At 44.5% G+C, this 283068-nt stretch overlaps 12 protein-coding genes and 2 long non-coding RNA genes across 24 annotated transcripts; 9 read left to right on the forward strand and 5 right to left on the reverse strand.

Annotated features, from left to right (window-relative positions):
* Window positions 1–1580: 1580 nt before the first annotated feature.
* On the forward strand, window positions 1581–103294 carry TTBK1 (tau tubulin kinase 1). 6 transcript variants are annotated; one of them, XM_090134897.1, is made up of 16 exons: window positions 2020–2124; window positions 18501–18659; window positions 25701–25848; window positions 35640–35713; window positions 38281–38421; window positions 39620–39724; window positions 52364–52429; window positions 54923–55015; window positions 55680–55805; window positions 63547–63701; window positions 64524–64743; window positions 67443–67618; window positions 70506–71064; window positions 78424–78678; window positions 93809–95397; window positions 96303–103292. In XM_090134897.1, exons 2-16 carry the CDS (start codon window positions 18552–18554, stop codon window positions 96727–96729), a joined length of 4242 nt encoding a protein of 1413 aa, XP_089991023.1. In that variant the 5' UTR covers window positions 2020–2124; window positions 18501–18551; the 3' UTR covers window positions 96730–103292. The 6 variants fall into 6 exon arrangements, with proteins under 6 accessions (XP_089991021.1, XP_089991023.1, XP_031453274.2 ...); XM_090134894.1 differs by lacking the exon at window positions 78424–78678 and adding an exon at window positions 14209–14311 and having other exon boundaries at window positions 2093–2124; window positions 96303–103291; XM_090134895.1 differs by lacking the exons at window positions 2020–2124; window positions 78424–78678 and adding an exon at window positions 1581–1713 and having other exon boundaries at window positions 96303–103291.
* A 3134-nt stretch (window positions 103295–106428) lies between these two features.
* On the forward strand, window positions 106429–122245 carry SLC22A7 (solute carrier family 22 member 7). Its single transcript, XM_031597404.2, is given in 10 exon segments — window positions 106429–106960; window positions 108767–108870; window positions 113433–113587; window positions 114949–115117; window positions 117354–117471; window positions 118077–118186; window positions 118273–118487; window positions 118959–119067; window positions 119989–120199; window positions 120582–122245. Coding segments are annotated over 10 exon segments (1647 nt in total). The 5' UTR covers window positions 106429–106582; the 3' UTR covers window positions 120660–122245.
* Window positions 122246–122405: 160 nt separating this feature from the next.
* TTL (tubulin tyrosine ligase) lies at window positions 122406–139012 on the forward strand. Of its 3 annotated transcripts, none has more exons than XM_090134899.1 (7): window positions 122406–122784; window positions 126155–126233; window positions 127963–128195; window positions 130937–131072; window positions 131210–131434; window positions 132236–132379; window positions 137746–139012. In XM_090134899.1, exons 1-7 carry the CDS (start codon window positions 122628–122630, stop codon window positions 137867–137869), a joined length of 1098 nt encoding a protein of 365 aa, XP_089991025.1. In that variant the 5' UTR covers window positions 122406–122627; the 3' UTR covers window positions 137870–139012. The 3 variants fall into 3 exon arrangements, with proteins under 3 accessions (XP_089991025.1, XP_031453197.1, XP_031453206.1); XM_031597337.2 differs by having other exon boundaries at window positions 122407–122784; window positions 131165–131434; XM_031597346.2 differs by having other exon boundaries at window positions 122411–122784; window positions 131165–131434; window positions 134315–139012.
* Window positions 139013–139623: 611 nt separating this feature from the next.
* Window positions 139624–154979, forward strand: POLR1B (RNA polymerase I subunit B). The gene is made up of 15 exons (XM_031597314.2): window positions 139624–139814; window positions 139897–140064; window positions 141540–141686; window positions 142483–142615; window positions 143644–143780; window positions 144356–144579; window positions 145975–146146; window positions 147128–147299; window positions 147603–147884; window positions 148458–148591; window positions 149025–149195; window positions 149791–149947; window positions 151049–151245; window positions 151662–151915; window positions 153660–154979. The coding sequence occupies exons 1-15, from the start codon at window positions 139662–139664 to the stop codon at window positions 154540–154542; spliced, it is 3384 nt and encodes a 1127-aa protein (XP_031453174.1). The 5' UTR covers window positions 139624–139661; the 3' UTR covers window positions 154543–154979.
* Window positions 153554–155491, reverse strand: LOC149918861 (uncharacterized). Its single transcript, XR_016463990.1, has 2 exons — window positions 154973–155491; window positions 153554–154544 (listed from the first exon to the last, which is right to left on the reverse strand). It is a non-coding gene; the product is annotated as an uncharacterized LOC149918861 (long non-coding RNA).
* Window positions 155492–155565: 74 nt separating this feature from the next.
* CNPY3 (canopy FGF signaling regulator 3) lies at window positions 155566–159508 on the forward strand. 2 transcript variants are annotated; one of them, XM_090134901.1, is made up of 7 exons: window positions 155566–155820; window positions 155932–156243; window positions 158020–158143; window positions 158274–158370; window positions 158649–158771; window positions 158894–159011; window positions 159123–159508. In XM_090134901.1, the coding sequence occupies exons 1-7, from the start codon at window positions 155640–155642 to the stop codon at window positions 159317–159319; spliced, it is 1152 nt and encodes a 383-aa protein (XP_089991027.1). In that variant the 5' UTR covers window positions 155566–155639; the 3' UTR covers window positions 159320–159508. The 2 variants fall into 2 exon arrangements, with proteins under 2 accessions (XP_089991027.1, XP_031453251.2); XM_031597391.2 differs by lacking the exons at window positions 155566–155820; window positions 155932–156243 and adding an exon at window positions 156955–157105.
* Window positions 159509–159630: 122 nt separating this feature from the next.
* Window positions 159631–161470, forward strand: GNMT (glycine N-methyltransferase). Its single transcript, XM_031597381.2, has 6 exons — window positions 159631–159893; window positions 159969–160096; window positions 160215–160328; window positions 160733–160875; window positions 160961–161082; window positions 161163–161470. The coding sequence occupies exons 1-6, from the start codon at window positions 159688–159690 to the stop codon at window positions 161332–161334; spliced, it is 885 nt and encodes a 294-aa protein (XP_031453241.2). The 5' UTR covers window positions 159631–159687; the 3' UTR covers window positions 161335–161470.
* A 951-nt stretch (window positions 161471–162421) lies between these two features.
* PEX6 (peroxisomal biogenesis factor 6) lies at window positions 162422–175850 on the reverse strand. Of its 2 annotated transcripts, none has more exons than XM_090134898.1 (17): window positions 174857–175850; window positions 174620–174783; window positions 174172–174255; window positions 173505–173607; window positions 173188–173324; window positions 172958–173069; window positions 170278–170486; window positions 169726–169918; window positions 169256–169332; window positions 169016–169148; window positions 166463–166668; window positions 166316–166377; window positions 165827–165935; window positions 164763–164879; window positions 164300–164377; window positions 163300–163439; window positions 162422–162994 (listed from the first exon to the last, which is right to left on the reverse strand). In XM_090134898.1, the coding sequence occupies exons 1-17, from the start codon at window positions 175748–175750 to the stop codon at window positions 162858–162860; spliced, it is 2955 nt and encodes a 984-aa protein (XP_089991024.1). In that variant the 5' UTR covers window positions 175751–175850; the 3' UTR covers window positions 162422–162857. The 2 variants fall into 2 exon arrangements, with proteins under 2 accessions (XP_089991024.1, XP_031453184.2); XM_031597324.2 differs by having other exon boundaries at window positions 169726–169921.
* A 194-nt stretch (window positions 175851–176044) lies between these two features.
* VSX1 (visual system homeobox 1) lies at window positions 176045–181162 on the reverse strand. 2 transcript variants are annotated; one of them, XM_090134900.1, is made up of 5 exons: window positions 180760–181162; window positions 180551–180629; window positions 180289–180412; window positions 179287–179455; window positions 176045–178784 (listed from the first exon to the last, which is right to left on the reverse strand). In XM_090134900.1, the coding sequence occupies exons 1-5, from the start codon at window positions 181160–181162 to the stop codon at window positions 178519–178521; spliced, it is 1041 nt and encodes a 346-aa protein (XP_089991026.1). In that variant the 3' UTR covers window positions 176045–178518. The 2 variants fall into 2 exon arrangements, with proteins under 2 accessions (XP_089991026.1, XP_031453162.1); XM_031597302.2 differs by having other exon boundaries at window positions 179287–179467.
* Window positions 181163–199586: 18424 nt separating this feature from the next.
* Window positions 199587–214386, forward strand: LOC116231490 (ectonucleoside triphosphate diphosphohydrolase 6). Its single transcript, XM_031597267.2, has 14 exons — window positions 199587–199635; window positions 201953–202290; window positions 203091–203167; window positions 203864–204007; window positions 205116–205191; window positions 206730–206765; window positions 207862–207950; window positions 209243–209322; window positions 209957–210021; window positions 210371–210472; window positions 210935–211075; window positions 211630–211686; window positions 212743–212855; window positions 213077–214386. Exons 2-14 carry the CDS (start codon window positions 202032–202034, stop codon window positions 213164–213166), a joined length of 1329 nt encoding a protein of 442 aa, XP_031453127.1. The 5' UTR covers window positions 199587–199635; window positions 201953–202031; the 3' UTR covers window positions 213167–214386.
* Window positions 214387–214509: 123 nt separating this feature from the next.
* LOC149918862 (ectonucleoside triphosphate diphosphohydrolase 6-like) lies at window positions 214510–222345 on the forward strand. Its single transcript, XM_090134902.1, has 9 exons — window positions 214510–214736; window positions 215833–215921; window positions 217214–217293; window positions 217928–217992; window positions 218342–218443; window positions 218906–219046; window positions 219601–219657; window positions 220714–220826; window positions 221048–222345. Exons 2-9 carry the CDS (start codon window positions 215868–215870, stop codon window positions 221135–221137), a joined length of 702 nt encoding a protein of 233 aa, XP_089991028.1. The 5' UTR covers window positions 214510–214736; window positions 215833–215867; the 3' UTR covers window positions 221138–222345.
* A 5444-nt stretch (window positions 222346–227789) lies between these two features.
* On the forward strand, window positions 227790–232182 carry MAL (mal, T cell differentiation protein (MAL blood group)). The gene is made up of 4 exons (XM_031597290.2): window positions 227790–227909; window positions 230576–230743; window positions 230929–231054; window positions 231266–232182. The coding sequence occupies exons 1-4, from the start codon at window positions 227805–227807 to the stop codon at window positions 231338–231340; spliced, it is 474 nt and encodes a 157-aa protein (XP_031453150.2). The 5' UTR covers window positions 227790–227804; the 3' UTR covers window positions 231341–232182.
* Window positions 232183–234832: 2650 nt separating this feature from the next.
* On the reverse strand, window positions 234833–276255 carry MRPS5 (mitochondrial ribosomal protein S5). Its single transcript, XM_031597276.2, has 11 exons — window positions 276005–276255; window positions 271959–272096; window positions 262579–262704; window positions 262050–262283; window positions 259945–259979; window positions 249118–249208; window positions 245292–245338; window positions 244748–244805; window positions 243427–243489; window positions 236470–236606; window positions 234833–235969 (listed from the first exon to the last, which is right to left on the reverse strand). Exons 1-11 carry the CDS (start codon window positions 276072–276074, stop codon window positions 235745–235747), a joined length of 1224 nt encoding a protein of 407 aa, XP_031453136.1. The 5' UTR covers window positions 276075–276255; the 3' UTR covers window positions 234833–235744.
* On the reverse strand, window positions 273215–275839 carry LOC149918863 (uncharacterized). The gene is made up of 3 exons (XR_016463991.1): window positions 275002–275839; window positions 273474–273509; window positions 273215–273362 (listed from the first exon to the last, which is right to left on the reverse strand). It is a non-coding gene; the product is annotated as an uncharacterized LOC149918863 (long non-coding RNA).
* Window positions 276256–283068: the final 6813 nt, after the last annotated feature.

Genomic DNA, 283068 nt, shown 5'->3' on the forward strand with positions numbered 1-283068 from the left:
GCTGTTTAATTTACAGACCTTGAAATCTTCTGGGAATGCTGCCATTCTCTGCTTATTTTCCATGTAAGACTGACTTTCTTCTTCCAACACAAAGTTTTATTTTTCTCATGCTTCAGTAGACCATCCTCCACCCACAAATTCAGGCTCTTTTTCCTCCAAGAAAGCTGTGATTTCCATCAACACAACTCAGACATAATCCAGCCAGCAGAACACCTAACCTCAAAATCCAGTGGGCTGCTTGGTGGGACAAGAACAGTCCCAGTCTCCTTTCTTCCCTCCAAGCGAGCTGTGTAGGAGGAAGGTGAGTCTCTGAGATGCTGCAGTGCTTCTTTCATAGAATCATTATCCAGATTGGAAAAGACCTTCAGGACCACCAAGTCTAACCATCAGTCTAGCTTACTGAGCTCCATCACCTAACAATGTCCTGAACAATGTCCACATTCTCAAGTCTCTTAAACACCTCTACAGATGAGGACTGCACCACTGCCGTGGGCAGCCCGTCCCAATGCCTGACCACCTTCTCTATGAAGTAATTCTTCGTGTCTAATTAAAACCTCCCCCTGGCACTGTGTGAGACCATTTTCTTGAATCTTGTCACTCGATACCTGGGAGAAGAGACCAACAGCTCCCTCTGCATCCTCCATAAGCACTGACGTAGGTGTTACTAGCTCTGGGGAATTCCATTTACTATGATCTGCAAACGCCACTTCTCAATGGCAGCTCCCAAATGCTCATGGCACCATTGCATAGGAATTTGTTCCCTACAGCAGCCAAGTGCCCTCAGATGACCTCCTGCTCCAGCCACAAGGTTTTAGCAGCCCTTGGCAGGTATGGAGGGTCTGTAGTGATAATGAGGGACACAGCCAGTAGCGCTATGCAGTAATGGTTGGATGAAATGAATAAACACAGGCCTGCCAAAAAATGATCTGGGAGTACTGGTGGATGGCAGCTGAATATGAGTCAGTACCGTGCCCTCGCAGCCTAGAAAGCCAGTTGTGCCCTGAGCCACATCAGAAGTGTGGCCAGCAGGACGAGGGAGGTGATCCTGCCCCTCTGCTCTGTGCTGTGAGACCTCACCTGGACTACTGCATCCAGATGTGGAACCCTCAGTGCAGGAATGATGTGGACATGTTGGAGCACATCCAGAGGAGGGCCACAAAAATGAGCCAAGGTGTGGAACAACTCCCCTATGAGGACGGGCCGAGAGAGCTGGGACTGCTCAGCCTGGAGAAGAGAAGGCTCTGAGGAGACTGAGAACGGCCTCTCAGCATGTGAAGCGGGGCTGTAAGAAGGAAGGCGGCAGACTTTTTGGTAGGGCCTGCGGCAATCGGACAAGAGGAAATGGGCCGCGGTGCGGGGACACAGCTGGGGACACGAGGGCTCGGCTCGGGGCTGCTCCGGTGCAGGGCCCGCAGGATGCCGGGTGCCGGCCCGCTGCTGCCGGCGGCGCGGGGCGGGCGCGGGGCGGGCCAGGCGGGGCGGGGGCGGCCGCGGGTGATGTCAGGGCTGATGCTGGCGGTGCGGCGCGCGGTGCATTGTGGGCGAATCCCGCCGCCCGCCGCGGCTCCGAGGGGGAGGATGCGCCCTGGGCCGGCCCGCCCCCGCCCCGCAGCCGCAGCGCCCGGCGCCGGCGGCACCGAGCCCGGCGAGCCGCACTGAGGACGCGAGGCATGCGCCGCCCGCGCCGGCCGCAGAAAGAGGCGGCGGGGCCAGGTGAGCCGAGCCGAGCCGCGCCGGACCGGGCCTCGGAGGCCTCCGCGGCCGTCGTGCGGGGAGGGGGCGCCCCTCCGGCGCTGAGGGAGATGCGGGGTACGGGTCGCACCGGGCCGGGCCGCTCCGGGGCTGCGCGCGGGGCGTTGTGGGAACTGTAGTCCGTCCCTCCGCCCGGTGCCGCCTGCCGATGGGAAGCGGGCCCGAGCGGAGAACTCGGCTTCCCGGCGTGCCCCGGGCGGTGGGCGGGCCCGACGAGGAATGACGGCGGAGCGCAGCCAATGAGAAGGCGGGATGGGGTGGGGCGAACCATCTGCCGAGAGGGGCGGGGGAGGGGGGGAGCAGCGTGCCGACAGCTGCAGTGCAGAGGCGGACGCGGCCATCTCCTCAGCGGGGGAGGCGGGGCGGCCCCAGGTGAGGGGCCGGGCCGGGGGCGCGGGGTGGCGGCGGAAGAGGCTCCGCGGGTCCGGAACCCGGAGTCCGGCGGCCGAGCTCGTCTCGGGCGAGCAGGTGCCTGCGCTTAGGGCGAGGCGCGGGAGGGGCCGCCGGGGAGGGGCAGGGCGGGCGGGAGGGAGGGTGGTGGCTGTGGTGGCTGCGGCGCCCGGCGGGGCCACGGGCGTCGTGCGGGGGGCCGGGCCCCGAGCCGGCTGCGGGAAGCGCGGCTCGAAACCGCGGTGCTGCGCCTCGGCGATGGGCGGCCCGCGCGGTGCCCGCCTCGCGGCTGGCGGAACGCCGCACGAGCAGCCCCGTTGCGCCGGGGTGTTTCGTCGGGGAGAGTTCTCATTGTGTTTGAACTCTTTGGTGCTCGGGTGGGCGCTGAGAGTTTCTCAGAGAGGTTCCAGTGCTCCGGCGTTCTGCAGCCTTTCAGCACGGAGTCTCTGTGCCCTTATTGCTTGCGGTTCCCAAGTTGGTGCCTGTGCCCGCCTGCCAGGCGGCCCTTCCCCATCCCCTGCACGCTGAGAGCCGCCTCGCCGCCCGGCTCTGACCCGCCGGCAGCTGCGTGGCAGCACCGTGACCTTGAGCTCATCGGGCACCCAGCAGGGCTCTGTGAGCCGTGGCTCCCGGTGGGACTGCTGCTGCTCTCGGGTGTTGGCGGGGGCAGCCCAGTGCTGTTCCCAGCAGCCACAACCTACCCTGTGCCACGATTTCTTCTGCGTTCCCGAATTTCTGTTGGCTTGCAAAGAGGAGGTCATTTGACTGGTGGAAGGAAGGCTTTCCTAGTTTTATCATAGCTTATCAATTCCTTTATGCTTCTCGTACTGCCAATGGAAATGCTACCTTTAGCCACAAACTTCTCCGTGAATCACAACAGGGGTTTCTCAGCATCATGTGAGTGAGTTTAACTCCTTGTTGCGCATGCCTCAGCACTACAGCTAATGGGTACTGTGCCCTCACAGGTGCCATGGCTAAAGTACTGAGTACTGACTCAGTAGTATGACCACATTTCACTCTAACTTCTCTTGAGACTGTTTCTCAGTACAGTGAGTGCAGATTGGGAATTCGTAGAATTGTAAAATGAGTTAGGTTGGAAGGGACCTTAAAGATTGAGTTCCAACCCTTGTTACACATGAATTGTTTTCTTCGTGTGCGTATGATCATCCAACTTGTAACAAACATTTTCATGCTGTTGCACTTGAGATCAGAAACTTTTGAGATTCTCATTGGGTATATGGTGTCCACTTCTGCAACTTCTACGTTCTTTGTGCTTTTACAGGCTTTATTATAATATTCTTTCAAGAGAGGGCTTCATCTCTGGTGAAGGAAAACACTGGAATTACTGTTTCTTTGTAGATCAGTTTTTGTAAGAATTGGTCTCAAGGATACCTGCTTAATTCTTCTTCTTCTTTTTTCTTTAATATCTTCTTGAAATAGTTAGCAAGAGTCAGGTCAGATCCCCATCAGTGTTCTTGGCCTTGCAAAAAGGAGTGCCTCTGGTGTAGAAAATCTCAAGAAGGGCAATGAAGCTGATGAGGGGTCTGGAGCACAAGTCTTATGAAGAGCATCTGAGGGAACTGAGATTGTTCAGTCCAGAGAAATGGAGGTACAGGAGAGACCTTATGCTCTCCAAAACTGCCAAAGGGACGTTGTAGAGAGGTGGGGGTTGACCTCTCCTCTCATGTACCAGTGATAGGATGAGATGGAATGGCCTCAAGTTACACTGTGAGGTGTTCAGGTTGGATATTAGGAAAAAAAAAATTCTCAGCAAGAGTGGTGAGTTTTTGGAACAGGCTGCCTAGGAATGTGGTGGAGTCACTGACCGTGGAGGTGTTCAAGAACAGTGGAGATGTGGCACTGAGGGACATGGTTAGTGGGCATGGGGGGGATGGGTTGACAGTTGGACTGGATGATCTTAGAAATCTTTTCCAACCTTAATGATTCTATGATTCTATTTTGACACCTCTTACAGTTCATGCTAATGAAGTGGTCCCCACCCTTGCCCACGTATTGATTTCCTTCCCTTTCCTCTTCATCCCAACCCCAATGTTAGGTGCTGAAGCAATGAACCCAAGAGTAGCTCTACACCATAACAAGAAAAATGAAGCCTCCTCTGATAGAAGCTGTTGGTACTTGATGTTTTCCTGAGCAAGAGTTATCAGACAGATCCTGAGAGAGCTGATTCCCTCTTTCCTCTCTAAGTGCTGTGATACCTTTGTGCTGTTCCTTGCCTTCTGTTACAGAGAGATTGCCACATCACTTTACAGCCTGTTAGCTCAGCGCTCTCTGGCAAATCTTGCTCTGTGTTCACTTCTTCAGTTGTGACCTGTCAGTTTTCTGTGTTGATCTTATTTAGCATACCGTTTCCAGATGAACTCTGCAGGAATTTCTCCCATTCCTGGGAAAGCCCTGGATTACATTCATTTGCCAGAGCTCCCTGATGACCTTCCAATAACATTGGCTCACTTTGAAAACAATGAACAGAGCAGAAGACAGAAAATAGGGTCTTGTAGAGCATTATATCTCTACAGAGTCCCTAGGGGCTTTGTAAACTGTTCCTTCATTTTCAGCTACTTTTTTGGCTTTGTTAAGATCTCCTTCTTTGGACATTGAAAGGCATACCTGAGATTTGCTGGTGTGACTGTGGAAGCAGATGTCAATGTTTAAGTTCTGCTTTTTTTGAAGACAAAGAATGGGTACAAGTAGTGCTTCCCTCCCTTCCTTCTTCACAAAAAAAAAACAAAAACCAAAAAAAGCCAAACAAAACAAAACACCCCACCAACAACAAAAAACACCCAGGAAGACATGCAGAAATCCCCTGAAATATCATTTTGAGATACCGTTCCCACTGTTCAGTTGGGATAAATGTTAAGATTTTTGTCTCCCAAAGCAATTAGAAAGGCCAGCTATGAGGCCTCCCTCCCTAAGGCGAAAGAAGAATTGGGGAATCTGTTGGACATCCATTGAGGCATTAGGAAGGAGAGGTGAGAAAGATGATGTAGTTTATGCAGTTGTGTGTCTGAATTCTGTTGAGGCTACCTCAGCTGTATGAGCATCACCAGATACAAACTGAGAGTTGGTGATACTCCTCCTCATCCTTCAGGACCAGCTCTGGGCCTTTTCCATAATGGTGGCCATAAACAGCATATGATACAGATGAGACCCCAAAAATGTGGGAAATAGTGTAGCAACAACAGTACCATTTGGAACTTGATGTGTATTAAAAGCTGTTTCATGTGAACTTCTCCATTTTTGGAGAAGAGCAGATACATCAATATATTGAGCTTGACGGGGGGGAGGGGTGTGATACCAGAGTAGCTTTTTCATCAGACCACAATTCCTTTTGTTTTTTCTTGCTTCCACACTGTTTTAAATGAAGTCTTCATTACTCAGGAACTGTTTACATGGGAAAGGGTCCTTTTTGTAGTTTTGTGTACGGAGATGTTGACAGTGTGATGGACTGAAGATGTAATCGAATGAGATGTGCTTGGAAAGCCTTTCCTTTTGGTGTCAAGACATGTCATCTTTAATTTGGTGAACAATATGAAAGAAACAGACTGCAGATTATGGGCTGACTCCAGCCATATAGGCACTATGGAAAGCAGAATTAGTGTTTGTGGGCACAAGTCTCCTTTTCTCCAGAGAAATGGGGCAGCTTAGCCTACAGAAAGAACTTTAGTGTCAGCTGTGACAGATGGAAGTGAATTCTTTGCTATTCATGTGGTAGGATATGCTACAAGGCTCACCATCAGCCCAGAGGCTGTGTACAGAAAGCTTTGATTTCATACGGCTCATATAAAGAGACTGCAAACCAGATAAGGGGAAGCTGATCTCTAGTGAAAAGGTTTTGATTGTAGGATTATAAACCTGACTGGTCAGGCCAATATCCTGTATTGCTCCAATCCTTTTTCTAACAGTGATCAAGAGATTATACTTAAGGAAAGGCGAAGAGGACACATGATCCAGCCTTCTTTCTATGTACCTTGTATGCTGGCGTGTTGGAGAAGGCCACCCTTTTAGCAGCTTCCTAGAAGTTCTTCCTTGAATCCATACATTGCAATTTTCCAGCTTATTTCTGAGACCTATTTCATCTGTTTCACCCGAAAAGATCCCACTTAAATATCACGTACCACTGAAAGTGCTCTTTGTTTTTGTCTTCCTCACAGTTTCTTTATTTTCCTTTACTGTTACACAATTGGATAGTTCCCCCAGGTTGCTGTTCTTGGCCTTCGTACACTGAAAGAGATCGTGCTTACCAGCTTCTTATGGTACGATGCAGGATGGCTGCAGTGGATTAGAGCACCCAGTGTCACCCTGTGATTGTGCTCACAGCTGAACACCCAGGGAGGAGCTGGAGGCTGCAGCCAGTGGGCAGTGCCATTTTCCTGGAGGACTCCCTCAGCTCTCAGTCATTTGCTGCTTTTGCACTTGATGACTGGCAGGTTACCATGCTGTCCTTTCACCTCACTAGCTCAGCTACATGCACAAAGCTGTCTCTGCAGCCTTTCTTTTCCTCTCTTGTGAATAGATGTTCCTGATGGCATACTATCAGTGAGCAGATTTCACCAGTAAGATTGTTGCTAGTCAGCGTAAAGGCCTATTGCCACAAGATGTTTTTCTCTCCTTGGCACCACTGATAGTTGGAATGTAGTCTGAAAATACGAATGTATCTGAAATTCCTTCTTTCCTCTCCACAAACCTAAACTTAAGACATTCTTTTTATGTATTCTCACTCAAATGTGCGGAATGTATTGCTCTCCCTTCATATGGGCATTAGCCCAGTGCTCTTTTTGATTGGATGCTCCATTAAATTGTGTGCTTTTCTTTCATTTTATGCAGAAGAGAAAGTTGCTCATCGTGACGTGACATACCTCAATCAGAGAACAGAAGTTGCCTTTGCGGTGGTGTTACGTTATGAGGTTCAGAGCTTCGTGCTTTAATTACATCTCAAATTATTTAAACAGAATCTAGATGGTTTGAACTCTAAAATGTGTTAACTTAGGGATGATGCAACAAAGTTATTAAAACTAAGTGGTTTCTTTAAATCTTGCTTTCCTTGGAAAAAAATGTTAACTTCAGGCTGATTTGCTGGCTACTTCTAAGCAGAGGTAGCTGAGCCCTATGCTTTCATGGAAGGCTGAGAACTTTTGCTTTCAAGGCAATTGTGGAGAGCAGCTTGGCTGAAGCTGAAATGGATCTGAGATACCTTTCCTTCATTGTGCTGGGGTTTGTGTTTGGCTAAGCCTGCATTCAACCACTTCAAGTAGCTCTAAGCTACTTACCTTCATTTATTAGGGTGAATAATAGTTTTTTCTGCTGATACAAGTCATTCAGATGGCCCATGGTGGGCAGAAGTTCAGAGCTGACAGGGCTGAAGGTGCTGCTTCTCTTCATTGAAGGTAGTTTTTTAGACTGGCAAAGCAGGAACCTGAAGTTGTGGATCCAGGGTCAGCATGCTTGTAGATTATGGAGGAAGGACTGTAGGTAATGCGATATAACCAACTCAGAGCTTCCACTGATTCTCAACTTCCTTCAATAGTGCCTAAGCACCCAAAAACATGTTTTGTCCTTAGTAAGATGTGCAGTAGCTGAAGCATGCTTTTTGAAAGGTGTCTGTCCAGCCTTGGTTTGAAAAGAGCAAGAGATCTGAAATCTGCCATCTCCCATGTTCCAGGTGCTGGTACTTTCCTTAAGAAAAAAAACTCCCATGAAAAACAATAATTTTCAGTCATAAAACCTCAGCTTCTAGCAGAAGATAAGCCAGGCAGGGAAAGCCCTTCAGTTTTGTAAATATGCTTTGTAGTAACATGCTTCTGTGCTAAATTAATTTGCCTTTCAGTTGCCTTTTGGATAAGATGCACATATTTGAATAGTTTAAATTTCAAGTGACCAGGATGGCATTCTGCAGCCTTATTTTAGCTCCAGGTTTTTAGTGACAATTAGGTGTGGATGCTGACCTATTGGCGACTCTCATGTCTCACTCCCAGTTGTAGGCAAAACATGAATTGCCGTTGTTGTTGTTGTTGTTGTGCTCTGCAGGCACAGGAATATGTGTTATTCCTAAATGTCTGAACCTGAGCTTATGCAATGAAGTGTTTTATGTGAAATGCACTTTCCTTTTGCTTTTCTTGACACTTTCACCTCTGCGTCTAGAAAGAATGAGGAGTGGTTACTCATCAAGCAAAAGTGAGGCTGATGAGACTTTGCATATTAAGTGGGAGGAAAAACAAAAAGGAAAAATGAGAAAAAAACAGGAGGAAAAGAGAAAAGGCTAAAACACTCAGAAGGAAGGTAGTCAAATATTTTCTCACTCTCACGATGGTATGAGGGAAATGGCAGAATGCGTTTGGGTTCTGGGCCTTGAGACTAGCTGGTTACTTAGGTCTGCAACCTATTCCAAATGTGACAGCAACTCAAAGGTAGGTCTTTTTAGTATAGTTGCTTTTTTTTTTTTTTTCCCCAAATGGATTTTCTTTAACCTTGCTGTTGTTTTTCTGGTTGTGGTAAAATTGTTGTTCATTTTTTCCCTGCTGGACTGGAAGCAGAAATTGTGGCTGTGGAGTATTATTAGAAGTGTTTCCTGGTAGCCAGCTTACTCTGGTACATTGAACACAGAATGCATAATTATACATTTCAGATTGAGATCAGTTTGAAAAATTGTTGTGAGTTTTTGCCAGCTCAGGTATAAATTTCTTATGCCATTTCTTTAATACAATTATGAATGGGACTTCAGTTATTTTTACATTAAAATAAGACTTACAACCCTATGTGTTCTGTAATAAGAAATTCTCAGGATCCGGTTAGCTGGCAAAGCATTGGCAAATTGAGGATCAAAGTATAAGTATGGATTATTGCAACAAATCTGCCCCGAGGAACAGATTTTGAAGTGTTGTTTTTCTTCTTTTTTTTCAAGAATGACATTCAAGAAATTCTTCTGGCAGGCACGATGATGTGGTGTAATGTTTTGAGAGATCTGTAGCAGAATGAGAAGACATGTGCCCAAGTCATAGAGCTGTTAAACTTGACAGATAAGGAAACTTATTCTCATGGTTTATGGATGAGAAATGATAATTTGCATGGACTGGGAGGGTGGAAGAGCATGGTGACAGTTGTGGGCTAGATGGCATTGTTGGCACATGTGGAAACCTAAAGGCAACCAGGACAAACCTGTAATAAGAACTCTTCCATGAACTTGGTAAAACAATTCCTCCTTGGAAACTGGATCTTGCAGCAGTGCAGGAGTTAAACAGATCATACTTGCATCTACAAGAATTTTCATAAACTTTTCTACGATGCTCAGGCACAGAGGGAAATCAGTGTGGGCCACAGCTGCTACTGGCATTAATGGTATTGTTTCCTTCGTTAATATTGTCTTTAGATCTGCTACATGGGAAACAAATTCCTCTGGAATTGTAGATTGCTCAGATAACAATGAAATCTGAGCTTCCAATGTAAAAATGAGTTTTACACCCCTGGGCACTTTTGTCTTTGAGGGGAAAAAAATGCTCAGAGAACTGCTGAATATGGCTGAGAATGTACTGGGATTTCCCAAGGGTAGGAGAAAAAGTGGGTCAGCCATGAGGACATCACCTTTGGGCAATTCACCAGCTGTCTGCAAACTAAAAAAATTGTAAGGCTGCAGTTCAGAGAATGTTACTGTAGATTTGCTTAAAACAGGAGGTAGAGGAAGGTTAAACGTTCCACTGAGTGTGCTCCAACTAAGGGAGAGATTTCTTGTCTGAAGCATGGTAGAAATAGTTGCAGGAGGGCTGCAGAAAGATGGTTGAAGTGGCTAACAGCTGGCATGATAAAATGTTTCCATCAGTCTCAGGAAATCTCTTCTGTATAATTACAAACAATCTCTGCTGTGATCAGCAGTGAGCTTGAAAAATGGGAAAAAAATGTCCCACTTAGGCTCATTTAGCCTGGTATGATGTAACAGTGCAGCAAGTGGCACTTGCCTCACTTACTCTAATTTTTGTTAAATTTCAGAATGCTCTTGGCAGCACAAAGTCTTAGTGTCGTGTCTGTAAATATATATATATATTTTTAAGAAAGATAGAAGCATTTGGGTTAGAAAAGACATCTATACAATCATCTAGTCCAACCATCGAACCAGTACTACCATGCTAACTAAGCCACATCTCTAAGTGCCACATCAACAGCTTCTTATAGGATTACAAACACAAGGTGCAGAGCTGGAGGAGGGCATCCAAGGAGAGGCTCCTGATGTGTACAGTGCCATGAGCAGTGATCCTTGGGCTGGAGGCTTGTTTTCCAACACGTCAGAATCCAGATGTTAGATGTGGACACTCACAATCTGCAGCAAGTGCTCAAAGTGGACCCTAAACTTCACTAGTTTTAGTTTGTATACAGTTTTGACAGTTCTTGTGAAGTTAGTGGTGTTTCATCCAAAGGTTACATGTAACTTCAGTGGAATCCCTCAGTCTGACTTCTTTAGGATATATTCTTTTTGTACAGACTGAGGTGATCCCAGCTAGGAAAATGCTGGATGCAGTCCCTTCTTCATCCTCCTCCTTCTTCCAGAAGTTGAGTCCATATATGAAGTACAGTGTTCTCTGCTTAGGCACTTACTGTATGCTCTTATCTTCTGAATCCTCTTGCCCCATCCCTAGAGGCATTCAAGGCCAGGCTGGATGTGGCTCTGGGCAGCCTGGTCTGGTAGTTGGCAACCCTGCACATAGCGGGGGGGTTGAAACTACATCATCATTGTGGTCCTTTTCAACCCAGTCCATTCTATGATTCTATGAATAGCTTTTTGAGGAGTTTCTTGATATTTGCAGCGACTTCATCTGAGATATGGTTTGAAGCTGAATATTATAGAATGCAAGTTTAAAATGGTTGGTCTCAAGCTGTAGGCCTTTTGGTCACTCTGCATTAGGTTATGTTTGGGACCATTAAGCAGCTTGTTCCCAGTTTGCTGTACAGATGAGCCAGCTGCTCAAAGTGAAATGCTTTGAGACTAGTGGCTTCAGGCAGAGACTGCTGGGCAGAGCTCTGAGGAGAGGCTTGGAGTGGTCTCATGGAGGATGGTGAGTAATAAGCACCGCATAAAAGCCTTCTGCAAGGAGGAAGCAGAGGAATTGCTTTAGATGCTCTAGGGTACAAAACGCTTGATTAAACAAACTAATCCAGGAGCAGCTGCTGACAACATATACAGTCATGAAGAAAAGACCTCCAAGAGCATCATGTCCAACCACTGACCCACCGCCGCTGAGCCCTCTAACCATGTCCCTCAGTGCCACATCTCACTGTTCTTGAACACTTCCAGGGACAGTGACCACCAGCCTCTGCAGCCTGTTCCAATCTCTACATGATGTTTAAAGGTGTTGGGTGCAGGCTGAGTTTGACCCTAGAACCATAGAATCATAGACTGGCTCTGATTGGAAGGGACCTTGAAGTGGTTCCAGCCTCCAAGAAGTATAACCTCTGGTAGCTCTTGCTTTTGTTCAGATGTATTTGTTCTGGCTACCAGTGTACTACTCAGGCTTTGCAAATAGCTATCAATACTGGCTCTGCAGGTAGTAGATAAACTTGAACTCCAGTTAGTGCTCATTTTAAGCAGACTGTGATATTTGTTTGTTATGTTAAAAGAGGTTAAGTTGATTATGTTGCAGGAGGAGCTTCTTGGTTTCCATTTATTTAATTTTCTGCTTGGTTCAAAAATTGGAGCAATTTGTTTCAAGGAGATTGGAAGAAAGTAACAGACTAATTCTCCTTTAGATGGCTGGTTTTGGCACAGAAATAACTGCTGTATCTGACTGCTTTGTAATGTATGCTAATTCAGTCTCTGAAAGAATGTATTAATGCACTAACGTTCAACCTTTTGGCTTGCCTGGGACACACTGAGTGGAAAAGAATTGTCTTGGGCCACATCTATGAAGACTGTTCTGAAAGTAATGCCTCCTAGTTATTTCCATGGAAAATATAACCAATACAAAAACACTGTTTAATTGAGTGAATTTTCAGCTATGAAACACTATTTTTTCTTCACAACCACCACCATTAGTTATGCATTTGGACCAGCAATGGACAAGAGCCTGCATGCCATACTCATAACAATCATCACCAGTGGAGATGACCCACTGTTTCTGTTGCCACTGCTGAAATGTACCACCCACCACCTCACTGTGTGACATGCACTGTTTGGACTCCACAAACATTCAGGAAGCACCAATGAATGTCAGTGGCTGCCATTGTTTCTGCATGGAGGAATTCAAGTCCACACTTCTGCTCTATATGCGCTTCCATGTGAGATGCCATTCTGTCACGTGGCAACGAAATAGAACAGGATATTGGTGGGAAGGTTCAACCTCTACTGCCACCTCACCAACATCTACCTTTACGTCAACTGGAAATGGAGTTGCAAATCAACAAATGAAATTGATAATTTTTATGGCACTCTCAAAACCCATTCTCAAATTCCTTTATCAAAAAGCAAAGCACAGCTGCATGCTTTTTGCTATTCACAGGGCCATGTTCAGCCACTGTATCACAGTGCACACAACCATTGCCCATAATGGAGTCAGCCCTGCACTGTGCCCTCCTTGTGTGCCGGTTTCAGCCTGTGCCTATTGCACACCACTCTGTGGTTGTTGGGAGCGATGGGTGCATGCCCAGGCCATTTGGTGGGGCAGATCTGCTGCTGTGGTGGTGTGCAGCCATGAGTTGATGTGCATGAACTTGTGTGTTTGGGGCTTTGCTTTCCTTAGGTCATATGCTGATACTTGTAAGTGACTGTGCAGACCACAGTACCTACACTTGGCTGTGTAAGCAGGTAAGCAGTAAATGCTGTCAGGGAGTGTCTGCTGTCACATTTATTACACTCTATTTAGTGCAGCCTGGGGTTAGCAGTAGTCTGGAGCTGCCTGTTTTGATTGCAGCATTTCAGATTGTTTTTCAGTCATATTTACGTCACTCCTTTATGGTCATAAAACAGAAGCTTTTCAAAAGTGAAAAATAGTCCCAGCATCTTGCAACCTTGCTTTTAGATCTTTATTTATTTATTTTTACAGAAATGACATGCTATGAATAGCAAATCCAGAATTTCTAAGGCTGATGTCCTTGCATGCCTATGAGAGGAGCATGTCACAGAGGAGAACAATAAGCCACAACTGCTAGGAGTTGAGCCTTCTCTCTGAGCAGGATTCAGTACAGCAGAGGCAGGCGATGAAGGAAGATGTGTCTGCAAGGAACAATTCAGAACCTTTCGAGCTCCTGCTGTCAGACTTACCCTAACATATGACTTGTTTCAAATTGCTGTTTCAAATTCAGCAGGAGGTATGATGTGTTCCAGGGCTGAAGCACTGTTAGTGCAGTGCAATGTATTTTCTTCTAATCAATTATCTTATATTGTTGCATGCATTTCTATCCTGATAATAGAATGCTGGTACGTAATGCAGCTTAGTTATACAAAGATTTAAGGATACGTATTTTTGTTGTTTTAACACAAGGTGTTTCATTTTTACAATTGGTATTGTGTGCTGGAAACAAAGTTTATAGAACAGTGAGAGAGGATGAGTGCCTGCTGTTAATCCTGCTGTTGACTGAGCCCAACTTCTGCTGCTCAGTTGCACTTGGAACCTTGGCTGCTGTTCTTTCTTACTTCTAAGCACTCCTAATCCTTTTTTTATATTCGCATTCTCTGCTGCATTGGTTTCATTTTGGCCTAATGCTGGTAAACCTTTGTCTTTGTGGGATCTTTTAAACCAATATTCATGGTGAGAACAGTTAAGTTATGCTTAAATTCTACTTAAAACTTTTTTTTTTCTTCTTCCTTTTATTCACATATGGGAAAGAGAGATTGAACTGACTTCCAGGTTGCACTTTACTGGGGTTGCTGCTTTTGTTTTTCAGATGTCTGGCCTTATCTCACCTAAAAAGCTTTTAGTTCACATCGACTTCTTAAGACACCATTGGGATCTGCAGTTAAGGTGGATCCCTTGTTCAGGATGGATGACGACGCTTTGATCAAGTGATGAGGGTTCTGGGCTACAGCAGAACTAAATAATCTACACTTGTTCTAATTGTTTTAATTTGTAGGCTTCCAGTGGTGAGGATGTGTCCTGAAATAGAGTGGCATGTTGCGATTTCTCAACAGTGAGATAAAGACACTTAAGACTGTCCCAAGACCTTTAGTAAGATGGTGAGAGACAGACCTCTGTTCTGCTGTTTAATAACACCTCTGAGTCTGATGACTTTTCAGCTTGGCTGTATTTTGAACGCTACTAACAAAGCATACCAAGAAATGAACTAATATAGGAAAGATGTCATACAATTAGTAGAGCTTTCTTCAAGGAAGATAGCCAAGAGGATATCAGGGGTTGAGAATAAGAGCAGGGAAAGCATATAAAATGTCTTACCCAGAATGCTTATACTGCCTTCAGCAGTCTGTGAACTGATGGCTTCTTAAACTAAAGGTGAAATGTTTGTATGCAGCTCTTTAATGGATTTCTAATTGTTATTTATTTTAATGAATTTGTCAAGTCAGTTTATGAATCTCTGCAAGCATCCAAGCATCCGCAGTGAAGAGTTCTTCAGCTCGCAGCTTCTGTGAAGTTCCTTTTGCTTACTGTGAGTTGATTTCTTGAAGAATACAGATGTGAACCAGGGAGATGCATTTGATGTAAGGCTCTGCCTGACTGATAGGTTTACAACATTGGGCACTGCACTGAAATAGTTCTTGTGTAGACCTTCCTCCTAATTTTACCTACCATAGTCACACTTTTCTGTTGGTCTACATGTTCACGTCAGTACAACAATTGCTGCTATATTACATCAGTTTTCTTGCAAGCTGCCTTAAAATTAAAGAGACCATTTAACCACGTGTGCTATTCACTGGAACTGTCTAGATGCCAAACAGAAGGAACATATAGCAGAGCAGTGTGTCAGAATACTTAGTAAGGCCTGTTAAGCATGGATTTTTATTTTATATATATATATATATATATATATATATATTTAAGGACCAAGACTAAATTTGTAAAGCACTACAGATTCTCCAGTCTGGGCTGGAGGAGACAGCGGTATGCAAGAGCTGATTTCACACTTTTGGATGCTGAGGTTGGCCAAGAGACAGTTCTGTTATTGTCACTGTTTCTTTTTCACACCTGCTTTCACTCTACTTCATATGCTATTTCTAGGAAGCCACTTTCACAGTGTTTTAGGCTTCCTCAGCACTCTTCCTTCTCTTCTTGGGATATGGATACAACTGTTTCCTGGAAAATAGTACATTTCCTGTAGGAAGAAGACAATCTGAAAGTTTTTGTCTTCCCAGTTACTGTCTTCCAAGTTATATGCCTTTGCATTCTGCAGTCTCTACATCTTAAATCTGAACGTGACAAAGTTGTTTCAGATTTCACCTACTTAGTTACCACTGGAATCAAAAACATCCTTAATAGCTCTCTTAAGCTCTTATCCTTCCATCTCTGCTCCAGGTCTCCTTGATGCCACTTATTTAACATACAAAGGTGGTGCTCTGTGCTGTGTGTTGGGTATTGCCTACTGACCATCTTTCACCACCTCACTTCTGTAGCTACACCAGCAAATTCAGGCCAATTAGGAGGCTGGCAACAGGCTTAGATGCTGGACAAACAATATTTACACTGTATTTAATTGTTTTTTGGGTGGAATTAAAGTACTGCATAACATATATACACTTACCTTTGCATAGAAGACATAACTTCCATCCCTTCTTTGGCCATTTCTCTGGGATGCTTTTGGAGATCTTGGTCAACGTGTGTTGTATTTTTGTCATGGCTGTAGGCAGTTCTTCATTGTTATTCTGATAAACCCTCAGTCAATATGCCTAAGCTTATTTCTGCAGTGTTAATGCTGCCTCAGGATCAGATTTTTGTTATGTTATCGCTGCTTTGTGCTGCTTCTGCCATCTATAACAGTTTGTCTCAAGCTATAATTAAATTGTCTTTTTGTTTGGCTGCACCACTGTGGCTGTACCAAAGCATATCAATAAACTTCGTTATGTAATTCTTTATCACCAAATGGCTGCTGCTCATGATAGTGCCTCAGGAGAATTTTATTCTATTTCAAAGCCACTAAAGTTTTCTGGGACTCCTTGAATGACAAACATGCTGTTGGTTTGGGTTTTTTTTGTGCATTTAGTATAACATTGACAAATGGTATATTCAGTACCTCAGGAAGCAGTTCTGTCTTGCCTAGCTATGGATTCTGTCTCTCTTCTAAAATTTTTTTTCACATTACTTTCTACCCTACCACTGCTTACTAGACCAAAAACTTACCATGCACACGTGGCATCAGTGCATACATCATGCCCCATGTTTTTAGGTATATTGCTTCCAACAAGTGAAAAATAACTGGGTAAAACTCCCAAAGTCCTTTCTGTCTGTCTTCGTTGCTACTGCCAGCACCCATTGTGGTGCTCCAGCTGACTCTGTACTGCCTACATGCCAGAGCTGCACTGTGCTGTGCTTTGCCCTCATTAAGGGATGCCGAGAGACTTTCATATACCTGCATCTCTATACACCTACGTTAATGCACTTTTGTATTCTTGTAACGCTGAGGGTTTAGGACAGTCTGTAATTAAATGTCTTTTATTTAAGTAATAAAGAACAGACAGCCCCAGGAAGGATTTTGGGAAGATTCTCTGTCCTGTACAGCCTGCAGTGAGGTATTGTGCTCTTGCCTCCCAGCACATGCAGAGCTCATAGGGATCATGGGTTGGATCACTTCAACTGTTCTGGCTTGGGAATGGCATTAGAATTACTCATTAGGAGTAAGAAAAAAAAAAAAGTTCTGCTGCCAAGCATAGTGTGTATTTTTTTCAATGGATAGCTTTTCCAGTTTCTTACTGCCCTCAATAGCTGGAGGCTGAAAGAGCTGCTGCCCCATACAGACACAGGAGTCTATGGGAATTCAAAGTATTTCACGGTGTCTTTTCTTCTGAAATTTCTTTACAATTCAGTTGCCTTCCTATTTCTCTTTTATCATTTTGATTGCACTCGTATCAGGTGTTGGATTGCATGAACACTTCACAAAAGCCCTCTTACTGCATTATATTCTGCTGCTTGGTTCTTCCAGTTATATTCTATTTCTAGAACAGCATCTTCTTTTGAGGTGTTGCGTATATTTTCATGTTTGATCATCCTCTGTGTCTTGAACTTTGTGTCATATTTCTGTCTGCCTCTTCCTTGTGCACATTGCATTGCTGGTCACTTCCTGTCCTTCCTTCTTGATCCTTTTATTGCTGGGGAATTTTCTCTACTTGAGCTCATAATTTAATGGGGACTTTCTTTTTTTTTTTTTTTTTTTCTGGCCTGAAGAAGTGTGGTGGTCTTTCATTCTCGTTGGGTATTTATGATATTGAACTTATTTAACTTTGCAGTCAGAGTGCTGCAGTAGCTCTCATTTTTAGGAAGGGAAATATGAAGTATCTTTAGGGAAGAAAGGTAGAACAGCAAAGAAAGCTTAATAAAAGATCCGTGCAGCCTGGCCTACTTCTAAAGCAAGCAAAGAATCTTAGAGGAAAAGGCAAAATGCATTAGGAAGATCTTCTATTTGTCCTGTTTCAAATTAATTTTCTTCTAGGGCAGATCTAGCTAATGTGCATCTGAAAATCAATTTTTTAGAAGAATTGTAATAAAAAAATGAAACAAGATTAATTTCGGTGTAGGCTATCTGGAGATCTCTGTAAAAGCAGGGAAAAGAGACATGAGGTAGAATGTAAACACTATAGCAATAAGATATTTTTCTGTATCTTTATTTGGTAGTTTTTAGCAGTGCATATGCTGTGAGGAGGACTAATTTATAGATGGCTGAAGCCCTTTCTAACCATCCCCATCTTCTTTGCTTGGCTGTTCATCACAGTGTCTTTAATCCTGGCTCTCTAAAGGCCCTTCAACCCTATTCAGATGCTTTTAGGCTTATTGAATGCAATTCCTGGCAAACCCCTCTGATTTGTGTTGGATGTCATCCAATGAAAACCATAAAAACTGCCGTGTTGCAGCTGCTCTCTTAAAACAAGACCTTTTTGCCGGGTAACTGTAACAGCTCTTGCAGCATTTGGCATTAGATTCTCCTTGACTTTTTGGCTGCCGGGCACAAGAGTACTGGACTCCTGCATGGTATAGCTGGTATCTGTCACCTTTTTAGTTTGTGCTGCTGACCTGAAGCATGGTTGCGTCTGCCAAGCGTATGCATGGATTGAGCTCAGGTATCTGTGAGGTGAGTTAGCCTTCTTTCCTAAGAGTCTGGTTCTGAATTAGTTGTAAGCAAAACCTGTGAAAATGTAGCATGTACTTCTGCCATAACCTGTATTAATTCTACCATTCCTTACCTTCACTCCTTTTTTTCCTCAGATAAATGGCTCATTTAAATTGGGAGCTACTAAAATACTCTCTGGCTGGCAAATGCAGTGCCTAGCAGCAGTCATCAAGGACGAACCAAACATGAGTGGAGGAGGGGAGCAGGTCGACATCCTTCCGGCCAATTATGTGGTCAAAGATCGCTGGAAAGTGGTGAGTAGCTCTGCCTTTGTGCTTCCTTTGGTGGCCCCAGAAGTTCACCTCCTTCTGTAGTAGTATAGAAACTTACTTGGTTAGTCCTGGGCTCCAACAAACAACCATGGAATGATATGGTTTAACGTTTTAGTAAGATACTGAAAGAAAATAGTCAATATTGCTCTGGTGTTTAGAATGTCTGGTATTTTTAGAAGACTAAAGCTGCCAGGGGTTTTTAGTTAGGATTGAACTGTTGCAGTTGTCTGAGTCATCTTTTAATAAGAAATTTGGATTTCGAGTTATTCTGGCAAAGAATACTAGAAAAGTGTCTATAAATAAATTACATTACAAAAAGATAATTCAGAAGCAAATGCTTGAGGTTATAATGTAATCTACTTCAGAAGTCAGAAATTCCGTAATTAGCTTGTTAATAAACTTTGATGTTAATTTATTCTAGCACTTTTTAAATTACATCCTCACATATTAAGAGTTCTAGGTCTTTGTAAGTCAGCTGTCCTCTCTAGTGTGCAAGCTGAGTGGTGTAGCCATTTCATCTTGTGTGTACGTTGTGTGGCCACAGATCTTAATATCCATGGCATGAGTCTGCCATTTAAACTCACCTTTTTGTGTTCCTTACTACTGTTGTATCTGTGTCAGGAATGTTTTGGTGGGTTATGTAAGAGGATGTACTTCCTCTCAACACATCAGGTTTTCTCTCTATTGCTGGAGTGATGTCCCTAGGAGTGAATGGGGGGAAGCAGCATTATATCATCACCTCAGATAAAGAAAGGAGAATGTAACGTTAGATTAAATGTTAATTAAAATCACATCTGTGCCATTGTGTCCATTTCTGACTTGAATTACTGGCAGTGTTTGAATCATTAAACTCACTGCACAAAACTCTCTAGTTTGAACTGCACATGATTTGTAGTAGCAGCACTAAGGAGTTTCTCTGTGCTGACCAGATGCGGCACAGCTGCCTCCTGAGTTTTGCAGTGAGCTGTGAATAGCAGATGACTAAAGAAACTCAGAACTGGCCTTCAGCTCCATGTTGAGAATACATTATTTCAACAACCCACTGCAGACAAGATATCATCCTTTGTTAGTGTTACATCTTGCCTGTATCTCTTTGTTGCTCCTAAGAAGTTATACTTTGCTTTGTTCCTGTTACTCCCCCATTGCCTACCTCTCTGCATCCTAGCGTTTTGCTTCTGGTTTCTCCACACTCTTCACCTTTCTGTCTGGCTTATCCCCTAACAGCCTATTTATTTTTAAGCAATTCAAACTGCTCCTCAATCTCCGTGCTTCCTGAGAGCAGATGGAGGATCTCTATTTTCTTTGCAATTAGGTATCAAAACAGAGACACCCCCCATCCCCTCCCAAAGCTTTCCGGTGCAAATGCAGGGAAGCCTTGCTGTGCTCTTGCAGCTTTTGGCTGGAGCACATACATTTGTTTTGGAATGCTGATGCATGTGCAGGCCAACTGACGTATAGGATCTGAAACTTGTTCTGTGCTTGTGGACTTCTCAGGAAATGCTGTTTGCAGCTTTTAGCCAATGGTCCCTGCACAAACTGAGATTTCCTCAGACCTTACAATTTGATCCGTTGATACATGTTCTTTGCAAAGCTGACATTGGATGCAATTCTGATGCTAGCTGTTGCTTTGAGTATATTGATGCACTCTTGGCCTTTCCTCTGGATACTTGCTAATTTGGGCTTGTGCCATTCCAACATTTCATCAAGCCTCAAGGTTCTATTTCTTGGCTGGGAGTGCTAAAACTTCTTCTGCAAATTATTATATTTTTGCGTGTGTGTGTGTCTGTTTGTTTTTCTTTCACTCTCCAAGACAAGTTAACTTTGTTCATGAATGCTGCAGGACCCTTTAGAAGCCTAAAATGTATCCTGTTATGCTCCTAGAGAAACATTTCAAACTGATTTTAAATTTGTGTTGACACTAAGCATGGGACTCAGTGGCTTTATTATTATTGTGTGAGCCTGGAGACAGCTAGAAGCTCTACCAACTACTCTACCTCAGAAAATACAGAAACATGCAGGTGTACTGCCAGCAACAACTAACTCTAAGTGGAGTAACTGCCCTTCATGTTTTGTAGTGTTAGCTCACACTGTTCTTAAATACTGCAATGAGATCATTACACTCTGCTTGAAGTCTCTGAGAAATTGCATCATTTGCTTAAGGCCAGAAATAGCACTGAGAAATTCTGATTCACCCATGGTATTTTGCTTTGTGTTAACTCAGTTGTGTTGTGAGCCCTCACTGCATGGTCATTGCTGGTCCCCTCAAGAGTATATGCCCATTAGGCAGGTCTTTTGTGCTGTCCCCTTGGTGTGCCAGGTGTCTCAGTGTGATCAGTCAGAACAGGGAGCTGCATGGGACTCAGAGTAGTCTGGCAGAAGTATACCTTTGTTGGCCCAAGGGATTGGGTACCATAGGAGCAAGTTACAGATAAAAAGGGAGGTGCTTCTTAATTGAGTGTAGTTTATTGGTAGCTTTTTTTTTTCTTTCTTGTCATAGGCATTTCTGAATTTAACACATAACATGCAACCTGGACAGGCAGAGCTTTGCTGTGAGTAGTGGATCCTGCTCAAGCAGGTGTGTGGCTTATTTATGTGGCACTGGGGCTGAGATGCCAGAAGGCTTTTTGTGTAATTTGTTCTCCCATTGTGACTATCTCTGGCTGGGCATCTGCTTGAACCTTGTACGTCTTAGCGCTGGCATACTTCCAGCATTGAGCCAAGTTCTTATTTTAGATCAGTTTAATGTATTCCTTGAATTCCTTTCGTCCTCTCTTCCTATATGCTTGGTGACAAATTTTGACAAATGAAGATGTTAGTTCTCTGCAGTTATCTTGGCAGTAGTTCATTTCCCTGTTGCTCCAAGTGAGTAAAACTTGGCTTTCTGACAATGATTTGTTGTTGTTATTTTAGGAGAAAGGAATGGACAGAGAGTACTTGTGCCTTTCAAAACTTAGGGACTTGAAGAAGTAGTCTTTTGAGTCATCGTTCTTTACCTGCAGATGTTTTAACTAGAAGAAATTTGAATGGTACTAGAACCATGCAACTCTTGCTGAGGCCCCACAGGATGATTTGATCCACACGTGCTCTTTCTGATGTGTGCTGTTACACTCAAGGATGGGAACTAAAACATGGCCTGTATATGCTTTGAATTAGGTCTAGGTGTCTAGGTGGCTTCTCAGTTTGTGCTTTATCTGAGTTAGTTACCCCTTGAGATCAGTGCAGCTCCTAGGTGAATAGACTCTGATAGTTTGGTGAATACCAATCTATTCTTTCTCACTTCTTGTTTAGTCAGATGAAGCCTGCTTGCCATTTCTGGATGAGCTGGCCTGTTGAGATGGGCTGTAAGAGTTGCAGACTTGACCACAGAAGTACTCCTAAGAGGTAGTTGCAGTAGTTACTGTTTGCCCTTAATAGCATTTGAAGCATATGGGTGACAGCCTTGTCCCTGGCTGAATGGACCTGTACGTTCTTCCTGCCAGAGTACTTTTTCTGCTTAGTGGGAAGGCCTTCCCCCCCCCCCCCCCTTGGTTCTGAAGGATTTTGTTGCAAGTATCTTTTCTGGATAAATCCAAAATGTTAAGGATATATAAAGGAGACTTCAAAGGGAGTAGTCCTATGTTTTGTATAACTGCTGATATGTCCAGAGGGCTTTAGGTATTGGCTTGTCCCATTGGGATGTAGAAGTTTTGTGTTGGTTGTCCTAGGGAAAGCCCAGTCTGAGGAATTCCTGGAAGCCCCTCATCAGAGCTTGCTACATCACGCAGTCCAGTGGAATGGTTTTTTGGTAACAGATTACTCCCAGGGCTTGATGTATCATGAAGACTAGAAAATGGAAGAAGTGCTGCAATGTTCTATATGGTGATGTGATCACTGGTAGCATACTGAAAGGACTGTAAGCATGTCTGAAATGAAGCTGACTTAGCTTTAGCTGTCCATGTATGAGTCAAAATAGATACCTGTATTTGATCATATGAATTGTTCACTCAACTCCTCAAACATGGACACATAGCTTCCATCCGGGCTCTTGCATTTCGATAGAAATAATTCTGCTACTGACCTCAGCCTAAAGAGTAGATGGTCTGATGAAAGGTAGAATAAGGATGAGATGAAACTATTCCCTAGGAAGTAAGGCATGGGTTATGTGATTCGTGATAACCTATTATGTGCTTTTCATTAGATGTTCCCTTCTCTTTCTTGACTTTGCATTTAACAGTTTCCCTATTTATTTTCTTGAATGGTATATGGCCATCTCTCATTTGTGTCCAGCAGAAAGCCTTGTAGAATTCACCTTAAGACAGTGAACTTCCATAGATTATCCAAGCAACAAGGAGATGCCTGTACAGAAGCTCCTGACCTCAGCTAAGACCTTCAGTTGCAATATAACAACTTGCTCACTAACAGGGAGAAGGAAATGGCTGCTGATTGCCTCTGGATGTTGCTGAAAGACCAAGGAGTTGGCAGTACTGGTAATGATGAACAGGACCATCTGGTGATGGAAAAGTATGCTAGAGGATAATTTCCATAAGAGAGTGACTAGAATGTGTGTATAAAATCAGTTTTCTGATTCAGAAGAAACTCTGTCTTAATCTCACGTCATCTTGCATTTGTTGCTCTATAGACTTACATGCATCCTCTAATTCAGTTGTTTTCCCAGGTGAGCAGTCTTAATACCTGAACCCTTCTTCCTGAATCTTGCTTTTCTAATACACACTTTCTTTTGTTTCTTCTGAGGTAGCAGTCCTAGGCTGTCTAGTTTGTCCATCCTTAGTTTTCCAGGCTCGCAGTTATTCTCTTAGTCCCGAAGTGAACCACTTCTACCTCTTTAAGAGCCTCTAACAGCAAAGTGCTCAGTACTGTGCATTGTACACAAGACCTTCCTACAGATCTTTACAGTGTTGCTATCCTAATTGTATAACTGTGCTGTTCCATTCGCACTGTAATAGCTTTGCATTTTGACAACTTGTTGGACATGGGAACTGTCCATGTTGGGGCCAGTGAATGGAAAAGGATCTTTGTGTGCTGGTTCAGGGATGTTTCTTCTAAGATCAATTTACTGAATTTGCAACCTGGCAAGACATTTGAGTAGCCTATGTCTCCTGTTCAATCCTGCTGTGTTATATTTATTACCGATGATTTTTGTTTATGATGATGTGCATTTTCCCACTGAGACTTCTTCCATCTTCCTTCAAGGTCCTCCCAGGTCCCAGATAAACTTTTTGCCACCTTCAGCTTTTGCTATCCTTTTCTTCATCTTCTTTGTCATTAATATGCCAAGGAACAGAAGATCCCATGTACTGAATACTGAGATAATAGCTGACATGTTACTGTGCTGAATGTAGCATTGTTTTGATTGAAAGATTTTTAATAGCCAGCTCACTTTGTATGAATTTCCAAGTAGAAGTAGAGCTGCATTATAATAATTTATGAATATGCGCTGACTGAGTTATTGGGATGTTTATTGTTTGAATATGCCTGTGTAGCTCAGCAGAATGTTGTGAAGAAAAATAACAAGGGAAAAGAGAAGAAGAATGGCTCTGGATTGCAACTCTCAAAAGGTTATCCAGAAATAACTTCAGAGACAATACTTAGGGTGTTAATCCTGAACGTACTACAATCTCTTGTACCAGCTACCATGCAGAAGTGTTTTTCTTGACTTGGGGGCCAAGAAGGCAAATGGTTTTGGTCATGTTATGAAGGAAAAACCTTCCCTTGAGAGTCTGGAACTTTTGTTTATCAAACTGGACAGATGCAAAGGACAGGCTATATGGTGCAGAAAACATCCAAAAACATCATTCAAACCTCATCAAACACTGTGTAAGATGTTTGATATGTCTGGCTGATTTAAGCTGCCTTTTCTCTTCAAGTGTTACTGTTGCTTTTGGAAATGAGCAGTCCTCAGGGCTTCCAGAGCAGCTACGAACACAGTGCACATGGAATGCTGAAGTAAAGGGTTGCAGTTAGGTTCAGTGAATAAGTGCTAAGTGGATCAAAGGAGCTGTGGACTAGCTGAGCTGTAAACCTGAAGTTGTTCCTGTGCAACATAGCATGCTTTAAACATTGAAGAGAAACAGACATTTTTGAAAAAGTAAAGGAATTGTCCTGGCAAAGACATTGACATTTGCAGCACTTCAGGAGTCTGTCTTACATACATATGTATATCTATATGTACATATGCTTTCAAGTCTCAGCAGAAGGAAAATCAAGGAATCACTTTCCAGGAGAAGCTCAGTTTGTGCTCTGAGTGGATGACTGCTCTAGAACAAGCAAATAACTTACATAAAGTAGGTGCAGATCAGATACGCTGAAACCTGGGCATCTTTAGCTTTCAGTTTGTTTTAGCTTCCAGGTAGGGAGATGGTAGTATGGTGATGCAGTGCTTCATTTTGCTTAGAGACACAAAAAGCTTCATTTGATGTAGTTTGAAAAATAATAATAACGAGAGATTGAGAATCAGAATGGAGAAGTACCTTGGCTTGTGCAGAACTGCTTTGAGTTAATGCAGTTGTCAGTTCTCAGAAACATGACCCTGAAGTAGCCTTGCTAGCAGAGCAGGTCAAACATCTGAAAACTTCCAGTCGTATTTAGTTCTGTATTTAAAATCTTGCGAATGAGATTCAAACTTCAAATTTTATTTATTACTTGCAAACATTAATTCCAGCCACTGTAGTTGTGTTTTACTGCAGAGATCTATCATTCTGCTATCTCCTTAAAGGGTCTTTCCTTTGATTTTTGGCAAGAACATTATTGGCATAATAGGCGTTATCATTTGCTTTTGTATGTATCACGTGTCATCACTTGCAGAGCTGGTTTTTTGTTGTGCAGCAAAGAGTTTATACATAGCACAGTCAAGTGGGCAGCTGGACTTCTGCCTAACTGTGCACTGAAAGGATTCAGGCACAGCACAGACTGGGAGCTGAATTTGTTCCTGCCTGTGCATTAAAGAAGCTAGTGCCTAGATCCGTGAGAGACAATTTGTTGCCATCTCTCTTGTGCATTGTACCAAATCTCCTTGTACTTTTCTAGTTGAAGAAGATCGGTGGTGGAGGCTTTGGGGAGATTTATGAGGCAATGGATCTGCTTACCCGGGAGAACGTGGCCTTGAAGGTGGAATCAGCTCAGCAGCCCAAGCAAGTTCTCAAGATGGAAGTGGCTGTGCTGAAGAAGCTGCAAGGTAAGGCAAGAAAGCTCTTTGAACTCAAAGGTAGAGGTCACTGTGCATGTAAACTATTATAATCCAGACTTGCAAATGCTTTTTGGAAGTTTCTCTTCATCTAACTTATATGGGAACCGTTAGGTCATGGCCTGAACTAATGATTGAACAACTGGTGAGGGAGTTTGGCCAGCTCTGGGAGCACAGGTGTGAGCAATTCACCTGTGTGACCAGAAGGAGTCAACCCTGGGTTCACCCCACCCTAACCTCATTTAAGGACTGGCAGCCAAAAAGGAAGCATCTCTATTTCGAGATCGCCTCCTTTGGGAGTTTTCTAATGAGCACTTATTCTCAGAAAGTGGTAAACTATTCCTCCTTTACTACCAGACTGTGACCAATGCCTTTCTTGAGTAACCTGAAAATTAGTCAGTGGTAGCCATATCCTCTGCCTTATACCATACAAACCTGCAATGTTATGTTAAAGAAATCAACTCAGAAAATTAATGCTTCTGCAAAACGTCCTATTCAAATGGGTTCCAACTATAGGAGCTGTTTTTGTTCACTAAGTTAAAACAATAATGGGGAGACTAAAATTGTAATTGAGTATTTGATACACTAGTCTATTTTGTTTAGTGGTACTGATAAGATAATGCTGATTAGGTAATACTTACTAAAGTGATGTCTGATTAAGAAATAAGGCTAGGTTGTTGCTCCTAAAGGACTGGAACAGTGGTTGTGTCTAAAACACTGTGAGCATGAAGGAGTCTCTGTGTAAAGTGGTTCAGTAGAAGATAAGTGCAAAAAGTGAAGCAGTTGCTCTTGGTTGAGGATATAGTGAGGGCTCTTCTCCCAAGCAAGTTCTCAAGAAGGAAGTGGCTGTGCTGATGGCTGGAGGAGGATGGAAACAATTTCCAAATCTGCCCTTGAGAAGCTGAGAACTCCTGTTTGCAAAAGAACTCCTGTTTGCAGAAGTGCAGTTGTACTGATTTCTTGGTGAAGGCAAAGACAACTACTGGCAGATACAGTTTTTATGAAAGGATATTTTCTTTGGCAGGATTTGCACTTGAGCCAGAGAAATGTCTTCTCACGAAACAGTGAGCTGTGTACTTATCACTAAGTCTCGTGCTTCAGAGGTATTGTGGCCCTATGTCAGTGCTTGTGCCTTTGCCCTGTACAAAATCTCCAGAGTTGATTGGATTAGAGGGTGAAACTTTTACAAGTCTTATCAAATATGGGTTAATGTCTGTGTCACACTGACTCTGTAGTGACTTGCATAAGTTTTGCATAGTTGAGCTTTTATAGGATGAGGACCGATAAAAGCCTTTTTGGAATACACTGTGTTATGATAGATACTTCTGTGCTTGGGAAAGGGAATGAAAGTAAAGAAGAAATCAACCCAGATCATTAAGAGATTATTGCTGGTGATGTGTGAAAGATATAGATATGCAGAGGCTCTTGGAGAACAGCAGAGCAGGTGGCTGAGTTCTGAAAGCAGTCTAATGAGAACCCACAGAGCAGAGATTTAGATTTTTGCATTTGGTTGTATGCTTGGAACTGCTCTGGAGTGAATGAGTGGTGTGACCGTGTAGAACGGCTTGTTATTAGAATAATGAAAGAGGATGTTATTATGCTGGCTAATGTCAATGCACACTATATCCAGAGCAGGGAATGCTTGAAAAGCATGACCTGAAAATACCAAATCAGAGCTAAAATGTTCAGGGAATTGACTAACGCATTTAATTTTCCATCAGCATTTGTTGTTGAAAATAGCAAGTGCTTGAAAAGCAGCCAGAATTGTATGCAGTGTGATCTTGGTAATCTAAGGGTGGGAAGAGAAAACTAGGAAAGTTCCCTGGCAAAGCAATTAGCAAGTATTAAGGAACAAAAAAAACAGAAGCGGCACAACTGACTATGCATCAGCTATCCAGCATTTAAGAATGACAAATTATTTCAGCCATGTTTGTACAAATCAAACTGCTCTGTGAAGAATGTAGCTTTTTTTGGTTCAAGGTTAATCCCCAAATGCTTTACTGAAATAAATTATAAAGTTAAAATAAGAAATAAGGTTGAGAGATTTGGGAATCATGCGTTGTGTATGTTTTCATAGTGAGCTGTTGAGGAGAGATGTGAAGTCTTTCAGAAAAGGAGACACTGACTTTAGGCAAACAATTGGTGGAAGAGAGTAAGATGGTGATACTACCGTAGATGTTTGTCAGTTTGTGCTTTTCCAGATGAAAAGCAAGGGGAAAGCCCCGTAGAGTCATTCTGTTCTGATCTTAATTGATTCAAATTTTCTAGCTGCGTAGGTCTTTTTCTTTATTTGTTTAGGTACAATGTCTTTGCCAAATGTCTTTCTGGCTTTTGTTGTTACTTGCAAGGATTCTGGATCACCCTTGCCTTCCAAGTCTTCATATTGTCTGGGAGGTACCAGCAACAGTACCCTTTTAGGCTTTGGATGAAACATGATTAAAAAACTATCTGAATCCTCACTGCAGGGTAGTATTCCAGCAGTCATGGCTAATTGCAGAATCAGTGGCCACAAAACTAAAACACTGGACTTCTTGTTAGTCGGATTGGCAGTGTGATTACACTGTGTCTGCTGTAAGTAAAGTTCTTTGCTGTTAATCTGCACCAGGCCTGAGTGCAGGAGTCACTTGTTGTTTCTGTTGGGCTTAATTACCTCTGGCTGATCTGTCCCTTCCATGGTTGAAGGAAAAAGCAGGACTAAGCTTATCCATAAGATCAAAAAACTTCTCTTGAAGAAGGCTGCCATGCAGTTCTGAGCTAGTAAGTGTTATGGAGAGTTAGAAGCCACATCAGCAATGGAAGATTTTTACAGTGATAGACTTTTGTGGTGTAAAGCAATAAGAAAATAATATGTAGCTTGTAATTGTAGAGATAATAAAGTAATAGTTAAAAAAAAATACAAAAAGATCTTATTTTTCTTAAGACAGTAGGGAATTATCCTGTTAGTGGTGAAAATCTTGCCTGTAACAAATTCAGGAGCTGTTTCAGGAGCTGTTTGGCACGTCTGTAAAGGGAATTTCTGCACAAATACAACTTCTCTATCAGAAGAGTAATATTTTAGTGCCAAGCCCTTCTTTTATTACTTTAATCACTATTGTTAAATTATTTTCAAGTGAGATAATTATATACAATTGTACCACTTGCAAATGGCTTTAACCTCAGTTAGGCTTTTGTCTACTTTGCAGTCAAGTATTTTGAAACCAAGTCTGAAATGTATTGTCGAAGTACTTCTAGCAGATAGAGCTGGCATCCAGTATAGAAGGTTGTTGATGTAGGTACATCTGAAAGTGTTTGGCTGTGTAGGTAAGACTTTAGATCATATGTGTTAAAGAGGAATAGAAGTAAGATCTGTACGGCTAAGTGAACTCAAAGTTGTTTGTCCAGAGAGCAAGGGCTTCTGCAGGGTTGTCTGTGTCTACATTAGTGAGCAGCATAATATGAGCAGATCAGTAAGTTATAGCAGTTGCTGAGAGCCTATACATCTTCACTGTATATGACTTGAGGACTTCTACACATAAATAGTGTGTGGTTTGGGAACTTTGCTTTGGGCTAACTTCAGCCAGTCCCTTGGTATGAAAAGCTCTCTTCATCCCCCGCAAAGAGAGGCAATTTGATGCTCTCTGAGGGACCAGTTGTTGATGTGGACTCTCTTTCCTTCACAATTTGGGAGCTACTTAGTATGCATCTGGAATGGAGCTTCTAGATACTTCTGTTCAAAAATAAGTTTACATGACCCACACCCACTCTACAACATGATGCATGGCAGTTGCAATTATTTGAGGCCTTATGGGAGTTTGCTTTAAAAAACCCTTACTGGTACAAACTAGGATTCTGAGACTCTTGTTCTTTGGAATCATAAGGGGGAAAAAATGGGATTGCTTTGTTACTTAGCACTTAGAAATGCTCCTTCTAGAAGAGAAGTTTTTCCATATCTTCCATACTTTTTAACCCTTTGGGATGTATGTGAAAGGTCATGAAGGTGATCAGAGGGCTGGAGCACCTCTGCTATGAAGAAAGGCTGAGGGAGCTTGTTCAGCCTGGAAAGGAGAAAGCTTTGGGAAGAACTCATTGCAGCCTTCCAGTACTTTAAAGGAGCTTATAAGCAGAAGGGAGTTTTTTTTGTTTGTTTGTTTGTTTTGCATGGTCTGATAGTGATAGGTCAAGAGTGAATGGTTTTAAATTAGAAGTGGGAGATGTTAGGAAAGAATTACTTACTCAGAGAATGGTGAGACCCTGGCACTGCTCTCCATAGAGGCTGTGAGTGCCCCATCCCAGGAGGTGCTCCAGGCCACGTTGGATGGGGCCCTGGGCAGCCTGAGGGGGTGGCAGACAGCCCTGTCCATGGCTGGGGGTTGGAGCAGGGAGGGCTTTAAGTTCCCTTTCAACCCAAACCATTCTTTGATAGACAGAAACTGGTCTGCTCTCTGTATGATATTTTTCCCCACATTGGAGCTTTGTTGTGGAGTAAAATTAAACTAGTGAAGGGGCACCTTTGAAATACTGACCTGACTCTTTGGAGTTAATCAGAATGTAATGGCTGTATTAGAAGAGCTGTAGCACAGCTTTTGAGGTGCTGGGCCCAGGCTATTTCACTGTCAGTCTGTTTTTTCTGAGCACTATTTCTGTTCACTCACCAGAGGATTTTTTTTTCCTGGTGTGAGAGCTCTGTGTGCTTGCCTTTGACCTCACTTGTCAGCCAGATATTTCTAAGCTCTGCTCAGTGTGACATGTTCTTTGTAAAACCCTTCTTCTCAGTGTAACCAATCTCATTGCGTAGGACTCTGATTAATTTTATTCTGCAGTGCAGAGATCTTCTGCATATTGAATAGCTGTGCAAGATGCAGCCTGGTCACAGCCATTGTAGTTTTTGAGTGCTTGATTTTTATTACAGAAGACAATGAAGCAATTTTGTGTTGCTTGTTCCCCATTTACTGCCAGGGATTGGACAGGTAAGAATTCAATAATTAAAAAAAAAAAAAAAAAAAAGGGAACAGAAGGGATCTCACTTTTTTTTCTTGTTTGCCAGTCCTAATCCCTTCTTTTTCTATGTGTGACTTGCTCTTGTTAAAACGGTATCCTAACTCCCTGCAATTCAGTTTGTTACTTTCATAGTCACTTTTCATGTTTCTACAGCATTTTGCTAGGCTGATATAACCATGCTATCTGCAAAGGCAGGAAAGCAAGGTAAGTACCCTTGGAAGGTGTTAACCTTCCTCAGGGAAGCAGATTCATATACCTGAAGTAGCTCTAGCCTCTCTGCCAAGCACATTTTGCCAAGTGAGGAAGTCCTATGGGTGTTTGAACTGGCATTTGGATCTCATGTTTCTCTTAGCACTCACCATTCCTGTGATGCCATAGGCAGGTACACCTCCTTCTAGACCAGGTTGTTCACAGTCCCATCCAGTCTGGCCTTGAATGCCTCCAGGGAGGGGCATCCACAGTCTCTGGGCATCCAGTGCCAGTCTCTCACCACCCTCACAGCGAAGAATTTCTTCCTAGCATCTGGTCTAAATCTACCTTCTTCTAGTTTAAAGCCATTTCCCCTTGTTCTTTTCCTACCTGCCCTTATGAAAAGTCCCTCCTCAGCTTTCCTGTAGGCCCCTTCAGTTACTGGAAGGCTGCTTTAAGGTACCCCCATAGCCTTCCTTAGAATCATAGAATTGCTCAGGTTGGAAAAGACCTTAAAGATCATCCAGTCCAACCTCAACCTAACCATGCTACCCTAACTCAAACAACCCACTGCTAAACCATGTCCCTAAAAAAAAAAAACCAACCAGTTGTCTTTCACAGCACCACGTCCAGACAGTTTACACACCAAGCAAAGTTGAAATGGGAAGCTACAGAACTAGCATTCACTAATTCCTTTTATGAAATTAATGTATCAGTCCTTAAACGAACATACTGATCTCTATTGCTAAACAAACCAGACTACATCATGAGCAAGCAGTTCTATAGTTTGTTCATGTATGTACCAATGTTTATCCTTTTTTCCTTTTCAATAACTAAAACAAATCCACAGCACTTCTCAAACTGAAGAAAATTCTGTATCTTAGAGTAACAAGGATGATATAACAGTAGTATTGTTCTTGATAGTTTGGTGAGTTTCTGCTGAGGATGGGAGGCTTAAAATGCCTTGGAAGGACACTGTTGCTCAGTAAACACAGACCTTCTTCAGAGCCCCAGCTCTCTCAGCCTGTCCATAGGGCCTTTTCATCATCTTCCTGTCCCTCCTCTGGACCCACTCCAACAACTCCATCTCCTTCTTGTGTCGGGGGCTCCAGAACTGGACACGGTACTCTGGGTGGGGTCTCAAAAGAGCAAAGTAGAGGCACAGAATCACGTACACACACACACACACACACACACACACACACACACACACACACACACACCACCCTTCAAATTGTGACTGTAATGTTGTATATTTTTACTTTTTTTCTTACTATTTATTTGATTAGTTTAATTGCTGTCTTGAAAACACACTAGGAATATTTAAATATTTAAATTAGTAGATTCAAATACTGGCTTCTAGTATTCTGAAACTCATATTTTTCCATGCATATGCTCAAAAAGATGATCATTTAATGTTTAAGTGCTGCGTAATGAATGTTTATCATGAAATTGAAAAGTTTCAGTATTAACCTGTTTCTTATTTTGTGTATCTACAATGTGATATATGTATATATATCCTATGGTAGAAAGGCTTTCCTCTTGTCATTATTTTTATACATTAGGAAATTGTTATTGAGTATAATTTTTGAGTTCTTTCAGAACAGGGATGGTGAAAGCCATTTCAGTGTCTGAAATATTTGTATTTCTTACCCCATAGTGTACAAGTGTATGTTCACTTTAATTTAAAAGCAATAGCAGGAAAAAAACCCAAAACATTTCTTTATGGATGTACATTAAAGCACTTCATTAACTAAATAGAGGAAATGAATGCATGTTTTTATCTGGCAGACGGTGTAGTAAAATGAGTACAGTGGAGCTTATACTTTTTTTTTTGTCTTTTCTAAGTGGAAGTGTTCTTTGGTGTGCTATGATCTTCATGCTTGTGGAGGGCATGTGTGAGGGAAGAAGGCTATTTCCTTTTGCCTTAAAGGAAGATATAACAGCTCCATCAACTTGATTGCTCAGTAGTGTTTTAACATGATTGGCTTTGTGTGCTACATAATTTTGATCAACTATAGGACTGATCTGCAGGAATCCCAAAGTCATAGCTGACTCTCCCATCTGCTACTTCAGCATGGCATGGACTCCTCTGAGAGAGCAAACAGTTGTATCCTAGTGTCTTCTCCAGCTGGAAAATGAGTAAAGGCATCCGAAACCCAAAGGGGTTTATGCTGTAAGCATTTATCCCATCTATGTGACCAGCTGGCTGTATATATGCTGCCTCTAAATGTGGCCTGCTTTCTCTTCACTTTTATGTTCCTTTTGTTTCATGCAGGAATTGGCACAGAAATGTGTTATCGACGTAGATATGCATATAGTTCTCAATGATAAACAATTACAAATGCAAATATGTATTCTGTAGAATTTTGTGATCCAGAAAATAATGATATCATGAAACAAACTGATTTATAAGAAAGAGAGATGCTCAGGAATATAGCTGAAATCTGAAGCAGCCGTACGGAGCTAGCAGAGATGTATCTAAAGTCACAATCAAGTGTATCAAACAGTAGCATTCTGTTCCTCTGAAATAACTGACTTGAGTGGCTGAGTTCTCACTGTTAGAGGATTGTTTTTTTATGTCTTCGTCTGTAATTTTAGAGCAATAAAAAGTACCTAGTGCACTTGCTGGGAGTGTTACACAATCATTTAAAACAATAAAAACAAGTAAAAAATGTAGTCTTTTAGTCTTTCTACCACACGGTAGCTCTCATTGCTAGCAAAATAGTCATTGTTTTGGTTCTTGCCTCAATATCCATCTTATTGTGCTCTAAAAGGCAAACCAAAGCAAAGTGTGACTTGCAGTGTGTAAATGTATGAGGCTGAATTGTGCTAGTCTGGGCTGGGGAGTCAGTGCTGGGGTGAGTGGGAGTCTGTGCTGGGAGTGCTCATCACTGTATTGTGCATCTTTCTTAATTCTATTTTTTAGTAGTCAGCTTTTAAAAGAATATGTACATCATAACATATACATTGCCTGAACCTAGTGTGGTTCAACAAGGCCAGGTGCATTGTCCTGCACTTGGGTCAGTGCAATCCCAGATATGAAGAACTCACCGGGAACAGTCCTACAGAGAAGGTCTTGTGGTTCTGGTGGATGAAAAGCTGGGCACGAGCCATCAATGTGTGCTTGCAGCTCAAGAGGCCAACAGTATCGTGGGCTGCATTAAAAGAGGGATGGCAGCAGGGAGAGGGAGGGAATTGTCCCCCTCTGCTCTGCTCTCGTGAAGCCCCATCTGGAGTACTGCATCCAGCTCCATGCCCCCCAGCACAAGAAAGATGTGGAGCTGTCGGATCCAGAGAAGGGCCACGAAGATGCTTGGATGGCTGGAGCATCTCTTCTGTGAAGATAGGCTGAGGGAGTTGGGCTTGGTCAGCTTGGAGAAGAGAAGGGGAGACATCATTGCATCCTTCCAGTATTTGAAGGGAGCTTTATAAGCAAGAGGGGACTGACTTTTTACATGGTCTTTCTTCTGACAGGACAAGGGGCAGTGGCTTTAAAATAAAAGAGGAGAGATCTAGATTAGGCGTGAGGAGAATTTTTTTATATTCAGAGGATGGTGAGGCCTTGGCACAGCTGCCTGGAGAAACTGTCAGTGTCCCATCCCTGGAGGTGCTCCAGCCAGGTTGGATGGGGCCATGGGCAGCCTGAGCTGGAAGGGGGCAGCCTTGCTTATGGCACAGAGTTGGAACTAGATGACCTTTATATCTCTTCCAACCCAAGCCATTATATGATCATACTTCCCTTCTGCTAATACAGAAAGCATGTAATCTCAAATCCATTATGGGACATGATCTGAAACCACAACATCTGCTCTGTTGGGAACACACTGTTGTTTTTTGAATATGAGTCCTGACTGGTGTCACTTGATAAAAAGTAAATGCTGCAGCAGCACTTCTGTGCCACAGGGAATGAACTTCAGAGGTCTAACAAGTATTGTGTGGTGGCTGGTTTGTTTTGATTTTGCCTGAGTAGAGAGATTTGTAATTTAACTGTATGCCAGAACATGACATGTATTTCTTCCCTTTTTTTATTATAAAATTGCCTTTAACAACTTCTACATTTTAATAGTTTTTCACATGCATTTTTCTCTTTCCAGAGTTTCTGACAAATAAAATTAGCGTTTGCTTATGCATGAAGTAGCGTTAGTTTAGCTGTTTCATGGGAAACAATCTAATAGGGCAAGTATTGGGGCAGTTGTGTGCAAGTCAGTATTTACTGAGTGAAGTTGGTGTAACAAGCTTAAACACTGTCAGTAATCTGGGAAACCACACAGTTATACGTGCTACTTATGTTTTAGTTGAGAGGCTGGTGGTGCTACATGCGTCTAGCGTTGGTATGAGCTGCAGTTAGGCACACTCTTAGCTGTGCCCTGCAGCATCAGTTTGAGGATTCAGGGATCTGTGGCACTGGTTTCCACTTGTCACAGTTTACCTGTGCGGTGTCAGTACTTTCTTGAGATGAGGGGCTGGGAAGTAGAAACAAAATTAATCTGTTCTGCAGAACTCCCTGCCTGATGCCACTTCAGGTTACCATACTTGTTAGAAACCGTGTGTCTAAATTTGATCATGTGGTTATTGTCTCATGTTCTACTCTGTATGTTTCTGTTTCTTTGCAGGGAAGGATCATGTTTGCAGATTTATCGGCTGTGGAAGAAATGAAAAATTTAATTATGTGGTCATGCAACTTCAGGTGAGTTCTGTGCTTCTTCTCTCTTTCTTCTGTCCCACAGAAGTGGCACAGGGAAGGATTTACAGTGGGAGGATAAAGCCAAGCACTGGTGGAAAGTGCATGGAACAGGAGACAGCGTGAAAGGGTGTGTTGCTGTGATATCCCTTGAGAGATTTCCAGTTGTCAAGTTGTGCTGAGATATTTCATAGGTCCACTTCTCTGTCTAATATGGCTTTGTGACAATTTTCTGAGGAAAGCACTCAATTCAGGATGTTTGCTGGAGCTACCTGCAGAATCTTGCAACAGTAGCAGCTGTTTGAAATATCTCCTGCTGAGCTGTGATAGAAAATTCAAACTATGTTTTGTATTGGAGCTCAGGTGTGGTCTCATACCAGTAGCTCAATCTTCTGATTGAAAGAGTGATATCTCTCCCATTTCTACCAACATTGGCAGTAGCTTGGCTTCTGCTGTGGAAGTATTTTCTCCTGTTTGAGCAGCATTCATACTGAGTCAACCTGTGTGATAAATATGATCACCATGCTGCTAGACACCCAGTTACTTCTTTTGTAGGTAACCAGCTACAGTTTACATGGGTCTGTCTAAAGAAGCTGTGATAAAAGCAGGAGCTGAAGGGATTCCTCCATGGTTTTTACAGGAAAATTTACTAAATAAACATACACATCTTCATCGCCAAAATATGGTGGTACTGTCACAAAGGCAGCTTTCTTTTTCAGCATACAGTCACAGGAGATAGAGGGGAATGAGTGGGAAGATATGTCTGAATCAAAAACACGTGAGAAAGGTCTTTCATGGGAGAGAGATTGTCCCTGGTTCAAAGGGAATGCTTTCAAACTAAAGCTGCTTTTTTTTTTTTGACACAGTTGCCTTGGAAGCTATCCAATTTCAGCACCTGACATAAGATTTGGCAGGGAACTTGTCCTAACTCTCTTGTAGTTTGTATGTCCAGGGTTTTGCTATACAAAGCACTGTATGTTTATACCATAAAGCCCACCTGTCACCTGAAGAGCTTTCAGATCCTGCTGTCTTTTCTTTATGTATTATGTGGGTGATGGTGCATGCTGAAATGAGGAAGGTGAATTAGTAATACAAAGGAAGTTGCTGCATGACCTGGAAGGTTATTTTTAGTTAGTGTCTAAGAAACTTGACAGAGAAAAGAAAGACCTGATGTCAGTTCAGAAACTCAGACCTTTCAGGATAATGATGACAAATCTGTGCTGCCTCTAATGAACTACTACAGAAATTATACAATAGGAAAAAAAAAAAAAGGTTAGGCTACTACTTTAGTGGTTTCTTTTTTTGTCATTCACACTAAGGAGCAAACATGGACCAGTTGCTTGGCTGTATATATATTAGCTGGTCTTTGTCAAGAGTGAGTGGTCATGGGACTGGATACTTGGAAGCAAGATGGATTAAACCAGTTTGAAAGACTAAACCTTAAGATGAAGAGCCAGTTGCAGTTGACTCCTTTGTTTTTTATTAAGCTTATTTACTTGGGAATTGCAGATGGGTGGATGAATAGATGTCATTCCACTGGTATGGAGAGCAATCTGCTTTCTCATCAGATGTTTGTTATCTTATGTTCTGTTGTGGATTTTGTTAGAATACCTGGACTTACAGTGTAAGCATGTATGTCTTTGCAGAAATTGAATCAACTGACTCTACAGTACAGTGGTATATAACTTATACTTGATACGTGCTTTCCAAAATAGCAGTTGTTTATTCCCAGTGGCTTTCAGCTGTTGATACCTGCATTAGCTCTGTGGATTACAGGGGTACTCTGTCATAGAAGATACTCATTTTAAAACCTTCTTTATTTTTGTAAACCAGAAGTATAAGCAAAACTGATATGACAGGGATCAAAGTACCTGTTATTCTGGTGTTTAGACCGCCCTATGTTTTTTCTGAATTGTCTTTATTTTCAAGCTGTGCTGGTAGATTTTTTTTTCCTAGAAGTTTAATTAATAGAAGGTTCAAATAAAAATCATATAGTTTACAAGTATCCTTTTAGTCAGTGGATCCCTTCCTGGTTTGAAGCACAATTATTTTGATAGACAGCCCTTCCCATTGTGGCATTGCCACAACAATGCTGATTTGAACTTGAGCCAACCAGTTAGTGCTGGGGAATTTGTGATGAAACCACTTCTCCGAGTTGTTACAGATAGCTTCATGACCTGTTTATCATACATGTACTGCTTTCAGTAGTAAAGACTTTCAGAAAATAAGTCCAAGATTGTTCTTAATTCAACTTCCATGTAGCCTGCTCTTAACAGTAAGGGGATGCTGGGCTTATACAGTTTGAGGCAGTTCTGTCCCTGCCCTGTATTTCTGAAATAACGAATCAGCTGACTTCCTAGATACTGATTTGATATCTTCTTGTCAACAAATACATCACTTAAGTTAAAACAAAGTACTTGAAGACCACTTTGAGAAAATAAAGGAGGCATGAGGTGAGCATTTGTCTGGTTAGCATTTCTGCTTTTTGGGGATGTGTGTTAGACCTTTCAGCTGTGTAATGCTGTGTTTTATTGTGATAGTTTAAACATTAAATGTTGTATTGATTGTTTCAGGGCCGAAATCTTGCAGATCTCAGAAGAAGTCAGCCTCGAGGGACCTTTACACTGAGCACAACGCTACGATTAGGCAAACAGATTCTGGAGTCAATAGAAGCCATTCACTCTGTGGGATTTCTACATCGTGACATCAAACCTGTATGTTATTTTGAAAATCTGCCTTTTGCTGATAAGTCTATCTGTTATGCTTGTGTCGATAAAGGCAGCCTAATGGACTGAACATGGTCATATTTCAGTGGCAGCAATTAGACCTCCTTGCGCACTAGCACTGTCTAACATGCGGGCTATTTTCCATAAGTACAAAATGAAATTATATTATTCTTTTAAGTGCATAGCAAACTAGTTTTCATTGGCAAAGGCTAATCCATGGTGTAGCTTTTGATCTTACTTTTTCCAGTGAAGATCACCCAAGGAAGCAATCCGGTGTTGAACAGTCCTCTTGGAGTCCAACTAATTACTACTACAAAAGAAATTCAGAAAGGATATTTTGTACTATGACCCGTAACTCAAATAAATGCCATTTCATTGACTAAATAAACCTTGTAATCTTTGGAAATGCAGCTGTAGTGTTGGTCATCGAGGTGCCTAGGTGAGGCACAATAATTCCAAGCCAGTGTGTTTTTTTTTTGATCTCATAAACACTTGAACGGAACGCTTTTTGGTATATCATCTGTGTGACGATCTTGTTCAGTTTGCTGCTTTGAAAACTGGTTTTGGCTGATCTGATTCATCTGAAAAGTTAGCTGACTGGTTGCTAGTAACTGGCCAGAAGTCCTTTAGCAGCTCTTGACTGTGCTTAAGGACATAACTTTATGAAACTGCTGAACTTCCCTGTTGTCAATTTGTTTACTAAGAGCCAAACCTAGTGTTTCTCAGATGTCTTAATATTCAGATAAATTTAAATATGTGATAAAGTAGATAGGGAGTTTTGTAGTTGGAGCAGGAAAATGCACATTACCACCTGAGCTATGAAGACAAGTTAAGCATTTGTCTATGATAGCTCTAGCCTGTTATGCAAGTGATGGAGCTCTCACTGCAGAGCTATAGGTGCTAAATCTAGCTCTTTTTCACAGCAGCTGTAATTTTGCTAAGCTAATGAGATTTTTAGTTATTTTGAGATTCCATAGTCACTTAGCTGCAAAGTGAACTTAATAAATGGCAGTGGTTCCCCAGACATATTTAAGATGTATCATGAGATGTATTTTAAAATTCCTCTCTTCTGGTTTCATCTGAAGTGTTTGGGGCTATATGACAAAGTTTTGTCAACAAATGGCTACTCTTAGCCAAGTTGCTGTTACCAAAGTGATTTTGTTTTTTAAACTTTCTTTTTGTCTAGTCCAATTTTGCCATGGGCCGGTTACCTTCAACGTACAGGAAATGCTACATGTTAGACTTCGGCCTGGCCCGTCAGTATACCAACACCACTGGTGAAGTCAGGCCAGTAAGTACATTTCAAGCAATTTTTTCCACTTCTGCTATTGTTTAGGCAAGGAAAAACTTTTGTTGGTCTGTTGGTTTTGTTGTTAATATACTTGAATGTTATACTGAAAATATTGGACTTCATTTCCTACGAGGTGAGAAGCAGCACGCAACTTCAAATGAGTTAGCAGTTGAAGAGGGGGTGTTTGCTATTGTCTCACAAAATGCATGGCTTTTATTTATTTATTTTTTCTTCAGGTTAAGTGTGTATTCCACAGGCTAAGAATACTTGCTGACCAAGCAAAGAGGGTGAGCCCAATGTTGGCCATATAACTTCTGTAGCATCAGTGGTCTGACCTGCTTTAGGTCTTTGATATGGGGAACCAGGTTGGTGGATTCATAGAGCTTTTTATGGAGAAAAAAAAGAAAAGGCTGGTATGGTCTCTGAGGCTGAGCTTCCTATAGACTGTAATGCTGATGACACACTTGTCTGGCTCTGGTTTTGTGTCTATTGCCCCTTGTCCAGATTTCTGAGCAGCAATATTTCAGCATGCCTGACTGAAGAGGAGGTAACAGCAGAGAACATAACTTTCACTACCTAGTGTGCATATTACCTTTGATCCTTTTGAAAGCACGGGCTCACTCACAAATGTGCAGTAAGCTTCAGATGCTCTAGATGCCCCAACAAGTAGCAATCAGAGCATTCCCAGACTTATTTTGAAACACAGTACAAGCTTGGAGAGTTCAGACAATCTCCGTGTTTATCATCATAGGCCGATACCTTTTGGTCTCCTTGTCTTTTCCATGTGTATTAGTTGTTCTGGAAACTGTTAACAGTGTGAGAGTTAAATTTGGAGACTCTGTAATGCAGGATATGGCTGGGGACTGTGAAGAAAGGAAAGACAGAGATTGTACCCAGAGCGGTGGTCAGGGGCTCAGTGTCTGGATGGAGATCAGTAGCTAGCAGCGTCCATCAGGGGTCAGTACTGGAACTTGTGCTCTTTAACATCTCTATCAATGATACTGACAGGAGGATTGAATGCACACTAAGCAAGTTTTCAGATGGTACCATGCTACATGGTGTAGCTGATGAGACCAAGGGGTGGGATGCCATTCAGAGAGACCTGGACAGGTTCCAGCAGTGGACCCTGGTGAACTTCATGAGGTTCAACAAATCCAGATGCAAGGTCTTGCTATCAGTACAAGCTGGGGAATGATTTGGGGTTACTGATGTATGGCAGGCTGGATATGAGCCAGCAATGTGCCCTTGCAGCCCACGATGCCAACCATATCCTGGGCTGCTTCAAAAGAAATATGGCCAGCAAGTCAAGGGAGGTGATCCTGCCCCTCTGCTCTGTGCTGCTGTGACGCCTCACCTGGAGTACTGCATCTAGATGTGGAGTCCTCAGTACAGGAGAGACATGGACCTGCTGGAGCGTGTCCAGAAAAGGGCCACAAAAATGATCCAAGAGATGGAACACGTCTCCTGTGGGGACAGGTTGAGAGAGCTGGGGCTGTTCAGCCTGGAGAGGAGAAGGCCCCAGGGAGATCTGAGAGCAGCCTTTCAGTATCTAAATGAGGGCTATAAGGAGAAAGGGGATAGACTCTTCAACAGGGTCTATTGTGATAGGTCAAGGAGAAATTTTTTCAAACTAGAAGAGGGGAGATTTAGATTGCACATAAAGAAGTTTTGTTTTTGTTTTTTGTTTCTTTTTTTACCATGAAAGTGGTTGAGGCACTGGCGCAGGTTGCCCAGAGAGGTGGCGGGTGCCCCATGCCTGGAGACCTTGAAGATCTTTATTAATTGTTGGTTTTTTTTTCCTGCTCAGGTAGGTTTCATGTTGTTCCCCAAAGTTTCAAGAATTATCTTTTTCTTTTTTTATAATACCTTAAAAATTGTTTGCTGTTTTTACGTCCTCTGAAATTCATAACATCAGTCTTGCTTGTCAGCCATTCAGAAAGACTGAATGACTTGCTAGTAATATAAACGATGGACTTGGCTGTTAGGACATTGTGGTTCTGATTTTGTTGTTTTGTTTTGGTTTAGCTTTTTGTTTTTATATCTTTGGCCTTACTATTTTTGGTCAGTTTTCTACTTTAAAAACACACTTGACTTTGAGGAAGGGAAAAGCCAGCAATTCCAAGGAGCAAAATCCACTGGAAAATTGTACGGGCACTGTTTTGTTTTTGTTTTTTTAATTTTGTATGTGCAATTCACTGCTTGCCAAACACTGACTTTTTTTTTTTTAGTATCAAAAGGCAAGGAGCCCCACAATAGTCAGATAAGATAGGCTGTTGCTAAAAATGTCTGATTCTGATTTTTGGGCGATTAGTTGGAATTTTGAGGTAGGATCATTTATGGTCTCCATAATCTTCAGTGAGTGTTAGTTCCTCCATCCTCTAGCTTTTTAGACCCTCTAATACCTTATGTGGAATACTAATTTTAGCACAATCTCTACTCATTGCACGGATTTGCTTTCATGGGAACGGTCTCATACCTCTATCAGTTGTCTCTTGCCAGATCTTGCAAAATCTACAGTACAAAGTCTGTAGGAACTTGCATTATATTATAGACAACAAAAGGTTGGAGCCAGGAGATATGTAAGGAAGCATCAGCAACATTTTTTTTTCCCTGTTAGCAATTAGAGTAATTTTGTTCTCAGCAGCCACATTGCTTAATATTTCTCTAACGGTTGTAGAAGTCATTGCTTGATGGTTACTGCTTTGGACAGGTAGAGCAGATGTGCATCAGCCATTTGTTATCCACTGTGTGCTGAGAACTTCTTAGGGCCTGTCTGGAGGCTGTTTCTTTGGCTGCCATCAGCATTTCTGGCATCTGTATCACAGTCATCAGCCTGGTTAGCAGGAGGGAGTCCGGCTATTATGATAAGCAGGACAGACTGCCAGTGCAAAAAAAAAAATCTTCTGGAGGGTTTTGTTTTTCAAATGGTTGTGAGGATGGAAGAATGAAGGATAAGAGGGACAGCTGACAAATCTGCTCAAGAAGATCATGACTTCTTTTCTGTTCCAGACTTAACAGCCATTCTCTCCTGTATGAAAGGTCACAAATGCTGATTAAATCCAAACATTTAAAAAAACATCTAAACATTTGAAAAATTGAGATTTTTTTTTTTTTTTAAAGCAAAAACATTGCTGCCTTCTGTACTGACAGTATTCCTACGAAACCTCCACACCCCATTTTTGCCTACTTGGAAAGGAAAATTAGGAAACATAAGTAACTGAGGACAGTGTCATCTTGGGCCAGTCAGAACTTAATCCAGACTGCTGATATGTAAAGTACTTCTTTCTTCTCTTAATATTTAAAGCAATGCCATTACCTCATTCAAGACCACTGCCCTTGCTTTTCAAATTCATCTCTTCAGCCTCCCCCAGTATCTAATTTTTCCACAGGATCTGTAGATTTGTTACCAGCATGAAGGTTCCTAACCAGGTGGGATGGAATGGTTTGAATTGGGCAGAACCTGTTTGTTTCTCAGTTGTAAAAGGCTTGGAAGTCTGCTTAAAAAGAGATGATTTATGGAAGGAATCTGTTACATCAGCTCCAGTTAATAACTGCTTTCAGATACAGAGGATACTTTTTGGAGAAACAAATCCAGTTTTTCCTTTGTGACTTTTTTTTGTACTCTCCCATGAAGATGTGCATTTTGGGATGAATCCCAAGAGTATCCGTAACAAATTTGACATTACAGGATACTGAGACCTTTTATGTGAGTCTAACCATTGTTTTGTCTAAACACAGCCTTCTGCCATGGCTGAGACAGACAGAAGAGCAGTCTTATTTACTGCAGTGTCCCATTTGTACAACCGACCTTTGCCATGCAGCAGTGAACTGTAAGCACTTAGTGCTGATGCATAGCTTAGGACAACCAAGCTAAGCAGCTAGAGAGTGGACTGAAAGGTTGCTTTTCCTTACACTTCTGCCAAAAGTGTACAAGGAAAAAAAAAAAAGAATCTTGCCTTCATTTTTCATAGCAGAATGTATCTGATATAGAGAAATAGAGCAGAGTATTAACCTGGAGGGTTATAAACATGAATGCTGTTATGCAGATGATGTGATGAACAGCATATGCTCATATAGTGGAGGTACGCAGAGTCACGAGAGACTTCTGTGCTAATGTAGGTCAGTTCATGGACAATAACTTCTTGATTATTACTGGTCATTGTTCAGATCTGTTTTGTTTATCAGTGCTGTACGGACAGTATTATAATTTTCCTCTATGTGTGACACCCTGCCTTCAGAAACATATAACCTGTGGTGCCACAGACATTAATTGAAAGCGATGGAGGCTTTAGCAACTTGATCTTCATTATTTATTTGAAAATACAGGAGAGGAGATGCTGTGTTGTTTTTCTCTAGGAGCCTCTCTCCTGTTTGCAGGATCTGACACTGGGTTGTTATGCTCAGCAAGCAGATTTTTTTTAGCTTAGTCAGCTGCAGCCCATTGATTAGATCTCTTTCTCCTCATGGCTCAGACTGCACTGCAGCAGTTTGCAGTGCCTTGCCGAAAATACCGTGTGTGTGAGGGTGGCTCTGTGATTCAGTGGGCAGAGAGAAGAGATGGTAGGCAGGACAACGCGGAGCCTGTTTATATGAGCACGATGAAGGCTGCAGATATTTCCAAATATCTGTGCAGTGTTAAAAATGAACTTCACTGCAGTGAACAAGGTTTTAGAAGATGAGAGTATGGCACTTTTTTCTAATGAGGGGTTTTCCTCCCTTCTACAAAATGAGTTATTTTATAACACAAAAGAGATTAACTCCTACATCCTAAGACCCCAAATATTCAAACATAAAAGCCCAGTAGATTTCATACTTAATTTTTCTTGAAACATGTAAGATGTAATGTTACTGGTAAGATTAGCATTTTTGTGGTAGAATAAAACAGATTTCTAGACCTGTAGTATTCAGAGCACTGCATTAGCCTAGGAAGAGAGAAAGCTTCTCTTCAACTTTGTATTGTAAAAAAGATAATTGCAGAAAAGGCTGGCAGCCCAGCGCTGTCACATTAATTCATATAGGGATGGGAGGAAGGAGAAGAGTGGACCTATGAATAAAAATATTGCACGTTTAGTGTATTATAAAAGTGCTCTTTCTGTGGAAATGGGTTAGTTATAGAGCATTATTGAATATTAGAACTAAAGAATGTTTCAGATAATTATGTAAAGGTTCTTGTCGCTCTTGTTGTTGGAGAACCAAACTTAGAGTTCAGAAGGGAGATTGTGTTGTTTTAAATCGTTACAACTAAAGAAAATCAGTGTGGTTTAAATGTATCAGAAGCAGACCAGCTGATAGATTTCCAGGTGGATTAGCACGCAAATAGTCTTGTACCTTGTCTATTGTAACTGGCTGTTTCTTTGCTTTCTTCACCTGGAAACCCTGGTGTGGGAACTATAACCTCAGATCACCTGTATCAGGTTGCTGATGATTTTTTTTCCTTATGTAGCAGCTTTCTAGTTACAACTCTTGTGCTACAGGGCTGGGAGGAAGGAAATACAGCTCAGGCTCAAATCTCATATATGCCTGAAGGGAGCTATGATCCCATTTTCCATTTCTGAGTGCCTGTACTGCTAAGGAGTTGTGGTACCTCTGAATGTGTCATTCCTTCTGATTGGTGCTGTCCCACCTGAAGTTTTGAATATTCTTCCCAATGGTCTACAGAAGGAGGAATGGAAAGCTATTACTGTGTTCAGTGGTCAGGGAACAGGGGCAAGTGAAATGCTGAGTTGGGTTTTCAGGTCAAGTCTTCTCTACATCAGGTAAGCGCATTTGCTGCCAGGTAGAAGTGTGTCTGTCAAACACTCTCTGTGATAAAATATTAAATTAGTCTGTGCAAAATGGATCCTTTCCAACATAGATGTTGTTAGTCTTGCATCTTAAGCACCCTGTAGCTTAGGGGTATGAGTGTGCTCTGGAAGGAAGGAGGTTTCATGTCGGTGTAGAGGTGGGGGGAGGTTGAACTCTGTTCTCCTGCGTAAGAAACGAGTGCAGCAATTAAATGCTTTGAGGCTAAAGTTGTCCTGTTCAAGAATCAAGTGATAAATAAATAAGATTACAGCTGAAGTAAGCTTTTGATTTAAAAAAATAAATAAAAGTTGGTCACTCTTACCCCACTTTCTAATGTGAGGAAAGGCATTGTCACCCTCATCTCCTGCACAAATTCTAGCACAAGAATTTTATATGCTTAGCCTGTTAACACATTATTTGAAAAGACAAAATGATCACTTTGCTCTTTTTTTATGTTAAAATCCACTGAAAATTTCAAGTTTACCAAGAATGAAAGAATGTTGTCTTTCTAGCTCATCTCTTTGTGTATTTTGGTTTGGAAATAATATTATAAGAAACTCTGTTGGGGTGTTGGCTTTTGATTAATTGTTTTCTGTTGGAATATGCAACTCTCAGCCAAGGTTTTTCTTCACTTTACTGAGTTGTTTTAATATACTCTTATTAAATTACTCTTATTAAATTAAATATACTCTGATCAGAGGCAAGTTAGCTCTTGCCTCTGATCAGAGTGGTCCTTGCATTTTTATACTATGCAAATCAGACCTTAAGATAAAGTGTCTGCTCACATGGCCTAGAAGCAATACTGACATTCAGTCTGCCCCTTTACAAACCACTGTTCTGCTTCTCACCACCACCAGCAGAGATCTAGTGTTCTAGATCGGGTGCTGCAGCAAGCCTGGGGAAGGGGAAGTTGCCTCAAGTTGACAGCTTTAAAACCTGTGATGTTGGCAAAGCAGTGCTAGTAAGAATGCTGGTAAAGGAAGGAAAAAAAAAAAGAAAGGTAGTGGTTGTAGAAATAACTAGAAAGTTTGGGTGGAAACTCATAAATAATCAGGCAAGGGGATGTTTCTTCATTTATAGAAAATTAGACACTAATATTAGAACTTGCACTGGGTGAAAAGGATAGGAGATGCATTAAGGGCCAACCTCCATGCTGGCTACTATGTCAGCTGGATTGTGGGAGGAGTGGAGGTTTAGGTTATCAGATAATTTTAGAAAGAAAAATCACAGTAGGACCATATGACTGGCCTGTGGTTAGGCTGTATGCATCTCTGCTCTTGAATTTGTATTCTATACTTACGATCAGGAATAATCAGGGAGAAGTCCCTCTCTAGAGGGACCCCTCTCTCCACTTGCAGAGCTCTCTTAAACCACACTCAAAGTTCTGTGTCTAACTGGAACCACACACGCCATGGAGGCAGCAGCCATGAAAGGATGCTGGGGGATCACAACATCTAAACAGGATGCCCAGGTTTCTGAATGGATGCAATATTGAATTGTTTTTTAATTTGTTTTTTTCCTCATTTTGTTGTTTTTTTTATCATGTTTTTCTTTGGGTTTCTCTCTGTTTTACAGTTCTTTTGAGCTCTTCTTTTGAGGCTGTGTTTGATGCGTTGGCTTCCCATCCGCTGCTCGTAACCATCTCTGCTATGAGTTGTGAGTGAGCCATCATCATGCTTCTGGGTTTTCATTTTGTTTTGCTCTTTTGTTGTATATGGAAGTCTGAATTACACCTGGTTTTATTTTTTTTCCTTCACGATATGTTTGCTTTTCAGCAGGATCATGACACCTATCTAAACGTGCTGCAGAGACCTAGAGCACTTGGGGTTTTGCTTGAGGGGTTGGCAGATGGGTGGTGCCAGAGACTGTGGTTTTGTCACTCTTGTGGTTTCAGAGGCAAGGGGAGGGGAATTCTCTCATCTGACGCTTTTGACTCCAGATTTTTCTGTATTCATTTCCAACTCCCTGTTGGGACAATATGCTGCTGTCATTAATGATTCTGCAGTGTACTACAGTTTAATATCTCAAAACGTATGCAAAAGATGCAGAATTTGACTCCACAGTAGATGTGGAGGTTCAAATCCCCATGTCTCCTTTTAGGCCTAACCGGTGGAAGCAGAAAATCCCTTGTACTCACCAGGATGCTGGCTTTTTGTTTATTTAAGGTTTCCTCTTTTTCTTTTTACTCCAACTTTTCCAACAAGCTATTTTAGTCCAAGATACATCTGCAAGCGCTTGCTGTGATCTGTGACCCTACCTCCCTCCCCTTAGCCTCTTCTCTCTGGTCTGTGCTAGCTTTCCTTTCATTTTCTTACTACTGGAAATCCCTTTCCTATTTCCATGACTGGTACTAGATAACACCAGTCCTGCCAGAGGTGAAGGTGGTGGGTCTCATGAGATGTTTGCACAGGCTGGGGAGGAACCAGTAGTCATGCTCTATTAGAACACCACAGGAGTAACAAACAGCAGGAGGAAAGTACTGGCATCCAAATGTTTTATTAGGAATGGAGATGGAGATCAGGGCCTTCAAAGTTAGCAATCTAGAGAACAGTGAGATGAGAGAAAAAGTTTTAATGTATAGGAAGAAAGGTAGTGTAAGAAGCAAAGATTCTAATTCATGATGAAATAGGAACGTTCCTAAATTAAAGGGAAAATTTACGAGAAAGGTAAATTTAATATGAATCATAAGGGAGACCCTCATAGTACAGGTGGTCAGAAGTGTTTAAAATGCAGAATGAGGAAAAGTTCATGGGTGCAAAGCAGGACACAATTTGGGAAAATGTACCCACTTTGTACATTGGTTGCTCTGAAAGTAATGTCTCCTATTTATTTCCATGGAAACTAGAACAGATACAAAGGAAAATATAACGCAAACTCTCCTCTACAAAACACTTTTTTTCAACATGGTCACTACTTACGTACCTTTGCAAGTGAACAAGAGCCTGCAATTCATGCTCATAAAGATCTGCACCAACAGAGGTGGCCCACTGTTTCACAACTGCTATGGCAATGTCATTGCTAGGAAAATGTTGTCCATGCAGTTTATCTTTCATTGACCTGAACAGACGGAAGTCAGAAGGCACCAAATCCAGACTGTACTGTAGGTGGCTGTGGTAGGACAGTCCAGCCAAGATGTTCTCCCTTGTCTTTAGATTGGTATGGGGCCTGACATTACTGTGCTGCAAGAGAAAGGTTCTTTTCTTTTCTGACCTGACCCTGGAAGTTCAAGCCTTCAGCTTACTCAGCATCACAACTTAATACTTTGTCAAGGTTCCAGGAAACTCAGGAGGATCGTCACTTCCCTATCACAAAAGACACCGCACATGACCTTAGCTGCAGGGGGCTATGCCTTGAATTTTTTCTTCAATGAGGAGTTCACATGTTGCCACTCTGTGAACTGCTGTTTTGTCTCTGGTTCATAGTGGTGACACCATGTTTCACCAGGGTAATGATATGATTCATGAAACTGCCACCTTCAGCTTCATTGTTTCAATAGGTTCTGACAAACATATACAGTGTTGCTTCTGTTCCTGTGTAAGTGTTCATCATGCCCACCTGATGCAAACTTTGTGATATTCCTATGTTGTCACCATCATTTCTAGTACGTTGAAGCTGATATTCAGTTCCATATGCAGTTCCCTGGTAGTAATCCATCAGTTCACATGGATGAACTGATCAAGACCTCCTTCATTTTGTGTGTGACAGCTGGGCATAGCCATCCAAAAAGTGGTTTATTTTTCAAATCACTGTTGTCACTGCTTAAACACACCACTCACCACCTGACTGTGCTCACATCCACTGTTTGGTCTCCTTAAATGCTAAGCAAGCATCAATTGAATGTGGGTGCCATTTTTTCCACATGGTGGGATTCAGTTCCACCCCTTTGCTTCATACGCGCTTCCAAGTCGACACAATCTGTCCCATGGCAACAAAATGTAGTGGGATATTGGTGGGAATGTTCAACCTCTGTTGCCATACCAGCAACATTTGCCTCTGGTGTTATGGTACAATGTAATAAAATAGGAGCCATTACTTTTAGAGCAGCCCTCATACATGTTGCTGTCAGTTGTCTGTGTTGTAGTACACTGCCAATATATTGAAAGGAACACAGTATAATTTTTTTCCTTGTGGAACCAGTCTAATATATTATCCCAAACTAAAACTCATTTTAAACCTAACTTCTGAGACAATGCAATGTACTTCATATCTGTCATCTCCCTGACAGCTCTGTGTAATGAATTACTTTTGTGCACAATTTGAATTCAGGGGACATGCTTTATCATGAATAACGTTTTTCATAGTAATACTGATGTGGAAAAAATAAAAATTAAAAAAAAAAAACAACATCAGTTTGTTAACTTTTTATTTTCCTATTATTTGGGGGATTTTTATCAGTTATGCTATACACAATTCCATAGCCTGTCAGAACGTGTAGAATTTCAGTTTTGTGTCTGGTGTGGATAGCTCTGGACAGCTGGGATGCTTTATCCAGGCCATTCTTCACTGCTGGGCAATGCAGTGGTGAGATGTTTTTTTTTTTTAAACAGGAAGAAGTGAGGTATGTAAAGAGATCAGAAGAATTAATATTGATGAATTCAGAAGATAAGTCAGCAGTTGGGTAGGCAGGAGCACTTACTGTTTGGATGGAAAATATCTCCTGCTGTCCCCAGTCATGGAAACATTTGATTGCAGTGTTTAGTGACCCAGTTGAAAGACAAAACTAATTGTCTCGTGACTGGTAGGGTTAAATGTGGAGGGAAAGCCTTTAGGAGGAAAAAGCTGTTAACATACATAACATTTATCTATTTTGTTTAAAGTTCTGAACATCCTGTCAAAACAATTGCAAAGTCTTGCAGTGATCTCCTGCAGGCAGCAAATCAGAGAGGACTGGGGAGAGAGCTTATTGGATTCAGCTGCAGGTCTGGCTTGTGAACTGTTTCATAGTGGTTGCTGGGCAGAAGCTTGGTTAAATGATAGGTGAGCATTTGTTTTCATTCTGAAAGAAAAGGAGAACAAACCTGCAAGCTGTCTAGGAGCTGGTTTTGGAATACATATAATTAAAGAGAATACTCTGTTACCAACAGTAAGTATTGATCTAAGAAATATTTTCAGAGATATTGCCAGCCATACTGTAATCAGCACATGATACTTGGCTCCATGCATATAGATCTGCATTTGATATCTGAGGACATCTAAGTAGAGATAGAACGTAAAAGGTAATCTCCCCTGTGCTACAGAGATTGAACAGTATTTGTTCTGAAAGCATTACAGATTATACATTGAAATTGTTCATAATATACTGTTATTTTATGGCTCATGAAAAATTTCCACTCACAATGGCGAAGAGGAATGAATGTCCTCTTGAGGACAGCTGTCCTGTAGAGGTCAACTATGGTAAAGAGTAATTCCAACATATTGTTCCAGTGGCAAGCATTCTGCTTTTCAGAAACCTGTATTGGTGAATTCGGTGTTTACTGAAAGGTATTTTGCAATAATTTGTCAGTAGGCATCTTAAATGTATGCTCTGCGAGGAAACACATATATGGTCATGAAAATAATATCTTGAATATTACCGATGCTACATAAGTAGTTTATAGCTCAAGCTGTTGAACTACAAAGTTATATGCTGTGTTAAGTGTGTGGCACGTGCGTATGGGTTCTGCTTGTGAAATGTGACTTTTTGTTTGGAGTCACTGTAACTGCAGAGCTGCATTATGCACGCTGTTCAGGTGCATATTAGCAGCGTGGTGTTGATCTTGTTTAAAACATGCTCCAATTCTTACTCTTTGTGAGAATATTGAAATGTAGAGCTTCCCTATATCCAGAAGGAAATAATTGAGTTGTATTCACTAAAACTGGCATAAGTGTCCTAAATAAAAGTACAGTTTTAGGCTTCACTCTGAAAGCATAGGCACAGGTGAAAAACAAACAGAAATCAACTGACCTAAGTGGGACACCTCATCCTAACAGAGTGGTTATTGGTGTGCTCAGATTCCTGCAAGAATAGCATCTCATTTAGCATCATTTTCAATGCTTAGGGCTTTGCCTAGGCTTAGCTTTAAGGTGCCTGAACCTGGTTTTACCACATGAATTTTGAAAGCTCTGCTGCTAACTCTGGTTCTTCTAGCTGAGCTGAAAGAATTTGCAAGATTTCATTATTTAAATGCAGTTTTTTCAGAATAAAGAGAATAAAGGAAGTCACACTGTGAAAGGTAATGTCATTGTAGAGACAGCATTGGAAAGAGTTGGGGGTGTTGCTCAGCCCCTCCAGCTCTGAATAAAAGTCAGAGGAGGTCTGCCTTTTTCCCAGAGTACCTTTATCAAGCTTTCACCTCCCAGAGGGCATGGAAATCAAGAGAATCAAAGCAAGAAAAACTGAATGTACTGAGGAGAAACTGGTGAGGAGTAAAAAAAATAAAAATAAAAAAAATCATGTTGACAAACAGTGTCAGCAAAGTTGGACACGTGTCAGGGGATTCTCGTTCTTGTCCTGTGCAGGTTGCCCTCAAACTTTGCTTTGCTGTTGTTATTCTGACTCAGTTTTGCACTAGCATTTCTGTATTAGCTTTTTCCTTGACCTGGTGATTAATTGGGTGTTATGATCCCGGAAAATATTCTTATCTCTTCCTAGACTACTGCTGTTCTAACCTATTCCTGTTGTAACTTTTCCTTCTGTGTAAAATAAGCTTTTATGGAAATGCAGAATTTGAGAATGCTACACAGGCAGCCGCTAGAGCAGATGAGAGCTTTGTATCCCTTGGGTCTGTAAGATGAATATATAAGTTCTCAGCAGTTAGCTTCATGTAGGATTTAGTAATCTGCTCTTTCTAAAATGTTTCTCTTGTCTCCCTTCAGCCTCGCAACGTTGCTGGTTTTCGAGGAACGGTCCGTTACGCTTCAGTGAATGCACATAAAAACCGAGTGAGTATTTCTGGGTTATAAAGGGTTAAACACAAGTTTATTTCTCCCCAGGAACTTGTTCTCAGGAGCAGAAGCTTAAAAGCTGAGAGTTCTGCTTTGTAGCCTGTGTAAGTAAATCATCTGAATTCCATTAGAATGTCAAGGCTGTTCTCTGTAAAATCAAAATTATGATTCAGTTATTGAATCCTCTCAAGTTTGTAAACTTCATAATTTTCATTATTGGACACTGATTAAAAGGAAAAAACTCCCACTAATGCAGTTATCAGTGTTACCTTACAGCCTGCTCACTAATTTCCAGCACAACTTGACTGTGAGACAACGAGTGCCAGGTCCTCACATCCATTTTCCCCCTGGAATTTTGGATTTTAGCAGCATGCCCTCAGGTGAAAAGTTACTTAGTGGAACTCAAGTTTACTTTTTTTCCTTGAAGATAGCCATTATTTCCAGAGCATCTGGCATGTTTCATTCTGAACACTTCCGGAAGTCTCATCCACCATTTTTCTCAAAACACTCTTGTCCTAGTTAGCAATGCTTCCTGTATAGACAGTGAACTGTAAGTCCTCTGGTCCTGCTGCAAAGTGCTTGCCAGATGAGAATTATCAGCCCTCCTATCTAATCTCCAGGTTTCCAGCATCCTAGCTGCTGTCACCTTTTGAGACAGTGTGTTTGTAAGTGTAAATTGGTATGGAATACATTAATATTCAGCATTGATAGTTCTAATCATTGCAGTATTCTATACATGGTGGAAGTCATCTTGGAGTTTTTGCTTGCAGTCTTGTTATAACAGACTGAGTCAGTGGCTCAGCCATTTGCAGACCTATAATAAATAGTCCTAGCAGGATGCTGTTACCTAAAGAAAGAATGTTTTTTTTCACCTGATCCTCTGCCCTTGTCACAAGAACCATATTACCATACTTTTTCCCATAGTGATCCTGACACTTGAACTTTCATCTGAAAGAGTATTTGCTATACAGAGCATATGTACATACATATGTGTGTATGTGTTTTACATATACATGTACCAGCACAGAGGTATATATAAAAACAGGGTTGGAGGAAAAAAAAACCACCTGCTTTAGTTTTCTGCTTGCAAAGGGGTCCTACAAGTGCCTGAGCTGGTGCAAACTAAGATATATTGTCTTTATGGTATGTAATCTTTCCTGATTCTAATTTTTTTAGTATGTGCTGGAAAGTATTTGTGATAGAGGGCCATACTGAAAATAAAGTTCCCCATAATTAGGAAAAAAATAAAGATAAATTTTTTTCTAAATAGTTTACTCTGGGCTTCTGGGGGACGTGATTCTTCAGATTCCTTTGCTATGTCAGAAAATTGTATTCTTATTTACAAAGTACTTCTGTAATTAGCGTGGCCCAGAGCTCACTATTCTTAGAGTCTCTTCATAGCTACCTGTAAATTCCTTATGTTTGAAAATGAGGAGGAGGAATCTGCTAGCAGCTGAACTTTCAGAAAAGCTTTAGGAAAAACAGTTGTTTTTTTTCTGAGAACAGGACTTAAAAATTCAAAATACATTACTTCTGAAACATCATCCTTCTGGTGAGGAACAAAGCTCTGAGTTGTATTAATTCAGATTGGTGTTAATTATGCTTTCATCTGTCCCTCAACAGTTGTCTGAATGTGGCTTTATTAAAAATGAGTCTGTAGGATATCTCATTAAAAATGAGACGTATGAGGAAGATTCAGGTTGTTTTACGAAAGGAGGTTACTGGCTATAAGATGTCATTCATTGCCAGAAGTGGAAAGTGTGATACAGGGTGGGCAGCTGAATGCCATAACGAAGTCCTTCTGTTTTCTGATGGATACTGATAAAACTTAAGTATAATTTGTGGAATTTTCAGCTGTAGCTGGCATCAGCTGAAGTTATATTTAAACACAAAAATTGCTGCTTAATGCATGCTATTCTGAGAAATGATAGTCTGGATACTGTATGTTGAGCGCCAAAAACAAATTCATGTGCTTTATGTTTCAATTTCCCATTTGCTAGGCTAGGAGGAGGATGGTATGGGGAGAATCTGGAAACTATTGTGGTGCTTGATTATGAGAGTTTTTTAAAAAAACCCTTGAGTAAATGCTGTCTTGTGAAAGGAGTTGGAATGGTACTTTACTTAAAAACAATGATAAAGAAGACTTTTTCTGCACTGTTCTTTTTTTTTTTTTTCTTTATCTAGTTTGTTCTGTATCCTGTTAATAAATATTCTATATGCTAAGTGAAGGAGAGTCCTATGGAAAACTGTTCCACGATGTATTCAAAAGTAAAACAAATAAGTTATTCAGGTGACCGTGTTGACATTTCCCAGTTTAGTAAAAGCTTGATTTTGCATCATAAATCTTTAATCTGGCTTCTTTAATTGTGTAATGGCAAGTATGACTTCTCTCCCTGCTTTTTAAAATGAGGTAGCTCATCTGGAGAGCACATCTGGACCACTGAGCAGCATGGAACTTTGCTCCTCAGTCTTCGTCTCTCTTTTCTCCAGGAGATGGGTAGGCACGATGATCTATGGTCCCTCTTCTACATGTTGGTGGAGTTTGCAGTTGGTCAGCTTCCATGGAGAAAGATCAAAGATAAGGTAAAAAATTTAGCATCTATGCTTGAGACAGGGTGCTACCTTTTTGTTAATATCACTCTTATTATTCCTGTTTTTCATCAGATCTTGCTGCTGGATGCTAACCTGCTTTTGTGTTCTGTCACACACCAGTGTGGAGTTTGTTTTATTTGGGATGCACATTGTTAATCGTATTGGATCAAGCAATTTTGATCTTGCAAAGCAAATAACAAAAGTGAAAAGGCTGAATATGAGCTGTCCTTTTTACAAAAAAAGCAGAGCCTTTGAAAGGCATAAGGATAACACTGGCATGGAATGCAAGCCAAATAGGAATTGCAACTGGAAAATTGAGTAAAATTGAGTAAAATTCATGTTACAGTGAAAATAATTCATGCTTGAGAACCAAGTCCCTGGAAAAAAATACGTTACCTGTGCAGAAGATTCTGCTAAAGGGACAGCTTCTGAAGAGTGTTTCTGACTTAGGATTCTCCTTTGGCCTTTTCTTGCTGTGATCTACCTTCCTGTGCTAGGGACATCAAAACAGAAGTGTCTAGCCAAAATGCTGCTTCTATGAATCAGCTGTGTTCCGGGAATGACAAGACTGGATAGTGTTTCAGGAATTGTAAGACAGGGGAAGTATGAATGTGATGCAATGATTCTTGGCTCTGAGGTATTTTATGTTTTCCAGGAGCAAGTTGGCATGATAAAAGAAAAGTATGAACATCGAATGCTGTTAAAACACATGCCTTCAGAGTTCCACCTTTTTCTGGATCATATTGCAAGCTTAGACTACTTCACCAAGCCAGACTATCAGGTAGGAGCCTGTCTTTATTACCACACTAATGCATGACACAATGGATTGGTATTTGCTTTTTCTAATTTTTCCACACATGTTTATATCTGACTGATGAACTGACTGTCTAGGCCTTTCCTAGAACAGGAGAAAGGATTCTTACATTCTGTACCATTCTTCAGCATCTCAAAAGTTTCTTCTCCTTCTTGCCCGCTCGGCCCAAAATAATTCTTTTACTCCAGAACAGAAAGCTTTTCCCAAAGCAGCAGTTTGCATTAAAACACAAAGGTTGTGAGATGGCAGAATTTTAGTGCAGCTTGCCAAACTCTGCAAAGAGTCTGTGCCACCAGCTGAATGGTTCACACCAACCTTTCTAATTTCTTGCAGATCCATGTGGGCCTTAACTCTAAGGATCTTTCTTCAATATTCATCTTAACATTTTTTCTCCCGTCCAGTCTTTGCAATTAGCTTGTACGTGATCAATTACAGTAGTTAACTAACACAATGTAACTGAAGCAGCTTGACTCTGTTTCCCTTTTTTGTCACAATGCTTTGCTTTCCAGATTAAAGCCAAAGCGATGAAAACAATATTTTATTTGCAAACCTATGCGGTCTTATGTGAGTGACTGCTCCTGTTGACAGTGCCTGAGATGAGTGGGAAGATGTGCTTTTGTATGTTAGCTATGTACTTGTTCAGCATAGCAACCACAACTCTTTTCTTTTAGGTTTATTTGGGAATAAAAAACAGACACCTTCTGGATAGTACAGTGGAAGTGTAACATTCACAACCGAGTGGGGAGCTGGAAAGCAGTAATGGTGGACTGAGAAGAGGCTGAGGAAGCTGGATTTCTTTAGATCTTTAGGAAGGCCAAGAGGAGATGTAATTGTTATTTTCCACTATTGTCAAGGGCTGCAGGGAGAAGAGAGGCAGAGAGGCAGACTTTTCTCAGAGGTGTACAGTGAGAGGCAGCAAGTGCAAGTTACACTTGCTGGGTGTTGGGGTTAGTTCAGGGGAAAAATCAGAATGAGAGTTGTTATGGATCAGATACCTAGACAATCTCCATTTTTAGAGATTTCCAAAAGTCAACTGAACCAAGACCCTGAGGCACTAGATCTGACTTTGTAATTAGCCCTGGTTTGAGCAGATGGCTGGATTAGTGATCTTCAAAGCTCCTTTTGAATCTATATCCTCCTATCATTCTATTCCAGTATAAAATAATTGCACTGTATTGAAAAGCCATCCTTGAGATGGAAGTGAAAGGGGATTTTTCCAGACAATTTTAGTGCACTCCAAATCATGAACAGCTTTTTCTCAGTTGGGGATTTGTCTTGAAGCTGTGAATTGCCTCTTTGCCCTCAGCTTCTTGCAGGTGCAGCTCTGGGAGGAAGCCTACAAAAAGAACTCTCCACAAAAATCTGGCACCTGCGGCTCAGCACTGAACAGTGATTCTTCTAGCTTGACTGAAGCATAATCCAGCCAGCAAATTCTCCAAACATCTCAGCTTCAGAGATGTCCTTTACATTCTTTTATCTGGTTTTATTACTGAGAAAAATTTAAAAGCATATCAGAAGGCATCTGAGTTTGATATCAATAGCAGGCTCTCAAAGAAATTAAGGAACTGAGGCAAAGATGTCTATTCAGATATAAAGTCTTGGTTTATTTACAATGTGGAATGATCAGAAATAAGGAAACTGAATAAAATGTATATGAATATAATTTAAAGTTGCTGTTTCTCTCCTTAACTTTTGAATATATTTCAATTTAAGATATACATACTAATCACCAGGTAAGGATTAGGATTCTGAAGGCTGTCCAATAGCTGGACAGATTTGGTTTTGTAGCTGGTCAGTTCTGGTCAGTCTCCAAGTTAGTCTCTGAGAGAAGTTTCTGTGAAAGTCCAACTGCTTTGATTGGAGATGTTTTTCTGGCCTTGTAGCATGTCTCCAACAGTACTGGGTGTTGGAAGATAATAAAAGAATGAACATTCAGTGACATTTTTTCCAGAAAGTTCTCCAAGCTTGAAAATCAGGGACCTTTGAGGCTTAAGAGTCACCCCATCCACGTATGTCTGTTTCTTGTAATCCTCAGTGAATCCGTGTTTCATCAACCCGTCCTGTCTCATCCTGAACTTATGTAACCCTTTAGCATCCACCATGTCGTGTGACAGAAAGGATCCATGGTTTAAGTGCTTATTGCATGAAAGGCTACTTCCTTCTGCTTATTCTAAACTTGCCACCTGCTAGTTGCAAGTGCCCTTTTTAAGAGACTTTACATCAGGGACAGAACTGTGAGCACTGGATCCCTACCTCCTCTCCCAGGTCTTGTAGACCTCCATGTAGCTTTACAATTCAAAACTGTTTAGTTGCACAGAAAGAAACCTTTCCACACCTTTGATCCTTCTCCAAACCTTTTCTAACTGTACATTTTTGAGGTGGGAAATTGCCAGCATTGCATGTTCAAGATGTACGTAGCCCACACAGTGATAAACTGAGTTATGATGTTTTTTTCCATTCCTAAGCCTTTCTTACGTTCTGTCTGTTTGATCCAGTGTCAATGCAGTTTTGATGTCTCCCATCTTCTGTACCAAGTAAAGCTTTTGCAGTAGCATGAAGTTCTGGTGGCATCCTTCCTCTCACCTCCATCATTTTGAAGTGGGGAATGATGCATAAACTCTGCGTATGAGCCTCAAATTACCAGATCATTCTGTCTGCTCCCTTCTCCTTTACTATCTGAAAGTTGATGTATTGTCTCTCTGCCTTCTCCTGATGTATGTCTTCTGGCTTTACAGAATGCTGCATATCATAGGATGTTTTTGGCTTTATTAAGAGGCCAAGCCAAACATGGATGTAAGAAGAGCTATATTGGGTCAGTCCCTCTTTTCTTGATCCTCTGTAACTGAAGAGAGATGCATTGTGCTTGACTGCTGCTGTGTGCTCCTTGCTCTCAGTTGTCCATTCCATGAAATCTACAGTCTTCAGCTTAGCTGCTCTCAGCATCTGGAATTGTAGGCAAATGCCAACAGGAAGAGGAGGGTGGTAAAATACACCTGTAGCCCTTACCACCATCCTGCAGCACACATGAAAGAAAAAGCAACTGCATCTGCTATATTTGATTGATTTTTATTATCATCACAGGAATGATGTTTTAGGGGTAGAAGGCTATGTGGTTACTTCATGTCAGTGATTCTTGCCTTTTTTGCCCCCATACCATCCCTTCTCCATATTGTTGGGTTTTTATTGGGAAAAAAAAAAAAAAAGAGAGAAACTTATACTACTTACCTCACAGCTGTACTTCTCTTCCTCCAACTACCCCTTAACCTAACTTGTGGCTTTTTGTTTATGTGAATTCTTCCAGTTCTTTTTTCTCCCTGTACCTTTGTCCCTATGTGATTTTTTTTTTTCTATGTGTTAGCCAACGTTTGTCTCCCTTTGCCTTAATCACACTTCTGTCTTTCCCCTACAAGCTCTGAGTGCTGTCTGCACCTCCGGACCATGCACTTAGGCAACTGCTCCCACACAAAGATCAAAATTCTCTTTTTATGCACCCAGCACTACTACAATTCTTACCGCTTCCTATTTTAGCACGTAGCCAGGGAATCTTTCTCACCTTGAAGGGAAACGTTGTCATCTGAGTTTTTCTGCGGAAGTTCTGCCCTCCTTTAGCTGGGCCTGGCTGGAAATGGAGCCTCAGGATAGAGAGCTCGATCATCTGAGATATGCAAAGAGCATCAGAGAGCCCTCTCCCACTTTCTATGTTTCTCATACAGCCTGGCAGAGTGCTAGATCCAACTGAGAAAATGGATTCTGCCTCTAAGGATAGCACCTACAGAAGCCCTCAGGTAGGAAACAACTTCCTTGGTCATGGAGAGGACCAGTCTCAGATGGAGACTGCTGCTCTCTTCTTCTATCCTTCCATTATATTCAGTCTGTTGTGACTGTATGATAAATACAGATTGCAGGCTGAGATATATACATCCGTTCAAAAGGGAATCATTTCTCTAAACATTGGAGAAAGGTATAATTAAATATGCAGTTGCCTCAATAAGAACATCCAGGATGGGGTGAAAGTTTGATAACAAAGGTGGAGGTAGTCAGGAAAAGCAACTTTCTTTGTTGACTTCTCTCTGATCTGACTTTGAAACTGGATTTTACTTCAAGGTTAGCAATGCTTTGAATAGGGATTGGACTATCTGAAATCCCTTGCGAATCAAATCTGTTGAATTTCAATCTTCTGTATATGTAGTATCTCCTGCTTGAGGCTCCTACTGTGCCCCTTATCTGAAGTCTAACATAACCGAGGGATCAGTTGTCATCTTCATTCCAGTTAGCAGAAAGAAACTCAGTGTGGGAGACTTGCGGTGACTGTGGAAGCTACTCTGATGCCTGGTGGCATCTTGCACACAGGCAGAAGAACCCAAGATATAGTAACTTTTTGCATGACTTCTGAAAGCAGTGGTTAGAAACAAATGGTTCCAATGGAAAGGACCTACACAGATCATAAAGTCCAATTGCTTTGGATAGCTTCACAGCTATCCAAAAGTTAACGTACTAGTAAGAGCATTATCCATAAGCCTCTTGAACACTGACTGGGGCATCAACCATTGAGATACGGTGTCTGACCACTCTTATGGTACAGAAATGTTTCCTATTGCCCAGTCTGACCTTGTCCTGGTGCAGCTCTGTGCTGTTCCTGTTCTGTCATCAGTTCCCAGGAGCAGAGCCTGGCATCTCCCTCTGCTTCCCCTCCTCAGGGAGCTGCAGGGAGCAGTGAGGTCACCTCTTCACCTCCTCTTCCCTAGACTGAGCAACCCAAATGTCCTCAACCTCTCCTCATAGGGTATGCCTTCCCATGCTGTTAGCAGTTTTCTTGCCCTTCTCTGAGCTCTTTCAAGGACCTTAACATCCTTTTCATATTGTGGAGTCCAGAACTGCACACAGTATTTAAGGTGAAGCCAAACCAATCCTAAATAGTGAGAGAATTGCCTCTTTTGAGGTTGGTGTTGAAACTGTGCTGTGCCCTCCACTTTCCTACTTATAAAGCTTTGAACTTTCTTCAGGAATAGAATTAGAGAAGGCTGAGAGCGATCAGCACGACCATGGAATAGCTTTAGAACAATGACAGCTAAGGAAACCCAGTACTGGAAAAAAAAACCATCAACAAAACTATTGGGAGTGCAGTAGATGCCTGTAAAATCCCTGTAAAATAGCCTGCAAAGTCATTTGCAACTTTTAGCAGAAGAGACTATAGCAGAAAGTAACAAAAATTGTTCTGGCTCAGCTGGGGCCTTGAAGGTGTGAGGAAATGATAAGAATTCACTCCTGCTTTTAGCATGTGATTTCTTACTTCAGACTCCTTCAGTATGAAAGCAGTGGAAGGTGAGAAAAGTGGTACCAGTTCTGTAGTGGCTTCAAAAAATGCCTGTCCCTGGCACTGACGTGTACATCACATATAGTCAGGAATGTAGTAAAGACCCCATGGTTAAAGGACAGATGAGTGAGAGTAATCTAATTCTAGTTAGTATGGCTTTTATAAGGGCAGTTTGTCTGCTAATTTGTAGAGATCTTGGAAGGAGTTTTTGAGCCTGTGGGCTCTGTAAATCATGTTTTAATAGTAATTTCTAAAAGACATCAGGAGACTTTGCTAGGTTCCTAGTCAAACTAAGCTCACTGGGAATAGCAGGGAAGCTTCTCAGGTGAATAAACAGATAGTTAACAAGTGAGAAGTGAAAAGCAATTTAAAGGAGGGTACTGGTGTAATTAACAGAACCCTGGGTTTGAACCAGGTTCTTTCAAATGGTCAGAAAATCGTTTGGAAAAGAGAGTAAATACCAAAGTGATGAGTGTCACTTATGCATACCAGTTGTGCTATATAACAAAGAAAACGTGTTGACTTAATGGAAATGAATGGGTAAGAAAATAGCAGATGAAATTCAATGTAGGTAAATGTCTCATGTTGTGTATGTAGAAAAGGAATGTTAATTTAAACTCTGACGAGCTTTGTCTTGGCATTAGAATAGATTGTTCTGGGGGAGCTTGTATTCAGTGCTCAGTTAACACTCAGAAAGCAAACAAAACCATAAAGATAATTCCAAGTACTATTAGAAGATAAACATGTGAATCTGTATGATGCATATTTCTTAAATACTGTTTATACTTCCATACCTGAATCATAACAAGGATAATTTAAATCAGGGAAAGTGTAGGGAAGGAGGGGGTAACAAGGAAGCTACAGATATATTGACTTCTAGATACAGAAAGATTAAGTAGACTAGGACAGCACATTCTGCAGATGAGAGGACTGACATGTACATGACATCTTTAAAATCAAAAGTAGAACTGCAAAAAATTGTTTTCTGCTTTTTCTAACATGAAAATGAGAAACTGCCATATGAAGTTAGCAGATGGCAAATTTAAATGAGCAAAACAAATAGTTCACGTAATTGGTGAATTCTTTGCCATAAGATATGTATAGTTCAGAAGCTTATGTATTCAGTAAGTAATGGGGCAGATTCACGAGATGTCCAAGGTTACTAAAAACCAGAAATGCATTTACTAAATAGCAAGAATGACTCTTTGTTTGCTTACATTCAGTTTTGAGCAAGTTCCACATCAACAGTAGCAGCACAAGTCCTGTTTCTATCAAAGGTGAAAGAAAGTATCATGAGATGAGCCTAACAGAAATGCAATCCTATCATATTTAACTGTCACAACATTAAAATCCCTTTCTGAGCAAAGGAGTTGCTACATCTGCCATGTCACATCCAGTCTGTCTCTTCTCTCTAAGAGAGGTGCTACCTGTCCCTTGGTCTGACAGCTCTGAGAATTCTCTTTCTCAAAATGCAGGAGTAGAGCTACAGTGATCGTTTGCTTCTGGGCCACAAAGGAAAAAGATGACTTAACTGAAAGCAGATAGGATTTTTTTTTTTTTGCAGTGAGCCAAAGGTAGTAGGAAATGGCAAATTCTCATTGCCTTCATGCAGAATGTTTTCTGATCATGCTGCTAAAAACAACTGGAATTGAAATGTGAAGAAGTAGGTATTTAATCTGTGGTAATGTTTATTCATGTCCTAGCATTGACATCACATTTCCCTGGGTAATGCATTGCTGCACAGAACACTTTGCCTGTAGCTTCATTTTTCCCCTGAAGAAATTGGTTCTCAGAAGTGAACAAGCATAAACCATGCGAGCGTGTGCATTTCTACCTGCAGTCTTTTAAAGAAAATAATTTAGTCACTTGCACAGTTTGTTTGTTTTCTGCAGTCCAGTGTGGCTGTCGCCACTGTGCATAAGCATATCACTGAGCTCCTGCCTAAGCTGTATTTAAGCCAGACATTGCAGCAAGTCTGCATTCTGGAACTGGAGCTTTGCTGTTGTGTCCAATGTCTTCTGGTGAGCCTTGAACTCTGTGTATCATAAGTACCATTTTTCCTATGTCTAGTCTACAGGAACACCGAGCTGAAATTAAGGCTTTATATTTAGAGTAACCAACCAACTACAAGGTTTAGCCAGATCAGTGTCAAAATTACATGTGTCACCGTGGTAGATTTAGAGAAATTTCAGTTACCAAGCCAAAAACAGCCTAGGAAACAGCTAGTGTGATTTTGTGACATTTGCTTTTCATTTCTTGGTACCTTCTACAGGCAAGATGGAGACTCAAGATGCACTTGATCCTCATCATCATAGTTCATTATCTTTTTTTGTATGAAAACTTCTCTCAGCCAACTTATTCTTAGAATAAATTGTTTTTGTAAATTTATTCCAGCTAATCATGTCCGTGTTTGAGAACAGTATGAAAGAAAGAGGCATCACTGAAAATGAAGCTTTTGACTGGGAAAAGGCTGGTACGGATATCTTGTTGTCCACTAGCACTTCTACTCCACCACAGCAAAACACCAGGCAAACAGCAGCCATGTTTGGGTGAGTACTGCAGTCATGCCAATCAGACCATGGGCGTGCTCACTGACAAGTTCATTACTGAAAGATTCAAAGGCTGTTGTGATCCTGGAAGGTAGGAACTATGTGGCATGATTTGACTTCAGGCATATTAGTTGAAAGCACATTTTCTACTTTGGATGAGTCTGTTGGTTTAAGTTACATTAAGGAATGCCTTTGGCTGGGATTAATGGAACCAGTATGCCATATTGTATGACAGACACGCAGCTGGAGCTTCTCTAAAAGTGCTTACAGAAAGGCAGTTGCCCTGCATGGAATGGGTTTCTGGTGTAGAGCTGAGCTCATCAGAGTGCATGCTGCCTGCACCTATTTCGTGGTTCCCCAACCCTCACAAGGTTTTTCATTTGCTGGTGCAGCAGTACATGAAACTTGTTGCTCAGAATTGGAAGTCAGTCCAGATGGTGAGCTGTGGTCTGTTCTGGTGCTTTTGAAGGAGTAAGAATCCATAATAATATTACTGGGGATAGAAACTATAAAGCCTCTCAAGTCTCATTGTCTCATGGAAAGATGGGTGGTTTTTAAGCTAAGTGCTGTGTAATGTGCACTCCTGAACTTCTGAAGAAGTTTGCAGCCTGAGAATTGATTGTCCCTAAATGCTTTCACACATCCATTCCATCTTTGTGACTGTATACTAGGTGGAATGTTCTGATCTGTTTCATATCGTAATATCTGGGTGGGTTGTTTTTTTCAATCAGAAATACATTAAAAACTGCTAAGGAATTTCTGTGAAGCAGTGTGATAGGACACATTCTTTAATTACTATTATTTTTCTTGTTTTTTCTGTAGGGTGGTTAATGTCACTCCAGTACCAGGAGATTTGCTTCGTGAGAACACTGAGGATGTCCTACAGGGTGAACATCTGAGTGATCAAGAGAATGCTCCTCCCATCCTGTCGGGCCGGCCAGCAGAAGGTCTTGGCCAGACACCAAACACTGCTTTCAATGAGGCTGAAGTTTGGGAAGAGACAGATGTGAATCGCAACAAACTCAGGATCAGCATCAGCAAAGTAAAGAGCATATGTTTATTTCTTGTGGCTTCTGATCTCAGGGCAGTGAATTTGCAGACTGCTATAAGCAGCCTGGATCCACTGCTGTAACATCTTACATAGTACAGAACAAACAGTACCAGGAATTTCTATGTGGAAATGGGGAACAACAGTTTTTTCAGAGTGGATGCCGTTGGGATTAATTTGGATCTTTATGCAAAATATGCTGTGAACCCAATAATGCTAGAGTGAATCATTCATGTAACCACTACATTGTGATGTAGCATCTTGGTTCTTCAAGCAGTGGTGTTCTAGTCCTTGAGTAGCTGATACGGTATCAGAAATCCCAATTTTGCCTTATTGTCCTAGATCTTTAATTCATCACTGGTTGAATTTGTCTTCCAGTTGTTTAACTGTCCTTTCTAAGGGGTAGCACAGTCTGTGAATGGCATATGGGTTCATGCTTGTTAAGAGAAAGCAAACTCATTACTTAATATTTTTGTATTTTTGCATTCCAAGGTCGTATTAGGCTTTGTAGCCTACATTATATGTACACTGCAGTTGGTTTTCCTTATAATCCGTACGCTATTTTTTCAATTCATTCTTGTAGAAGTGATTGGATGATGAATTCATTGTAAGTGTTATTTGTGTGTTTACCAGTTCATTTATATATTAGATCAATTTATATATTGTAAGTAAACTAGCATTTGTTGTGATGATCTCAGTTCTTATTTCAAAATCAGAATATCACATGGCATGACACCAAATACAAACAAAATCTGTTACCAGAGAAACCTGCATTGGCAGGCAAACTGTCAGTTAGCAGACAAATATTGGCAGACTATCATTAATTATATGGTAAAGCTACCACCTTGCTGGGTCTGACCAGAGTTTACTCCAGTCTATACACAGACACAAAGTTAGTCCTTTCTTCAGCCCTTCCCATGGATATCTATGCTATCCTGAATCTTATTAGGAAAGATTATTTTAAGACCAGAAACCTCTCACCTAACTTACTTAATGTTCTCCAGTGTGTCCAATTTGGGTCAATATGTTATTGGTATGAAACATTACCTGAACAGTTCTTCAATACTGAGAATTATAAATTAAGTTCAAATCATTTCTTCATCTGTCTCTGGTAAATTGTGTGTGTATTTGCAGATTTTCTCATCTGAAGGCATATGGAATAAGAAAAGCTTGATAGAACGAGGCCCTTCTTTTTCCACAAGTTACAGAAACAAACAAACAAACAAATTATTTCACAGAAATCTGGTAATCCCTGTCTGTTCTTTTGTTCCTTAGAGCCACCAGGTGCCTTGCTGCTCTTCAGTCAGACCAAGATGTGTGCAGGGGAGTCCTAACTGTCCTTTCCTCATGCTAGTTGTATGTTGTGCCTAAGTACTCAGTGCTATCATTCACAAGGCTGTCATAACAGCAACTAGAGGCAGGAGAGTTTTTTACAAGATCCACAGCATGACCAGGTGATTCTCCTGCTAAGGACTGTGCTATTTCTTATCAGTTTACTGGCATAGCAGTGCAGAGGAGTCAGCGTGGCAATGAGTGCTTCAGTTCTGACAAGCTCAGTGGATACGCAGCAGTCAATAAAACAGAGCCCAGGACATTATGCTTTCCAAAGCAGAAGTCTGGCCTTTCTGTCAGCAAGGGTTATCTTTAGTCTGACTCTTGCCTGTCCTTTTTCTCTGCTAGGGCTGTTCTCTTTGCTTTGATTGCTCTGATAAGGAGTCAGTTTTCATTGAAGTCACAACCACCACAAGGAGAAATAGAAGAGGCTGCAGATTTGATCTGCAGGGATGAAGCTCCACCTCTCCTTGCAATCTCAGGCATACTGTGTGTCTTTCAGAATGACATAGGCAGCTGGTTGGTAAAACACCTTTCTATTCCCAGCTTCAACACTTTGTTTTCCAGTTTTGTTGAACTAGAATTAGCTCTCACTGCCCCTGTCCGGCTCTTTGTTTTTAGGCAATGAATAAATCTTGCTGTCTTTTGTTCTTCCCAGTACTTTCCCAGGACATACTAAGGAGAATCATTTTTCTCTGTTCACATGGTTCAAATCTTGTTCTGTCTCATTTCTCTGCTAAGGGTAGTTTCCCAGCTCACTGTCACAGAGAAAGGTTCTTCTTGCACTTTTGGATCAAAGTTCTCATTCTTTGTTGTTGCTGTTATTTTTCCAGAAGTTTTTTTCTTTCTCTCTTGCACTTTCTCCCAGTTCTCTGCTCTTGGATCTTGCCAAGTTGCTTGTTTTCCCACAAGTACAACATCAGTATTTTGTTCCCTTCCCAAAGATGTTTGTCACCATGCTTGAAATTGACTTAGTCATATCATGTCCATCCGAAGTAGAAGTATATGCATCCAATATAATGCATGAATGTAATTAAAAATGTAGTTTTCACACACGTTTGCTTTGGCTCTTGGACACCATAGATTAACAGAATTTGTGTTTGCGGTAGTTTAGTCCATGATAATTCCAGAGTAAGTGAAAGACAAAACCCATTTTGTAGAAGAGTTTACATATTTGAATTTAAAATCCATTCCTTGTTTTAATACTGGATAATTGCCAGGGCGTGTGGGCCTTGTGTTACTTCATAGGTTGTTTCTGTAGCTGAAACTGTGTCCAGGAAGAATGCACAGAGCAACAGTGAAGGATGGGAAATCCAAGTCTGTGATTGGTTTTCAACGTTCTCCGTGTTTATTCCCTGCAGACTCAGTGCATGGTGGAAGAAGATCAGAGAAATGGGGTCTGTCCCAGCTCCCCTGTCCGAGTGCCTCCAGAGTCCCCTACCGCACAAGCGCGCTCCCTGCGATATCGCCGTGTGAACAGCCCTGAGTCAGAACGCCTCTCTACAGCTGATGGCAAAGCAGATCTACATGAAAGAAGGTTTGCTTACCCTCTGTAACCTCCTGCTACTTGTAGCAGTGCCTCGATTGACCGTTGAGGCCAACCTGATCGTTAGATAAATGGGCACTGAAAGGTCCTTTCTAGGTGGAGGAGTCAGTGCCTGTGGGCTTTGCGACCTTTGTGATGGGATGTCTTGTCTGTTAATGAGGCCTGTTAGTGGGAGGGGTTCCTGGATGGGAATAATTCCACAGGTAAAGAGTGGGACATTTGTTGGAGAAAAAGCAAAGTATTAGATCAGAGAGGAAGTTAATAGTCCTAAAGCTTTTTGCTGACCTTAGGTGGGAGGGAAGAATGGATCTAGTTAGGATACATACAGAGATACATGTATTTTAAGAGCTAGCTGAGGGATTCTCATCTGGTGAGTTTCATTATTTCATTTGCCTAGAGTTGTGCTGGAAGCCCCATCCGAGGTCAGGCTGGATGGGGCTCTGAGCACTTGATGGAGACGGAAGTGTCCCTGTTCATTGCAGGGGAGCTGGACTAGGTGGCCTTCAAGGATCCCTTCCAACTCAAATGATTCTGTGAGGATCATTTTTCAATAATAATAGTCATCATCCTCATCATTTTCAACATATAATGTTGCATTTGTTTGCTTTTGCAAAGTATGCATTGCATCCAGAATACAGAGCCTGATTTTGAGGCTTGTAGGAGTACTTATCTCAGATCCACAGTAAAGAAATGTCCAAGAAGCACAGAATAATAAAAATAATTAAAATAAGCAGTTTAAAGTATTGTGTGCTGAGAAATACAAGTTATGAGATACAGACCTCTGATGCTGATAACCCTCTTCATACTCTTCCTTACTCCCTCTTCCTCTTACAATTGAAAGTCAGGACATGGACTGTGGTTACAGATCTTACTGACAAAATGACCCCTGTAAAACTGGTAGGGAAGAGACAAGCCTTCTTCTCTTTCAGAGAAAATCTAGCAGAGTTCAGCTAGAAAGGAGAGTCATAGGAGGCACAAGCTGGAAATGAGGAAGGACCTAAAAGAACTATAGAGAGGATGAGCCCCTAGTATTACCTCCGGTTTGTTAGGTACTGGTTTATTCTGCATGGATGGAGGAAACTGTAATACTTGTCTGTATTTTAGAAATGACTGTGTGTGTTACTATTAATGATTTTGAGATTGAAAAGCAAATCTTGGTTCTGGTTAACTTCTTTCTTTTCTTGTCCTATTTAAAATAAGAAGGGAAAAAAAACATTTATAGTAGTGAGCAGCACTACTCTTGTACATTCACTGAAAGTTTTAACTCCTTCCTCTATTTCTCCTGTTCTTCCCTATCTTTTCAGCATCATGCTGTCTTAATGTAGGAAATGTGTAATACCCAGGAGGCATCCCTTTCTGCTGTCCTCTTTCCTCAGCCCATATTTTTAAAACAAAAATCTTTTTGTCATCTTCCAAGTAGCCTCCCTCATCATGGTACAAGTATTGCCCCTCTCTGCCACATGGTCTTCTATTTATTCTTCTCTCTCCTTTTCACAGGAGAGACATGACTCACAGTACTTCCTCTGGATTCCTGAGTAAATTCTTTCACTCCAGGAGTCTCTCCTCTGCTGGGGAAAGGACATTGATTAAATCCCATCAGCTTCTTTTTTTTTTTTCTTTTTTTTAATGAGTTCATTACTATGCAATTTTTGACACACATGCAGTGTGAGAGGGCTACTGTTCAGTCTTACCTTGTCTAAGTCTTCCCTGTTCACAGTAATATACTTTGTTTTTAAGTATTTAACAAAAGCACCCTTCTTTCAGGTCCATCAGGTGGTTAATGCTGAGATCTTTGTTTTCACATACTTCACTCTCTATATCAGCCCTTGATTCACCACCTTCCCCGATTCCTCTTTCTTCATCAAAAATTGCTCATTTTGACTTGTACTTCTGTCTCATCTCTGACCTTCCACTGTGCCAAGACACCGAGCTCTGCTTAGTAACCTTCACCCTGTGGTCAGTCACCTTTGTGTTTTCCCTTGAAGATTTTTCCCCAGAAGAGCACACAAGGCTTCTGTATGGTCCTTGCTGAAATCACTTTGTAAAAAAACACTGCAAGTGTCTTTTTCTGGGCATCAGAAATTGTCTGTGCAACAAGCTGCCAACCTCTGCAGTAGTCAGAACTGAATAGGGAGGCAAAGGAAGCAGCAGGTGTAGGCCAAATGAGAAGCATGGACCATAACACTGTGGAACAGAAAGACAGAAGTGCTTCTGGCTTTTCCAGCTGAGATGATGCCAAGGCTGTTGGGGCACAGGGAGCTTGCAGGGTTTGTTTGAAAGGTATTTCTGCATGGCTGCATAAGTTGATGCTATTTAGATTGTGAGTCACTGAACATTATACTGCCCTTTGTCAATGCATATGTGACATGTTTTCTTCCTGCTCCTCCAAATTATTTTGAGGTCACCTACGCCTTGTAATATTTCAGTGAGATTTTCCTGATGTCTTCAAAGAGCTCACATAGCCACCACAGAGACCTCAGTGGCCATCTTAGAGAGCACAGTGCAACTGAAGGGATATAGGAGCCCAGCAATGACATTAAGTCAGACAGTAGATTTAAGTGGTTTTTTTTTTTTCCACAACCCAGTAGGAATTCCTAATGGGAAAGGAGTATTTTGGTGCTGTGGAGGAATACTGGTTGGAATCTTGTCAGCTGTAAGGAAGAGAGTTGATGAAATTGGTGGCTATCATACAGAATTACTTTAGGAGGAGTGTCCCTCTGCTACTGTAGTTCTAAATAAATGTTTTTGCCCAAGCCCATCTTTCTAAAGTACACTAAGAAAGTAGTGAGAGCTATAGAGTTTTTTTCTCAGCTCGTATGCTCTCTACCTTTAACCACAAGCATGATGTATTTTTAATGGCTTCATGTTCTGTCTTTAGATCACGAATGGATTTGCCTGGCTCTCCATCGCGGCTTGTGTGCTCCTCCCAGCCAGCCCAGATGCTGTCCATTGACACCGGCCAGGCTGACCGGCAGGCAAGTGGTCGGATGGATGTGTCTGCTTCAGTGGAACATGAAGCCCTCAGCAATGCTTTCCGCTCAGTGCCGCTTGCGGAGGAGGAGGACTTTGATAGCAAGGAGTGGGTTATCATTGATAAGGAGACAGAGCTGAAGGACTTCCATCCAGGTGCTGAGCCAAGCACCTCTGGTACCACAGATGAGGAGCCTGAGGAGCTAAGACCTATTGAAGACGGTGAGGAGAGAAGGCGCTTGGGGGCAGATGCCGCAGTCAGGCCGAAGACTCATGATGGGCGAAGTCGGGGTATGCAGCCTGTGACTGAGGAGGACAGTTCCCATAGACATGAAGGACCTTCTCAAACAGTATCTGACAGTAAACATGAACAGCAGACAGGAAGTCCAGCCCATTCCCCCCTACACTCAGCACCAGCTATCCGACAAAGGAGACGAGAATCTGAACCTACTGGTCCTCAGAGACAGGTAAGATCCTTACTCTGGTCTGTATCTCATTGCCTAGCATAGCAAAATCATCGTCTTGGGAAGCCTCAGCTTTGCTGGAGAAATCTGAGGTCCCAGACATGGATGCTCTTGTGAAACTTTCTGACAATACTTGCAAATGTTGTGAACACCTTCAAGGTGCTCCTGTAGCTGGTAGTGTTGTTCACTTCTAAGGGCACATTGTTGTCAAGATATTTTAGCAATTTTGGCACAGATACAAGAGGTGAGCACATTTCTGGTTGTGGGAATCTTTAATAAGTCCTCTTATTATTATCCCTCAGTGATTTGTTAATAACTGCTTAATTATGTGGAGGTGTTACTAGCACATCTCCTCACAGTTTCTCAACAGCAGCAGCAGCAGCAGCAATACGTTACAAGATAATGCTGCCTAATGTAATCATACATCATGGGTAGCCCTGCAGCAATGCATAGCATAAAGTAACTCCCTAAAATTAAACTTTCTTTTGAATACCTAATAAAATCTCAGAGTAACCAGCACATATACACCTCAATCTTACTTCAGTGATCAGCATTGTTGTTATCAGGCTTTTAACTCACAGAAAGGTCATTAGGTACTGTGTTTTTTTCCAAACAGTTGTAGAGGGCCTCATTCATTTGGTTTATTTTGTTTTTTTTTTCCCTATGTTCCTCTGAAGACATGAAGAAGTTCAGTTTTTAGTAAGAGGTAATATCTTTTATTAGATAACCTGGAGAAACATGATACACTGTTAGCTCAGATTACTTGTGTCGTATCTAGTCTTCATTTCTCAGGCATTCAGAGGAAGGCTGTAGAGTGCTAATAGCAAAAAAAAAACCAAAAACAAAAAACCACAAAAAAACCAAACCAATAATTTGTATGCTAGTGAAGATTTATCATGCACATGCATGATATCCATAAGTGAAGGAAACAACAGGCGAGTCTCAGACCATGTTGCAGAAATACGCTCTCATGGTAGGTGCCTTTGCTGTCTTGTTTGCCTCTGGAAGATGGTAGCTCCATTTTCCATTTCTTCTTGACCTTGGTCTCTAAGAAAGTGTTCACAGGATTGGATCCTTCTGCACCGGCCCTGCCCAGATCCTGTTCTTCTCTGGATCCCAGAGAGTAATTTAAAAAAAAAAAAAAAAAAAAAAGGTGGAGGTGTTCGCTGTAAAAAGCCAGTATTTGGAATGACCTAGATGTCTGGAGATTGCATAGGCAGGACCAGCAAGTTGAAAGAGCTTCTGTGTGAATTTGTTCTGTACCCTTATTAAACTGATGAGTGCAAGATGCTCATAATGCAATGAGTGTGGCACAAACCAGCTGGTAAGAACCAGCAGGAACGCTTCACTGGCATATTTTACATAGCTAAAAAAGGCTGGAGCAAGGATAGTAAGTGCTGTGTGAAATGACTGAGGGAGTTGGGTATGATGCAGCATGAAGGCTGCTTAGCACAGCATAATGATGCTTTAAAAAAGGTCACCCTAGCAGGCAAAAAAAGAAAGTTCACTTCCTTTCATTAAATAAAGATAACGTGGTTGTGGGTGGTCACTTGATGTATCAGACACCCTTGGTTCTCCAGCAGTCTGTGCCTTTCCTTGTTCTTCAGTTCTGAAATACTCCCTGGTTACTACTGAGCCTAGCTTTTTATGTAGCTGGACCAACACTGGACTTGTTTGAGTGCCTGGCGTTTACTTATGCTTCCTTTGATGTCTGGATCCTTCAGTTGCCTCTACATAAACAGCTTCAAAATTACTCATATTTTTCAATTTCATCACAAAACCAATTGGTAATTCTCTAAGGAAAAATAACTTGTTGCATAGAGGAAAGAAGGAGCCTCTTCTTTGGTACTGCAAAGCTGGAGACACAGATGTTGAGAGCTGTAAACAGTTTTCCAAGGGCTGAAAATACTGAAGGCCTCACTGTCAGTGTTCCCAGGAGGTCAGATTTGGGCTGCTTTCTAGGCTCACATGAAACTGTGGTTTGATAATATATTCCTGATTTAATGCTTTCTTCTGTTCCTCCAGTATAAGCCATTGTTGGCAAAAAGACAATAAACTCTTGATTATCACAGAATCATAGGATAGTTGATGTTGGACCATCCAGTCTCATCTGCTGCTCCAGGACGGGTCAACGAGAGCAGGTTGCTCAGGGCTGTGTCCAGTCCAGAATATCTGTGGATGGAGGCATCACAGCCTCTCTGGGCAATATGTTCCAGTGTTAAGTTCTCCATACTGGTAAAAAAACAAAAAAGCAAACAAAAACAAACCAAAAAAAGCCTCTTTTTCTTATATTTAAACTGAATTTACTGTATTTCAATTTGTCTATTTACTCTTGTCCTTTCACTGGAAATCACTAAGAAGAGTCTGGCTGCATCTTCTTTCTCCTGTCAGGTGTTTACATACATTGATAAGGCCCTCCCTGAACCTCATCTTCTCCAGGCTAAAAAGCCTCAGCTCTGTCAATTTTTTTTGCTCCAGTGAGGGGTGCTCCAGCCCCTTCATCATTCACTGGACTATCTTTAATAGCTCTATGTGTCTCTCATATGGGGGGAAGCTTAGAATTGGACCCAGTGCTCTAGGTGTGGCCCCACCAGCACTGAGAAGAGCACAACGGTCATCACCCTCCACCTGAACAGAACATTCCTCATGCAGCTTAGGAGCAGTTAGTCTTTTCTGCAGCAAGAGCACATTGATGGCTCATGTTCAACTTGGTGTCCATCAGGATCCCCAGGTATTTCTCTACCAAATTACTATCAACTGAGGGTGCAATCTGTCCAATCATTTAGGTCACTAATGAAGTGTCCCTATATCATCCCCTGGGCTACATCACCAGTGACTGGAAGTTCAAGCAGTTTTCAGTCCAGCTCAGTATCCATTTCTCTCACCTATACTTCATCATTTTGTCTGTGAGGATGTTTTGGAGACAATGTGAAAAATCTTGCTGAAGTTGAGATAAGCAACCTTTCCCTTTCTCTCCCCACCCAGTGAGCAAATGATCTCATCATAGAAATCTATCAGGTTCATGAGGAAGGATTCAGCCTTCATATACCTGTGCTGGTGTCTCCCAGTTACCTTTTCCTTAATGTATGTGGAAATAGCTTCCAGGAAGATTTGCTCCACAACCTTTCCAAGCTGACTAGAGTGTAGTTTCACAAGTTGTCCTCATCTACATCTCAGATGTTTGTTCAAATGTTTGAATCTGTTCTCTTCAAATGTTTGAATCTCTGTTTCTCTTAAAAGAAATACTACAAGTGTGAGGGAAGATGGTGTTCTTAAAAAACTGTGGTGTGTGAGGGAGCACGATATGAATGAATGGTGCTGTGGGCAAAATGAACTATAGAAAAGGCTTTTAATAGCCTGGGAGAATTTCTGGCTGAGGAGGTATGTAAGAGATGTGTGGATGTGGCATTAAGGGACATGGTGTAGTGGTGGGACTCAGTAGATCAGTTTAATTATTGGACTTGATATTAAAAGTGTAGATGATTCTATAATTCTCTATTCTCATATATTAGATATCTTCTATTTTCAAATGATAATGAGACAGCTACAACAGAGCACAGACTCAGGGGAAGTGCTGATACAGAAGCAGAACAGGATTATCATGAAACCATATCCAGTTCAAGCCCTCCTGTCTGTGTGCCACTTATTGAAGCGCTGAGCATACAACAGGCTACTTAACAGAGCATTTAGGTTTATTAATATATGAATTTTAATAACTATGTAACAGATCTATGCTTATGTCTGCATGCTAACATGCAGATGAAGCTGTAGTAGTAGTTAAACACGTCTAGAAAGATCTTGAACTAGCACTTCTGTTTACACATTAATTCTGGTGCAAGATTTCTGTTATTTTTTAAGTGTTTTTGTCCACACTTAGCAATATCATTTAAAAAATTGTCAAGTTCTTAAATATGCTGACTAAATTCACTGATACTTGATAAAGATGGCAAGTTACTTCTGCCTTCTGCATTGGGAAGAAATACAAATATTCACACACTTAAAAGTTTTAGCCATTGCTTCTGTCATAGGTCTGCACACGAGTATTTCTTTACTCTGAATCTCCTTTGCTGCTTGAGCAACTGGTGTTCTAGAAAATGCTTTGAGACTTCTTTGCCTAAAACATTCCTGCCTAAGTGATGTTCTATCTAAGAAATACAAAAGTGTGAAGCAACACTGGGAGATTGAATTAACTTTTCCTTACCTATTCTTGGATTTATTCTGCGGAGTTCACAGGTTACTTTGCTTACACTGTCTTGCAGTCCCATCTTCTGGAGCCAGGAGTTTATCCTTTAGTTAAGATCTCAATGTAAGATCCACTGATATATTTCCTCACAAGCTTAGCCATATTGCTTGGGCAAGATTTTATAAATGTTAGGTCTCTTTTCTCTTGCAGCCAACCTCCCACAGCCAGGAGAATAACACATATGGACTTTCTTAAAGTTGTGTCTTGACCCTAAGAAATCAGCAGTTGTGAAACTTAGAAACTTTTCTCAATCATATCCCACTCTTGGCATCTTTGCTGAGAGATCTCACAAGTGTGCTCAACATGAAGACTTATGTTGGCTATAACATGAGTAAGACAGGAGGCAGTTAGAACACATTGGGCTGCCTGGGCTAGCTTCACCTAGGAGTTGTCTGTTGTCACTGACTTTATTCTGTAAAAATCTATGTTGAAACCCTCACTGAGCCAAGAAAATTCTCTGTTCTGGTATTGAGTCCAGTGCCCTCATGCTCTTGAAGCTCATCATCACCTTGTTTGAGGGATGCAGTAGTTGTGATATTGCCTGGTGTCCATGGAAGCATCCTGTCCTTGCTGGTGACCCCTGCGTGCCGCTGCTCTCCTTCATTGATCTGAGGTTGTGGCAATTATTCTTCAGAAAGAGGCACAGAGAGATGGGAGAGGGCTGTCTCACATCATGTGTTCATCATGAATCATGTGTTGTGGAGTCCTGAGTTACCCCTGGATCCGTTACCTGAAGGTTCATTTGATTTGCACTGGGGTCTGAAAGCTGAGCAGGACGTTTTCTGGATTACATTTTGAGATCTTTGACCACCGACCCTGGAGCAGTGATGAGGGAAATCCTTAGCATTCTCAGAGTACAGGAGGCAGCAGAAAGATATGACAAACTACCACCTCACTGGCTCTGAGACAAAGAGCTGGGTTGAAAGAGGAAAGCAATGAGCTGAAGCAGAACAGCAGGCTGTCAGATTCACAACGCTGAGCAGAGGAGGTAGGCCAAGGGAAGAAAGCAGCAAGGAAATGAGGTATGAAGAGGTGCTGTGTGTCTTGCTTTCCTTTTTATTCTACAGCAACATTTGTGGGCTACCCTGTAAGGACCATTTCTCAGTAGTGAGCAATGACCATTTGCAGAAAATTGCTAATTACGTTTAATGTATTATTGTAAGTCTGTTGAGCTCTGTCAACACTATGTTTCTCCGGGACCAAGCATGAGAGGTGTCACACTGCTCCTGTCCAAACAGAACAGGATAGGGCTGATGGAGGGTGGTCCAGCCTGACTGCTGCCAACGGCAAAGAAATGAAGAGGGGCAGCACCTTCAGCTTTAACTGTGTAATTCAAGCATTAGGACATCCATTAATGTAAGTGACATGTTTGTAACCTCAGCTTCTGCCAGGAGGCAGCAATATCTGAGTTTGCTTGGTGGTGAGGTGTTGAAATTTACCCCTTTGTGGCCTGGGCAAGGCCCTCGGTTCTGCGCTGTAAAGGAAGTCCATCGAGATGGTTGGATAGTTGGATCCTTTTTTTAGCTGAGAAGGCTTCACCATGTTGGTATGATACATACAGTGAAAACCATACTATATGCTTAGCATGGAGCAGATAATAATTGTAAGAATTCCATGTACGTATTTGTGCAGCCTACAAACAGTATACCCAGGACTGAATTTGTATGCCATCTACACAAAGAAGAGATGATTGTCCTTTTCCGAAATTAGAGTTGCTGTCTAGAATTTGTCTCAGATATTGAGTGACAGCATTATACATTATTATTATCTGAGAGTCTGATCTGTGCAGTGACGTGCAGTACATTTAGTACTGTGAATAATTGCTTTTCACGTTTAATGCCCACCACAATCTGAGTAGTTCTCATATTCTTATGGAGAAAAGATATCAGCCTCAAAACGCTGCAAAGATATTGAAGGTGATAGAAAAGATATGAGACTGGATGAAGTTCAGTTCTTCTCCTCATATAATTTGCAAGGGCAACATCACTAGTCAGCTAAGGAGAATAGTGTTGGCTTATGAAAATAAAATATTGCCTTGTCACATTGTCTGGTTATACTTTGAAACCTGCAGAGATTTCTTGAAAATAAAGGAAGTACGAGGAAGGAAATGAATTTGAAAGAAAACATGTAATTCCAGGAAAAATTGTCTGTTTTGGAAACCCCTGTGAAAGCACTGGTTTCATTGCACAGGCAGAAAGGAGAGAAAGAGCTTAGCATTTTCAGGGTGAAGAGTCTGAAATCACTCCCATACTGCCTCTCCTTCCCATTCAGTGCTTAGAGGGAAGGTAGGGACTGCGATCTCATCGTGCCGCAAACTCAGACGCTGCCCTCTGTGAGTATACCTTCCTTCCTTCCCTGGCCATCCCTGGATCACAGAAGCAGAAAAGGGACCTAAGAGTACATCTTCTCTTCCTCTCCTGTGGCTCTGTTTTCAGTTTCTTACTGAATGATGATTACACACTGCCTTGCCTTTCCAGCCGCTGCCTCTGCTTACCAAAACTGGAAGCGTTAATGCTCCCCCTGCAGGTTCTGAGTAGAAGGCAGGAATGTCAGCGTGAGGAAAGGGAACTCTACTAACAGCCTTCAAAGCAGCCTTTGCAAATCCCTGGAGTGAGTTTTAATAAGATGCACTGAAGGAGTCCTTGAGAATCTCTCATTATTAAATACCTATAATTATTTGAGCACTGAGTGTTTCACCTTTTCTTTCATAGACATGGTTTCCAAGCGTGTTCAGAGTTTGCCTGTTGTCTATGTGCAGGATGTATGACTAGTCTAATGACGTATCAAATAAGTGATGCCAGAGTGGTGAGGCATGTGGCCTGAAGAGACATTTCCAGTAGCCAGAGGAGGGGACAGATACAGCAAGCCTGACACTGCTGGTGTCACTCGCGGTCGCATGTGGCTGGGGAGAGCATGCCAGGCCCCCATAATTGCAGACTCCCGTGGTGCCCATGGGATCCCTAGGAATTTGTAGGCACAGAGCAGTAAGTTAGCCCGATTTAGAGCAAAAGCATTTTTCGTCCGCCAGCGAAGATATCTGCAGCATGCGCATCACAAACCAGGGGCGAGTCAAGTCTTTGCCTGACACCTTTTCCTCCACTCTTCTTGGTCTTTTTCAGTTGGAGGAGGACAGGCCTTCTCAGCACTCCCTCCCGAGGTACAGCCCCCTGAGAAGACTGGCGTCCTCCGTTTTCTCCTCCTCAACTCTGGAGACAGAACACTACCCTCACGTTGGTGGCACTTTCATACAGCGCAGCCGTTCAGCGGAGAGCAGCCCCGTGCGCATGCCCCACCGCAGGCACATGCCCCCCACGGCAGGAAACCACAGACTCATGCCTTCCGTCCTCCGCATTTCCAGGTCCCAGCTCCAGCAGGTGTGGGCCCGCTTCACACACAAAACATAGCCCGTTCAGGGAAGCAGCAGCCTCCATAATGCAATAATAGATCCCACCTGCCCACAATGTGTCACCACTTAATGCAATATTGAATCCCAGACAACACTGGCCTAAGGTACTGTAACTTCCAAAGCCCCCGCAACCAGACCCCACAGAGACTGAAAACATCCGCCTTTCTAAACCTCCCAGCAACCTGGGCAAGGGGCTGCAGCACGGCTGAAGATGAGAACGCACATGGTGAACGTGTGATGTGTTGAAGAAGTGGATGCCAGGGCTCATCTCAGAGACTCACTTGTGTGTCCTGCAGCGGGGTAGGAAGTGCAGGGCTGCCTCACTGAACACACGCAATCAAGCCACAAACATTGTCCAATTATGACTGGAGCGAAGAGACCGTGGAGGTATCAGCAAGCGTTGCCTTCCTCATCTGTTTGAGCATCTTTGTTGGTATCTTACACCGGGCCACATCTGTAGGCAGTTTTACTCCATCTAGGCGTAGGTAGACTCCCACTGGAAGCTCACCTGAGGCAGGACCTCGGGATTTGTCCCTCTTGTGGAGTTACGATCATGTATCTCTTTGTTGCCTTGCCTTTGGAAATCCCCATGCTTTTCTTGTGATTTTGTTTCCATACAAAGACTGCATTTTTCTGTCTCTCTGGCTTTGCCTGTTATGTGTTAGCGGATCTGTGTGTCTGCTCTCCACTCCTAAGCTGCTCCAAATCCACCTGCCTTCTCCCAGAGGCACTGATTGTCAAGAGCTGGATGGCAGGGCTATTCTTACTGATCCAGCTGTATATTATGCTATTTCTAAATTTCAGAAACTTTAGGCACCTGCAGCTTTTCAGTGGCAGAGCAGCCTTGCTCCTTGGCCATGCTTGGAAATGCCTATGGTAATAGATCTCACCTTAGAAACCAACTGGCCTCAGCATTGGTACACAGAGCCCCTGCAGCCCTTGCCTAAACTTGAATCTTAGAGGCAAAGGAAGATCAAAATTGTTCTAAGTCTTTATTTTCCAAGTTTTTTGCGGGGATATTGTGTCCTTCTCAGTACAGTTGCAGTGTGAAACACCAGGCTGTATGAAGACCTTCTGTAATGAAGTGAATGTTGTAACTGTTTGCCATTGAGCTGAGTGTTTGGTCTGCTATCCTGGGAGAAGAGGCAGTATGGAGTGAATGTTAAGGAGGGGGATCGTTGGTGGGGTTCAGGACTTTAGGAAAAATGTGAGTCCAAAAGAAAATGCTCTGCAGAAAATATGTGAGCCCAGGATGCAGACAAGAAAACACTGGGAAATCTCAACTGTGAAAATGGTGTGAGGTAGATATGGCTGTTGAAAGAAAGCTGATGATGTGTAACACAGGTATAACCACGTAGGTAGGATGTTTGCAGCTGAGTTACAGTGAACAATTCCTTCCAAATACCATTTTCCATGGGTATATCTGCCCTGCCTGAGGTTCCTTTAACAGCAGATTCACCCCTCTATAAGCCAGTTTGACAGCGTAACCTCAGACAGGGTGGGATGGTACTTTCTGAGCTCTTAACACCTGGCCCCGTGGCTCAGCATGGCTCAGGACCTGCTTAAGGCAAGCTGGGCATTCAGTGCCTCCTGCCTGTCCGTACAGCATCTCTGTGCTAGGGGATGGTGATGGAGGAGGCAGTGCTCCCCGCTTGTCAGCATAACCAATCTCTTCCCACAGTCATTTGTGAGTCAGTGACAATAATTTATTTTGATTTGCACCATGAATGTGAGTGAGCAGGATGCTTTACTGCCCCGCCAAATTTGTTATCTGCAATTTGCTGATCAGTTTTATTATTAAAAAAATATTTTAAAAAAATGCTTAGACTGGATTATGCTGTAGCCAAATCCTATTAGGCTGTTCTTTTCTTGCGAAGCACAGAGACCACAGAGGGCAAGGCTTTGCTTTTCTCAAAGTGACGTGAGAGGTGATGATTTCCTGAAGCAGACTCTGCTCTGATTTTATTTTTTTCCATGTTCAGTAAAGATGACTTTACTAGAACAGCAGGTTTCAGAGAAAACAGAGCTTATGAAAGAACAGCTCAGTAGCTCTTAATAATTTTCAGTTTATAGTTTCCAAAAAGCTGATGTTCACTCTTAAGGTCCAATTATAGGAACAAAACTAGAAACTGAACACATTTTACTTTTATCAGTGAAAAGGGGGAGCAAGCAGAATAGCTGGGATTTCATGAAGTTGGACCTACCAGTTTCGGTCAAAATAATGGCTAGCCATTGAAAAGCTCTGTACCTAAAATTTAGCAGGCAGTAATCTATCTAATGTTACTCATCATGGCTATAGAACTGTTAAGCTCCAAAATCTGATTGAAAAAGATAGGTGATTTATACAATAAAACTTTTCTACTTAAATTTATGAATAAATTTTAAGCCAATTAACCAAAAGAAATATGCTTCTATATTGGTATCTCTTGCAAGCAAGGATGTTTCTCATTAGCACTTCTGAGGTTCTGACCTTAGCTCAGCACCTCCGTGCCTTCAAGTGGCTATCAAGAGGAAAAAACAAAATCACTGCATGGAAGGTGTGCCGTGGCAGGAAAATGGATGGCTTGGTAAAACAATTCTCTTCAGTAGGATCAGGCAAGCCTCATAAGCTGCTTGCATTCAGACTCGTTATTGCATCCAGAGTGTGAAGAATATAGGTCACGTGCACAGAGCAGGGGAAGCTGTGCCCTCAGAGGTGCTGTCTCCCAAAATGATGAGGGATTTGGCTGGAATATTTAGCTGCATGTGAGTTCTCAGTATGCTCTTATGGGGGTGGTGGTGGCAGCGAAGCACTTCTTTGGTGATTCAGCAGGAAAAGGCAGATGTGAGCAGAGGAGAGATCAATGGCAGACATGGAACCCAAGTCTTGTATGGAAAATTTTTAATAAGATTTTCAAAATCTGAGAAGGGAAAAGTAATACAAGAGTTACTTGGTTCTGTAAAACCTGCCTGGTAGAATGAGTTTGAAGACATGCAGTCTGCCATAAAAGACTGAACTAAAACATGGCATGGTCACTGTCAGGAGTACCTACCTGAAGAGAGCAAGATGGGTTTTTAAGCTGCCAGGCAAAGGTATGGATCTGGTTGCTGGAAGATAAAGTAAGTCCATTGGTAACAAATCACTGATGCATATTACTAAAAGATAAACTGAATTCCCCCTGTTCAAATTCTCTAAACTGGGCTGTTTATGTCTAAACCAATCCTGCAAAACCATCACTGGGGCTCTATGGTAGAATCGTTGGACGAGTTGCTGTGCCTGGCTGTTATGGGAAGCTTTATTTCATGCTCAGTGCTCCATATGGCTTTTAAAATTTAATCCTAAATAAATTAATTGGTGCTAATGAGTGAGATCCTGATGTTACAGTAGTATGACAAGAATATTTAAAATAGTCCATTTGCTTATTTTTTTAACATCTTCATCTAATGCTGTAATAATTACTGTGGAATCCACATATTATCGAGGAACAGTTGGCAAATTAAAGAAATGTGAAAATAGCTCTCTTTTTATATTTATGGAACTGTAATAAATTAATACTGGAATACTAAAGAACGTTACAGTGCAATTCTAAAAACCCTCTTCAGATTACATTTCTATCGCATTTGTTTGTTGTATTACATTTATAATGATTGCAATTATAAATGTAAATATATCCAAAAATCAGTTGCCAAAAGGAAAACAACACAAAACCATCAAATGGCTAGTGCAATGGAAGGGGCAAGCAACCATTTTCTATTAAGTCTGCCTTTTTGTGGTCAAGTTAAGGGAAGAGAGGTGCCAGTTCTCTAAGAGGTACCCTCCTACCCCCACTCCATCCCGTTCAGATCTTTCCCCCACTTGACTGCATGAACCTACACGGTGAGAAGGAAAGATTTTGGGTTAGTTTTGGGTGGGTTTTTTTTAGCTAGGTTCATTGCTTTCTGGCTCCCTGTCCATTTGAGCAGCTTGTAGCAGTGGCAAGCCAAGGGCAGCAGAGATAAATGTGAATATGGGACTGCGCACTGAAAAGTTTGTTACCATAGTTATTTTCCTTTTCCTTTTGTTCATGCCCAAAAATAGGGTTTCCTTCCTGAAAGAAACATTCTTGGTTTTGCTTCCACTTGTATGTAGTACTTGTTCTCCTCAAAATCCAAAATGAGGATTAAAGTGAGCATTTGCCACTTGCTTGCCATACAGGGGTTCACTAGCATCAGGACAGGTTGCTAGGATCTCCTGCACTACTTCAGTGAGCAAATGCACATCAGTCTCACATACTTGCAAAAGCCATCTTTTTATATCTTGGTCCCTCAACTCCTTTCACTTTCTATGCAGAATGGGAGATGTTTCCAATTTATCGCTCTCTTCCCAGCCTGCTTCCCACAGCAAGGAGCTAATGAGATGTGATCCTTGTGCAAATACCGTAAATGCTTGCGTTAAGCTTGGAGGAATTGGCAGTGAAGCTCCTGGGTGGTACCTGCAACAATCTCATTCCTTCCTTGGTTGGTCCCTGAGTTGTTGAGTCACTTCTCTGCGTTCCTCCTGGCACAGCAAACATGCAGGTAAAGAGCTGCTGGAGAAAGCGTGCTGTGTCCTGCAGCTCACAGCCAGGCACAGCAGGCAGAAGGCTGGGGACTAATGTGTTTGGGAGGTTTATCTTTGGTGGCACTTATGTGATGAGGGATTGAATGAATGCCAATGGCTGAGCTTAAAATGGTAAAAAAGCAAGCTTTCTGTAATGCTGCAGGATTGCTTCACCAGCAGAGTTATGGCAGTCATTGGAGAGAAGAGCTTTGATTCCTGACTTGGAATAAACGTAGTTTTGCCACCACAAATTCACATCCAATGGAAAGTGTTCTGGTGGAAGCATCTTGGTTGAAAATAAACCATACTAACAAACGTGCAGTTTTGCTGCTGTGTCTGCATTTAGGAGTATCCTTTTCATATACCCACAATGACTTTGCCATTCCCATGCTTTCTTGCCCAGTGCTGAGGAGCAAGTGGAAAACTTACATACTTACATTGCATCACTTCTTTCACAGCGTGAGGTCCCTTCTATGACAGTGATGATAGAATGCATGATAGCAATGTCCTGTAAGACAGCCATATGGGTGATGTAATCCCATCCTATGCTACCTGTTTGTGATCAAAAGAATCTCTTTTTTGCTCTTCCACTCCTTCTCTTTGAGGTGGATCTGAACCTGGACATTACGGTGGTGAAGGCTGCTACAAGATGGTTGCTCTGTAAGGGACAAACTCTGTAAGGCCCAAAAGTTGTCTTTGTTGGGCTCTGTGTCCCTGCGGTCCCTGGGGCCTCCCAGCTAGGACTGCTCCTTTCCTTTCCGTATCACAGGTGTAGACTCCAAGGGAAGATCTTTCCTTCAGTCCTTTTCCTTTACTTGCTGTGCCGACTCCTTTTCTTTTCTAATGCTGCTACTGGCCTGCCAACAAATTAGCTTCTGTTCAACAGTGAATCTGGATGCAGGAAAAGCAACATTCAGTGGTAGCCCTGAGCTGCCAGTGGACTTCATGCATAGTGACAGGCAGAGCCTCTTCATCTTTACTAAGAGAAGCTCTCAGATTCAGCTGCCTCTTTGTTTTCCATCGCTTATCCTATTTCTTCTCCACACAGCAAAGTTGTTTTTACCTTCCAGTTTCAAGTGCATGCCACACTACACATGCACATCAGCTCCCTTCATTGTCATTCCTGGTATTTTGTCCCTCATTCTTTCATTACATCTCTGGGTCTCTCCACTGTTTTCTACCTTTACTCTTCACAAGAGCTGGAAAGCAGGAATTTTTCTTGCTGCACCAGTTTCCTACTGATTTCATGCTGCACCATGCTTTAATACATCAGTCAGCCTCTTGTATTCCCTCTCTCTGATTTCCTTGGAGGAAGCAGTGAAAAATGGCACATTTTGGCAGTTGGAGCTGTTGCAGCTTTACCTGGAAGAACACCCATCATGTTAGTTGAAGGCAGCCTAACTTCAGAGATAGTAATGATAGATACCTTTCATTTGCAGGATGGAATTTCACAAGTTTCAAATTTTGAAATTCTTAGGATTTAGCAAACACCCCCAAATCATTATGTACATGAGCAGCTAAATTAAGAAAGCTTTTTCCCCAAAGACAGCTGCCATCTGTGATTGCAAACCATATAAACAGATGATGAACAACAAATTTTATTGTTGTTAGTCTCTAAGTTTTATCTAAATATGTGTCAGGTGTGTGACAAAATGTCTCAATTCCAATTGCAAATTCTTTGTAGAGCAAACTCTTGCAACTGGATGTTTTCTGAGCTGGCGAAAAAGGCTGCTCCCATTCTCTGCCCTGAAACTGGTGCAGCAATCCAATACAAGTAGAAGTAATTAGGATATTTCAAACAGCCAGGACAGAGAAAATGTAGGTGCGTCAGAGCTGACGTGGTTCATCAGTTCTAGATGTGAATTCACTGGCATTTCCCCTCATTGCCTGTCTCATCTGGAAGTATCAGAGTGGTACCACAGAGTGGTAGATTTTTTCTGTGAGAATCAGTATTCCTCAGTTTGGTACACAGAGTGACATTTCTTCCCTTACCTGGACAGTGCCACTGGCATTAGGCATCTAAGTATCTTGTTGCTGTAGACAAGCTCCAGGTTGATTCTGTGATCCTGTTAGGTATCTCACTCTCACCGATAGCTTCTGTAGCAGCCAGACTGAGGGCTAGATGACAAGGCTTCCCTGAGCCAGTCATCAACCTTTTTTCTTTTCTGAGATGAAAACCCTTTGTTTTAGGTGTATTTTTTGCATATAGCACTCCTGGAAGGAGGCATACTGTTTCAAACAGATTGTCAAAAGCTCTCAGCAGCTTCCCCAACCTGTTCGAGTGGCTCTTCAGGAGTTGGATGGCATTTCATTTCCAAAGAGGACTCTAAAGCCAGCTAGCATACTCTTTCTTTTATAGCTTCTCTGGGTTTTGAGCAGCTTGAAATGAAAAATGAAACAAATGCTACTTGGGAAGTTTCTCTGCCCCGTGCTTCAAGCCTTTCTTCCAAAGAGTTGCTTTGGAGTGTTGAACTACCTCATTTGTCTTTTGTTTCATAACATCACCAGGCCTTGGTATCACTTTGTCACTAACTACACTGCCCAAAGTGCACAGCTTCTTATTCTATAGTTACTTATTTATTTATTTTGCAGTAGTAGTGCAATCAGATACAAAGCCAGGACAAACACCTCACTTTAGCTGCAGTACTCATACCTTCCTATGGCCTCTTAACTCAAAAGATGCCCAAGTGCTTTATTATTGCTGTAAGCCACTTCTCTGCTGCTTGACATGCTGGAGGAAGTGTGCAGCACATAAAGCCCTTATGGAACATGTCAGGATGAAGTCAGACATGAGGGTTTGATTTCACAGGGAGAATTTCAGGAGACAGAATATTATTTCACAATCTGGAAATTGTCAGGACACTGGGACCCTGCATATAACCAATACAAATGAGGCATTTCTTTGATTGATTGCACATCGCCAGGAACTTCACTTGTTCTCTAGAGTTAAAATGCACAATTTCAGGCTGGTGCTGTGTTACTAAGTAAATAAAACTAAAGAAATAAAATATAACCATTGGTAATTTGGGTTTGTATTGACAGATAGCTCAACAATAGAATACAGTGTGAGTCTGAAGATCGGAAAGCATGGAAAGATATTGGTCTTTTTCTTGTTTTCTAATGTCCTTCTTTCTCACACCTCCATCGGATAATCTTGCATCATATTTCAGTGTGGGATTCAAGTGCTTGGTAGTGACACAAGATTGTTTTTGAAAGCATGAGGAGATTTTATACTGCTACTTGGAGGGATTGGTGAAAGATAGACACCACACTGTCAAGTGGGTCTAGCATCTCGTCCTTTAGGTTAGAGAGCCTCCTTTGTGTCCAGTCACAGCCACGTAATGCTGCATCAATAGCCTAATTTACTTTTATTATAAATAAACTGCTGGATTAGATGGATGAGACATTTTTATTAGTGGATGGCAGTGGAGATACAGTCACACCACTCTCAGAACTTTACCTGGAGCAGAGGTCGTTTTGATGCTCTCACATTAAATAAGAAAGGGTTCTTTTATGCAAATGTCTTCAAGGCAGAGCCTGATATTTGTATTTTCTCTTTTTCCTTTGATGACAAATGGGAAAGGACTGCTGGGAGATAGCTATTGTGCATTTGTCTAGCTCTGCTCTGCAGTGGTGGATGAGCTACAAGGGACTAGCTGAAGAAAATAAATTGGGTTTCATAGCAGACAAGGTCTGAAGCCTTCAAAATCACGAATGATTTGCAAATCCCTCAACTCCTATTGCTGTTTATAGTAAATAAATTGCCCTAGCTATTTCTCAGCTTGAGAATATGGGGCATCTTTCTTCTTGACCAGTTTCCATTGTAGTTGCCAGCCCTCCCCAGAGGGACTGGAAGAGATGACAGTTTCTGGAGAGGCTGACCAAAGCAAGCCAGATTTCCTGATTTCACTCCTATTCCCAGAGTGGTGTTGGGATGCTTTTTGCTGGAGCTTCCATTTCTGATTGTATGTATGTTCTGTGTGTGTTCATGACCCACCTGTGGAGTGTGAATGGCCATGCGTGGTCATGCCTTACAGAAGCATTTCTGTGCTGGTAGTGGATCACTTTGCACACAACCAAGTGCTCAAAAGACTGTTGCAAAGAAAGAATCTCAGTCAGTTAAAGGAAGTGTCTTCATGGTGTCTGGTTCAAATGGCGCAACTGGTCTCCTTTGCATGTTGCAGATGTGAGCAAATGCTTTCAGCAACATGGCTCAGCCCAGTTTTGTTCATTCAGTGTCTTGTGGCATTAAATCCCTCCCTTCACCATCAGCTGGTGGCAACATTTGGGTGATAGGAACGGTGCTGCCACTTGGGTCATAACGTATTAGTATGCAAACACTCATTTTGGGTAATGTTAAAACATGAAATAAAATGCGTGAAGGCCGATCATTGCAGCACTGCCTTCCTTTTTGTTGCATTTTTATACCATGTGTTTTGTGTTCGGGTCACTGTAACGTACAGATCACAACTGCTGTTTCATGGGACATCACAAAGAATCATTTATGGGAAATGTTTCTAAGTATTATTTGATGTATTGCAACTCGTTTGTATTATGCATACCGTGGAAGAAATAATGTTACAATGAATGTACATTTTTAATAAGCTGCTAACTGTGTAACCTGGGGACTGGAAACGATCCCCATTTTACATTCACTTGCATGTCTTTCAGTGTTGAAAAAGAAAATTGCTTTATGTTTGGAGGTCTTATTTTTTCATATGCAAGAAGTGTTTCAGGTTGGTTACCTCATCTAGTGCACTTGCCTCATAAGAATCCCCAGGGCTTCCTCCAACTCCAAGTTTCTCAGTTTGATTATGAGTGCAATTAATCAATCTGGCAATGTGAAACACAGTAATGGCAAATTTCCTCTAAGCTACAGTCAAATGAGGAGGATTTCTGTGGGACTCTTTGCCCCTCAGCTGAAAAGATCCAGACCAGGTTCTTTTTCAGCAGTGCTGACTTACGGTTATTTTTATGACTAAGAAAGACGTTTAGCTCTCAGAATTTCCTTCTTCTTCTTTCTTGCTGCTATTAAGTTGCCTTTATAATTAGGGAGTAGAAAAATGTTTGGATTAGCATTTCCTTCCACTTTGCTCGCCATTTCCTGAGTCTCTTCTGAGTGATACAAATGAGGTGGTCCACGTGTCTGCTCAGACAGGGAGCTCTGCACTGACCCTTGCTGGAGGCACTGGTGGGTACAAGCTAAGTGGCAGGTGTACGACCTTTACAGAGCTATTGCTTCCATCCACAATGCTAGGAAGACTGACACAAACCTAACAACATCTGAAAGCACAAACAGGGAGGAGCAGAGCACTTACCAGCATAGGATTGCACTGTCCTATTCACTTTGTTAAAATAAAAAAAATGGCTGTGGAGCATTTGATGGTAAGACGCTGGAAAGAATCTCTCTCTGACGATTATGGTGCTGATTCTTGGAACACGGACATCCTGCAAGCAAGCATGGCAGCTCTAAGACCCAAGACCCCTGCTACTTTTACCTCATGTGTTGCTGGTTGGAAGAAAAAGCTGCTTCAGAAACTCAGATTCTAGTTTTTCCACTCATTATTGTATATCCCATCAGGTCTCTCAGTCCCAAACAAGTTTAGACTGTATTGGCAGAGGATAATGTCACTTCCAGGATATGCTACGTTCCTGATAGTATCCAAATCAAAGCTGTTAAAGGGAAGATTGGACTATAGCTGTTGCTGTCTGTGTGCCATTTGCATCTCTCAGGACTAAGGCCTCTTCCCATTCCCAACGGAACAGTTGACGTCATGTTGGGAATTTGATTTCTGCTTCTTGGACTTCTCAGCTCGCATGAAGAATCTCAGGGACCAGCATATCCTTCCTTTGCATTACCTTGTGTCACCTGTTAGACTTCTGTTGCTGCTAAGCAGGAGAGAGTCCAAACCACATTTAACCGTTGATTTTCAGTTAGGAGGTGAATGTGGGTTTCTGTAGTCATTTCTCTTGAGAGTAGGCAAAATCTGTAGGTAACCCGTTGTACTTCCTGGTTTGTTTGAGAAACTTCACCTGCTGGGACTTGAGTTTGCTCAAAGCAGTGGATCTCAGGAAAGTCCTCTTTGTGCTGGTCTCCAGCATCAGGAGCCCTGCAGAAAGGGCTTCCTCGAGCTGCCAGAAGCCCTCACCAACTGCTAGGGAGAAGGTGTGAAGAAGCTGTGGAAGCTCATCTCAGGGGGAGGGCAGCAGGGAGATGGAGAGGAAGCAGCTGCTGTAGCTTTAAAGGTAGTACTGAGTAGAGATCAAGTGAAGGATGTAGTTGACTAAAGGGATCCAAAGCTTGTTTTCCCTGAGTCTTTTTATTCTTTCTGTATTTAATCCCTTTAGAGCCTAATGTCAACCCCTTTTTGTACTGCAATAACACTGTAATATATGCTTGCACTAATTCTTCTGGCACACCGAGCATGCAAGACCAATTTAAAGCTTTTTTCAGAAGAAAAGCACTGTATTATTGTGTATATAGACATACTGAGAGAGAATTTGAATTCTGTCTCCTGTATAAAAGCATGCATTGATTACCTGTATGTAGACCATGCTGTAAATGCTGCAGAGTACTGTAAAATCCTACACTTGAAACCACAACGAACAGGCAATGACATCAAAAAACAAACAAAACAGAAAGCTGTGCAATGGATTTTGTGCCTTTTTTAAATCCATGTATGTTAATCCAGACAATCGGAAAAAAAAGAGCTTGTATACTACCAAAACCTTATTAAAGAATCAAAGGCAGCACCTTGGTGATGGCTGGGTTTTTTGTTTGCTTTCTTGCTTTGTTTTTCTACTCCCTGTGCTTCCCAGCTATGGGAGGGTGTCCCCTGCTCATCCTTGGATGGATACATGGGAACACAGGGCTGGGAGGTAGAGGAGCTCTGGTAGAATTAATGGTCATTTGCTAATGTGATCACTAAAAACTTGCAGTGAGGTTGGATCTGGGAAGAAAAACAAGGTCTCGTGATTGTTGGGGATGGTTTTCATGAACTTTGGGAAGGCCACATTGTGAGTTGCATTTGTGTAAGTGTAGGATAGAACCAATTTCACTGTTTTACATCCGGTCATATTACAGAACAGGTTGCATATAGTCCCATTTTGATGTTTTTAGAGCTCTGGCTTGATATTAACCAGCATCTGAACTGGCAAGGCTTAAGCGTGTACAATTTAACATCTACAAAACCAGCAGAAAGAGTTTTTTACATGGCTCTCAGCTTTAACACTGGGCATTTCCCTGCAGCTAGCAGTGCATATGCAGTGTGCTGTATGCAATATGAGTAAGCCTCTCTATTCCTGATCTTCCACTGTCTTCCCACATAGAAGATATTGGTACAGCAGAGCAGAGAAATTCTTCTCCAGCCTCTGAGGAACAGTGCTAGAGAAAGTGAGCCTGCTGTAGTACAAAAGACACGTGGTATGTAACAGAGGACACTTTGAGGGCTTCAGAGTAGGAGCAGCATGCTCAACAGCATGGCCATTGGTAGATAGCTACTGATCACGTCAATTCAACAGTGAAGACAATCTCAGACTGATGCCTTAGGACTGTCTTCCTTCTTAACAGCTTCAAATGATGATAGTAGTTAAGGTAAGAAAATATGTGTTAAACTAATATTTGACCCAAGGCTCATCTCAGCAAAATTTCTTTTACTTACATTTGTGCATAACTTTTGTCTTTCATTTTTGGCCTATTTACACTCTTTGGATTTGCTCCATGATGAGCTTGCAGTGGCAAAATAACCACAGTCTCAGGCTTCTTTGAGGTATGAGTTCTGCCAGTCTTGAGGTAGGGCATGCCATAGGTTGAACAGCACAAGTCTCCCAGAGGTAGGTAGAAGCCAAACAATCTCTGTATCATCATGGCAATATCTGGGCAGGGAAATAGAAATACACAGAGAAACTGAAATGGCAGAAAGACAATCCACATGCTAAATACGACAAGAAATTTCTCCAGGCAGAGGTGGAGGTTAGTATCTGCAGCATGACTCACCAATAGCAAAAGATAACCAGAGCAGAAGAGAGAACTGTAATTTATATTATAGCAATATCACTGTTATACCTTACTGCTTAGCAGTGAAACAAATACATGTATATATTATATGTATATATATGCCTAAAACAATCATCTCAAAAAACCCAACCCTGCTGTCTTGCAAAAGAAAGAACAGTTGAAGAAAGAAGAATTGCATAAAACAGTACACCAACTGTGTGCACTGCACACATTAGATATGCTAATGCTCCTGCAGAGCTGCTGAGATAATAGCTACAAGCAAAGGATGAGATGAATCTCAAAAGCTCTTAGGATGACTTGAGATTGAAAAAGTAGAGTACAGGACATCTTTTATTGGTAAGAAATGATAGCTAGAAGGGGACAGAGGTGTGTGATGAGCCACAGAGATCACTGGGCCACCAGACAAGATGCCAGGCTGCACCAGTAGCAAAGGTCTCATGCCTGACCGTTCTGGCCAACAGAGGAGCTTGGTGGCAGAATGGACTGCAGAGCATCTCTGGCCTATACAGGATGTGTGCTGCAGGACTGGATTCAGTTCCCCTTGACGAGAAAGCAGATGAGATGTCAAAAACTCCCAAGAGAGGACATTTGAAGTTTTACATATGCAAAGAGAAACCAGTGATCCTGTAACTGTACCATCAACCACAGCAGGGTGAGATAGAGCAGTGAGTGACCTGTGCAAGGCAAGACGTTGAGCAGGGCTGCTATATTAAGAGCCAGTCCCAAAGCTGGGGAAGTATGCCTGCTTGATCAGGACTCCAGGAATGAGGAGATTTCTACTATGCATGTATTTCTTGGGAAGACCAAATCAGCCAGCAGGACTGTGTTCCAGAAGGTTTTTTAGAGGAAAAGAGGGAGGAAGCCAAGTGGTTAATTTTCTTTGAAAAAGGTAGTAGGTCCATCTAAACAGTCAAAGCTTTGCATCTGTCAGCCTGATACAAGAGGTAGCACTTCACAGTGAAAGTCCAAGTCTGGCTGTTACAAGGCCACCCTCAGGGCCAGGCTCCTGCTTTAGGAAGAGATGAGAATAAACTTTGGATGCCAAAGTCTTGTTGGAGCCAGCCTGTATTTTAATTTTTAAGACAGAAAGAAATATGAAGACAGTAGCAGGCAGACTTTGTCAATAGGAAAGGAGAAATGAGGAATAAGTTTCACTGGGACCAAACAACCAAAACGCAATTGAACTCAGCAATAATGAAGAATGAGTGCCATGTTCATCTCTGGAAAACAACCTACCACCATGTGTAATTGCTCAGAGCTACCCACGATTCTATTTGAAATGTCCCTGTTGCATGTGAGCATAAGGATCTTATATCTTTCACACACCTCTGCCCATAGCTGAATGTGCTACCTGCTGGCAGCTGTGTATCCCACATAGTTAAATGGGTGCTTGCTCAGCTGCACAGTGTAAACATCCTCTGATTCTGCCACTTGAAAAAGCAGATGTTTGCAACCTTCCTGTTTGTAGTTAGGACTTTCCAAATGTAATGCGTTCTGTTATTGTCTGCTTGAGTTCATGGAGTGGCTTCTGTTTCCCAGCCCTCTTACCTGAATGGTGACATAAGTATCTTATAAAAAATCTGTTCTGCAGTGTTACTCCTGTGGTTTTCACTTACAACCAATTGCTGATAGAACTACACTTTGATAGGCATTTCCTATTTATTTTGCCTCTTCTTGCCTGTTCAGTCAAGTGTGTGTGTGTGTGTGTGTGAAGCACTGCTTTTCTGCTGGCTTTTCTGCTGATTTTCAATCATTTCACAGACTGCTCCTTGTAGCCTTATGGGCAGCCTCAGTTCAACAGACTGCAGCTTGAGAAACTGTCTCAACCAACAGTTCCATCCTTCCCCTGCTTTTAATGATTGGATACATCAGAGTCTAATAGCGATACTGTATATATCAGCATTCATGACTTGCTGATCATTCCAGTGGAAGCAGAAGACTGTAGAAAACAGAATTAGAAGTTGCTGGAAATAAAATCAAAGCAGAAGAGAGTGATGAATAATACAGCAAGGGAGCACTGAAGAGCTATAAAGGGTTTTGCTGTGGGACAAAGTTGGATGGTACTCTGAAGTGATTAGGAAATTGTCTACCTCAGAAGGGGCCTACAAGGGTCCACAGAGAGTTTCTGAATGATTCTAGTAAGGAAGGTATGAATATATAAATATACAGGTACTGAAATAAATAGGTAATACTGTAGAAGACTGGGAGAAATGAAAAAAAAAAGTCCTCAAGAACTGCTTGCTAAAAGGAATTCTTTCAAGTACAGATTAATAAATGCTAACAAAGAAACTCCTTCAGCAAGATTTTTGCCTTTGTTGATGTGTGTCTTCATGATTCTCTTTTTTCTAAGGTTGGTACTAATCTAATGGTTGAGTGATCACCACTCCAGTGTGTATTTTGGAATCATGATGGTTTGGATTTTTTCCACCGATGTTTCCCACTGTCATTGATGCCAATGACTTCTGTGTCAGTGCTGTGTCTGAATACTAACCTTCTCCTTTTGTCCCATTTGTCTTCTGGCAGGCATATACACTGAAGTCATTTGAAATGAATGGTCTGCCCAAGGCGGTGCCTTTAAGTTTGCCTTATCAAGACTTCAGAAAAGACGTGTTAGACTACTGGGAAAAGGCTAAGTTATCCCAGCGGATAAAGAGAGTTGATTTCTCAAATGTTGTCTTGACTGCTCCTTGCAAACCCCTGGAACCTTACCTGGAAATGAATGGCAAAGAGGAGGAGGAAGAAGACGAGGAAGAAGATGAAGACGAGGAAGAAGATGAAGAGGATGTGGAGGAGGAAGGGGATGAAATTGACATGCACAGTGGTTCCAGCAGTGATTTGAGTCAAAAAAGCACAGAGCGCAGCCAGGAGTGCGCACCATCCACTCTCCTGGCTGATGACCAGAAGGGATCCAAGGGTCGAGCTTCCATGGCTGATGGGGACTTGGAATTGGAGGAAGGCTCAAAAACACTGGTGCTGTTTTCACCAGGTGATCTGAAAAAATCTCCAGTGACCACAGACTTGCCTCCAGAAGTTGATCTGGGGACTCTTGCTGCACTGACACCTCAGAGCGAACGGCCGCAGCCAATGGGTAGCCAACTAGATGTGTCTGAGCCAGGGACCTTGTCCTCAGTCCTTAAATCTGAACCAAAGCCTCCCGTGGCAGTGGCTACAGCTTCCTCCCCATTTACCAAAGTTGAGCGCACATTTGTTCATATAGCAGAAAAGACCCACCTAAATGTCATGTCTTCCAGCGGCCAGCTGATGAGGCATGAGGAATACTGCCCTCCGGGACAGTTTGAAGAGGTCATTATTGAAGAGGAACTGGAAGATAACCTGGTGTTGGTAGAGAATGGAAGCATCCATTCGGGATTAGAAGGGGCAGAGACAGAGAGCTGTGCACTTTCTGCTAATCCCATCGAAACCACCTCAGAAACAGTGGGGGAGCAGCTGTCGGTCCCCAATGTAGCAAAGCCTCCTGAGGATAAGGCAGAGTCCTCTGACAATGTGGCAGTCTCACTGGATTTGGAAGAGTCTGCCAAGGTGGTCACAAGAGAGCCTGACCTGGAGAAGCCAGCATCAGTAGCAGAACACCTGAAGCCAGCAGAGACCCTCCCTGATGCTCCACAGCAGGGCCCCAGAAGACCTCTGGGCTCCAGGTATAGAAGTCGGATCCCCATTTTATTCTCTGAGGAGGACACTGGCTCAGATCTTTCAACTTCACTCTCAGCCAAAGAGAGGCTTTATAAGAGGGCAAAGCAACCTGATCTGGCTCGTTTAGTGATGGAGAAGAGACAAAGCTGCCTCCTTAGGCTGGCTTCCGGGGCCTCCTCCTCAGCATCCTCCAGTGACGAGAGGCGGCGAGCCTCAGAAACCCTGTCAGCCACTGGTTCTGAGGAGGACACCCATGACTCTGATGACTCCATCCCAAGAAAGGCAGGGAAGAAAGCTGCCCTCCTGGGGAGAGAAGAGAAACTCATAAGCACAAAGAGCAGAATTCCTCGGCCCATCACACCGGTGAAAACACCGCTAGAGACTATGAAGTCTGAGAGCTCCGCAGCCGTTGTGATGGCAGTGCAATCCAGCTCCCCACAGGATGCAGCTGTTGCCTACAGGTAAGCCCAAAATGCTGAGCAGTGCAAAATGTTGGACCTGCTAAGAAATCGCAGTGGAAGCTGTGCTCACCTTGCACTCCTTTACTCTTTGCTTGACTTGAATGTGTGATCCATTCCCCTTTCTTATATTCACTTCAGATCACTTGTGTATAAAATTCCCACCTCTTTTGTGCTTTGTGGCTCAGTCTGGTCAAAAGGCTAACCCTTTTTCATGTGCTCTGGCATTGAGACCTTCTTCTCTTCCATGATCTCTTTCATTTGGTTTGATACTGCTAATTGCAGATCCCTGGGCACTCAATTCAGCAGCATGTTCACCAAAACCTTGACTTTAAAGGGCCTAGCAATTGCAATTAGGCCTGCAAGGGCTGAGATATCACAAGTTGTGACTGCATCAGCAGAAGAACTGGAGAGAGAGATGTGCATACATGTAGGCAGTGACAGTGATCTGGAGGAGTTTGATCCACTTCCACACAGTCTAAATTCCTTACATATCCCTGTACTTTTTCAGATTCAGGTGAAGGCCGTGATCCCTGTGAGCTGGTTTATCTTCCAGCAAAGTTATTCAGAGCCTAAGTGATGCTCTCATACTCGGACTGTGTTATCTACCTTAAAAGAGATTGCTGCCTTCACACTGCATGTTAAGAAGACTCCAAAGGAGTATGCCCTGCTAAACCATGTCTGAATGTTGTCCCAGAGGGTACTGGTGAATCAGGGAACACACTGTTTAACAGCACTGTTATGGGATGACGCTGAGGTTACTCCAGCTTATTCAAGGCATAACTCCTGTCACTGTGATGCTGGAGATTCCTTGTAATTGTCCCAGCAGCACTGATGCCAAAGCTGCCAGCAGCCCAGAGTCCCCTGCAGTAATTCCTCTTCATCTGTCCTCTTTTCTTTCCCTGTAGGTTGCAGGCACAGAGACCAGCTGGAAATGTCCCAAATGACTACCGAACAATGCAGATACAAAGCCGGCTTCCTCCTTCACCGAGTTCCACATCTCTTCCTCCACGGAGCAGCACGCAGAGGTCCAGCTACACATCCCCTCGGAGCCCTGTCCTTCCTTCCAAAACCCCCAGTGCTTCCCCAAGAAGCCAGTTGCTGCCTCGGAGGGAAAGCCCTTCTCCCTGCAGACAGCATAAGCCAGGGACTGCTCTCCAGCGAGTTCCACCTTCCTCTCGACCTCAGCCCCAGGCTCAGGCCCCGGGGCCAACAGGAGACTCCCTGTCCTCTCCTGGCACGGCCAAAAAACGGCAAAGAGGAAAAACCCAGACTCAGAGTCCAGCAACCAAAGGAAAGCAGGTGTCCCTGGAAAGTAAGGCAGCTGCCAGATAATGATCTTCTGCCAACCCAACAGACTGGGTAACTTCTGCATATAGTATACACTTGAGATGCTGCAGCACAGCCTTCCATGCCGGAACCACGAGTGTATAGCAGTAGCTGTACTTCAATGCTTCACTCACTCTCACCCCACACAGTTGCGATCAGCTCCCACAGGCCTGAGAGCCTCTGAGCCACGGAGCCTTCTTCGAGGGAAACATCCAGTCCTCAGCTCACGCTTGCTAATGCACAGCGACCCTGGCAGCCTGCCTAGTGCCTGACCCCCCTACTCCACAGGCAATCCCCTCTCTCTGTTGGCGATACCTGTCGCCAATACTGACCCTGGCTTTGGAAAGAGGAGTGGAAGTGATGAGAGCCTGCTGGGGAGGAAGGCTCCTGTCCTGTCCTTGCTCTCTCTTTGTTGGGCAAACACCAGCCCTGGCTGCCAACGGCCGAATGTTGGCTCCTCTCCTGCAACTTGTGTTAGTGAGAGCTTGTCACCAGCCCACCTCAGAGTGATGGGTGTGTTGTCACGTGCTGAGAGAAGGGCAGGAGAGGGCTGGAGGAGCTTTGCTCTCCTTTTTCCACAAGGGCCTCTGCAGGCAGGAGTGGGGCACAGGCAGCTCATGTAGATGCTCCTGCCTGCTCCAGGGTGTCCTGCAGAGCTGTTTCAGCAGCTGCCTGTGGGGCAGGTATTGAGTTGAAAGTAGGGATGTATGGGCAGCTTGCTGGGAAATCCAGAGCACTAGCATGTGATGTGGAAGGGAGCACTCTGCAGCCACTTCTGTCTCAGATACCGAACTGTGACCTGTGGAGACCACATCTTCTGACATGGGTGGTTCCTCTCAGCCTGAGTGTGGTTGGTGCCACGGTTCTGTAGGCCACCCAAACACACCTCCATCCTGAAGATGTGAATAGCCACTGGATGCCTTCAGCTCGGGTGCCCCCTGCACCTAAATTCCTTGTGCTTTATTGTCACGCTCTTGGTGTTTGTGAATTTTGGCACTGTCGTTGAAGGTTCCCTTACACAGCAGGGCGGAAAGTAATTATCCTGTAGTATACTCTAAAGCTGCTGCTTTGCAAGGAGAGTTTTGCTGGTACGCTGTGGGTATCCTGTGCATTTCTCATCGGGATATCAGGTTTATTTCCTTCTCGTGCTCAGCTCTTCCACACATTGCCTAACAACCAACAATGTGAACACAAAAGCAAGGGCTGTGCTCTTAAATAATATTACCAGAACGTAAGCTTAGCTCTCACTTAGCACGCCAACTTTTTAGCTCCCAACTAATTAGGGTGGTTTGAAAATTCAAGCCAGGAGGACTGATAACTGCCAGAGCCTGATAAGATCTTGAAATGGTCACAAATTCTTCCCTGCATTGCACAGGGGGAAACAATATAGACCCAAATCCTTGGGGCTTCATGCCATTGTCACAGCTAAAAGAAGTTTTGCATAAGGCAGAACAAAACAATGACTGCTCTGCCCACCCACTCCTGCAGCTGTAACTAGCAGCTTCAGAAAAGATTTGCAGACAAAAAAGCTTGATGGAAGAAGCCTATGGTAATAACTGACTCATTTGAATGTATTTACAGTCACATTCATGGTCATCCAGTCCAAGGAATCGCAAGGTTCTGTTTCAGAGTGGCTCTACAGGAACATGCATGGATCATGAGAGCTGTGACAGAGTGGCAGGGAGAACAGGATACTCCCGGGACATCAGAACAGGGAAATGTCTAGAAACAAGTGATGGGAATTACCTTTCTACACAACAGTTCCAGTGTTGACAATGCTAGGAACTTATTTCATATAGTTCAAAACGTTTGGTGTTTTCCTTAAAAGTCATTCACCCTTGTAGAGTAAGAAGCAGAGCTTCTCATCCGAGAACAAATCCCAGCTCTCATATTTGCAGAGGGGCACTGGGAATTCCACACTCAGGCTGTGGTTTGAGGGACTGAGATGACTTAGCCAATCATGGCAGTGATCCCTCCAAGTTGCAGTCCCCTCCCTTATCTAGGGCAGCTGTTCAGTGAGGTGTCTGGAGGTAGAGATCCAGTGTGACAAGTGCTCTGGTTTGCTGGGTTAGTTTTCATCTGTTCATCCATCAGGTTCAGCATTTGGTCACACAAATGCTTTTGCCAAAAGTGGAAGAAAGAGTAGATAGTAAATTCTACCACTTCTTCTACGGGCATGATGACGTCATGTGAGTTTGGAGTCTGGTCCAACTGCAGCCTAAATATGTCCTGAGAGTTTTGAAATTAGAAAACAAAATGAACCCAAATACACAGATTCTTTCTGGAAATATAAATGGTAATGGCACTCCTATTAATTTGTCAGCAGACTATTTATTTTAGAGTGCTTAGATAATAAGATTTTGACAGTGAAGCCAGATACTCTATCCAGGTCTTACAAGCACATGCCAAAAAGGCATTGAAGGAGCAGGAAACGAGTGCTACAGGGCTATTTACAGAATTAGCAAACCCATTTTGTCATGGGAGGCCAGTGAAGCACAATTATTGTATTTGTTCAAAAGAAAGTTTAAATTAGAACTGTCCATGGCCCAGCTGTACCATATCAAGAAAAAGCTGAAAGAAGAATGCAGTGAATGCTTTCCAGCACGGGAGACAGCAGCCTGTCTCCATGTTGTGTGATAGGGTTGGGCTGATGCTGCAGCTGGATCTGTAGTACTGTCATACACTGTCTATCCTGAGTCATCAGGTCCAATGGCATTGAGAGCTGTCTGGCTGCAGCAGGGTTGAAAGCCAGAGCAGGAGCTGCTGGCTGCTGCCACTGACAGGCTCTCAAGGTTGTTCCTGCATGGCCTGGCTGTCCCCTTGTGTCCCACAGGCTTGGAGATCCAGACCTGTTCCCTTTCCCAGTGGCAAGTGATGCTGTGATGTTACAGGTAAAATGCTTCACATTGCCTCTTACAGTCCTTCACTGTATTATTTTTTACTGAGATTATTTTTTACAGGAGCGTCAGTGCTAGGTTCTTTCAGTCAAGTGATTAAAATAATTTGCTCATTTGCTAAATTTGGCAGTGCAAAGAATCAGGCTTCATGCAAGCACTGCTCAGCAGCCACTAAATGTCAGTATGTTATCAACATTATTCTCAACCATATCCAAAACACAACACCACACCAGCCACTACAAAGGGAGCTAACTGTACCCCAGCCCAAACCACGACTCTTGCTTCCTGTTCCAGGTGTTGGCAGGGGCACTCAGAAAAGCTTCTGCCATGCAAAAGCTGCTCTGGGTCTGTTCACTCTGATCTGTCCTTCAGAGGTGAGCATGACCTCAGGAACTGCTGTCACTTGAGGCTGCTTGGTTTTCTAGAGAGAAGGATTTTCTGGTGAACAGGTGGACCGGCAATGATATTTCCTGTGAAAAGAGCCCTACAAAAGGGGCTGGGAACTGTGGGTCTCTCATCCTGTTCTCTGCCCCACAGACCAGGAGGGCACCTGCCATAGTCAGGTCAAACGCAGCAGATCATGTTTGAGGGGTTGTTCTGCTAGGGCAGATGGCTCATACAAGATGATGTGGCAACGGATGGGTCTGAAGTACAGTTCTTAGCACCGAGCTAGTATGACAGTGGATTGTATGAGCAAAAAGAGCACTGGGGACAGTCAAGAGAGTGTCAGGGGAGGGCACAGACACGTGGCTGGAGACACTAAGCTGGCTTTGGTTGGCGCACGGACACTGGCTTGTCTTGGTGCAAAAGGTGTTTCAGTCACAGACATTTCTGGGTTGTGCTTGGGGTTTGCAAGAGGCAGGACACTTGGCTTGTCCTTTCTAAGTAGAGAGTATTACTATATATATATATATATATTAAAAATTATAAGAATATAATATAAGTAGTGCCCATTATATATTGTGGCTAAAGGTTGAAAAGGACCCTGCAGCCTTCAGAGAGGCACTGTGTATCCCCGCTGTGTGCAGGGCTGTCCCTGTGCTGTCGGTGCAGAATGGAGGAGCAGGGTACCACCACTGAAGCACACGGGAGCTGTGAGGCTCTGCTCACCAGGGGCCAACACACAGTGGTGTGGATGGCCATCCGAGCTGTCATAACCATCTTTGTGTGGCATTGGTCTGGGTCTGGAGACTGAGTGGTGGCCCTTCATTAACACAAGCGTGGTTTACTTGGGGTAACAATGTCTTTGGTGTTACTCCTTTCCAACACAGAGCTATTTTCTCAGTGTAAATCTCTGTAATAAGATGGCTCCACATCTGCTTACAGCCTGGGCAGCTCCAGCAGTAGCTCGATGGCCCCTTAGCACACTTCTTTCTTCCCTGTACAGTTTTCTGTCTCATGGCATGATCCCACCACTATCCCACATGCAAAGACACGGATGTCCACCCGAGGCCTTGATCCACACATCCACAAACTGCAGTCAAATGAATCTTGCAAACACAATAAAAGTCCCTTTGTGGATCTGATGAGTTTGGTTTCCAACGAGCTTCTTCTGGCTTAACTGTAATGTGCCCAGGTTTGATCTGCTGCATTCACAAAGCATGTGGAAACCACCTGGGCACCTGTGATCACGTCTGTTTCCCAGCAGCTGCACACAAGGGAAGAGCTTGGGTTCCTGCTCAGGTCTTTCCCTCTTCTGTGTGCTGTGTCACCAACAGCAGCGTGGGTGCCCATGTGCTCCCTGCTTGTTGGCTCCAGGGTCCTTTGCAGAACCCCAAATGGCTTTTTGCTCTCCCTCAGCCTCTTGCTGACCACTGAAGGGCTGGGACTGTGCTGACCACTGAAGGGCAGGAAAGCAGAGCCTGCTGACATTCAGATAAGTTGACAGCGTCTCCATGAGCTTTGGATCTTGCATCTTTGTGAGGCTAGAAAATAGCCCTGGTTGCAGGCTGCACTGATCCATGGTCCCAGGCATAGCCAGGACACTACGAAATGGCAGCAATTTGCACACTACAGCTCTCCCATCCTCTCATTTGTAACTTCCCTCCTCTACTAAACCTGGTCTGCAGTCACTCTGACCCCTGCAGATCAGTCCCTCCCCGTCTGGGTCTTCGTAGCCCTCCTGGATGTCTGCACAACTCAAGGAATATCTGGCCCCTTTGCAGGCTGCTGCTCTGGGATATGAGGAGCATTTCCCCTTCTATTTCTGGAGCTGCGAATGTCTGCAGAGCAGGTTTAAGGCAGACATTGATGCCTTTTGTGCTAAAAGGAGGAAGGGCGCTACCACAGCAGATCCACTGGGTTCCTGGCAGGGACCGAGGTGTGAGCACATCCTCCCTTTAGCTCCTGAACCAGAATGAGCAGAAGGGCTGAGATTTCAGCTTGCCTCACCTCTGCCCAGCTGCAAGGAGGAGGCAGGGGCTGGTGGCACTCGGGGACATGGCTGCCAAGGCAGAGGCTCCCAGACTGGCATCTGCAGGTGGTGTGAAGAGCTCTGCAGAACATGGAGTTAGGCAAGGAGTCCGCATTTTAAACCAGCCCATGCATGAGAACCGGTGTCAGGGACACTGCTGTCCTGTGCAACCTGGGCTGCTGCTTTTCCGGACAGGAATTGGAGCTGAAAACGCAGATAATTTTGTAAATCTCCTTTTAACACATTAGCATGGGACTCTACACTCAGACATCACAGCTGGCGCACCGACGTTGATTTCCTTCACCTCCAACACAGTCCAACAAAGCCTTTTGGCCCGGAGACAGGACTCTTGCTCCTTGGTACTGTCTGGGAACGCGACTGGGTCCCAAGGCTGAATCTCTCTACATATCTCCTTTGCATTCTTTAGGAAAGCAGCTCGAGAATGTTTACACACTGCAAACAGAATGTACAACTCCGACCAGGAACCACAATCCGGTTCAACTGCATGGCAAATTTCTTGGCCATCGAATCTGGCATGCATCACAGAGGCCCCGTCTGTGTACAGATCCACCTGGCATTGCTCATACCTTCAGATCACGTCTTAAAAAGAATATACGATGATGCCATTTCTTGTTCATACCAGACACGGTTGTCATTAGATTTGTTATTAACGGGGGGATTCTTGATCATGCCATTAAAAGCCTGTCTACCTTTTCACTGGTGTCTTCTCCCATTTATTGGTGTTGCAGAGGGAAGCAGAAAAATCTCACCTGAATTTGTGTCCCTCCCTCCAGCTCAGGCTGCTCAGGGTCCCATCCAGCCTGGCCTGGAGCACCTCCAGGAATGGGGCACCACAACTTCTCTGGGCAGCTGTGCTAGGGTCTCACTGTCCTCTGAGTAAAGAATGTCCTCCTCACATCTGACCTACACCTCCCCTCTCTGTGACTGTGACTAGTGCTGAAATACCTCATTGAAACATGTGAGTACATGGTGTAATCATGGTCTAATGCACTGAGTGTTTGCTTGGAGGCTCCAGATGACAAAAAAAACTACAGGATAAGAATGTAATTTGAAGCAGTCACTGTGACTTTATGGAACTTGACTTTGTTGTGGTGGCACTTTCTTTTATATATCACCTGTCTAATCTTACATATCATTTGACTAAATATCCCCAACACCCTCTTTCCCCTCTGATTCTTTACACCGAGCTGCACCTCTCATAGATAGGAGCTACCAATCCCAGCAGGGCCCCAGCACACAGCTGGGATAAAGCAGCCCTTCCTAACCCAATTAAAGACCAGTGAGGAGCAGCAGCTTGGCCTCCTTTCAATAGGCTGAGTTTTCTGACAGGAGAGCACCTGCAGCTCTTCTCAGCTTTAAAGAACTGTGAAAAATCAATGAGAGCACAGGAAAGAAGAAAAGTGCTCCCTTGGAAAGATAATCTTACGATGACAGGTTTTACTCTTTCTCCCATAGCCCAGAAAGCACAGTTAGTTGGCTTCAATGCAGAATCTAAATCCACAGAAAGAAGCACTGGGCTCTACAAAGCCCATGTCAAGAACAGGCAGAAGAAATCTGGGCAGTCTCCAGAGAAATGCTGAAGTGATTGTCATCTGCATGGTTCTGGCTGATGGAGGAAGGGGTAGGAGGCAGCAGTTAGGCTGGTAGGTGGTTTAAAGAGCAGCATTCCAACAGCCATGTTCCATGGTGTACTCTGAAGTCCACAGGCAGACAGATGGATGGCAGACCAACACAGGGTGCAAAGATGTAAAGACTGTCTGAGAAGACTAGATGTGAAGAAGTTGAAATGAATGGCTGAGAAGGTTTTGAGGTAAGGACCAGCTGGGAATGGCTTAGGAAGAGAGGGGAAGGCTGAGCAGAGCTGTGGAGTTATTGGGATGCAATGAGCCATGTGGGCACGGAAACTCCCCAGGCTGGGTGTTAGACCTTGCTTTGCTTGCTCTGTCATCACGTACAAATCACTCTTGGCAGCCACTCAGCCCAGCTTCTGCTTCAGTGGAAGAAAGTGTGTGACTATGTACTTTTGCACCCACACCTTTACTGTCTGTACAGGGTTTCCAAAAATAACTTTCTAACCAGCACTAAATCCTGCCCTAAGCTCCCTCAACAGCATTACATGACTGTTTTGAGGTAAAACCCTGCTGTTAATTTCAGTTGCAGTATATTAGGGACACTAAAGTGTCTTCACTGCCCTGCATAGCCTCACCTGCCCCTTTTGTGGTCCAGGAGCCTGCTTAAAGGCCTGGGTCCCCTGTCTCCAGCCCCTTCTGTTCCAGACTGGGCTCTGTGGTTGGGCCCATGTCCCAGTTCATCCCCTGGCTGTGCCTGGGGTTGCTGATGGACCTGACTCCCAACCCAGCTCCTCTGGCTGTGCTGAGAGCCTATAGGACCAGCTTTGTTGGCCACTGAAAAATATTTCCTCTCCACCAGTATCTGGCCTTCTGAAACAGAGAAGAAAGATTGCTGAAGAAAATGGTATGGATGTGAAGCTTCTGTTTTCATACTTGAGCAGTCAGCGTGATCTCGCTGCTACCAGTCAGGTCCAAGCCACATGAGACAGGTTCAGGGTCTATAGCCAAGTGGTAGGGCAGAGTCACAGCAGTTGTACATGCAGTGTTCATTAACTACATGTAGTGACCTGCTACGAGAACATGTTTGGGTTAGAGAAATACAGCAGTCAAGTAATATGTTCTTAGCAATTGCAGTGTGAAGAGAAGAGCTCCAGGGGTTGCAGAGCAATGAACTGTAACCTTATTTCTGATGGGGAGGCTGGATTTGCTCAGCAGTTTAAATATGCAACAGCATACCAGTGAGAATCCCTGTTCCTTGCTCTTAGAAGACCAGTGGTGAAGAAAAACGATTTGCCCTTTAGTTCAACTTGAGCTTAAACTGTAACCCTGGAGGGATGGTGCTGTCGGGTGACCCTGCTCCACTCCCACCTAATTTCCCTGCTCCCACCCAAAGATGAGCACTGATACACTCAGTAGTGCAGACTGGGGCAGCATGTTAGTTAACCATGGATGACCAAGAATGCTGCTGAGACAAGCAAAGATCTCCTAAGGCCACAGCATGCCATCCTTTGTCTTATAAGCCTGAACCTGAGTGTTCAGCCACAACCAGAGAGGCCCTAAGAAGAACTGTTTCAGCCCTTCTTATCTCCACCTGCTGCTCTGAAGCCCTTTGTTCTCTGGCCTACTCAGGGCCTCAGGGCAGGTGCCTGCCTGCATAAGCATCCCTGAACATTCAAGACCACAGAATTGCTGTAGGAGGGAGGACTGTGGGGAAACAAGGTAGAACTCTCCAGTCCCACAGCTCCCAGTTTAACCAGCCTTGATATTGCTTCTTCTCTAAGCTTGCTTGTTTGTGGTGCAGAGCCTTTTGTCTGTCCTAAGTGCTAAGGGTGGGCAGCTCCTGACTGACCTGAAGTACCTAGAGCTGCTAGACTTCTTTGTCCCGGTCTCATGGAGTAGGGATTGTCCTTTGAACCACGCTGTTTGTGTGACCCAAGCTGCACCAGCTCTGTTGCTGCACCTCCCCATTTGCTGCATCAAGGCTTTTGCCCAGCAGCTGTGCAATATGCAACTCATAAAGTTACATGTGGTACATACTCCTTGTCAACTCTGACCGTTGATGACAGGTTTCTCCAATTAACTTTCAGCTTCTCAGATGCATGGTTTGCTCTTGTTCTGTAGTGGCTCTGGCTGAATGAAGAGCCCATGGTCTTAGCTAAGAGCACACAATGAATAGAAATGCAAATTAAAGACCCATCTCTTCCAGGAGCTCTTTCTGGTGATGCTGGGAGGGCTGTGATGTGAAACCGCAGTGGCAGCAGTACCTCTGGCCCTGCTGAGGGCTGTAGGTCCCTCATTGGGTTGTTGTATTGATCCCCAACCAGTTGGTCTCCATTCAGAGACACATTTCTCATCTCTTCTGGGTGCCCTGTCCTCTGCATACCCCTTGCTCCCAGGTCATGACTTGAGACAAGCCATACTAAGAACACAGTTGATACACAGCAATCAGGCTTTGGTACTCACAGGCATCCTCCGTGCTGGGGGGCACCACTGCACTCCTGGGGGCCCGTTTTCTGTCCAGCTGTGCAGGCTGGTGATCAGCTCACACAATACAGAGCATGTTGCTGTGCCTGAGAGAAAGCAGAGTGTGATGTCCCCACACCAGAAACAATGGTGCTCTTCCCGCAGCCCTTTCCCTATGTGGCTCTCCTCAAAAATCACCACAGGAGGAAAGGACTGTTTTTTTTTTTTTAAAAAAAAAGGTGCTTTGTGCTGGATCTACTTGAAGTAGATGTGTATGCACGTGAAATGACCTGGAATTATTTCCTTGGCTCTACCCCAAGTTGAGAGTTTCACTGTGACTTTTGAAAGCCTTGCTGTGAGATCTCAAAGTCCAAGGAAGTGGCTGTATGAAAAGCCATGGGAAGCTGAGCTCCAAGGACAGAGACCACTTCTCAAGCTCATGTTGCTGCTCCGTGGTACATAGCTGCTCTGAATGAGCAAACTCTATAGAAAAGATGAAATTTGAAGATCTCTTACTGGAAACTGGTGGCTTTGGCAGATTTCAGATTTTGATTTTGTTAATCCTATGCCTCCCAAGAATCAACCTTCCCATGCATTTCCTACTGCACAACTTTCTTGCTGCTACCCCCTCTCATCATTGTGCAATTCCTCATCAGGAAGAATTTGTGAACCTCACCACGGAGGAAATTCTGCTCATCAGCATCCCCCGGGAGCCCGATGGCACCTTCAGGTCTTGTGAGATGTTCTCACAGCCTCAGTTTCACCTACTTCTCAATTCCTCTCTGCAACCAGACAACGACTCCGTCACCCAGGACTGCCAGTATGGGTGGGTCTACGACCACTCGCAGTTCACCTCCACCATCTCCACTGAGGTAACCCCTGGCCTGTGATCTAGCTGAAAATGAAAATAGCTCAGTGTTTTGAGGAGATGAAGAAATGTTCACGATTGAAGGGGAATCTTTGCATTTTAACCAGTGGAAAGTAATTGTTTAGAGAAGATGGCATGGGATGGGGAAGTTCTCTTGAGCTCAGAGGTAGATGCCAACATTTCTCATGAGTACCTCCAGGTGATTGAGAGACTGGGGGTGTGGGGAGGAGACTGTTATGGGATTTTCTTTGCTTGGGCCATGTGGCATTGGCACAGGATCACACCCTGTAAGAATGTCATCTGACTCTGTGGCTTTCTTGATTTTCCAAGCACTTTGTTACTTCCCTTGTCTGTCTCTCCTCTCTGGTCTCCTGTTCCCTTGCTTCTCCCCAAGATCAAGCAGCCTTTCTCAATTTCCCTGCTTGTCCTATTCCTGCCCTTCAATATATCTTTGGTGCTTTACATTTGTTGACTACATGACTTGATGGGAAGCAGACCTCAGCAAAGCTGTTGACTCACAGTGACTTTATCCTTCTAGAAGACAATTCCAGATTTAGCAGTCCATCAGTCCAGTTGTCAGCAGCACACCCACGAAATGTACTCTTGGAGGGCTCCTGGTGAGGTGCAGCACTCTGGTCAGCCATAACCTTGAGTCTGCCCAAGGTCCCTGCCAGTCAAACATTATCCACCAGCCTTCTGAAATGCTTCGTTAGGGCTAACAGTCATACCTCTGGGTGTTAATGCTTTACCTGCAGGCTGTAGCTTTTCCTCCTGGAAAGGCAGCCCAAAGCACAGTAGGTCTTAGGGAAGGGAACACTTTGGTCAGACAAAAGGAAAATGGTTGGTTGAGAAACAACATCAGCTGGCCATGCTTTCACTGAGACAAGTCTTATCCTAGAACCAATGTCTTCTCCCCACCACTCAACCTCTGGTTTGGCAAGCACAGAGATGGATGTTGGGAGTGCGCCAGGTTTGCACCTGATTTCCACACTGTTTCAGGGAGAAAGATGTAAAGCACCCCTAGAGAAAAAGGCAGGATAAATGCTCTGCTTCAGAGGCAATGGACTCAGAGCCTTATGACACTGCACTCAGGGTGCTGTGGCTTCAGACTGTGTTCAAGAGGCCATGGGCTTTCTGTGGAGTCTTTGTGTCTTGCAGCCAAAAAGGTTGTTCAAGGTCTGGCTGGCCTTGTCAGAGAGGCTGCAAGGCTGGGTTGATGATTAAATTAAGTTTTGTCAAGTTACACACATATGAAAAATTAACCCTGCAGCTTGGTCAGAGCATTCTCTAATGATCAGCAACATTTGCACCTCCAAGGAAGAAAAATGATGCTAATTAACTAATTAAGAAGAGTGCCTAGACCACTCTCCATAGAAATAAGTAAGTTAGCATCAGGAGTGAGTCTGACTCCCCTCTGCCTTCCTTTCTCCCTGCACAGACTACTTGGAGGAAAATTGGTGAGGGCAACACTAACTGGATATCAAGATGGCATTCTATAAGAAATACTGTAGCACAAAGAATCAGAGAATTGTTTAGATTGGAAAAGAACCTGAAGATCACTAAGTCCAAATATCACCCTGACCTACCCAGTCCCACCACTGAATCATGTCCCTCAGTGCCACATCCACATGTCTCTTGATTAACCCCATCACTGCCCTGGGCAGTCCATTCCAATGCCTGACCACCCTCTCTGAGAAGAAATTTTTCCTGGTATCCCAACTAAACTGCATCTGGTTCAACTTGGGAAGGGGTTTGAAGGGGGACAGAGGCTGAACTGGGCATTCAGTGTCACTTTGGCCTTGTGTTTCAGTGGGATCTCGTGTGTGAGCAGCGTGGACTGAACCAGGCGACCGCGACCTTCTTCTTCATTGGCGTCACGATGGGGGCTGTGGTGTTTGGATACCTTTCGGACAGGTTTGACCCTCTCAGGCTGTCCACCAAGGCTGCAGTTTCCTGGCAAGGCCTTCACACACATGTGACTTGCAAAAGCAATGAGAGGGTTAGAAAAAGGAGAAAACACAGTCGTAAAGGGAGAACTCTTCCACATCCAAACTGGATTGAAGTCATATTGAGAAGCAATGCAAGGGCTAAATGCTGAGTTAGAGTTGTGGATTGCTTCATGGGGCAGACAGTTAGGGGCCCACGTGAGAAGCTGCTCTGGCCATTGGGAGGATAAGGTGCATTGCAACAATGACAGCAGCACTGGGGTCAGAATTGCTGCATCCACTGTCTGCAAGACATTTCAGGAAAGATAACTGCCTGAAAAGGAGAAAGATGATTAAAACAAAGCTGAAACAAGCAGCTGAGAGTTAAATCCTGGCAAGCTATCTGGAAATTATCTAAGGACACACAAGTGAGGGGCTTAAAGCAAATACATGTCAAGTCCTAAAAAAGGTTTCAAGAAAGCAAAACTGTCATTACTAGAGAAGCAGGGTAAAGCAGGGAGGCACTCCTCAAGGAAGAGCTAAGACCATGGCTTGATAAGGAAAATAGGAGCAAATCTTTTCTCCCTGGTTAAATGTTAGAATGTAACAATGTAATGGGGAAAAAAAAAAGTCTGAGTAACAACGTAGAATGGGCATCAATTAAGAAATCAAATATTTTTGCAAATAGCTGAACCAGGAAACCTACCACTGAATATGCAGAGCAAGCATGCAATCAGGATGTGCTGTTCTCTCTACACTTTTCAATATTTAATGGCTGTTTCCTGTGCAGGAAACTATTTGATTCCCTCCTGATTTCCTTTCTCTGGGACCAAAGGAACATTCGGGTGAGGCAGGCTGCAAAATCACTTCACAGCAGAAGGGAAACTAGGTGCACCATACAAAGCTGCCAGTCACTTCTGTACCTTTTCTTGTATCTGTTTCAAATCAGTTTTTATACAGGTCCCCAAGAAAGACCTTGGCAACTGCCAGCCAGGCAGCCTGGCATCCAGCTCTAACGAGCGAATTGGTAGAAACAGTTTTGAATGGCTGAGCCAGTGGCCATAGGACTTCTATTTCTCTTTTGCATAAGATTCGTACCCTACAAACAGATTGGATTTCTTTGGAGATGTTCACAGGTGTGTGAACAGAGGAGATATCATCTGTAAGATGTTTCCTTACAAAAGGCTTCAAAAGAAACTGAGCAAGACAGGATGTCCCTGCATGGCTAAATAATTGATCAAAAGCGGGGAAGGAGGAGGGAGGGGTAAGTGTTGGGTTGTTACAATGAAAGGACATCTCTGGGGATCTGTTAATTGGATGTGTGCTCTTCAGCATATTCATAACTGATCTGGAAAAGCAGTGAGTGGGGAGGGGGTGCTGAGTGACCAGGTTGGTAGAAATAAAATCTGAGTGTGAAGAACTACCGAAGGATCCTACAGAGTGACTGAGTGGAAGCATTAAAAGACACAATTTCAGGGTAGGTTAATGTAAAATAAAGAAAGAAAGGCATCCAACATCACATGTAAAATAGAGCTGTCCATAGCGGCTCAGGAATAAGACTTAGAAGTTACAATAAAAAGCTCCTGACAAATATCTTATAGTCTTAGAATCACCAAGACTGGAAAAGACCTCCAGGAGATCATCCAGTCCAATCATACACCTACCACCAATATTTCCTTACTAAACCATGTTCCTCAGTACAACATCTAAATGATTCTTGAACGTCGCCAGGGACAGTGACTCCACCACCTCCCCTGGCAGTCTGTGCCAGTGCCTGACCACTCTTATGGAGAAGAAATTTTTCCTAATATCCAACTTGAACCTCTCCTGGCACAACTTGAGGCCCTCTAGTTCTATCTTCTCAGTGATGAGTAGCAGCTGGGGAAGCAAATGTATAATTCAGAATTGTTAGGAAAGGAATATAAAACTAAAGTGAACATAACCATGCAGAAACGTGTATATATGTGATGGCCCCACATCTTGAATACCGTGTACAGTTTTGTTTTCTCTTCAATCTCTTCCCCACCTGTACCTACTATAATCTCCCCAAGGTTATAGTAGAAGGGAAGAAAATGTGATGACAAAAAAGACTAAGTTAAGGATTGACTGCTGAGTAGACAAACCAGGACCTTCAGTCTGCTAAAGAGGCAGATAAAGGGGGTTTGGCAGCCAGTCGTGCCTTCGTCAGCAGCCTGACTGCACTGCCATTCTGCGCCATGCTGTAAACCACAGCAAATGGATCAAGCAGATTGTGTTGGTTGCCTCCAAAACTGCAGATATGGCAATAGGTCTTCCATCTTCTTGGGGGTGCTCAGAACTTTATAGTGCATATTCAGTCCCATTTCTAACATTCCACCTCTCTGCTCTTCATGGTTTCCTCATCTGCAAGATGACATTTCTTTGGCTTCATTCTCATCTCAGCCTCCTCCAACTGTACCCATTTAAAGTGGAGAGCCAGAAATGCATAGGGGGCTTTTCAGCTCAAGAAATGACCATTTACTCCTGCCATCTGGCTATTAATGTATCGTTTACCCATGCAAAGGCCTCCTCTCCTCTCCCGTAACAGCTTAGTTTCTATACGAATCTCTGGTTTTAGAGTGGTTCCATAAGAACCACTCTGGTTTTAGAGTGGTTATGGCTGCTTTGGGAAATCCAAGCATTCTGAATCAATCAGAACTTTCACACCACATTTGACTTCTCCTGCAGTGAACTTCAAGAGATAATGAGCATTTTCTTTACAAAAGCCATGCTGATACCTGCAGCATTTTCTTATCTGTGTCAACGAATTCTAATTTTTAACATTACCTTTACCCACTTAATCAGTATCAGTACTAGATCTGTTAAACCTCAGATTCATGCTCCCACATCTCCCTCAGGACACTGTAAAATCAACCTTTCTCTTCTCTAATAGAGAAGAGGTCCCATCTCCCCCGTGCAAATTGTAAATCACGTACTGCACCTCTGGAGGTTCAGGCTGAGAGACATCTGGTCCTGCCATTTTGCTACAGCTCAGGTTCATTCTGATCCAAGCATCCACAGACTCCTGCACTTGAGAACACTTCTGCTGACAAATCTTACCCCACCAAACCCTCCAACCCTTTACTGAGAACATGTCTATGCAAAAGAATAGAAATCTGGGAAAAAAAAAAAATGAAATACTGTTATTACCTGTTCTTGTCCAGATTCTCCTTCTGTACCTTGTTATTGTACCTCATTGGCTGCATCACGCTCTGGCAGACTCCCAGATTGGGATATTTATGAAAATTGCTTTTTTATTCATTTTTATCCTTGCACAGTTTGCTCTTTTTATTATATTTTCCACATATAAACGTTCACAGGTTGGGCTTTTCCATTTCTCTCTCTCTTTGAAGGCAATTTTAACCGCATTACTTCTGGCAGCCTCCTTGTAGCAGTTCAATCCTGTCAGCTTCTCTCTGGTTCCGTTAGCAGGTGGTGTGCATTTGCTGTGAGAGTCTAGTAATGGGTCCATAAATAGCAGCCTTGTGCTCTGCAGGGAATTTTATATTTTGATATGTTCTTTACTGTATTTTTGAACCACATCTTAATTTCAAAAATTTATTTTTGTTAGCACTTATACTTTTGGAAATGGGATCCAGCACTGGTGGGTTTCTGGATGCTTGCTGCACTCACTCAGGTGCATCACTTCTGCAGTCGGGGTCTGTTTAAATTTCACAGCAGATCCAGAAAACTGCCTGGGCTATCACCACGAGTTGATTCTTCTCCAGCAGACGTGTTAACTAGCTGCTACATGAAGTTACCTGTGACTCTTCTTAAGAATGTTATGGTGGCACTATGTCCCAACACATCATTTCACCCCCTAGTGTAAAAGTCCTTGCCACCAGCCCTATCAGGTGGCCACTGGGAGAATGCTAGAATCAGTTCCCATAGACTGGATGCAACCTGTTGGCAGATTTAATTACTAGGCCAGTTTCAAAACATCACATGTGGGGCTGATATTTGCAGAAAGGTCCTCTCTGCTTTTGGATAGTTTGTCAAAATTTTCGTTGAAATCCCAACCTTATGCTCCATGTCGAATTTTACATTTCCACAGTTTGTGTAGAACCACATATGCACGCTGTTGGTGTGAGAGTGAATGCCTAAGCACATCTGCGTGTATTTGACTTCCTATATTTCTCTACACTCTCCCCACAGGACTCTGCACCAAGGATAAGGTCATACAACTTCCAAAATCCTTGAGGAGCGACCTCAGCATGCATGTTCTAGCTGACATCACTTATTATCATGGTGGCATTGAATGGGCAGCCCAGTATATCATTCTTTTTTATTAGTGCTTCTCTTTCCATTGGAGAGACTCATGCCCAGTGCTCATGGGGCTTTCTGACCCTGTTTATGGGATCACATCTCTGCAGCACTGGCAATATCCAGCAAATCCCTCCACTCTGGGGTACCATATAGTCTTTGCAGGGCAGACTATGTACCAACCTCCTTAAGTCTCTGCTTTGCCTCATTTCAAACCCTATCCTGGGACACAGTTCCAGCCTGTAAATAATCCTGTCTGTGCTTTAATAGGTTCGGCCGGAAATCTATCCTCATGCTGTCACTTGTGTGCTCTGTCATATTTGGGATGCTGAGTGCCTGCTCCGTCTCCTACAGCATGCTGGCTATCACAAGAACCCTCACTGGGGTGGCCCTGAGTGGTGTGTCCCTGATCATCTTGCCTCTGGGTAAGTATAGTGAAGCTGTAGGTGTACAGGGTGCCTACTTCTTCAAAAGAGCAGTTGGGCAGTGGCACAGGCTGCCAGGGAGGTGGTGGAGTCACCATCCCTGGAGGTGTTCAGGAACTGCAGAGATGTGGCACTGATGGATGCAATCAGTGGGCGTGGTGGGGATGAGCAATGACAGTTGGACATGATGATCTTACAGGTCTTTTCCAACCTTTATGATTCTATGATTCTGGCCAGCAGTTCCTGTTAATCACCGTTCTTAATGCTTTAAAATCTATAGATAAAGATCTGCCCTTTTCCTCTGATATTGGGTTCTCATTTTTCACATGCAATTAAAGAAATTCACCAGTTGAGCAGGAGCAGGATGTTGGGTCATTCATGGCATGCTTCTTCCTCTCCAGTCTTAACTTTGCAGCAATTGTTTCCATCATATTCCTTATCTGTATTCTTAGAAAGGCAGGAAAGGGAAAGAACACGAAAATAAAATCTTTCAAAGTGAGGCAAACTTGAAGCTAAGAAATTTAAGTAATGACATAATTAAAACAAGCTCCAAACTCCAAGCTACCCAATAGAGCATCAGATGATTTTAGAGGTATGTTTAGGATGCCCTGGGCAAGAGTCACAATACCTTAGAGCACATTACATGTGTAGCAGAAATTTCCAGAATTTTTGCAGATATGCCCAAAAACAAGCTAAAAATGCTTCAGGAAAGGACAAATACACACAAGATATTACATGTCCCAAGGCCTGCGATGGCACATTCTTATTTTAAAGGTGATGCCTACAATACAAAGTAGAGATTGGGAAGGACATTTCTGATTGCTAGATGCTGTAGCATGATGTCAAGATCTCTGGAGGCAAATTGACTTAGTTCTCAAACAGAAGTAAGGGGATCACCCTTTGTTCTGGATTTGCATGTGCATTAATATCTGTTCCACTAAGGCAGTTCAGCTTAATTTATGTATACTATATTAATGTTATATTTCTTGAATCTGGAATAATGCATAGGCAGAGAAATTGGAAAGGCAAGATACAACTGGAGAGTTAGATTAAAGATTAGTTTGATGGAGATGACTATTAGATGCTATTGAACAAGATAAAAACATGTCATGTAGGGTGTTTCTGGCACCATTGTTAGTATATGTCCAGAATTTCTTCCTTTAAAGCTTCATTTTAGTTGTTCTCAGCTTTTTGAGGAGTTAAGTTGTGGATGAACATTTATAAGTGGCAAGTGTCAGTGAAACTCTCCAGGAGGAAAAGACCAGGGATGTTGCCTCACTTTGCCCTTCTCACAAAGACCCGTAGACCCTCTCCTGGAGAAGTCCTGTGTGACCCAGCTGAACGCTGCCTCCCTCTTACAGCGATGGAGTGGGTGGACACAGAGCACCGCACCTTCTCTGGGGTCCTGACCAGCATCTCCTGGAGTGTAGGGAACATGCTGCTGGCCTTGACAGCATACCTGGTGAGGGAATGGCACTGGCTCTTGGTTGCTGTGACGGGACCTTGTCTTCTGAGCATCGTCTGCCTGTGGTGAGTACAGCAACCTGTGGCCTGCTGCTGCTGGAACAGGAGCAGGATGCCATCTGTCTTTCTGCCCTGTGTGTATGGCAAATATTGCAGTATTCATCCTGGAATTGGATCTAGCAACCCTGAAAACCTTCAGAAATGGTGGCCTGGCCTTCTTCAACCTCAGGGTCATTGTTTGGTTCATCTTGGACATCAGTGTGGATCTGGACCCACACTGCAAAAATCTCCCAGGGTAATGGGGAGCTATAGCTGGAAGCCACACAAAATAATCTGACTGATATACATGCAGACCCCAAAATTACATGCATAACTGATAAGCAAAAAAGGTATAAAAATGAAAATGTGACTTTCAGCTGCCTAGAGAGGCATCTACAGGTGATGGTTTACTTGCTTACTATGTCTGTCCATCAGCATGAAGCAGCAGATGAAATAGCTGCACCAAACAAATAGCTACTAACAAAATCTCAGATCATATCCGTGAAAAATGGGATGCATACTGATGCTGTTGTTAAACAGTGGCTCAGAAGTAGATGTATCCTTTCAACAGTGATGAATGGTTTTGGCAGAAAGTAACATCTGATGTTTTGCTGATCAAATTCAAGACAATTAAATTTTATCTTCTGCTGACTTTCTGGTTTGAGATTTTGCTCTTTTTCTAGGACATCTAGGTGCAGAAATTGAATCCTGGGAAATGTTGAAATTCATTGATATATTTGGATCCACCCTTTGAAAAATAGCTGTATTTCTTTCTAGTTTGTTAATGCCTTTTATGGAAATGAGTTCTCAAAAAAATTACACTGTCTGATCAAAATTCAAGCAAACAAGAGGTCAGTGATTGTTAGATAATTAAGTCCCTGAAGAATAGAACCAAAATTTAATTTAACATATTCATTATATATTGTTGACACAATACCTGTACTCAGCTGAGACATTAGACAGCCAAAAGACATAACATACTCTGGAGATGATGGCAAGGAGTGCAAAATGCCACCTTTAATTCTTTATATTTGCCAAAGTATTAACAAATTCTGGGAAGGAGTTGAAAACTTTCCATAGTTCAGTTCTGCAAATGATTTTGCTCTACACACCCTTTTCAGCTCTGGATTGAATAGGTTGAATAGTTCATTGATTTTACAGCAACTTGACTTAGGGCACACAAGTCACCAACAGCTTACAGGGAACTCAGTGGAAGAACTCAGTGAGAGATCTCAGTGAGAGATTTTGACAAACTCATGAGCTCAGTTGATCTCTTACCCAAATATTCCTTCAAGCTTCTAACTGCACTTCAGTTGGGCTATATTGAAATTTTTGCATATAGTTGGAATGGATGTGACTGTGAGGCATTTCCAGTGTCTCCTGGATACTGACCACTATGCAGCCCCACACGTGCTCAGGCCAACAGAGCTGCACTGTGGCCTGGGGAGATCCAGGGCTGATAGTGCCTTGTAGCTCACATGAATTGCAACCAGATGAAAGATCACAGACAGGAACAAGGAGTTACAGATGCCAGTTTATGACAAGTGGTGGATCTTTTACTGTGACAGATAGAAAAATAGGAGTCACAGGACCCCCACTCAAGGTACATCTGCTAAGTAAACCTCTTCAAGTTGCTAATTAGCTATGCAGCATTAGAGCATCCCTTGTCACTCACTGACTAGTATGGCTTCTTCACTGGGGGCCACAGCCACAGTGATTAAGACTCCAGTGGATTATCTTTTGCAGAAGGCTTTGCTTGTTGTGAACAGCAAATAATTTAGGAATTAACAAAGGAAGTAAGAGGTATACTCTCAGTGGGTCCACTAAATCCTTTCTACATAGTAATTTTTAATATTCTAAAATATCAGCATTTAAAGAATCTAAAAAATCATGAATATAAATCTAAATTAATCTATACATCTGAATAAATCTAAATCTAGTGTCTAAATATAAACTTTCTGGGGCCAATTTTATTTGTTAAGAGCTTGAAACCAGATCAGAAAATTCAAGCTTTGATCAAAAATCACATTATAAAAATTTTGGCTAGACATCTTTCCATTAAGAGACAAGTTCTTTAAGGGTAGAATAGCATGTATGTGTAAAGAGGGTGTCCTACTTATCTTAATCTCATGCACCACAGTTGTTATTCTCAGTAGAGGCTGAAGTCTCATAGAGAAGATCCCCTGTCTTTGGCCAAGGCCATGTATATGGGGTGGAAAATATGGGGTGCCAACAGGAATGCTGTCTTCTCTCCTTGCACCAGGTGGGTCCCAGAGTCTGCCCGATGGCTCATAGCCAATGGCAAAGTGAAACAAGCTCACAAGCATCTGCTTAGATGTGCAAGAATGAATGGAAGGAAAGACTTCACTGTCTCACCAGAGGTGAGAAACTGAAGATCCAGACACATTCTTCCTCCCACATTTTCTCTTTCTCTCTGTTCTACTTCTACTTTATATCTGAAGTGATGCTCAGCCTGCAGTGTGATCTGTGGGGCACTATGGTCTATAGGATGTCTTAGGCCATTTTGCTCTATAAAGCATTTATGTTCACTGCTAAAGAGAACTTTAGTAGGTGGGGAGTCTTTCCATTCATCACTGTCATGGCAAGACGCCTCATTGCACCGGACACTGGACACTGGACTGAGTATGCAGTGAAAGAAGTACAGATTGGAAAAATAAGGAGTTGGAACTGGCCAGTGCTGACTTTGCTAGGACTCTTTCTGCCACGTGGGATATGTGAGTAAGAGAGGAAAAGGGGTCATGGATGAAAAAAGAGCTCTAAAACGTTAGATAATCTATTAAATGATGTAGGAAGACAGGTCTCTCATAACGAATGCCCAGCAAATTGTTCTGTGATAGGAATATATGGGAGACTGAATGGGTTGATGAAATTAGGAAAGGCAACAGACCCCAGTCTGTCTAGGATCTCATGTCTGGATGCTAAATGTACAGCAGCTGAGCTCCTTCCTTCTTCTCACATCTCCCAGGCTCTTAGAGGAATGACTACAGAGAAAAAGCCAAGAGAGAGTTTCTCCTACATCACCTTGTTCAGGACACCAGTTCTGCGGAAGATCTCTCTGTGTTCTGGCACAGTGTGGTAAGCAGTGTTACTTTACACAGGGGATTCATCCTGCATTGCCCAGCTGATTTTCCCCTATTTCAATCTCCATACGTTCCTTGCAGGTTTGGTGTTGCCTTCTCTTATTACGGCATGAGTATGAACCTAACTGGCTTTGGGCTCAACATGTATTTATCTCAGTTTGTCTTTGGCATCATTGAGATTCCAGCCAAGATACTCATGTACGTGCTGGTGAATCGAATTGGACGGCGGCACAGCCAGGCGTGGTCACTCATCCTGACTGGACTATGTATAGGAGCCAATATCATCATTCCTAAACGTGAGATGCTCTTCTGCTGTATGCTAAAGGGGAGGTATCTATCCTGTGCTGTGCTAGAGAAGGAGAAACATAGATCTTGCTCTATATAGAGACATCTTCTACCTGCAAGGGCATTAGTGGGACAAGGCTGCTGATGTGGGCCAGCCCTACTATTTGGAGGCAGCAGATGTTCTCTAGTCACTGTGAAGCACTACAAGGCCAGTGATAACAAGGGGAAGTGCCCATCTTATTATAGATATTTTCCAATGGGAAATATTGGGACTTAGCCTTCCATCCGTTCAGCTTCCACTCAAAATAGCAGTCACCAAATTTTCAAACTGATTCAGACTGTTTCAGACCTTGGATGCAGCAGCTACAGGGCTCTGAAGCTTCCAGCTCTGTCTCTTGGAGCCTTCTAGCACCAGTAACCACAAGAAACTTCTTCACATTTTTCTTTGACTATTGTCATAAATGTCTTTTCTTTCCCCTCAGCTTTCACTTCTCTACGCTCTGTGATAGCCATTATGGGCAAAGGTTCCTCAGAAGCTGCATTCACCACTGTCTACTTGTATACCTCTGAGCTCTACCCCACCGTCCTGAGGTAAGAGACACTCCTGCCTGAGGGCACCACCAGATCTGCAGTGGGATGTCACCATCTGATCTTGGACACTGACACAGCAGGAGGTGCTCTTGGCTAGACTGCAGGACTGATCCCTTGCCTCTAGAAGTAGCAGGTTCTGAGGATTACATCCACCCACAAGAAATGGGCAGAAAGCTATTATTTGCTGACCTGGGGTATGTGGGTAGGGGAATGTGTTGAATGGTGAGGAGTATTCTGTGGGACGCATACTACCACACAAGATTGATAGCCCTCTGGACATCAGATGATATTAAAGCAGGGATTAAGTACCTTTTAGGAGAAAAAAGACAGTTCATTTGAAATATCAGTTAATAATGACGTAAAATCACAGAGAGGCCTGGGATCCCTTTTTTATGCATGAAATGCCATTCACCCCCTGAAAATCATTAAGTGGAATAGATCCCAGGTCCTATTTTTGGCCACATCTCCAGACTTTCCTAACTACAGAATGACCAAAGGTGCTCACAGGAATCTCTAGTGCTTGGCATCTGCCTAGAACCACTAGGGAAAGCAGGGACTTAAATTAATCTCAGAAGATAAGAGGACTTACTACAGGGATGTGTAGAAAATACACTCAATTTTAGACTTTCAAAGAGAAAACATCTTCAGGGTAGATATTTGGAAAGTGTTGTCATTATATGAAGATACAGAGGAAAAAAAAAAAAAAAAGGTGGAAAAAGCCCAGTAGGGGAAAAATCTAGGGGTGAGAAATCCCAAGATTTTCTCAGCTAGTGATGTGAAATCTCTTGATCCCCCCAAAAATAGGAGAGGGAAGAGGGACTCCATTTTTTATTTTTTTATTTTTTGCAAGGTCTGATATGAAAGAAGTACCCATGTTTTTCTTGGGGTATTCTACACTACCACAGTCTCCTACCTTTTCAGGCAGAATGGAATGGGATACACCTCCTTCATGGCACGCCTCGGTGGGTCTTTGGCCCCACTTGTGTTCCTGCTGGATGATGTGTGGAGGTCTCTGCCTGAGGTGACGTACTGTGGTGTAGCAGTGTTCTGTGGCTCGGTGGCCTTCTTGCTCCCAGAGACACTCAATGTGCGCCTGCCTGAGGGCATTGAGGACATCGAGAAGACACAGTGAGTAAGCTCCATCCTGTCTTGCACAAAGAGTCTGCCAAAAGAGGCAGGGAAATGTCCCATCTGACATTGTAATTCCGCATCCACGGGCAGCAGCAGATCAAGTGACACTCCAGCAGGGATTGGGACTGCTAGGCCCTTTGCTCTTCTATCCACCAGCCCAAAAAGAATCTGGGGGTGTCAGCTGGCTGCTGGCTGAACATGAGCCAGCAGTGTGCGCAGGTGGCCAAGAAGGCCAACAGTATCCTGGCTGGTATCAGTAGGAGCTGAGTGGTGAGATGTGGCACTGAGGGACATAGTTAATGGGAATGATGAAGGTGGGATGGTGATTGAACATGATGATCTTAGAGGTCTTTTCCAACCTTGATTCTATGACTCCATGATAGATTCTTTCTTCCAGAGTGAAAGGACTGCTACAAACCAGCGCTCCTGAGGGCTTGCCATTACAGTCTCTTCCGAAGTGAAGGACTCCACGGGACAGCCAGAGACACTGTGAAGAACTGCAACACTGAGCCGTAATCTGGCCTGCCAATGGACTCTCCTCCTGGTCTCTCTCTGCAGGGAAGTGGGGCTGAGGACATATGTGGAAGGAGGTGGATCATAAAACCAGCTGGAGGGAACCAACCCTGCTCTGTAGTGTGGCCAGGACCAAAAGTGCTCAGGACTAACAGGATCTGGAAATAAAAGGACTCTAAGTTTGACTCTTCCACTCTTGTTGGACCAGCAGCACCTTTCAGATCACTGCACAGCCTTCCAGAAACTACAGCCCATTGGCTGACAAACCACAAGAAATGTAAAAGAGCAATAAAAACCACTGAGCGTGAATTGTACAAAAACGAATCTTCTTAAATAAATCTAGCTGGATGGGTGAACCATAAACTGTAGCTACAAATATTTATTGAATGTGGAAGTAGTCTGGAGATTTTCCACATGAAGACTCAAAGCTTGCAAAAAGTAAATGCAGTGATTTCATTGAGAATGGGATAACTGCAAGCATTTGCCCCAAATACAAAAAGATATGTATTTTTTGCAGATAATAGATATCTAGTGCATATAGTTAAAGGAACTCGTGAATGTAGTGCTGACTAATTCAGCACTGGACTTCATTCTGCTTATTGGTCTAGCACATCACTCTTAGATTTTGGGAATGCCTCGGCATCTTGCACTTCTGCAGATCACAGAGATGAGGCACCAGCTGTTAATAAACCTGGAATCCTGGGCGAAGAGTAATTCTCTAAACTAGGAGAGAGCGTGGCCTCAGCGTCTGAATCCCAGGTAAGCAATGCCCAGGTCTCTAGCGCGCACAAAGACGGCTGTGGAAGCAGATGAGGCAACCCATCAGATCCTAGGTCCAAGAGCGCCTCCTGGTAGAAATACGCCGCACAGCAAAATTTCGTTCGCCACATTTCTGCTTTCAGGTAACAGAAGGAAAGCGGGCTCCTCGGAATCAGCACGAGGCTGACTGAAAAAAGAGCGGTTCTCTGTGAGGAGCTGCAGCCGCCACGAGGCCTCCCTCAGCTCCTCTGCTCTGCGCCGAGCAAACACAGCGGCCTCGGCCGCTTCTGTGGGACCTTTTCAGGACACAGCAAACAGGTGATGGAGAGACACCGGGGTGCTTCTACAGCGAGGGGCCGTGCACTTTGACAGAAGCGTGCGTTTACTAATCGGACTATCTGCAGGAAAATGCTCTCCATTTGCTGGAAAGGCGTTGTGATTTCCAGCAACCAACGAGAGCACGCCGTACCGATGGGGTTTTTCCTACAGCGTCCGCGAGGAAAAACGGGGCGCTGACCAAACCGGGAGCCGCTCTCCTTCCTGCCGGCTTTGCTAAGAGACGCTAAGAAACTCCCCGAGCCCAGGACCGGTGAAATAAGATGACTGCGCTTGGCTACAGAGCGTGCAGGAGGCAGAAAACGAAGACGCTCATTAAGCTTTCGCCCTTTCCCTCCGATCCCCCCACGCCCCTCCCGCGCCCTCCCTCAGCCCGCAGCGCGGGACCCGGTGCCGAAGAGGGCGCTTCCCGCCCTCCGCGGCGTCGCCTGGAAGCGGGGCGGCGTTACGTCTCTCCCTGACGTCATCTTCCACGGCTCCGCTTCCGGGTCGCTCCGAGGGAGGCGGGGCGGGGGCGTGCCGCGCCGGGGCGGGTCCACCCTCCCCCCACCCCGGGGTAGGCCCGAGCCGGGGCCTCCCCGCCCCGCGGCCGCCGGCGCCTCGCGGTCCCTCCCCGCGATGAGCTCAGCCCTGCGGCGTGGCGCGGTGCGGGGCGGGCGGCGCGCAGGGGCGGGCGGCCCCGGCCATGCGGAGCTCGGCCGGGAGGCGGCGAGGGCGGCGGCGGAGGAGGAGGGCCCTGCCTAGGCTGCGGCGGGGCCCCATGGGCCTGGGGCACCCGTCGGGCCCCCGGGGGTAGGCTCGGGGCCGGTCGCCCCGCCGCCATGTACACCTTCGTGGTGCGGGACGAGAACAGCAGCGTCTACGCGGAGGTCTCCCGGCTCCTCCTGGCCACCGGGCAGTGGAAGCGCCTGAGGAAGGACAACCCCCGCTTCAACCTGATGCTGGGCGAGAGGAACCGGCTCCCCTTCGGCAGGCTGGGTAAGGGAGAGCCGTGGCGGCGCCTTTCGTCGCCGGGTGTCTCTCGGTTCTTCCCCCGGGGACCCGGCTAGGCGTGGTGCCGCTCCCCTCGGCCCGAGCGGGCCCTGGTTCTGGGAGGGGGACCCCGCGTCAGGGCGCAGCCCCCACGGCGTGTCACGGCCTCTCGTCCCCCAGGTCCCCTGTGGCCTGCTGCTCCACATCACCTCTAACTAGTCATGCTGACCCCCGGGCGTCTGCCGGGCTCCTTGGCGCAGGGACCCCCGCAACCGGCGTCGCTCAGAACAAAGGGCTGAGGCCGGTGGGCTCCGTGCAGCGCTTCCCAGCCCTGGAAGGAGGTTTCTCCAGCAGCCTCACAACCTGAGGTTGGGCAATCCTGGCTGGGGACCGCCGCCCCTCTGCTGGACTCGAAGTATCACCTTCCCCAAGTGCCTTGAGGATGTCTCTGCAGTCCCTCAAAATGCCCAGCCTGAGGCTGCAGGGTGGAGGGGCTGGGATGCTGGCACACAGGACGCTCACCTGACAGCAGGTCATTCCCTTTATTTGGCTCTTGCATGTTGGGGGCACTGGTTTCAGGATCCCCTTTGAGCCTGCCGTATCCTGCAGCAATGCTCTTGAGGACTTTTTTGCTGTTCAGATTGTGACAGCACATCTGGTACTTGTTCTGGGGCAGGGTGAAAGGCTATGTGTCTGTAAGCCAAGCCTTCCACCCTTCTTGTCTCCCCTGCCAGCATGAGTGGTCGTGGCTGAACAAGACCTGAGAGCCTCCCTGTACAGACTTGTCCCTTGCCTGCTCCACACAGTGCTTGCCAGTGCTCTGCTGGACAGGGAAGAGCCTGGAAGCGGGGAGAGAAAGGGCCGTGCTCAGCCCACAAGGAGGAAGAGCCATGCGAGGCACTGGCAGCAGTGTGGGGTGGGGTAAGAAGCAGAGATGCAGTGTCATTGCCCGTGGCTGGTGGCAAGCTGGCTGGAGCCGCAGGGCTGGCAGCTGTCCGTGCAGAGTGCCAGCTGCTGTTCTGGCCCCATGCTGGCTCCTGTCCCCAGGAGTGCTGAAGCCGGTTTAGGATCAGCATGCTGCTAAGCACAGCACAGTTTTTCCCTTCTGTGGTCCCCTGTTTCTGCATCAGACATCTGGCAGGACCCTCCTGGCCTCCTTCAATCTCATTACCACAGTTTCCAGTGATTTTGCAGCACTGCTTCAGGCTGCAGAAGCACTGGACAGGAGAAATCCCCTCACCCCATCAACCTGAGGGTAAGACTGTTTTTCCAGCCCCTTTCATGTAATTCAAACGCAGCACCATTCAATCAGCTCTGCTCTTTCAGATCTGCAGTTCACCAGTTCCAGCACCTGTCCCCTTGTTTCCACATGAGTTTGCAACTGGAAAGTCCCCACATCCTATGGCAAATGCCATCTGGTTGCTTCCCAGCACAAAGCTGTTTGCAGCAAGCATAGGGGAGGCTAAAGCAGTGATGATGTTCACACTGCTGCAGCCAGCCACAGCAAGTGAAGCTGTACCCTAACGTGCTTGGTGTGAAGATGTGCCTTTGATCATCAGACTTTGTCACAGACCCAGCATGGTCCTCTGATGTGACCTGCACAGCATGTCCAGCTGTGCATTTCAGTCTCTTTAACAAACCTTTCCATTGTGGACAAGAGCCCTGGGATGATGGAAGGGCTTCAGCAAGCTCTTCAGTATGTGTTGCAATGGAAGGCCTGAAAATTTAAACCTTTCTTGCAGCCAAGATGCAGCAATAATTGTTAGAGGGGAACTAAACTTTGGTACTGGTTTCTTCAACCCATCTATAGCAGGAGCTGGTTGCCTGAAATCAGCAGATTCAGACAAAAAAACCCCATAGTTTTGGTATGTATTCCAAAAAGCTGTAGAACCATCTTTGGTATATATTCCTCAGGCTGTCCCTCTGAGCAGCTGTTGCGTGCAAGCTGATTTGGTTTTTCTGAAGGCTTGAAACAGACGTCATTTCAGTAAGCTGTAAGGCTGTGCATCCTGGGAGAGAGATGAAGGTGGGAACTCAGCTGGAGCCTCTGGCTGGCTGCAAGCACTCCAATTGTATTCGCTGATTTCCTACTTCTTGGGCTGACCATGCCCTTAAGCAGTGAGTCCACTTGGAATAGTGAGGTCACCTTTGGGACCTCAGTTCCTGTAGGAAGCAAGCAAAATAAATAAACTGAAAACAGAAGGAAATCTTGAGAGTTTTTGCTAATTTCTTTCAGTAAATCAGTGTGTGGCAGTGCTGGCTGCATCTTAAAGTACCTGAAATCACGGATTTTTTGCCAGAAGATGGGTTTTAGCTTTGTCGCATTTAAGGATCTGTGAATAAAATAGTGACCCATGCCAGGGCCATAGTTTTGTTTTGGTTTGGTTTTTAATTGAAGTAGATGTTGACTGTCTGTGATCTTGCAGATGCCTGGTTTTTGAGTTAATATTTTCTCTGGGCCTTTTTTTTTTTTTTCTTTTTTTTCTTTTTTTTTTTTTTTCAGGCAACCTCCAAGGAGGGTAACTAAAACTCTGCATACTGCTCAGGGCTTAAATCACACCCACAGGCATTTGTTTGGAATGAGAAGGCAAAAATGCAAATAATGGCATGCCTGGGAGTTTCCTTCAAGGTCGTGTTTCAGACCAGAGTGGTTTCCTGTCAGATTTTCCCTATTCATGTTCTTGTTGGTTGTTGTCAGAGGGTCCCAGGTATTGCTTCAGGCATTGTTCACCTGTTGCACATTGATGGCTGTGTGGGGCAGGCTGTGTTGCTGCCCAGATCTGTGTTACCCTCTGGTCTGTCGCAGCAGAGAGCTCCTAATAGAGCACAGGTGTCTGCACTGTGTGCAAAGGTGAGGACAGGCAGGCTGTGGTGTGAAGCCCAGTATGAGCAGTGAGGCTAAATCTTTCAACATTTTTCAGCCTTTTAACTGGGCTAAAAGGGAATGCTGCTAAAAATGACAAAAGAAAAGCAAAAACCCCATGGCCGTTTTCTAAGCTGTGATATTTGTGCTGTGATGTAGTTCATCTTCCTACTGCACTTAAGATTGAGTGAAATCTTGGCTCTTAAAAAATGCCATGAGCAAATGGAGAATGTTTTTGGGTGGCTCTGCCAGTTCCCAATATAAATTAGGAAATGGTTATTTTCCTTTGGAAAATGGCAATGACATGTTCAAAGCAGACTTTATAAGTACATAGGCCTTCTTCCCTGAAGGAAAGAAAATAGCAGAGCCAGTATCAGCTCAGTTCCTGTTTCTTTGACATGGGGTGAGGAAACAGCCTGGTTTTCTTCCCTGCTGCATGGATTCCTTGCACCAAGCAGGTATTTTTTCCTCCAATAATTAAAGTTTGTCTGATCCTTCTATTTTTCCTTGTAGGCCACGAACCTGGACTTGTGCAGTTGGTGAATTATTACAGGGGAGCAGACAAGCTGTGTCGCAAAGCATCCCTGGTGAAGTAAGAAATTTACTGAATAGTTGCATGGGGTTGGTATAAATATTTCTGCTAGCTGTTGTCAACAGCTCAACCTGTTCTTAGGGTATTTCACAGAACAGTTGCCCTGGGAATGTCCTAGCACGTGCTGTCTTCAGATTTCTGTGTTGATCTACACAGATATCTGTGCACAATGACCTCCTTGTAACTTCAGAGGAAATGGCATTTCCACTGAATTACATCTGCTTGAAAAATAGAGTATATTGAATCAGGCAGACAGGGAGCTGCAGATTAGAGCCAAATCAAAGGAAAAAAAAAAACAAAACAACAAACCATATCTGCTCTTTCTCCTTGTAGCTACTTGATTAAAACCTACTCCTTTTATCCTGATTCATACAGAGAGGAGGCAGTAATATGCCTTTAGCTAATCATATTTGTTGGTCAAGCAAATGTCTGGAGACATCTCCAGGAAGAGCTGGCTCTGGGAGTTATTTCTGCACGACCAGCCATGCCACAGTCTCCTGGGGAAATGACGGTGAGCTTTCATTGCAGATAACCCTAGTCCCCCCTGCAAACCATTAGGGCCTCTTCGTGTCAGAGCTCTTGGCCTCCTCCAAGAATCTCATTCCGTGTTAGTGTCTGTCCTGCCTCTTGTTGATGCAGTTCTGCAAACTGCATGCTGCTCTGAGGCCTTTCCTTCCTCTGCAAAGAACCTAGTTCCAGCAGCTTTCTGTGCAGTGGTGACTGTGTTAGGCAGTAAGTGTGTATTTTAAACAAGCATTTGGTGCACTCCCCAGCTGGATTTCTGTGCTACCAAGGATCTGGACAAGGATCAAAATGCTGCTCCTTTTTTTTCTCTCCTGAAGCTTGGCTGACCTTTTGAGCTCTAGAGTCAGCCACGCATCAAGATGTTTATGAACCCAAGGGACCAGAAATGACATTCCTCTGACAGTGGGATCTGAGGGTGTCACTGCTTGACTGCTATTTCAACAGACAGGCACGAATATATGGAGAGAGTCAGTACATAATTAGCTCTGCTTTTGGCCTTCAGCAAAACACAGCAAGCATTCAAAGAGGCAGGCAGCCTCCTGGACTCTGAAGGATAACAAACCTGAGTGCCACTGATAGGAGTTTGCTGGCATCTCTTGATATAACTGGTAGGAGAAAGTATCTACTAGAGGGAATGGAGGCTGCATGCAGAGGGTATCCTGGGCACCTCAGAAAATAAAGTATGTAGCCATATCCTTGCCTTCAGTGCATTCCCAGTGGCCTTCTGTCACAGTTAGGGTGTCTGATATGATCTCAGTGGGAATGCGATCAAAAGCCCAGCATTACTGCTCTGGCTCTTCTTCTTTGCTGTTATAACAGCTTCCTTCCTGCCCTGTTGTGTATTTAGTAATCGTGCCTCCTCAGTGGCCTTGTGCAGAGGGGTCACTGCAAGCTCTAATTAGAGTAGTTTCTCCTCTACTGGTTGTTTCATGACATCCATAGTATCTAGAAAATATTTAACAGAAGTGTGTAGGTCTTATTCAAAGAGCTGCAGTTTTGAGTTGCCTTAATCTGTATAGTAATACCCTAATTTCAAAAGTAGAAAGAGAACGCAATAGCTGAATCCAGATTGTCTGTAAGATACTATTCGTCACCAAGCAAAAGAGCCCAGTTAGTGAAGATTTGTACTTATTAAATGATGTCCTCACAGGTCACTCTGGAGATTAACAATTTGGAAATTATCAGCCTGTATCTCTTCATCTAGGCTAATCAAGACAAGCCCTGAGCTATCAGAGTCTTGTACGTGGTTTCCCGAGTCATATGTGATTTACCCAACAAACTTGAAGACCCCTGTGGCTCCGGCACAGAATGGAATTCACCATCTCATAAACAACACGAGGACAGATGAGAGGGAGGTCTTCTTGGCAGCTTACAGCAGGCGTCGGGAAGGCAGAGAAGGCAATGTGTGGATTGCCAAGTCCTCAGCTGGTGCCAAAGGTTCGTTCTCCAACAAAATGACCCAGGTTCTCAGTATTCCTTCTAGTTGAGTTCCAGGGTTTGGTTGAGCCCAAGCCTGTCTGTGAAGGGCTTTGACTACTGTTTAGTGACATGGAGATCATTATGTGAATTGTAATATGCACGTGATTGGTGGACATGGATGACAGTGAAAGGACCCCCTTTTTTCTACTCATACACCTCAGAATATAAGAAGGTTTGCTGCAGGGGGAAGGCACCAGGGAGCAGCAGGCCAAGGGAATGGGCTATAGGAGATGAGGGAGCAGAATGAGATATAAGAGGTGGGGCATCAAACAGGTCAGTATTTGTCTATGACTGCAGGAAACATCATCCTGTTGCATCTAAGCCTGATTTCAGCTGAGTAGAAATACCATCATTTGTCTTCCAGCCAAGTCAAATACCTGGTGCTAATGGCCCACTCATGGTCACACTGAGAGTGAGAGTCAATGAGCTCGGTGTATCCAAATTATATCCAAACTGTGACAAAGGCAGAGCAAAGGCAAGCAGTGCAATATCTGTACTTTCCTTAATTTGAATAAGATACATAATAGATAACATACAGATACTTAAATTATAACATATCCCTCCTTCCAGAAATTATGAGCTAGATGAGATAGCTGGACACAGCTATGAATGTAATGCTTTGGTAATTATCCTATCTACCAATCATAGCAGTGTCGCTGGCATGCTGTCAGAATTGCTTTATGGAAACTTGCTTTGCTGTGTGTGAAGAACTCATTCCATTCAAAGGTAGCAAGGCCACATGTACTACTCATTTGCAGAGTCTCTTCTGATGCGGCTTTACAAAAATCATTAGGCAATGTGAAAGCTAGAGGTGGGTGGCTGCAGGATATAACTCTCTTTCATGCAAGCTTTCCTCGGTGTTCTGCTTTCATGGCTGTGTTACTGCAAAGCATCAGAAGACTGTATTTTCAATGAGGAGGAAAGGGGAAATGAGTCCTTTTATCACACTGCTGATAGGAAGTGTGTCTGTTTAGTGTCACTGGCAAAGAAACAATCTGAAAAACTGAAAAAAGTGGCTGTTGTTTGCTGCAGCATGGAGAGATTTAAACTCCCCACATATTTTATTCAAATGTAATCTCACCTTCTTTTCTACCTTAAGGTAACTTTTTGTATTCATCACTGTGCTGCAGAATTCAAGATGGGAATTAATGTGGTGAGCAGAATCACAGAATCACAGAATCGTAGGGGTTGGAAGGGACCTCCAGAGATCATCGAGTCCAACCCCCCTGCCAAAGCAGGATCCCTACACCAGCAAACCTGATGTTAATCTTCTAGAGAGCAGGTCTAAATGTCTGGGGATTACTTCTGATGAAGAAGAAAGCTTGTCAGTATTAATTGCCCAGGCAGACTCAGTTAAGGCACAGCTCCTGAGTCCAGGGAGTTTTAGGAGAAACTTGATTGTCCATCAGTAATAGGAGGACTAAAGGTTTAGGATGCCCTAACTTAATAGTTGAGAGATTTTTGTGTTGTCTTTGAGAACAGAGACAGTGGCCCTCACATAAGCTGCTTTTCTGTCTCACTGGATTGCTGACTAGGTGCACAGTTAAGCTAACCACTCCCTCAGTTCACCATCTGTCCAGCATGGAACAAATACTTGCTGATTTTCCTGCTGCAGGGGCTTACTATCTTAAAGGGATGTTGTTTTCCTCCTTTCCCCCAGTGCTTAGCCCTGTGATTGTACCACTGTAAGTGTCTGCTTGGCTCTGTTGTAATCAAGGAACTAAAAAACTTCCTTCTTCTCTTCCCCCTGCACCCCCCTCTCCCCAACCCCCCGAAAAAAAAAAAGGAAAAAAAAAAAAGTATTTTAATGAAGCATTTCCAGCTGAGAATTGTTAGATAATTTTTGTTTGAGCTTTTTTGAGTGGATTCGTTGCTAGACTTGCAAGAAATGAACAGTGACAGCTTCAGCCAATGTGTGATAGTATTTAAAAGATGCATCTAAATTTTTTAATGAATAGTTTCCATGGCAGGGGAAAACACTGATTACGTGAATGAGCATTTTGAAACAGTTCTGTTCCTAATTCAACAGTGGTTTCAGCAGGAACTTAAATGGACTCAGTGAGCAGAGGAACACAGTTTGCACATGCATGCATGTGTGACTGCCTCTGGCAAACAGAAAAGCTGGGCAGGGGAAGAAAGTCTGAGTCTAGGATAAAAACAAACCTCCCTTCCCAAAGAAACAGAATAAATAAAAACCTCACAAACTGCCAAAACCCTGCTTTACAAACTGCTGAAAAACAGAGAAAAGCAAAACAGAATTAAAAAATGCTTGCTAAATGTTCCTCCCTACCAAGACCAGATGGAAAAAATGTGCCAGAAAGGGAAACAAAATCCCCCAAACAAAGCAGCTGCCTCACTTCTTGCCAAGGTCTCTCTCTGCTGTGCATCCACTTGCATCTAAAATAGCCATCTGCCTGCCAAAAAGCCCCATGTTATCTCTGGAACCTGTGGTTCCCAGCTGTGCTCCAGCTGTGAAGAAACCAAATTCCCTGTGCTGAGGGAAGAGGGATATAGCTCTGCCAGTCTGCCACCTGACTTTATGCAAATGTAACAATTGCTCAGGTGGCAGTTAGCTCTGAAGTTGTTAGTTCTTTCATATTGCTTGGTTTGTCATGGGAATGAGCTATGGCCCACTTGGGCCTGGAAAGAGCTCCAGCAATGATCTTTACCAATTTTTTTTCTTTTCCTTTCTGTGCCAGGGGAAGGGATCTTGATTTCTTCAGAGGCTTCAGAGCTCCTGGATTTCATTGATGAGCAGGGACAAGTGCACGTGATTCAGAAATACCTGGAGAAGCCTCTTCTTTTGGAGCCAGGGCATCGCAAGTTTGATATCAGGTAACTTGGTTGCTTTTTTGGCTTCCGTAATACTGGTTTGTGCTGTTTCCTGTTAAGCCAGTGGGATGTGAGTTTGTTCTCTTTTTCCCTAGGAGCTGGGTTCTCGTAGATCATCTTTATAATATCTACCTCTACAGAGAGGGTGTCCTGCGGACCTCTTCCGAACCATATAACAGTGCTAATTTCCAGGACAAAACCTGCCACCTGACCAATCACTGCATTCAGAAGGAATATTCCAAAAATTATGGGCGGTATGAGGAAGGGAATGAAATGTTCTTTGAAGAGTTCAACCAGTATCTGATGGATGCACTGAACACAACGCTGGAGAATAGCATCTTACTGCAAATCAAACACATAATAAGGTAACCAGCTATCTATTGTACAGGGATACATAACCCTTGAGTGACAGAGTGTGTGTGTGAACACAGCTGAGAAGGCAGGCAGATAAGGGAGGAGTTTCATTTGCTTGGATCAGGGGTTGTGGCTCAGAGATAGTTTAAAGATAAAGCCAGAAGGATCCCAATGTCATTGCTCAATGGTAAAGTAGATAAGGGACTATACAGGTGCTGTTCTCTACAGGCAGTGTACCAAGATGTGTGCATTTTGCTGGCTACAGCTTTTTAGGGAGTGAGATGACTTTCTGAGGGAAGAGGATAGGTCTAGAAGAGGTTGAGGTGAAAGAAGGCATAGCGCATACGAGTGGAAATGAAGTAGGAATCAAATCTGCAGGATCTCAGTGCTCCCCTGCTGTCAGCAAGCAGCGTGCCTTGTTGCAGGGCAATTTGTCTTATTAATTCCAGGCAGAGCTAAGCTAGCTCTATCAGCTGCTTCCTGGCACTGAGGAAATTGTCTGGAGAGATAATGGTGCTGGAGAGAAATTGGGTCTTGAAAAAGTGGTCCTCCATGGCAGAATTTCCTTTGCAAATACTCCATTGCTATTACTTAAGCCAAAGAGACATAACTTTGAGGGTTTCAGTGGCAAATGAGCTCCAAGTGTCAGTTCCCTGGGGGTATTGTACCATCCTTTGTGGCTCTTCCTTCCGTTCCAGAAGGCAGCAACTGACCCATCCACTTCACTGCACTGTGCACTCGCCCTCAGAAACTGCAGTGCAGACTGTCTCTGCAGGGCTTTTAGCCTTGTGTTTGTGCTTTTCCCCTCACAGAAGCTGCCTTATGTGTATAGAGCCTGCAATCAGCACAAAGCATCTTCACTACCAGAGCTTCCAGCTCTTTGGCTTTGACTTCATGGTTGACGAGGAGTTAAAAGTCTGGCTCATAGAAGTCAATGGGGCTCCAGCTTGTGCCCAGTAAGTATCCAGTTTCTGTAATACATCTGTGATGCCACTGTTCACATAACTTGCTCAAAACATGGCTGCGTACCAGCTCCAAACAAAAAAGGTGGAAGAAAGTGAATGGTGGGGGCCTTTCCCAGGCAAATCCATATGAGATATTGATCTAAGTACCAGTCAGTTTAAGTTAATTGCTGCTGCTGCCTCTGTGCTTGGCCTCTCCCAGCTTCTTTTGTCCTTAAATCTCATTTTCTGAACAACTGGATCTGAATATAACTTGGGTTGTTTTTATTGACACCACGGGGTATGTTGCAGAATTAATGCCTTAGACCTCAGGTGGTTTCTCATTCTTGTAGAGACAGTCGTGGCTGCTCTTCACATGAGCACAGAATAATGAGTAGCTTTAAAGGTAGCAGCTGGAAGCAGGTGACTGAATTTGCAGGCACTGGGACTCCAGAGCACTCTGTGGATGCCTCAAATGTTGGCTCAAATGCCCTACTAGCCACAGCTGAGAGCTGTGGCCACAAACCCATGAACCCATGACCATCTCTGCATAGGCACAGTAAGAAGTGCTGTTTTATGTGATTGAGACAACTGTGGAAGACTAGGAATTGTTGCCTAAATAGGCAGTAATATCATATACAGACCCAGCATAACAGGCTGTTCTACATTGTCTGCATTATTATATTTTTAAAATTATTTCTATATATGTATGACTATTATATATGCTGTACATATTATGATAACATAATATTTATATATGTTATAGATTGACGCACATAATATATTAGATATAAATTAGAGCAAATCATTGCTAATACTAGAGAAGAAATAAGGGGTCAGCTTACCAGGCAGCCCAGACAGAAGCCTTTTCAGTGCTAGGCCTTGGGGGGCTTTTGTTGTCCAGCATGTCTTGTTCATCATGTATACCATGGTACAATTCTGCTTGGTACCTCCTTTTTGCTGGTGTGGGTAGAATTTGGCTTCTGCTGCATAGGTTTGGGTTTCAACAATGCTCTGGTTGTTTTGTACCTATGTATGGCACTTGGAAGCCTTGAGAAGCAGATGAGCTAAGTTTTGTCTATTGGTGGCTTTTCCTTTTCAGGGCTATTCTAATTTATAGGACCAAACCTCACAATTCACACTTAAGAGACAAAAATAGGCTGCTGAAAGCAGCAACATGCCCAGAAGCTGAAAAAGTGTCTTATGGTCATGAAGCTCCAGCTCATAGAGTGACTTTGTTAATTCTAGTAAAGACAGCTTTAGTGCTCGGTGTCCCATACTTGTTCTGTGAGGTTACACAGGTATTCCCTTCAGCAGAAAATGAAGCTGCTGATAACTCAATTCCTCAAACACAGTGTCTCTCTTCTGCCTAATCCTGCTTTGTATGAGCCTTGCCGTTATGAAACTCTTCCAAGGGGTGGTCCTGTGAAATCTCTGTGCCTAGCTTACAAGTTACTGTGCACAATTGCACATCATTGCAGAATTTCAAGTCATACGTACATCAGTGAAGTCTCTCTGGGGCACACCTCCACTTGCACGGGGTCATGATTGTTATGACTCCCTGAGCTGGGAGACTGCTTGGGGTGTTCTCAGCAGTTGTCTTCCCCCATGCATCTAGTGGTGAAAGTCCTGAAGGTGAGAGACACTGCTGAGCAACTGTAATGTCTGTTGTTCTGACAGTAAACTCAGATAACAGGTTTTGTGGTCCCAAGCTGCAGAGAGCAATGTTGGGAATGGGAGCATCATTAAAAAAGAAGATAGTTTCTGAAATAGGAGGGGAGGATATCAAGAAATGCCTGATCCACCACTAGCCTCCCTGGGGCCACCTGTGACAGCAGCAGGATCTTGTAGCTCCCTTTGGGAAAATGCATGCCTATATGAAAAGAAGTTGGAAGACCTGCTGGTTTGCTCTGTTTGGGCATCTTACTCTGTCTCTCTCTCGTCTCTTAGGAAGCTATATGCAGAACTCTGCCAAGGAATTGTGGATGTAGCCATCTCTAGCGTTTTCCCCCTTGCTGACACTGGACAGAAGGCAAGCCAGCCAACATCGATCTTTATCAAACTGTGATGATTACAGGAGTGCATCTGCTGTGCACAAGGAGGGACTGCACCCATTGGGTCAGCACTGTTTAATGGCTTATCTCAGTATTATGCCAAAAAGTGATAGGGACAGGCTTCTCTTTTTTTCTGGAAAGTCATGGAGAAAAACAACAAAACAGGCATCTACCTAAAGCTGCGATGATCCAGAGCTGCTGAGACAACTCTGCCTGCATTCACCAAAATCTACTTTAGAAAACAGCTCATGTGACTTTGTTACCTGAAACAAATCTCTGGGAGTATAGCAAAATAACCTTAAGATGAAACCCCAACAGGGATACTATAATACTGTATTAGCTCCTCCTTTTCTATAGAGATAACATGGGTTTTTTTTTTTTTTTTTTTAAGGCAGTTGAGTGAAAAGTACAGTGATCTTCTGGGACGTCATGGTTGGAAAGTTTTCCTCCTTCCACTATCTTTCTTCTTTCCTCACCTACTGCATCATTAGTGCCTTAGCTCAGCTCCAAATAGGTTACTCCTTTCCTTTGTTCCTGCTCTATCCTGTAGAAAGGAACAAGCCGTCTTGCATCACAGGATGCATAACACTAGGAACACCAAGAATTCAGTGTCCTTGGGTACTTTCAAAGCTGGCTGGCTGAACACCCAAGCAATGACTGGCAAGGATGCTGTTGGAAAGGGTGCTGAACTGCAGGCAGTGAATTAACCCAAGCAGGGAAGGCAGTTTGTTTATTATAGTTATCCCTCTTCCTAATGAGATTTGATCAGTTTCCATCCAAGTCTGATGCCGTTGGTCTGTTTAAAACAGGCGGAGAGACTTTCCCTTGGGGCTCACCTGCAGGCCATAGGATTTCTAGCATCACTTCTGTGCTAGGAGTGTTTCAAATAGCTGGAAGCCAATCTTCTCAGCTTCTTCTGAGACTCTAATGTGAATTTAGGCTCTTCTCTCAGCTTTCACCTTTATGCCCTTGAGGCTGGAATCTGAAACCTCTCAACTCGAATGATTTTTATCATTTTTAATCCAATTAATTTGGTTCTCTTCTATTTGACAATTTACTACTACAGTCTACAGCTCAGTCCCAGCTAAGGGGAAGACAGGTGAGATATTGCAGACCAGGAGATATTTGTGTACAGGTTTGCCACACAGCTGGGACAGGATGATATTCTTGTGGGGAAGTTAAATTCCTTGAGGATCCTGAATTTCAGAGCTAACATGTACTCTGAGTATACCCTAAGTCCTTGGCATACTACCCATTCTTTGAAGCTTATCTGAATTTTTAGCATAGGCCCAGCAAACCCTTCCTAAGCTTAATGTTCTCTGTGGAGCACAGCTGCATTTCTAACAGCAGCTGGCTGTGTGAGTGATATCTTTCTGTGCTGTACCCCGGATTTTCATATGAAGAGTCAAAATTCAACAATTAGATCTCACTGTTCAAGAGACTGTAGCAGTGTCTGCGAAGAACTGAGCGTGCTCACAGGGTGCTGCACGCTGGTGGTCCTGGGTTAGGAGTTTCTTTCCATGTTGCACACGATGCGTGGATGTATGTTAGCTCTGAGGTTACATGTTTGAAAGCATGCTTCAGGGCAGATTGCAAACAAGTGCCTGCTCAAGCAGCACAGAACTGATTCCCGGTGAGGAGGGAAGGACATGGATTATCTGATTGAGATCCCCACACGCTGCGTAGGAAACCGTCATGGAAAACTGCAGCTCTGGGGGTTTGAATTGATTGCAGCAGGAGAGCAGAGTGTGCTGCTGAGGTCAGGACTGTGTTCTGCTGCCTCTGGCAGGGAGAGATAGTTGACACAGAAATAAACTGATTCCTGTTACCCAAAATAAACAAATGAGGAGATCATGGTGGATACAGTCCTCTAGCTGCCTGTGTGTAATGGGATGTAAATCAAAGAGTGGGATTTCTGCCTCTCACAAGATCCTGATGTTGTGATGTATTTGTCTCTGCTCATGACTGTAATGTCAAAGGGTCTTTGTGCCAGCTAAAGGCTCTGCAAACAGACTGTCCTGCCACCTTTCTGTTGGCAGAACTGAAGTGTACCGGCCTCGTTGGAGTAAGGCATTTTGATTGTACTGTAATGGCACAGACGTCCATTGCAAAATGCTGTGGATCCATGCATGGCGCCATTTCACACCAGGATGCTTAAATCCAGAAGAGAACAGAGCACTTGGCAAGACCCAGCAGAAGCACTGCAGAAAGGAAGCATTCCAGGAGGCCGCGCAAACACCTCTGAAGTTGTAAATGCTCTGAGTGCTGCATGCATCAGTATCTGCCCAGTGTGTGGCAGACACGAGGTGGGCTGATCTGAGAAGCAACCAGGAGCAGTAGCTACAAGAGAGCAGCTTTACTGTATTCCTCTGTGCTGTGTGCAAAGGAGCCTGGGCCGCAACTGTTACAAGGTGGCTTTGTTTCTGAACAGGACTCCCAAGTGCCAGGTCTGGTCTCTGGCTTTGGAACTTGTGTGTATGCTGAAGGGTCACTGTGAACTCTTTGGCTTATGAGTCAGGAGGCAGTGGGGAAGTAGTGAGTTGTAGAATGGGAGAGAGAAGATATGGGAAAAGAACTGGTTGGTTTTTTTTAATCTTATGGTAGCATATGAGGTGTCAAAATTTCCATGCAAACCAGGCAAAGCATGGTGGTAGCATTCCATGGTAAACAGGCTATAATGGTTAACAGGCAAAGCTACCTGTTCATAGAATCATGGAGTCATAGAATTGCTCAGGTTGGAAAAGACCTTAAAGATCATCAAGTCCAACCGCAACCTAACCATACTACCCTAACTCTAAAAACCGTATGCTAAATCATGTCCCTGAGCACCAGATCCAAACAGTTTTTAAATATATCCAGGGATGGTGACTCAACCACCTCTTTGAGGAGCCTATTCCAGTGCTTAACAACCCTTTCTGCAAAGAAGTTTTTCCTGATATCCAACCTAAGCTTATCCTGGCGCAACTTAAAGCCGTTTCCCCATATCTTGTCACCAGTGAGAAGAGACTAACCCTGCTCTTCCTGTAAGCACCATGTTCACCATGTCTCCATTGGCATTTTCATGTTAGCTTAAAATTAGCTTAAGCTAATGTGAGCTTAACAATACAACTTATTCTCCAGCAAAGAGAGGTTTTGATAGCAGTCACCCTTGTCCAGGATGTATGTGAGGTGACAGGGGACACTGAACAGTCTCAAGCCCTAGAGCTATTCAGTATGCAGAGTGAGAAAATAAAATGTTCCCTGTTATAAAGAAATGAAAAACACTCCAGCCATATTTATTTTCTTCTCAAAAGGGAAATGCGAAAATTGAATTTCTCCCTTTCTTAGTGTACAGATCCATGCTGATGGAGTGACATATGCCAGAAAAGCAGCTGGGGTGCAGGAAGGTGCAGCGTCCTTCAAGGGAGCAGCGGACAGCCAGGAGACTCAGGAACATCTGCCCAACTCTTAAGGCCTTTTCTTCCCCTGTTTTCATCTGGGATTGCACTGTGGTACGTTACCACCTGGCTGTTTCTGCTGCACCCTTAAAAGTAGGGCTTCTGTTCAGCGGTAAAGCCAGGACTACAGGTGATGCAGCTGCTTATAATCTGTATTTCAGCTGGGTTTCGGGGAGCTGGTGATTCAGGGACACTTTGATCATTGCTGTCTTTGCTGAATTCTTAAAAATAAGCAACAGCTGCTGGAGGAAAACAGCAGGTACTGCCTATGACTCTTTACCACCTGCCCTCAACATGCTTACCAGGTAAAGCACAGGTGGAAAATGATAGAGGACAGACAGCACAGTGCCTGAGCTCTTGTCCAATATATTAACCAAGCAGGAGAGGACATGCGTGTGGCTGAGGCCTGGGCACTGAAGCTGTGGGTGCGCGTTGCAAACAATGCTCACAAACTCTTTGGAAACTTTGGGTTGTTTTCTTTTTAGAAAAATGCAAAAACAAATGTTGTCTAGCTCATTTCAGCTAAAAGGTCAATAGAATAGGTTTTAGTCTCTTTCCTAAGCTTTTGCAAAGGATGGTGCTGGGTTTCAAGAAGATACCCACCATATGGGGGATGTCTCTAGTCTTTGTTCAATGTCAGCCATGAAGGATGTAGGATCCAGGTGTTCTGGCTGTTGACGAGCAGGGTCTGGGCTATCTGGACCCTGGGTTTCTGCAAACTCCTGTGTGGCAGCAGCAGCTCCTGTGCTCCTACTGAAGGCCATGAAAAACACCGGAGAAGTCTGTGGAGGTCTTATATGCTGCTTCACCTGGCTGCTGTGCCCTGTTGTCATCAGTGCCCTTTAGGACTGCTTGCACGTCCCCCATCCTAGCATTTAGTGTTCTCTGCACTCAGCTCTCCCTGAGGGAGCTGTGCAGCGCCATACATGAGTTAATGCTGGTGTCTCATTCCCAGTGTCAGCTACTGCAGAGAGCTGCAGCTTTGAGAGCAGCTGATGCCAGGGGTGTGTGGGATGCTCCTGCTATGGCTCTGGGTCTCCCTGCTGGCCGCCTGCACGTCAGCATGCACGTGTACAGCTGGCGGGGCTCCCAGCTCATCCTTTTCCAGCCGCTGTGTCCATGTCTGTCCTCAAGCATCATTAAAATGAGCAAATCTCCCTGGTTGTGGCATTTCTTTGGGACGGTGGGTGGCAGATCCCCTGAAGGGGCACCGTTGCAGCCCAAGGAGCACATCAAGCCCCGTGGCGGTGGTTTGTCACAAGAGCAAGATAAAAGCGATGCAAGAGGGCCGAGTGTCAAATACTGGGGTGATTTTGGGGGGTGATTTTGGGGGTGATTTGGAGGCCTGATAGCGGTGTTGGCACAGGCAGGGGCTGCTGGCTGCAGGCCTGCTCCTTAGAGATAAGCACCTCTGGCTTATCTGTGTGCGTGCCGCCAACGTGGGGCCGCGAGGGAGCGCAGGCTTCTGGCACGCTGGCAGGGGACTTGGGCACCGAGGGATGCAGGCAGTGAAGGACGTGGCCCGAGGGGACGTAGGCGCTGAGGGGCACGGGTGCCGAGGAACGCGGCACGGTTGGACGTGGTGCAGGGGGATGCTCTGCTGTGAGGGGCAGGGCTGCACGGAGGCACGAGCACTGAGGTACGCGGCACGGAGAGCTGCTATACTGGAGGCGCTGAGCGAAGCCATGGCTGAGGCGGCCGCGGGCGGGAAGCACGCGGCACGCGGCCGTCCCGCCCCGCAGCGTCCCGGCGGGCGGCGCGGCGGGGCGGAGCGGAGCGGAGCGGAGCAGGCGCACGGAGGGCAGCATGGCGGCGGCCACGGAGGACGGCGCGTCTCGGGAGCCGCACCGCTTGCGACGGCGGCAGCGGCCCCGCGGCGGGGTACGGCGCGACCTGCCCGCCGCCCACATCGAGTCCTTCAACTACGCCATCAGCGAGGGGGTGTACCGCGCCCTGCAGGTGCCGGGGGGCGGGCGGGCAGCGGCCTCCGGGGATCGCGCTCCGGAGCTCGCCCTCACGCGTGGGCGCCCGTCTCTTGCAGGACATCCCGCCGGTGGAGCTGGCGCTGAAGGACGGCCGCGTGGCGCTCACCGTGGTGGGGATCGCCATCTCGCCGCCCGTGGTGCCCAAGGGGACGCTGTGCCAGGAGGTGAAGGTCTTCCCGGCCGAGTGCCGGGGGCTGCGCAGCACCTACCGCGGGCGGCTCACGGTGAGCTCCTCCGCTCGCGGCTTGTTGGCTCACCTCAGCCGCGGCTTCTTCGCCCTTCCGAGCTTCGCCTGCTTGAGAAGCGTTTCTGAGAGCTGTGTCCTGCCGTGGGTGTTCTGCAGGACGAGCTGACAGCAACAGCTTTTCGTTGCGTTGAGCTTTGTCTCCTCTGTTCTTATTTCCGTTTCCCCCCTCGCAAGGCATCGGTTGTGTTCCTTCTGCTCTCAGGCGGGTGTTGAACCCAGTCAGCCTCTGCAGGAGGTCTGCAAGGAAGCCTCCTTCATCCCACAGGCCATTAGAATTCAAGTCTCTACTTTTTCCTGCAGAAATCTAAGTCTGAAGGCAGCATGGCTCTGAAACCAAAGTCATAAGTTCCTCCTGGTCGTACTGTCTGCTCACTAGTTCTCTGTATTGCTCAGGAATTCCACTAAAGAAGCATCCCTGGCAGGCGTTCTCCTTTGCACGGTTTCTTCCCATTGTCACCACGTAGCCACATCCATGCTGCATGCATCCTGCACAAGGACTCTTGCTTGCAGTTCCAGCTTTATACAACTTGCAGCAATGAGTCTGACTGCAAGTAAAATGTCCAGACATAAAAGTTGGCCAGTTGTAGATTGTGCACCGTTTTCCCACTGGCTCTTGGATTTTCCTGAACCAGAGATGCATTCATTCTTTAATTTCTCCTACCTGTGTTGCTCCCTTCCCTCCCTAACTGTATTTTTTTAATTGTTTCTCAACCAATGTAAACATTTGACACTTGGAACAAAGCATTTTATTGTGCCTGATGTGTGGAAGCCTTTCCTGTTCTTTCCCACTCCCTGCCCTTGCACGGTGGGAAGCAGTGTGTCATCAGCCCGTTTTCACCATATGATTTTAACAGCACAATCAAATTATCTCTGAGGTTCTCAGTTCTCCAAGGTGAGTGCTGTGTCTGGTGAGTGGCGTGTTGCACAGAAGCCATTTTATACCGTTGGGCATCATTCAAGCTGAAGACAGAATTATGTAGAGGTTTCAGTGTACAGCTGTGTCACTGTGTGGATTTAGAGGGGGGCAGCAGATGTTTAGGAATTAGAACAGAAACCTCCTTAATTCCTAAGATGTTGCCAGGTGTTAATCCAGCAATAATGCCAAGACCTTTTTCCTGACTGTGGCTCTTTTAAGGCTTACCATTCTGCCTATGAAATCGGGACTCTTTGCTATGTATTTTACACTGTCAACTTTGTACATGTACATCTTGCTGTCAGCTTCTTTACTTAAAAGGAAATCATACAAGTCTAGAACTGTAGATATATGCCGACTGTTTTCCAGAACATGTTGCCCAGGTATCTACTAGTTAAGCTTTTTATTGTGATTATTACCACTTTACGGTGATGGCAGCTGGTTGGACAGATTGGTGGTCACGTTAAATGTACAGTTATTATAACAGGAATGAAAAAGGTCAGCTCAGTTTGCTCACTGTTCGTGTTGTATCATTTTAGGTTGACATCAGCTGGTCACTGAATGGCATTCCACAAGGGACTATTAAACAGCCTGTAGGGTATATTCCAATCATGGTGAAGTCCAAATTGTGTAACCTCTATAATCTTTCTCCCCAAGAGCTCATCCAGCACCATGAGGAGGAAGAGGTAATGAGAATTTTGTGGATCAGGAAAATGTGCAGTATATTAGACCAGGACTTGAGCATTTGTATTTTAAATTTTACTTACGTTCTCTGAATGGACACTAGTTGTAGGTGATGACTAGTAGATGATTCTGAACAACATCTTGAAGAATGGCAAGTCCCAGTAAGTCTCAGCTGTCTTTGGATACAGGGGCCTGTTTTGTGTCAATACCTGTGCTTCCCACAGGTGACTTTACTGTTGCTAACCAGCACTGATGGCTCTGTGGAGGCAGATTAGGAGAACAGGCATTGAAAGAGGTTCTTTTTATTATTGTTGGTTGTCTTCCACAGCTGTTTTCATCTCTCAGTAGCATATCATCTAATACAGAAATATTATAAATATTCTGTAAATACAGGATTATATGTTTTGTGCTCCCAAAAGAGTGAGCAAACAGAAAGAAAATCTGCAGTGGTGTATTGCTACTGGCCCCTTAGTGCACTACCAGTACCCTTACAGTATTCTTTGCTACTGGAATGCTTTTTTTCCTAATGGCACACAATTTGGGAAGCTGGACATTTATTGGTACTATGCATGTACATGAATCCTCTTCCTTGTACAGGGTGCTAGACTTAGACTTTTAAAGTGCACTGACAAAGAGTGCAGCCTTTCCAGATGCAGTGCTGAAATGTCTTGCTGTGTTTCATAGTTGAGATATTAAATGTTTGTTTTTATAATATATTACAGGCATTTTCTTATTTTACTGAAGATGATACTTCATATAATTCTAAGCGCATTAAAAGCATTCTTTTCTTTCTGGCAGGAAATGGGGGGCTACTTCATAATTAATGGCTTAGAGAAAGTAATTAGAATGCTGATTATGCCCAGGCGCAATTTCCCTCTTGCGATGACAAGACACAAGTGGAAAAACAGAGGTCCTGGTTTCACAGAGTACGGTAAGCTAAAGGGCTTCCTGCCAATCCCTCCAGAAGCTGCTTGTGGACAAACAGGAATAACCAATTAGGGTCATTTTGTTTGATATTTTGTTGTTCTTGCATAATGTTTATATTTTTAGGTAAATTTTACTACAAAGGAAACCAAAGGGTTGGTAACAGCATAGCGATACAAGTATGAGGCAAGTGTTTGCCTTTCAGGTGGTTTCTGAGCTGCCTGTGCTGAAGGAGATGGCATTCTAGGCTGTGCAGTACATGGAGCTGTTGTTCTGTTATAGGAGTAATTGGAACCCTGCATGCTGAAGAAGTCAGTGTAAATTAGTGAGGTTGTGGCACTGAATTTGGTTTTCCATACATCAAGATGATAAATGTAATTTACATGAAACAAGTTAACTGGATTCTTGCCTGTTAGATAACTTTGCATGTATATACTGGTAAAATTGAGTTTTAATTAAACCAGATTGAATAAAACCTGATTTTTGCACTCGGATGTTACCAGCTGCTCAGGCCAGAACCATGGTGTTTCAAAACACACTAATTCCCCATGAATCAATTTTGAGGCACTGCTAGTTTAATTAGTTCCCATTGGTTTTATTTTGATTTGTCCTGCAGTGGACAGCACAGAACAGGAGCAGGAAACAGTGCTTCAAATTTACTGCCTTACTACAGGGATGGGAGAACTTGTTCCACAGTGCAACGGGGAAGAGAACTTGTGTGTTGCAGTATCTCAGGACCTACATTTAGAGACAGGACAGATGGAGTTTCCATTTCTTAAAATCTATAGGCATCTCCTGAGCTTTTCAGCAAGTGTAATGGCTGTCCAAAGATGTTTGTTCATTAAAACTGAACTTAGCTACATGTATTTATGGGAATCTGATCAGTGGTCAGATCTACCTGCCTCACGTTCTCAGCTGTGAAGTAGAAAAGTTTATCTACTGAATCATCTCACACCTGCTTGGACATCTCACAGAAGTGTGGTCTGTACTTCTGGCATAGCTCATATTGGCTTTTGCTTCTTTTAATTTCTGCAGGGGTAGTGCTTCACTGTGTTAAAGATGAGCACAGTGCAATAAACATGAATCTTCACTACCTGGAAAATGGCTGCGTAATGGTGAACTTCATTTTTCAGAAAGAACTGTTCTTCCTTCCCTTGGGATTTGCTCTAAAGGTAAACAAATAATGCGTATTACATGCTTTCTGTGTTAAATAAATGCAGCAGTTTCACTAAGCGTTTCTATTTTCTTGAGTAATGAGAGGCAGCTAATTCCATATTAAGTATTTTCAGTCATACTTCTGACATTGGTTGAGAACTATAGAGCAAACTGAGCCTGCACGTGTGATGCAGTGTGCAGTTGGAGCAGAGGAAGTGCATGCAGGCTTATGCCAAGGTGTTATGGCTTCCAGCTAATGAATGTTGTGGATTAATAGCTTATGGAGGATGTAAGGGCTTGCAACCTAACAGGAAAGATTCTAGGAGTGTTTTTAAAACTGATTGACTGTTTAAGAAACAAGTTGGAGGATGCAAGTTTGTTTTTTTTCTGAGGTTTTCATTAGGCTGGAACTACTTGTGATCATCACCTTATTCATATCCCCTGTGCTACTCTTGAAGTACCTTAATCCCACAGTATTTTTCCATTTCCAGAGGACTGAAAACATAAATCACTGGGGCACCCAACTTCTACTGTTTTATGAACAGACATTGCTATGATTGTTTTTCTGATCTGATGCACATCTGTCTTTCAGGCATTAGTTAATTTCACAGACTACCAGATTTTTGAAGAGCTGGTCAAAGACAAGAAAAATGACACCTTTTATGTGAACTGTGTTACTGAGATGCTAAGAGCAGTAGCTGAAGCAGGTTGTTACACACAGCAAAACGTCCTCGAATACCTTGGAAAGAGCTTCAGAGTAAAACTCAACCTTCCTGAGTGGTACAGCAATGAACAGGCTGCAGATTTCATTTTCAAGTATGTATGTATGTGTTTAGGAGTACATGATTGTGTCATTGTATTGAAATTACAAGTAACTTTAAGAATACTCTGCCATATTATTTCATACTATCATTGTTATGGTTTTTGTACACAGCCAGTGTCCAATTCTTGGTGGAATTTCAGGATATTGTGATAATCTGTTCTGTTCAAGTTTAGAGAAAGGGAAGGTTGGAACTACATGTGTGGACTGCTTTAGGTTCAACTTGTTGAACAGCATTAGGGCAATTTGTGGCATTTTTTCTGCTGTTTCACACAGTCATTAGCAACTATTATGAGAATTACACTTATCTTCTAAATGATAGGAATTGGATGTTTTAAAGTCTCGCTTCTTCAATGGAATAAGTTAGGAAGTAATGGAAGAGAGGGGTTTGAGATTGCTAATGTGACAACCATTCAACTAACTTTCTTTTTCAGGTAATACAGATTTTAGTTCTTTGACCAAGTTTTTTAGCACTTGAAAAGTATCATTTGGGATGCCCAAGTCCTTGAATACCTGTAAATAAGGAGTAATCATGGGGTGTCTAGAAGCATGAATGCAGTTTTTCAGTGCCTCAGAAGGGCACTTAGAAGTGTAGGAAGAACAACTCTTCGTACTGAGAAACATGAGTGGATAATTTCAAGAAAGTTGTACTGTAATTTTCTTCATTCTAAATACTCTTTTGCTTTTTGGTTGTTTTTTTTTCCCCCCTGTATGTTTTAACTGTATGTTCCGTACACGCTGTTTGTCAAAGCTGTCTGCACTGTGGAGATAAGAGCAATTGTGGAAAGCATTATTTGGGGCATACTTTGTATTGTAACTTCTACCTGGCCAGAGCTTTCTCTGAATGTTTTTATGGTGAAGTTGTAGAGGCTTCAGAAGAGGGCAGTATGGAGCAGAGATACAGAGTGGCCAGATCCTGCGTGCTTGCTCACGTGCTGGAAGGTTGTTGCGCTTACATCTTGGAAAGGAAGTTATCTCTGTCGTCTTGGAAGGCAGTTTAGCAGCTTCATACCTTGCATTAAAATGTCATTCAGCACACGTTTCCACACGAGGATTTGATTGCTGTGTTCTGTGATCTGTTACTAGTCTACAGCTTGGATTTTGGGGTGGAGATGAGCGCATATATGTAGTTATGCAGAGGTATTTGGTGTCATACCTGCTGCAAAATAATGTACAAATCTTATCTCTTAAGTGGGCCTGTAAACAGTGTACTTGTAAGGACATACAGTAATACGTAGAACAAATTTTTCACAAGGCTCACCTTCATCTGATCAACTAGGTGTATTTTTCTAGCAACAAGAAAAAAAAAAGATTTTGAGATTATTTAGCAATAATGTGAAGAACAATTGGCGTGATGTGGAGGTGTTAATTGTCCTCCTCTCTCTCTTCAGCAAATGCATCTGCATACATTTGACAGACAGAACTGAAAAATTCTACCTGCTGTGTATGATGACCCGGAAGCTGTATGCTTTTGCCAAAGGGGAGTGCATGGAGGATAATCCAGACAGTCTGATGAATCAAGAAGTGCTTACTGCAGGACAGCTTTTCCTTATGTTCCTAAAGGTAAGCTCATAAGGCCTGTGTATGGATGGTCACCCAGTTCAGGACCTGCAGTGACCAAGGAGATGGGAGAAGTGCAGAGCCAAACTGAAGAGCAGGGAGCCTAGGTATACTACAAAGACTTGAGGGTATGCTGGATGTAGTGTAGCACGGCACTAAATATACTAAAAAGCAGCCTGTGTAAAACCTGGAGTGAAAAGCTTCAGGGCCTTCAAGAGCAAATGAAAGTTCAGGGTTGGAGTCTGGGAAAGGAGAAACACCAGCCCAGGAGGGTTTTGAACTGTTGTGTCAGTTGATACAATAGTAGTAAAGGTCTGCCTCTTTGTGGTGCTCCTGTTGTGTCACACAGCAAACGTGCAAGTAGATAACTGGCCCATCCTTTTTCTTTGAAAATCAGTGATTTATATTGTTGGTTCTACCCTGTCTTTGAATTCTTTTACAGATCAGGAAGTCAGTAGTGTATTTCCAATTTACACAGTTAATTTTTTACTGGTGATGTAAAAGTGCAGCTTCCTAAACTATTCCAGTTCATTGTGGATTCAGATTATTTTTGGCATTTCCTCATTGTAGAATGCCAGAAGGAAAATATTGCTCAGAAGTCAGCCGCAAGTAATAATGCTTCTCTGAGTTACTAGATAACTCTTAATCTTTCTTTGCCATTTTAGCCAAAATCTTCTTTAGCATTGTTTTGTTGAAACAATTGTAACATTTCTCTACTACTTGGTTGGTTTCAATGGCTGTAGAAAGAGAATAAAAAGTGAATTATGTGAAGCATTATAGTACTTTTTGAAACTGGCACCAGGAACCAGAAAAGCTTGCTGTCCTGCCTGGCCCTGTCAGATAAACAGAGGAGTGAGCAATCTCTTCTGTAAATGCAAAGATTGTAAATAGACTAGGTTTCTGTTGTATAGATAACTGACGAGGCAGTCATTAGAGTGTCTGTGTTCCTGTTTTAAATTCAAGTGTCACATTCTTAAACCGTAGGAGAGGCTTGAGAACTGGTTGCAATCTGTTAAATTCATTTTGGAGAAGAGAACAGAAAAGGCCGACATCACCATCAATACAGACAGCTTGATGAAGGCATTCAGCCTGACCACAGATGTTACCAAGTCATTTGAGTATCTTCTTGCAACTGGTAACCTGCGATCTAAGACTGGTAAGTCTTAAGGTTTAAGAAGCCATTTTTTTACCTGCTAAACAGTGTGAGAAACAACTTAAAATCAAACTTTTACCTAAAAGCAACTTGAATGCACATTGTACACTGTAACTGAATTAACAAAGGCAGTGGTATGGGAAAAGGCTGATTGAGAGTAAGAGGTATGTCCTCAAGCAGTGAATTTATAGTCTCAGGACCTTCTACAGCTCACTGAGTTGCTTAAGTATGTAGGTCTTGTTAGTGAAAAATAGGAAACAGCCATCTGGGTGACATCCTGATGTAAATCTCCGTTTTGTTCCTCAGGCCTGGGCATGCTGCAGGACAGTGGTCTGTGTGTGGTGGGGGACAAGCTGAATTTTGTTCGCTACCTTTCGCATTTCCGCTGCATACACAGAGGGTCGGCGTTTGCCCAGATGAGAACTACCACGGTACGCAAACTGCTGCCAGAGTCCTGGGGGTTCCTGTGCCCAGTGGACACCCCTGATGGAGAGCCCTGCGGTCTGATGAACCACATGACGGCTGTGTGTGAAATAGTGACAGAGATGGTTCCTGTGACAGACCTTCCACCTCTGTTATGTGCTCTAGGTACAGTTTATTGTCTCAATTATCTAATGAAGCAGTCATCCTTTTTACCCTTCTGCCCTGCAAACCCATATTGGAAAATGTTCTCCAGATACCATTACTGTAAATCGAGATAAACCTGTTCTTACTCTGCTTCTGCTTAATGGAGGATTTGCTTATTCAAGCATGTCAACCTTCTGGAGAGCATGAAGTTCAAAATAAATGTCTCTTAGCTGTGTACTGTAGAGCTGAAGATGTTCACCTGCCCAGGACAGGCTCAGAGAAATTGGACAAACCACTGACTTTATCGTGTTGCTAATAACTTGAATTAAATTGCAGCTCCTCTAGTGATTAGCACAGTGATGGGAATCTTTTTTCATTCAGAAGTGTGCTGGGACTGGATGGGAAATGGCATTCTCAGTTGTGCACGTTTTATGTTTTCCATTGAGTCTCACCTACCGCTTTGCCCTGTCCAGATGTTCTGAATTTTTCTCATGGCTCATAAAGCTGTTTTATGTGGATTGAGGCTTCCTGCAGAAGTAACGTACGTTTTTGTGCTTTTTTGGCTGTTCCCTCTCCTGCCCCAATGTCTCACAGGTGTTGTCCCCATTGATGCGACCCCAAGCAAGCCATATGCTGAGTGCTACCGCGTGGTGCTGGACGGTGCAGTGGTGGGCTGGGTTGAGTGGGACCTGGCTCCTCAGGTTGCAGAAGCCCTCCGGCGATTCAAGGTTGTCTTCTTTAAAATGTGACTTACCTAAACGTGTTCCATATGCAGTGGCCAGAAATAAACCAAAAGACTCCAGAGTTCTAAAGAAGCCTAACTTCTATTTGTCTTTTAAGTCTGACCTAATAATTTATCTTTGTCTGCATGTTAGTGTTAGGCTTTTTGGTTTTTCTTGTATTTATTCTAATTTTGGTCTCTTGGTTTATGACGTTGTCAGTTATGAGAACTTTTTTTTTTAGCATGGTAGAAGTATTCTTGGTGGAGATATTGCTAGAAATGCCTTCTAAATTTGCTCTTCACCATTTTATATTAATAGCTATGTCTGTGGATCCATGGTTGGTATTTCCATTGTGGGCATTAACCTAGCCTCTAGGATGCAGCTTAACTAAAACAATATTGTTTTGTATTCCTAAATTAATATTCCTTTACACAAACAGATAACACAAGAGAAGAGATTTCCTGCACGGGCAGAAGTGGTCCTTATCCCAATGACAGGAAAACCCAGTCTGTATCCTGGGTTGTTCATCTTCACTACCCCTTGTCGAATGGTGCGGCCTGTCAAAAACCTGCTGTATGGAAGGAAGGAATGGATTGGTACTCTGGAACAGGTAGGTTTTGCATATTTCAGTTATTAAATGCTGACTCTTACAGCAGTATCCTGCATCAGAAGCAGTATTTTGTGAAGTGTTTGTCAAAGGAGCTGAGAATGGGACGTAGGTTACTTGTGCTGAAGAGCTGAAATAGGTGGCAGAAGAGTTTTCTCACTAGCTAATGAGTTTTTGGTACTTTTCTTAGAGGTTGACTGGAGAAGTCTTTTTCAAGTACTGGAGTCTGCTTTCAGTATGAACGTAGTGTAAATCTCCTTAGGTGAATGATTGCTGTCTCATCATTTTTTATGTCACGTTCTGCAAATTGCCAGTGAGCAGCCAAGTAGTGGCTTGCCTGGGAACTTGATAACTTGGAACAATTAAAATGAGAGAGAGGAAGTGCGATGCGTATCGCAGTTTCATGCTTTCAGACTTGCTTTCCTTGCAGTTGTCTGTGATTGTGGTAAAGTAGTTCAGTAGTTGTCTGGTGTTTTTCTTGCCTGCGCTAGGGTACAGTCAGCAACCACAGCTGAAACTGAAATGAAGAGTCACTAGGCTTTGTTGCTAGCAGCTTTGTCTTGCTTTCTGTCCAACCTGTCCAATGTGATTCTTGCAGGTCTTCATGAACGTGGCCACCATGGAGTCAGACGTTGTGCCTGGAGTCACCACTCACCAGGAGCTCTTCCCTCACAGCATTCTGAGCGTGGTGGCCAACCTCATCCCCTTCTCTGACCACAACCAAAGTCCACGAAACATGTACCAGTGCCAGATGGGTAAGTACTGTAGTAACTACAGTTGCAAGTCTCCAAGCAAGAAAAAAGGGGGGAAAATCTCTGGGATGTTATCCCCATGTTTCCACATAGCAACTCTTCCCAGCAGTTCTTACAGCTCTATAGTTGATTGCCATGAAATAAGTGACTGTTAAAGAAGTCAAGTTTATCATCCAGGCTGCCTTCCAGTGGGCAGTAGTGCTCACAGTGCCTTAAGTCTTTGTCAAGTTGTTTGTGGGGTTTTTTTTTGTAGGCTTTTTCTTTTTAAATTTGAGGTTGTTGATCATACAGATTAGTGTGGGGCACTGCACCAGCTGCTTGGGGGTGGTGTCAGTATTAACAACTGTGCTGGCAGGAGTCCTCTCATCCCCCAGCTGACAGAGGTTGACCTGCTTCTCACAAGCAGCAAGAGTAAGTGCTCTGAAGTGGTGGGGGTTTCTTTGCACCTGTTATCAGTGACTGCACTGTCACTGTGACTGCAGCTTTTGAGGGAGCTTTTGAGGGAACATTTGTTGCAGGATATTAAAATGGCACCGTGGTAGCAGTTTTTTTTTTCTCTGCCAGTGATTTGATTAACTTAGTTGTCTGCAGGCAATTGGGATATGGTATGTAGATGGAGTTTCAATTAGTTGACAAACAAGTGACAAGCAAGAAACTTATTTAAAGCAAAAAAAGCCAGGCTAAGAGGTAGGAACTATGAGAGTGCTGCTCTCATCAGCTCCACGACATATTGCATTTCTAACAAGGTTACCAGAAAGGTGCCCTTAATACGTTACTGCTTTTTCATACTTACCTGAAAGTACTGATGTGACTGTGTTCAAAAACTCTTTTTTTACTACCAATGTGTTTGTACTGTCAGTAGGAAAAAAAACAAAAACAAACAAACAAGCAAAAAAACACTTTATTGGAGGCTTGAAATTGCAGAAAAGACACAATTAGAAAAATCCTTTACATAATGATGTGAAGGGAATTTAATTAGTGTGTATGGTTCATATAAACATTTTTAGCTGGACTTAGGGCAGTTATTAAATAATAATTCTGGAGGACAGAACACTATTTAACTTTGAATTGATCCTGTGTAAATACAACTTTCTTTCTTTATAGGAAAGCAAACCATGGGGTTTCCAGTGTATAACTACAAGGACCGCTCAGATAACAAGCTGTACCTCCTCCATACCCCTCAGAGCCCTCTGGTGAGGCCCAGAATGTATGACTATTACAGTATGGACAGCTACCCAGTCGGTACCAATTCAGTTGTGGCTGTCATCTCCTATAGTGGCTATGACATGGAAGATGCAATGGTAAGCCACCAGAAGAAGGAATTATACTGTCCTGCAAAGGAATTTAGGATGGGCAATTGTAAAGAAGGGTGGTATGCAGTTGAGAAGACCCCTTTTTTTGCTTTTGCTAGTCAGTTCCATTAGAACTGATATAGGATCTCAGCTGTTAAGCACTTTCTGTATTACTGCTCTACTCTGACTACCCTGAGCATAGCTCCCTTGTGTAAGGCTGTGGGCTTCCAGCACTGATTTAAAAAAAAAAAAAAAAAAAAAAGGGATTGGAGGAGACCTGAGCCTGTTGGAGTGATGACTGGCTGGGAGGTTTTTGGGTTTTTTTAATGTAGGAAGGTGTTAAAAGATGTGCATCAGATCAGAATGGAAATGCTTTCTTTGAAGATACTAACAAGTTTTTAACAGCCTTTTTTTCTTTCTCTTAGATTGTGAACAAATCTTCTTGGGAGAGAGGGTTTGCTTACGGAAGTGTTATCAAGATGGAGAGCATTGACCTTTCCCTTAAAGCTAGCAGGGGAGGTGATAATTTAGTATTTGGTATCAAGCCTGGGGACCCAAACGTTAAGGAGAAGTTGGATGCTGATGGATTGCCTTTTGTTGGCTCCATCCTGCAGCCCGGGGACCCGTTCTACAGCTATATGAACCTCAACACAGGGGAGACCTTCACTGTGTACTACCAGTAAGTTCAGCTTGTTTCAGCTTGTTCCTTCTGTCTCCAAACATATGGAGTAGTGGACCCTGATCAGCTGCTCTTTTAGGTGTTGCCTTTTCTCCTCACATAGCACCTAAGGTTTATGGAGCATGAAATCGATGCATGTTTTGTGTCTTGGAGTCAGTTACACTGAAGAGCTGCAGCATCTGACTTATCCTGGATGTAAGGCTAGGAATGATAAAAAGAGAAAACTTGCAGAAATGTTTTGCTGTCCTCCAGTATTGTTCCTTTGTCCATCTCTGTCATTTTCTGCAGTATTGTGTTTTTTGGGTACTTGGTCCCCAGGCCAGTCTCTTGCCAGAAACTGTTGTCAATACAACATCATGCCCTACCTGCACATTTATAGAGTGAGGATCATACTATTTAGTTATTCATGTTTAGAAAGCAAATTAGCTTATTGGATAAGCTAATTGGATAACAGAATAACCAGTCTTACTGGGAAAGCTATCTGTTAATACTATACAGTGAGTGCATTGAAACTGCATTGGAAAGATTGCTGGTTGTAGAGCAGAGCAGAGAGATTCAGTATGTGGCAGTGAGGATTGCCAGAATTTGATGCTGTCAGCTCAGCCTTATGCTCCTTCCACTTGTGAATCCTGTTTTGGCTCCCTACTCCATATTCCTGTTTGCCAGCTCTTTTGTGCCAGCCTCACCTTAGTGCAAGTTCCTTACCCAGAGCCATTTTACCTGCGTGCTCTGCAGCATTTGTTCATTACGATTCTATATGAGGTAACTTTTTAGGTTCCTATGGGGAGGTTCCCTGCTCTCAGTGTTGGCTTATGCCCCAAGTTTTCCCAGAGACCCTGCAACCTGAAGGGGCAGTTCTCCCTACTGTCTTAACTATGCTACACACACTGCTTGGATCTTAAACTTGGCTTGGAAGGGGTGGAGAGCAGAGGCTTTGACTCAGAACTTTCATGAAGCTGGGAAGAGGTTTGTGAAGAAATTTTTGAGTGTTTTTGTTGTTGTTTGGGGATGGCCTATACTGTGTGTGCGTTTTGGCACAGTAGAAGAATTGCTGTAAAACAGAAGCTAATCATAAGTGCAGGCCTTCTGCAAGTAGTGCAGGGACAAAGGAAAAACTCACCCTGTTGTAACGTGGTCGAAATTTATTCATTCCTTGAGAATTTGGGCTGCAAGCTCTGTTACAGGAGTTAAGTCTGCAACAGACATCCAGCATATGAAACATCTACTGAGGGTTCGCTTGAAACAGCAGCATAGCCCTGAACACCTGTTGGCAAAGGCCCACTCAGCTCCCCCTGTGCCTTTGCTCTCTGCTCCTGAGCTTTCCTCTCAGCTTTGCCCTGAACCTGTTCATTTATGCTAGCATCCCACCAGGACAGTGTTAATGTATTGTGTAGGAAACTGCTGCCTTGAAAGAAAACGGTCGGCATGTCTGATCAGATGTAGAACTGATGAACCAGGTTTAAATAATTTTGACTTTATTATCATGCGTGACACATTACCTCATCACATGAAAGTTGCAGTTGTGCTGCTAGCATTAGAAACAGCAAACAAATGGCACTTGGGTGATACCTTTGTTTGGCTGCTGTGCTCTAATTCTGATATAGTCTGATTTCCCTGAATGATACTCTTTGAAAAATGTGGTGACCCCCAGCTCTTTATTAGACTTAAAAGTGGGTTGGTTTCTTTGCTCAAAGTCATGAGCATATCTGATACCTTTGCTGTGAATGTTTTTCCACCGACACAGGAATAAAGAAGTCGGCATTGTAGACAACATCAAGCTGTGCAGTAATGACCGTGGCACTGGGAAATTCAAGAAGGCTTGCATCACCGTGAGAGTTCCTCGAAACCCAACTGTTGGAGACAAATTTGCCAGCCGCCATGGGCAGAAGGGCATCCTGAGCCAGCTCTGGCCTGTTGAAGACATGCCGTTCACGGAGAATGGGATGGTTCCAGACATCCTCTTCAACCCCCATGGGTTCCCCTCCCGTATGACCATCGGGATGTTAATTGAGAGCATGGCGGGGAAGTCAGCAGCACTGCACGGCGCCTACTACGATGCCACTCCCTTCACCTTCACGGAGAAAAACTCCGCCTTGAAGTACTTTGGTGAGACTTTGGTGAGCGCGGGCTATAACTTCTTTGGGACAGAGAAGATGTACAGTGGAATCAGCGGCGTGGAGCTGGAGGCAGACATCTTTGTGGGAGTCGTGTACTACCAGCGCCTGCGCCACATGGTCTCCGACAAGTTCCAGGTGAGGACAACGGGACCCCGGGATTCCGTCACCAACCAGCCCGTCAAGGGGAGGAACGTGGAAGGGGGGATTCGCTTTGGTGAGATGGAGCGTGATGCGTTGTTGGCTCACGGCACCTCCTTCCTGCTGCACGACCGCCTGTTCAGCTGCTCCGATGGCTCTGAAGCCTATGTTTGCACGAGCTGCGGCAGCATGTTATCTCCTCTGCTCCAGCGCCCACCACCTTCCTCTGTGGCAAGCAACAGGAGGTATTCCTGCATGCTCTGTGGCAGGATGGACACCATCCAGGTCATCCCAGTGCCCCACGTCTTCCGGTACTTCTTGGCAGAGCTGGCAGCCATGAACATCAAGCTAAGGCTCACGCTGGAGCAGTAATTCTGCAGAGAGAGGGAGGAAGCACGCCTTAGTTCTGCCTTTGCCCCCTATGGGTTTCAAGGGTTAAGTTCTCAGGTTTGTCAAACAGTTACGAGGTTAACTTCATGTTTGTATTGTGATGGGGTGAAGCCGCATCGTGCAGAAATGCGGCCCCGCATTGGTGTTTGTTTGCACGTTGTAAAAGATTGCAGTTGCAACGTGTGTGGAAATCAAGCAGGATCACTGTTCCTATGGGCCACCGGCTTGAAAGCGGTGAGAGTTTTTTGTTAGCTGAGAGCTGGCAGCAGCTGCAAAGATGAATAGGTCACAAACAGCATGAAGTGAATGCTGGGAGTGACGGTGCATTGCACTTTTTTGTCATTATTTTATTTTCTATTTCAATATTTTGATCCAAAGAAGAAAGCAGATGGCTTTCCAGCCTGGCTCTTACCTTGGCTCCAGTGCTCCTCAAGTTGTAGAGATGCACAGCCACAGGCAGGTTCTCAGCCCTGGGGCAGTAGTACAGGCCTGGGGCAGACTATATCCCCAAGCCCCACTGCTGGCTGTGCCTCTCCTTCTGTATGAGCCTCGTCTGGTTGGCACCGAGGAGATTTTTATACTTCTTGTTAAGAGTTCTTTATATGTTTCTTTAAAAAAAAAAAAAAAAAAAAAGCATTTAAAGCTGTGTCTGCGGCCAGCCTTACTGCGTCCTCCTGGGAAATCCAAGGGCATCCACGGGGAGCAGCGGGGCCTCCTGGCTGCCAGAGCAGCTCAGGGCCGGCCTGGGCGGCTCTCCCAGGGCTTGGGTGGCCGCGGGAGGCGGGAGGCTGTGGGGCTGTCGTTTGTGGGTGAGGCGTTGGGACACCGCACACCAGCCGGGGCCTGGCCCCTCTGCACCATCTGCAGCAGCTCAGCAAATAAAGAAGGGGTGCCTGGGGCTGGGGTGGCTGGGGGGGTTGTGTTCCCCATCTGCTCCGTCACAGCGCTGCCCGGCTCCATCATGGCGCTGTCTGTGGCCGTACCACTGCAGCAGGGGGGAGGAAGGGCGCTACCACGTGTGCGGGAGGGGGAGACCGGCAGCACGGAGGGGAGAGTAGCGAGGCGATGGCAGCCGTGCCATGGGCCGTCTCTGTTCCGTGCCCGCCTCCCCCTCGCTGCCTTGCCCCAGGTGCAGCTCAGAGCAGCTGGGAGCAGGTGGCAGTAACGGTTTGGGGCTGAGCTGCCACGACCACGCTGCTGCTGCTGCTGCTGCTATGAAGGTGCCCTGGTTGCTGCTGGCCTCTGTTCTGCTCCTGCCCCGTGAGTAGCCAGCAGGCGGATTGAGGTGGCAGGCGCGGAGTGGGCTGGCGGCCACCGAGCCTAGCTGTGAAGGTCGGGTCCAGCGCGAAGCTTTAACCTGCATCCTTGCAGCCGGCGGGGCCGCCGACCCCCTGCCCACCCTGGCCCCGCCGCTGACCATGGTGGTGTCGGGGCAGCGGCGGCGGCTGGTGGTGTGCGTGGTGAGCGAGCTGCCCGCTAGCTCCGGCCACGCCGTCTGGATCTCCGGTGGGAACGGCAGCGCTTTGCAGTCCTTCGCCTACGGGGCTTCGCAGGAGGAGGGTGGCACCGTCTGTGCCGTTTCCATCCTCCCTGACAGTCCCGCGGAGCAGGAGCTCCTGGCGTGCCACGTTGGGCCCAACAGCAGCGCTCCGGCCCATAGCTCCGGTGCCATCGCAGTTGCAGGTACGGACGGGCCCTGCCCCGGAGCAGGGCTGTGCCAGCGGGCAGCAGGTGCGCGGCCCTGCGGGTGAGCGTTACCCAGGGGTTTGCGGCAGCCCCTCCCCGCTGTTCCTCATCCCGCAGGCAGCGATGAGGAGGCAGAGCTGTGTCCCAGCACTCCCGCGGGTGAGCGCGACGACAGGAAACCGCACCGCGGGGTGGGAGAGGGCGCTGGGACGGCGTGCGGACGGACTTGGGGCCATTTAGCCCCGCTGGGTGGGGACGACGTGCCTTTCGGGGGAAGCCATAGGGCCTGCAGCCACGCTGCCGTCCCCTCTGTTTCAGAGCCCCGCGCCTGTGCTGCCGCAGCCCTGCTGGTGGCCGCGCGGGTGGTGCTGCTGAAGGCCGCGCTCGTCGACGCCTTGCTCACAGCCCTGCTCCTGGCCCGGCGCTGAGGGATCAGGCCGGGCAGCGAGGAGCCTCCCGAAACGAGGGGCAGACCCGGCCTGGGTGACGGTGTGGGAGCGGAGCGGAGCCCGCGGGGCGGGGGCCCGCAAGAACCTCGGGGCACGGCGGCAGGAGCCCGGCCGCGCGATGGGACGGACGAGGACCGCCCGGCGGGTCCGCGGCGAGCGAGCGGAGAGGGCGGGGCTACTCGGCGTCCGGGCGGCGATTGGCCGGGCGGGCCGGGCGGCGATTGGCCGGGCGTGCCACGCGGGCCGCTGGGGTTGGCGGTGGCGGCGCGTTGCCGTGGCGACGGGGGCGGGGTGAACGCCCGGAAGCGGAGCCATGGCGGCGGAGGGTCCCGCCGCGCTGCTGCTGCTGCTGGTGGCGGTGGCGGGCGGCGACGACGCGGACTGGGTGCGGCTGCCCAGCAAGTGCGAGGGTGAGCGCGGCCGGGAGCGAGGGGAGCGGGGCCGGGAGCGGGCCGGGGCGGAAGAGGCCCGGTCGCGGCAGCCGGGCCTTCCCGCGGCTCCCGGAAGCGAAGGGAACCGAGGCTCCGCCGGGGCCGGGCTCGCTTCGCTCTGTCTGTGCCGTGCAGGGACGTGCGGGGCTCCGCGGCGCGGAGGAGAGGAGGAGAAGCGGCGGCGGAGCTTTTCGTGCGGCTCCCCCGCCCGGGAAGACGCTCCGGAGGTGCCGTGTGACCGCACGGCCGCTGCCCGCCCGGCACGGGACCGCTGTGAGATGTGGCGGCGCAGGGCCGGGCCCGCTCCCGCGGAGGGCACTGCGGAACGGCACGGAGCCCCGCGGAGCTCCGGGGCAGGAAGGGCCGTGCTGAGCCCGGCCTCCGTCCCTCCACGCCTGCAAACCCCGGCGATGTTTCCTCCTGCTCGCTGTTCCCGTCTCTGTTGGACTGTCTGTTACCGCTGAAATAAAATTGTTTCTCCCCTCCCCTCTTTTATTCATTGATCGTTTCTAAAAGTACCCGTGCAGTGTGGCAGAGTGCTGCTGGCAGGGCGATGCCCTGCAGTAGTGATGCAGCCCTGCACCCACGTGCCCGGCTGCCTTCCCGTGTGGGAGGCACAGGGAAGGGGTGACTCGCCGTGTCCTGTCCCCATGGGAAGAGATGGGCAGGTGAAGCAGACGCTGGGGTGGCTGCCCTCTGCCCTCCTGGCTGTACCCACGTGGCTGCGCTAACACTGAAGCACTATTCAGGCCCTCCTACTCCAGGAGATCATCAGTCAGGATGCTGCTCTTTGTTTCTGTGAACAGCAGTGGTGTCCATGCCCTGCGAGCTCTTCTCCCAGCACCCAGTTCCTCCTCAGGACCCGCTGACCTGCTATGCTTTTCCTTCCACAGTGTGCAAATACGTGGCATTGGAGCTGAAATCTGCTTTTGAAGAGACCGGCAAGACCAAGGAGGTGATCGACACCAAGTATGGCTTCTTGGATGGGAAGGGCGCTGCCGTCAAGTACACACAGTCGTAAGTGAAAACAGAAGGGGTCATGTCCCTCCTCTAGAGCATGGAAACGTGCCAGGTTTCTTCCTCCTGATCTTGGAGGCTGTTCTGGGGTGCAGCAACAAGCTTTTCCCTTTCTTTCCTCTCCATGCAGGGACATCCGGCTCATTGAGGTGACAGAGAACATTTGCAAAAGGCTGTTGGACTACAATCTGCACAAGGAAAGGAGCGGCAGCAACAGATTTGCAAAGGTGGGTTTTCCCTGCGGTCCCTCTTGGTGCTGAAATGTGGTCAGTTCTTCCACGTGCCAGCTGACAGCAGGCAAGGCTGTGCTGCTCTGGGGTGCTGTCCTTAGGGGGAGGTGGGCCAGAAGGGAGCCAGGTGCCATCTCACGTGTGCCTTCTGGCCGTCTTTAGGATGTGCTCATTGCAGAGAGGGACTGGTGGGCACATAACACCCCGGTGACATCTGCCTCAGGCCTCTCTGTGCCTGCGGGCACAGCCTCACTGCATGGCTCTGTTCTCTCCAGGGTATGTCAGAGACGTTTGAGACCCTGCACAACCTGGTGCACAAAGGTGTCAAGGTGGTGATGGACATTCCCTACGAGCTGTGGAATGAGACCTCTGCCGAGGTGGCGGATCTCAAGAAGCAGGTACCTACTAGGTGGGGTCAGTGTGCTGCGGCCGTGCGGGCTGGGAAGGGCTCAGCAGGTGTGGGAATGGGATCAGGGCTTGCTGCCACGTGCTGGGTGCCAGGCTGTCCTCTCCCTGTCAGTGTGATGTGCTGGTGGAGGAGTACGAAGATGTGATCGAGGACTGGTACCGGCACCACCAGACGGAAGATCTCTCCCAGTTCCTCTGTGCTGACCGCGTGCTGAAAGGGAAGGATGCCAGTAAGTCCTTGGGGCCGCCTGGGGCAGTGCATGCCTGGGGGAGCACAGGGAATCCAGTAAGGGCACGGGGAGCCCTGCGTGTCCCTCAGGGCCCTCTCTCCCCCTGCCCAGGCTGCTTAGCAGAGAAGTGGACCGGCAAGAAGGGGGACTTGGCGAGCGTGGGGGAGAAGCCGAGCAAGAAGAAGAGCGGGAAGAAGAAGAAGAAAGTGGAGAAGGAGCAAAGCGAGGGTGCCGAGAGCTTCTCCCCGGAGGAGAGCGGGGTGCAAGAAGCCACCCCGCTCCCCCACAGCCCCACCGACGAGCTATAGGCAGCGGCTCGCAAGGACTGAGCGGGGAGAAAGGCTCTTCCCCCGTGCCACAGCCGCAGCTCCCGGCCCACCACGGTACGGACTCGTTCCCCCCACAGCGCGCCGAGCCGGGGCCGCGTCCTCCCAGCGCCCGCAGCACGGCAGCCCGGGGCCGTCCAGCGCCGGGGCTGCGAATAAAGACCTTTTTCGCGGAGCGCCGCTGCGCTGCTTGCCCCGCGCTGCCGGGTCGGATCGCGGAGGCTCCTCCCTGCGGGGGGGCGGGGCGAAGGGGAATGGCGGCGGCGGCGATTGGCGGGCCGAGGGGGCGGGGCGGGGCGGGGGAGCGGCGCGGCGGCGGAGCGGCGGCGGAGCGAGGCGGCGGCGGCGGGATGGTGGACAGCGTGTACCGGACGCGTTCGCTGGGGGTGGCGGCGGAGGGGCTGCCGGATCAGTATGCGGACGGGCGGGCGGCGAGGGTCTGGCAGCTGTACATCGGGGACACGCGGAGCCGCACGGCCGAGTACCGCAGCTGGCTCCTGGCGCTCCTCCGCCAGCACCGCTGCCGTTCCGTCCTCGACGTGGCCTGCGGCACCGGGTGAGGCCCCGCGTCTCCGCGTCCCTCCCGACCTCTCCCTTCCCTCTCCCGTCCCGCTGACGGCGCTGTCCGCAGGGTGGACTCCATCATGCTGCTGGAGGAGGGCTTCCAGGTGACCAGCGTGGACGCCAGCGACAAGATGCTCAAGTACGCGCTGAAGGAGCGCTGGGAGCGGCGCAAGGAGGAACCCTTCGACCGATGGGGTGCGGGCCCGGGGGGTGCGCGGGGCTTTGGCGGGGCGGGCGGCGGGAGGGAGAGGGGGAGGGGAGCGGATGGCCCCTGCGGAGGGTCCCTTGCCTTTATCCTCCCCGCGTGCCGCAGTCATCGAGGAGGCCAACTGGCTGACGCTGGAACAGGACCTGGAGAAGCCCGGGGACGGCTTTGACGCTGTCATCTGCCTGGGGAACTCCTTCGCGCACCTGCCCGACTTCAAAGGTGAGGCTCATAGGTGGGGCTGCGGCTGCGGGGATCGGGGGCTGCCACCCACCTGTCTGGAGGGAGGCTGAGGACGTGCCCTAACTCATGGCACAGGCAGACTGCTCGAGGTGGGAGCGTGTCTGAGAACAGGCGCTGCTCTGGGGCTCCATGGGGGGCACTGCGGCGGTGGTAGAGCTGTGTGTGTCTGTGTCCCTCTGGCTGGGCCGAAGGCACACCCAGCCCTGTGCCGTGTGTGGGGCTGTGGGTTCCCCACATTTTCCCGGGAAGGCTGAGAGCGTGCCTGAGCTCATCACCGGGGTGGGGCTGCGGGTGCCCCGAGCCACTGGCTGGGGGAACCGTGTGGGTTTGTGTGGATATGGGGGCACAGTCCGTGCCTGGGGACGCTGCGCTGTTCTCCCCAGGGGACCAGAGTGACCACAAACTGGCCCTGAGGAACATCGCCAGCATGGTGCGGCCCGGAGGCGTCCTGGTCATCGACCACCGCAACTACGACCACATCCTGGCCACCGGCTGCGCGCCGCCTGGAAAGAACATCTACTACAAGGTGGGCAGCTGCCATCCCTGCCCCATCCCGCTGCCCGCTGCCCTCTGCTGGGAGCGGCGGCACACCAACGTTCTGCTGTCCCCAGAGCGACCTGACCAAGGACATCACCACTTCAGTGCTGCTGGTGAACAACAAGGCCCACATGGTGACCCTGGACTACACCGTGCAGGTCCCCCCGACGGAGGCGGGGGCCTCCCCGGAGCTGAGGTGAGAGGGGCTGCATGGGGGTCGCAGCCGAGGCCGGGCCTCGGTGTCTGCCCAGCCTCATGGCCATTGCCTCCCTGCAGCAAGTTCCGCCTCTCGTACTACCCGCACCGGCTGGAGGCCTTCACAGCACTGCTGAAAGGTGCCTTCCAGGGGAAGTGTCAACACAGCGTCCTGGGTGACTTCCAGTCCTACACGCCGGGTCAGGCCCACGTCCCCTGCTACTTCATCCACGTCGTCAAGAAGACTGCCTGAGGGGGCTGCGGTGACAGGACTGTGGTGGCAGAGCGCTCCGAGCGGCTCTGGGGACAAACAGGCGGCTGGGGACTTCGCGGAGACCCACCCAGCAGCCAACTCCTGTTAATTAAGAGCGTCTGTGAGAGCAACCGGAGCCCATGGTCCCTGTGTCCGTGTGTGGGGTGAGCCGCCTTCAGCCGGGGGGACTGGGGAGCGCAGGGGCTGGTGGGTATGGCCTCATCCCAGCCCTCTGCTCCCAGCCCGTGCCGCAGTGCCAATGGTGAAGTGCCAGGGCTGGTGCCTGAGTGTGGCACAGCCCCACAGCCTCCAAGAGGGCACTGAGCCCCACGGAGCACCATCTGGAGGACCACGTGGGTGGGGAGGTTACAGACACCCAGCTGAAATGCTTGGTGTGGTTACAGTTCACGCCTTGCCCACCCTGCAGAGCTGCTGATCAGATCCAGCTGAGTGTCGTGGTTGTGGCCAACTCTGCCTGAACATGCTCTATGCTGGAGGCGCTCATTAGCCAGGCCACCATGCATGAAGGGCCTGCAGCTGCTGGAGGAGTGGCCCTCTGGGGAAAAGCACAGTGGGGGCACGCTCCTTGCCAGCCATACGTGGCTCAGCAACACGACTGGCAGCAGCTTTGGTGCCACTAACACAGAGGGCTGAGGCTCTGATCGTGAGCTGCAGGAGCAGCTGCTGGGAGCTGGCAGCCACAAGTCGGACATGAAGGCAGCTGCCAGCTGGCTGACACATGGCCCCACTGTGGGATTTATTTGGGATCCAGGGTGGAGGGCAGGAAGCAGTGCACGTGTGGCAGGACCAGCAGCTGCCAAGAGGCTGCAGGAGTGTGTGCTTGGCTCAGATGGAGCAGCTCACGGCTGCTTCAGCCCTACTCTTCCCTGGGACAGGTTTTGTCTACTACTTAATGGGAGTTTTCTTTTCTGGACTTGTCCCCACTGCATTTTGTCCTGGCCCTCTGTGCTGGATGTACAAGAACAGCCCCAGCCCTGCACCCCCCAGCCACTAGTTTCTCTATAATACACGGCCCCCCTGGGCTGGCACAGCCCATCCCAAGCCCCCAGCAAGTGAGCACAAGTGCTGAAAGCTGAAACAGAAACCTATATTTATTTGTAGGGTCCAGGGCAAGGCCAGGCCCATGGCAGCAGCATTGCTCCATAGTGGCCCTGTACTCCAGCCAGCAGCCCACAGGGGGGCTGCCACCCCAAAAGGTGACTACCGCCAACCAGTAGAGCCATCCTTGCTTCCCTGTCAGGGCTCTGTCCCCCCAGCATGCTCCTGGCAGCCAGGTGCTGCTCCCTCTACACTAGAGGGGTTGTTACAGAGTCCCTCACCAGGTCAACACCCACACAAGGCTTTGGCTGACAAAACTGCATGGCTACTTTTTCTGTCAAGATCGAAAAAGGAGGAGCAGGAGCAATAGGAAGGTAGCAGGTAGGTGTTTCTGCCCCAGTTCTCTCCCGCCACTTAGCTCCATCATCCCTTTGCTCCTCCAGTCCCAGCTCTCCTGAGCCTTATTAGCAGGCAGCAAATTTCTGCTGAATGAGTTTGTACCTGAGGAGCTCCTGCTCAGAGACTGATGGCTGCAACTTCGCAGCAGCCTGCAGGAAGTCCTCCATGGTGAGTATGAGAGCAGAGCTCTCTGTATCCAACCCTGTGTAAAAAAAGAATGAGAAAAAGCTGAGAGCAAAGCCAGGGAGCAGAGCCCCCAGTTCTTTTTCCAGATAGAGAAGGGGAAAGAAAAATGCTTTTCTCCTCCGCACTGAGACCACACAAGGTGCAAACAATCACACATGGCGAAAGCACCTGCTACCAACCCACAGCCTTGCACTTAGAGATGGCCCAGAGCCATCAGGGCTCTTCCCTCCAATCCCAACTACTGCTATAGAAGTGCTAACTGCCCTCTGTCCTTGTGCTGGCAACTCCAGCGCATGGGGTGAGGAGAGGCTGGGCTCCTACCCTCCTCGATCCATTCCACCTTGCGTTTGACAGCACACATCATGGCATCCGAGCACAGTGAGTAGATATCAGCTCCCGTCAGCTGAGCCGGGCACTCTTCTAGGATGCTGCTGAGGTTCACAGAAGGATCCAGTTTAAACCTGCCAAGAAATAAAGCCACAGGTGCTGAGAGTCTGGGAGACAGGCAGCAGCCAGCACAGCTGAGTAGGAGGGATCACAGGCCACAGAGTCACACCCCATGTTTAGCAACTTCTGGACTCTGCTCTTCGTGCCTCAGAAAAATCAAAGTGTTCTGCTTGGTTGGTTGATTCTATGTTTTGTTGTTGTGTTTTTTATTTTCTTTTTTAAACTGGTCATTTCTTTGCAACGACCCCACAGATGTGTCCTCTCTACTGCCGAGTAGGATCAAAGGCAACTTGAGTTCTCTCTCAGTGAAATTAAGTGCTCTACACACCTGTGAACAGCCTACAGCAAGGGCTGAATAACATTTAATTACAGACAGTGCTAACCACTGAGACACCAAACCACCCCATCACAGTCACGCTGCAGACAGTGAGCCTCCTACAGCCCAGTGCTAGAGGGCATGGCTGCCAAGCCACATGGTGTGGAACATGCATACAGCCAGCCTACGCTGTCACCTCTCCCTCCAGCCCATCCATCAAAGCAGCAGTGATCACAGCTGTCCCTTGCACAAAGGCCCTGCAGATGCAGATTCCCAGTTGCTCTGCTGCTCACCCAGCTGCTGGGGTGTATATTCACATTCAGATAGTGCAGCTTGCCTTTCTCCCTCCAGAAATGCTCCTGGGTGAGCTCAGCTCCAGTTCTGCTTCTGGATTTACTTTACCCTCTCACCCTACCTCCTGCTGCCCAACACTGACGCAGACACTCTGCAGCACTCAGACATGAGGCCAAGTTGGAGCACACTGCACAATGGTCCCAGGAAGGCTGCTACCCATTGGAAAGCAGTGGAGGGGTGCTGCAAGAGGACAGGGTCACTCACTTCCTGGTGACAGCAGTCAGCACCTGCAGCTGTGACTCCCGGTCTTCATTTACGCCCACATAGACGAGCTTGTCAAATCTGTCAGCAGGGAAAAGAGACCATCAAGAACAGGCCACTGGTGGCAAACTAGAACAGGGCCCTGGGGCAGCTGCTTTGGATTTCAAGTCCTTGGAAGATGGAAAACTTTCTGGGGATGAGGGGTGCAGACAGTATGCTGGAGGTCAAGGCTACTCTTCAGAGGGACTTTGGCAAGGCAGAGAAATGGAATGATGGGAACCACATGGGGTCCAACAAGGGTGGATGGTACAAAGTCCTGCCCCAGGACAGGCAAATCACAGCTATGAGGACAGGCTGGGAGGGAACTCTCCAGATAAAGCCCTGGTGGGGACACAGGCCAGCTCACCACTGGCCATGGTGCTCGAGAGACCTACCCCAGAGCAAGGCTGGGTAGGATGTGACACACCTGCCTGGCCGGAGCAGAGCTGAGTCCAGGAGGTCAGGCCTGTTGGTAGCTCCAATGACAAACACCTCTCTGCTGGAATGGAGGCCATCAAGTTCAGCCAGGAGCTGTGAGACAACTCTGCAAGGAGTGAGATAGGACACTCAGAACTAGGCCTTGGCAAGTCATCACCATCACTACTGCATGTGCTTGTAACTTGCTACCAGGCACTGACAACACAGGCCAAATATAGGCAGGCACTGGATAAGGTTCTGCATCCAGATGTTCCTGCTAGTCCTAATTGTCCCTGCTACGTGGTACTGCCCAGCAAATTCAGCTGCAAGACTGATCCGTCAATCAGTGCTGGGGACCCCCTGGCCAGCCCTGGTGCTGCCATCCTATCCTCAGGACAGCAAGCAGCATAGTGCAGATCCAGTTCTGCAACTGCAGGGCTTGTGATGGTTTGGCAACACAGTACTTCAGTGGTGCACAAACCTCTTGGTGTAGGGATATCTCCACTGGGCTTTGGAATCACCTGGAACAACCAACAGGCACCATAAGCCCTCCTTCCTAAGCCACTGGTGGATGCTAAGAGCAAAGGCATCACTGGAAAGCACTTCAAAACCCCTCAGGAATGGAGGAAGAGACTGGATAGAGACTATAAGCCCAACAGAAGACCCCTGGGAGAAATTACTCTGATTCTGAGTATCATCAAGCTGTACCTGCTTTGTTCCTAATAGAGGCAGCTGAAAAGTTTCCCACCTCAGGGAAATAGCAATAATAAGACAGCAAAGCAGGGGTGTGAAGGATGACCTTGGAGAGGCCAAAGGGAACAGTTGGCAGCCATGGAAGCAGTTGGAGATGGCACAGTTTTAACCAGTGTTTGCACAATGAGCTTGAGCAATCAGGAATCTGCTGCAATGCAAACAGCAATGGCCAGAGAAAGGCCATGCAGAGTTGAAGGGAGCAAGGAGGGAAAAAAAATGAGATAAAGAGTTGGGATGACCTCTGCCTCGCTGGGCCATCCCATGTACCCCCAGGCAGGCAGGGCATGCCTGCTTTCCCAAGGACAGGCTGTGCTCACTCACCTGTCCATGACACCTCCCGAATCTCCACTCCGCCCACGATTTGGGGCCAGAGAATCCAGTTCATCAAAGAAGATAATGCAGGGAGCAGCTGCCCTAGCTCTGGCAAACACTGGGAAGAGACAGAGAACACACAAGGTGAGAAAGACTCAGAGAAGCTGTCACCAGCAAAGAGCTGCAGATAGAAATCAGCTGCCTACTGCCGCACCACCATCTCTGCTCCTGTCTGAGGGATCCCAAGGCTCAGCTGTGTCTCTGAGGGGCTGCTACCCCATCAGGAACACCAAACACAGACTGGAAGGAGGAAAGCATGTAAGAGGGGAAGCTGCAGTGAGGCAGGGAATAGGCATGGTGTAGTAGACAATGGATTTATGCCCTTGCTGGCAGCTGTGAATGGAAGTCTGGAGAAACAATTCAAGCACTCCCTCCTCCCCTCCGGCACCACAGGACAGAACCTCTTGCCACATGCAGGACTGGGATGCTTCTGCTCACCATTACGCACGTTCTCCTCGCTTTGTCCAACATACATGTTGATGAGCTCTGGCCCTTTCACACTGTGGAGGAGCAGAAAAGGGAACAGGTTAAAGCATCCCATACGCTGCCAGGAGAAAGTCCTACTGCAAGACTCCCACTCTTCACCTAAGGAATGTCATGGTGCATGTGGTCGCCACAGCTTTTGCCAACAAGGTCTTCCCCGTCCCAGGAGGTCCGTACAGCAGCAGACCAGAGCGGCACAGACCCAGTGACAGCAGTTCTGGGTGCTCCAGGGGCAACTGGATAGTGTCCAGGATCTCCTTCTTCACCTCATGGAGCCCACCAACGTCCTGCCAGGACACGGAGGGGATCTGCACGAGAGTCAGAGTCCCTATCAGCACTTCTTTCTGAGCTTGCTTGTTTAGCTCTAGCTCCAATGGGGTATTAGTCATCATTCGGCCACGTAGCAAAACAGCCACACAGCACACTGCCCAGCTATCCCTTATGTGAGATCCCCCATCCTCTCTTGACTGTTGCAACAGTGAAACCAAGCCACACATCTCCCCAAGCAACCTGCAGCCTTTTCTGATTCTCCACTACACTTCCTTTTGCCCACGAGCGAAATAAAAATCAGTAGTAGTGTCTGCCTGCAACCTTGAGGGGAGAACTCTACTGCAGACACAGCGTTAGGGACATGAGGGAGGTAAAAATAAATAAATAAAAGAAAAAGGAAACCTGAACCTAACAACTGTGTGCTACTTGTGTCTAGGGCACCTTGTCCGCCGGAATAGTCAGACTGAGCAAGGGCTTCACTAGAGTGACAAAACCTGAGCTACTAGAACCTCTGTCATGTAAAGGATGGTGTGAAGTAGAATCATCCTGGAGGACACTGTGCAGAAAACTACATGCTTTTGAAGGGGATAATACAGGAACAAGCTCCACAGATGCTTACAAGTAATAGACAAGGATGCAAGGGATGCAGTGATCCCTTGCAAGCACACAAGGGATCAGTGCAACAAGAGGAAAGACAGCAAACCTAAGATGGGTGACACATGTCACTTCTGTTATTTTATGCTGAGTAAAGCAATCTTGGAGGAGAATGCTACTCAAAAGCTTTAGAAATAGCCAGAATGCCAGAGCCTATGGGACAGATCTCCAGAGTCAGAGCAGCTCTCCTGGGAACATGCAGGAAAAGCAAAGCCCCAGAAAACTTCCCCCCAGCTGCTGGCTGGGTACTGAACAGGTGTCAGCACAAACAGCAGGGTTAAAAATAGCCAAAGCAAAATTCTTTGCCCCTTTGCCAGTTCGGCACTCCTTCTTCTGCTACTTGAGATGACGTTATCATGCTACTATTCCAGCTGCCCAGCAACTCCACCAAAAAAAAAAAAAAAAATCAGGACAGGCAAGATAAGGATTTCTAGAAGAAAATCTTTAAAGCAAAAGGTCACAGGCCCTCCTTCCCCACTGCAGATGAGTAGAACAGTTGTCTTCTCCCCTACACTCTTGCTTATGCTGCTTCCCTAGGAAAAGCTCTACAGATACAAGTGCTAGAAAATGGCAGCAAGGTTGTTTTCAAAGAAATACATCATAACTCTAGGACATGTTGCAGATGCTGCTAGCAACTGAAGTTTGAAATCTGTTTTTTTCATGGAGGCTCAAGTTGACATTCCTTCAACTGCAAACAAATGTGCAAATAACCAGTAAAAGTAAGAATGGGATTGAAAATTATGCATGTTGAAGTCTGCTAATGGGCTTTTTGAACCACGTCCAACTACTAAGAAATTGTTAAGAGACTGTAAAATGCAAACAAAATTAGCTCCCATTCACACAGCTCACTGCTGAGCACAGTCTAAGGTAATTATTTGTCTTATAGTGAACTTGGCAAACACTCCTCAAAGCTGAGCTCATTTAATTCATTTGTTTATTAGGTACTGAACAGTTCTGGGGTAGCCTCCAGACGACAGTACCAGCAAGATGATACCCTGCTTGGGCAGGACTGCAAACAGGAGCTGGCGAAGGTGCCTGAATAACTGCTCTGAGGCAGCATTTCAAGTCCTGTGCTGATTCCAGTGATTTGAACTTGACAGTGTGGACATGAGGCTCTGATCATTTTGCTTGGTCCCAATACCACGTTGCCCAGCAGAAATGGTCAACTCAAATGCTGTTTCCTTGATCCTGAGCCAGAGGCAGACCATGCTCCCCCTGAGAAGCTAACTCAACTGGTTCTCTCTAACATTTCATGTTCCTTTCCCTGAAGAATCCCCCACCTTCAAACTGCCCGGCTGTCAAAAAATCCAGCTTGAGCTGTGGCCAAGGTCACAGACCAAGTTTAAAGCTTCTCGAGTATGTAGGGAAACTCCATCTCCAGCTTGTGTCATGCCCTCTCCATTCCTATAATGGCAGGTGGCTTCAGCCTCAACAAGGCAGCCAGCCCACTGCTTACCTTTACCTCTTGAAAGGCTGAGCTACACAACCTGGCATCCCTACTGTATTAGTTGATGAAGCAGTCTCCAATTACATCTGCAAGAGCTTCCCTAGCCAAATTCAAAACCAACAAGGTCAAAAAACACAGCTGGACTTTTTTCCATGGGTGGTGGAATACGTGGAATGAGACAGCAAGAAGCAACGTGGTCGGGCACGTGCCAGCCTGCTGAGGTCTGTGAGAGGTATCCTGAGCCACAGAGCTTTAGAAAAACAATCCCACTTCCAGGATCCTACCTTTGGGGCTCCCACTGCCTGTGAATGGGCATCATGTAGCTGGTCCAGTGCAATAGTGAAATCCTCCTCGAGGACTGGGAAGCCAGCAGTGCAAAAATCTCTCTCCACTTCCTCACTCAGTCCACCTGGAAAACTGGCAAGGAAAGAGAAGGGGAAAGTTCAGGTACTGCCCCACTCCCAGAGCTGTCAGGCTCACTGCATCCCCACCCTCCCTGCCTCCTGCCAAACTGCCTGTGCTACCTCAAGGCCTGGATGCGGGTACAAGCAGCCCGGCTGCTGTGGGACAGCAAGGCACAGAAATCTCCCAGCACAAAACCCTGTGAACGTGGAAACAAAAAGCATCAGTTCAATCTCTGAATGCAGCTCCAGCCAGGCTATAAAAGGGGCAAGATTCCTTGCAGAGCTGTTCTCTGAGTTTCTGCGCTCTGTTTAAAGTCTCTAGTTTGCTTTGATGTTGCACGTTGTGTTTTTCTTTTCATTGTCTTCTAGCAGAGCTAGCACATCTGCAAAAAGCATAGAGTCCTTAGGCACTAGAAACTATGTTAAGAGCTGAGGTGTGAGGAACAGGGTTTCCCACTGAAGACAGTGACTGCGCTGCTGTGGGAAATGCCCCTTTTCTACACGGCCAGACACAGGAGGTTGGCCCAGCACTCCTGACCTGCCACATCACAAGCCCACCCCGCTCCACACACCACTGCGGTTTCACTCACTGCAGTCCTGCGGGCCAGCTTGGCTAGGCTCACTTCTTTGCCCAGAGGAAGACTGGCAGTCAGTGTGCTCAGCATCGCCCTCCTCTGGTCTTCCGAAAGGGCCTCAATTTTCACCTCGTGAAGGAAAGCAGTCTGCACATCCGTAGGAACATCCTGGGGCTTGCAGGTTGTGCCAATCACCAGGACTGGGTGGCTGCTGAGAAAGGGAAACAGCTCTGTGGAAAACTCTCTCCCCCCATCGCCATCATCCACATCAAATCACTCTCCAATGGTCAGAACAAACAAGCCAGCTTTTCTTATCTGCACAAAGGCAGAAACCAGCCCAGCTTCAGATAATAAGGCCACCTGGCTCCTCCAGCCACTGACACCACTGAGCTGGAAGAGCAAGCCCTCAATGAAGTGAACAAACCAAGCCTAGGAGAGTCTCCACTGGATTAAAATGAAAACTGAATGTGGTAGCAACAAAAAAAGCCTTTATGCAACAGTGACTGCTGACCCAGGAACAGCAGAAGTAATGAATCATCCTCGGTGCCCAGAGCATAAGGGCCTTACCTCAGTGCTGGGTCTTTGTCCAGAAGCAGCTGCCTCAGAGTAGCGATGACCCTGGCGTCCTCTCCTAGCCTGTCCCGATCTCTGCCAAGCACCTCTATGTCTTTCAGTAGAAGCACACAGGGACGATACTGCTGGGCCTGGGCAAAGGCCATCTGTATTTTCTCCTCTGTAGCCGCACTGGTGTCACCGCACAAACTAACACAATCAACCTGCAAGACACGCAACACACAGCCTGCAGGGGCAGCAACACAGACTGCCGGGGGACAGAAGGCGATGCTCACTGCTGCAAAATATTCCATAGGCAATAGACAGATGAAAGAGGATCTAAGAGGACTCTTTCCGCTTATTGACACGTTAGGATCACCTGGCATGGAAAAAGAGCAGCATTGTGCTCTTCTGCAAGGGAAAAAAAGGCTCTTGTCTGAAAGAGCTGAGGCCAAGGGACTAGAAAAGTCAACAAAATACATAGATGTGAGGGCTCAGGCAATCTAAGCTATCAAAAAGGCCAAGTAAGGTGTTTCAGAATGAAGAGCAGAGGGGAAAGCTCAGGAAACAACTCAACCCAGTGCCACAGAAACTCTAAGTGCAAGAGGAAGGTAGGAGGTAAGAGACAGCTGCAGAGGTGCACTGTTGACTGTGAAGACTCACCAGCTACCCCCATCATGTCCCAAATCTTTAACCTGCACTATCAATACCAGGATCTTCTCACTACAACTCAGTATCCCCAAGAACCTCTTCAAAATCCAAGTAGACTGTATCAATCAAGTTACCTTCACCACATGCTTGGTGTACCTTTAAGAAACTGTGAAGGTTTACAGGACAGGAACTTGCAGTAACTATATGGAAACTTTCACAGTTCCTCAGTCATGCTCCTCTTTGCCAACTCCACCCTCCACTCTAACCTGCTACAGCTTTGTGTCCTTTGAAGGATGCCTCTTGTTTTCCAGTCACAGTCATATCCCTGCTTCCCTGTTCTGTCTTCAGATTACTTTTTTCGAGGCCATCCCTATGTGATCTCTGCAGAAGCCTCATTTTATGTTAGTGTCTCTCATTCACCTCCATAGCAGATGTAAGAACTTTGTTATTCTCCACAGTTCCCTTTTTCTAAAGATACATAATTTTGATGTTCCCCTTCCCAAATCCAAGCAGACTAATGGAAGATTCTGGGGCTTTTTGCTCTTAGGAGGAAGAATAGTGAATGGGAACACAGTTACACTGCAGCTCTTTTCAAGGCAGTGACATTTTGAAGAGGATTCAAGACAACATCCCATTACATTCTGCTGCCATGTGACAGATGGCAGCAGAGGGGCAGTCTGACACAATGGTGTCTGACATGGAAGTGTGTATGGGGCAAAGGTGTGGAACTGAATTTCTCAATGCAGAAAAAATGGCACCCACTGACATTCATTGAACGTTTATGGAGACCAAACAGTGGATGGGAGCATAGTGAGGTGGTAGATAATGCATGCCAGCAGCGGTGACAGGGATGTGAAAGACAAAGCCAAATTCTGGACAGTGGTGCACAGCTGTCACACCACAAATGAAGAGCATCTTCATCAGCTCATCCATGTGAATTGATGGATTACAACCAGGGAACTGCATATGGAGCTGAATATCAGCTTCAATGCACTAGAAATTCGAATTTCCCAGAACCTGGATGAACCACTGACTGACCACCACACTGTGATACTGACTAAGCTGAAGGCTCGAACTTCAGAGCCAGGCCAGAGAAAAAGACAACCTTTCTCTTCCAACACAATAATGCCAGGCCCCATTCCAGTTTGAAGACCATGGAGCACACTGCCCATCTTGGCTGGATTGTCCTGTCACAACCACCGTATAATCCAGATTTGGCACCTTCTGAGTTCCATCAGTTTGGGCCAGTGAAAAACTGTGTGGGGAACATTTTCCTTGCAATGATGCCTTCATAGCAGCTGTGAAACGGGCCACCTCTGCTGGCACAAATTTTCACAAGTGTGGCATGCAAACTCTTGTTCATCACTGCTGAAAATGCATACATTGCTAATCATGGTGACTATGCTGAAAAATAGTGTTTGTAGCTGAGAATCTGCTCAACCAAATGGTGTTATTGTGCTCTTTGTATTTGTTTTAATTTCCATGGAAATAAATAGGATACGTTACTTTCAGAACGGCCTATGTAATATCAACTCAATAACCTATCCAATGAAATGAAATCTACTATAACACAACCATGTAACAGCTGTAAAATAAGTCATACTGACCAAAATAACAGTTATTAAAGAAAGGGATAAAGGCAACCTCTGCAACACAAAACCTCAAAATTACTGATTCCTGAGCACTGGAAGGTATGCACCAGGGAAAACAACTCCTGGTGCTTGGTCTATTTTTATATATTCTTCCTAATCATCTGTTTCTGGCCATTCTTAGACACAGACCAGCAGAACAGGTAGGTAGACCTTTGGGATCATCCAAATCTTTGCTCTGAAGTTATGCCCATCAACAGTTCTAACCTGTGCCAGAACGAGCTACTAAGCTCAGGAAACTTTGACATCTTTTGTCTGCATGCGTGCATGGGAGCAGCTTCTGAATAGGCTCATGTCACAGTTGCCAGCTGTTTGGTACTGCTATCTTAAAGAACGTTTCTGAAATTCTTCCAGTGTGGTAAACCTACTCATCAACCGCTCGCAGGATGAAGTACCTTGAAGAGGTGGAGGTTGAGGCAGCTGCACACAGCTCTGACAGCCATCGCTTTCCCACTGCCACTTGGTCCTGAGAGGAGAACGCTGCCAGCCCCGCTCAGCGCTGCTGCCCTGTAACACAAATTCAAAACCAGAGCTATAATCAGATGTGTGTCTTGCCTATCCTGCTACAACCTGAGACCCAAGGTCTCAGCTCTCCTAAGGTTTGCTAGAAGGAATTTTAACTCACTGACTGGTCAGGTGAGGCCGAAGAGCATCACAGAGCTCCTTCACAACATCAGAAAGTCCAGCAGGAGACAAACTGCTCCAGAACTCATGGCTGGTGTAGGCTGGGGCAGATGGGACGGCACTGTTTGTTGAACCCACCTATGAGAAAATCAGCACTTTGTAGAACATCTGTTGAGAAAAGACAATGACCAACTGACAGTCTGTCCTGAAACTCCATTTCTCAAGAGCAGGAGATGCAAGCCTCCACAGGCATATTTGTCATGGATAGACCTCAGGCTCAGATCTTCTGGACAACCACCTTGCTCTCTGACATCTTACCAGATACAGAGAGGTGTTGTGGGTGTCTGCCAGGTAACCCTCGGACTGCATGCCTTCCACCGTGCCTAATACCTTCCTCACTTTGAAGTAAAGCTCTGGCCACCTAAAGGAAAACCAAGAAGTCTGAACTGTTGGATCAACATCTTGAAGGCAAGAACATCTAAGTGCACAAATGGAAGGCTTGTGCCTCCTGTAGTTCTACCTCCCTCCAAAAAAAAAAAAAAAAAAAGCCTAAAATATTAATCATAGGGTTATATTCCTAAGTTTTAAAATATATCATGGAACTCAACACATCTTGCAAATCCTGCATGAACAGTTCCATTTTCTACCCCTTCCTCCTCTTTTCTTTTCCCGCTGGACTCTCTCTCAACTCTTCCCTCCATAAGCAAGCTAAGGGAGGCTGTGCTCTTACCTGCAACCGTCTCCAACCCAACAATGTTTCCCCATCCCTGTAAAATAACAGGCAGATAAACTTCCAGCTGACAACCCTGTCTGTGGCAGGGGGTTGGAACTCCATGATCTTTAAGGCCCCCTCCAACTCAATCCACTCTATGACTCCATGGACTCCAAGAACAGAAGAGAACAGAACCCACTGTCTTGTTTCAAGGAGAAAAGCACCTTTCCTCTTTTTGCATCTGTATAACAGAACTGGTTTATTGGCACTTACCTAAGGAGTTTGTCTGCATTTCCATCTAAAAACTCAGCACATCCAAATGTTGGGACACAGAGGACATCTCCCTCCTGGACCAGCCTACAAAACAACAACAAAAAGAAATAAACCAAGAGCTTCACTGGTGAGAAATGGTAAATTCTTCTTGTGCATCCACTCCATACCACATGCTTCTACAGAAATGAATATAGCAGTTAACACCAATTCAGTCCTTTCCGTATTCTGAAACCGGGAATACCGAAGGACTGGGATGCATGGGATGGAAGATGGAGAGTGCTGTGTGGAAGTGAGGCCTGTGTGAGCTTATGGGGAGATGAATCATGGCATCAGGGAACACGTCGATGGAGGGGCCCCACGACGATCACAGCGTCCAGCTCCCGTCTCCACACCGCCCCGCCCCCCATGGTGTGAGCGGACATCTACGCAGCATCCAGCCGCGGCTCACCGGGGCGTCTGGAAGTGCCGGTAGAGCAGGCGGTCGTACACGGCTCGGGCGCAGTAGGCAGGCGAGCAGATCATCTCGACGTGCAGCTCCGCGGCGAAAGGCGGCACGGGCAGCAAGGAGCGGCTGCCCTTCCCTTCCGCAGCTCCGGGCACCCCGTCGTACCTCTGCGGGGGGACGAGGCACGCCGTGAACCGCCCGCCCCGCGCCCGCCGCCCCCCACCCGTCGCCGGGGCTCACCCGTAAGCAGACGTGCGTCCCGCCGCCGGGCTCGCAGCCCAGGTTGAAGGCGAGGGCGGGCGCCAGCAGGGCGGCGCCGTCCGGGGGCCGGCGGCGGGCGGCCCGCGGGTAGTCCCAGGCGGGCGGGCGGGCGAGCAGCGCGGCCAGGTGCGGTCGGTCCGCCCCGTCGGCGCTCACCCGCACCCACTCTCCCTGGAAAAGCCCCAGCGCCAGCAGCCCGCGCCGGCTCACCCACACCTCGGCCCCTCCGCCTCCCGCCCCGCCGCAGGGGGGCGCCGCACGCAGCCGCGGCCCCTCCGCCCGCCCGCGCCCCGCGGCGAAACGAGAGACGAGGGGCGGCGCGGCGGGGCGCCGGCAGGGGGCGCCGCCTCCGGGAGCGGGAGCGGGCCCGGCCTCGGCCTCGCGCGGCGGCGGGGCGGCGAGCGCGACGCGCGTGCCGTTGCCTAGCAACCCCTGGAGCGCCGGCCGCGCCTCCAGCACCAGAGGACCCGGCCCCGGGCCGGGGCCCGGCAAGGCCTCGCCGCGCCGCGCCAGCACCGCGCCGCCCGCCGGCCTCCCCGCCCGCCCCGCCGCCTCCAGCAGCACCCAGGCCAGCGGCGGCGGGCGGCGCACCGGCCACACGGCCACCCGGCGGCCCGCCGCCAGCCCCAGGCGGCGCAGCAGCGCCCCGCGCAGCCACAACTCGGCGCCCCTCCGCCCGCCCGCCTCCAGCGCCACGGCGCTCAGCAGCACGGCCTGCGCCCCGACGCGCCCCGCCGGCCGCACCGCCAGCACCAGCCCGCCGCCGCGGCCCCGCAGCGCCGCGCAGAGCGGCGGCGGAGCCAGCAGCAGCGCCGTCACCGGCACCGGCTCCGCCGGCGGCGCGTCCAGCGGACGCAGCACCGCCACCGCCATGGAGGCCGCGCCGGCACCATCGAGAGGGCGGCGCGCAGGCGCGGAGGGCCCCCTCGCGGGCCATAGAGTAGCGCCGCCGGGTAGCCTAGAGAGGCCGGCCCGCCGCCACGCCGCCCTGCGGGCCGGAGGTCCCGTGGTCGGGAGCCGTTCGCCCCGGGCAGCCGCTCAGGGAGACCTCATTGAAACCTTCCAGTGCTTCAGGGGAGCTAATAAACAGGAGAGGGACTGACTTTCTGCGTGGTCTGATAGTGGCAGGACAATGGGGAATGGCTTTAGACTAAAAAAAAAGAGATGTAAGTTAGATGTAAGGAAGAAATTCCTCAGAGTGAGGTGGTGGCTCTGGCACAGCTGCCCATAGAAGCTGTAGATGCCCCGTCCCTGGAGGTTTTCCTCCAGGTTGGATGGGGCCCCGGGCAGCCTGAGCTGGGGGGGCAGCCCTGCCCATGGCTGGGGTTGGAACTGGGTGGGCTTTGTGGTCCCTTCCAGCCCAAACCATTCTGTGCCTCTATGAAATGTGCCTCGGGCCAGCAGCCCTCCCTGTGAACCACCCCTCACAGCACAAGTTGAGAGCTGGGAGTCCCTCCAGCAGAGCTCTGCATCCCACACAGGGACAGGGCTGAGGTGTTTCCCCATTGCAGTAGCCGGATGCTCGTGGCTCACAGCACTGCGTCCAGCGTGAGGCAGAGAGCCAGGCCATCTGCACGCAGGCAAGGCAGGAAAAAAAAAGGATCGCAAGCATCCAGTGCCAGCGTGGCACGGCCCAAATAAAGGGTTTGCAGATGCTGCTCAGGCAGGATTAGGCCTCCAACGTGCTAAGTCTCGGCTCTCACAGAGCCTAATTGCTGCTGCAATAAGCCCTGCTGCTGGTCCTTTCACGAACTGATTTCCCTCCATCATACGTGTGGGATTTTTTTTGTTTGTTTTTTGTTTTGTTTCAGTTTTTTTTTCTGCAAAGCTTCTATTTGCCATGCATATGTTCCCTCCTGCCCCTCAGCAGGGCCTGACTGAGGGAAAAACAGGAAATCTGCAGATGCTGCTTTTATTAGAATCATGGCTTAAATTGGAAAGGACCTTAAACATCATTATTTCTCTGCTCTTCCCAGCCAGCCGTTCCCCTGTGCACCCTCGGCCTTCCACACTGTACCCAGTGTGCAAGGAGCATCCTGGCAGCAGGGACAGGTGACAGCATCATGACACGACTGTACTGACACCGAGCTGTGTCAGGAAACTTTCCAAATTGGGATTACTCAGATTGTAATAAAACCTTCTGATATGAGTTAGGTTTTGGCCAGCAGAGAAAGCTGGAGGTGTTCCAGGAGAGCTGTCACAGTGCATGTCTGGGCCAACTCGACATGGCAGCGAGGAGGACAGGTTGCAGCTCGAGTCTGAGCACCTAGATGCCCACAACACCCTTACTTGTGCCTGCAGATGATCATGGGGTTGCCAGCACCATCCTGCTTGGTGCATCTGCCAGAGAGGCTGAGGTGCCCCCCAGGTGCCTCCACCATCCATTCACCTAACCCAAAGCCCCCCTGCCCCCAGACCACAAGGGACACAGGGCCCAACTCTGCACCTTCCAGTGCATTGGGCATTTCTGGGTTGGCATGGGTCTTTGACAAGCAACAGTCAGTTGCCTTTGGGCATGTAGAGTCTGCTGAACTGGAACTCAGCTTGGGGGAAGACACATGAGAGTTTGCTCTGCTCCCCTGGGTAACTGCACAGCCTCAGGGGAGTGACCAACTCCATTCGGACATGAGTCTGCAAGATCTTCTCAAAGCTGACAACTACCGTGACGTCCACCAAAGTAAAATTGAAAAATCACCAATGAAGAGCATGAAAACCAAAGATATGCCACAATTTTACTTAAGATGTATAATAAATAAATGGTTGACAAAACAGGAACAGCCACATTCAAAAATCCGGATCACTAAAGTGCTTTTAAGACATAAATACAGGACGACCAAGAAACAGCTCTGACATTACACTATTTACAGACAATTACAAAGTATTCTCTTATGTCAGTTCCCAAGACTGTTCAATTGTTCCAGGGTGCTATGGCTTGGTTTTCTGTTCTATTATGCATAGTATGGAAGATAACATTCAAGAGTGTACAAAATCATTGCATAAACAAAAACGTTTGTACCCCCTTCTCCCAAACATGAGTTAAGGAAGCTACACAGTGTAAATCCAGTGATAAGGCTGCATTGGCAGGCCAGATCCTCAGGAGGTATAAACTGGTCGAGTTACACCAGCCTGAGGATGGACCCTACCGTGTATAAAAGCCCTGCTGCTCCTTGAGGTGGAAGAATCACATGCCTGAAGCAGAGGGAACCACCACATGGGTGCTGTGCAGGGGTGGAAGTGCTCAGAGAAGGCATCCATAACCTGCACTATCTCTGCACCCGGATATCAGAGCGATTCCCATGGCACTCCTGCTCTTTGTGCTCTTGGATAGCCCGGGACACATCCCAGAGGAGAAGGGGGGCTCTTGCTGAGCAGCCATCTGTGCTGCCCAAAGGATGGTCCCGTTTTCACACTGCTCTCGGCTGTGTTGGGACACATCTCCCACGCTCCACCCTGGCTTCACCTGTGCTCTGCTGACAAGTGAGGGGACAGAGTCGGGAAGAAGGTTTCCAGTTTTAAAATGCCCTGAATTCAGATAGAAGTTCAATTATTTCAGAAAAATATAGAGATATATCAATAAACCAATAAATATTCTGATCTCCCCAGAAAGCTGTGAGCTCTGGCCTCTTCCAGGCTGCCCAAGCTCAGTGGTCCCTGTCCTTCTGCTCCGTGGTGGGGTCCCCGTTGATGCACTGCCTCAGTACGCTTCTCTTCTCCTGCTTGGCTGTCCTGGAGAGGTCGATGGCTGTGTCTTCAGGATCTTTTGCAGGGCCAAGCTTTTCGGAGCTCCTCTGGGAACTGGCCTGCTTCCCTTGAAGTTCCTCTCCATCCTTCTCTGCTTGCCAGCCATCTGTCGGCTTCTCCTGGCTCTCTGCCTTCCTGCTCACCTCCATGGACTTCTTGTGCATGCCTTGCAGAGGGGGGAGAGCAAACCAAAGGAGCCAGTTGCTTTTTTCTGCCTGAGACTGCTCAGTGTTGGAGGGGAGCGTGCTGCTCTGCCCTCCTGCTGCCTACCCTAGCTCACACTTACATCCAGAGGAAAACTCATGCCACCATCCCCAGCCCAGACCCTGCAGCCTGCTCTCTGCACCACCAAGGATGGTTTGCAGCAGGATCAATCTGTACATTTCCCTCCCACTCAGAAGGGAAGACGTGCAAGGAGAGTGGTGTTGTGACAGCCCATCCCAGCCCAGTCTTCAAGTGTCACCTTCATGCGTGACCCCAGGGTCAGAATGGCTTGGGTCAAAACGGATCTTAAAGATCACTTGGTTCCAATCCCCCTGCCGTGTGCAGGGACCCACTCCTACAGTTCCAGATTTCTATTACTCCGGAGCCCCAGGGTAGCTCTGACATAGCACTAAGACTGCCATCAGCTGCAGCTCCCACCAGCCCCGCTCTTGCCTGAGGCTCACCCAGCAGCCACGGGGCGCAGGATCCCACCAGCCCACTCTTGGCAGAGTTGATGATGGACTCGGGCAGAGGGATGGAGTGCCGCACCATGGCTCCGTACAGGCCGTACTCAGCCATCACGCTGCTCCGGCCCCAGCACTTCTCCCGCTTCCGCCACTTGGCTCTTCGGTTCTGAAACCAAACCTTCAGGGGTCACAGCCAGGAGAGCACGGAGGGGTGGGATGGGGAGGAGATGGGCGTTTGAGCCGTGGTAGAGCGCGCCAGGGGGCGGCCGCGGGGTTGGGGTGCACGCAGGGTTGGCAGTGGGAGGGTGGCCGGGGCAGAGCCACAGAGGGGAATTTGGGGAAGGCACACGTGGGTGTCAGTGAGGGAGGAGAGGAAGGGGGGGAGAGGGAGCAGACGTTACACGAGGCTGATCCTGACCTATGGAAGTGTCCCCAGCCTGAGTCACCGAGGGCAGCCCCTGCATGCCACCCGCCTGCAGAGCCCTTCTGTGCAAAGCCATTGGTGTATGCAGTAAAAGGGGTCCACGACACACTCACGGATGATGGCAGAGGATACTCGAGTCCCTCTCCCCATCTCCTTCTTGTACTTAAAACCTCCAGCTGTGTCGATGCAACCTAAGCATCGGCCAAACCCCCACCCCAATGAGCTGCTCCGCAACAAGGCAGGATTGGGCCATAAAGTGCCACCTCAAGAACTGTGTGAGCAAGCTAGGAAGCAGCCTGCACCTCCTGCACTGCTCCAAGCTCCTGCCCAAACAGCAGGGCACTGCATCCCTTGGTCTGCACTTCTGCTCAGAGCCCGGGCAGTGCAATCATAGAATCACAGAGTGGCTGGATTGGAAGGGACCTTAAAGCCCATCCGGTTCCAACTCCCTGCCCCGGTGTGCAGGGCTGTCGTCCACCAGATCAGCCCCCCAGTGCCACCACCTCCCACTCACTTGCCCAACGGCGCAGCACGGCCGGTGTCAGCGGCCCCCCGGGCAGCGAGGAGCCGCCTACCTGGATGCGGTCCTCGGGCAGCTCCGTCTTCACCGCCAGCATCTCCCTGGCGTAGACGTCGGGGTAGTGAGCTTCGTTGAACGCCTTCTCCAGCTCCTCCAGCTGATGGGCCGTGAACACCGTCCTGCGAAGAGCGGAAAGCGTCCTGCGACGGGTCCCGGCGAGCAGGGCATAGCATCAACCCCTCCCGCCTCCCCCAGCTTGGATGCCCTGCTCCTCGCGAGCACACCCACGGGGACGCACGGGGGTGGCCGGCTGTCACCTGTGCCGCCGCTTCTTCCTCTTGATCTGCGAAGCCGGCATCTTCAGCTCGCTGGCGTCCCCGGACAGGCTGTCCTCATCTGGCGGCAGCATGGGAAAGGAGGGGGGGGGGACGACACGACAGTCACATCGCATCCCGCCAAGGGCTCCCCGCGGTGCCACCACCCCCGGGGGACCCGAGGGCGCCGCGGGCGGGGGACGGCGGCTCACCGGAGGCACTCTCCTTGTGGCGGCGGGCGGCGGGCGGCGGCCCGGGGGCAGCCGGGCGGGGACCGCGAGCGGGCAGCAGCGGCAGCGGGGCGGGCAGCAGGCAGGGAGCTCCCGGCCCCGCCAAGCCGCACAGCAGCCCCAGTCCCAGCCCCAGCGCCCCGCCGCCCTCGTAGCCGCCGGCGGGCCCGGGAGCGGCCCCGGGGGGGGGCTGCAGCTCGGCCTCCAGCCCCAGCAGGTCGGTGATGGCGAAGCCCTTGGCCCGCAGCCCCGCTCCTCCCGGACGCGCCGACCGCTCGGGGAGGGCGCTGCGAACCGACGCCGGGCCCGGGGCCGCCGCCACCGCGACGGGAAGCGGCACCGGCACCGCCGCGCGGCCCCCCGACGGCTCCGCCCGGCCCGGCATCGCCGCCGCCTGGCCCGGCCCGGAGCGGGCACCGCCGCCCGCCGCCCCTTTTATCCGCCCGCCGCCGGGCCCGGCCCCAATCGCGGCCCGGGGCGGCGGGGGAGCGCTCCCAATCCCCGGATTAGTGGCCCTCGGGCCCCGGGCCCCTCCCTCGGGCCCCCCCGCGCGGCCCCTCCCCGCCGTCCCCTCGGGTCCCCCTTCGGGACCCTCCCCTCGGCCCTCCCCGTCCGTTCCGGGTCGCCTGGGTGCCCCCCCGGCCGCGGGCCCCACATCCTAGGCGGGGCACTCCCACCTGCCCCGTCCGTTTGGGGCAGGACCTTCTCCTCGCCCCCCGGGGCCGCTGGGAGGTGCCTGGCATCCTCCCTCCTTTTGGCTCCCAGAGTCTGGCACCTGGGCTGCAATTTTATTTTATTTTATTTTTCTCCCTTCCCTTCATCTGTTTATGGAACCGATTTACAACCGGCTTACACGGGCTGCCTGATCCCGGCCTTCCCGCTGGACGGTCAGATTAACCGAGGGTCCTTCTGATAAAGATAATTACAAGGGGACTCCGCATTAACTTTGCATTATTAAAGAAAGACCCAAATCTCTCCTCGCAAGCTGTTCCCGGGATTAGCAGAACAATAACTTTCATTTAGGATAATTGCCGTGCCCGGCGCTGGGGGCCGTCGGGGGGAGGGGGTGAGAGGGGACAACCGACCGCGCTTCACACCCCCGACGGGAGGTGGCGGCCGGGGGGCGACGCGCTCCCGAAGCCACAATGCGGGATGCGGGGATGCTCGGGGCTGCCCGTGCCCAGGGATGGGCACCGTGACGTCCCCCCGACGTCCCCTCGGGCACCTTCGATGCCCCTGAGCGCGTTTGCCGCAGGTTTGCTGGAAGGGGAGACTTTCACTGCCGGGCGGGGAGGATCTGCCGCAGTAATTAGAAGCCCTAATCCGGCCACCACCCACAACAAATTTCCTGTCCGAGCCGATCTTAGTGGATAAACCCCTAATTTTTGACGTTGTCCCAGAATCAGCTTGATTTCAGCAGTTTAACGTGAAGGCTGAGCTGTTGGGAGAGATGATGAAGCCTTAAATATGCATATGGCCCAGTCATTTGGAAAGTTTGGGGATAAAGCGCGTATAATTGCTCCTAATCAGTTTATGAAACATAAAAGCCCGAACCCAAGAGAAAGCCGATAGACGCAGAAATGGAAATAGCGATTAAATCTCCCCGTGCCGGCGCGGTGGCCTGGATATGAGGCAGTGCCATGGGATGCCCTACAATGTGCCAGGACGTGGGAGGTGTGGGGTTGGCTGGGGGGATACGGAGCTCCTCCAGCAGGGCGGAGAGGGGCGTCTCTGAGGGGCATCTCCCCCAGTCCTATGGACAATAAATCAGTTAAAGGATATCTCGATATACGCTCATCAGATAGGATTATCTGGGATTAGACTAATCAGTAAATGTTTCTCTGCTCATTATTTTCCAGGGAAGATTTTCAGCTGATTCTCCGATGCCGAAAGATTATTAATCGCTTAAAGAGCAGAACATCAAACATCGCTCTTGCTCTAATTTCCCCACAGTGCCCCCCTACCCCCCCTTCTCCCACACGTGCCAGCCAGAGCTGGAGCCCCGGCATCCGGCCCCGTGCCCCATGCCCTGCACCCCCTTGGCACAGCCCTGCTGGGATGGATGCCCGGGGCTGGAACCCCAGGGTGAGCCCTGCCAAGGCCCTGTGGGATTACAGATGTGTGTTTGGTGAGCCCTGAGCCAGCAGCTGGGAGGCCCTGGAGTTCCCTATTTGCAGTGATGTGAAGGAGAACCTTGGAAGGATGTGCACTTGTCATGGGTTCACGTTCTGCAAAGATGAGGGAGGCGGGGGAATGAAGGAGGAGATATGGAAAGGACAGAGTTAGGGGATTTGTAATGGGATAAGGCAGCTTTCACCTTCCTGCTTTAGATATGAATCAGGTCAATAATAAAGGACAGCCCAAACCCTCTGGCTGTTTGTGACTGCTGGGGGTGGAAGAGTTTCCCGTGCCCATGGACAGCATCACTGGTCCCCAGTGCTCCATGCCACAGCCCTGCACTGCTCCTGCTGGGGTAAAGGAACAGGGGCACGCTCAGATTGGCAAGGGGAGGAATCTGGAAGGCAGTTGTCTGCATCAGTAAACTCAGGCAGAAGGAAAAGGGGTTTTCCTTCAACTCCCCCATGTTCTGCTGTGGAAGCAATGGCCAAATAGTCTCCATTTTGGGGCGATGGATTCAAGGGACAGGTGGCATGGACACATCTGGCCGTGCCCTCTGCCTGCCGTGCCAGAGTGCAGCAAGTGGAGCTCCTAGCACACACGCCCCGGAGACATCCTCACTAATTCCTCTGCACAGCTTTCTGTCTTAAGACATTTGCCTTTGATTAAAAGCAGAAGAGCAGTCACGGTTTAAGTGGAGTTTAAGAGCAATGTGCCGACACGCAGCGCTCTCACATCTGGAGTGCTGCAGATTTAATCAAAGTGCTGGGAAGTGCCGCACGCAGACAGCTGTCACAGCAGCCTGGAGCAGATCTCCTAATTAATTCCTAGCCAAACACGGGGCAAACAAATGACCATCCAGGTGCTACACCTACAGCCACGGCTGGAGGTGTGATGGGCACGTGGTCAGCAAGTAGGGCTGGGGATGCTGTGCCTTGGTGGTACCTAGCACCTGTCCACTTGTTTCCATGGGAGCAGCGTCCTACAAAACACAAGCAACAGCAAAACCTGGCGGATCCAGGCTGGGTGCTCCCTCACAGCTCATTAGAGCTAATTGAGTTGACTGCTGGAGCTGGGTCTGTGTGGGTGCTTGGAGTCCTGGGCGCACGGCAGAGCTGGGAAGGTCTGACCACACAGAGCCCAAACTAGCCGATGGACTGTCCACTCCAATTAGCCCCACAAAGGAGCTATTCTTCCTCCGCGCTATGCCTGTCCGATTACTTTATCTTATTATTTTTTGATCATTCCTCCAAAATGTGCTAATTAAACAGAAATCATCAAGTCAATTAGAGAAACACTCATTAAAGCAGAAAAGAAAAGAAAATACAAGCAGCAGAAAAACGGCTGCGAGGCTCCCAAGCACACACAATAGCTGCCACATTCATTATATCAGCATCTCCCGAAAGAGCGGAATACATTGTCCCACTCTGCTCCGAGCCTTGGAAATGAAACCTTCCAAGCAATGGAGTCAGATTTTTTTTTTTGTCATATAGAAATAATAAATAAAAAAGAGCATTTCACTAGCTTCTCAGGTATCTTTTACATTTGAAAGAGAATTTTTCGGTCCCATTAAGGACTTCATTGGAGGACAATGAAACTTGCTGGAAGTTTTGAACCAAACCTTGGAAAAGCTGGTTTGTATTGGGAGGCACCAGTCCAGGAGGCGGAGGAGTGATGGAGAAGTGCCTGAGGCTGGCTGCAGGAGGTCCTGCTGAGAGCTGTCTGCTCACGGGGGCTTGAAGGTTGCTTTTTTGCCCTTCTCCACCTCTTAGCCTCCTTTCTCCCCCAGCCACTTCAATCCACCCCACCGCCACCTCCCCCTCTTCCTCCAGGTGCTGATCTAGGCATGGTGAGATCTAGTAGAATACATGAAATGGCTTTTCTGCTATCTCCAGCGACTCTGCTGGGAGCAGGGAAAGGCAGATCTTCATTCTGCCCCCAGATGGAGAAGAGCCCAGCTCAGATCGGGGTGAAGGTGTCACCCAGTCGTCCTTTGCATTTCTAAAATAGTTCAGCCATGCCTAATCGTAGGCGCTGCACTACGAGACCTGACAGAGTTCCTTCTCCTTTAATTAATCTCCAAGTTTGCTATCTGAGTGTGGTGCCATATGGTATTGATTTTTCAGCTCCGTATGACAGCACTTGCCATGAAAGTAGCTAACCTAATTAAAGATGGGGACACCGTGCATGCAAGCTCTTTCCTTCACACTCTTCCCTTCAACACTGCTTTCTGGAACTGCTCTCCCAAACCAAACAGGTGCTGTAACACAGGACCAGGCCAGGCTCTGGCCACCATCACCTGACAGCCCAGTGCTCAAAGGCAAATTCAAAAGTTGGGTGGCGACACACAAGCAATACGACCCTCTGCCAAAACAACCCTGTCCCAAAGAAACCGGCTGGAGGACCCACAAGAAAAAGAGAGAAATAGCATCAAATGCAACCCCACGTGTAGTTCCTGCTTCTCGTACAAGTGAAGACATACGGGCTTCTTCAGCTCTTGGGTTGGTAGCCCCCTTTGTAAAACATGCGCCAGGCAAAGCACAGCTATTGCTTTTTGTGGGGTTCTGTTTTCCTATTAGAAAGGACACAGAGCGTGAAGGACTTCCCAGCTCTCCTACCAGCTTCTGCTCTTTGCTTTGGTGTGATTTCTGCAACATAAGCAGTGTACCTTGATGCCAAAAGGGGCCATATTGTCCAAAACGAACAGACTGAGTGTTGCTGACACTGAACTACCTAATCAGCTCAAACAGCGACTTGCATGATGGATATTGTCACACTCTGGGAAAAAAGGAGGAGGAAAAAAGGAGGAGGAAAAAAGGAGGAGGAAAAGGATTAAGAGGAAGAAATAATCATCTCCCTTGTGGGGTCATTGTCTGCAAGTCTCTGAGCTTTTGCTGAATCTTGAAGGTTACAACAAATTGCATTTTCTTCCAATTTGGAAATGGCAGCAAGTGCTCTTGCTTCCTTTTGCTCAGCACCTCAAAAGGCTCTGGTGTCATTGCAGGAGGTCTGCCTGCCATCAGGTCCTTTCAGCACCCCCTGCTCCCCCTCCTTGACTGTTCCTGGAGGTTTCATCCAGCTGAAGGTGCAGGAGCTGCGCTGGCTGCAGAAACCCTGGGAGATGCCCTTTGCTCTGCAGGAGCGGCTCAAGGGGAAAGAAAAGCCGAGCTAATAACAATTTTCCACATGATTAAATGCATTGATCTGGGACAAACAATACTCGGCTGTGCCTCTGTCTGCGGTGCAGAGGAGGAGGAGGGATCAAAGATGTTCAGAACGCTGGAGGCAGAAGTTGGAGGCTGTGGTGTCTCTCCTAGGGCAATTTCTCTGTGGAAAGCCCAAACCGCAGCAGATCTGGACCTCTCCTTTGCTTGGAGTGGTTTCTCCCATGTTCACCCTTCTGCAAAAGCTGGGTGATGACACAAACACTGCTATTGGGACAGGAGTGATGGGATGCCCCCAGGACATCATATATCCTAAGGACCAGACTTCATACGTGTTTGAGAAGAAAGATCTAGGGGTGTATTATTAGTGTCTCATCATCAAGTGGACAAAGTGTTTTAGGAGAGCACAGATCAAGGCACGCATCCTGCCCAAAGAGCTTAACTTCTAAGCTTTAATCAGAAGAATTAGGGCTTTACTTTGGCTCTAATTTAATCAGAAAGAATAGCAGAGGTAGTCATGCCATTTCATGGGCAGAGTGATATATACTTGGGGCATTCCTCCCTGCTCTACCTTCCCCCATCAGTACTCCTGGGTGGTCAAGGTCTGATGGCTGGCAGCAAGCAGCATCGTGGTGGCCACAGCTCAGCTCTGAGCACTCCAGGCAGGACAGCTGGGTAAGCTGCCGGGCTGGCTTTACCCTTCTGTTGGAGGCTTTGTTCTGGGTGGGCTCTCATAAGGCTGCCCAAGGTCTCTACTCCTTGGAAACATGCAGTGGGTGTGATGGAAGCACGCCATACATCTGACAGAGGCTCCATCAGGTCTCCCACAGCTCCGCTATCTCTGTATCCTCCTTTGGGATATTTCATTGCCATCTCCCTGGTGGCCATCTCACTGCTCAGCTCCCACACCTGTGCCGTATCATGGCCACGCTGTGGGCCAGGAAGAGCAGGAACAGTGAGCATCGAAAAGGAGATTTCTTCCCTTCATTGCAAGGCTCCCTGCTCATGTCACAGGGGTTTCAGGCACCTTGTCAGGACAGGGGGATTGCGACAGGACCCATGTGCAGGAAAGGATCGAAGTGGTGGGGATCGAGCAAAATCTAATCAAACCTCTGTAGGAAACAGAGGGTGAAAGAAAAGCCTCGAGCGTATTTTTAAATAATACCAGAAAGCTGTAAGTATTTGGTCGGCCTGCTTGTTCTTACTGCCTGGGATCAGCCTGATTATTCAGGGATTCATTTTTATTTCTGAGTTTTATTTTTTTCTCATTTAACAGCTGCACATTAATAAAAACTCCATTTATTGGAGGATTTGGCTGGGATTGCTATAATAAAATAGAAGGATTTGTGCTGGGCACTAAAAGAACTCTCCGCAAAAAGTAGTGTTTTTCCAGTGATTAGGAGCGCCAGAACATATTGTTTTGTCGTGTAGCCCCGTCACTGCCGGGGACGGTGACAGATGTCTTGTGTTAATGTTGAATGATTAAATGCCATTTCTGAAGCCACTCCCTAGCTGCGGAGCACGGTGCTGCTTCACCCACACAATCTGCCTTCAATCTGTTCCCTTTGCCGAGAGCATCCCGCCTTTGTGCTCCTCTGGGAATCCCCATCCCATCTCAAGGCATCCCTCTCACTTTGGTGGGATCAGTCTGTGGCTCTCCTACACCCAGTTCCATCCGTGTGCCCACAAGCCAGCTGGCACTTCCTAGTATCCCCAAATACCGGCGTTCAATCCCTTATCCCATTGAACCTCGGCAGTCTGCTGACTGCAGCCTGCTCTGCCCTAACCCTACCAGTGATAGGACAAGAGGTAATGGCTTTAAGTTGTGCCAAGGGAAGATCAGGTTGGATGCTGGGAGGAATTTCTTCTCAGAAAGAGTGGTGATGCACAGGCACCAGGGAGAGGGGGAGTCACCGTCCCTGGAGTGGTTCAAGAAAAGTGGAAATATGACACTGAGGGATGGGCTAAAGGGCATGGTGGGGTTGGGCTGGTGGTTGGACATGACGATCTTACAGATTTTTCCAATCTTAATGATTCTGTGATTCTATGATTCTATGATTCTAAACCAGGTGGGGGATCCACTGTGGAGAAAAGCCAGGAGGAGAACACGGACAGGTTGGCAGCAAGCTGGAATTGCTGGCTTAATGCTGCCCACCCGAAATGTCACAAGCAATGATGCTCCTATTCTCAAAGCCATCTCCAGCAAAAACACTGAGATCAGAACATCTGCGTCCTCTACAAGAACGCTGTCTTTGCACAACCATGATCTGCTAGGCATCTGTTGCGATGACCTACTCCGGTGGGAAGTGGCACGTGCGGCACTTCGGACCCCCGCACACGCGACATCTAAGGACAAATCGTGTTGTTTCTCCAAATAGAGCTGGTGTGGTGGGGGCAGCGGGGAGCAGGCTGGTGAGGATCTGGCAGCACACGTGCATTCGCACATGCCATCGTTGATCAGCCAAGGGGAGAGCATGGCAGCGAGCGTGCTGCAGAGGTGCAGAGAGATGTTAAGGAGGAGGCAGACCGCATCCATTCATACCACCCACTAACAGCACCTATTTCCCCAGTGGGCCAGCTCCACGCACTCTGTGGATTTGCAGGCATGGTTCCACCATGCCCCAGACACTGCTCAAGATGTCTGCCAAGCGCTGCGGCGACACCAAGCAATAAGGGGACAAACAGAGGAATTTCCACCTCCTCTCCTTTAAGTCAGCACGAAACCTGCCCTCACCCCATTAATCCATCGGCCGACAGGTCAAGTAAAAGCAGGTTGCCTGCTCGCTTTCACTTCTCCCCCAACTTAATCCGAGCGCTAAATTACAAGTTGATAATGGGTTCCCATTAATTATTGATTTTTCAGATAATACTTGTTAAAGTAGAATTAACGCTATTGTTTCTGCCCAAATACTGCCCAAATACTGTGTTTAGCGGTCTTGTAATCAGCTTTACCCACTTCTCCTCTAATCTGATTGAAACAGATTTCCTACCAAATCTTTTTTATCATTTTGTTGATATTAAAAGGTCACATATTTGTGCCTGCCCAAAAGTTTAATTTAAGTTGCTGCAATTGATTATCATTATGCGTTCGAGCACGATTGGCAGTGTTGATGGAGGAAACGTTAATTTAGAGTGGAAATGAAGAAGAGAGAAAACCAAAGACGTCCATCCTCCATGGCGTTCAGAAGTGATGTTAGGCATTGTACATTTTAGCTTATTTTCCCAAGGCCTATATTATGATTCTGTTCATCATAATGCCTTTTGACCCGCTGCATTTACTCCATCATAATTATCCTTTAATACTCTTATAAATGAACTTTTAGCTTATCTTCTGTTAATTCTCAGAACAAGCAAAGCACTAACGTAACAAACAAAGCCATCTAAATAAAGTGTTTAACCCTTCCTGTGACTTTCCCTGATTCTTTGAAGGCGGGTCGTGTATTTGGGGTTTAATTATCTCTCCTCTCAGACAGTGCAGAGCCTGCAATGGAATTTCAGCCATGTTGAACAATTCGATGTCATGGAAAAGCAAATAATTAAAACCAAAACAAAACTACTTGACAACAGCATGGTGGATCAGCCCAGGATTTCTGCAGTGGTGGGTGGCTGCCAAACCTGGATGACACGCTGTGCTTCAGGTGAGCTGATCAGTGAGGGAAGGTGAGGTGAGTTGTCCTGGACACCTGAGAGGCTTTGGTTCAATTTCCAGCCCATCCACAAGACCTTAACAAGCCCCTGGGCAACAGGAGGTGGAATAGACAGCCTTGCCAGGCCTGTCCTGTTCGCTCACACCTCGGAGCTGAGGCCTTCCTCCTCACACAGCTGACAAAAAGCATGTAAGCATCACAGTTCCAAACTCTACGCAATGTTCCGCCTTGTTCCTCCACCACAACTGCACTCAAGCTGTGTTGGGAAATGAGGACGCACCAGCTTGTTCCATGTACAGTGTTTTGGAGTTTGGCATAGCATCACATCTCAGCCATGAGCTCAAGAAAGGTTTCTATAAATGTGATATTCCAGCAATGTGATATCTCAGGAGCACAAACACTGGGTTTGCAGCTGCACGTGGGTGCGGATGTTGAGGACTGCACCACAGGCACCATCTGCCAGCAGAGTCCTCCTTGTCCTTCCTAACCAGGAGGGACAGGAGCATCCGATAGTCCTCATGCCTTGGACACCTGCCACCAACCCTGCATGCGGGACTCTCGCAAACTCTTCTGCAGATGGCAGAGCTGCAGCCTGTCTCTGCCGTGACCTCATTTCCCTGATCCACCTTGTGGCCAAGTGTGAGGGAGCTGGCACTGGTTGCACCTGGGGACAGATACCCAGTGACCTAAAGAGCCCTGCTGCCCACGGACTGCTCTACAGCACAGACGGGCACAAGATCAGCAATCACAGCTCCTCGCACTGTGGTCACTCTTTGTGGCAGTTACTTATTGTTAGCATGACAGACAAAACCAGAGGGTCCCCTTCCTGCTGAGTTTGCTGAATCTGCACATACAAGGGGCAGGATACATTATTTTCCCTGAAGAAGCTGACACATGGGATTTGAAGATCAGATCCAACACAGGCTTAGGCTTGGTTTTGTACTTTAGGTGCCTACATGCAACCCCTCAAACCTTAAAAAACTACTAAATCTGGGTGCACTGGAGGAGATCCTTGAGTAGATCTCTGGACCTTCCTCTTCCTGAAGGCATGGAGCTGTGTCAGAGGAGGGTCATGGTGGGTTGGGGACAGGTTCTGCCCCAGAGCGCAGTGGGCACAGAACAGGCTGCACAGGCTGGTGGGCATGAGATCAGGGAGCATTTAGACAGCACTGTCAGCCACAGGGTCTGAGTGGTGCTGCGTGGAGCCAGGAGATGGACATAATGACCTGTGTGAGTCCTTTCCAACTGGGGATATTCTATGATTCTATAATTCCTCCTTGATGCTGGGCTGCATGGTAATATCCATGCCCACAGCTAGCATTTCTGGCCACATATTTTTTCTCGACACACAGCAGTGAGATCCCATGGACAGAGCAAGGAACAGATGCTTTCATGCCCAGGCTGTTGCCTCAGAATGGCTGCCTGCCCTCTGCTGTGGCCTGGTAACCACCACCCAGAAGTCTGCATCCAAAAGGGACTCAACTGCCTCAGGATTTTCTTCTCCCACATACCCCACATCTGCTTGTTCCAAAGAAGAATACTTCTATTTTTCATCAGAGAGTATCACACCTGCAGAAAAAAAGTAGCTAGAGGACAACTTCTTAGAGATGATTCTTAAAACCCTCTTTTATCAAGTCAGCAACTTATCAGAGAATGTCAACCAGATTTTCATGGAAATTTGGTGATATTCAGAGAAAAGTTATTAGTGTGCATAATGAGAAAATGCCTAATTCTCCCAAAGAAGGTTTTACGCACATAAGTGCATTGACAATAACCTGGAAGGGTTAGATTAGAGCTAGTAATGTCACACAGACCTCTAAAGGAGATTAACTTAGGAGTTTTGTTATTAAAGGTGCACTGTTTGAGGGTGTAACTCAGCTGTAGCGAGAGATACTAAAGAGTAGTAAATCAGGTTAGCAGCCCTGACTGGCATTTTGCAATTTGCTCCTGTTGGTACATGTTCCAATAAAAAACTTCTCAGTAAATGGCAACTGAACCAGCCTTCCACTTTGGTTCGCAGCCCATCTTATATTCTCTGTGGTATTATCTGCCCTCACAAAATCCTTTTATATTTTTTCCCCTGGTTATGACAGCAAGATGATGATTCCTTCCAAGCACAGGGGCTGGATCCTCAGCTGCCGCGTGCTGACCCAGCTTTGCCAGCTAATGGGACTACGCTGACTTACATCAGCTGGAACCTGCTTGCTCCCCGGGTTCACATGGAACAGACTCACAAAGATTATCACTGAGCTTTAAGACTATCATGTTTTTATTGTAAAGAAATCACCTTAAAAGCATTTTTTTCCCTATTCGGTTTTTAAGAATCCAATTCTCTGTTGTAGCTTAAGGACAAACAATTTCCTGATTACCACCAGCAAAGCCACGGCCAACCTGAGAAATTTGTGTTTATTTCCTGATAACATAATCCATATTCCACAGAATTTGCCATGCGAAATATACTGTGTAATACCAAAGTGTTAATGGCATGGAGTAAAACCACAAGCTGGTTTGAAATGCAGAGATTTTGAAGGAAAAGATATGAAATCACATAATGCAGCTCCGTAATCGTTCGACAATAAATGATCTTTTTATCCGATTATCATTTTGGTTGCATGTCTTTAATAAATTGCAGCAGTTACATGTTCACAAAGCATTTGGACCACAGCTGTGGCCAAAGAATGGTGGCTTACCCCAAGAAATCTATGGCTTGGTTCTTCGTTACGCCATGCACAGCCTGAACTCCTCACATTTTGGGACTGTCAACAAAATGAGACATAGGATCCTATCCTTAATTGCTTTAAAATTCAGAAGCTCCACCAAAATCGCTGCACCAGGAATCATAGCCTGGCAGGTGGGAAATGGAGAGGGCTGATACAGCAGTGTAAAGACAGCATTGAAAAAGGCTCTGACAAATGCAGTCAAAGAAATTAAGAAGAAAGTATCTACATTTACCAGGAGCAAATGTACCCCTTGCTTGTTAACTCTCCTACAGCACAGTGATTGTTAAGGTCCCATTTATGATTCAGAATATAGAATCATAGAATCATTCAGAATATATATATATACTTTTAGTCAATATTTTGCAGTTTTAAACAAGGAAAGAAGCAGTGATCACATTTTTTGGTGGTAAGTGCAGTGAGCAACCAGCTCTTTAACTTTCCACCAGGAAATGCTGCAATGCTCACGTAACAATTGATTCGTAAAGAATTCAGGACATAGCACTGGGGAAGTATGGCTTGTATGGTTTCAGAAAACACAAATGATCCTTGTTCATCAGATTAGGAGCTGGCTTAAAGAATGTGACCATATTGATGAAATAATGCTACAGCTTCCCAAAGGAATTCAATTTCATTCCATTTCAAAAATAAATGAGTGTTCTACAACATTGGTTGTGCTCTTATTAACCAGTTTTTAATCTACGTAACTGTTAAAATCCCCAAATCAACACCAAAGGATTCAGCACCTCCAGCCTAATCTCAACCAACTAGTGCTGAGCTAACCAACGGGATGCAAAGAAATACTAAATGTTAATGGATTTCCATAAGATTTGCAGAGGATTCAAACATGAGTTGAGCACTAAACTGCAGGCGGTCAGATTTTAACCTCCTGTTACTAAACATATATCAAATTAAATACCTGACCATAACTACAAGTATGACAGAGTAACACTTCATCCATATTTTTCATCTGCTGATTCAGTAGCAGTCATCTGCAGGCTGGGTTTATGTATTGGAGAACTGAATGCAGCATTAAGACTGAGAGGGGCAGTCCAGTCAGGCTGCCTTACTTTTGACTGCAAAGGAAGTTATTGTGAAGCGAGGGTCAGCCTCTTCCCTTGGCTAATACTGATAGAACGAGAAGGAATGGCCTCTGCTTGAGCCAGGAGAGCTTCAGGTTGGAAGCTGGGAGGAATTTCTTCTCTGAAAGAGTGGTGAGGCACTGGCACAGGCTGCCAGGGAGGTGGTGGAATCACTGTCCCTGGAGGTGTTCAAGAACTGTGGAGACGTGGCACTGAAGGATATGCATAGTGCGCATGGTGGGATGGGTCAGTGGTTGGACATGATGATCTTGGTGGACTTTTCCAACCTTAAAGATTCTGTGACAGGACTCCAGCAAATTCAGGCCAGAATTAACCTGACATTCTTGAATCAAGCCAGACATATTTTGCCTGCACTTAAATGGCTGAGGTTGGTAGCACAGGCACATTTTGGCCATTGAAATCCCAACATGGGATTTTTTCACAAATGAAGAACAGTTCAGTTGCAGGAGTGGGGTCACATCTCAAAGCTGGTGCACGTGCACCAGCAGTGACAGCGCAAGCCAACAACTGTGATATACTTTTTCTTGCTGTGAAAAAAAAAACCCAACATTAAACTGACAAAAAACTTCGCACATGTTGCCATCACACAGGCATCAGCTCAGAGGGTGAGAAATACCCAAGTGATGCCCCTGGGCACTGCATTTTCCACCCAGGGATCTCACCCTTTCCTTGCTGCGGAAGAGGCAAGCACCGTATGTGTGCGGGGAGAAAGGCATCCGGCCAAATTGCCTTATTTATTCATGGGCCTTGCTTACTAATCGTGATAATAATAACAAATCCTGTGGGAGCAACCTCACCGATTCATGCACGGATGTGCAAACGGGCAATTTGCAAACTAATTGCCCCACACAATATGCGGCATAGACAGGTTGTCCGAGTGCCCGCTCCGCGTGCTTTCTGCGCGCGGCGGCTGCCCGACAAGAGGCGGTTGAAATGCTTTTTGGGCAGACAATGGGCTTGCTCAAGTGTGCAACTATTTCATAGGGAAGCTATCCCGCCCACCCCGGGTGGTGAAGGTTTGTTCTGCCCGTGTCCAGCTGCTGTGTCCTGTCAGGAAAATGCGGGGCCATGTGTGCGATGCAACAGTTTTGCCTTATTGCCTCTCCCGGCCTGGGAGGACGCAGAATATCGGCAGCATATGGGCCTCGGGGGACTGCAGTCATTTAACAAACATTATATGCTCCATAACAAACCAACAATATTTTGGTACTTGGATCAACCAAGTAGCTAAATGAAATTCCCCAGAGGGTGAGGGCTGGCACGTATGCTAATTGCCTTGCCTTGTGGGTTTTTCTATGCGGCTCCCCAAGAAACAGATTGGCCCATTTTTCAGGCAACTGACTGTTAATTGGAGTAATGAATAGCGGGCCGGAGGGGCCGGCCACTTCGCTTGGTAAATTCAAACCCTTGCTATTCATCAGGATGAGACTGAGGTGAAGTGCTTTCTAGAGGAGATGAGCAGCCAGACTGATGGCAGATCAACCCCAACGCAGTTTTTCCCTTGCATCATGAACCTGCCATCCATCCTCTGTCCCTCTGGGACATTGTGTCCTTCCAGCAGCTGAAGGGCCCCTGCACTGATTGCAGGGGTAGCTTTGCTGAGAGACCCTCACCAGCCTAATCCTCTGGCTTTTTGGTTCAGGCAAACTTTACAGCCTCTGGGACAGCCCTGGGTTTTGCTGCACTTCCAAGTAGCTCTGATGGGCTGCAAAGAAGGTCCCAATGGGCAGGAGAGGCTGCTGGACATGGCTCCATGTCTTCTCCCTCATCTTCTTAGCTCCTGCACTCACTGCTGGCCCACACAGCTGCTTCTCACATATCCACCAGCCATCTCAGTCTGTGAAATTAGTTAGAGGAATACAGCTGGGGCATGGGGAAGGCGAAGATGGGGATCATCTGCTCTTTGATCCAGAACATCCAGAATTTTATAAATACTTTCAGGACATTTCCTGTTCATTAGCTGAACCAGAAAATATGTCTCCTTGATTCACCCACAGCTTCTCTGGGCAGCAGTGCCATGGCCAAACCACTCTCTGAGTGAAAAATTTCCCCATGTCATCAAATTGAAATCTCCCCTCTTTTAATTTAAAGCCATTCCTCCTTGTCCTATCACTATCAAACCACGTGAAAAAGTCAGTTCTCCTCCTGCTTGTAAGCTCTCTTCAGGTACTGGAAGGCTGCAATGATGTCTCCCCTAAGACTTCTCCAGGCTGTACTAGCTTAGCTCCCTCAGCCTGTCTTCATAGGAGAGGTGCTCCAACCCTCTGAGCATCCACCAGGACCCCCAAGTCCTTCTCTGTAGGGCTGCTCTTGAGTTCTCCCAGTCTGTATTCATATCTAGGATTTCCCTGACCCAGGACAGTCAGACACCTTGCAGGGGGACAGAGTAGGGGCCAGCTCCACTGAAAAGGCCATGAATCAGCAGGACGCCCTCACAGAGCACAAAACCAACAGTGTCCTTGGCTGTATTAGCCAAAGGGGAGCCAGCAGAATCAGGAGGTAATCCTACCCCTCCATTTAGTACATTTGTTCAATCTGGAGAAGCAAAGGCAAAGAGGCTACCTACAGTGAAGAAGATAGAACTGGGCTCTTTTCAAAGATCTTCAGTGAAAATGTAAGTGATGTGTGCAAGCAAAAACATGGGAAATTTCTATCAGATATCAGAAAATTATAGGTGGTCTAGTCCCGGGACAGGGCCTGCTGAGTCTCTTGGAGATGCTAAATGGCCATCTGGACAAGGCCTTGGGCAACCTGACCAAACTTCATATGTGGCCCTTGTTTGAGCAGAGGAACCTCAAGAGGTCAGTAAATTTTTCTAGCATTCAAATATCATGCAAAAAATCAAAGCATTTTTGCCAAAAAACTTTCTCAACCTTGTGATACATCATGCCATTATCACTCTTGAAATCTTCACAGAAGTAACTGGAATCATTCTTCTGCAGCTGAAGTTGACCCATAAGGTCAGAAGTGACTTTCCTCTCACTCTAAATCTTCAAAACTGACTCCAAGGCACAGGCCGTCTACTCAGTTAGAAAGACCTGTATCACTGGATGTCCCACTGAGCATTGATTAATAGATATTTTTGAACATACGCTTTGTTCACATACTCACTGGCAGAACATACACTTCCAACTGTCTGTAAATCCATCCTTAACATGAGACACGGGGAGCAATTTCTGAAAACATGAACTGTTCAAAACAGGAGCCATTTGTTTTCATTTTTCCTCTCCATCCAGCTCAATTTTTCCTCAAAACAAGTGCACAGAAGGAGTGATATGCAGCACAGTGCTGTGTGACAGCCCACAGATGGATGCATTCCTAATGAATCTGAAGAAGTTGAAAATGCACTGATAAGAGATATGAAAAAAATCTGGGGAATTTTTCCTTAATTAGATTACACTCTGCGCACCCTGTCTGAATGAATGAGGACACAGCAGTGGCAACCGCCTGACAGCACTGTTAATGTAACCAGTAGGGTTTGTAGTAGCAGACATCTGCTTAGAAGCTGTGATCCAAATCTGCCCCTAGAGGCCAATCGGATGGACTTTCGACATTGTTCTGAAACATTCAAAGCAAAATTCATACTTGCTGGAAGCAGGTGCAATTCCATTAAACTCAAAGGTACTACTTAATGCTTGATAAATTACAACCACAAGTCCAGATTTCAAACAATTCCTATCAGTCTACGAGCAGGGCAGAAGTGCAAGTTGGAATAATCCTATTCGTCACCAAATGTTCAAAGATCAGCAGGGTGCTGTGAGGCTGTTGGCCAGCCCTGGGCCTTAGATGTGTGCCCTAATAGAGTGACTGACGTGCAAAGCACATTTTGCTCCTACTCTCTGATCTCTGAGTCAAGGACTTCAGTATTTTACTGCATCTCTTCCCTCATGCTTGCTGCCTTGCATACAGACATGCATGTAGATCTATCTCCTCATCTAGAAGAGCAATAAAAATATTATGGAGTTTGTTTTTTTGTTTGTTTGTTTCTTTCTTTCTTTCTTTGAGAGTAGAAGCATTTCCAGATTTATTGCAATTACCCAAGCACAGGTCAAATATGGAAGAGGGCCAGAGGGGGGAAGTCTGGACACGATCCTCCCACATGTCACTGCGGACAACAGGCACCCACCTCTGTAGAAATAAATAAGCCACTCCCATCCGTGTTTCTAATTAGTGCAACCTATTTAACAAATAGACATATAATATATGTCAATTATGTAGGTCACGATAAATTTGTGAAGAACTTCATCCTGTAGGACACCAAAAAGACCACGTTGAGGCAGCATTTTCAAAGTTACGGCTCATTTCTGTGCACAGCTCACAAAGTAGCAGGGAGAAACAACACTGAGGGCCGTTTGTGTCTTCTGGTAGCACAGCCAGAGCCACCACTGAAAATATCTCTGATGTCTTCTGGGAGACACACTGTAATATGACTGCAGAATGGTGGAACCATTCAGCATTTACTGCAGATGAATCCAGTTTGAAACAACTAACATCATCTATCATACTGTATTGCATCCAGCCTACAGATTGCAAATTTGGCTCAATTCTAGAGCACTTCAGAGTTGGAGTTTATTGCTGAACGATAGCCTAGTTTGGAAGAAAAGAAGCCTGGAAGACAAAACACGTAATATTTCAGTTACAAAAATCATTGCAGCATCATTAGAAAAACAGAGCTAGAATGACAAAGCAGCCAGTGAAGCAATAACACACTAATATGCCAAAGACATGTTTTAATCCCAATCTTCTAAAATAGGAGCTTATGTGATTGTTCTGCCCACCTGCTGCCCCTCCAAAACTTTTGAATCTCTTAATAGTTTCAGCCATGCACAACAGAAACATAAATGTTTCAGAGAGATTTAACATTTGTGAGTTCATCAGGAACTGGTGGGTACCCAGAAGAGACAGAAAAGTATCTTATTTGTGTTTTCTCTCTGGGAAATGGCCACTCTACATCTGTCTGGTGTGTCTGACGGCATAGCTGGGATGGATACAGATTTGGAGAAGCCACATCTACACCAATTCTTGCCTTTCTGGAAATGTCAGGGAGAAATGATGAGTGGAGGGCGTCAGAGGAATCAGCACGTGCCACCTGGGCTTCAGGTAAGTGAGGGGAAAACAGAGCTACCTGTAGGGTGAGTAAGAGCTCAGGGATACAAGGAGGACGTGGAGGTTGGCAATGTCTCAGCAAATTCTACAGATATGCATGGTTTGCAGTGGGGAGATGCGATGAGAGGAGCACCCTTCCATTAGGACTGAAAAAAAAGATAGAAAATCGAATTGCTAAGAAAAACAATGATGGAGTTGCTGACCCTGCAGGTGTTCAAGAACCATGGAGATGTGACACTGGGTGGTGATGTGGGTTAGTGGGCATGGTGGGGATGGGTCAACAGTTGGACGTGATGACCTTAGAGGTCTTTTCCAACTTCATTGATTCTATGATTCCCACTTCAACTCTTCTCCCAGGTCGGGTGCAGGGGCACTGCAGCAGTGTCATTTTAGCTGGGAAAACACAAAGTGACTTAAGTGAAAGAGCCATTTAGAAGCGGACTCAAGCAGAACAGTGAGCACTTCCAGAGGAAAGTGCAGAGCAGCTGTCTGATGGACTCTTGGCTGACATGCACCAACACTGTGTGCCCAGAACACAGCTGGATAAAACCTGCAGGTAAGGAGTTCTTGTCAGGACTGGGTCTGACACGCTGAAGGTCTGTAGCAATCCTACTGACTATGTCTTTGAAGACCTTACTCTGCCACAACTGGGGGCCAACAGGAGCTTCTGCTTGACCAGACGAGATTCTCATCTAGTCCAGGTTACTTTCCGTGTGTACTCTTTTTCCACGTAAGAATTCTTCCCCCTTGCACAGAGGAGAACGTCCAGCCCTCGTTCCCACACAGGCCCCTCGTCCAGGCGCTGGCCACTACTGGAAGGCGCCTGTCTCCGGCACCAGCCCCAGCTCTGCTTCTCCCCTCACAGCACCGCGCCCGACACAACCCGGCACGCCGTGCCCGGCACGCCGCAGGGCCGCCCGACGAGCGCCTCGCCCGCTGCCGGCGGCCGCCCGCGCCTGCGCAGTGCCAGCGGTGTCGCCATGGCGGAGCCGGCGGCGGCGGCGTGAGTGCGGGCGGCGGGGCCGGGCGGGCGCGGGCGGCGGGAGCCGCGCGGGGACGGGCGGCGGGGCCGGGCGCACGGAGGCCTACCGGGCTGCGCGGCTTAAGCGGGCGGGGACCCGCGGGGCTCCGCCGCCGCGACGAGCCGCGCGTCCCCTTCTCCGCCCCCCGGTCAGCCCCGGGAGGAGCCGATCCCTGTGCCGGGCAGAAAGGCGCGAGCGGCGCCGTGCTCAGGGCTGTCCGTCCTCCGCTCCCCGTGCAGCTCACGCACGTCTCTGTGCCCGGAACGGATCCGGCTCCTCCTGCTTTCCTTTCAGCCGTCGGGCACCGCAGCTCTAGCCGAGGCCTTTCTCAGACCGGGAAGGCTGGACTGTGTGCGATAATTATCGCTCCTGGCTGTGTCTGTGCCTGCAGTCTCACCTCCTTCCATTTCTGGAACGTTTTGTCTTGTCCATTTTTGACAGCGTACCACCATCACCTTGAATTTTAAATTCCTCCCATTCACCTCTATTATCCCCTAAATTCCCGTCATTGACAGATTGCCACTGTCAAAACCTCCTTGAAGTCAGCTTCAGCGATTGGATCCCTTCCTCTTTTTCATTACACTGCCAAAAGAAGGAAGGATATGTAATTTTCTCACCATAAATCACTGTTGACTGCTTTTTAATCATTGGGGTGTCTGCGTGGGCACCTGTACATTTGTTGTGTTGTGCTCTCCTGTGGTTTCTTTCCTGGTGTTGGGAACCAGCCCAACTCCCTCCATCTTCCTCCTTAAACGCTGTTTTTACATTCACGGAGTCACAGAATCATTGTGGTTGGAGAAGAGCACTAAGATCATCATGTCCAACTGGCAGCCCATCACCACCACACCCAAGTTGACCTTGTCCAGTCTCCTGGGCACTCCTTTGTCATCCAGGAACAAAGATAACTGCACATGATTCAGGTTGCTCAGAGAGGTTGTGGGAGGGACATCCTTGCGTAGGATCCAATGGGGTAAAGCCCTCAGCAACCTGTTGGGTCCCCATGGCTGCCTGTGATTTGGACAGGAAGCCTCTCGAGGTTCCGTCACACCTCAGTTACAGTGTTAAGCTTATGGGATCATTGAATGGTTTGGGTTGGAAGGGACCTTTAAGGTCATCTAGTTCCAACCACTGCTATAGGCAGGGAATCCAGTTTTTCTGGATTCTCCTTTCTCAGTTCTTTTGTAGGCCTCAGGAAGAGTGGGAAAAAATATATATATATATATATATATATATGCTATTTAATGTCTTAAAATTTGCTGTAGATCTCAGTGACATTCTGAAGAAGAATGGAAACGCATCTTCTGAACCAGTGGAAAAGCAGTGTGTGGTGTTACAGGCATCCAGCAGCCATGGAGGCAATTCCATGTCTGGGACAGGCAGCATGAGAGAGAGGGATTTGTTGCTAGAACCAATTTTACAAGCAGTTCATAGCATAATCCCAGCTTTATGAATGCAGGACACTGCATGATCCTGATAGATCATGTCATTTTACACATCTAACTGCAAGTTTCCCTGGATTTGTCAAGATAGATTTGATCTCTGAAGAGTTTAGCCGATACCTTAGTCTCACTCTAGATACTGAAGAAGCTGAAGTCATAAATCCTTTTACATGCAAGCAGTACTCTGTCACTGGGTGTAAGGCTTTTTTCCACGCTCTGTTGCAGTGGACAATTGCTTTCTTCAACAGTCATGCCCAACTATCAGGAAATGATCCAAGGGATGGAACACCTCCCCTGCGAGGACAGGCTGAGAGCTGGGGCTGTTCAGCCTGGAGAACAGAAGGCTCCGGGGAGACCTGAGAGCGGCCTTTCAGTATCTAAGTGGGTGGGATGTAAGAAAGAAGGGGACAGACTCTTTAGCAGGGTATGTTGTGATAGGACAGGGGGAAATGATTTCAAACTAAAAGAGGGGAGACTTAGACTGAACACAAGGAAGACACTTCTTAAATAAGGGTGGTGAGGCACTGGCACAAGTTGCCCAGAAATGTGGTAGAAACCCCATCCCTGGAGACACTCAAGATCAGGCTGGACAGGGCTCTGTGCACCTGATGGAGCTGTAGGTGTCACTGTTCATTGCAGAGGGGTTGGACTAGATGGCCTTTGAGGGTTCCTTCCAACTCAAACACCTCCATGGTTCTATGAACATATTTACCACTGATAGTTAAGTATTTAACTAATGCTCAAGTTTACTTCCATAAGTCTGTCATCAGATAATCATCATGCTCTTAGCTCTTTCTTTTTAGAATACTTTCTCCCGGTTTAGAAAGTAAAACTCATCTTTCTTTTCTGTTGGATGTAGGAGTGATGGGGAAACCACCTATTCTGTGTGAAACAGAAATAAAGCATTCGGAAACAGAAGGAAACAAAACATCTGATAAATGGAAGCCATGAAGATATCAAAGCGGTTCTTTGCATTTGGGATTTTGGCGTGCATAGCGTTTTATGTCGCATACATGAAATGGCACTTGGATTCCAAACCACTTGTGGGAGCAACGGAAGGAATTGCTGAAAGCACTGGAGACAAACTGAACCGTCAGGCGCTGACCGCAGATCTCTCAGTCTTCTATGGAATCATGTTTGATGCGGGAAGCACAGGAACTCGCATTCATATTTTTAAATTTACACAGCAGCCAAAAGGTATGGCTTGTGCATGGTGCAATATGCAAATTCTTCCATAAATTGTGGTGCAGCCTATTGATGGTTCTGTTCTAGGGAGTACTTGCACAAATGCGCTTCAGCTTTCTCTAGAGCCACCAAAAGGGACCCATGCTGCCTTGTCTGCACTTTCATGTAATTGTCAATCTTGCAGGTTTCCAAAATACTTAGGTCTCGCCCTCTGCTGCCACTGAAAATGGTGGTAAAACTTCCACTGACTTTTGTTAGAGTGAAATTTAGCCAGAGCTGAGCATGCTGAAACATGTGGCCCTTGTTACCTGTGTAGTTTGGAAGGCCGCATATAACAGGGGTAAGGGATTAGAGAGAACTTGTACCCATAGCCTCCCCAGGGAGGTGGTTGAGGCACCATCCCTGAGTGTGTTTAAAAAACTGGATCTGGTGCTCAGGGACATGATTTAGCGGAGGGTTGTTAGAGTTGGTGTAGTATGGTTAGGTCGTGGTTGGACTCGATGATCTTTAAGGTCTTTTCCAACCTGAGCAATTCTATGATTCTATGATCTAGTGATGTGTCTGATGTGTGCAAAACGTATGGTGTGCACACCAGCACAGTCAGCTTTAACAAATAGTTTTGTAGGGAGCTAATTCCACAGCAGGGGCTGTGTTTAACAGGTTTGATGGCCTTTGATAGTTCTTTAAGCAGAGGCTTCAGTTTACTCTCATTAGTGCCTAATGATATAATTTGTACTATGGTTTTCTTTTTGTGTATCTGTATCCAAAATGATTTGTACCAGTACTTATTTTGGAATACTGCTTTTGAACAGAGACTCCCAAGTTAACCCATGAGACGTTTAAAGCGTTGAAGCCAGGTCTGTCTGCATACGCTGATGATGTCGAAAAGGTATTCTTGTTTCTGTTAGAGTTCACGTGCCCTAAAGCCTCCTGTTCGTGATATGCCCTGCAGATCATCTCTGCTGAACTCAGATCACTCTCCAAATGATACAGTAAAAATTGGTCAGCTGTCAGAGGAATAAGGAACCAAATGCATCTTGTTCTGCTCACTTGTATCAATTAAGAAGAGGAGACGCTTTTCTTATCTCTGCCTTAATATTTTGTGTGCTTAAGAATATGACAAAAGAGCGAGGTTGCATTGGAGCTGAGCCATCTCCAAAATGGACTAGAAGTGGATTCTCAGGGGAAGAATAAAAAAAACCCCAAGTATCAAGTCACTGCCTCCCTCACCTTCTGACTCACAGGGATGTGGAGACTTGCTGAGCCAGACATGCACACTGCTCATAGTGTTTTAATAGCCCTAAAGGGTTTTATTGCTCAAGGATTTATCACATTGATTTTGAGGCCTTTTGTAGCCAAACCTCTGGTACTGCTTGGCAGTGGCACTGTTTGAGAGTGATTCTTTTTGTTTTTGACTTGCTGATGGATAAACCCATTTATACGTATATGCCTTCTGGCTCCTTGTGGTCTTTACTTCTCCCTGTTCCACACTTAGATTCCTCTGATCACCCTTTTGCCCTTCCAAGAAAGGCAAATCTTAAGAGTTTCTAAGATACTTTTTTGGGGGTTCTTTCTCTGCTCACAGAGTGGACAAGGAATAAGAGAGCTCCTGGAGGTGGCAAAGAAGGAAGTTCCTATGGAACTCTGGAAGTTTACTCCTCTGGTCCTGAAAGCTACAGCTGGCCTGCGGTTGCTGCCAGGAGAAAAGGCTCAGAAATTGCTGGATAAGGTACTGTTTCTTGTCTTTCAGTTTCCTTTCCTGAAATTCTATGACAATATTTGTTCCTTTCTGTGTAAAGCATGTGCTCCTTTATGCTTCTTATGTACGTGAGTCATTCCTGTCATTTTAACCTGAAAGTGCTGCTCGGTCACCTAATCTCAGATGGGTTCAGATTAAGTAATTGTATGAGTACAGACATAGAGGAATAATGATGGCTCCAAATAAGCCTGGAAACGACATGCAACATAACAAGCATAATGTGATACTTCTAACAGTAATCAGAGACTTGTTGGTGCACCAGTTTGTTGGTGGTTTTGACCAGAATCCTGCTGTTCTGGGAGAAACTGTCCTATTTGATTTGTCATGCTATCAGACTGCCCCTGCAAGGTTCCTTTGCTCTATATTGATTAGAAATAATGTGAATTGTATTTACAGGCACGTAAAACGTTTGATATTTTAAAATATTTTAAAAAATAAAAATATTATGTCCTAGATCTTACAGCTGTTGGAAAAAGTTAGTGATTGTGCCCTATACGTACTCTTTTTCTAAGCAGTGATTGGAAGGAAGAAATGTGTTGTGGTTGAAACCAATGTCTATATTGTTCTTTGCTGCCTACAAGACAGTCTGTTCTCTTTTTTTGTACCAAATTTCAGTTGGAACTAATGCAACTGTTGCTTTAGGAGACACAGGAAAGCTAGGGTTTTACTGCCTCTAGTGCAGGCCTCTAACAGCCAACATACTCATATTAAAAAATGCCATCCCCTGAAACCCTGAGTGTCCATCTCCTTTCTCTCCTTTAGATATTCAGTACTCCATGTGTTGCTCACTGCAACAGAGTTACCAGCATACCTACCAGCATACCCTACCCATGTTATCAGCATTTCTGAGCAGTCATGCTCGAACACCCATCTGTCTGTTCTGTCTCTTTACCAAACTGCATGTAAATCACTGACTTTCTATAGCTTAGCACAGCCTGATGCTTACTGAGCTCTTGAACTTAAGGGATCTGGCCCAAGAAAAGGAACAGTTGTGTAAAACCAGAGTTTAAATAAATACCCTTCCTTTCAAATTGAAAGAAAAAGATTTCTCTGAGTGTAGCTTTTATTTGAACTACAGGTGAAGGAGATTTTTCAGGCTTCCCCCTTCTTCGTGAGGGACAACTGTGTGTCGATAATGAATGGAACTGATGAAGGTAGGTTTACTTCTGAGGAACTTTTCTGCAGTTTTTGAGATTCCTACTGCACTGTGGCAGGACCTCACTGAGGGTAGTAGGAACCTGTAAGTAGCAGATTTGATAGTTTTTATACTGCCTCAGGCCATGCCTGCCAAAGAGATTTTGTGCTACATTTTCTGAGGTGAAGTCCTGAATTCTTGATTTTCAAAGGTCTGAGTGCCAGGCAGTTCCTGTGGGATCAGCAGGAGGCCGCCAGGCAGTCAGCACTTCCTGAAGGTATTCGGTATATCTGCTTGTTGAGATGATCTTCAACAACTGCTTTTGCACACCCTGCTTTGGATTATGCTCATCTGAGCTTGCTGGAAATATTTGATTACAACTGATCTAATAAATGTGATTCTGAATTGAACCTGAAAAAAAAAAAAGTTATATTGAGAAAATAACTATTAAAGTACACTGATGTTTATCAAAAAGAGCTGAGGACAGAACCCAGAATCAGTCTTCACTTGAAGTGATTCAAAGGAGAATTTCTAAATCGTGGGTAACTTAGTGTTGAAGTGTTTTTAACCTACTTAGAAACAAAACCTGAAAGTAGCTGCTGATTTGGACTGTTTATGAGTTTCTTTTTTACTGCTTAATGGAAGAAAGACACTGTAATTGTCTTCATTTTAAGTTCATAATTCTAACAGTTGATTTAGCCAAGGTTGAACATGAACTTGTTCCTCAGTGTGCCTTAATTTTAACCAAATGGATAAATATTTTAATTTGTTAATGTAAAGGCCATTAATTCAGCTAATTCATAGAGGAAAGGTTTACAAAACAATAAAAGGACAGAAACAATGTGGTTTGCAAAAGTGCCTTGAGGCATTTAAACACTGAAAAGATGAAAATTCTTAACATTCAAAAGGAAAATCAAATGGCTCACATCAAACAAAAGCTTGCCAATGAGTATTTTCCTAGAAAATGAACAATGTGAATGTAGGTAATTTCCTTATTACATAGCTAAGGACTGAAGCCACTGAAGACTTTGGGACTTCACACTGAAGTTTTTGACCTGTGAGGAACCAAGTTCTCTAGGCATTTTGTATACAGGGCTTCTCCTCCTAGCACCATATAAGCTCTGCTGTAAAAGGTCATTCTATTTGTTCCAGGCATCTAATTTTGGCTTTTGACAGACATTGACAGTTGTGGAAGCAATGGCTTTGGAGCAAGTTGGGTCAGAGTAGCTCAGCAGAGCCAATTCTGCTTGCTCCTCTTGGAGCTCCTGCTTAGCTCTCAGCTAGATATTGTTTGGAAACTTCGTATTAGAAATTGTCCATTTGTGAAACAGGGACAAAGGAGCTTGTGACTGATAGTCTTTGGTGTCTCTGTGCTTAGATGAATAGCTGTGGTTGATATTGTTTTGTTTAGATGGGAGAAAACTTTAAAATACCTCCAGTTAAAAAGATACTAAAGCAGGAACACCTTGTTGTATGGCTCATCTTAATGTTACTGTTGTTGGATAAAATGAAGTTATATGATCTAACAGTGCATTTTCTGAATCTCTTCCTTGTTAGGTATTTCAGCCTGGATCACAATAAACTTTTTAACAGGTATGTTTATATCTATGAAAATATGCCTGATGCTGAGAAATGTATACTGTCTTCTCCCCCTGTATAGTATTTGTTCATTCATTGGCATGGGAGAAAGAAGGGTCTAGGATTAAGTCGTCAGTTGTTTTTGGCCTGAACCACTTAAGTTATTAGGATTGAGGAATTTAATCCTTTTCCTTGATGTTCATGTAGTCTTTCTTCAACTTTCCTATAAGGTAACAGAGCACTTAATTCCTTTTTGTAGTCCCCCACAAGCTCTGGGTTTTTAGTAATTTTCTAGAACTGCTTGACAGTTGCACAGTGTGAAAGTAGTGTTCTTACAGATTTATAAGATAGAAGTCAGTGTTTACACTTAGGAAGGGATGGCTGTGGAAAAACTAAGCTGAAGTCTCCTCTGGCAATAAGCAAACCAGTCTGCCTTCCAACCAGTCTGCTCAGCACAGCGTGCAGAGCCTTACGACAAGTGCTATAAAGCTTTTTTGCTCACAGGAAATATCAGAAAGGTTAATGATCTTCAAACATTATCTCTCATGAGCTATACTCTGGTACTTGGCACACACTGAGGTTGTCAGGAAGGTGTGTTTGAAGGATCGATCTGAGAAGAGCTGGATTTAAATGAGAAGTATTAAGGGTTAGCAGCAAGAATTCCAAGGGAGCCCGGTCTGTCAGGCCAGCTCTTCATTCTCTCATCCCCTTGGCCTTATGAAGCTACAAAATACTGCTGTGAGACCAGGGAGAGATGGCCAGGAAAACCGCGTTCTTTTGCGTTTCAAAGTGGTTATGAGAGTAAAGTTTGCAAAAGGGTCCTTGCATCCACTGAAAAATGTTTAGGATTCCAGTAACCAAAGCTGCTGTAATTAGAGCTTGAACAGCCATCAGAGAAATAACACAAACTGTACCATTTGGAAGATTTTCATGTCACCCTCGTAAAGCAGAGGTAAATGACCAGCAGTCAGTGTTATAATCTAGTGCTGGCTGGAAGCTGACCAATGAAGTTAGGTTATCATTTTGCTTTACAGCTCTACTTCTGGTTTTATTCCTTGCTTCATTCTCACTGTGTCCACTGTGGCTTTGTCTGTTCTGTCACATATTTTAGGTAGCTTAGATGATCCGCAGAAGAGAAGTGTAGGAATGCTGGATTTGGGTGGTGGATCAACGCAGATCACCTTCCTTCCACGCACTGAGGTAATGTGAACACTGTATGGAAATGTTGGTGCAGAAATCAGTAACTGCTCAGGTTTAGAAACAGGCCAAGGGTGTGACATGAAGCCTTGCTTCTGACAGAAGAACCCTTATCAGTTGGTCACATATACCTTGTTACAGTCAGTAATGGAGGCATTCACATTCTGTTGGTTGTCTTGCTCCAACTCTGTGGGTTGGTGCATGTGGTGAATCTGCCAGGGCTGCATTGTGTCAGGGACAATACAGCAGTCTTGAGAATGTTAATCCTTGACTCTTAGTTTGCTCTGGGTATAGTGAAGACCTCAAAGGGAATGCTGTTAATGAATCCAAGCCCAACATTTGGCTTATATTGTGTTTTAAGAACATAAGATGCCTTCTCCATCCTTGTTTCTAGCTTTCCTGAGTTCACTGTTCTGCAAATGAATGCAGCGAATGCTTTCTTAGGAGCAACTCTTATTATTCAGCTAGAAACACATGCTGATGTTTGTCATTTCAGCTTCCTGTGGTGGCATTATTATAGGTGTTCTGTGAGCAGGAAGACCTGTGTGTATAGAGTAGTGAGGTTCTGGCCTTAGCAGAGTTTGTAGTAAAGCTATGCTGCAGCAGAGGATAAGGGTGCTGTATCCAAATGCACGAATCTGGGCTGATCGAGGTGTTGTGCTTTCACAGCAGAGTGCCAGGATGTGAGGAGTTTGGGATGTGGAAATTCAGGACTCAGAGTAGGTGACAAGATATGAGCAATTAGGCATGAGCAGCCCGTGCTTTGCTCCCTGCTAATATGGTGCACTTGGAGAAAAGGCTGCACAGTGCTTTAGACAACTATCCTTTAATTTCCTCAGACCGCAGGTGGGTCCTCACTCTGTTTCTTAGCAAGCACAGTGATGTGCTTTTCCTCCAGCTTGTGGCAGTTTGCAGCTGAATTCACTTGAGAATTACGTGCCCAGTTTTCTCATTATTTGCCATAGTTTTACCTCGTAGAGATCATGTGAAGAGGCAGTTTCTGTATCAACTTGACAAAAGCAGTTAAGAGCTGGAATAAGGATTCCTTTCTAATTAAAATTATAGACCATTTTGGTATGGATATAAATGTAAGCAGTTTTTACTCTCCGTATTTTAACTCTGGGTTTTTTGATCATCTTATGTGTCACTGGCAAACTAAAATACTTGCCATTCTTTGTCTCTGAACCATGCCAGGATTGTTCTACATTTGGAAGGCTGAAAGGTTTGAAAGGTTGTGTTGCTGATGTTTGCCATTGCTGGCAGTAACCTTGCCATGGCATCTTTTTCTCCCTCAGGCAACTCTCCAGACATCACCAGCTGGCCATACAACTTCATTTCAGATGTTTAACAGCACCTACAAGCTGTATTCCTACAGGTCAGTTGTGGTAAAGAGGCCATACTGTAAAAATAGGTTACTTTCATTGAAGCCAGTGAAACCCAGGCATTTTGCTGAAGTTCAGATGAGTCCTGAGAAGTGGAGAAACCTGAGTCAAGTCACCGTCCACACAAGCTCTTGGGGTAGGGAGGGAGTTGTGCAGATTAACTGGCAGGCAAGCAGTCTGATGACTGAGAAAGTGAGGGGCTCTAGCTCCACCTCTTGCTTTGAAACTGCCTGTGTACCTGCTGTTTTGGGCAGAGGGAAGCAGCTCCTTCCCACCTGTGTTTCCTGTGGAATGTTTTGGGGCTTAGAAAAAGTCAATGCTATGTGTTAGAGGTTGTGCTGACTTTGAGGAGGGTAAGAGAAAGGTTAGAAGAATGCCTGAAGCATTCCCAGTCTTTCAAGAGACAGATTATAATTGACAGCTATACACTGTGCTTTTACAGATACCTTCTGGGTAAGGATAATATGACAGTGGCTGTCACACCATTCCCCTTATGGACATTAGCTACTCACTTGAGCTGTTTTGCTGGGACCACATAGAGGAAACAGGCATGTCCCAGCCAAGCTGTCAGTGGAGTATCAGAGGAAGGATGTTTGTTGTTCACAGAGGCTTTTCTTCCCTTTGCAGTTACTTGGGACTTGGGCTGATGTCAGCAAGGCTCGCCATTTTAGGAGGAGTTGAAGGAAAACCCTGTAAGTTACGGGCACGCAGGTCTTTGCTCTGGGCAGAGAGTGCACTGCTGTGTTGTAGAGAAAAAGGTCATTTGTCCCCTTCCCACTGAGGTGAAGGTACCTGAGTGATATGCAAGTTCCAGTCACCATGGCTGACTGTATTTGAGACAAATGCAGAAGGTGACACTAATAGATCCCAGAAGACGTGGATTCTTGCCAACCTTAGAGGTTGTGGGGCCCTCAAGCCATGACTGGTGCTTAGAGATGCATTACTAAACATGTGGTCCAGAAAGAAGCAGGGCTGGGGATGAGGGTCCTAAAATTAACTCCTTGTGTTTTTCTCTAACGTGCCATTATTTTACTTCCGCAGTAGGAGAAGGTGAGGAACTGGTCAGCCCTTGTTTACCACCTGGCTTCAAATCTGAGTGGCAACATGCTGAGATAGTGTACAAAATTAAAGGACAGAAGGCAGGTATAGTGCTTTATCACTCTCTCTTCCTGTCTAGGCCAGCTAGCAAAGTAAATTATATACTTTCAGCTTCTTGGAAATCATCTGTCTGTGTCCTCTTCTGTCCAACTTTCTTGATATGCTGTTAAAGAGATTCTACAAATGTTGCCTCTCATGCTGTGATGTGTCTGTCCAGTCAGTAAAGCTGTTAATAGTAATGCAGTTGTAGCTGAGCACTCCCTTTTAATATCCATCTGCCTTAAATTGTGTTGTTCATCCCTGATGTGTCACGTATATGTTTCCAACCTGAGGATGGTCAGAGTTAACGCTGGAACGCAGGTGTGTTGTTTCAGTTCTCTGTTAAGAACCTGTAAGAATTCAAGAAGTGCTATTGTGCAAAAGGGAGCCTGTCTCCTTGTAGTTCCTACAGCAATTGTGTTTCTTTAGCCTACCTATAATATCCCGTGTGTCTTTGCATTCTTTTAGGTGAGCCTTTGTATGAATCTTGTTCTAACAAAGTGGCAAAGATGCTCTACAAGAAAGTACATAAAGCTGAGGAAGTGAAGAACTTGGACTTTTATGCTTTCTCCTACTACTATGACTGTGCAGCAGAGGTTGGTCTCATAGGTATGTCCGTTTTCATTTCATTTCATTTAAAATGACAGGTTCTGGAACAAATGGTAGTAATGATACACATCATGATGCTGTCCTGAGCTGTCATGGGTACTGCGGTACATCGATCTCAAGTAGATATTGAATGCTATTGCATTTCTTTATATATTTCTTTATATATATTTCTTTATTTCTCCTCAGACACTTTATGTGTCTGATATGTGATGTTTATATGTGGATAATTTCAGATTTAATATGTTAGATCTGGCCAAAGGTGTTAACAGTGTTCAAGCGTCACAGGACAGGGTAGCAAAGGCATGGGGAAATGTGAAAAGTCTTTAAACTATGTTTCTTTAGGAAACTAGTTCTAGGAAACTAAATTCTTCATAAAATGAGGTTTTCAATCTAAAAATCTTTAATAAAGGTTCTTATACCTTTAAAGCAACTGTGAATTTTGTCATCGATTTCAGGCTTACTTCCAAACAACTTTTATGACCTCCTTTTACAACTTGAACCTACTATTGCCTTTGCACAAAGCACACAAACCTATGGTTTTTTTTTTCTTTTAGATAAAGAAAAAGGAGGAAGCTTAACTGCCAATGATTTTGAAGTTGCAGCTAAGTATGGTAAGTAAAAGACACAAACAGGACTAGTAACTGTGTGCAAATTCATACCTACATGACAAATGTGTGAAATGCTAAGAAGCCTCTTTCTTTTTTTTAAGTAAATACTGAGCACCTCTTTTTTGGAGCATCTGTGCTTATTTCTGCTTGTTTCTGAAAATCTCAACTTTTTATTTTTGACATTTAGTTTTCTTGTAACACATTTAAAAGTTCTCTTGCGAATTACTAGTAAACTTGCCAGTTAACAGTGCATGCAAGTAAACTGTTCTAATCTTGTGTATTTTTTCTTTTTTCTCGTGATTTGTTCATACGTTTTATTGCTAGCTGGAAACAAGAGGAAGCTGATTCATAGCCTCTTTTACTTCATTGGCTGTAGAGGGAATTGCCTCAGATTTACAAACGTAATCATGCCTTTTTTAATGCTATAGACACAGGCTTTGATCAAACTGGGTTGGGACTTTTTGGTAAACTTTATGAATGACTGAGCAATTGTTGCAATTCTAACTTCTGAACTACTTTTTGTATGATCCATCCTGAGAAAGGAACTGCTTTTTATTTTTTTTATTTATTTTTTTTTCATCAGCTGTTGAATGCATACGCTTGAGAAACTTTCTAATGGGAAGAAAACAAATTGCTCAGCATTCAAGCTTTATTGGAATAGGGTGGAAAGTTTTCACAATGTTTGTTTTTCCAAGCTACTGACAACTTTTTTTTTCAGCACAAAGCAGATGCAAGCACAATTGAAACTGTTGATATTTTAAAGTTTTACAGTAAGTGTGAAAACAGTTGGAGGCCCATTTTTCTACTTGCTGAGTACAGTACACTCAGCTGTTTTTGGGTAAGAGAAGCAATGCTTTACTCTTCCTTCTTGTGTGCCAAAGCTCCTGGGCATCTGCAAACACAAGGATATCATTTGAATGCTATTTTAACAGGTTTCATAGGTGTGGAACACACGTTACAAGAAGTGGTCTAAGGATTTGTTTGAAGTTTTTCAGAGCTGGGCTGATGCTAGGCCTGAGCTCACCATGAACATTCTGACACCTCTTTCTTTTTATTTAGTGTGCAAGACCATGGAAATCAGCCCTGGAAGCAGCCCCTTTCTCTGCATGGACCTCACATACATCACCTTCCTCCTGCAAGAACTGGGCTTCCCAAAGACCCAAGTCTTTAAGGTAGTGCACAAAAACAGATTGCTGAGAGTGGGCAGAAGATGGACAAGTCATGCCAGTAGTTTGGTGCCCGATTTCCCTTCTTGCTACAACACACTTTATGATTATGGTGGAGTAACACTATAATGGTGATAACTAGTTGTGATAACCTTCAACACTGTATTCACCTTACATTTTTCTTCTCACAGAAAATTATATTTAAATTTTTTTTTTTTTTTTTCCAGCTTGCCCGGAAAATCAACAATGTTGAGACGAGCTGGGCATTGGGAGCCACCTTTCATTACATTGACTCACTCAATAGACTGCAGTACTAAAGCTCCCTGAAGGCAACTTCTGGGGATGTCGGGTTTTGGAAGCCCAACACAGGAGAATCTGTTGAAGGGGTCTGCTTTTGGCTTCCTGAGTCCCTTGGGAGGTTCTCAGAAGCTCAGCCCCCTCCCTGTCGTGTCCCATCCATCATAAGCTCTTTTTTTACAGTGCATAATGCAGTTTCTAAGGAATAAGCATTGATTGTACAGCATCTATTGTCAAATTCCTGTAAAACTTGATCATCATTGAAGGAGAACCAGCACTCTGCAGGACACCTATAATCTCTATGAGAAAAACACACCTTTTTGAAATGTGCCTGTACTATTCACTTGTACTGTGCTGAAGGAACTCTTTATGCTCTCCTGATTTCAAGGTGTTTTTTCCTGTCTGTCAGCAGTTTCCAGTGATAATTTTTATTTTGCTACTTGGATGTTTGAAAAAGAACTTAAGCATGCATGTGAATACAATGCATTTACGCAGATGTGCTGCTGACAGGCAGCAGCTTTGAAATGCCGTGTGGAAGTCTCAGCTCTGCTTTTCAATTGCTGAAGCAGCAAACCTTGGGAGCACTGTAGAAGCAGGATACAGACAGGCATGAATCAGAGCTTATATCTGCTATAGAGCTAAAGTATCGGTGTCCAACCTTTTGGCTGTGTGAGCCACACTGAGTGAAGATGAATAATCTTGAGCCACGTATAAAATAAATAATATACTTAATATATATAAAGGGTTTTTTTTTTTTTTTTAATTAAAACATTGAAAAAGAGTAATAAAACCATAGAACCAGTGGGATGTTTGACTTTTTTTTTGTGACACTAACACATCAGTCAGGTTTGATGGCAATGGTTGCAATCGGGACCGGGGTGGTAAATTCCCCCCCGCTGTGAGGACAGAGCAGGTCCGAGACTGGCTCATGAGACTGAATGTGTACAAGTCAATGGGGCTGGATGGCGTGCATCCCAGGGTTCTGAAGGAGCTGGCTGAGGTGGTTGCCGAGCCGCTCTCCATCATATTTGAAAAGTCGTGGCTGTCAGGTGAGGTCCCGGATGACTGGAGGAAGGGTCACGTCACTCCCATTTACAAGAAAGGGAGCAAGGAGGACCCCGGGAACTACAGGCCAGTGAGTCTTATCTCCGTGCCTGGGAAGATCATGGAACAGATCATCCTGGATGACATGCTTGATCACATGAGGAAAGGGCGTGTGATCCGTGACAGCCAGCCAATTCTGCTTGCTCCTCTTGGAGCTCCTGCTTAGCTCTCAGCTAGATATTGTTTGGAAACTTCGTATTAGAAATTGTCCATTTGTGAAACAGGGACAAAGGAGCTTGTGACTGATAGTCTTTGGTGTCTCTGTGCTTAGATGAATAGCTGTGGTTGATATTGTTTTGTTTAGATGGGAGAAAACTTTAAAATACCTCCAGTTAAAAAGATACTAAAGCAGGAACACCTTGTTGTATGGCTCATCTTAATGTTACTGTTGTTGGATAAAATGAAGTTATATGATCTAACAGTGCATTTTCTGAATCTCTTCCTTGTTAGGTATTTCAGCCTGGATCACAATAAACTTTTTAACAGGTATGTTTATATCTATGAAAATATGCCTGATGCTGAGAAATGTATACTGTCTTCTCCCCCTGTATAGTATTTGTTCATTCATTGGCATGGGAGAAAGAAGGGTCTAGGATTAAGTCGTCAGTTGTTTTTGGCCTGAACCACTTAAGTTATTAGGATTGAGGAATTTAATCCTTTTCCTTGATGTTCATGTAGTCTTTCTTCAACTTTCCTATAAGGTAACAGAGCACTTAATTCCTTTTTGTAGTCCCCCACAAGCTCTGGGTTTTTAGTAATTTTCTAGAACTGCTTGACAGTTGCACAGTGTGAAAGTAGTGTTCTTACAGATTTATAAGATAGAAGTCAGTGTTTACACTTAGGAAGGGATGGCTGTGGAAAAACTAAGCTGAAGTCTCCTCTGGCAATAAGCAAACCAGTCTGCCTTCCAACCAGTCTGCTCAGCACAGCGTGCAGAGCCTTACGACAAGTGCTATAAAGCTTTTTTGCTCACAGGAAATATCAGAAAGGTTAATGATCTTCAAACATTATCTCTCATGAGCTATACTCTGGTACTTGGCACACACTGAGGTTGTCAGGAAGGTGTGTTTGAAGGATCGATCTGAGAAGAGCTGGATTTAAATGAGAAGTATTAAGGGTTAGCAGCAAGAATTCCAAGGGAGCCCGGTCTGTCAGGCCAGCTCTTCATTCTCTCATCCCCTTGGCCTTATGAAGCTACAAAATACTGCTGTGAGACCAGGGAGAGATGGCCAGGAAAACCGCGTTCTTTTGCGTTTCAAAGTGGTTATGAGAGTAAAGTTTGCAAAAGGGTCCTTGCATCCACTGAAAAATGTTTAGGATTCCAGTAACCAAAGCTGCTGTAATTAGAGCTTGAACAGCCATCAGAGAAATAACACAAACTGTACCATTTGGAAGATTTTCATGTCACCCTCGTAAAGCAGAGGTAAATGACCAGCAGTCAGTGTTATAATCTAGTGCTGGCTGGAAGCTGACCAATGAAGTTAGGTTATCATTTTGCTTTACAGCTCTACTTCTGGTTTTATTCCTTGCTTCATTCTCACTGTGTCCACTGTGGCTTTGTCTGTTCTGTCACATATTTTAGGTAGCTTAGATGATCCGCAGAAGAGAAGTGTAGGAATGCTGGATTTGGGTGGTGGATCAACGCAGATCACCTTCCTTCCACGCACTGAGGTAATGTGAACACTGTATGGAAATGTTGGTGCAGAAATCAGTAACTGCTCAGGTTTAGAAACAGGCCAAGGGTGTGACATGAAGCCTTGCTTCTGACAGAAGAACCCTTATCAGTTGGTCACATATACCTTGTTACAGTCAGTAATGGAGGCATTCACATTCTGTTGGTTGTCTTGCTCCAACTCTGTGGGTTGGTGCATGTGGTGAATCTGCCAGGGCTGCATTGTGTCAGGGACAATACAGCAGTCTTGAGAATGTTAATCCTTGACTCTTAGTTTGCTCTGGGTATAGTGAAGACCTCAAAGGGAATGCTGTTAATGAATCCAAGCCCAACATTTGGCTTATATTGTGTTTTAAGAACATAAGATGCCTTCTCCATCCTTGTTTCTAGCTTTCCTGAGTTCACTGTTCTGCAAATGAATGCAGCGAATGCTTTCTTAGGAGCAACTCTTATTATTCAGCTAGAAACACATGCTGATGTTTGTCATTTCAGCTTCCTGTGGTGGCATTATTATAGGTGTTCTGTGAGCAGGAAGACCTGTGTGTATAGAGTAGTGAGGTTCTGGCCTTAGCAGAGTTTGTAGTAAAGCTATGCTGCAGCAGAGGATAAGGGTGCTGTATCCAAATGCACGAATCTGGGCTGATCGAGGTGTTGTGCTTTCACAGCAGAGTGCCAGGATGTGAGGAGTTTGGGATGTGGAAATTCAGGACTCAGAGTAGGTGACAAGATATGAGCAATTAGGCATGAGCAGCCCGTGCTTTGCTCCCTGCTAATATGGTGCACTTGGAGAAAAGGCTGCACAGTGCTTTAGACAACTATCCTTTAATTTCCTCAGACCGCAGGTGGGTCCTCACTCTGTTTCTTAGCAAGCACAGTGATGTGCTTTTCCTCCAGCTTGTGGCAGTTTGCAGCTGAATTCACTTGAGAATTACGTGCCCAGTTTTCTCATTATTTGCCATAGTTTTACCTCGTAGAGATCATGTGAAGAGGCAGTTTCTGTATCAACTTGACAAAAGCAGTTAAGAGCTGGAATAAGGATTCCTTTCTAATTAAAATTATAGACCATTTTGGTATGGATATAAATGTAAGCAGTTTTTACTCTCCGTATTTTAACTCTGGGTTTTTTGATCATCTTATGTGTCACTGGCAAACTAAAATACTTGCCATTCTTTGTCTCTGAACCATGCCAGGATTGTTCTACATTTGGAAGGCTGAAAGGTTTGAAAGGTTGTGTTGCTGATGTTTGCCATTGCTGGCAGTAACCTTGCCATGGCATCTTTTTCTCCCTCAGGCAACTCTCCAGACATCACCAGCTGGCCATACAACTTCATTTCAGATGTTTAACAGCACCTACAAGCTGTATTCCTACAGGTCAGTTGTGGTAAAGAGGCCATACTGTAAAAATAGGTTACTTTCATTGAAGCCAGTGAAACCCAGGCATTTTGCTGAAGTTCAGATGAGTCCTGAGAAGTGGAGAAACCTGAGTCAAGTCACCGTCCACACAAGCTCTTGGGGTAGGGAGGGAGTTGTGCAGATTAACTGGCAGGCAAGCAGTCTGATGACTGAGAAAGTGAGGGGCTCTAGCTCCACCTCTTGCTTTGAAACTGCCTGTGTACCTGCTGTTTTGGGCAGAGGGAAGCAGCTCCTTCCCACCTGTGTTTCCTGTGGAATGTTTTGGGGCTTAGAAAAAGTCAATGCTATGTGTTAGAGGTTGTGCTGACTTTGAGGAGGGTAAGAGAAAGGTTAGAAGAATGCCTGAAGCATTCCCAGTCTTTCAAGAGACAGATTATAATTGACAGCTATACACTGTGCTTTTACAGATACCTTCTGGGTAAGGATAATATGACAGTGGCTGTCACACCATTCCCCTTATGGACATTAGCTACTCACTTGAGCTGTTTTGCTGGGACCACATAGAGGAAACAGGCATGTCCCAGCCAAGCTGTCAGTGGAGTATCAGAGGAAGGATGTTTGTTGTTCACAGAGGCTTTTCTTCCCTTTGCAGTTACTTGGGACTTGGGCTGATGTCAGCAAGGCTCGCCATTTTAGGAGGAGTTGAAGGAAAACCCTGTAAGTTACGGGCACGCAGGTCTTTGCTCTGGGCAGAGAGTGCACTGCTGTGTTGTAGAGAAAAAGGTCATTTGTCCCCTTCCCACTGAGGTGAAGGTACCTGAGTGATATGCAAGTTCCAGTCACCATGGCTGACTGTATTTGAGACAAATGCAGAAGGTGACACTAATAGATCCCAGAAGACGTGGATTCTTGCCAACCTTAGAGGTTGTGGGGCCCTCAAGCCATGACTGGTGCTTAGAGATGCATTACTAAACATGTGGTCCAGAAAGAAGCAGGGCTGGGGATGAGGGTCCTAAAATTAACTCCTTGTGTTTTTCTCTAACGTGCCATTATTTTACTTCCGCAGTAGGAGAAGGTGAGGAACTGGTCAGCCCTTGTTTACCACCTGGCTTCAAATCTGAGTGGCAACATGCTGAGATAGTGTACAAAATTAAAGGACAGAAGGCAGGTATAGTGCTTTATCACTCTCTCTTCCTGTCTAGGCCAGCTAGCAAAGTAAATTATATACTTTCAGCTTCTTGGAAATCATCTGTCTGTGTCCTCTTCTGTCCAACTTTCTTGATATGCTGTTAAAGAGATTCTACAAATGTTGCCTCTCATGCTGTGATGTGTCTGTCCAGTCAGTAAAGCTGTTAATAGTAATGCAGTTGTAGCTGAGCACTCCCTTTTAATATCCATCTGCCTTAAATTGTGTTGTTCATCCCTGATGTGTCACGTATATGTTTCCAACCTGAGGATGGTCAGAGTTAACGCTGGAACGCAGGTGTGTTGTTTCAGTTCTCTGTTAAGAACCTGTAAGAATTCAAGAAGTGCTATTGTGCAAAAGGGAGCCTGTCTCCTTGTAGTTCCTACAGCAATTGTGTTTCTTTAGCCTACCTATAATATCCCGTGTGTCTTTGCATTCTTTTAGGTGAGCCTTTGTATGAATCTTGTTCTAACAAAGTGGCAAAGATGCTCTACAAGAAAGTACATAAAGCTGAGGAAGTGAAGAACTTGGACTTTTATGCTTTCTCCTACTACTATGACTGTGCAGCAGAGGTTGGTCTCATAGGTATGTCCGTTTTCATTTCATTTCATTTAAAATGACAGGTTCTGGAACAAATGGTAGTAATGATACACATCATGATGCTGTCCTGAGCTGTCATGGGTACTGCGGTACATCGATCTCAAGTAGATATTGAATGCTATTGCATTTCTTTATATATTTCTTTATATATATTTCTTTATTTCTCCTCAGACACTTTATGTGTCTGATATGTGATGTTTATATGTGGATAATTTCAGATTTAATATGTTAGATCTGGCCAAAGGTGTTAACAGTGTTCAAGCGTCACAGGACAGGGTAGCAAAGGCATGGGGAAATGTGAAAAGTCTTTAAACTATGTTTCTTTAGGAAACTAGTTCTAGGAAACTAAATTCTTCATAAAATGAGGTTTTCAATCTAAAAATCTTTAATAAAGGTTCTTATACCTTTAAAGCAACTGTGAATTTTGTCATCGATTTCAGGCTTACTTCCAAACAACTTTTATGACCTCCTTTTACAACTTGAACCTACTATTGCCTTTGCACAAAGCACACAAACCTATGGTTTTTTTTTTCTTTTAGATAAAGAAAAAGGAGGAAGCTTAACTGCCAATGATTTTGAAGTTGCAGCTAAGTATGGTAAGTAAAAGACACAAACAGGACTAGTAACTGTGTGCAAATTCATACCTACATGACAAATGTGTGAAATGCTAAGAAGCCTCTTTCTTTTTTTTAAGTAAATACTGAGCACCTCTTTTTTGGAGCATCTGTGCTTATTTCTGCTTGTTTCTGAAAATCTCAACTTTTTATTTTTGACATTTAGTTTTCTTGTAACACATTTAAAAGTTCTCTTGCGAATTACTAGTAAACTTGCCAGTTAACAGTGCATGCAAGTAAACTGTTCTAATCTTGTGTATTTTTTCTTTTTTCTCGTGATTTGTTCATACGTTTTATTGCTAGCTGGAAACAAGAGGAAGCTGATTCATAGCCTCTTTTACTTCATTGGCTGTAGAGGGAATTGCCTCAGATTTACAAACGTAATCATGCCTTTTTTAATGCTATAGACACAGGCTTTGATCAAACTGGGTTGGGACTTTTTGGTAAACTTTATGAATGACTGAGCAATTGTTGCAATTCTAACTTCTGAACTACTTTTTGTATGATCCATCCTGAGAAAGGAACTGCTTTTTATTTTTTTTATTTATTTTTTTTTCATCAGCTGTTGAATGCATACGCTTGAGAAACTTTCTAATGGGAAGAAAACAAATTGCTCAGCATTCAAGCTTTATTGGAATAGGGTGGAAAGTTTTCACAATGTTTGTTTTTCCAAGCTACTGACAACTTTTTTTTTCAGCACAAAGCAGATGCAAGCACAATTGAAACTGTTGATATTTTAAAGTTTTACAGTAAGTGTGAAAACAGTTGGAGGCCCATTTTTCTACTTGCTGAGTACAGTACACTCAGCTGTTTTTGGGTAAGAGAAGCAATGCTTTACTCTTCCTTCTTGTGTGCCAAAGCTCCTGGGCATCTGCAAACACAAGGATATCATTTGAATGCTATTTTAACAGGTTTCATAGGTGTGGAACACACGTTACAAGAAGTGGTCTAAGGATTTGTTTGAAGTTTTTCAGAGCTGGGCTGATGCTAGGCCTGAGCTCACCATGAACATTCTGACACCTCTTTCTTTTTATTTAGTGTGCAAGACCATGGAAATCAGCCCTGGAAGCAGCCCCTTTCTCTGCATGGACCTCACATACATCACCTTCCTCCTGCAAGAACTGGGCTTCCCAAAGACCCAAGTCTTTAAGGTAGTGCACAAAAACAGATTGCTGAGAGTGGGCAGAAGATGGACAAGTCATGCCAGTAGTTTGGTGCCCGATTTCCCTTCTTGCTACAACACACTTTATGATTATGGTGGAGTAACACTATAATGGTGATAACTAGTTGTGATAACCTTCAACACTGTATTCACCTTACATTTTTCTTCTCACAGAAAATTATATTTAAATTTTTTTTTTTTTTTTTCCAGCTTGCCCGGAAAATCAACAATGTTGAGACGAGCTGGGCATTGGGAGCCACCTTTCATTACATTGACTCACTCAATAGACTGCAGTACTAAAGCTCCCTGAAGGCAACTTCTGGGGATGTCGGGTTTTGGAAGCCCAACACAGGAGAATCTGTTGAAGGGGTCTGCTTTTGGCTTCCTGAGTCCCTTGGGAGGTTCTCAGAAGCTCAGCCCCCTCCCTGTCGTGTCCCATCCATCATAAGCTCTTTTTTTACAGTGCATAATGCAGTTTCTAAGGAATAAGCATTGATTGTACAGCATCTATTGTCAAATTCCTGTAAAACTTGATCATCATTGAAGGAGAACCAGCACTCTGCAGGACACCTATAATCTCTATGAGAAAAACACACCTTTTTGAAATGTGCCTGTACTATTCACTTGTACTGTGCTGAAGGAACTCTTTATGCTCTCCTGATTTCAAGGTGTTTTTTCCTGTCTGTCAGCAGTTTCCAGTGATAATTTTTATTTTGCTACTTGGATGTTTGAAAAAGAACTTAAGCATGCATGTGAATACAATGCATTTACGCAGATGTGCTGCTGACAGGCAGCAGCTTTGAAATGCCGTGTGGAAGTCTCAGCTCTGCTTTTCAATTGCTGAAGCAGCAAACCTTGGGAGCACTGTAGAAGCAGGATACAGACAGGCATGAATCAGAGCTTATATCTGCTATAGAGCTAAAGTATCGGTGTCCAACCTTTTGGCTGTGTGAGCCACACTGAGTGAAGATGAATAATCTTGAGCCACGTATAAAATAAATAATATACTTAATATATATAAAGGGTTTTTTTTTTTTTTTTAATTAAAACATTGAAAAAGAGTAATAAAACCATAGAACCAGTGGGATGTTTGACTTTTTTTTTGTGACACTAACACATCAGTCAGGTTTGATGGCAATGGTTGCAATCGGGACCGGGGTGGTAAATTCCCCCCCGCTGTGAGGACAGAGCAGGTCCGAGACTGGCTCATGAGACTGAATGTGTACAAGTCAATGGGGCTGGATGGCGTGCATCCCAGGGTTCTGAAGGAGCTGGCTGAGGTGGTTGCCGAGCCGCTCTCCATCATATTTGAAAAGTCGTGGCTGTCAGGTGAGGTCCCGGATGACTGGAGGAAGGGTCACGTCACTCCCATTTACAAGAAAGGGAGCAAGGAGGACCCCGGGAACTACAGGCCAGTGAGTCTTATCTCCGTGCCTGGGAAGATCATGGAACAGATCATCCTGGATGACATGCTTGATCACATGAGGAAAGGGCGTGTGATCCGTGACAGCCAGCACGGCTTCACCAGGGGAAGGTCATGCTTGACCAATCTGGTGGCCTTTTATGATGGAGTGACGGCATCGATGGACAAGGGAAAGGCAACCAATGTCATTTACCTGGACTTGAGCAAGGCCTTTGACATGGTGCCCCACCACATCCTTATCTCCAAATTGGAGGGATGTGGATTTGATGGGTGGACCACTTGATGGATAAGAAACTGGTTGAAAGGCCGCAGACAGAGGGTGGTCATCAATGGCTCTATGTCCAGGTGGAGACCGGTAATAAGTGGCATCCCCCAGGGGTCTGTCTTGGGACCGGTGCTCCTTAACATCTTTATCAATGACATCGATGACAGAATCGAGTGCACCCTCAGCAAGTTTGCTGATGGCACCAAGCTGAGTGGTGTGATTGACACTGCTGAAGGAAGGGATGCCATTCAGAGGGACCTTGAGAGGCTAGACAGGTGGGCCCGGGTGAACCTGATGAGGTTTAACACAGCAAAGTGCAGAGTTTTGCACTTGGACCGGAGGAATCCCAGGCATCCCTACAGACTGGAAGGAGCGGTCCTTGAGAGCAGCCCTGTGGAGAAGGACCTGGGGGTCTTGATAGATGAAAAACTTAACATGAGCCAGCAGTGTGCCCTTGTGGCTCGGAAGGCAAATGGTATCCTGGGCTCCATCAAAAGAGGGGTGGCCAGCAGGGACAGGGAGGTGATTGTTCCCCTCTACTCTGCTCTTGTGAGGCCCCATTGGGAATACAGCGTCCAAGTGTGGAACCCCCAGTACAAGAAAGACAGGAAGCTGTTGGAGAGAGTCCAGAGGAGGGCCACGAAGATGATCAGGGGACTGGAGCACCTCCCCTATGAAGACAGGCTGAGGGAGCTGGGCTTGTTCAGCCTGGAGAAAAGAAGGCTGAGGGGTGACCTCAGTGCAGCATTTCAATACCTAAAGAGAGGCTACAGAGGGGAGGGAAATCAACTCTTTGAAAGGGTAGATTACAGCAGGACTAGGGGAAATGGTTTTAAGTTGAGGGAGGGGAGATTTAGGTTGGATGTCAGGGGGAAATTCTTTACAGAGAGAATGGTGAGGTACTGGAACAGGCTGCCCAGAGAGGCTGTGGATGCCCTGTTCCTGGAAGTGTTCAAGGCCAGATTGGATGGGGCCCCTGGCAGGCTGGTCTAGCATTAAATGAGGAGGTTGGTGGCCCTGCATGTTGCAGGGGGGTTGGAGATGCATGATCCTTGAGGTCCCTTCCAACCCTGGCCATTCTGTGATTCTGCCATGTGGAAGTCTCAGCTCTGCTTTTCAGTTGCTGAAACAGCAAACCTTGGGAGCACTGTAGAAGCAGGATACAGACAGGCATGAATCAGAGCTTATATCTGCTACAGGACTAGAGTATGGGTGTCCAACCTTTTGGCTTGTGTGAGCCACACTGAGTGAAGTACTCAGTACCTGTTTGCAGGACTGCATAATGAGAAAACTGTTGGCCTCTACTTCAGGATGAAAGGACTGATGTACCTGTCACGTTGGTTGGCACCTCTGCAAGCAGCAAGCTTCATTAAGGCTGAAATGCAGGTGACCGTGGCAGGTTAGGGCTGGGGGTCCTTTGGCCATCAAAGTGAGGAGGTTTTGACCTATAAATGGTTACCCTGCTATCACAGGATAACTTAATTGTATGCTTCTTGTTTCCACATTAATTATAACTCACATGGCTCTGTTAGTGCTGCCAGGGCACTGGCTTAGCATCCCACTGCTCCTAAGAGATCCGTAAACACTTGCTGACATACCTTTACCAGGCTTCTTCTATCTTATTAAAAAATATGGTTTTACTTAACTTTGCCCAAATCAATGGCACATCAAAGGATAATTACAAAAGCCTGCAAGCCCTTCCAGCTGATGGTAAATTTCTGAGTATCTCCTGCCATCTTGTGGATTTACATGAACTTTCACTCTGTGACATAAAAGTTTTGCTTGTGGACTTGCTGACTAATGAACAAATAAAACACTAAGCCCAGCACCCTCTTCTACAGGAAGCCTGGGGGAAACCTTAATGGGACTGCTCTAAACCTCTTCTTGTATGCCTGCAGTTAGACTGGCCTAGTTCGAATTTATCTAATCACTACTGGAGGAAGGTATCAAAGTACACTGAGGTTTCTTCTGCTTTTGGTCATCCTATGGAATGCCCAGATAAGGAGAAGCCTGCAGCAGCACTGCCTCTATATTCAGCAGATTTACCAGAGGTCAAGGAAGGGAACATGAAGTTGAAAGCCAAGGACTCAATCTGCAACACCAGCTAGCCCCATTTAACCCCACCTAACCCCACCTATAGCTGTGTGGGCAGCCTCAGTCAAGGTTCTGTTGACAGAGAAAGGAGCTGGTAATTTCTGAGTGATAATCTCATATCTATTCTTTCTTAAAATGCCAAGCTCTACATGGATTTGCTCTGTGTAAATAAAGCAAAAGCAACTGCTGGAACATTAACTGCGCAGTCGCACAGAGTTGGCTGGTTGTGCAATAGTTAAAGCACAGCAAAGCTGGCTGTAGCAGTGGGAGACTGGAAAGTCACTGTGACTTGATGTCATTCCTGAGTGAGTGGCAACAATACCTTCAAGAAGACATAATTATTTTCACACCCATGCATACCATAAGCCTTGTTGTTTTTTGTTGGGATTTTTTGGGTCTTTCTGGGTAGTCATCTGAAGACAGTTTAAAGGTTCATTTCTTTCAGGCTACTTCACTTGAGATCTGCAGATTTTGTGTCATTGATTCTACAACATAGAAAATCTCCTTTCAGCTATTCAGCTTTAGATTTGCTCAGTTCGAAAACACAGAAAAAAAGAGAAATTTCCTGAGGACATTGGAGTGTGATAATACACAGTAAGAGACTGTCACGTCTTTAGTGTCAGAACTCTTTTCAAGTGGGTTTCATTGGTGCTTTCCAACAGCCAGGGAAGCCATGTGGTCTTGCCTGCCATTCCAGAATTTAGAAGGGAATATTTTGGTAATCACAGATTTGTCCACTTATGTTTCCAGACCTAATACCGTTCCTCTGTTACCTAATATCCTATCTCTCTCCATGTCCTTAAGTAGTGAGCACTCAGAAAACTGTCTCCAGTACTCTCTTTGAGTACACTGTTAAGGTGGAGCACTAGGTAACTAACCCTCCTGAATCAGGACTCAGCTGCAAGAAAAGCTCCATGTACTGCCCAGGGCAGCTGTTCCCTCCAGACACAGCAGCCCCACGCATAGTCCCTGGGCTTTTCCCTCAGCCATGGAAGACTCAGGTTGAAGGAGCAACTGACACCCATCCCCACTAGCTCTCAGCCTGGCCACCACCCTTCTGCCAAGCCCTGCACTCCTCCCTGCTAAGACTTTGCTGGTTGAAACACAGATTTTTTGCTGCTGTCATATCAGCTACTTCCTGGTCCTTCAGGAATCCCCAGGGGAATGCATCTTCTTTCAGTCCTTTAAGGCTCCTACTTAGCAGGTGGTTGGACTGGGCCAGCTCTTCCCACTAAGCTGCCCTGGGTTCAGGTTGTGCTATGAGGGCAGTTCCCCAGTCTCACCCCTGGGTGTGTTCTGGGGCCAGCATTGCACATTCATATATATTTATGTCTATAAATACCTGAAGGGAGGGTGAAGGCAGACCCAGGCTCTTTTCAGCAGTGCTCAGTGCAAGGACAAAAAGCCATAGGCACAAACTGGAACACAGAGGTGACCCCTGGCCATCAGGCAGCACTTCTTGTACTCATTGCCCCAAATCTGTGTCCTGTAGTTCAGGACAGGCATTTACTCCATCCCTGCTGAGCTCTCACCATTCCCACCTGACTGCCAACCTGCTACAAAAGCAACCAGAGTATTGAGTTGCCCAAGTTATACACAGAAGAGCAACACAGCTGGTGAAGGGTCTGGAAGACAAGGCACTTGAGGAGTGGCTGAGCAAACTGTTGTTGAGTCTGGACGAGATCCGATTACTCCCTCTAAATTCCTGAAAGGATGTTGCAGTGTGGAAGATATCAGCCTCTTTTCACAGGTGACAAGTGAAAGGATGTGAGGCAATGGCCTCATACCAGGGAATGGTACAGATTGGGTATCAGGAAGAATTTCTACACGGAGAACTGGAAAAGGCTGCGGAGGGAAGTGGTGATCCTGGAGGTATTAAGAGACATATGGAAGAAGCCCTTAGGGACATGGTTTGATGATGGGACTAAGTAAGTCAAGGTGACAACTGCACTTGATGATCGTGAAGGCTCTTTCATCCTAGATCATTCTATGATTAAAAAGATCTGCAACCAACTCACAGACCCCACAATTACACCTCCTGCAGCCTCACCACCATGCTGATGGCTGCTTAGGATACCTGTCCTGTCCCAGGGCTAGAGAACAGCTGCTGCTGCTGTTGCAAGAAACAAAGCGTGGAAAACTGAATGTGTCCCCCACTGCCACTGCAAGGAGGCTGGTTGGGGCTGCTTGGGCCAGATCCGACAGCATGTTCTCAGAGGCAACCAGTCCTACCTCCTGCTCTAGATCCCACACCAAAGCTCTGTGGCTGGGAGCAGCTGCTGCAGTACGAGCACCATTCACAAGCTGACAGGCATTTCTTTTATGGGTTGTTGGTTTCTGGCAGTGGATGGCCACAATGGCCACCTTGTTCCTTTCCATTTATTGATGTTTAATGTTGATGGGTTATTATATAATAAGGGTATAACATCAATAACCCTAACCCTAACCCTAACCCTAACCCTAATAACCCTAACCCTAAGTCTCCAATGCTGTGATTTTGCTGGGCATAAGTTGAGTGTGGTAGTAAGAAGTTAACGCTCCATATAAAGGGAAGGGGAAATGACTCACTCCCATGAACTCCAGGCTAAAAAGTAGAACAGACGAAGCCAAATGGTTTGGTAAATCTCATTATTTTAGTCCATTTTCATTACGTTGACCTACAACAACAAAGATGGTGGCTCTACAACTACCCCTGACCATCCCAGGATGCACGGCCCCTCCATGGGACATCTGCCAGCCCTGACCTGGTATACCTTGATTTGCTCTGCCACCTGCCATTGTGCTTTCTTTGGCCAGCTCATGTGGGTGGGGGACAAGTTGAAGTGCTGTGCAAACAGAGGGAGTGAGAGATGCTGCAAGTGGGATCACCACAGATCACCTTTGTTGGCCTTGGATGTAAACCACCACCCACCGCCCAAGGACATGCCCTGCATGGTGTGTCCCTGCTTGTGACTGAAACGCCCCAGGGCTGCCTACAACTCTTGAAAACCTCCTGCAGGCCACCACCAGTCACAGAGCTATATTTGGTCACAGGCTCTGGCCACATCTGTGGCTCTCAAAGCTGTCTTTGCCTGCCACTGAGAAGGAGGGAGGGAAGAGCAGGAAGGAGGGGAGAGAAGGAGGAAGAGAGAGAGGGAGGGAAGGAGGCTGTATTTGGCAGCTGCCTTCAGAGAGACCAACCGTCAATGCGGGAGAGCTTCACAATGTCCTCAGCAACTTCCAGAACCTTTTTGCCCAGCGGCCTGGCCGTCTTTACAACTTTTCCAGATGTTCTCTTCATCCCCGAACTGGTGAGTGCCAGCTTTTCCCTGGGAAGGGCAGATGCTGCTCACGGGTCCCCCAGCACACTTGGTGTTGTGGGTGTCCAAGGGATGGCTCTCAGCAGACAGCATGTGGTCCAGGGGCCCAGACAGGTCCCTGAGCTGCAAGCATCTGGGGGCAGCCCCCAGCTCTCCCTTAAAGAAGGTCACAAGCCCGAACTGGGGGCTCCGTAACTCCCTTCAGTCTGTGGAGGGGTGGTTGTGGCACCTTTAAAAACTTTCCATAATTTGTCGCTTAACGGATTTGCAGGGGTTGCTGGTGGTTTTAAGGTAGATAGTCAAATTGAGCCAACTGGTAGGTGATTTTTAGCAATAGATGCACGCAAAGGATAAAATGCTTTCTTAAAGCAAGGAGATTAACTGCATCAGGAAAAAGCTTCAGCTGCTGAAGCTACAGTTTTCCTGGGCTGGAGGTGAAGCATTGGAGCTGGGCATGGGGCTGAGTGAAGGGTGAGTGAGCACCTTGCTCCTTCTTGTATTCTGACTGAGTGGAAGAAGATCAGAATATTAAAGGATTTGGCATAGGTAATTAAATGCTGATGCTGTGAGCACTGACTGAAAGTTTCAAGGAGAAACCTTTTCCTGTGTCCTCTGCTGATGAAATTTGCTCTTCTCACATCAGTTCAAGAGGCTTTCTCCTATGCCTGAGCACTTTCATCCAGCACTGAGTGATTTGGCTGCATACCGTAGGACAGAGCTCATATGATTTCATACCCTAAGTTCAATTTTGCCATCTGGAACCAAAGTCTACCCAGTTCACATTCCTAGGATTTAGAGCACTGATTTTCTCCTAGGGATAGCAGGCAAGCAAAAAGGAATTGGGTTAAAGCAGGCATTACCGTGCAGAGAAAGGCTTTCCCTCGGGCCACCTAGATGTGCTCTGAAGACTCGGTCCCTCTCTGAGAACAAGGTCTGGGTTTCCTGCAGCTGCATGGAGAAACAAAGTCCTGTGGAGGTGCTGGCTAGGCAGACAGTGGCAAGGCTGTTCTGGTGCTGAGCTTGATGCCCAACGAGGCATGCTTATGGCACTGGTTGTACCTTCAGCTGTTTGCTTATAATTCCTGACTGCAGGGGATTTGGCACAGCAGCTTGTTTAATGAGCCATAAGGAAATAGCCCATCTCATGGCTTGGGGAGGTCTGGAAACGTGCCTCCTAAAGGCTTGGCACCACCCAGGAAAGAGGAATGCAGCAGAACAGGGTCTTCTGTCAGTGGGGTAGAGGGCTCTGGGTTGTGCAGGTGTATTTTTTCCACTGTGTACAAAGGAGGTGGCTCCTTAAATCATAGCATTCAGGAAAAGGATGAAGAGTTCTCAATCCTAGAATCCGAGGTTGCCTACAGTGCAACTGCAGGGTGTGGGTGGGAAGCATTCTGAATGTTCCTACAGCTGCTGCAGAAGGTTCTGCCTGCAGCTCAGATGACTACATCTGGGTGTTGAACTCTCATTTGTATTCTGTGAGATTGGGTTTAATTCTTAGAATCTATTTTATTCAAAGAGTTTTCTGCATATCTGGACAAAATCTTGCACTTGGGTCTAAGTGGAGAAGCTGAAGTAAACTGAAAACAGATTTGCTTGTGTTTTAAAAGGCTATTTAAAGTTTTTCTCAGACTGCAGTCACCAATGTGCTGTGAATTTTTGCTGAAAGCCTCCTGATCCAGCCCTGATTTTTACAAGTCAACTGAACAGCAACACAATAAAATCAAAAAGTCAGCAATAAAATCATGTTAAACATTTACCCAAGTGAGTAATCACATCCCAGAGAAAGGAGGGATGGAAAACCAGGAGAAATGAGAAGTCACCAGTGAATTTTCCTCTATAAAGCTGGGGTGACATGATTGATGTAGTGCTTTCTGAGTGCCATAAATCACAGACTTCTTTTTGACATGCAGAAGTACCCCCCAGGAAATGGAAATGCCATGATTGGGATGAGTTGACACTTGGAGGCTGCCAAAGGCTTGAGGAGGGTATGCCACAGATCAGAACAATCTTAGATCTGAAGGTTAGCCAGGAAAATCAAGAGCAACTGATGTTCAGGCATAAGCATGCATGGCAGCACAGCTTATATAGAATCAGCATCATTTAGTTTGGAAAAGACTCATCCCATGCAACCATCATCCTAACTCTACCAATTCCACCACTGAATCACATTTTTAAGCGTCATGTGCCCTCACTCACCATAGGCACTCAGCTCAAAGGTGATGAAAACCTCATCACAAGGTGATCATGAGGCCACAGGTCTGTGCTGCTTGTGGGCTGGGCTTGTCTCCACTCCTTTCAGGGACCCACCACTCTGGGTGTGAAACAGATGTACCCTAAAATAAACCTCCTTTGTTTTCAAAACCAACCTTTGCTAATAGCCTAAAGCAGGCTGCTGAGCACACCGAGGTGGGGAGTTGGGGGGCAATGAACAGTGAACCGCAGAGGTGATGGTGCCATGAGGCTTTCTGGGGTCCAGATCAGAGGCAGATGTTCCCAGCTATGTACTCACATTCAAGTAGATACTGGGAAGAACTCAAAGGCCTTGCCAGTCTATTGCTACCTACAGTGCTAGTGCCAGAAGCATGTATGGTTTTTTGTTTAGCTCTGGAGAAGGCAAGGCATTCCACACTCACCCTTTCTCTCACTTCTGTTTGCAGATATTTGGGGGCCTCGTCTGGATCCTCATTGCCTCCTCGAGGGTTCCAAACGATCAACTGCAGGGCTGGGTGATGTTTGTCTCTGTGTTCTGCTTTGTCTTGACTGCTGTACTCCTGTTCCTCTACATGTGTGGGGTGCATGGGGATAGCAGCTCCTGGGTCACTTTGGTAAGTGCCACGTAGCAAACCTCAGGACCTGTTCCTTTTATCATTGGTATCAATGATTGTACCCTTTTTTTCCTACCGCACTCTGAATCACAGCCTGGGGTTTGCTCATGTGGGTTCCTTCTGCTTTCTCCTCTGCAGCATGCTCCCTCCTTGGGAATGACCGTGTGTAATCTTTATTTTCTTAGGATGTCATCTGTCAGGAGACAGCAGCTGTGTTCTACTTCAGTGCTTCTGTGTTGGAAGCCATTACTACCTCTATACTTAGCAATTTTCAGCTTCTGATCATTCACCGGGAGAATATTTCTGCCTCGGTGAGTGCCGTGGGTGGCCCCAAGGGCAAATCTTGACTCACACAAATCTTTTGGAGGGGGGAGGAGGAAATCAGAACAGTTCTATTATGCACGAATGTCTTGAAATGTGCAAAAAGTCAACAGAAATATAAAGCATTACGATGTATTTGCACAGATAGGAACTCATGCCATACAATAAAAAGTAACTGCCTGATGTTTTTTTCCATTTTAGGTATTTGCATTCGTAGCTACTCTGTTGTATGTGATCCATATTATATACTCTCTCCGCCGATGGAAATCATCCTAATGATCTGTCCTTGCATGTTCTATCTTGTGGTCACCCTACAAACACAGAAGTTATCCAATGACCACAGTTTCCAGGCTGGGATTAGGGCTTGGTTTTTAATGTATATAGCATAAACAAGCAGCTTTTTATGTGGAACCATGGCAACGAGGACCAAGGGCCTGTCAGAGAAACCTGTCTGCTGACACAATCTGTTTTTCTTCAGTCTCCTGGTTGGGTTCAACTTGATGCTGGTAACGAGGGTCTCAGCAGAAAACCCGGCTTAAATTAGAACAATACAGCTGGATTTCAAATGTCAAAATCTCCCTGAACCCTTTTGTACCCCTATGCCTCCACAGTCTTAACTGCTGCCAGAGGAAGTCTGAACATCTGGCGCTACGCAGCACAAGAATGAAACCTGGTCATTTTGGTTGACACGTATCTGTGTAAGCCTCTTTGCCTTCCTCATTTGCTGTGCCAAAAGAATTTTCCATGCCATTTTTGAAAATGCCACTTGTGACTTGTGAGAAGGAGTAAAGGCAATATTTAATTTGCCTCAGGTGCAATGAATTCCCTGCAACACCTGAAAGGTACTGCAGAATTACGAGGCACAACTATAACTCCAGGAATTACTGCTGCCATGAATTCCCCCATGAAACACAAGTAAGAAAACATACTAGAGATACTACAGCAGAATTATATGGATAATTAGAATAACGTCTCAGATAAGCAGACACAATTAGCTCTTGTCTTCAGCATGTGACTGTTCTCACATATACTGGCACTGTGTCACTAATAAAGATGGATTTCCTATGATTTTGCAACCAGACAAAGGCCATTGTCACTAACTTCCCCTTACAGTTGACGCATACAGTAGCAGGGCAGTGCCCAAGAACAAGGCACAAATCCAGGCACAAATAAGAGAATCCTACAATAACATGGGTTGGACCTCAAAGACCACCTAGTGCCACCCCTCTGTTTTGGGCAGGGCTGCCCCCCCCAGCTCAGGCTGCCCAGGGCTCCATCCAACCTGGCCTCCAGCACCTCCAGGGATGGTGCATCCACAGCCTCTATAGGCAGCAGTCCCAATGCCTCACTGCCTTGTTAGTGAAGAATTTCTTCCTCATGTCTAACAAATCTCCCCTCTTATAGTTTAACCATTACCTCTTGTCCAATTGCTACAGGCACAAGCTAGTGTCAGCAATCGTTCATCTGATCGCATAATTTACTCCAGAGTATTATGTCAAGTGAGTTATTTTAAATGGGGGAATTAGGCCCAAAAAAGGGTGTTTTCACATGTTACAGAGAAACCTAAAATGCAGTGGTAGCAACTTAGTCCTCTAAGCTTTTGGGGTACCTTCAGTCTGAAACTCATGAGTTATAACAAGGACTGCTGAACGGAAGGGAAGCGGAACTGGACATAGAAACACCTCTGTTGTTTCATATCCTGAGGGGACTTTTGAGGGTTGAAACTTTTAAACTACAGTACAGAGAAAACACTGGATTCATTTTTTTGTCCTTACTGAAAACCAGCCTGACCTGTTTTTTCATGGTAGTAACAAAAATGAGCTGATTGCCATAGAAGTAGAAAAAGAAATCCTTTTTCAGAACAGGGAGGCAACTCAGGAGCTGTGTATGAAGGCACTACTCAATTCAAGGCACCTGCTGAAAATTATTTCAGTATCACATCATCATGGGGGTTGCTGATGTCACACTTTGCACTGCTCTGAATGTAGCACAGAAATAGAAATCTTTCTGTCTGGGGGCACAGAAAGAAGCAAATATTTGGGGGTCACACTCTGCAGCCTGGAACACAATGCCTGTGTCATATTCCCATCCAGGTGTGGCCAACACCATAGCTCCAAGTTTTACCTTATGTCTCCCTCACCTCTGCATCCCTGTGCACTACAACCATTCCATTTGCAGCCAGTGTCTTGTCACTTAGCCCTGTCCCCTCCCCACCTCACTCTGCTTTACTATTCTTTTCCCTGCAACACGCCAGTTTGCACCAGTCTGTGCTGGTTCATTTTTCCATGCCCTTCCTTTGAGCCTGCTTGAGGGTGCAGGCTTGGGATGGAGAACATGGCCAAGCCTCTGCCTAGGACCACCATGGGGTCGAGAGCATAGACAAAAACATTTTACGAAGCAGCACTTCACAGCACTTCAAAAGCACAGGGCTTTGAAACCCTCCGTGTGGCCCCAAATTTAACCCCACGCAGCCAACCTGTTTGCAGGCAAATGACTGTTCCTACACGAGGAACAGCTGAGTGAGAGGGAGATGCAGCAGTGCTGCAGGTGAGTTGCAGCAACAGGCATATTCCATGCAAAGAAAAACAGAAAAAACCACTCTAAGATCTCCACTGCCTGTCACACCCAGCCCTTCCATCCTCTCAGTACAGTATGAGGTCTGTCATGCCCTCTAAGCTGGGCAGCCCACAACTGAGTTCACCCAAAGCTTCACCAGGCCGCTTGGATCACATCCATTTGGGATCTGGATGTCTCTATAGACAAAGATAAGTTCCTAAAAAGCAAAAGTCAGGTATTTCTGGACCCCTAGCACCTGATCTCTAACATCCTCTCCATCTGCAGAATTCCCTTGAAGATGTAAGCAAGAGCCCATTTAAAAAGCCATAAACCAGCCTTCTTCGGAGCACTTAAAATCCAGTTTCCTCAGCAAAACAAGGGTCTGCAAGCATGCACTCTAGAGATCAGGCAACTATACTGTAGTTAAAGACAAACCAGCCACTTGAAGGTATGTAAAACTTCAGGTCTTTTGATGCAAACAAGATTACAAATGTACATCATTCATTAACTATGTCCAGATTGTTATCTTGGTTGTTCTTGCTAAATTGAAGAATGCCTTAACTGTAATGTTAGTGGTTACCCAAATATTTGCATACAGGTACCTAAATTACCTTGCCTCCAGGGATGCACTGAGTTAGAAGCACTTACGTTTTCTCCCAAATTGCAGAATTTGTTTTGTCTGAAAGCAAAGAAATTGAACAGAGAATTACAATTAGCACCATGAAAAAGTGTAGGAGAGCCTGCTGTTTCTCATCTTACAGCGAGCTTTGTCAGTGAGTGATGAGCAAATTGTATGCTGGGTAAAAACACCTATACAATCATCTATATTTAGATGAATAATCTTGGAAAATGGAAAACCCACAAAAGCTAACTTCTGTGAAAGTATCAAGGTTTCATGTGGGTCTGGAGCAGAGCCTGATTTGTGTCTGCTCTGTCTGCTTCTCTCCCTCCTTATCCAAACTTTTGGACCATTCCCCACTTCCAATCATCACATGGATGCCATGAGCCCCACTCTGCTCTGTCTCTCATAATTAATTAAGCATCAAAACCCCATTATCTCTGAGGACAGCACTGAAAAGGCACTGCTTCAGATGCATGGCAGAGTCAACCATGAGTGGCTATCTTGTGGGTTCAAGAAGGGCCTTAAACCTCCTCCAGCTCTTGGGTGATAGATCTCCCAACCACTGAGCTGATCTAGCTTCTAGCACCTACCTCTGCATGCTTCAGTTGGAGATCCACTACATGAAGTGTTTACTCCTTCTCTGAGAATAAGCACATCACAAACTTTCTCTTTTTTCTTTAATCTCAACAGCTGTAATGCTTTCTAAGTCTTGGACAGAGCCCAAGATATTGCTATTCTCAGTACCAAATTGGCAGCGACAAAAGCCAAGTCCTATCCCAGCACATATGCAAAGGAAAGTTTCGTAAGAAAGATGTGATTGCAGGTTTTGGATTGCACTTCCAACACCAGCTAAAATAGGAGATTGAGAGATTACTGTCCTCAGATATTTGGGCTCTGCTTCAATTGGGGAACTCCCCCAGCTTTCACAACCCGTGTTTGCACAGATTCAGCTGTTGCCCTTCATCACTTTGCCTATCTCCTTTGAGCTACAAATCTTCTACCTTCTTGATTTCAGTTGCCCCACTACTCTGAAACCTGGAGAGTGAGATGGAGAGCAGATACACTGATTCTCACTACTGCTGCTTTCTTCAAGGTCTCCCAGATATCAGCATTTTGCAAAAAAGACGGCAACTCCTCCAGCAAATTCATTTTGAGGACTCTTTATTGCTTCCACAATCTTGTATTTTCAGTTGTTTCCCAAGAGTTTGTGAAGGACACACAGGATCTGTTGATTACACATCTGCAGGAATCAAGTAAATGCATGCTTGAAGTCAATGTCATGTCCATTGGCTGCTTTCTTCTGTATGTTCGTAGCTGAACAGTGATCAGAAGAGTTGTGGGAAAGCAAACTGTTACTGAACGGCAGTAACGGGAGCAGTAACATGAACGGTATGAAATCTACTGTAGGCATCTTCTGAAATGTAAGCCTGCCCATTTGGGCTGGGCTTTCACAGCTGCATCTCTGAGCAGAAGAGATACAGGTACTGATTTTATTTTATTTTTTACCATACTGTCCGTCTAACATTTGCCCAGGGTGATTTCTTCATTCCCTGAGCTTCTTTCACCTCACACCACTCCAGTTTAGTGTCTGGAACCTCATCCTCAGGCTCAGGATCCTCACGGACAGTCCCCTCGGGCAGTGCCACAACGATGGGCAGTGGGCCTTGCTCCTCCCGGAACTCCACCACGTAGAGGTTTTTCTGGTTTGCTAACTGCTGGTGAGTCTCCTGGGGGCAGAGAGGGAGCAGGAAAACAACAAAACTATTTTAAAAAGTCTCAGGCTAATTAATATTACAAGAAAGGCTGTTTCATTTCCTGCTTCTGGCTGATCCCAGTTTAAATCATCCCTAAGAAAACATTAACTTCTGGAGCAATGATGCATGATGTTGGTTTACTTGAGGTCAAACATATACACAATATATGGGATAGGAAAAATGTTTACCAACAAACATTTTCAACACTGCATAAACTGAAAGACTTGTCAGGAGGATCCTTGTGGATTTCAAATGAGCTAATAGTGAGCAACAGGGATTCAGGTAATTAGCATTACCATGTTATTCTAGAGGAAATTGATTCTGGAAAAGGTCTGGCCAGAAAAAGTGCATCTTGCTAATAAGGATTCACACTGACATGTTAGAATATAACATTTTTAATCACAGACTATTACAATATCAATCCCATCCTGTCCTCTGATTTAATTAATAGAACCACAAGGAATATAATCTACCTGTTGTGTCAATCCTTTAAAGAGAGCTCTGGTAATATTAATCAAGTTTTTAGATCCAGTAACCTTGGCATACATGTCTTTAATACCAATTAGTTTGCAGATGGTAATAATAGCTCGGTGGCAACGAAGACCATACCCTGTAAGGAAAAAAAGAAAGTATAAATTAGCATTACATGATTACTTGTAAGCATATAATAACTTAGCTAAGGAAAAATAAAATCAAGACCTCCTCTCATCTGTGTCTGCTACCTATTAAGTTACAACATACTAGTTAGTATCTTAAAAATGGTAAAACCAGTCTGGGAAGGCCATTCTTCCCAATTTTTGCAGCACGTTAACAAAGATCACGTTCTTTTTGTAATAAATACACTGCACTTACCAATAAACAAAACTGAATGAAACATCACCACCTTTAAACTCAAACCATAAAACTGTTCTTCTTGGGTCTTTTTTGTTTGTTTGTTTCTTAACACCGCAGGTTTAAGTAGCATTCTACTTTCCTAGAAGTGCCATTAAAATATTAAGAAGTCTTCCACAGACAACTTCCTCACCACTCCCAAGAACATTCAGCAAACAAAAGGTAATCCTTTCCTCCCACTCAGGAAATAAATGACACTCTAGTACTTCCCCAAATTAAAAAAAAAAGAAAGATTAGCAGAGAAGCAAGATCACTTCAGGTTACTTAAAGAGTATTAAAATGAAGTCATTGCATGGGGAGATGCCTAAACAGAACCACACCACACCTTCTAAAAAACAACACCTACAATAGTTTCAAAACTGCTTCCTCTGCAATTTCAACAACTGCTGGGTGACAGCTTTAGTAAATCCTAATGACGGTAAATCTGACTTTAAGTCTTAGTTCATCTATATCACACAGGGATTTGGACTTGTTTCCTACTGTGAAGTTACAGCTGAAAACAACCAGTATGCTTCAAACACTGCTGCCTCCTGGGCTTGCTGCCCACAGGTACAGAAGCAACAAGATCAGCGTCTCCCACCTCTGTCCAACCCAGCATAGATAGAGAAACTGGGAAGGGCCAGCAAGATAAAGGGAAGTCCAAGAGGGCAGTAATGCTCCAACAGGAAAATGTGGTTTAAACACAGACTCCACTTCCTTCCCCTTGGTTCAAAAAGTGGCATGAATTTATCAAGGTTAAAGAACAAATGAGCACTATGGCCCTCATTTGCTATCTTCTTCTTGAGGGCAGTTAAGATCACTGAAAGAACACGTGCATGAGTGCAACCCACAGGTCAAACCTAGGCGAGTGGGACGGAGAACAAATTCCAGAGTCCACAAAAACAGAAGTTTGCTCCATCTCCAGTTGAGAGTGTTATATTATCTCAAAGGTATAATTACAGTGTATTAGCATTAATTACAAATGGTTTCTTACACTTGCCAGATCTTAATGAACGACTTACTTTTTGAGGCATCCAATTTTGTTCTCTTGTTCCCCAAGAGACTTGTTTCATGTGGCCTAGCCCTATTAATCTTCACAAATTGGTTTCTGATAGTTCTAATGTATTTTATTTAAAAGCTGAAAAGCCAGTCTATCGATTAATCCTCTCTGCAGAACAGTTTTGCTGCTGGAGTAAATGAGGAAAAAAAACCAAACCCTATTCTAATGGCACATGTTTTACAATACTAATATTTCCTTTTTTTTTTTAACGTGTAATTGGAAAATAAACTATAACCGTTCAAAGTCATTTGTTCTGCCTTTCAAAAAAAAAAAATACTGCTTTACATGCTACAATAAAAGTCAAAATGTACACACATGTGAATGATTTCTGGAAAGCTGTTTGTCAAGCTTTCATTTTCAGCGACTGAAAGCATTTTATTTCTAGTGCTTTGCATCACTGCTTCTCTCCTACACCAATTCAATCAGGTTTCTGCAGATTGTTAATGCACGAAACTCAGAAGCCAGCAAATTACTCCATCAGTCACTGAACAAAATTTATGCCAAACACAACAGCAAAAGATTCCAATTGCAAACTCTAGCTGTGGAGTAGAAGCTGTACTCAGACATTTTGTAACTTGCCTGTGGCACTCCAACTGCATTACTGCAGTTTAATTCAGGAGGGTCTATGTAAGAGGATAAGGTCATTTAAAACATAACTAATCTTCTCACACTGAATTTTGATAAAAAGGTAATCAAGAAAAGCATTTAAAATGTAGTCCTCCTAACTAATTAACAAGAGTTTGGAAAGAAAACCTACTCCAGTCCACACTAAGACACTATGCTGAGTTAAGCTCACATTCAGATATTCATACTATCTAACTCTTGAAACTTGGATTTCTACTTGGTTATTATGTAATCCTGATTATCTGACAGAAGATTTCTACATTTTGCAGGGATTAGGAACAAAGAAAAGGACATTTAATTATAGCGATGACTTTTTTTTTTAAATTATTTTTTTCTTAAAACATTAAGCTTTGTTGTGGTCATTGACTGAGTCCTATGTGAACATACTGAATTTGCCAGCTGAAATTATGCAAAGTGGGAGGCTTCAGCATATATAACCATATAATTGTAATGTCATCAGCAAACAGAAGGAATCTTATAAAAGATGGTCTACTGTGAAAACTATGAATAACTGTATATATCATGCATATTAATTACAGCTATGGGGTATCAGTGCTGGGCTTTACAGCCACATAAGCACACTGATCAACTGAAGAGCTGGAATTGTTCAGACTGGAGAAAAGAAGGCTTCTGGAACTTGCAGGACTCATCACTGCAGCCTTCCAGTACATAAAAGGGCCTTCAAAAAGACTGGGAGTCTTCATCAGGGCAAGCAGAGATAGGACAAGAGGCAACAGTTTAAAAGAAAGCAGGCTTATATTAGACATCAAAGAGAAATTCTTTACTATGAGGGTGGTGAGGCTCTGGCACAGGCTGCCCAATGAAACTGTGGATACTCCATTCTGGAAGCATTCAAGGCCACGTTGGATGAAGCTCTGGCTCCACCTAAAGACAACCAGAAAATAAATCTGCTGGATGAAGAGTAGCACTGATGTGGCCTCATCTTGAATACTGCAAAGCTGGTAGAAGAGTTGGAATGCATCTGCTGTGAAGAGTGGCTGAGGTCGCTGTGTTGTCTAGTTTGTCCCTTGGCCTCCTTTTCTCCAACCTCATTGCTCTCCACAACTTCCTGAGGAGGGGAAGTGCAGAAGGAGGCGATCTCTTCTCCCCAGTATCCAGTGTCAGGAAACATGGGGATGGTTGGAAGTTGTGTCAGAAGGGGTTCAGACAGGACATTAGGAAAAACTTCTTCATTGTCAAGGTAGTCAACATTGGAACAGGCTTCCTAGAGAGGTGGTTGATGACCCATACCTGTCAGTATTCAAGAAGCATTCAGATAATGGCCTCAATAATGTGCTTTAACTTTTGGTTAGTCCTGAAGTGGTAATTTGTAAGTACCTTTCAACTGGAATTAAATTATTCTATTCTGAAGTACTGCTACCAGCAGGTTGAGAGAGGTGAGGTCACACTTGGAGTAAGCACGTTGTATTCTGGGCTCCCTGGTATGAAAGAGCTACTTGAGAAACTCCAACATAGGGCCACCAAATGCTTCAGTCCCCTCAGTATCTCTGCTATGACATGCTGAGAGAACTAGGGCTGCGCAGCCTGAGGAAGCAGGGGGAAGGTATGGAGAGATCTTAGCAACATACATAAACGCATGAAGGAGGAATACAAAGCAGATGGAGCTGGGCTCTTGGCAGGGGTGCCCAGTGCCAGAACAAGCAGCAGTGAGCACACACTGAAATACGGGAGGTTCTGTCTGAACATCAGGAAACAACTCTTTACAAGCAGTAGGCAAGAGGTTGTAGGAGTTTCCTTCCTTGCAGTCACTCAAGCTATTAGAGTCTGGACATTGTTCTTGGCAATCTGCATCAGACAACCCCTGCTCTTGAGCCTGGGGCTGGACAAGATGACCTCTAGAGGTCTCTTCCAACCCAAACCAACCCAAACCATTCTGTGGTATGCCTCAGACATAACAGCATAAGAGCCCAGAAGCCCAACCATACCCTGAGCTGCATCAAAAGCAGCATGGCCAGCAGGTCCAAGGAGATGATCCCTCTCCTCCGCGCTGTGAGACCTCACCTGGAGTACTGTATCCAGATGTGGAGTCCTCAGTACAGGAGAGACATGGACCTGCTGGAGCATGGTCAGAGGAGGGCCACAAAAATAATCCAAGGAATGGAACACCTCCCCGTAAGGACAGGCTGAGAGAGCTGGGGCTGTTCAGCCTGGAGAAGAGAAGGCTCCAGGGAGATCTGAGAGCAGTGGCCTTCCAATATATAAAGGGAGCAATAAGAAAGAAGGGGACAGACTCTTTAGCAGGGTCTGTTGTGAAAGGACAAGGAGAAATGGTTTCAAACTAAGAGGAGGGAGATTTAGACTGAATATAAGGAAAAATTTTTTTTAATATGATAAGAGTAGCGAGGTACTGGAACAGGTTGCCCAGAGAGGTGGTGGAATCTCTGTCCCTGGAGACACTCAAGGTCAGGCTGGACAAAACTATGTGCAACCTGATCTAGCTGTAGGTGTCACTGTTCACTGCAAACAAGTTGGACTAGATGACCTTTACAGGGACCCTTCCAACTCAATCAATTCTGGGATTCTATGAATGGAAAAGCCTCACTGAACAGGGCAGTAATAACGCAAGCTACAGAAAGACACCTCCTAGAAAAAAGAGAAGGCAGCAAAAAGGCACTGTGCTTCTCAAAAGTACTAATAAAATGGAAATAAAAGAGGACAACAGTCTGATTACGTAATATTACTTAGAACATAGCACTAATAGATTGTTCTTGTTTCTGAGGCTCAGGAGTACCACTAGATGAGACTGGAAGGTATGTCTTATTCTGTGCATCACTGAAAGAAAATAACAGCATCTAATGAGAATCTTCCTTTCCACTGAACAGTGACAGCATTATTTATAAGTGCATAGTTAAATGCATAGCTCAGTTGTGTTACTCCTGCTCCTTGCATGTTTTTCCCTCATGATATTAAAGACTAAATTGCAGTGTAGTTTTTAGATTAGTCTAGTTTAGATAGCAGGTAAGTCTTTAGTTCAAAGTGTTTACCCTAAAAAAAATTATAGGCCAAATTACTCAATTTTCAACTGTGAGTGCTCCTTAAATGCAGAACTACAGATAAGAATACAGCGAACTCTGTTCTTGATGACTTGTAAAGATTTTTCTAAGCCTGTGCTAAATTTTACTGTCATACTGAACAAAAAACTCCTCATCTCAGAATCAAAATGTCATCTAATAAAAATTGTTGAAAATCCACAGAAATTTTAGACGTTTTTGAAATACATTAGCAACTCTGAACATTAATGATCTTCTCATATTACTAATATGACAGTGCAAAAGAATACCAGATACACATGAAAAAAATCAAGGAGTATGTCAAAAATGTCAGTGTTTCAGCTTATTCAAAGGCTATGGGAATTAATGAATTAAAGTATGTGAACACAATAACAGTTCTCTAACTGGAAAGCTATGCTGTTTCTCATGAATGAGTTAATCATTACATTTTCTTGCAATTTAGGTCTTACCATAATGAATCTGAAGTGAATTACAACTAGTCACGTAGATTAATTTGTTCCTTGTTTGTATATTAATACTAGAGTGTCAATTAAGAGTACTCAGTAGCAAGCTATACCCGTTTTCTATGAAATAGCAGCTTTATCCATCTTGAAAGCAAAGTTAAGCTAAACAAGTAGAATCAAACCTTTTTCTAGTACTTGATCTAGCACCTGGAAATCCTGCCCGTGGCAGGGAGGCTGTAACTTAATGATCCTTGAGGTCCCTTTCAACCCAAACTATACTATGATTCCACGTACAAAGGTTTAATTCCAACATTCATGAAAAGAAATGACCTCGTATCATGATAAATGACTTCAAAACAGGAAGAATCTAGAAGGTAAAACAGGTCACACTGAAAACTGCAGTGTATTGGAAATAAGCTAAGCATTACTTCACTGAACTACTTCATATGGTAAGAATTCCTATACTGCAATCCTGAGGAAGCTGACATCAAGATACAAGGTTGCTCTGGATATATCCCCATCATTTTCAAGAGCTGGTAAAGCATACATTACAACAGCTCTGGAGATGAGAAGGAAAGGGATGGCAGAAAGTCAGTAATGTCTCTTCAAAAGTTCAGCATTCAGGTGGAAGCTACAAGTGACAGCAGACAGATGATGTGTGGTAACTGCGCATCTCTTTTGGCTAAAGCTGTGAGGACAATGCAGCCACATCTATCCCTCAACTCCCAGTCTGATAATACAGTAGAACTTCTCCAAATAAAAATCTGTACTGTTGCAGTCATGGTTCTTTTTCTGTTTGTTTGGAGTATGAACAATGGCAAAGACAGAAACCCATCTGTGAGCAAGTACACTTCATCACCATATAATATAAATCACACGAGTGCCATCATATAGGATGGAATGAAATACTGCTTATTAACACTGACCAGGAGACAGCCCTATGAGAAAATAAATATCTGAGCATTTGCTGTGACTTGGTGGCATATTTTACCAGTATACTGATCAGGGAAGCCTGGGTGAAGTTGCCTGCCTTCTCTTGTGCTGAACTGTTGACATCAGGCATGCTGAGTTGCAAATTTCACAACTACTGACAGCAATTTACTACTACTGTAGACTGAAAGTATTTTGAATTGCAATGGGAAGCATGAAGGGCAGCAGAAAGCCAGAGCTCCCACCAGTGTATAAGGAACAAATCCTGATTCACAATAATAAAGCCACGTCATCAACAGCAGGTATTTCTAATAAAAGACAATTAGTTATCATTGGTTATCTTCAGAGATATATCATTCGTTTCTATCTACCTAATGCTGAAGTAAATGAATATTGCACAGATTTAACTTCATCAAATAAATATCAGTTGGTGATTAATAAAACTTTAAAATTTCCAAGCAACTTAATTACCTTTGTTTTGTTTCTTCATGCGGATGTTTGTGCATTTAAATTTCACTGTAATATCATGATAAACTAAAGGAGGGAAAAAAACAACAAAGGCATTACAACTAAGTTCTGTGATGCAATTTTATCTTCCTCTTTATATTTAGCTTTTCTTAATAACTCAGGTTTTAACTTAAAATTTCTCCATTAGGCCTTGGTGTTCTTAGATTTTTCTATATAGAAATTTGCCATCCCAGTCTTCCTGCTTTCCTTGAAAAGGAACCCCAAACTGATTTCCTCTGGTGGTTGCTGTACACATCTGATTCAGTGACTCAGCCTCTGCATACTGAATTCTTACACTGCAGCCAAGATGGCTCACATTAAGCAGAACAGAAAGCATGGGGAAAACACCACTAGTTTTTAAATCAAATCCCTAATTTATTAATGTGGAATATTAATGGTCAGGGAACAGACTCAAAAGGATAACTGCAATTGCATATTCGTAAGACAAAGCTGTATTATACTGAACATTTACCTACGTAAATAACATGGTTAAAGATGTTCACTGTAAGGTACCATCTTTCAATTTTTTCCAAAAGATAACAGAGTATTTGGTATAGTGGTATCACACCTGATATCAGACAGACTTGTATGCTATTAAACCAAATTCACAAAAAGCTACCATGGAACACACCACGGAGTTCTCTAGCCCTCCTGGGACTTTTCTGTATACATGGATTGAGTGAATAGGGTATCATCTTTGAATGGCAAAAGGGAAAAAGCACAGTGGAATCCACTACAGAGAAAAGATGTCCAGCCATAGCTGACATCCTTACAGCAGAGATCAGCTCTCGCTATTACTGCCACATGTTTTTAAAACACCTGAAATACTATGCATTAAGCATTCAAACAGAACTGAAGAATAGGAGAACAGAAGGAAGATAAATCTCTCCACAATATTTTAGCAACATCTGCTTATATTATGAAATCTTAACAGAACTCGTCTTTATGGACCATCCTACAACTGTTGATGCAAACCTGAGTGAAAGAAAAGAGCCAAATGCATATTCACTGCAGTTAAAAGCAGTTTATTTTGCACAAATCTACATCAGTAGACTGTGAACTCCTGTCTAGCTAAAACAATGTGGGGCTAGTATTTAATGAAGCATGCTGAAGAAACTAAGTAATACACACAACAAAAATACAATGAATTAAACCTTTTTTAAAATTAAAAATTAAATTATTCTAAAATTAAAGGTTTTAATTAAAGGCAACTAGTTTCAATCAGCTTTTAACAGTGTATTCATTGCTTGTTGAAAGCTGAAGAGTCAAAAAGGATACTACTTACTTGTGTGGTTCTGATACAGCTCTATAAAATGTAAGCTGCGTATTGCTTTGTTCTTTGCCTAGAGAAAAAAAAAGGTTTTTTTGTGAATTTTTATGCCAAGCATTGGAAATCTACTGTTGTTTAGTTACCTTGGGAGAAAAAAAAAAAGAAAGAAAACTTAAGAAAGCTGGCCTGATGATCTAACCCACTTACCTTACGGAAATGAAAACATTCAAGTTAACAACTGTACCCTCCTAATAGACTGAACATTTCAAAAGACTTCACAGGGTACTACCAACTTAACTGTGCACGTTAGCATTGCTATTTGGTATGTTTTGTTGACCACTGAAACACAAACTAGATTAAGCTGGATGGATTAATAAATACTTGAAGCCTAAAGAAGCCTCCTTAATGCCATTATACACATGGAAGAGAAAGTCCTACACACCACTCTATAAGTAGATTGTATGTGTTTGTGTACACTAAAAATATACCAATAATTAAAAAATATATAACACCTTATATTTTGGTATGAAATACTTGTACTTGCTTTTAATCAACATACTTTCCGTAAAGCATTCATCCTGTCGCCTGCTTTTCCCAGTGCAAAACCTGAAAGACAAAAATATTTTATTACTGAGAAATGCATTGAAGCAGTGTCTTGAGAAAGAAGAGGAGGAAAAACCAGTGAATTTCACAACCAAGACTACCACCTGTTATTTCCAATCCATTACATAGATCACATTCAGAAAAAGCCCCAGAGAAAACCACATTTAGAAAGTAAAAACTTTAGTTATGAATATCTAATTATTTGATGTCAGTTTGCTTGTTGTCAAACAAAGATAAGTAAGACTTATTTTTTATTTGCTCTATACATGTTTCAAACAACTGAATACAGACAGCTGCTTCATCTAATACTATCAGTCTTCTGTTTAAAAGGAAGTAAATGAAGGAAGGAAACAAGGAAGCTGACAGACGTATGAACTACATCTGTACAAATGGCACCTTGAAAGCCCTAGAAACAGAGGAGACTGGGTTTATATCAGCAAAATAGAAAACATTAAAAACAGGTTTTATCAACACAACTGTGTATTTGCAAAATATATATTCCTACAGAACAGAGAAAGTGGGGCATCAACTGAGCTTATGGAATGAATAGGAGGATGTGACAACTGGTTTTTTTGAACTTTTAAATCCAATGCTGTCAAGACAAATTGAGATAAAAATATTTACTTTTTTTTTTTTTTAAGCTTTTTCTGGTCTTTTGATGATTCTGCTGTGTCAGTTGGGACTCAGAGTTTCTGTATCACGATGCCTCATACAAAAAGAAAAATCAGTGGAGTCGGACTCGTTGGCCAACATCAACTCACTAATCTCTTGCAGATATTACAGGAGAAATGGACTGGAAGAGATCTAAGAAAGCATCCAAACTATTGTGGTGGACATCACCACACGTCTGGAAGTTGACGGTGTAAGAAGCAGAAGGTCAAGGGTAGCACTTGCTGTCAGTTAACACTTGATAGTTTTCCCTATGCACACACTATATACCCACGAACTCTCCATCACTTTTTAACTCCTGAAGAAGAAAATGCAAGCAAACTGTGCTATGCTTTTATGCACACACACAGCTCATTAATAATGTACTAACAATGACGTCACACACAACATTAGAAAGCTCAGAAAGTGAGATCACTTGGTCAAGCTCAATTCAATCATTTTTCACTCAAGATTAAAGTGTGCCTTCAAGGACATGATAATATTTTATGAAAAAACATTTCAAAGAAAAGATAAGGAGAGCTTTTCAGAGCAACTGTGTTCTGCTGAAGACACACCTTGCTCTGTGTATACATTCCTTTCTTCCCCTCTAAATTGTAGCTAAAATTCACCTTGAGGAGCCCATCTAGATTTGAATATTTCAAACAGATGAAATTCTGAAGAATTGTACTCAACTGGAAATAAGGCTGTCTTAATAAAGCTCCTACGTACATCTCATCAGAGATATCTATCAAGCTCATCATAAAAAGAGACTATTTACATCCAACAGTTGGAAGCTCTGCACATATACTGAAAATAGAATTTTCTTTAGTACAGCCATATAACAATGCAAATGTAATTTCCTATACTCTGTCACGATCCCATATTCCTGTCTCTATTATTTGGATTATTTACTCTATAGCTATTCACTTTTTTCTTTTAAGCAGTCTTCTTTTAATTCTGCACAGACTTTTTATCTGCAAGTTTATTTGACATCTAATAGGAATTTTAATGTACATTGGTTTGTATTTACATAAAGAAGTCTATCTCCTCAGGGAGAAAAACTTGGCACATTCAAGGATCCTTCTTAAATAAAACATAGCCTGGGGGGAAAAAAAAATTACATGAAAAATCAGTTGAAGATGTATGCTATTTCCTAAACAATGCAACTGGAAACTCACTGTAGTACAGTGTGGTTTTGCAGTTCTTTTAAGAATCCCTTTACAATTAAGCAGTATTACAATTAAATGGTTCTAGCACAGCTTTTATAAGCAGTCCTGACAACTTATCCCACAGGCTTGGATTCTGACCCTTCTCAAATGCTGGCTACTAAAACAAAGCATTTCTCGCAAGATGAAGAATGCTTGATAGCTTCTGTAACTGACAAAAAGAATCAGAAAACCTGGAAGAAACAGCACACTTTCTAGGTGTGCTGTTTCTCCTACCTCAGCTGTGAGCATTTGCTAGCCTTCAGAGATTTTTAAAAAGCAACAAGTTTAAATACCACATTACAGAACATCTCTTTTTGCTTTACCAGTACGTAATATTGTTAAATATTATTTATCCAGAAATAGCTCATATATAAAAGGCTTTGCTGTGTGACTGTGCTGAAATACTAATATCTGCTTATCAGCCTTACCCAGCCTCATGTAACTGAGCACATGAAAGGTAAGTGCACATAGCATATGCAGTATAAATCACAGAAGTGGCAGATAAACAAGAACATAGGAGGTCAGCACTACTATTGGGCAGGCGTATCACTGGCACAAAGAGTGCATATATTAGAAACATCAATGTAACAACTCCTAAGGCTCAAATGACATACAATAAGTGATTTTCTAAGAAATAAAAGGCCAAGTCTACCCATGTTTTGAATTTCATCTGTCTACTATGAAAACACGTTGGATCCTATCCATCCAGACATATAAGCAAGACCCAGAAGGCACATTAATGTTTTGGCAAATTTCAGTTTTGCTTTCTTTTTCCCCTTTTTTCTGTTTGCTGTTTTTGTTGCCTTGTTTTACAACGATGTCTCCTCCTTTATAAAATCTGTAACCATAACACAAACTACTTCCTCATCAACAGTGATCACTGACTAAGCTAAACCAATGGGGAATTTTTCCAGCAAATCTACTCTGCATACAATCCCTTAAGAAGCTGCAGTAGAGTGGAATTCTTGTTATCCTTATTTTGTAAAGCCCAACTCTGATCAGCAAAAAGGCTCTTCTGGCCAAGATTGTTAAGCATTTAATTGAAGTAGGAATCGCAATTACTTACTTTAGAACATATTCTTAAAGGAGAGGAACATGGCACAACATGCAGTTCTCAGTCCTATGTCTTTGCTCTAATTGATCTTACTAATGTATGAAGCAGTACCATAATATTAGATGAGATCCTCTTGGTATGATTACTTCTAGAGATAGCTTGGCAAGTGCTACTGTTCAGCATAATTGTGCTTAATTACTCCTGTTACAAGGAGAACAAAACTGAACTGAATCCCCCTGATCAGTATTCTCTCTCCAGCCTCTGCTGAGAAAGAAAGAGCTCTGTTCATAGCTTGTATTATTAGATCTTTCATAATATCACATTTCTTTTGATTTGTTCCATTTCCTTTATGTCATAAAGACCATTTCTATGGTTGGACTTTAAATTACTTGCTGAAGAGACCTTTATAAAAATTGTAATGGAGAAAACCTATAAATGGGTCAAACTGCAGATTACTGAAGTTACCACAGGAATAGACTCAAATAGCCACAAGTGTTCTTTTTCCTTAGAAGTACAAACACGAAATCTGTAGGGAAGTGTGGTTTGCTGGCTTTTTTTTTTTTTGGATTAACTTTACTAAAGAGAGCTTCCTGAGGAGTCTGAAGGAAATTCATGGTCTTCTGACTTAACAGATTAATGACAAACTTCTGAATCAGGACAGTCCATGTTACAGTAAGTCAGTCCTTACTTTGTAACTAAAAGCAGTAATACTGACAAAGAAGTATCCTATGTCTAAGGAGGAAATAATAAGTGAAATAAATGGAAAAAAGTGTAGTTTTTTTTCTGGCATACAATGTTTCCTCACATCTTCAAAAGCTCAGTTACAAGCAATGATTAATTTGGAATCTTTCACATATAGCAAACATACGTACCTGCAGCCCCTTTCCCATTTCCAACAGCCACTAAAGCACGTATTGATTTTTTTCTGCCTTCCTTCGCCTTCATACAAAACACATTTTTCACCTGAAGAAAGAAACACAAAGCATCTTATTACAGCACAACCCAACTGTATTTTATATCTTTTTTTATTTTTAAAGTGATTCTGTTTACTAGAGAGGAGTTAGAAGTTTGCAGTGAAGCGTTCCAATATATACTACCTTTGCCAGTGAGCATCAACTGCAGCAGGACACTGGCTTGAAGACATTCAATAGCAGCTGCTAAAAATCTATACTCAGACACACAAGAAGTTATTTCACTACTTCTGTTCTGTTTAGCTATACAACAGATAACAGTTCAACATTACACTAACTATATTTTATATGCAGCACAAGTCAACTCCTCCTCACTCAATGAGGCCCAGGCAAACCAAAAGGTTGGATAGCAATGGTCTAACGGCTTATCAGAGATCCTTTGTCCATTTAGCACCTGTTCTGAGGAACATCTTTATTTCTTGGTTCTTTGTATGTCTGTATGCATGTTTGTGTGTGTACATCTATAATCAAGAAAATCTTGTTTTCTACTTTTCTGAAGCCCCAATATGGCTTTTCCATGTTATAATAAGAGCTAATTTAAATATTCATTGTTAGTGTAGAAATTAAACAGCACTTCCCACTTTTCTCCATACATAATTCAGTAACCTCCTCTGGTTGTATTTCCTTATTTGAAAGGAAATTATTACAATATGACTTCAACAGTCTTACTGAAATTCACAATAAGACAAAATCCACTGACAACACAGGGTACAGATTAGAACTAAGTACTTCCGAAAAATTCCACTCATCCTTTTATTAAAGATGTTGCTAAATTCAATGTGCGTGCTTTGTAGAGTGCTTCAAAGAATAATCAGCTTTACTAATTGCTTACTCCAAGCTTTTATTCCTTCTTCAATCTCACTGCTTACAAGAGCAAGCTAAAACACAAGCACTCTACAATAGAAGTACCTGTGGAAATAGGTTATTTACAGAAAAAGCAAAAGAATGATGAAAGGAAGAGACTGAAGCAGAGCGATGCTCTCTCCAGGAGCACCGAAAGAATGCTATTTTGGCAGTGGAAGACAAAAGTTTGTGCAGAGCAATCTAAATACATACTTTACATAATGAACGGTTGACATACATATTGCCAAGAATAAATAATGTGATGTTTGTAGAAGTCAACTCAAAATTATTCTTTACCCTACCCAGAAGGTGGCAGGAAAGACACACACAATGAGCTTCTCCAGTAGCCTCTTCTTAAAACTGCACTCGTCAGCTGTTTCTGAACAGCTCTGAAGGAAACTCTGTTCAGTCACCCATCACAATCAGTGCTATTGCATCTCTCTTGAAATGCTGTAAAGGTTTTTCGAGATTGATAATGTGCCCAGGCAGCCACGGCTGCTGGAACAACTGTGTCCTTAGATTCTCCCTGCACACCCCCGTGCCTCCTTACATCAAAGTGATCAGTGCTCTGCTGGAGTGCGTTCAGAAGTGCTTCCCTTCCACTTTGCAGTTAAAGCAATTCAACTGAAAGCGTATCATTAAGCAGCACTGGAATTAATTAATACACAATGTAACAGCTTGCCACTTTTAAAACAGCATGACCTCTGAAATTGTGACTGAAACTAAGACGCAATTACCCTTATTTGCTAGACTGCAATTCAAGCTAGATTTAAAGTCAATTTTTTCAATTCCAAAACACACATGCTCAACCTTAATCACAGTGTCTCAAATTGACTGTCTCTGTTTCCATTATTCAGTGCCAACAATGCAGATTAAGCTTGCTTTCAAGCGCAGAGATACTGTTCTTCCATCTGAAATGCAGAACGAAACCAAATCAAGCATTCCCTAAGAGAAGGAATAGCAAGCGAAGTTTCAAAGTAGAGTTAGAAACCTGGAAGGATGCTGCAGTCCTTCCACTGTTATTCCAAGCACTTAACAGCTTATTGTAATGTGCTAGAAACAGGAAAAAAAGCCCAATACTTTGTTAGCTTTCCTCTCGTGAAAAAGAAAAAATACACAACTGACCATTCATGGTAACCCCTCCTTTCTATAAAGCATAATCTGGGCACCTCTGGGATACACCTGTGACCACTGCTACTCCCTTGCAGCTGATGAGAGCATCCATGCAGGTTGAACACCTCATGGCAGAAGATCCTCTGGTCCAATACTAAGGTACAAGGTGATAGAAAATAAAACAAGAGAAGGGTGCTAAAACAAAATCCTTTTCATGCAAGTGATCCTACAGAGGGACACAGCTAAAAGGCTTTGGAAGTCAGTATACTTGAGAGGATAAAGTAATAAAACTGCATGTCTTATAAACAAAAATCAAACTCCTGTTAGCTAGATTGTGTCTGTATTAGCCTTCTCCTCTCTGTGAAAAGCACCAAGGACAGAGTAGATGTATACCACAGTGACAGAGCTTCTCTCAGGTATAACATAAAACTACAGTATTAAAAAACCATCTGGATGTGGTTCTCACGGTCATGATTTGGCAATGGGTTGGTTGTTAGGGTAGTTTGGTTAGGTTGTGGTTGGACTGATGATCTTGACAGCCTTTTCCAACCTGAGCAATTCTATAGTTCTATGATTTCAATTGCACAAGCTAGATGTAGGACAAAACTAGTCCTGCTGACAAGTGACAAGACTGTGAGATATTTTCCTTGAAAGCACACACATGGTGGACAGTAGCAGGGGAAGTGCACCAGAAGGTAAATTAGTTTTCTTCTGCTACTCTTCTCAAGGAGAAGTTAGTGGATTCATATTAAATATCAGCATGGTCTGATAAGGAGATAAAGATGAACCTCGTAGCCCAACTAAGGCCAGGCTGCTATGCTCCCAGATCCAACAATTAGAACAGTGTTAGAGATGTTAGGAATGGCCACCATGTCCTGCAGCTCTGGGTCCAGCTTCTGAAGCTGGGCTGAGAGATGTGACTGCTGCTTTCTTGTATCCAGATTCAATCAGTAGCAAAACAAAATATAAGGAGGACATAGAATGACTAGAGAGAATCCAAAGGAGGGCTATGAAGATGGTCCAGAGAGGAAGATGTACAAGGAGCAACTGAGGTCCCTTGCTTTGTAAGCCTAGAGAAGAGGAGGCTAAGGGGGGCCTCAGTCATCCTGTTCACTGTACATCCATCCCCTGTGTGCTTACTGCATACAGTAATCAGAAGAATCATTACACAGAAATGGATTCCTCTACCCCTCACTGAACAAATCATATGAAAGTTTATGATTAGATACTTGAGGGGTTTTTCCACAAAGGTTGACTCATCACAGCTCCGGGATAAATCACAGGCACAATTCTCATCCAAGTTAGAAATAAGTTCATTTTGCAGAGAAACTATAGATAAAACTCGGGTTAGTGCTGATAATTTTCCCGTAACATGCATAAAATCCTCCTTCATAGCTCACTAGATAAAATGATGCAATCCAAATGCCCTACTGACATAGAGTAGGCCTAAGTGTGGTTTCATGCTACAGCTCATATCTGAGCACAATTCTTGAAGCCACATCAAATCTGAGATGGCTTCGCTTCCTTTTCATAGGATGACTGCAGTTGCAGGTAGCATGCCAAACTCCTAGAACATCAGAAAAGAAAAAAAAAATATCACAGAATATTCTGTGTTAGAAGAGACCCATAAGGATCACCAAATCCAAGTTCTGGCCTCACATAGGACCATCCAAAAATCAAACCACGTGACTTAGAGCTTCATCCAGATGCTTGTTTTATCTCAGGCAAGCTCAGTGCTGCGGTCACTGCCCTGGGCAGCCTGACGCAGTGCTTCACTACCTGCTCGGTGGTTAACCTTTTCCTGAAGAAATCCAACCTGAAGAGATTATAGCACATGTTTACATTTCCTGTCTGAACTCTTGTTCTTTCCTATAACAGCTTGCTTCACACGTTATCATCATAGAAACTGTCAGGTAACTTTCATTATCAGTCAAAAGACATCACTGGTATCATCCTTGGAGCATAAAATTTGCCTGCAGTTCTCAAATCAAAATCTACATCTCTACAACCCCAAAATACATATGTGCCAACATCTCATTTTAAGTAAACTGTTACTCAGAGTATCTCTTATACCATATAATTTTTCAGTCAAGGATGTCAAGCAATAGATCTCAGACACTGTAATTTCAAGCAGTATTTCCTTTCATAACAAGCCTTTTCTGTTGTGCCCTTTGCAAAAACAACAGCTAAAAAACTATTTCCAATGACTTACAAAGGCTTCTGACTGTGCCATAAGGAACGTTCTTCTGGTCACAAGTGTTAAGCCCACCGAGATTAATTCTGTGCTCCTAAAGCAAACATGTATGAATGTGTTTTCTTGCTACTTCATAGAAAATTGAAACTATGGTTTATATTCTACTTATGATTCCCTGCTACATCTAGGCAATTCATAGTTGCTCAGTGGATGCAAATTACTATAGAGTGTTACAGTTAGAATCTTCTCTGTGTTCATACTACCTACAGATATTTCTCCACAGTTCCATGTACCTTTTATAACAATCCAAACAGAAACACTGAAGACATGGTTCTTTCACTTCGACCCACCAAACCTTTACTTCTGACTTTGACACTGCTTTCAACACAAAACCAACCTATACCATTCCTAAGGTAAGACAATTCTCTGTAGTTTGGTACAGAAAGCCTAGTGGTTTCCAGTGTCTCCATTCCTAAACTGTCCCAAGTCAAGAGTTCCCAGGCAACCAACCTTCCCACACTGTCCCCAACAATAACTGCCAAGGACTACATTCAGAATGACTGGGTAAGTTCAGGTGACATTCTATTGCAAAAACATGGACCTCCAGCCATTTGGCTGCTGCTATTCCTATGTTTTTCCAATTAGGCACTTCTATCCCCGCCTTGCAAATGAGCAGTGCAACCCACACCAGGAATGAGCAGACTATACTCTCAGAATTCTGACCTCTTCAGTCCTGCTTTTAAGTGCCATGCAACAGCAGAGGCAAAATGCTGCATTGAAACAGGTCTCATGTAATCAAGAAAAACCATGCCTGAATACAGTTTGGCATTTGGAGAAAATACAGAAATAACCACCATCCAACCAACCTCACTTGACAGAAAATGCCACCTTTACAAAATTACAGGTGTTGAATCAATTCTTGTTACACCAAGGCTCAGTTATGAACTGCCAATACTATGATACAACTGCAAAGTACATGCAAACTTGAGTCAGTTCAACTGAGAATTAAGTCATAAAAGCATGCTACTGGAGATAATATGGAAAAAGAAAAGACAAGATTCAGGCAAAATCTCAGAATCTGGCTTCATTTACTGCACACTATACTGATTACAAGATAAAACTATTTCTTCTCAAAGCCTCCAGCAGAGCTCATCAATAACTTGATTCCTGGGAAAATACCATTCAGATGCTTTTTAGAATATCCACCCAATAATCCACTCAATGTAATTGATTTTATCTTCAGAAGAACCAGTTAAGTAATTTTTAGTATGCAAGTGTTAAAAACATTTTTTTGTCCTATCATCTACCATCCCTTTCTACAGACTCTGAAAGAAAGAAAAAAAAACACACACAAAAAGGAAAAAACCCAAACCAAATAATTAAACAAGCAAACAAAAAAAAACCAACTACAGATAGAAGAATAAAGTCATATGAAGTTTTACATACAACATAAGAAAGAATGAGATAACCTTGAAAAGAACAAGAAATTAGTTTGGATTTCAAGAACAAGGCCAGGGGTAATGCCAACATTCATTCTCAGTACCCAGCTCAACATCATACCATGCTCTATCCACAAACACAAGGATCCATGTACATTTATCTGCAGAAAGTAGCTTTTGCTTTAAGGACAGTACCAGCACATATACGTTGTGGCCTATGTAAACAATGCATTGCCTAACCTGGTTTTTTTTTTTTTTTTTTAAATCAAGTCTTTGACTTTCTGTCATTAAATATTTAAACACCCGTGTTTCTTTAGTTTAAAAAAAAGGCAGGACACAACTGTCTGACTGAAAAATCCAACCATTCTGCCACCTGAAAGGTTGCAGTAACCTAGGTATAATCCCAGGTACAATTTCAAGTAAATTGATCTTTACTAGAAAAAAGTGGGAAAAAGAAAAAATATGAACACAAAAAATAAGCCCTCTACAGACAGACTTCTTGCAGCTGGCAACTTCAGTGTCAGACAAGAAAAAACATACCTGTCAGGTACAAAATACATTATTTAGTGCTATATCTTCATCCTTAGATGAACGATTCGTGAACGATTCAAAGGGGGCACTGAACTTATATGCTTTCCAGCCTTTTTGACTGCTAGCTTTCATTTTCTAATTCTGAACATATTACAAGATAAATGGTGTCATAACACAAGCTATCGTTTAGGGTTTATTTTTTATGTTTTTTTTAATGCCACCACTGTGATTTTAGACAAAAATATAAGCATTTATTTGACAATAACCACCTGGGCAAGTAACTCTGCATGGCCCTGCTGAAGCAGGGGTCTGGAGCAAATGGACCCAGAGGTGCTTTCCCTACACCACCTTTCTGAGATTAGGTGGAACAGGTAGCCCAAGCAACCTGCTTCAAGTAGCACAAGTTAATATAAAACCAAAACCAACATACAGTCACTGGTATTGTTTCACTGGTCTCAACAGACAGAAGTCAAAGCACCAAATCCAGACTATATAGTTGCTATGGTAGGGCAGTCCTGCCAACATGGGCAATCTGCTCCACGGTCTTCAAATTGATATAGGGCCTGGTGTTATTGTATTGCAAGAGAAAAGGTCGTCTTCTTCCCTGGCCTGACTTGAGAACTTCAAGCCTTCAGCTTAGTCAGCATCAGCAATATGGTGGTCAGAGCTGATAGTTTGTTTGGCTTCTGGGAAAACAGAATCACTGATAATGATGTGATCAAGGAAGTTGTCACCTTCAGCCTGAAAATAGGCACTGAAAAAGGTGCATGTGGTGTTCTTTCTGATCCTGTGTGTTTGCCATATTGTAACATTGCCACAATTGTTTCTAATGCTTCAAAGCTGATATCTAACTACAAACACAGCTCCCTGCTTGCAATCTGCCAATTTCCACGAATGAGCACACTGGGAAGCTCTTCATTTCATGGTGTGACACCTTGTTGCATGGCCATCCAGAACACAGCTCATCTTTCACATTGCTATCATCACTGTTGAAACGTATCACCCATCAATTCGCTGTGCTCACATCCACTATTTGATCTCCATACATGTTCAGCAAGCATCAATGAATGTCAATGAGTGTAGTTTTTTTTCCACATGGAGGCATTCAGTTCCACATGTTTGCTCCACATGCACTTCCACGCTAGATGGCATTTTTGTCAGACTGCCCCTCTGCTACCATCTGTCACTTAGCAACAAAATGTAATGAAATACTGGCAGGAAGGTTCCGCCTCTACTGCCATACACCAATATCAACCTCTGATAACCTGGCACAACATAGTAACATCAGTGGCATTGCTTTTAGAGCAGCCCCTGTATTTTTGCAGATGTGTTTTTCTGTAAAATATATTCCTGTTTTCTCACATCCGTGGCAACGTCATAACAGTACATCCCTAGCCTGCCTGTCAAGTGCTTTTTTATTACTCAGATATAACAAAGCAGTGAAAGATTTCTACAGCACATGGAAGTGCTGCATAGCAATCAGTTTTTTTGTTATTTAATGTATTTAACTGTAAATAATTACGCAGATACAGAACAGCCCAATTCAGTAAATACCTAATGTAGAACCCAAACTGGCTGCTGACTGGGAAGTGTCACTACTCTCCAATATGACCTTTCAATTAATTGAAAACACTGTGACCTGCAAGGCTTGTTACAGTAACACTTATGTGTAACAACCGTAGCAGAAGTACAATCAAAAAAATCAATTCTTATTCCACATTAACTTAAGTATGAAAAAGGAATGTCAGAATCAGTAAGCTACATGGCAAGGCCCAAGACAGCAGAACACTTCAAATGGTTTTCAAGCCCTTGACAGCTGGACACTTGGGAAGTGGATAGACATGAGAGAGGTGAAATCCATTTTGTTGTTACGTTTAGGATGAAGGATTACAGTTGACAATTCCTTCCCTTCCTTTAAATTACGGGGAATGGGTTTCAGTGGCTAAAGACACACTATTAGTAAGGTACCTGCAGCGTGCCCAAGATGAAAAGGGAGGAAAGATTCATCGTTGTACTCCTTTCAGCCTTCAATCAATTTGCAAGTAAGAGCAAGCCCCTCAGACAGCCGTGTCCAACCCACAGCACAGCCCTGGGCGCACACCCATTGCTCCCAACAACCACACAGCTATGTGCCATTGGCACGGGCTGAAACTGGCACATGGGGGGAGGGGGAAGGGCACAGTGCGGTGCGGACTCTGTTATGGCAAATGGTTGTGTGCACTGTGATACACTGGCTGAACAGGGCCCTGCAAACAGCAAAAAGAATACACAGTTGTGCTTTACATTTTGATAAAGAAAACAGGTTTTAAGATTGCTGAAAAAATCATCAGTTTTTTGGTATACATGCAACTCCTTTTTCAGTCCACATAAATACACTACCTGTGAATTTTCATATGGAATGTACTGAATTGTGATCAAACATTCCACTAAAGAAAACTGATTGCACATTAATTTTCAACTGTGTGTTATTTCATCTGTACTTGTACATACCACTACCACTTCACTCATTCAAATCAAAGTTAATCTTAAATAGCAACTGTTTTTAAAATACAGATTGATACGGGATGGTATCTGGTAGTGGTACAGAGAAAGTATGATTCCTTCCAAAACAGGCATCACAAGTCAGCTTTGGTAGCAGAACAGGAGATGAAATGCTCAGAGTGAAACTAAACAGAAATTGAAAGTCAGAGTAGTATAAACACCGTGTCTAGACAGTGGTATAACACAACACTGGCTAAAAACACAGGCAGTATTTCACATAACTGTCTAATAAGCAAAATTGTAATAATGACAAGGGTAAAGTGATGAACAGTCAACACTTCTTATTTAAAACTCTGTAGCAACTCATTGGACAGTCACTCTTTTTCACAGTGATAGAAAGATGACATTTGTTTTAAGCAGAGATTTGTTATGTTTCTGTCAGAGAACGTGCACAGCTCCAGGTTAATATCTCAGCTCTAAGATCATGGTTGGAAATTAAAGCAGTCTTTTCAATGCTGCAGCTAGACATGTATACTTTTTCCAATAATAAAGTAGTTAAATATTAATTGCAAATAAGATTTTGATGGTAACTCTGAGACAAATCTTATAAGCAATTTCATCTAAAGTAAGCAACATGAGAATACTCTGAAGAAACAAGTTTATGCAATTACTTTCAACACAAAGCCACTGGATTGATTTATGCCCCCAAGTATTTGTATAGCAGGGTTTAATTCAATTTATTAAAAGCACAATCCAGGATCTCACAAGTTCTTAGGTATTCACCCTGCTTTGTGGTCCTGTAGTTGGGCTTCAGGGCTCCAAGAGACAAAAGCAGCTCTAAGATTTCAACCCAATCAAAGAGGGCTGCAAAGGAACACTGAATTTCTCCCAGCTCTTTCACCTTCACCAGTAAGATCAGTGCTAATGAACAAGAAAGACTTGGCCAAACTTACCAATTTGATGCCCCCAGCTGGAAGTGGCCAATTTGCTACACCTTGCTGAATTTTGCTTTTCTAATAGTTCAGTCATTTCAGCAAAATATTGAGTCCTTTCTAACACGTCAAGTATTTATAAACTGACAAGAAAAGCTACAAGGGATTGAGATTTCAAGCTGTATACAACACTGATAAAGCTGGAAATTAGCTGGCCACAGCGACCACAAATCTCACTAGAGTTAGGACATGGGTAGAAGAGAAGGGAATGCAAGGATAAAGGGCAAATACTGCTCTGACTTCCACAGCTACTGCCTTTTCTGGATGCTCAGCATCATTTGGTTCCACTGAAAGCAAATGAGTCACAAGAAATGAGCTTATTTCTGAAGTCAGGACTTGCCCTAACAAGGCTTCAAGTAGTTCCACGGCTTCCAAAGTAACAAACATGTATGAAGTTAGAAAATAAAATAAATGGTAGACAAAATAACTTGCAATAGCATGAGCATGCATAGTTCTAATTGTTAATGGTCTCTTCTGGAATGCTTCTCCACTGAGAAGCAACAACACATATTTGCACTACTGACACTTTACAATTCACTATTCAAAACCTATTACTAATAGTTGATCTTGTTTTCAAAACAAAATTCACCATTTTTAAAAAGCTCTTTCTCTGACCACATTCTGAAGGGCATTTCTGTTAAAATCATCATGAAAAATTTGGGCCTTCAAAACAACTTCTATTGGCAGTGTTGAAGACTTTGACTTTTAGCCTGAAGCATCGCCAACAGTGAGCAAATATCTCCAGTTATTTGGATTTAGTAACCAGATAATCACATCACACCAGCCAAGGGATCACATACAATCAGTTACACATACATAGCTACTCTATGTTTGAAAAAAGATGATAAGGACATGCAATGGAAAGATTAAGTATTTTAGAATCTACACTGCTTGTATTACAGTTGCATGGGAACTGTTAAAGCTTTATCTGCAAGCACTTTCCATTTCACAGCCACTCATTCCAATCAGATATTGCTTCCTCAGAGAAGTTTCCATGAACAGAATGCCAGATTATGTCATGCAGTTGAAACAACAGACTAACTTCTGTAACATTGCCTTAGCAAAGACTTAAATAATTACAAGTTCAATATAAAATAATTACAATTAAAGTCCTTGAAAGTTTTGTACTGCTTACCTCAATGACTCTTGTTTCAAAATCCTCGTAAGTTTCTGTTGGGGAAAAAGTAGTGTATTACATTTCCTTGTATTAATTACATATCAGCACAACTCCCTGCAGTTAATATAATTTAAAGAAGAATGCAATTTTATGTAGCTGTAGTTTATAAATCCATCTCAGCAGTAAGTAGAAAGTGATTTGAACACATCTAAAAACGAAGATTATTAGCTACTTTCTTACAAAAAAGGCCTCAAATATATGTTCTTCCAAAAGTAATGCCTCCTACTTGTTTCTATGGAAACTGCAACAGATACAAAGGGCACAAAATATTTGATAGAACAAACTCTCTGCTACCAAATACTATTTTTTAACATAGTCACCACCACTAGCTATGCGTTTTCACCAGTGATGAACAAAAGTCTGCATGCTGCACTCAGAACAATCTGCACAGAACCACTGCTAGGAGAACATTGCCCACACAGCCTAACTTTCACTCTGCTCACATCCACTGATTGGTTTCCATAAGTGTTCAGCAAGCATCAATGAGTGCCACTTTTTCTGCATGGAAGGATTCAATTCCATGTTAGATGCCATTGTGTCAGACTGCCCCTCTGCTGTCACCTGTCACATAGCAACAACTGTTATGGGATACTGGTGGGAAGGTTCAAACCCTGCTGCCATACCACCATCTGCCTCTGACATCACGGGCTAATGTAATGAAATAGGAGGCATTATTTTTGAAGCAGGTTTTGTGCTTTGTAACATGAGTCCAGTCATGCGTTCTTTTAAAACAGAGAAAACAATGTGCAATTCTTTATTTATAATGCATAATTTTATTATTATTTCTTTAGTAAAAAAATCAACATCTATTAAGAAATCTAGCTTTAAAAAAATCCAGTTCAAGTGGTAACTTCCTAGAAAGCGTAATACCATTCTTGTTATAACGATAGCACAGCTCCTGCCATAATTAGAGATGAAAACCTATTCACATCCATTGTGCTCTATTAGGTACCCCTGCTTCCAACTGGAACCAATACATTATCTTTTTAGGTATTATGGTTGCAAGAGAATTAAGGTGCAAACAGTCTCTAAAGGTTGTCCAATCTAAATAATCAGCATAGGACACAGGAAGAAAAATAATACTTTCTTAATGGTAAAGCAAGACATCAATTTAACAGCTTTGTCTGAACGTCACACAGAAAGTAATAACAGAACTGATGAAAACCTGAACTGACCTCAGAATCTCTTCAATATTTTAACCACAAGTTAAGCTATACAATCTTTCCAAATTAAACCTGGAATACTCTTTGGGAAATCAGTGCAAGCCAGCATTTATATTGAAGCATTTTTATTAAATTATATCTGATATTCTTCCTCATTCTCTTCTGCTGCAGAAATGCTATGAAAAACAAGTCTACAGTACTATTAAAGAAAAATATGCTCTAAAACTGTGAAACAAACAACAATCAAGAAAATAAATCACCGCCGTATTTAATGTACAACACACAAAAGCTGTAAATGGTTAAAAACATCACAAAATAGGTCAGCTTCCATCATAGCAATACTATTAGCCAGTCTGGAGAAGAGGAGGCTCAGAGGTGATCCTACTGCTTTCTACAACTGCCTAAAAGTAGGTTGTGGCAGGGTAGGAGTTGGTGTTTGCTCCCAGCTAACAGTGAGAGGACGAGAAAGAATGGCCTGGAAGTTGCACCAGGAGAGGCTCAGGATGGATATTAGGAAACATTTATTTTCCAAAAGAGTGGTGAGGCACTGGCACAGGCTTTCATACTCAAGACAATTGACTCTAAACACACAAAAATATTTCCACACTCCAAAACCTCTATAACAGTCTGTAACACGACACACTACTCCATAATGCAGTATATCAGATAGTCCATAACATTCATCTAACAGCAGAGATTTAACAGATTTTACTTGAGTAAATGCAACTTGTTCTCTGATTCAGCTGTCTTAATTAACATATCAGCATATGTACAGACAGATTCAAGACAGAAGTACAAACTGAATTTTCAAATCACAGGAAAAGTCTGGACCTCCCTTTTACCCACCTCTTGACAAAAAGGCTAATAAGATTAAGAAAGATATTAATCCAGTCTTCTTACCTCCATTAGGACCTGGATCAGGTGGATCCAGAAGGACACCTCCCCAACACTTTCCACTCCATCCTCCCTCTCTCTTCATTTTTATTTTTCTTTTCTTCTCCCATGTATCTCTCTGCTGAATAATCTCAGACTGAATTCTGTCTCGTTCTTCTTTTTTCCGTTGACTAAGTGCCTGTACTCTCCCACTTTGTATCAGAGGAGCATTAAGCCCTGGCCAGAGGAAACCGGAACGTCCTTGAAAATAAGAGGAAAAAAGTTTTATGCCAAACAAGGACTGAAATCTGTGCATTGGAAAAGTGCAATAAAATAGAAAGTACTCACACATTTGAAGTGTTTTCTGTGACACAATTTGTGTTTAAAAATCAAAGAACTGTATTAAAATAAGGATTTTTATTTTTTCAGAAAACAGAGATACTTCAAGCTGCTTAGACATCACAGAAATTAACAGCAACTTATCAGTATGTTAAACCAAAAAACACTGCATATGAAAAGGTTGAGACATTCTTCAACCCTTTATTTATGAACCTACCTTCCCCAATCTCCTGGCCTCTGTTGAGATTTTTTTTCAGCTTTTTCTTCCTTCTCTTTCCTCTTCCTTTCTTTACTCCCACACCAGTCTCTGCCAAAGCTCCTTTCCATAGCTCCTCAGCTGTCGCTGAAATAGGAAAGTTTTTGTAAGTAATGTACAAGTACTTCATATACTGGAAACTGAACCAAAAAAAAACCAAAAAAAAAAAACAACCAGAGTTAACCCTACCATGACTGGGATTTAAACTGTAGGATTAGTGCCTTGCTAAGAAAGTAATTTCCTACTACATACATGTGTATCTGCTGCAGAGGTAAATGTGCCTCTCCCACTGATGACTGCCATCAGACATGCACACAGCTAGGTACATCATTCTTAAAAGGATTTTCAGAAACAATTTAAGGGCAGACATTCCCAACCAGTACCAGTAAGGTACTAATTCTCAAGTAGATAAAAACAATCACTCATTAGGAGCACATATCAGCAATACCTTTAAGCACTTGGCCAAGGACACACATTCATGAGAGTCAACGTCTTTTTTCTAAAAAATATCGAAGTTAGCCTGCTTAAAAGAACCCACAAAATACAGATGACCACCAACATAAATCTGCAGATACTTTCATGTTCTAATTAAACACAAAGCACTCTGTTATTGCTTGGAAATGGTGGGTGGAGGAAGGAACACAGAGCACCAAACAACCAAACAGCTTCCTCACAGAACTCAGCTGGCCTCCTCACTTGGTGATCCTGCAGAACATTCACTGTCTGCAGATGTTTGGATCAGTTGACCACCAGAGTTCCCTTATAACTTCACCCACTCCATGATTTTTCATCTAGCATACAGAATTGTTGAAGGAGGCTGAGGAGGTATGTATTTCATAGCAAACTTTACACTGCTGGGGAGCCCTGCTATGTTGACATCAAGGTGAGAATGAGGAGCTAGCCAGTATTTCCAGAGCTACTGTTCAGTACTCAGCTTTCTTTGCATTGGATAAGTTCAAATATGGGCTCAAGGGGGCTTTTTCAAAGGCATAATGCCCACCTTTTCAGGCAAAAGTCCTTAACCCAACTGGGATGTTTGACTGCAATTCTTTTTTGAGAAAGAAAATTCTGAATCATATAGTTGGCACTCAGAACACTACAAAGCAAGTACAGAGGAAGAAACAAAACACTACAAAGTACAAGATGCTACCAAATGTGATGCTGTCGTTACTTCTAATAAAATACATGCTGTGATTGATACCAGATTTTTGCACATGAATACTAATAATACCCTAAGATAACGCTGCATTACAGATCCACACAAAAACTGCTGGTAAGCATACCTCACTAAGGTGAAGTATGATGTGGCTTTTCACGTTCACGTGGACTATGATTGCTGGCACGAATTCAGTGGCTGAGGATTGCTCCCACTGAGTCTCTTAGCATCTAAATGTCTACACCATAACACTACTTCTTGACAATACAGGGAAAGCAGCAGAAGTTAGAGCAAATAGATTGTATTGCAGCAAAGGAGACAAGTCAATGTCAACAGATCCAGCAAGATGAGGTCAGAACAAACCTCATTTTGGCCTCAATCACAGAACAGAATCTGATAATATTAGAACAAGAGGGAAACACCACAGTTGGTACCAAAGTGTAGCTATCTAATCAATCTCTAGTAGTATCATCACTTGTTTGGAAAGCAGTCGTATTTAATGCAATATCAGAAGCCTGCAGGCTCCAGAGCTGAGAGCTCTTTATAAGATGTCAGATACCAAAGTGATTTTAAGACAGTGACAGGAGTAGAATACAGAGGGGATAGGCGACAGTCAAGAAGATTACAATGGTGAGGACACAGCTTACAACAGACAACACAGCAACTAAGAAAATCAAAATCTGACCGTAGAAAGGTCGATCTGACTTGGCAGCAAAGCACTAGCATGACTGGAGAGCATATACATAATGCATATGTAGGAAAAATCTCTCACAGAGGTGAAAGTAACGCCAGTAACCTTAGTGTTTTTCACACTGGAAAAAAAACTCTGAGATGAAGACAGCATAGCTAGGTATGCAATCTCAGTGATTTATGGTCTTATCTTTCTTTTGCCTCCGTGCCGGTACAGTGAAATGGGAAGCTGCATGCACTCCATTACTACTGAAATGGCCCAAGCTGTAAAACCAAACTCACCACACAGCTAGTTACTGAATAGCACAAAGCTACAAACAAGGGAAATTTGTGATATCTAAGATTTTATTGCATGGCCAAAAAAAAAAAAAAAAGATCCACTATTGAATTTTGTTGAAAGCATGCTTGCTATGCAAGCTGACCATCAACAACTACCAACAGTTAAGATGCCACTCTGTTTCACTCAATCTATATAAAAGATTCTTGTAATATTTGCAAAGGATTTGGTTTTGTGCACTTTTATGTTGTTCTCTGATTTCAGAAGCCAGACAGCCCAGCACTTGCTTCAGGAGATGTGTATTAGGTCACACCTCAGTAACCTGCAAGCATTACTCGTAAACTTGGTGTAAAATATATTAAAAAACAGAATCAAGATCTGATCAACTGAGATTAAAAGCAGGTTTCTTTGCCTCGAGGAAGATGAGAGTTCCCAGCTAGCTTGCTACAAAAAGAAAGGAAAAACAAATAGCAGTAAATTGGAAAATGGAAGGGAACAAAAAGAGAAGAAAGGATTAACTTTGTGAGTGAAGGCTCATTTTTTCCACATAACAAGCAACTTCTGTTTCAGTTTTTTGATGACAAACAGTCCAGCAGCAGAACACCACAAATCCACATTAATACTGACAACATTAAAACAGGAATGTGTTATAACAAGCACAATTATTTTAGTGCGTTGTTGCCTGTCAGTGCCATTACAACTGTGCACCCATATTATCTTAAGGAACCTTGTAAGGTCTTTCCAATCACTAATATTCATTTTCAGGCTTCGGCTTGGATTAAAATGTAACTTCTGTTAGCAGATGAATTCTAAAATGGTATGATATTTCCTTTTTCCAATCAAAAGGAAAACAAAATTTGGAAAAAAAATTCTCCACACATGTGAAATATGAGAAAGCATCTCTAAAGGGAATACTTACATATTCTATTACAAGTGACAAGATAAATTACAGAGCCTAGACTCAGATGCTTAATGAAAACACGTAATTTTTCTTTTCCACAGAGGCACATTGAAGGCTTATCAGCTCCTCTGGGAACCCAACACATCACAAACCTCGATGTGCTCAAGTGCAGAGGACATTTCCTTGACCTTGTCTTCTATAGTAAAGACAAGCTTCTCCATCTCCAGAAAAGAGAATGTACCACTGTTGTACTACTTACAGGGGTGAAAAGTAGTTAACAAATTCACAAGAGAAAAAACACTCGAATATACAAAACACAGAAGTTCTACACTGTAAATCACTGAATGCTGTGAGGATTTTTTGCCTTCCAATATTTGAAAAGAGTGTATAACAGGAGGGGGAAACAACTGTTTACAAGGGTGCATAGTGATAGGACAAGGGGGAATGGTTTTAAACTGAGGTTTAGGTTAGATATTAGGAGGAAGTTTTTCACACACACGGTGGTGATGCACAGGAGCAGGTTGCCCAAGGAGGTTGTGGATGCCCCATCCCTGGAGGCATTCAAGGCCAGGCTGCATGTGGCTCAGGACAGCCTGGTCTGTTGGTTGGTGACCCTGCACATAGCAGGGGGGTTAAAACTACATGATCATTGTGGTCCTTTTCAACCCAGGCCATCTATAATTCTATGATTTTCTGAAGAGCTGCCCATCCCCGCGTGCTCATCCAATTCTTATTTTCTTCCCATAGCATGTGCCACTGCTGGAGATGGGATGCTCAGACAGACATTTGGTCTAATGAGACAAGGATTTCCTCATGTTGTAAAAGGTCCTTTTTAACTCCTAGATTGCCTTCCAGTAACGTCTAACGGATCACTTTTCATATTTGAAATCTGTTGGTTTTTTTGAAAGACATTTCTGAAACAATGGTATGGACTCCTGATTTCTAAGCCTCTGATCTTAAGCTTTAACAAGATACAGAGCCTGAAAAATATCAAGACTACGCTCAGTCTTAAGCAATATACATTTAATTCATCTTCCATTAGTTCTCTTCTGTCTTCGTAACTACATAGGTAAGTTGTCATAAGAACAAAAGCTACAATTCATTTCAGTGGCTGAATATGAAGCAAACATGAGGCGAATGATTCAGGTGTCACTTCAGATTGCACATGTTAACTTCTACTTCCAAGCACAATACTTACCGAGGCTGGAGACAGCCTTACGATTGCTGTAGAACTAGGCATTTCATATAAAATAAGTGAAACATCTGAAACAAAGAAGTCTGATTTCACAGCTTCACGTGTCTTCAACATACACATAAATACATGAGGCATCGCCCTCACAAAAGGAAATAAAACAGAGCAATGTGTATTTTGGAGATCTTGACATCCTCAATGCGGAAACAACAAAACTCTCCATATGCTGCTATGACAGTGACAAGTGGTAACTCATTAGTTGTTTATCTGAGTGGTCATACTTCATTAAATAAAAAAAATTAAAAACTGAAAAACAATCTTTTTTCCTCTTTGGTTCTCAAGTAGGCAAGGCAGAAAAATGAACTACTTAATCTGAAGACAACTCACATAGGACTGGGAAAATTTAATATCAAATTTAATTAACACGTAGGCTTTCAGGAACTGATGCATCCAATAAAGAACACAAATGCAGAGATTTATACAGAGCCTAATTGCTTGCAGTAAGGAGAGTCTCCAAAGACAACGCATGTTACTGTGAGTATAATTTTATATTGTTGGTCTAAATATGATTCCCTCTTCATTGCTACAATCTATTCTATGAGCTCTGAAAGATAGTCGTGTTCCTTACTCTGTATTCTAACCTATACGGAAACATCACCTAGCAACAGAGAAATTAAGTTCTTTTCATTTTTTCCCAACAGTAACTAATGGAATTAACACTGACAGGGAAAGCATAATTGTGGTACAACTGCAGCTTCAAATAAAAGATCTTTAGTCTCGTACACTCTTGGATACAGATTTTGGAGAAATTTTGCTTACTGTTATTGCCAAAAGGTTTGGATGATGGGGGACAATTACTTTCAGTATTCATGACACATCTGTGTGCCTCTGCTGCCTTCAGAAATGGCAGCTTATGTATTTCAACTCAATTCTGTAGTGTAAAGGTCTTTACTTCACATTTTCCTCAGACAGATACATACTTCTCCCATGACATATACAGCACTTTTTAATCCATGTTTTTCAACAACTACAAGCTCAAACACCTGCCCAGAAAAAGCCAGAACTATTGGAATTTAAAGCCCTGAAGTTGCACTGGGGAGGTTTAGGTGGACATTTGGAAGAATTTTTTCAAGGAGAAGGCAGCCAAGCACTGGAACAGGCTGCTAAGGAACGTAGTGGTGTTTCCATCCCTGGGGGGATTTAAGAGACGTGCAGATGTGGCACAAAGGGGCATGGTTCGTTGATGGTCAGACTTTGTGATCTTGAAGGTCATTTCCAACCCACATATACACTCTTCAGTCTGCCTGCCTGCTCATAAGAGCACATAAATGTAATGAGAGGTAGGGAAAAAAAAAACTGCTCTATCTTCTCACACAAAAGCTGGACAGTAACAGGCACAAGCAAGACTATCTGTTATGCCAGGTCTGTTGAGATATGGCTTTTCAGAGGAAGGTATTCATTTTCCAATCATCATCTGAAAGAAAGATCAGGTCCTTCTGTTTTTAACTAAGCGCATGAAATCGTTAAGTAAATACAAACATAATTGCTTTTCATAGTGGGGTGGGTGGAAAGGGGGGAGATGGGCAGAATTTAATCCCGAAATAACGAGAGCATTTTAATTACTTCATCACAAACTCACTGAAATCCGTCACTAAACAAGAACAAATCCCAGCGTATGCCCCTTTCAAAGTGCAGCAGCCAGCTATACGGATCAGGATCACAGACTGCCTAGGATAACCGCAATTCCTCCTATTTAAATGAGTTAAATTAAAGATCAAGTTGAAGGGTACAGGTGACCCTGCTAGCAAGAGCATGTCAACACTTTTAAGAGTATGATTGAAGAGAAGCAAGCCTTCACTAATGAGACACAAAAGTACCATCTATTTCTCAGTCACGAAGAACTGTCATTTGACATTTCATTTGAAAATTATATTTTGCATTAAAAATGCAGATACGATCATTTCATGTTACCACCCTTCTGAAACAACTGCATTACTAAAGGATATGAGTGCCATAATGTGATTTATACTGTTAATATCATACTTCATTTGAATTTTGAAGATGTTGAACTATTCAACTCCAGCTGTTAATTACCATGGAGAAAAGAAAGTGGAAACAACTCAGCAAGAACAGCTGCTCTAAAACCAGCAGCCTTCCACAGAAACAAAACAAAACCAAACCAGGCAGGAAAACCAAAAACAACCTTCTTGGCTTAAAAGTATTTCTAGAGTATCTAGAAAAGAATGATTGATGCTTCAGAGAAGTACAAAGGAACATATAAAGGCATGTTTCCAAAACCCCGATGGAACCTGTAAAAAGAGGGACAGAGATGCAGTAGTTAGTGTGCAAGGAGATTGAACAGCATGAAAAGTCAATGTTTCTCACAGATGCTACTAAAAGGAAGTATGCAGAGAGCCACACATTGTCAATTCATGGCAGAGCAAATTCATGCATCCAGCTAGGGTGTATCAACAGCCACTAGGGCAACTCTTCAAAGTACTCTGCACTTGACAAGGAAGTGTTGTTTTCCTTTTACCAATTCTTCAGTTACACCACCACAGCAGAACACAAAACCATGTCAAGAAGGATCTAGTAGCTAAGCTCAACTGATCTCTGTTCCACGCTTAGAGTAAACAGGATCCTTGGAGCCCCATTCTAGTCAGCTCTTCAGATCAGTAAGGTCCCAGAGCTTCCCACCCACCCAATGCCCTCAGATTTGAGTCAGCGCTTTGCAGCAACCCCACGTGGACTCACAGGATGGCTGAGGTTGGAAGGCACCTCTGGAGCTCCCTGCTCAAGAAGGGCTGCCCAGATTCAGTTGTCTAGGCAGCTTCCGAACATCTCCAAGTATAGAGACTCCACAGGCTCCCTGGAAAACCTACGCCAGTTCTCAATCTCCACCACAGTAGTGTTTCTTTATGTTCACACAGAACTTCCACTGTCCATTGCTTCCCTCAGCACTTTCCTTCCAAAAACTTACAATGCCCAACTCTGTGCCAGATACAGCTGTTCCTGATACCCGTCTTTTCAATTCCAGGAATAGATGATCCCAAATGAGTTTCAGGAAATGGTGCACGAAATAAAACAGGTTGATGATGTATCCTAAGCCCAGTATAGACAGAGTTAGAAAACAACAGGTCTTAAGACTTACATCTACATTCATAAATTGAATAAATGAATTGCACAAAGTTTTGCTGCTGTTTTAACTAAGTGGCTTATCTTTCCACTGCACGCATCTAAGCAGAAAAAGAACAGAAAATTTGAGAGTAATCGTAATGCCAAGATTAGCATTGTACACCTCATCTATCATTATCTTAGTTATATGGGAACTCAGCAGATTTGGCTCATGTTTGAAATCAATAGTATAAAATGTTATGCTTCCTAACAAATTGCATGATGAATTGTACAAAGAAAAAGCAATTACTATATTCTCTAGGTTCCTATGGGATCAAGTCATTTATCCAGCCTTCCCGATTGCTTTGAAAAATGCATAAAACTGTTTTTAAGCACCAAGTACTATTTTATCATGCTCAACCCACATTTGTAACCTGCCTTTCTAACAAAAGAGCCTACAAAGTAAGGTAGCACATTACTTCCAAATGATAGCATAATATGATTTTATCCAGTCTGGTTCTTAGAAGCAAAGAACCCTACAGACTGACCTCTTGAATAAAAACTGTTCTTAAAACAACCATACTTTGAAACAGAAAACTCTCAGTATTCCAGCTTCCATCTCTGCTGAATACATAAAAGAAGTACACTTTGATTATTCCATTTTTTTACATCTTATTAAAGTTCAGTTTTATGCAGCTTGCCTAAATATAACTTCCTTAAAATTTTATTAAGTCAAACAATAACGATGCCATTACAATAAATGCTTTTAATTAAGTCACCAAAAAGGCAGTTGGCAAAATTTCTCATAAAACAGACCTCATCTAGATGTTATGAATACAAACATAAATTAGGGTAACATCTACCCTACAAATAATAGGGAAATAACTTGTAGAGTTTAAAATTCACAAAATCATTTGTCCAGAGAAGCTGTGGGTTCCCCATCCCTGGAGGGGCTCCAGGCCATGTTGGATGGAGCCCTGGGCAGTCTGAGCTGGGGAAGGGGGGGGAGCAGCCCATCCCGCAGCCAGGGGTTGGGGCTTTAGGGTCCTCTCCAACCTGAGCCATCCTGTGAGTCTATGAAAACAAGAGTGTTTAGCTTCACAGATAGTTTTATCTTGCCATTAGTGCCTAAGCTCTAAGCAGTTGGCATCCTTAGAAAACCTTCCCCATGAGCCTCCACACTGCAGCCTTTAGCAGGTCTTTCAAGCCCCTCCTACTATCATCTGCTTGGGAAAAAAAAAAAAATCCACCAACAGCTAAAATATACTGAAGAAGAAAAGTCCAACAGCATGATCACTTAAACCTTTTATATTTAAAATACATACACGACTCTATTGCATTTATGTCATAAAGATTGGAAAACACCATTGTTCTTGTAGTTTATAAGTTATAAAGTGCCAATGTGACTCTAAAACTTCAGTTATCTCATCCACAGATTCTTACTATTTCCCCTTTTCTGCAGTGGGAAAATGCCACAGACAAGGAACCACAAAATAGGTTCACAGCCATCATTCCTCAGTTATATCAACCACACATTTAATTCCTTTCAGGATTGGAGGACAATACTGTAGCTGAGCTGACAATTAGCAAGACATTATCAACAGTTTCTGTTAAGCATGTTATTGTGTTTTAATTATTTCATTTTTGAGACAGAACAGCTTAAATAGTACATCTTGTCTGTGGCTCAAAAACCATTTGGAAAATAAACACATAGTTTATGCTGTCAGTAAAAGACTAAGAAATAGAGGGGAAGGTGTCTTTCCCTCCCATACAATTAAATACTTTGAATGGATTCATTGTGATGCAAATCAACTACTTGCTTGCTATTAAAATGAATTTTGTGCACGCAGTTCCATCAAGAAATGTAGTTGCAACTATAATCTTATGAGGTATGCAAGTAGAATAGATAAAAAAAATTACTAAAGATAGATTTTTGTGAGCTTCCCAAAGCAAACTCATCTTTCTTTCTGTTTGCTACAGACAGTAATTTTAATCCAATTCAAGAACTTACATGTATTGAAGAAACTGCTCTTCCTGCATTGCTGTACTGTCACATTCTGGGGGACAGAGATGGAACACCGCACCTGGAGAGACCATGCCAAGCTAGAATAGGAACAGCAATTCCCTTTCACTGGTACAGAAGCAAACCCTGGGGATAAAAACAGAAAAGAGCTGTTTAGGACATTTTAATTTGAAAACAGCATTTCCCTCAAGTATACAAACCACACAAACACAAACCACCCCCCAGTAACATTTACTCCTATGATTTAGTTTCTAAAGGGAATCAGATGTGAACCTTGAAGCACTAAGTGCAGATGGAGGTGGGGTGGGACCACTATAATAGGAAGTGTCACAGAGAGAAGGAAGCTAGAAGGCTTCTAACAAATTGCTGATAGAGTGAAACTGCACCCTCATAAGGTATAAATTGTCTTGGTAACAGAACTTGCAATAATGTTATAGAACATGTCAACAGCAAGACATAAATACAGCATGTGAAGTACTATAACTGTATCACTCACATGCCTTGAGTGCTCATGAACACAGATGTTTGTGGAGCTCCACTTCCCCTTTCAGCCAATTAATTAACCACACCTGAATCACCTCTCACATCCCTCAACTCTTTAGAAGCCTGTGGGGAGGGACCCACTAAAAAGCCAGTTGGGAACGATGCAGAACGCATCAACTGGATCACTCTCCTGAGCCTCTCAGAAAACAGAACAAACAAATCCAAACTCAGGATATCCCGAGTTGGAAGGGACCCATAAGATTCACTGAGTCCAACTCCCGGCTCCACACAGCACCACACAAAAAATACAGAAACAAAATTGGCCAAAAAGAGTTCCATAACTTAAATACCATCACCTTCTAAAATTCTGATAGCAATACAAGAAAAAGCCTACAGACACCACAGAATCAGAACAAAATGACAACAGAGAAGAATCACTAGGCAGTAAAATCACATCAACTGCTGCAGAAATACATTTCTGGCAGTGATCAAGGTACAGAAGAGGTCAGATATCAAAAAACCAAAGCCAAATAAACACCAGTGTTACATTAAAGAGATCACATCTCCAACTGATCTCAAGAAGCGTAAAGATTCAAAGTAGTTTTATAGAAGCGCTACAACAATTATGATTTGTAAAACAAGCTCTTGAAATCCAGGGTGAGATCCCTGTTTCTCTGAAATCAAAGAGAAAATCTCCTAGCAACATTTTCTTTAACGATTAAGTCTTTTTTAAAATACCATACATTACAAACTTACACTTTGAAGACTGGAAGCATGAGAATTCCAGCTGAGCTGAAATCCAGCTTCTATGTCTAACAAATCCTAAGAGCTGTGTTACATTACTCTAGATGCTCGGATATATAACTGGTTTGGTCCAAAGTGCAACAGGACAAGAGAAGCAGGAAGATGCTGGAAAAAAAATTTTAAAAATAAAAATAAAAATGCACCCACAAGAAACCACCACGATTCCCAGAGCATGAAACCCTGAGTGCTGGTCTTTAAGGAAGCATTACCACATACCTCTGTGCACACGCTGCTACAAAGGGAATAAACACTCTAAAAACAGAGCAAAGAAAAATATTTATGGAAGGTAAGCAGTTTAAAACATCAGTAGATGATCTTAGAGGTCATTTCCAATGTTAAAAATTCTACGATTCTATCTCAGTCAAACAGTACTGTGGTACCCACACACATGCAGTTAATGCACCACTTCCTCCATTTCCTACACAACAACCACAATACAAGTAAGTTGATGGCCTATTTCATCCAAACCTTGTTAACCTCCATTGAAGTGACACGTTGGTTAAATCACCTTTCACAGACTTACACACAGTGCACAATCCCTTTCCCCACGCTCAATGCCCCAAACTGGCATGCACTGCATTTGATTTCTACATTACCCACACCCTGAAAGGCAGCAAGCAGCCTGAAAACCCATGCATTTTCTTTATGAAAGCACAGTTCAGTAAACCTGAGCCCAGCTTTTTTTTTTTTCCTTAAACAAATGGCAGCTATTTAGTAAACCCCTCTGCTTCTGTAATTATTTTCCACAGGAGTTAAATACAGAGAACTGTTCTTAGTTCTGTACTTGAGAGAAAGAAACACTGCAAGAAGTTGGTTTCAGCAGTGAGAACTGCTCTGTTAAATAATAAAAAAACAACCAACCACACACACAAAAGAAAGCCTATTAAAAAAACAGCTATTGAAATGGTTATGGCAGGGTTATAATTAGAACTTCGCAGAAATTGCCTGAATACGGGTACAAGCATACACATGGGAGGCTCTAGACTGAAATAATCATATCACTCTTAAAAAAAAAAAAAAATGTTAAAAAAAAAACAGAGGTATGTTCTATTTTTAAATTACAAATTGCATTTCTGAAGATATCAAGTGCTGTCAAGTTAATCTCTAACGGGCAATGAACTTCTTGCACGGAGTTTTTCTGTTTTATATTTTGCTTGCTGCTTTTTATTCAAATGAAACTGTTACGCACAGAAATTACACATTCATACAAATAATCTCCAATGGGAAAATATTTTGGAGTTATTACTATTTTCTCACATCATCTCACAAGAGCTCAACAAAGTCCCACACAGTAATGAAATCTCTGCACTAAGTGATTCTCAAACAAACAAACAAAAAAAACCCCTTTATCTACTTTGGAAAATTTTGTATGCAAAAATTGCTTTCAAACATCCTTGAACATGGAATCTGTAATTGATATTTGGCTAAAGAACGAACATCACTTCATTATATGTTACCCAAAGAAGGAGACCAGGAATGTATTAACTACTTAGCTGTTCCTTTTAGAAACAGAGAAAAGGAAGATAAAGAAGCTCCTGGAGGCTGAAAAAAAATAAATAAATACTAACAAACACCCTTTTGGTTCTGAAAGCAGGGGAGAAAGAAGGGAAGTCTGCCAAAAGTAAACAAACAAACAAACAAACAAAAAACCACAACACAATCAACCCAACACATTCAGCTTCCAAGTGTTTTAACACCAGACTTGAATATATTTTTAGGAAATAACTCTGGTCTTTCTTCTCACCTCAGTCTCCAGCAATATTTATTATTCAGAAGCTTTCCCTGTAGGACAGCCCTGCCTAGGACTTCAGTGCATCAAGCTACTTAAGTTGTACCAAGAGTTCTGACAGCAGTTTGTAAAAATTTATTAGCAGGATTTGTGGCTGATACCATACATTGACTGTAGTGATAGAAGTCCCTTTGGGAGAAAAGGGAAAACAGAAAGAATCAGAAAGACAAAAGGTGGGAGTCAAGGTAGCCTCCAATACAAGAGATTCCCCCTCACATAAATACCCCATAGTATGTATATACTTTACATTAGGACTCTTTTAAGATTTCCCTTTAAGGCTGTCTGCATGCATGGCGTTGGCTGCTAAACTCTATGGAGATACATTATTGCAGCCCCTAAGGAATCCCAAAGAACACAAAGGGCGGGAAATAAGAACCTCTCACTCCTGCCAACTGGAGGATCCACCAAGCAGTACCGGGATTCACTGCTGCCAAGCCTTAAGGATAACAACGAGACGGGGAAAAACTGCCCCCAGGGCTCTGCCACAGGCCAGAGCAGCTTGGGCAAATGGAAACAGAGCTGCTGTAGGGTACGCAGCAGTGACAGAGACGAAGGGCCTTCAGCAACACAAAAAGCACGAGTACCCCCAGCACTGCGCTGCCTCTGCACCACACCGCTTCGCTTTCGCTTCCCAAAGCCCCGGCAGCGCTCGCTGCTTAACAGCGCTGCGTAACGGCGTTAACATCTGACGAGAAGCACGACACTCCTACAGAGCGAAACGCAGCGCAGAACCTAGAGCAGAATTACGCATCTCCGAATCGCCAGCCATCCGGCCAAAGGCTCCAGTTGCAGAGCAAGCTCTACAGGATTTATCACGAATACCTGTGAGAGCAACTGGGCTCCCCCCACACAGGCGCACGGACAACCAGAGCCGCACCGTCCCCGTGCCGGTTCCTTAGCCGCCCCCCGGCCGGCAGCTCGGCCTCCCATAGGCACAGACACGTTAACCCCCTCGCACCTCGCCAGGCCGCTCGCACGACACCATAGGCGCACGCCCGGCCGGCCGCCGCCACCACCGCCGCCGCCATGGTGGCTTCCCGCCCCCGCCGCCGGCCACCGTACTTAGCTGTCCTATGCTCTGCCTGATGGGTAAGCGAGGAAGATGAGAGAACTGCTCGCGATGGAAAAACCAGAGAGGAATACTGGAAAGTAACGCCTATTTTCAGGCTGAAGCCACGCTGAAATTCTCCTCCCCGCCCTGCCCACAAGCCGCTACACTATCAGCCTCCCGACAGGCAGATTTTGGACAGCCCCAAGCTAGCAGCGCTACGCAGGACCCCACCGAATGCCCGACCTCGGCATGGGGCTTTCTCCAGCGACAGGCGGTCACGTGGATGGGGCGGGGCCACCAGGCGGCGGGCCGGGGCTTCGCGCCGCCATCTTGTTCGCCGACGGGTATTGGAGGAGAGCCGCCATCTTGTTCGCTACTGGGCTGGGGCGTTGCTGGTGGCCGCCGTCGTGCCTTGGCCGTGTTCCTTGCTGGGCGCTGCTTTGTGGAGATGAGATTTGCCACGCAGAAGGGCTGCGTAGCACCTAAGCCTTGTGGCAGGGCTGCCTGATGGTGAAGATCAGGCTGTGTGCACTTAGTGCATTGCGTGGGCTGCAGGAGACAGAAGGAAGAAAAGTGACACACAGTCCCAAAGGCCCATTCCTGGCTCACTCCTGCACGTTCCATGGAGTAATAAAATATAAAGAACTTGTGAACTGACTCTGTATGATTTTAGGGTACTTTGTATCACTCTGACCCTCCTTAAAAGTGTTTCCATCTGCTCTCAACCATTATTTTCTCAGGTTGAAAGGAAGGAGTGACTGGCTGAAAACAACCAGTTGTTTTCCATGCTTTCCTCCCTGCACAGGGAGCAAAGGTGGGAGAAGCTCTATTCCCAGGGCTCTGCCAGCACTGAGCTTTCTGTGCCCTGCTGCACTCCCATGGAACACAGTCCTGACCTGTTTTGCACCATAGTGCTTCTAACTGTGTGCTGTTATCAGCTATTTCTTTGCTGTTCCAGGGTAGGGAAAAATCCTGACACCTCAGGTCTGAAAGCAGGTAAGGCAATTATTTGGGCATACTGTCATTTATGACTTTATTTGGCCCATTTTTTTTTCGTGAGTGTCAAGTGAATGCCTTGGCAGTAGAACAGATTTAAACCAGTAACAGTCATTGATGTGTGAACAGTAGTGCCACTGGGAGGAACAGCGATGCAGGCTGATAACGGACTGTTCTAGGGTAGGCTGTCTGCTCCACTGAAGGATAAATAGTGCAATCTAATAGGAGCAGACATAAAATTCAGAGATGTGATTTCAATTAGGGCTTTCCTATCTTTGGATAATAGCAAAATCTCAGTCTAGTTCATTTGTTTTAGCAAGACTGATAATTTCTAACAACTGGCAACACAGACACTATTTTTTGCCTGGGTTGTTTTGCCCATAAATCTCTATTATTTACAGTTATTCTCCAATGTATACTTTCCTATCGTAGCATCAATGCCAAATAAATACATTCCACTGCTTTGGCTCCTCTTGGCTAGGAACTTCAGATGTGCAAAAAGAAACAGCACAGCATATTTGCAGCAAACAACAACAAGAGCAACAAAACCTAAATGTGAGAGTGGAGACTTGGTATAATCAGAATGATGGGTCAGCAGGAGAGAGGATAGTGCCTTCAACGGCTTTTGATTGAAAAAAAAACTTCCAAAATATTGGAAGCTGTAGAAGCAAAGCTAGATGTTTTGAGCAGGCACTCCCCAGGGCTGCTGGGACTGAAGGTGAGGTGAGACAGAGCCACTGTGCAGTAAGGGACCAGTTAACTGTCATCCCTGAGGCCCTCCTTTACCTCAGGCTATGGGTGCACATGCATGAGACCCCATTTCCAGCTTCTTACTAATGGGCCACATCCAGCCCCATTCTGCACGCACAGTCACTGGCTCCCTTTGTTGCCTAGTGAAGGGTTGCCAGGAGAAAGCATAATACATTCTCCATGGAAACCTGCACTTCCAGAGTTTGCTTTGATGCATCTTGGGGGCCGATGGGCACCATTGAGGAAGAGATTGTTGGAGAGATTGTTAAAGAGACTGGATTGAAGCCATCGGCAGTATCCACGAGGGCATACCTGCCAGATTGCTGCTGCCTTTTAGTACAAGAGTGTTTTTGGGGTTTCTGCCAAAACCTCATGTTTCTCCTCAGCTAAGAATGAGTGACTGTAGTATGCCATCTCCCCAGTCACTCCTTAGCCCTCTTCTAGGGAAATCAGCTATTCCCTTCACAAATGCTGCTCCTGCTTGCAGTTTGCATGGTGTTTCATTTCCTCCTCTGCTATGCATGAAGGCTATCATGCTGGGGAAAAAAAAAAAAAAAAGAAAAAAAGAAAAAGAAAGAAAAAGAATCACAGAATAATCTATGTAGGAAAAGACGTGCAAAATCACCAAGTCCAGCCATCATCCTGGACCAAACCATGTTGTGAAGTGCCACATCCACCCACTTCTTTAATACCTCCAGGAATGAGGACTCTACCACTGCCCTGGGCAGCTGTTCCAATGCTTGATATCACTGCATCTCTGCAACCAAAGACCAAATATGAAATTACACCAACACACTCATCTAGAGCAATTGCTGTTTGCTCTGCTTGGTTGCTCTTCCACTCTTGGCACATAGGTCTGCACGGGCCTTGCAACTACTGGTTGTGCTCAGAGTCAAGCAGGGAAATGAGCAGGTGCACTGGCCATCCATAACAGTTAGCATACAACTGCACAGCAGTACTGCTAATGAAGCCAGAAAAAGGTCATAAACAGATTTCCAATTTGGAAGGTGTTTGTGCATTCCTGCCTTCTCTATGTATTGCTGTTACGAGTCTTTCAGCAATGACATTCCTCAGTATTTAATTGTTTTGAGATGGCATCTGTGAGTCCCCAAAGCCACTGCCAGACTCTTAGCAGAGCCACATGAAACTGGCGTGTAGCTGATTATGCACATGGGGAATGGTTAATGTGACTGCTGCCATCATTCCTCTAGTGTTGCTGAGGTACAGTGTTATAATATGCACATCAGTAATCAGCCAAAGAGAAAGCTGGAAATAGAAGCTTTCATGTGGACAGCTCCGTTAAGGTACACTGAATGGCAAGCAGGACAGAACATCGTTTGCATGCCCTCTGAAATAGGTGGTTACTGCCAGGCACCTAGTTTGAAGGCTGTACAATCAGAAGAGAAGACTATCAATAAGCATATATATAAAACAAGGTCTGGCAGGCCCAGATGGCTGCTCAAATATACCTCTCAGCCAGGTTAGCATTCATCTGACAGCACTTTTCCATCTTTGAAGGAGAAATGCATTTCTACTGAGATCTAAATATTGTTGCCACCCAACATCAAATGCATTACGGTTGATTTCTGCTTGGCAGTAGCCAGAGATACTGGAGTAGTAAACAAAGCAACTGTTCAACACTTTGTGTTATTTATGTGTTCTCCTTCCCACTGCTGGCAGTAACAAACCATGCTCCACCTGTCTGGCATGGATCATTTGCTAGCCAGCAAGCTGCTATCTCTAAAACCCACCTGCTAACACTCAGGCTCCAAGAAGCTGCTGCGGTGCTCCTTCCAGCAGCATAGCTGGGGGCGTTGGATACCTGTCCTGGTAGCACTAGATGCAGTGACAGCAAGTGCAGCCCGTCCCAGCTCTTGGCACAAATCCATCCCTAGAGTTGTGCCGGTGAGCAGATGCCAACAGCAGGAGATCACAAGGGGTCTTTGGACCAGCCTCCACTGCTACCATGCAGCTGCTCACTCTGCCAAGAGCTGATGGCCAAAGGGAAGGCACAGTTAGAAATCCTGTAGGAATGGTGGCTGGGGTTAAGCTGAAGGCTCACATCTACAGGTTTCCTCTTGTAAAGATTATCTTGCGAGAGCCACTGTCACCTGTCAGTAGGAAATGAAATAAAGCCACAAGCTCACATGCTCAGATCCCAGCCTCCCTGGGAGGCTGCATAAGTGTAAGCAGCAAAGAACAGAATAGGCAGCTTGGATACTGGTTATCCTACCCAACTTGAACTTAGCCACTGTGTTTTTGTCTTTTTCCTGTGCAAGTGGTAAGGATGCACATGATGTGAGGAACTTAGTGACTCAAAAGTCATTGTCTTTTGGACTGCTGTCCAGTGCTGTCCTGCCATCTGACAACCAAGCATCATACATTTAGTTCCTTGCTCTCCATATGACTTGGCTGAGCAACGCCCAGCTTGTTTTATGGTCATGGATATTTCATGAGATAAGCACAGTGAACAATCAAGCAAAAAGTCTGCTCTTGTGTCTGCTGCTCCCTATGTCCCATGCAATGAAAGAGGCAGCACTAAAGCCTGGTGCTGAGATACTTCCCTCCACAGCAGTTTGGAGCCAGGTTCCCTTGTCCTCCTGGAGACTCCCCCACGTGCCCTCCCAAGAGCCTCTCAAGGTCTGTGGAAGCCAGTCCTTGTAAGTGACATGTTGCCAGGGAGCAGAATATCCCTAAGGAATGTCTAGAAACTGAAGGACAGTTTATAACAGAGCCTAGAAGTTATGGCACAGAAAATGGATGCTTTCAGGCACAAAGCAAATATTCATTTTGCTTGAGAGAGCTTTTAAAAAATTAAAACATACTGTCATCTCCTCTTTAATCTACATTTCTAGAGAAAAGAGTTGATGAGATTTCCTTCCTTTTCTCCCTGATGAGTTATAAGATGAGGAAATTTAAAATTAAGGCAACACTCAGCAATTCATGAAAGCTTGGTCTGCAGGTCCTGTGAGCTGGTGGAGGTTATCAGGGCCAGCTGAGCTGCTTCTTGCCAGGTCTGAAATACAGAGCTCACGTGAACGGAATACATTTGAGACTGGTCTCTGCTCTCTGCATCAGACATCCCAGCATCTGGAGAGGAATAACAAGCCCTTCTCCCCTGGGCACAGTAAGCAAGCTGTAGAAAAGAGTGTGGAGAATTGCCAGTGCCCACTGCAGCACCCCCAGCTCTGTGCAGAGCAGTCAAAGACCGTTTCTGTCTCCTGCTCCTGGGAGCACCAAGGGAAAGCACTAAAGCCAAGAGTAGCTTTCAGTGTTGGGATTCTGCCACCTGCTTCACTCTAGGAGATGTACTGGATGCAGCCTGGATGGGAAATGTGGCTAAGAAATACTTAGAAGAAATTCCATCACATTCTGCTTATTTGTTTCTCCTTTTCACTGCTCCCCATTTATCTGTGTTTTCCACATTTTGTCTCCAGTGCAGGTTTACTCAAAAGACAAGGCAGCACTGCTGAAGGTACCCTGGTTGAGACCTCAAGGAATGTAAAGGCTGACTGGAAATCAGTGGAACAGCTTCATAGCCACATCCTGTCGAGGTTTCTTCCAAGCAGTTAAAAAAAAATAAAAACGATTATAGTCATATATGTAATATGTAGTTTGGTCTGAAAGTAATGTCTCCTATTTAATTGCATGAAAATGACAACATATACAAAGAGCACAGTAACACTTTTTGGTTAAGCAAATTCTCAACTACAAAACACTGTTTTTCAACATAGCCCCTACCATTAGCTGATTTGTGTGGATTAGCTTATTAAGACATTCTTCATTGTGTAGTGTGACAGCCATGCACGGCCATCCAGAACGTGGCTTTTTTTCACGTTGCTGTCACCACTGCTGAAATGCACCATTTTTTTCTGCATGGAAGAATTCAGTTCCACACCTTTGCTCTGGATGCATTGCCATGTCAGATACCATTTTGTAAGACTGCCCCTCTGCTGCCATCTGTCACATGCCATCAAAATGTAATGGGATATTGGTGGGAAGGTTCAGCCTCTATTGTACCAGTGTATGGGAACTGCTGAATCATGGCCTGAACCTCTGATTGACCACCTGAGGCAAGCAATAAGTCAGCCACAGGAGCACAGGTGAAGGCAATTCACCTGTGCTACCGGAAGGGGTGGAGCCTGGCTGCACCTCTCATAGATCCCATTTAAGTGCTGACTGCCACTAAAGAAGGATCTCTTCTTGGAGATCACTCCTTGTGGGCAATATTGTGAGCCTACAACATCAGTAAGCATTTTCCATGTATTATCTTCCTGTTGCAATAATCTTACTTAGCCTAACTTTCCTGTATGTTTCTTAATTATAACGTTTGTATATTGATTGATTTTACAACCACCACCATCTGCTTCTGATGTCATGGGCCAACATAATAAAATAGGAGGCATTGCTTTCAGAGCAGCCCTCGTATTTTTCTGCTTGCATAGCATCCTTCAAAAGAAGCTGTTGAAATATTCCATCTAGAGATGAAGATTGCAACAGCGGCCTGTGGAAACATACTGCTGGAGAAAAAATCAAAGTATTTCAGGTGGCAGACTCTGACCTACAACTCTGCTGCATTCACCTCACACCACATCCTCACTTGCTGCAGGTGCCAAACACGTAAAGCATCCAAAAGTTCTGGAGTCTGCAGCAGTGCTTGGTTCCAGCAATGCTTCATCTCAACAAGTACTGACTGTAATTCAGTATGCTTTTCTGTTAGTATTAATAAGAGAATTTGCTTTCAAGCTCTGATATGCTGATACGCGTGGTTGTAGCATGTAGCGTTGTTCGTGTTCACGTTGCACAACTCTCCCTGGAGCTTTAACACAGGAAAAAAACACAGGCAGTGGTGTTCCTGTGGGAAACCTTACTTCACCAGTTCTGTTACAAAGTGCCATGTTCATGGGACACAAAACTAGCTCCCAAAATCTCCCAGAGAGCAGACAAATAGCAAAACAAGTACTCTATGTGCAGCAGCCACAGACACATGTTCCTGAGCCAGGATGGTGGCAGGACAGTGAAGCTGGAGGTAACAAAGCTGTACCTGAGAGCAGGAGGCACAACATATGTGAATTAATACTTTCTTCCAGGCAACTGGCCTTCAAATTGGCTACAAAAGTTGACTGAGATGCTGAACGGGAACAACAGCTACCCTCAAAAATCTCTTGGAGTTGATTGTTAAATGTATGGGACCTGCTGACCCCAAGAATGGGGTGGAATCTAAC

Source organism: Phasianus colchicus, chromosome 2, assembly GCF_987193195.1.
Source record: "Phasianus colchicus chromosome 2, bPhaCol1.hap1.1, whole genome shotgun sequence".
Taxonomy (NCBI): Eukaryota; Metazoa; Chordata; class Aves; order Galliformes; family Phasianidae; genus Phasianus; species Phasianus colchicus.

Excerpts from the sequence above, each read along its gene's own strand:
- VSX1 (XM_031597302.2), bottom strand. The coding sequence starts at position 181,162 with ATGCCGGGCCGGGCGGAGCCGTCGGGGGGCCGCGCGGCGGTGCCGGTG. Across the intron at positions 180,413-180,550 it reads AGGAAGAAGCGGCGGCACAG|GACGGTGTTCACGGCCCATC; the intron begins GTGACAGCCGGC and ends CGCTCTTCGCAG. Across the intron at positions 178,785-179,286 it reads CTGCGCCCCGTGGCTGCTGG|GCATGCACAAGAAGTCCATG; the intron begins GTGAGCCTCAGG and ends CCCCTCTGCAAG.
- TTL (XM_031597337.2), top strand. The coding sequence starts at position 122,628 with ATGTACACCTTCGTGGTGCGGGACGAGAACAGCAGCGTCTACGCGGAG. Across the intron at positions 122,785-126,154 it reads GCTCCCCTTCGGCAGGCTGG|GCCACGAACCTGGACTTGTG; the intron begins GTAAGGGAGAGC and ends TTTTCCTTGTAG. Across the intron at positions 131,073-131,164 it reads CATCGCAAGTTTGATATCAG|GAGCTGGGTTCTCGTAGATC; the intron begins GTAACTTGGTTG and ends CTTTTTCCCTAG.
- CNPY3 (XM_090134901.1), top strand. The coding sequence starts at position 155,640 with ATGGGCCGTCTCTGTTCCGTGCCCGCCTCCCCCTCGCTGCCTTGCCCC. Across the intron at positions 155,821-155,931 it reads CTCTGTTCTGCTCCTGCCCC|CCGGCGGGGCCGCCGACCCC; the intron begins GTGAGTAGCCAG and ends GCATCCTTGCAG. Across the intron at positions 158,144-158,273 it reads GCCGTCAAGTACACACAGTC|GGACATCCGGCTCATTGAGG; the intron begins GTAAGTGAAAAC and ends CTCTCCATGCAG.
- POLR1B (XM_031597314.2), top strand. The coding sequence starts at position 139,662 with ATGGCGGCGGCCACGGAGGACGGCGCGTCTCGGGAGCCGCACCGCTTG. Across the intron at positions 143,781-144,355 it reads CCTTGGGATTTGCTCTAAAG|GCATTAGTTAATTTCACAGA; the intron begins GTAAACAAATAA and ends TCTGTCTTTCAG. Across the intron at positions 147,885-148,457 it reads ACCTCTGTTATGTGCTCTAG|GTGTTGTCCCCATTGATGCG; the intron begins GTACAGTTTATT and ends AATGTCTCACAG.
- LOC149918862 (XM_090134902.1), top strand. The coding sequence starts at position 215,868 with ATGCTGGATTTGGGTGGTGGATCAACGCAGATCACCTTCCTTCCACGC. Across the intron at positions 219,658-220,713 it reads TGAAGTTGCAGCTAAGTATG|TGTGCAAGACCATGGAAATC; the intron begins GTAAGTAAAAGA and ends CTTTTTATTTAG. Across the intron at positions 220,827-221,047 it reads CAAAGACCCAAGTCTTTAAG|CTTGCCCGGAAAATCAACAA; the intron begins GTAGTGCACAAA and ends TTTTTTTTCCAG.
- PEX6 (XM_031597324.2), bottom strand. The coding sequence starts at position 175,750 with ATGGCGGTGGCGGTGCTGCGTCCGCTGGACGCGCCGCCGGCGGAGCCG. Across the intron at positions 169,333-169,725 it reads AGCTGGCCCGCAGGACTGCA|GGTTTTGTGCTGGGAGATTT; the intron begins GTGAGTGAAACC and ends CCACGTTCACAG. Across the intron at positions 164,378-164,762 it reads GCTCTGCTCCGGCCAGGCAG|ATTTGACAAGCTCGTCTATG; the intron begins GTGTGTCACATC and ends CCCTGCTGACAG.
- MRPS5 (XM_031597276.2), bottom strand. The coding sequence starts at position 276,074 with ATGGCGGCGGCGGTGGTGGCGGCGGCCGGCCGGGCGTGCGCCTATGGT. Across the intron at positions 243,490-244,747 it reads GCTGTATCAGAACCACACAA|TTTATCATGATATTACAGTG; the intron begins GTAAGTAGTATC and ends TCCCTCCTTTAG. Across the intron at positions 235,970-236,469 it reads TTAAAGGATTGACACAACAG|GAGACTCACCAGCAGTTAGC; the intron begins GTAGATTATATT and ends CTCTGCCCCCAG.
- MAL (XM_031597290.2), top strand. The coding sequence starts at position 227,805 with ATGCGGGAGAGCTTCACAATGTCCTCAGCAACTTCCAGAACCTTTTTG. Across the intron at positions 227,910-230,575 it reads TTCTCTTCATCCCCGAACTG|ATATTTGGGGGCCTCGTCTG; the intron begins GTGAGTGCCAGC and ends TTCTGTTTGCAG. Across the intron at positions 230,744-230,928 it reads GCAGCTCCTGGGTCACTTTG|GATGTCATCTGTCAGGAGAC; the intron begins GTAAGTGCCACG and ends TTATTTTCTTAG.
- LOC116231490 (XM_031597267.2), top strand. The coding sequence starts at position 202,032 with ATGGAAGCCATGAAGATATCAAAGCGGTTCTTTGCATTTGGGATTTTG. Across the intron at positions 204,008-205,115 it reads CTCAGAAATTGCTGGATAAG|GTGAAGGAGATTTTTCAGGC; the intron begins GTACTGTTTCTT and ends TTTGAACTACAG. Across the intron at positions 211,076-211,629 it reads AGCAGAGGTTGGTCTCATAG|ATAAAGAAAAAGGAGGAAGC; the intron begins GTATGTCCGTTT and ends TTTTTCTTTTAG.
- GNMT (XM_031597381.2), top strand. The coding sequence starts at position 159,688 with ATGGTGGACAGCGTGTACCGGACGCGTTCGCTGGGGGTGGCGGCGGAG. Across the intron at positions 160,097-160,214 it reads GGAACCCTTCGACCGATGGG|TCATCGAGGAGGCCAACTGG; the intron begins GTGCGGGCCCGG and ends CGCGTGCCGCAG. Across the intron at positions 160,876-160,960 it reads GAAAGAACATCTACTACAAG|AGCGACCTGACCAAGGACAT; the intron begins GTGGGCAGCTGC and ends TGCTGTCCCCAG.
- TTBK1 (XM_090134897.1), top strand. The coding sequence starts at position 18,552 with ATGCAGTGCCTAGCAGCAGTCATCAAGGACGAACCAAACATGAGTGGA. Across the intron at positions 67,619-70,505 it reads GCAGATCTACATGAAAGAAG|ATCACGAATGGATTTGCCTG; the intron begins GTTTGCTTACCC and ends TTCTGTCTTTAG. Across the intron at positions 78,679-93,808 it reads CCAGGTCCCAGCTCCAGCAG|GCATATACACTGAAGTCATT; the intron begins GTGTGGGCCCGC and ends GTCTTCTGGCAG.